This window comes from Astatotilapia calliptera, chromosome 20 (assembly GCF_900246225.1).
Source record: "Astatotilapia calliptera chromosome 20, fAstCal1.2, whole genome shotgun sequence".
NCBI lineage: Eukaryota > Metazoa > Chordata > Actinopteri > Cichliformes > Cichlidae > Astatotilapia > Astatotilapia calliptera.
In genome coordinates, this window is record NC_039321.1 from 8307051 (window position 1) to 8595408 (window position 288358).

The following is a 288358-nucleotide window of genomic DNA, read 5'->3' on the forward strand; positions in this document are numbered from 1 at the left end:
TACAGGAGCATGATCGCTGACAGCTATAGGATGAATCTCAGTGTCTGAAATGTCACACAGCAGTGAGCTGCTGACCAAAAAATAATCCAGACGAGAGTAAGAGTGATGAACATGCGAGAAAAAAGTATATTCCTTACTGGTGGGGTGAAGAGAGCGCCATGCATCGCAAAGACCAAAGTCGTTCATATACTGTTTGATTATATTTGTGGACTGCCAATTACGCTGAGTTCCTGTTGTGTTGAGCCTATCCATTTCTTCATTTAGTCCAAGGTTGAGGTCACCGCCAAGAATGAGTGTGCAATCAAGGTGTTCAGAGAGTGCACTAAAAAAACCGTGGAAGAATGAGGGTTCATCAACATTTGGACCATATATACTAACAATACATAGTTTTTTGTTCAATATTGATAGTTTAATAATTAGAAATCTACCCTCTGGATCTATAACTGTATCGAGTACTGTAAAATTAACATTTTTATGTATTAAAATTGCTACTCCCCGTTGTCTAGAATTATAACCGGCTGCAAACACGTTAGGAAACTCAGGTGTTTTAAGTTCATTTAAACCTGTGACAGGTTTGTGAGTTTCTTGTAATAAAACAACATCTGCCTGTAGTTTTTTAAGCTGGTTAAATATTTTTAACCTCTTTCCTCTGGTGCCAGCTCCATTTACATTCCATGTGACAAACCTCAGCATGCCCTTAATTGTGCGTGTATGTTTAATGATGTATGCTGGGTGTTTCGTTTAGACAGGTGGAGAGAATATGGAAACATCCCTTGTTTGTAAATAGAAAGAGAAAAAGAAGTGTGGTGAGAGACTCCATAAGTCTGACTATGTGTGTGAATATTCACTAATATGAACAAGCGTGGCTTGCTTATGTGTCCTGCAAGTCTGTGCGTGCTGTTAGGCTGTTGTGAATGTGCTGCCGTTGAGCTGATGTGTTTGCGTGATCGTGTTGTGAAAATATGGAGAAATAGAGGGTGTTGTTTGTAGGTGAGTGGGGAAGTAGGTGACCACAGCAGTGAAAGACAAGAGAAAGAAAGAAACCACATGAACTGTGAGCGACAACAAAAAAAAGGAAACGAAACGGAAACATTCCAATTAAAGCAATGACGGAGGGTGACGGTGTTATATCTGCTATGACATCCTATTGATATTACTAGGTTAAACACATTTTAAAGGAGAAAGTGTGAATGAATAAGAAAAGAGTGTAGCGGGTTCTTATCTGGAGTGCAGTCAGTATAACCACTGTGTGGTGCCGGGGTCGCGGTACAGCTGTCCGTCCACGTAGAGCCGGTCCACAGCGATGACAGCACGGGAGCCTTTCTGGATAAAGCTACGTCGAACTGGGAACAGGACCTTGCGTCGTTCCAGGATCTCTTTGGGGAACTGGTCGTTCACGCTGAAGTCCGTTCCTTTCAGCTCTCTGCCGCGACTCTTCACCTGTTCCTTCTGTTTGAATTGACTGAATTTGGCCACAATAGGCCGTGGTCTCCCGGTCCGCGACCGCGCGCCCCCCAAGCGATGTACTCTATCGAAGTCGATGTTCTTTACGGTGTCCTCCGGCAGCTTCAGGTGGATTTTAATGAAGCTTTTCACCGTTGCCTCTGCGTCCTCTCCGGCAGTTTCTCACTTCCGTCCGTCAGTACAGGTGTTTCTTGAAGTTCGGATGGATGGAGTCGTCATCCATCGAACCAATCGGACTCCAAGGCTGATGGGTTCGATTATCAGCCAGCTCCTTCTGAGCCATGCTCAGTTCCTGCTCTGATGCCTTGAGCTCTTACTGAGGGCAGAAACCTCAGAGTCTTTTCCGTACAAGTCAGATTGAAGTCCATTGATGTTTCCCTTGCTTTGCTCCACGGCCTTCTACAGCTCTGCTGTTCGGCTCTTCTCAGAGGTCAGCTCCTGGCCGAGCCCCGACACCTGTGCCTTCAGCTTATTTTCTCCTGGTGCTTTTGTTCATTCCGAGGTGCCTCCTGACCTCAGTTACTCCTCCTGTCTCTGGCACGCCCTTTTTGCTGCCCGATCATCCGTGTTGGTCCGTCACTGTCCTGCACAGTTTTAATGCAGAGTTGTTAAGGTCAGCATTGTCTTGCTTGGCCTCACTTTTCCTCCGGGCTTAATGGGCGTCTCGTCACAGCTCTGTCAGCTGAAGCTGTCTGGAAATCTCCCCCGTGTAGTGAAACGGGCCTTGGATTTAACGCTCTCCGTCTCCGCTGCATGAGATCGTTTTCCTGCAGCACTGTTGACATTTTCAGGTTGTTGTTGTGGGTCCAGCTGCTGTAGCATTTGGTCAGGGTCACATTAAAGATGGTAGAGGAGAGAGCAAAGATGGTAGGTGGGGGGGGGGGGGAGCAGGAGTCCAGGGTCAGCCTCGGCTTTCCGGGCCGACAAAGCAGCCTGTAATCAAACATAAAGAGAAAAAACAAAACAAAAACAAACGAACAGGAAAATGATGTTATTTTGGCTGCGTTATTCAGATAGGGGCGAAACAACGGGACCAGGCCCTGTGTCAGCCTTCTCTCCCCCTTTTTTGTTTTTTCTCACCATATAATCCACTCATGACCCGCCAAGTCGACAGGACAACACAGGTACATGTTAAAATTCTTAAGATCATGTTTAAAAGCCCAAAAATGGGATTTTCCTTCATTCAGTAATCACTTGTATTAATCAATCAGCAGAAAACATGTCACAATTTGACTCTTTTTACCACTAAACCACTCACAACCACTAGCACTTTATATAGCCTCTGTAGAAATTATCCACACCCTCACTTATCTTAACTGCACTACTGTATAGCCCTGTGTAAACAATCATTCTGTACATACGATAATTTTTAACCCTACAACTGTTTACAACTTGCATAGTTCCCATTTCTGTATAGCTGTATATCTCAGATTCCTGTAAAGTTATTTATTTCATATTCTGCATAGTTTTTCATATTTATATCCTGTCCATATCCTGTACATAGCTTGTACTCACTACAGCCTGTACATACTTATAGTTATAGAATATTCACAACATACTTCATACCGTGTACATTATAACATAATAGACCCATTTCTGTAATATACTTACATATCTATATTATTGCTAATATATATTGTAATATATCTATATCACTAAGCACTTCTGGATGGATGCAAACTGCATTTCGTTGCCCTGTACCTGTGCATGTGCAATGACAATAAAGTTGAATTCTAATTCTAATTCTAATTCTAATTCTAATTCACTAAATTTGTTGTGTCTTCACTGGTTGGTCAGACCAGTGTCTTTTTTGAAGTTAAGTTATAATCTAACACCAGCTCGACTGTTCCTATCGTCTCCTCACAGTTTGAGAGGATCAGGCCCATCTCTTTGGCTTCAGGTACGTTTCGAAGTGCTCTGAGGAAGTTGCTGGCCTTAACTTAAACTCCCGGAGAGCAGCCATTTGGCTTTTCTACCTTTAAAACCCGGAGAGCAGCCAAATGGCTGGTAGGCTTTTAGCTAAGCTTTAGCTTCAGCCAAGTGGAAGCTAAATTGGCTAGTCATTCATATGTATATTAGGTTGTTACCTGGGAATTCTGGAGGGAGGGGAGTGGGGGTGTGTGATTGAGGGGGTGGGGGAGCTGCTAAAAGCGGTGAGCTTCCTTTTGTGTTTCATCTTGATGCATTCTCAATCATCCAGGGAAACAAATCTCCAAAAGTCACCAACTTGGAGTGTTTCAGTTTGCCATCTTAGGGAGAAATCAACACACATGGGTGTATGTCCTTTGTTGCTGACATTTATTGATGAAAACAGTACAAAAAACCAACCATTTGTACACATATTTACAAATGGCCTGCTGAGTGGTGCATGGAGCATGTTCATTGGTTCATGGACCTCCCTGAACTAATGGCATTTATTGCAATTGTCATCTTGCGGGGGGTTAACAGGGTTCCATCTCTAAATGACTGCTGGTCAGCAAACCTGGGAAACCCACAGATAATTGGAACTATGGCACGAAACCGCTTCCAAGACATCATGCAACACCTACGCTTTGATGACAAGTCCACCCGCAGTGATCGAGCAAAGAAGGACCAGTTACATTTATGATTTGTTTTATGTTTATGATTTGTCTTTAGATTATGTTATTACATTCTGTCTTTATACTATGTTATCATTTCATGATAAAAGGAGGGAACTGTTGTGATATTTTGATACCATGGTAGCATTTACAGGATATTGTTTTATAGTGATATTATACAGGAAAACTGTTACTCAATAAGGCCCATTTACTAGTTGTTTTTCTCTTTCTCTGTGACCCAAGAATTAATGTGTAAGAATCACAGGCTGGTACCAAGGTCGAAAATACCACAGAGATCACTTCCTTATTCCCATCCTCCCTTCTTTATCTCCTAGAAAAGAGCTTGTTAAAGGCCAGGTGGTTTGTTTCAGAATTCACTAATGAAAGAACTCTGTATTCTATGTCTAGGAGTGTATTTTGCTGGGATAATCATAAATTGTAGCTGAACTGATAAACTATACAAAGGATACTTCTTTGCTCAGAGGGCAGGAAGACGCTTCCTTATTTGGTCTGTACCGGTTTGAACTGAGAATCTGCTGACACACGAACCTTTTTCCTCTATATAAACTGTTGTCTGATGAATAAACCTTTGAGTTGATTTTGGGAAAGCAACCTGAAGCAGTCTGTGTTTCCTTGTTCTCCCAAGCTACTCCCGGCGCTGTAACTAACCTGCTGAACCTGAGTGTTACTTTGAATAATTTTGAATCTTATAGGGTAAAGACAAAACTCTGCTTATAGGTGCCCATGCCTCGGAGGAAACCCGATCCACGGAGATCCTCGGCACAGTCAACAAGATTCGCAGGGAAATTCCTCAATCCACTCAAACCCCCACTCCCCTCCCTCCAGAATTCCCAGGTAACAACCTAATATACATATGAATGACTAGCCAATTTAGCTTCCACTTGGCTGAAGCTAAAGCTTAGCTAAAAGCCTACCAGCCATTTGGCTGCTCTCCGGGTTTTAAAGGTAGAAAGGTAGAAGCCTGGGGATGCTACTGTTTAAGGAAGAAGACATTAGAGGTTACTTTGGGCAGTTACAACAAAATGAGATTTCAAAGTAAGAGCCTTGCAATCCCCAACAGATTGAAAACAAAGAAAGAAAGAAAGAAACTTACCTGACATGGATCTCCTTGTGACAAATCCAACATGTGGAAGAGGAAGCCGAGTTCACAAGCCAAACAAAACTCCTTGTGGCACAAATGATTCTGAACAAGGCAGCGAACTGGCTCCAGGAAGTATAACACCTAAGATGCAAACATAAAAGACCCATGGAACATTTGACAAATTGTCTCATATTAAAAATTAAATGTACACATTGTGAACCTTCAGCTTCTTACCTGGATCATGCAGTTACAGTAGGCGTTGGGAATCTGCGGCTCCAGGCCAGCAAGCAACGTCCTGTTGTAATGTTTGAAGTCAAAATCTTCCTGTCCACGTTTAGAGTATTTAATTGTCACCTGAAGCACAACAAACACATCTTCGTCACATGTTTTGGAAATCAAAGCTTGTAGCAACACTCTAGAAATTGTTACATATCATATTTAACTGTATCTCTGTGAACACCAGGGTGAAACGTAGCAAGTCCAACCTTTCTGTACTTTTCGGGAACAGTGTGAAGGAGCGGCTCTTCATCACTCTCTGTTAGAGATTCAGGGATGTGGTTGTAATAAACAGGTGACCCTTCTTTATTTGCAGGGACCTGCAAACAACAAACAGGGAAAAAAACTTAAAATACACCACGTGGAGATGGGTTTAACTTTTTTTGTAAATTTATTACAATATTGTAAAAATGACAGTTTAAAAGAGAAACAAGTTTTTTACATACCTGGTTACAGGGGCAGGCGGAAGGATTTTCCACAAAACTGTTGAAGCCAACAGTTTCAATAGTTTGTGGGATTTCTGGGTCCATCCCAGAAGCCCACCTGTTGAAAAGAAACATGTTTTAGATCGGTGGACAAGGAAGAGAAAGACGAGAGAAGTTGGGAAGAGGCTCCACAAAGGAGATGGAAAGAAAATAGATGGAACAGAGAGAAAAGACACTAAAATTAACTGGATCACCTGCCAGAGGAAAAACATGCAAGAAGAGAACAACAAAGCAGGGAAACTACAGCAACCACCAACATAACCGTACATTACAGTGAATGCAAGATCGACAAGTTCAGCTCAGTTTTGCTGTTCCATAACTGATCAGAATTATTCCTGATGAGCAGAAACAGAGAGACAGGGCGGGAGCGCAACCTTTCGATCATTATTATTTCGATCCCTCTCTCATATTCAAAACATCAATGAAAGAATATCTGATTGGGACCTGATTGAAAAGCTGAGTAAAATGAGAAAAGTATAAACAATTTGTTTCATTGTGCATATGGATGAAATATAATGTAGATAAATGGGACAAAGGTTGAACTGAATGTTAACATTCATCAGATCACAGCTCAGGTTGTGTCAAACCAGCAAGTAAAAACATTTTTGAGACACTAGAGGATGTTACCCTTCAGAGGTCCTAAATGTACTAAATGTAATTGATAAATATAAGTTATTAGCCAGTAAATTACTTGGCAATGTTCATGTAATACAAATATATGTATTTTATTTTTCCTGGAGGGCAACAAGATGGCAGCTGCAGTGTAAGTCAGACTGTGAAATAAAAGATCAGAGAAGACTTAAACAGTATTTAAATATTCAGGATTTTTCAACATTTAGACAAATTGTGTTTGAAACTCAAACTAATCTTTATAGTATTTGTTTTATTTTACTCCAGGAGCAAAAGATGTTTTCCAAAAATGGGACAAACTGTTGTTTAATTTTATGGTTGGTGTGGTCCTGAGAGTCGTTGAGCTTGTCTTTGTTTTTTAGGGTCACAGGTTTCAAGCTGGTATCAAGGTGTGAATCATAAATGAGCCCCGCCTGGTCTCCAACAAGCCTGCCCCATAAAAGACTTTTTCTTTTGTTTCGGCCCAAATCATGTCTGTGGATCTTTTCTTTGTTAGTAACACTAAACATGTTAAAAGCTGAATTAAGGCAGGGTTTATTTTCCTGAGTTAAATTCTTTGCTAAAAAAGTTAAAAAGCTTAAATTTTCATGTTCTATTGCTGTGACACAGGTGAGTGGGTCAAACATGAAACAGGAAGTTGACCCAGAAAAGCACAGGCTGAGGAAAATGACTTAAGTGTCTTTATTGTAAGATCATAAACTTGTTATAGCTAGTTTGTTGAATAAACTGATGGAAACAGGAACATGATGAAATCAATAAAAGTGCTCATTTTTGTGTTTTTGAATGTTGGTTGTCATTTATTTTATTCACACAAATGCAGTTTGGATAAGTGCTGATGGTCCTTTGTTAATTAAAACCAAACAATCACCATTCCAAGATTAATCAATACCACTGAAACAGATAACAGACAATAGCTGAAACTATCTTTAATCAACAGTCAACTATTAGCTTCAATTAAACTGACTCAACCAATGAGGGCATCAAATTTGGATTATATGGTTTCATCTAGGACTAAACCAAAAGTTGTATTTTTCATTAAGTGGATGAGAAAATAAAGCCTGTAAAGTTTAAAACTTTAATTTCATTTAATCAATGTTGAACTCTGAGATTAATCCAGTCAATTTTTATTTTAATTGTTACTGAAATGTTGAATTCACCACTGATGATAATGTTTTTCATCTATATGGATCCATTTCCACAACTTTTTGATCACCACTTCAGAACAACAACTACCTGGATACACAGGATCAAGACTGAACTCTGACATTAATCCAGTGAATTTTAACAACAGTCACGCTAAAGGACCATTTAATTGATTAAATCATGGTTAGTTTGTTACAATATGTGTAACATAACTGTTGTCCAACATGCAGCAAATTTGTTGGAGAAGCTCAGAAGAATCAAACTCAACATCTGGTGCATCTCGGACATCAAGGAATTTGGTGCTTTTGACGACCTGTTGACGACGGCTGTTAATCAAGGTGTGGATTAAGCGTGCTAAACGAGGTCCTCCTAGTCTGATCAAACTCATTATCTTGGTGCAATTCAGAAACAATATGCTCAGGCAAAAACTGGGTCGACCCCCCTCTGACACCTTAATGTGGGCTTAATGATGACACGATGCCCACGTCTCCCAAAGAATTCACACCTGTATTCATGTAAACTCAGCCGCACTCACCTTGATTCAGACCCTGAAACCTGTGAGCCTAACGTTTAATGCAGGAACAGTCAACGACTCTTAGAGAAGTAGACAAGGGCAGAAATGTTACCACGGACAATTTTTTCACATCGCTTTCACTTGCGCAAAAACTTCTTAGACGGAAAACCACCATCCTCGGCACAGTCAACAAGATTCGCAGGGAAATTCCTCAATCCACTCAAACCCCCACTCCCCTCCCTCCAGAATTCCCAGGTAACAACCTAATATACATATGAATGACTAGCCAATTTAGCTTCCACTTGGCTGAAGCTAAAGCTTAGCTAAAAGCCTACCAGCCATTTGGCTGCTCTCCGGGTTTTAAAGGTAGAAAGGTAGAAGCCTGGGGATGCTACTGTTTAAGGAAGAAGACATTAGAGGTTACTTTGGGCAGTCACAACAAAATGAGATTTCAAAGTAAGAGCCTTGCAATCCCCAACAGATTGAAAACAAAGAAAGAAAGAAACTTACCTGACATGGATCTCCTTGTGACAAATCCAACATGTGGAAGAGGAAGCCGAGTTCACAAGCCAAACAAAACTCCTTGTGGCACAAATGATTCTGAACAAGGCAGCGAACTGGCTCCAGGAAGTATAACACCTAAGATGCAAACATAAAAGACCCATGGAACATTTGACAAATTGTCTCATATTAAAAATTAAATGTACACATTGTGAACCTTCAGCTTCTTACCTGGATCATGCAGTTACAGTAGGCGTTGGGAATCTGCGGCTCCAGGCCAGCAAACAAGGTCCTGTTGTAATGTTTGAAGTCAAAATCTTCCTGTCCACGTTTAGAGTATTTAATTGTCACCTGAAGCACAACAAACACATCTTCGTCACATGTTTTGGAAATCAAAGCTTGTAGCAACACTCTAGAAATTGTTACATATCATATTTAACTGTATCTCTATGAACACCAGGGTGAAACATAACAAGTCCAACCTTTCTGTACTTTTCGGGAACAGTGTGAAGGAGCGGCTCTTCATCACTCTCTGTTAGAGATTCAGGGATGTGGTTGTAATAAACAGGTGACCCTTCTTTATTTGCAGGGACCTGCAAACAACAAACAGGGAAAAAAAACTTAAAATACACCACGTGGAGATGGGTTTAACTTTTTTTGTAAATTTATTACAATATTGTAAAAATGACAGTTTAAAAGAGAAACAAGTTTTTTACATACCTGGTTACAGGGGCAGGCGGAAGGATTTTCCACAAAACTGTTGAAGCCAACAGTTTCAATAGTTTGTGGGATTTCTGGGTCCATCCCAGAAGCCCACCTGTTGAAAAGAAACATGTTTTAGATCGGTGGACAAGGAAGAGAAAGACGAGAGAAGTTGGGAAGAGGCTCCACAAAGGAGATGGAAAGAAAATAGATGGAACAGAGAGAAAAGACACTAAAATTAACTGGATCACCTGCCAGGGGAAAAACATGCAAGAAGAGAACAACAAAGCAGGGAAACTACAGCAACAACCAACATAACCGTACATTACAGTGAATGCAAGACCGACAAGTTCAGCTCAGTTTTGCTGTTCCATAACTGATCAGAATTATTCCTGATGAGCAGAAACAGAGAGACAGGGCGGGAGCGCAACCTTTCGATCATTATTATTTCGATCCCTCTCTCATATTCAAAACATCAATGAAAGAATATCTGATTGGGACCTGATTGAAAAGCTGAGTAAAATGAGAAATGTATAAACAATTTGTTTCATTGTGCATATGGATGAAATATAATGTAGATAAATGGGATAAAGGTTGAACTGAATGTTAACATTCATCAGATCACAGCTCAGGTTGTGTCAAACCAGCAAGTAAAAACGTTTTTGAGACACTAGAGGATGTTACCCTTCAGAGGTCCTAAATGTACTAAATGTAATTGATAAATATAAGTTATTAGCCAGTAAATGACTTGGCAATGTTCATGTAATACAAATTTATGTATTTTATTTTTCCTGGAGGGCAACAAGATGGCAGCTGCAGTGTAAGTCAGACTGTGAAATAAAAGATCAAAGAAGACTTAAACAGTATTTAAATATTCAGGCTTTTTCAACATTTAGACAAATTGTGTTTGAAACTCAAACTAATCTTTATAGTATTTGTTTTATTTTACTCCAGAAGCAAAAGATGTTTTCCAAAAATTGGGACAAACTGTTGTTTAATTTTATGGTTGGTGTGGTCCTGAGAGTCGTTGAGCTTGTCTTTGTTTTTAGGGTCACAGGTTTCAAGCTGGTATCAAGGTGTGAATCATAAATGAGCCCCGCCTGGTCTCCAACAAGCCTGCCCCATAAAAGACTTTTTCTTTTGTTTCGGCCCAAATCATGTCTGTGGATCTTTTCTTTGTTAGTAACACTAAACATGTTAAAAGCTGAATTAAGGCAGGGTTTATTTTCCTGAGTTAAATTCTTTGCTAAAAAAGTTAAAAAGCTTAAATTTTCATGTTCTATTGCTGTGACACAGGTGAGTGGGTCAAACATGAAACAGGAAGTTGACCCAGAAAAGCACAGGCTGAGGAAAATGACTTAAGTGTCTTTATTGTAAGATCATAAACTTGTTATAACTAGTTTGTTGAATAAACTGATGGAAACAGGAACATGATGAAATCAATAAAAGTGCTCATTTTTGTGTTTTTGAATGTTGGTTGTCATTTATTTTATTCACACAAATGCAGTTTGGATAAGTGCTGATGGTCCTTTGTTAATTAAAACCAAACAATCACCATTCCAAGATTAATCAATACCACTGAAACAGATAACAGACAATAGCTGAAACTATCTTTAATCAACAGTCAACTATTAGCTTCAATTAAACTGACTCAACCAATGAGAGCATCAAATTTGGATTATATGGTTTCAGCTAGGACTAAACCAAAAGTTGTATTTTTCATTAAGTGGATGAGAAAATAAAGCCTGTAAAGTTTAAAACTTTAATTTCATTTAATCAATGTTGAACTCTGAGATTAATCCAGTCAATTTTTATTTTAATTGTTACTGAAATGTTGAATTCACCACTGATGATAATCTTTTTCATCTATATGGATCCATTTCCACAACTTTTTGATCACCACTTCAGAACAACAACTACCTGGATACACAGGATCAAGACTGAACTCTGACATTAATCCAGTGAATTTTAACAACAGTCATGCTAAAGGACCACTTAATTGATTAAATCATGGTTAGTTTGTTACAATATGTGTAACATAACTGTCGTCCGACATGCAGCAGATTTGTTGGAGAAGCTCAGAAGAATCAAACTCAACATCTGGTGCATCTCGGACACCAAGGAATTTGGTGCTTTTGACGACATGTTGACGACGGCTGTTAATCAAGGTGTGGATTAAGCGTGCTAAACGAGGTCCTCCCAGTCTGATCAAACTCATTATCTTGGTGCAATTCAGAAACAACACGCTCAGGCAAAAACTGGGTCGACCCCCCTCTGACACCTTAATGTGGGCTTAATGATGATATGATGCCCACGTCTCCCAAAGAATTCACACCTGTATTCATGTAAACTCAGCCACACCCACCTTGATTCAGACCCTGAAACCTGTGAGCCTAACGTTGAATACAGGGACAGTCAACGACTCTTAGGACCGCCTTGAATCCCAGTGGAGGTTAAATACGTGGCTCTATCCATCAGACTTTAGATCTGGACTCCAGTTTTCTGCATTTCAAGAGATTGGGATTAAACCTGCAAGTACTACTATTTACAGAAGTTCCAGTTCCTCTGCAGGCTGATTTAGCTGAACTCAAGAAGATTTTTGAAGCTCTCAGCACAAGATTAGGTGAATACTGGGCCAACCATCATAGGACTATGAACTCTCTTCACTGGACTCCTCACTGGTCTCCTCAGTGGACTCCTGGGGGACTGGAGCCCTCCATGAACTCATATCTGAATCCAAACCTCCACCAAGACGTGGGAGTGTACACACAGGAGCTGGCTGTGACCGTTCCTAAGCCTGTGCACGTAAGGAAGGGGATTTTTTCTGAGCTGCACAGTAAAGTTTCAGAAGCTGGCATCCCCGTCACTGCAACACATTTTGACCTGCAGCGGGAAATGCTCTGGATGGGAAACTACACGGTAAGAGCCAAAATGATGCTTCAGCAGAGTTTGTTTCTTCTACATTCACCTTAATCGTTGCACTCTGTAATAATATTTGTGCCCTTCTCTTAGGGTCATGTAAAATCCTTCCTTGGACCTACGATGGCACACTATTCTTCTTTCCAAGTGCACGCAACTGATGCCATCAGACACATACAGAGTTTGGAAACAGGCGTGCTGTTCCTTTCTGAGTGCAACCTCAGATGTTACACTCGTGGAGGCCTCGTCATGTTTGATTATCGGTAAGTGTTACATTGACTGTTGATGACCTGAAGCTGTGAAATTATTCCTTATGTTATTGAATTAATGGCCATTTTTGGTGCTTTGCAGGATGGAGAAAGGAGCTGATATGCACAGTCTCCTCATGACTGATAACATGCTGCTCATGGGGGGATTACAAAACTATGTGGTTGAAATTGACATGAACACACTTCAAGAAACTCAAAAAGTAAGACACCAGGCTTATGTTTATCAAAATCCACAACTATCTATGCTTACACCACTGGCACATCATACAACTGACTTCACAGCGAGTGTCTGACTGTCTGCTGTCTTGATTGTCCTTTCAGTTCACAGTGGAGGCACCTGGAGTGACAATAATGCGTCAGACCAATCATTTCTTCGTCTTTGGGCACCCTTCTGGCAAAGTAAGTATCCCCTGATTGGATCAGTTTGATGAGGTTTGGTTTATATCTATCTAACACTGACCCTCTGCTGGTAACAGGTGACCCTTCGAGACTTGCGCACATTTAGGACACAAAAGTTTGACGCATTTCCTGGCGGCCTGTCAGACTTTGATGTTCACGGAAACCTTTTGGCTGTGAGTGGGTTCTCCAGCCGAGGGCTGAATGAACGTTTCCTGATGGTGTATGACCTCCGCATGATGCGAGCTGCAACCCCCCTTTGGGTGCATGTGGATCCTTTCTTCGTGCGCTTCCTTCCTACCTACACGTCACGGCTCGCAATCATCTCACAGACAGGTATGAAGCTGGCTTCAGGATTCTTTAGTCCAGTTTTCTGTAGCATAGTCTTACTATGTTTGGCCAATAAATGTGACACACAATTTCTTTGTGTGATTTGTGGCTTTGCTATAACTGCCTGCATTCTGTGTCTTTTTCCAGGTGAGTGTCAGTTCTGTGAGCCCACTGGCCTCGCCAACATGGCGGATATTTTCCACGTCAACACAAACGGCCACTGTTTCACAAGTTTTGAGGTCTCATCCAGCAAACAAGCCTTAGCCTTTGGAGATTCGGGGGGATGTGTGCGTCTCTGGTCCGATACTCGGGACGTTATGTTTAACGTCTACTCCAGAGAGCCCTGCGTTGTAGATGCACAGCCTCAGCTGGCCTGGAATCATAACCTGCAGCCCTGCTCTCCCATCCCCACTGCCCAGGCTACACCCAGCTCAAGGTAACACAATCACTAACGAGACTGAAGAGTTTGCATTAGAGCGTTCATACATATTGTTTTCAGATTCAATAAAAGTTTGTAAGATAATGTCGAGTCTTCCCCAGTTGATATAAATGGTTAGAGTCTCACGTAGTTCCCATTAAAGGTTTCCATCTAAAACGTGTTTCTTTTCAACAGGTGGGCTCCTGGGATGGACCCAGAAATCCCACAAACTATTGAAACTGTTGGCTTCAACAGTTATGTGGAAAATCCTTCTGCCTGCCCCTGTAACCAGGTATGTAAAAAAAAAACTTGTTTCTCTTTTAAACTGTCATTTTTACAATATTGTAATAAATTTACAAAAAAAGTTAAACCCATCTCCACGTGGTGTATTTTAAGTTTTTTTTCCTGTTTGTTGTTTGCAGGTCCCTGCAAATAAAGAAGAGTCACCTGTTTATTACAACCACATCCCTGAATCTCTAACAGAGAGTGATGAAGAGCCGCTCCTTCACATTGTTCCCGAAAAGTACAGAAAGGTTGGACTTGCTACGTTTCACCCTGGTGTTCATAGAGATACAGTTAATTTTAAGATGTAACAATTTCTAGAGTGTTGCTACAAGCTTTGATTTCCCAAAGCATGTGACGAAGATGTGTTTGTTGTGCTTCAGGTGACAATTAAATACTCTAAACGTGGACGGGAAGATTTTGACTTCAAACATTACAACAGGACGTTGTTTGCTGGCCTGGAGCCGCAGATTCCCAACGCCTACTGTAACTGCATGATCCAGGTAAGAAGCTGAAGATTCACAATGTGTACATTTAATTTTTAATATGAGACAATTTGTCAAATGTTCCATGGGTCTTTTATGTTTGCATCTTAGGTGTTATACTTCCTGGAGCCAGTTCGCTGCCTTGTTCAGAATCATTTGTGCCACAAGGAGTTTTGTTTGGCTTGTGAACTCGGCTTCCTCTTCCACATGTTGGATTTGTCACAAGGAGATCCATGTCAGGTAAGTTTCTTTCTTTCTTTGTTTTCAATCTGTTGGGAATTACAAGGCTCTTACTTTGAAATCTCATTTTGTTGTGACTGCCCAAAGTAACCTCTAATGTCTTCTTCCTTAAGGCCAGCAACTTCCTCAGAGCACTTCGAAACGTCCCTGAAGCCAAAGAGATGGGCCTGATCCTCTCAAACTATGAGGAGACGACAGGAACAGTCAAGCTAGGTCGCTTAATCCAGAGATGGAATCACTTCATCCTCTACCAGCTCTTCCAGGAGACACAGGAGCAGGAGGATCCACGGGCCTACAGGACGACCAGGAGTAGGTAAAACACATTGTTGTTGACCTGCATTCTTACTGGACACTGTCCCAGTCTTATCATTATGTTTGTTTATAAATGCAGAGTTTTCCTTCTGGTTTCTGAAACTGTGATTTGTGTTTGTGTTGCAGTTCTCTGGGCTCCTCTGGCGACTCTGTCATTAGAGAGCTGTTTTGTTCTGAAGTTGAGAACCGCAGCCCGTGTCTCTGTGGCATAGAAACAGTCTACTCCTCCCTCATGTTGCTGTTCAACATGCATTACCCTGACTCTCAAGGTGAGTCTGAGAGCACTGAGAGCATGGATATCTGTGACTGTGAATTACTCTGTCTTTGAAACTTGAACTATTAATGATTACATAATGGTTTGAATTAATTTAGTTTTTGAATGAGCAGAGGGAAATATCTGCTTGATTTGATGTATACACTGATATTCATTGTACTTTGACACTTCAGGAGAAAGAATAAAGGAGCACGACTTTGCTGAGATCCTGAAGAAAAGCATCTGCCTGCAGCAGAGATCTCACACATGGTGTGGAAACTGTGACAAGTATCAGCCCACAGTGAGTTACAGCTTTCATTCACTCATAATGACAATTCATTTATGGTTGATTGTTACCTGTTGTGCAGGGTAATCATTTCTTTGTGTTACACTGTAGGTGCAGACACGCAACATTCGACGTCTCCCAGATGTTTTGGTGATAAACTGTGAGGTGAACAGCAGCAAAGAGGCCGAATTCTGGAAGGTTCAGGCCGAGGTAAGCCACTGATTCACTGTGTTTAAATACAGTTAAAAGAAAGTAATGATTTATCTGTTCATTATTTACATGATTGCCCATGTTTCTGTTTTTATTGTACACCTTCAACAAATCCATGCAGAAGACAGATCAGGATCAGCGTCACGTGTGGATCCCCGCCACTCTCAAGATGTCCCTCAGCAAAAGTCAGAGACTGGAGATCAGCAGCTGGCCTGAGGGCGAGGAGGTGAGGACTTTAGATTTTCAGCTGATCTTTGCACTTGAAGAAATAACTGAGTAACTTTTCATCACCAAGTTAAAATTTCACTTCAAGATTAAAACCATATTTCCAGGAGCAATATTTTTAAAACATTATTACACTAATCTGTAGATATTGAACTATAGGTTGGTTTTAGTGTTTTTGTTTCTGTAACAACATGAATTTCTCAACTGTTGTGAAATGAAAAAGTTTATCTTACAATTATTTGCACTTTCTGTTACTAGTTAAGTGCTGCTGAACAGGCGGAGGGAGCTTCTCTGTATGACTTGGTGGCGACGGTGCCGCACATCCTGGACGCTGGCGCGGGTGGTAATATGGTCGCACACATCAAAGTGGGTGAGACCTACCATCAAAGAAAAGAGGTGAGCGACGCTTAGATAAGAAAAGTTTGACATCTGCTGACTACAAAAAGTTTCATTTTTAACATTCAAAATGATTTTATTATTTCAGGGAGTCTCTCGCCAGCAGTGGTACCTCTTCAATGACTTCCTCATTGAGCCGATTGAGCAGGTAAGGATCCTAGATAAGATTCCTGCTTGTTTATTCATGCTAACTTTAATGTGTGCAGTCATTTAAAAATGTTTCTCCTTTTGTTTTCAGACTGAGGCTGCACAGTTTGATGTGAGCTGGAAAGTGCCAGCCATCCTGTGTTACGCCAAGAGAAACTACCACACCAAATACGACCTCCGCAGTGAGTGTCAGCACAATCAGTCTGAAGTCAAATCCGACTTATATCGGACTGAGAAGCATAGCAAGACAGACGCCACTTTCATCCCACTCACAGTCAGTGAGATGCCGCAGGCTGGTGACCTGGTGGGGCTGGACGCTGAGTTTGTAAAGCTCAGTGAGGTAAGTCTGGCTATGATACCATCATTTATTATAATATAGGATCAAAAACAATTTTAAATATTCCTAGTACATATTTTCAGTAGTTCAGCTAATCTGACTCAAGTATTTAAAACAAATTTGACCCCTGAATGTGTGCGTTTGCAGGAGGAAGCAGTGCTGCATAGCGACGGCACCAAATCGACCATCACGCCCAGTCAGATGTCTGTGGCCAGGATCACCTGTGTGAGGGGTCAGGGGCCCAACGAGGGGGTCCCCTTCATCGATGATTACATCTCCACTCAGGAGCAGGTGAGAAGCTGCAGAGAGAAAAGACCACGATGACCTGAAAGAATGAATATATAATGTTTCAAGGATCCACCCGCTAACTTGTCAATTTGTTCTTCCAGGTGGTCGACTATTTGACAAAATACTCTGGAATCGAACCTGGAGACCTGGATGCCACAGTATCCTCTAAGGACGTGACCACGCTGAAGTCGACCTACCTGAAGCTACGCTTCCTCATCGATGCAGGAGTTCGCTTCGTCGGCCACGGCCGGCAGAATGACTTTCGTGTCATTAATTTAGTGGTACGTTATTTCATCAGTTTTAAATTTCAAATTAGTTCATATCGTTTAAAGATGTGATTTTTTTTTATAGATGTGCTTTGATTTTAATGTTTTTTATTTTCTGTTTCTTAAGGTTCCCAAAGATCAAGTTATCGACACCGTGCACCTCTTCCGATTGCCCTACAAGAGGATGATTTCTCTGAAATTCCTTGCTTGGTATTTTCTTGGTAAGTTAGTAGAAACAAAAAAAACAAAATCAAATCCAAATAATCCAAATATGAGTCTGTAATCGAATTAAATCACATTATTACAGCGAGAGGGATTAGGATCCAAATATGTAAACTGGATAATCCGCTCATGTTACCGAAGTCAGTATAGTTCATGATGTTTTAGTTGTCATCAAACTCATCTTGGAATTAAATCTGAACAACAAAGTATTTAGAGGCTTTTTTGAGTTCATGCACTAAAGCGTACGTGTCAATTCCTCATATCCACACTGTAATCTGAAGCTGAACACTTTCATTTTAATCATTCCTGATCTTTTTTTCATGTCCACAGGCCTCAACATCCAGGGAGAAACCCACGACAGCACGGAGGACTCATGCACGGCCCTGAAGCTTTACAGGAAGTACCTGGAGCTGTATCAGGAAGGAGGGAATCATTACGTGACGAAAGTGCTCTACGAAGTCTACGACAAAGGCTTCCAGCTGAACTGGAAAGTCCCGGATTCGGACATGAGATAGTCCGTCTGAGTGGACTGAATGCACTCTCCTTCCATCCACGGGTGCTGCTGTGCTTCCCTCTGTGATGGGACTGTGAGCAACACCATGACCTGAGGATGCTCGGGCTGCTTATTTTGTATCATATTTTATAGTTATTTGCTTTGAGTCAGTGACTCAGTTGTTTTTATCATATCTAAATATAAGCTTTTTATATCAGAGAGGTTTACAGGGGGGAAAGTGATCATTCAAAATATGAATTTGAAGCATTTTGTTTTTGTTTTAAAGGAAAAAGTCAAACTTGTTGCATGTAAATGAAGTCATCCTGAGCACTGTAAAATGTTTGTTGTTTGATACCAGGAAGTGGAGAATGTGCATGAATCCATGCAAATCTTGATTAAAACAGATTCCAACCACAATGAATTTAGTTTGTTTTTTTTCACCAGATTCTGTGAAATCTGTTGCACTGTTCATTTTCCAGCTAACTTTTTGCAGCTTTCTCAGAATTCAGATCAACGTTCAATTTTTCAAAAGCTGTTATTTCTCTTCTATAAATGACACATTTAGCAAGTTTGAAAAAATTGTCCTCAATATTTCACCTCGACATCTTTAAAATGCTCTAACTGGTAAGGACTGTGCTTCAAGTGCAGCATTTACAGCCACCACCAAAAGTAGTAACTATACTTTAATAGACGTGCTTCATTTAATAAAGCTTTAAGTCACATTTGAACGATTTTTTGATATAATGGTGCCCTCTGCTGGATGATCTGCACACTCTTACCGTTTCCACTCTTACAGTTGTTTTTAAAGGTTTATGTCATTATTTTCATTGTTTTTCGGCTTGTTTTGTTTTGGGAACCATAAAATGAAATTGTTCGAGCTCCTTGTCTGGTCTTACCAACAACTCTACAAGTAAAACTAAACATACAGTTAGTAATGATCCAGGAGATATGTTAAAAAACTACACAACACAGTTATTTCAATGTTCCACGAAAGAATGTGTAAATCTACACAGAGTATAGTAATCCTGTTCAGCTGGATATGTGGAGGTCAGGGATGAATGTGTTGTGTAGTCTCAATAATATTAAAGCAATAGTGTGATCACAATACTGATAACTGGGAGGCTTAAAAACGAGCTATTACAGTCTCAGAAATATTGTAATATCGACAATAATACTAAAATAAATCAGTACGAATATTGTTGTCAATATGTGGCGAGTAAGACAGTCAAGGCCTTTGAACCAGTTCAAGGCTCCGAAATCAACAGATTCTGTGAGAGAGAGGAAGCATTTTTTCAGGGGTATAAAAGTCCAAAGAAAGTTGTAACCTTTTCCGTGCCAGAGTATTGTTTAAACTTAAAAGTCAGTCAGAAGTCACCAAACACTCAGGACTCTTCAGAAGATCGTGAAGTAGACTTATAACACTACGAATGGCTGGTGTGAAGCTGATATCCAGGTCCAGATTTAGTAAGTAGAAATTTCCTTGGGGTGATGCACAGTGCGCTAATTCATGTGATTCATATACGAAGATGTAAATATTTAATTTCAACAATTCCCAGCCAAACGCAGCGCAAAGCAGCGGCTTACACATGAGCACATCCGCATCCACAGCAACAACCAACATAACCACAAGTAACAGTAAATAATAAATATTGAATGTTACTGAGCAGCACACAAGTCCGACAACACACACCTGTGTGCGTGTAGATCCATATATTCACAAGGGTTCTCCGTGTAACTGTCTAATAGTAGGTGTGGGGAGCCCTGCCCCCCAGGACATGAAGCAGGAATGGAGGAGATCAAGGCCCCAGACATCTACAAGCCCCCCAGAGCACGAGAGCAGTGTAGCAAAGTAACTGCGCGAATTGCTCGTTATTTTCTGCAGGCTGTGTGAGGCTGTGTCTTACTGGAGTCTGACACCGACAAGGTCACACTAACAGCTGCATTTTGATATTTGAATATCGTGGTTATGTTTTGACTGAGAGAAGAAAAAAAAACGAAGTAGACGAAAATCGCTCCAATTTCAATTATGGGTCGATCTGTGTGAGGATATTAAAAAAGAAAAGTTCATCTCAGTTTTGCTGTTCCATAAAAGATCAGTATTATTTCTGAAGAGCAGAAACGGAGAGACAGAGAGGGAGCACAATATTTTGATCCCAACCCTCATATTTACCTATTAACAATTAAAGAATGCCTAATTGGGACCTGACTGAAAAGATGTTTAAATTGAGAAATGGACCCTTTCATTCAAAGCAGGACACAAATGTGTTCAGTTAGTCACAGCTAAACATAAAAGTACAATAACAAAAATATGAGCAAAGATTGATGCTTGACTTTAATGGCAACTTTGACAATTAATTCTCATGGATTTCTGTCAATTTGCAAATTATATGTACTATGTATAAAATTTGTCTGTTTAATAAAAACAATTTGTTTTATTGTGCATATCTATGAAATATAATGTGGATAAATGGGACAAAGGTTGAACTGAATCTTAACATTTATCAGATCACAGGTGAGGCTGTGTTAAAGCAGCAAGGAAAACATTTTTTGAGACACTAGAGGATGTTGAATTTCAGAGGTCCTAAATATGCATTATTTAAAGGTCTTAAAGGTCTTCTGAGTTTTTGCTTTTTGGTTGTGCAAACAAACTAAATACAGGTATGTCTGTGAAGGTTCTCAGTCATCCAGGTCATCATAGTCAAAGGAGCTTGCAAAGAAAAGCGTCTGGACTTCTTTAAGTTACTTGAAGACTGTGATGGCTGCACTTACAGCCACACAGTGGTAATACCCACCATGTTAGTGTAGAGGCTTATAAGTAACATTGCATTCACATTTCTTTCTTTAAATATAGGAATTTATTTACAGGACAATAAATAACTGGTTTTGGTTTAGTTAATTAATATATCCACATAACGCTGCATTCTAAAATAAGTGCACACATTTTAGTTTACACTGTTATGTATGATTAATCTTTTGTTTTCTGAGTTACCTTAGTTGCAGCTGTTCCAGTCCCTTGATTAAGGAGCCAAGAGGTGGAAAAGGGGCAGAGCGAGCTTTAAAGGAAGGCTACAAATTGGTTCACGCCATAACTCAGGACCATGGGGGGGGGGGGGGGGGGGGGGAATTGGAGTTCATTATGTTTGGTTTAGTTAGGTTTTGTGTGTTTTACCCCTTTTCCTGTTTTTGTGGGCTGATCAGCCACTATTTAAGTTTCCCCTTTGTCTCATTAAGTTAGGTCAGTTTGTTTGAGTTATCAGTTGTGTTGTTAACTTTGAGTAGAGTTTTGTTAGTTTGACCTCTTTTATGGGCCCAAGATTTTGATTCTTTTTGCATGAGTTAACCAATTATGTTTTTTGGGTTAAATAAAAAATCTTTTTTTGGACTTTAACCTGTGCCTAAGTTTCCTTCACTGCTCGGTCCATCACAAAGACGTTGTAGCCGGTGTATCAGAAAAACTCAGGAGAGTTTTCTCCAAGCATGACATCCTGGTGCATTTCAGACCCAGCAACACGCTCAGACAAAAACTGGTTCACCCGAAAGACAAAACGCCAAAACATATGAGTGTACAATGTGGTGTATGCTGTACAGTGCAACGAGGAATGCCGAGACCTCTTCATTGGAGAGACCAAACAGCCACTTCACAAGCGCATGGCACAACATAGAAGAGCCACCTCCACAGGACAAGACTCAGCAGTCCATCTGCATCTTAAGGATAAAGGACACTCTTTCGAGGATGCCAATGTTCACAGTTTGGACAGAGAGGACAGATGGTTTGAAAGAGGAGTGAAAGAAGCCATCTATGTCCACTGTGAGCGACCATCTTTGAACAGAGGCGGGGGTTTACGACACCAACTCTCTGCCATCTATAATCCGATTGTGCAAGTTCCCCCACTTAAAATGATGACAGAGGTCAGTAATTTGCACCAGAGGTACACTTCAACTGTGAGAGACAGAATGTGAAAAAAAAATCCATGAATTCACATGGTAGGATTTGTAAAGAATTTATTCGTAAATTAGGGTGGAAAATAAGTATTTGGTCACCTCAAACAAGGAAAATCTCTGGCTCTCACAGACCTGTAACGTCTTCTGTAAGAAGCTTTTCTGTCCCCCACTCGTTACCTGTATGAATGGCACCTGTTTGAACTCATCATCTGTATAAAAGACACCTGTCCACAGCCTCAAACAGTCAGACTCCAAACTCCACCATGGCCAAGACCAAACAGCTTTCGAAGGACACCAGGAAAAGTATTGTAGACCTGCACCAGACTGGGAAGAGTGAATCTACAATAGGCAAGCAGCTTGGTGTGAAAAAATCAACTGTGGGAGCAATCATCAGAAAATGGAAGACATACAAGACCACTGATAATCTCCCTCGATCTGGGGCTCCACGCAAGATCTCATCCCGTGGGGTCAAAATGATCATGAGCAAAGATCCCAGAACCACACGGGGGGATCTGGTGAATGACCTGCAGAGAGCTGGGACCAAAGTAACAAAGGTCACCATCAGTAACACACTACAACGGCAGGGAATCAAATCCCGCAGTGCCAGACGTGTTCCGCTGCTGAAGCCAGTGCATGTCCAGGCCCGTCTGAAGTTTGCCAGAGAGCACATGGATGATACAGCAGAGGATTGGGAGAATGTCATGTGGTCAGATGAAACCAAAGTAGAACTTTTTGGTATAAACTCAACTCGTCGTGTTTGGAGGAAGAAGAATACTGAGTTGCATCCCAAGAACACCATACCTACTGTGAAGCATGGGGGTGGAAACATCATGCTATGGGGCTGTTTTTCTGCCAAGGGGACAGGACGACTGATCCGTGTTAACGACATAATGAATGGGGCCATGTATCGTGAGATTTTGAGCCAAAACCTCCTTGCATCAGTGAGAACTTTGAAGATGAAACGAGGCTGGGTCTTCCAACATGACAATGATCCAAAACACACCGCCCGGGCAACAAAGGAGTGGCTCCGTAAGAAGTATTTGAAAGTCCTGGAGTGGCCTAGCCAGTCTCCAGACCTCAACCCCATAGAAAATCTGTGGCGGGAGTTGAAAGTCCGTGTTGCTCGGCGACAGCCCCAAAACATCACTGCTCTCGAGAAGATCTGCATGGAGGAATGGGCCAAAATACCAGCTACTGTGTGTGCAAACCTGGTAAAGACCTATAGTAAACGTTTGACCTCTGTTATTGCCAACAAAGGTTATGTTACAAAGTATTGAGTTGTATTTTTGTTATTGACCAAATACTTATTTTCCACCCTGATTTACGAATAAATTCTTTACAAATCCTACCATGTGGATTCATGGATTTTTTTTTCACATTCTGTCTCTCACAGTTGAAGTGTACCTCTGGTGCAAATTACTGACCTCTGTCATCATTTTAGGTGGGGGAACTTGCACAATCGGTGGCTGACTAAATACTTTTTTGCCCCACTGTATAATCCAGTTTTGAGATCCCTTCCCAGATGCGTTAACGCCCACTCACATCCTTTTTTATTTATTTATTTATTTTTTGTCCCGTTTGGATCTATAGCCATCAGAATTGTTGTCTTAATTGGCCTTAAGAAAGATGCCAAGCAGATTTATTTTACCAAGTGGATCATCATGGCCTTGCCATATTGGTCCATTTGATTGACCTTTATTATAATTATGAATTTATTTTATTTTCAGTTGCTACAAAAGGGACAGACATGACTGGGGGATAGGACAGGGAGAAAGAATGAAAGAAAGAGAGGGAGAGAAAGAAAACCAAAGGGGAGAAGAGACGGGGGGAAGAAAGAAAAAAAAAAACCAAACAAACAAAAAAAAAAACACCTGGGTCACCTGTATGGAGAAAAAAAACAGAAGAGAAAGCAAACAACAAAGAGCAACATAATAAAAAAAAAAGCACCATCACAATAAACTAGCTAGCAGTAGATATCAGTACTTACTAAATAATAAACGATAATGTGCAGCACGCAAGATAGAAAGCGCACAATGTGCTTTGAGGCAGCAGCCAAGAAAGCTGTAGTCCACGTCTGTGAATATCCAACACCCACTCACATCCTGGGCCATCTGATCTCAGGAATTCGCATGATAAGGTGGGGCCAGGTTTCACAATGAACTCACCCGAAACTCTGGCTGATTGGGACCCACACCCAGTTTCACACCTTGGCTCAGGCATTTAGAGGATCATCAGGGGGTCCTTTTGTCCCTCTGTGGGGGGTTAGTCCCACTAGGTTTATATCTGGGACTCTCCACCATTTGACCTTAGAACTGAAGAAGCTTCTCGGATGAGAGGTGAAACGTCTTCAAGCAACTTAAAGAAGTCCAGACGCTTTTCTTTGCAAGCTCCTTTGACTAAATACAGGTATGTTACTTTTCCTGGAGGGCAGCCATTTTTAAAAACAAGATGGCAGCTGAAGTGTAAGTCAGACTGTGTCAGACCTTCGTCCCGTAATGATTCTCTCCTTCCTGAAACAGTTCCAGGAACTTCCTGTAAAGCTTCAGGGCCGTGCATGAGTCCTCCGTGCTGTCATGGGTTTCTCCCTGGATGTTGAGGCCTGTGGACATGAAAAAGAATGATCAGAAATTATTCTCCTTTCTTTCTCTCTCAGTCTATCTTCCACAAGCTCTTCTGGAAGCTTTGCTGATTTCAAATAACCCTTATCTTCACCTTACACTCTCTTGTTCGTGAGCATGGAAGAGCCTTTGCCTGCCCTGGATCAATTGTTTGGTCTTTTTCACTTATTTTCCTAACTTAGTAGAGTTGAAATGCCTGCTCAACGAGAGAAAGGTAAGATGACATTTTTCTTGCAGACATGCTTGTGGCTCAAGAAAAAATGAGTATCTGTGTTGCATCATTTAGACATATAATGCTTATGAAACTACACATTGTGAATTCAAGAGGGAAATTTGTGTCACACGCTGAAGAGTATTTCATGGTTCTCATGGAGTGGTCACTTTTATCATGAAAGGCAAATGAAACTATGCGGAGAGCAGCATCTGATGAAGGCAGTAGATTCCATGTTGGTTGGTGGAGAAAGATCCTGAAAGACGTCCACTGTTAAAAATAAGCATAAGTGGAGAGACCTGAGTGTGGTTTTCATCTAAAGCTAGTCCACCTTCCAGAGGTCGTCTAACTTCCAGGATTATTAATGGTAAACCAAATCAACAGTCAAGTATCTTTTGTCATTAAGTGTATTTTAAATGAAATTCAGCTTTCTGTTGGCTAAACAGCATATAGTACAATTCAGCACCTGGAAACACAACACTTACCAAAGAATCAGTACAGTGGTAGCTTAAGTCAAAGTGAGCCTGCTCAGCACATCTGTGAAACATCCAGCAAAAATCAGCAGCACAATCACATTCAGCCAAAGAAATATGTCTAGTATCTCGTGAACATGGTGGTTACCCTAACCCTAACCCCTAACCCCTAGGCAGAAGGGAGAGGACCCTGGCCCAGGGGTCTTGCCCTAAACATAACCACTCCTCTCTTCTCGCCTAACCCTAACCCGACTTAACCCCCTAAATTCATTGGCACCCAGAAAGAATTAAAAATCCACAAAGGATAGGAATAAATAAATAAATGTCACTTAAAAAGCCTGCCTGCAAGGGAATAAAAGACCACACGGGACACAGAGAAAAGGGATAAAAACTTTATTAAGAACAGAGAGATAAAACCCAGAGAGGGACTCTTAAAAATTCAAATTCATTGAGCTCCAGCCTGAAGAAGGCGTTACAGACGCCGAAACGTCGCGAAGAAGAGCTCAACAAAAAGATTGATGGCCTACTAAACTCCCGTGATGGGCAATTTTTTGAACAATTATGTTGGTGGGGGCACCATCCCCCGTTCCACGATGGACCGTGCACTTGTGGGTCTCCAGCATTGCTGGGGCCCCAGTCCTTTCTCAAATCCTAACCCCTAACCCTGAAGAAAATATAATTTGATCAAACATTATTCAGCTTTAAATATTGTTCAGCTTTAAAGTTACTGTGCAACTGTGTAATAAAAATATGCGCTCACGACTTTGGCCTTGAGAGCGATAAGAAGCGATCGCCTCATTCTGCAGGTGCAAGATATCTGCAAGCGAAGAGACTAGAACACCCAAGGCCGCTTTCCTTTTATGGAGTTGTTTTTCTGCTAATGCAGCACTGTCCTCACAACCCCCTCCTGTAAGTTTTAGAGAATATATACCCATCCTCACAGCAAATATTAGGAATCTCCTGATGTGAGCTGTTTGAGAGGTTGTCTCTGTCTCAATAAAAGTTCACTGATTCCCCCATCTGCTGCAGGTGTCCGGTTGTCTTCATTCTCCGCCAGCCTGGTTAAGTCAATTCCTCCTTAACATCTAAAAGAACCTATTTAATGAAGGAAGACGGGTTCACTTTGTGTTTAATATTATTCTATTGCTGTTGTTTTTTTTATATCCTTCAATTGGCGTCACGAACAGGATCCGCTCCAGGCCAAACTGGAACGGGTGGGAGGACATCGGCCGTGGTCTGAGTGAACGGAGTTTGGACAAAAGCTGTGTGCACACAAAAACAAGGTAAGCAGACCTTTTATTTCTGCTATATTGAACATTATAAAAATACTTAGTGTCCAAACTCCTAGTAATTCATAACCAAAATTGTCTGGCTTACTTAAGGCTTGTTGAGAATCAGACAAGTGAATAAGAGATAAGTGAATAAGAAATAAGTGAATAAGTGAATAAAGATAAGAGTGAACTGAGGTCTGACCACGGTTGCAGCCGACGGGTTGCTCTCCGGTGTCGGATAAATACCTCAGTGCAGGTCTGGGACCTTGAAAGGGTTTATTAGTAACGCCTTTCTAAACAAATTAAAAGGTTAAAGGCCTTGAGAATATTTTTTAGTAATATTCTCTAAACTACAGAAGGGTTAGGAAGGCCCAGAGGACTTTATTAGAAAAGATCCTCTAAAACTTAAAAGGAGAAGTACTGGTTGGAGTCCAAAGGAGGGGTCCCTTTGATCAATAGGAGAAAACGGATCTCTTCTTAAAACCCCGATGATTTTAGTGTTTTAAATGTTTTGATGTTCTGTTTGATATTGGACACACATAAATACACGCTGAATGCTTGCTGTGGAACACTGGGCAGGACAGTTTGGTTCTCCGTGTTCACAGATTACACAATTAAAGGAACTAGGTTCCTCTTTTGGTTAAAATAATACACCACACATAGAATTTTTTTACACATTTATTACATACATAAGGAGGGTAATGAGTGACTGCAGGTAATGTATGAAGTGTGAATGAGACGTGTGAACAAGGTGACAACCAACTAGCACCCCTATCAGGAAGCTCTAGGCAAGGTTACCCGCCAGACTCCGGTTTGGTAGAAGCTTGGTAACACCTGAAGGGATATTTCAGTGCTGACTCACCTTTAAAGCAGCGCCCCAGCTGTTAGTGCCTAACATAGGCAGAAACCCAGCTGGCCCAAATTCTCCTTTAAAATCAATAAATAGAACATAAATTACCGGTGTGTGTAAATAAGTTGTATAAATCTGTTAGATCTGAAACTCCTGCTAAAAAACTTCCTCTCTACAACTCTTTTCTCTTCTCTCCCTCTTTCTCTCAGTTGGGATTCTGTGTGTGTATGTGTGCTGGAGAAATAAAAAAAAAGGAAAAGGGTCTCTCTCTGTCTCTGTGAGAGGAAAAAGGTGGGGGCCGAGTGAGCCCGCGGGGCCGAGCGGGTCCGCGGGAGCGAGCGTGTATGCTGTATGAGGAAGAAGGGAGTGAGAGGGAGCGAGTGAAAAGAGTAATCGAGTATTTGGTGATTTTTTATTATTTCAGAGGCACTGGGTAAGAGTTTTGACTTTAGCTGTGAGAGTTGTGAAAAGAGCAGGTTTTTCTTTTGTTGTAGACTGTGAGTAATCGGTGTTTTTCTGCCTATTGTGCTGCGTGGAAGACACAGAAGTGTAGAAATGTTTGTGGTTTATCTTTGTTTGACGTTTTATATAGAGTTGGTTGATTCAGGGTGATTTCTCCCGTTTAAGGGAGGAGTTGCATTGTGGTTATGTTAAAGCTTTGCTGTAGGGGTATGTGTGTGATTTTGTGCTGGCTTCGCATGTTTAAATGGATGCATAGAAGTTTGTCAGTGAGAAATTGTTATGGTGGGGTTTTAAAGTTAGTAAAGAGTCAAACAACGCCCACTGTTTTAAAAAGGCCCAAAACATCATAAAAGACACCTCACATCCTGGCCACTCCCTGTTCGAACTGTTGCCCTAAGGCAGACGGTACAGGGCAATCAGAGCAAGGACTAATAGACTCAAACACAGCTGTTATCCAACTGCAATAACACATCTGAATACTACAAAAATGTCCACCATGCCACTCTTGTGTTAATCTATGCACGGTCTGAAGCATGACGGTGGGAATACTTAGTATTTTAAGTATTCTATCTATTTTATTGATTGAATTTTATTGTTTTTTTATATTTGATATTACTAGGGATGATGCAATGATCAGGGACCATTCTTAATGTCGTCGGTCTCATGACAATGACAATAAAGTTTTTGATTTTGATTCTGATTCTGAAATACACCCTCCTCAAGAGTTCAATGATTTAGGCAGTTATGTTTATACAAATACTAAATGTATGTTTAGTGTCTTCATACAGGTGTTTTTTCTTAACCTGGAAGCCTGAGTACGGCAGCAGAAGACAGGCCAAGCTTTGGCTAAAATTCACGGCTGGACACCAGAGTTGTCCTCACCCCTCCCGGTAAAACAAAAAAGAGAGAATGTAGTTTGAGGCAGGTTTTTCTCGCTGACCTGCTCTGGGTGCTGTGTCCCTGAATCTCACCAGTGTTAACCTCTGGCGGAAGACATGGAGAAAAGGAAAAGATGTTCCTGGTAAATCACTGAAACAAATAAAACCACACACAACCAGAGAAAGATATGAGAAGGGTGAGGAACAGACACATGTGCGTGTTAGAGAAATGCCTCGTTTGAGAAAAAGTTAAAGTAACCCATATACAGACGCACCCATACATGCAATGAAGAAACAGCTTACATACATGTGCACGTACATGCAAGGTTAAAGTAGCGACACTTAACATACACCTGTTTTTAAATGATATAGTTCATACATTACTGACAATTAAACGCTTTGGGTTGCAGGACAACAACGTAACGTCAAAAGACAAAGACACTGGTCTGAGGATTAAGTGAGGACACGACAAATTTAGTGGTTAAAAGGGTCGACTTGGGACATGTTTTTGTTGATTGTTTAAGACAAATGACTACTGAATGATAGGAAATTCCTTTTTAGGTTTCTAAACAGGATCTTAAGAATTTTAACACGTACCTGTGTTGTCCTGTCAACTTGAGGGGTTATGAGTTGATTATATGGAGAAAAAAAAAAAAAAAAAAAAAAAAAAAAAAAAAAAAAAAAAAAAAAAAAAAAAAAGGGGGAGACGAGATCTCGTTGTTTCTCCCCTCTCGGGATAACACAGCCAACACAGCACAGCCAACACAACATCATTTTCCTGTTCGCCTGTTTTGTTTTGTTTTTGTTTTTTCTGAGAGCCGAAGCTGACCTGGACTCCTACCCTCCCCTCTACCATCGTTGCCCTCTCCGCGACCATCTTTGACCCTTTGACCCCTGAAGGCCACAGCAGCTGGACTCACAACAACAACTTGAGGATGTCAACAGTGCTGCAAAAGAGTGATCTCATGCAGCAGAGACGGAGAGCACTAAACCTAAAGCCCGTTTCACTACACGGGGGAAATTCCCAGGCTGCGTCAGCTGACAGAGCTGTGACGAGACGCGCATTAAGCCCGGAGGAAAAGGGACGGTGAGCAGAAGGATGCTGACCTCTGAGAAGAGCCGAACAGCAGAGCTGCAGAAGGCCGTGGAGCAAAGTAAGGAAGATGCAGGCAGCTGCAACAACGGATGAAAACAGACCCAAAGAGGAGGGGAGGACCCTAGGCCATGCGTCAGGCCGCTGGTTTACCTAAACTACAGAACAGGAAGGTGATGAACACAAACATATACCAACACACGAACACACACTTCTGCATGCGCCTACTTAGAATGAAGGGAAACACACACATGAACACTTATGCACTTGTTGAGGGAGTAAAAACTGATACATACCCATGCACTAAAATCAAAATGTTGATTTAATTTACTAAGAAGTGACACACAATGCTCTAGCTGCTGCAATGAAGAATGCTTTACTGACAAAGGCTCAATGCTGCACACAACAAAGTCAAATACAGAATTTGCTATAATAATAAGCCCAGAGGGCATTTGTGTGGTCTGGGGAGCAGAGTCCGGAGCGGTTTGGTTATGAAAATGATGCCCGTGCGAGATATCTGGGGCTTAAGGCCTCGACTTAATTGTTTACTCTACACTAAAAAGAAAAGAAAACACTCTGAGCAGTGGTGCAGAGTGAAAACGAGGAATTAACAGTGTGAGTTTTATTTCAGAGCGCCACGTCATTGTGATGGAGATTTAATAAAGGAGGAACACACGGACAAAGAAGAAGAGAAGGGGGGGCAGCCCTTGAACGCGATTGCCTGAGGCATTAAAGTTCTGTACTAAATTCTGGTTTCCAGTGTGAGAAAAGTCACGCAGTGCCAGTAGTAGAGCTAGGTTGAGTGATGATTCTAAATTACTGTAAGTAAATCATCGTACACCGTTCAAGTTTCATGATAACGGGGATCTAGACTTTGTTGAACCCTAGGCAATTTGAACAGGTAAAAGTCGAGTGACCAAGTAGCAGTTGAATAAAAGTCATTGAATAAGTGTTGAAATAAACTGGCAGAATTAAGAGAATTAAAACATTTCAAGAGCTCAACTTACTTAATGGTTCAATTTTGTTTCACGAACGCAAAACATATAGGTTTATGAATATGAAAAGGTTGAGGTGGTGTTGATTTGACTCTGTGTAGGTTTAGGTTGGTATTTTTATTGATGGGAAGAATATTCAGTGACAAGTCCTAAGACCCGGGCGTCTGCATTTTGTTTTTGTTATTTTTCATTTTATTTTGTTTTATATTTACTGATTTTTGTTTGTGAATCTTTTCTTTAAGCAGATCTGCACATCGGAAATTACAAGCATTACACGTCGGCGAGAAAATTGTTGTAAGTGAGTTTCTCCGCATTGAAATGGGTTCTGGAGGAAACACTTGTGGGGACAATTAGAAACGAGAGTCCCTGTTTAAAAAAGGATTCAGCGAGGTAATCCAAACTCAAGTTCTTGTTTCTTTTTGAGATGACGTCATTTTGCTGAGTGTGGAAACTAGATGCGACGACAGGTTTCACTATCAGCAAAGAACGGATGAATGGATGAAAGACTGGGAATAAAAACAAACGGACTGACTGGTAAAAGATGACAAGACTTGACCATGACTCAAGGTTAACCACCTCCACCTAGATAGGATAAAAGGGTGGATGAATTTATGTGGGTTTCTTTTACAGGAGTAGAAGGATGACAAAATATTCGAGGATGAGTGAACCTGTAAATGCCATTTTTGTGTCTTGTGTTGCTTACAGAGGTAACTGCGCAGCGTTACCATTTACATTTTCTTCCCTACAGGGTTACAGTTTTAATGTTTTTCTATTACAGGATTTCTGGGCGGATGTGTGAAGAAACGGTGTTTATGGGTTAGGAGTTGGGGATGCTATTACACTGTATTTACAGGAAATGTTTTATAGCACCTATGGAATGAGGATGCCTGACTACGGTCAATGTGCTGCTAATGTTTGCTTTGCTTTGGTGAGAGGGGTGCAGTAGAAAACAGACAAGTGACATGAAAACAAGTAATGATAACAAATAACAAATTTGGGGACAGTTTGACCTAGAGCCCACTAACTGGCCATTAGGGGCTCTCGCTCTCGCTCTCCCTCTCTCTCTCTCTCTCTCTCTCTCTCTCTCTCTCTCTCTCTCTCAGGTTGTTGCTCTTTAACTCCTAGAACACGCCCTTGGCGAGGTGGGGGGAACTGGACCACGTTTCTGTGCCCCATCATCCTCTATTAGACGACATCCAAGCTAAGTAAACATGTCTTGGCCCTTTCCCCCTGAAATGACAGGCAGGCAAAGATGTTGCGTCTTTGTTTGCTTCCTGGCCCTGGGTCTCATTCCCATTGGCATAATCCTGATCTGTGAAGGGCCCCCGACACTTCTGACACCTTCAAGTTCAAAAGCTTCGCCCCCTTCTGACAGTCCCAATCTGACAAATGTAGCCCCTAGGGTCTTGCCCACCACTTCCTCTCCAGTTTTGCCCACGCCCGATCCATTTAGAAAGAAACGAGACACGGTTACCTCCTCGCCAACGGATGATGAAAACTCTGATCGTGAGGGTGACGAACATTATCGTCTTTCTCTTGTTTAAATTCTTCTAGAATGGTTGTTTCTCTGTGGTGTTTTGTATTAGGTTTGTTATTAATTGTTTCCCTCACCCACTTCCTCTTGAAGGATATATCTGGTTGAACTGTGTCTGGTCGGGTTGTGAGGGTTAAGCGATGTTCTCAGGGTCTCCGGACTTAAGCCTGAGCGAATGTGTACTCCCACCAATGGATATGAATTGTTTTTTCTCCACACCCCTTCCTCACGTTTTACCATATTCACTTTTGAATGTCCGTAGCAGTTACCGTTCTGGGTTTATTTTACGGTTGATTTATTCTTTCACATTTTCACGTTTATATCTCTCATTATTATAGTAGACTCTGTACTCTCCACATTTTTATCATTACTTATGCTTTTTGGTTGCTGAGTTACAGGAACTGTTAATTTTGTGTCACTACCCTGGTTGCACTAACTCGTTGTATCCGTGTGTGCAGGACAGCTGTTACTGCTTTCATCGGGAACCGAGACTGCTTGCAGCCGACCCCTGGGCAGGGTGGTGCCTGGACTCTTTTCTCCTCATCTGCAATGACAGATAAAGACAAATGATAAGACCCGAGGAGTTTTTCGAGCCAGGCTTCGACACGTCTCTGTGTTCCTTTGAATGTTACTTATGTTTGTGTGTTGACCCATTTAAGATGGGTCAAAAGGGGGATTTGAAGAAAATATAATCTGATCAAACATTATTCAGCTTTAAATATTGTTCAGCTTTAAAGTTACTGTGCAACTGTGTAATAAAAATATGCGCTCACGACTTTGGCCTTGAGAGCGATAAGAAGCGATCGCCTCATTCTGCAGGTGCAAGATATCTGCAAGCGAAGAGACTAGAACACCCAAGGCCGCTTTCCTTTTATGGAGTTGTTTTTCTGCTAATGCAGCACTGTCCTCACAACCCCCTCCTGTAAGTTTTAGAGAATATATACCCATCCTCACAGCAAATATTAGGAATCTCCTGATGTGAGCTGTTTGAGAGGTTGTCTCTGTCTCAATAAAAGTTCACTGATTCCCCCATCTGCTGCAGGTGTCCGGTTGTCTTCATTCTCCGCCAGCCTGGTTAAGTCAACTCCTCCTTAACATCTAAAAGAACCTATTTAATGAAGGAAGACGGGTTCACTTTGTGTTTAATATTATTCTATTGCTGTTGTTGTTTTTTTTATATCCTTCACTGCAGTGCTGAGATACTTCTTTTACTTTGACGATGAACCTTCTTCAATTTTGGTTTGTGCAGCACTTTTTCAACTTGTACTACCGCTCAGCTAGTAGTTAGCAAGTGTTTGAAGACAAACATGAAAAACTGCAGGCAACCAGGCCACTCTGTCAGCAAACAAATCAATCACTAGGATGTTTTTGGTGCAGGACCTTCTTTGGAAGTGATTTCATCCAGTTTCATTACAGTCAGCATCCTCCAGGAACCACTGCCAGCATGTGTTGGTATGGTACACTTTTCTTCATAGCATGGAGGCCTGGATCAATTACATGTAAAAAAAAAAACAAAAAAACACTGCCACCATCATGCAAAAGACTTATATTGCATAAAGGTCAGGATCCTACGTATGTATATTGGATGTATATTGGATTGGTGCATCCCAAGCTCATGGTGGACTCAGTATCTGCAAGGTGCAGCAAGGACCTGTGGATCCACAAGCCCAAAACGTCACCCCTCCACCACCGTGCTTCACACTTGACATAAGGTGTTTGTGTCAAACATGGCACTGTGAATTATTAACAAATATTTCTACTTTGATCTTGTATCCAAAGGAACTTGTTCTTGTGCTTTAATCAACTTAGCAAACCTAAGCTATACTGCTATGTTTTTTAATGCATTTCTGGAGCTCATTAGATGGCAGAGTAAAGAGAGAAAGGAAAGCACGGAGCGAGAGTGTGGGGGAAGACGTGCAGCAAAAGATCAGATCAGAATTGAACCTGAGCCACTGCATTCAGCCTTGCGACATATGGTGTTACACCCCGGCCTAGGCAACCGGCGTGCAACGTATGAAAATAGAAATAAGAAAAAAAACACACGAGAAAAAAAACTAAAGCTCTCCACCAAAATCCCAAAACGAAGGTGTCTCAAACGAAAATATTAACAAACCCATTCACAGCTATTTACAACAGACTATTTATTTACAACAAAACACCAAACTATTTACGTGTTGTAAATAGTTTGGTGTTTTGATCGCGACCATGACCAACTGACACACAGGGCTTAAATACATAGAAGGAGCAATCAGGGAATGGACCACAGGAGGGAAACACAGCTGGGGCAAATTAGACCTGACGAGACAAGGAAACGTAAACTGAACACACTAAGATAACAACAGACCTTCAAAATAAAACAGGAAACACATGACAGTCACGCAAAAACAAAACACTGACAACACCGAAACGTAACAATGGTAACCTGCTTGTGAGCTAAATTGTTGCCCCTTCCTTTTTTTTTTTCTTTCTCTCTCTCTTTTTTTTGCTCCTGGCAACCTTTTGTGGAAGCTTGTGGAACCTTTTTTTTTTTTTTTTTAAATCGTACTGTCATGAACTTTAATATTTAAAAAGCTAACTGAGGTCTGAGGAGTCTGAGATGTGAAATTGGGTTTTTTGCGACTTCTCTGAGCCTTGCACTGTCTGACCTTGAGGTGAATTTGCTGGTTAGTCCACTCTGGGGAAGACTGGCACTTATCTATATTATCGTTTTTCACCTGTGAATAATCTTTCTCACTGTAGAGTGATGGACTTCAAACTGTTTGGAAACGGCCTCAAAACCCTTCCCAGATTGATAGGATTGCTTCTCTACAAGAATTCTCTCTACAATACTTCTTGATGTCTTTCCTCCTTGGGATTGTATCAACACACAACTGAATGCTCACCAGTGGTCACCAGAGGTGGGAAGAAAGTAAGGTAACAAAGCACAAATACTTTGTTACTGTACGTAAGTAGAATTTTCAGGTATCTGTACTTTACTTAACTTTCTACTTTTACTCCTTACATTTGTAAACAAATATCTGTACTTTCTACTCCTTACATGTTCAAAACTGGCTCTGCTTTATGTTTAATGGTATATTTTATAGTATTTATACTCAGGGGTTAAAGTAGTTCAGGTGCCCTTAAGTTATGTTTGCGGTACTTCAGCATCTAGCTATTGTTAAAAAAGAGGAAGAAGAAAGAAGGGAATGATGTTTTTTTTAAAGTGTCAGATAATTTCAAATGCAACATTTCCATCAGCTTAAATAATTATCAGCAAAACACACAAACTGTTTGTGTGGAGTTTGTAACACTGTGTGTTGTTAGCTACAGGTCTATCTGTTGTATTTCACAGAGAGAGAAAAGAAAGAGAACTTCACACTGAGACTGAGAAAGATATAGCAAGACAGGCAGTACAGGAGAGGAGGATATATTTAAAGGCAAGGACTACTCAGTGGTGCTTGACAAACTGAAATTTTAATCACATATTAGATCTGTATGTAAAGTGTTTTGATAAATTGTGTATTTTCATGTTTTCAAAATATCCTGCAAAACAAACTAAACTATAATAACTTTGTGTTATTCAAATGTTGCATGAAAATACTGGGTGGCTTAGTGCAAGATAAACATTTTAGTTTGCAGTGTTGTGGTGAATTGACAGTAAAGCACTGTGTTGGACTGATGCACAGTGGATGTGGTGCTCATGGTCAGATTTAGATCACATTAAGTGTAGCAGAGATCAATTTGCATTTAAGCTGATGATGCTTAGATTAATTCCCTGGATTCCAACTTTATATCAATTAGATAAAGATAGTATAAACTATGTAGTGTCGATGTAGGAAATGAAAATAAGCCAAGATGTCTGTGAAACAGCTGCTGACATTTTGTTGAATTCGTTTGTGTAATTCTGTCACTTGATCAGGTCATCTGATCAGCTCATAATAGAAATTATTGTGAGCTGTGATTCTTTTCCCAATGCGGAGCCACTACACAGATCTTAGGGTTCCCCACCTGCTGCACCCCTGACTGTACTCATTTTACCATTTAGGTGTGGAGGCAACGTCAGCATCTACAATGTAAGCGACAGAAAACAGTTCTTTTCACTGCTTGTGTCCTACATAATGGAGCTGAGTACATTCATTAAAATTACAATTTAGATTTGAATAATATTTATATTCTCGTGTATTAATATTATTTTACTGTTATATTAATATAGTTACTTTTGTACAATATAGTTAGTTACCTTTGTAGAAATGTCCTTCAAGGAGCTACTTTTTACTTTCTTTTTTAGAGTCCAATTCACTGTACTGTTTAAATTTTAGTCGAGTAAAAACATTGCTTCAGTACTTCAACTTTTACTTGAGTATTTTGTTAACACAGGTATCTGTACTTCTACTTAAGAAAAAAAAGTTTGTACTTTTGCCACCTCTGGTGGTCACACTTGCAGATTGAAATAGCACTGACTGCACTTGTTTTTTGGCAGGTTCTGATTTTCTTTCTAATTCAGTAAAAAGGAGCAGATGTTACAGTCCCTGATAGTGCGTTGCTTTAAATGGAGAAAATCTTGAGGGATGGCTGTTATGAGGAAAGGTAGCCCAGACACTCTACCAGTTTGGGACACATCGTCAGTAGTGGACCTTGGAGTCATATGTGTCGGCCAGTATCACTAGACACCCTCATCCAAGGAGGCTCTGCCAGGGTTGATCAGGCCCTGGTGTGTGTCACTGGTTTATGTTAACTTATTATTTCTCTTCTTCTTTCTTCTGTTTAGTTTCCTACAGTTTAAGAACTATAACTTATAGCAAATACAAACAAATACAGAATTATATTTTCACAAAAAAAATTACTAAAGATGATTTAAAAATGTTACAATTTTCCCCAAACTAAAGCAAGTTACATGATTTTCTCTCAATTAGAAAAAAAAAGTGATCTGCTACTGGGAAGAGGTACAAATACTGAAAATGAGCTGCTATGTGTCTGGTACTTGTATCATTTCCCAGCATTTTTATAACCAGGAAAATACATCAATCCTTTTCTTTTTTCTTTATTCACCTCCATAATGTTTCTTTGTAACTCCTTTGGTTGCTCATACCGAGGCTGCTGGCTACTGGATGGCTCTGAGCTCTGGGTAGCTTTATCTTTATCTTTTTTGCCGTCGTTAGCTTCTTTAAAATGTCTGTGTTCAGTTAAGTGAGGTGATTTTAGTGCCTTATAAGTTTGTTACAAACATTTTCGTGATTCCTGTGGAAGCAGTAAGGATGTACTTACTGTATAAAGTCCAGAAAAACATTAAATATGAATCTGATCCCACTTTGTAGTCAGTCAGCAGACGTAAATACGTGAAGCATTCTGTAAGCGCATTTGTCTTTAGAAGGCAGTCAGAGTGTAGTTTGAAATGAAAACTTCATCCATTCTTGTTAGAAATGATCTTCAAAGGCAGGGAGGATATTTTGAGCACATGTGTGTATGTGTCCATGCAGCTGCTTCCTTTTCATGTTTGAAAATGATTATTATGTGGCTAACCCAGGAAATACACGCCCCTTTTCCGCTTATAGTTTTCAATGCAAACTGCATACTGATTGGTTAACGAAATGTAAATGTCTATTATTTGTTCTCCTTCCATTTCATTATTCTTGATTTTACATTTCACTATGTCCTTTGTCAACAAGCACAAGGATTCAATAATTTAGAAACACTTGCATCGAAGAAGAGTGGGCCATTTGTAGTTACAAATGGCTTTATATTTGATGGAACAAAAAGGATGTTCCACTCTGCATTCAGACAGTAGAAAATGCACAGGGTAACAGAACAGCAGACACATTCACTGAGATATGGCATATACATAATGCAGAAGGCACAGAATACCAGAGAATGTATGATTAATAAGAAACCAGAATACGGGGCAGGAGGTTGGGCAGGAGGAGGCGTAAACAGCAGCAGCTGTGTGTAGCAGGTAGAAGCAAACTGCATAACCAGATCCCGGCCAACAGAAAAAAAGCTAGCACAGTGTGATAATCTTCCTGATAACATACGTAAGCCCCCAATTTATATGACTGGACAACAAACAATGATTATCATCATGTTTGCGTTAGTTCATTAATCATAAAGTCCTGGAGCTGAAAGTGTTCTTTCTTAATTCCTTATTTTGTGAGGACTCAACGACATTCAGTATTAATTATCTGAAATACTGAAGAAGCTTTAGTTTGATAAATGATCTCAGTAATGAGTCTGTTTTATAACTAAAACTGCATTTATCTTAAGTTGAACACTGGGGATAATATGCTATTGAGGAACCTAAAATCCTAGTTTAAATATCTATACTGAGGCTGTTTTTTAAGGCTGAGCAGGAATTAGTTTGATCATGTGTTTGAGTTTTGGAGCACTGTTGCTTTTCCTCACCTCCATTAGATCACCATGTGGGCGAAGCCACCTGATGTTTTTTTTTTTTTTTTGCTTTCTCACAGTCATTTTCTCTGCAGGCCAAATGCTATGCCAATCATCAGACCCCCCCATGTAATTCAATAAACAGACCTGAGGCCTTCTGGTGCTGCTGCTTCTATGGGGAAGTCTGTCTAACTAGCGCACTTCAATCAACTCTCAGGCTGTAGCCGGAGCTCCTCAAATATAGCTGTCAGAATTTCCAGCCTTTAGAGATCTGCTGGAGTCTTTAGTAACAGCGAGTTAAAACACAAACTCCTCATGACAAGAAACGCAAGTTTGATCATTTATAGTGTTTCCTCTGGTATTTAGAACAGTGAAATACTTAAAAAATTTCACAGTTACCTAAAGGAAAATACATCCCCAAAACATTAGATCCATAAATCAAGGTACTAGCTACAAGTCATTTTTTGTAGAGGAGTCAACTTCAGTTGCCAAAGAGATGAAGTGCAAAGCTTTTCTAGCCTTTCCCCACAGGGGTCCAATCCATCATCTGCTGATCTGCCTCTGAGTCTCTATTAGTCCCTCCCTCTCATTAGGGAAATAAAAGCCTTAATTGGAAATTGTGTTAATTCTCTGACATGTTTGAAACTGGATCTCCCCTTCTCTTTCTCTAAATTGGAGACACACTTGACAAATTTGGGGAGGCAGCTCCACTGATGCATATCCTGGTTTAAATGTTTTCAGCTTCGCCCACTTTCCCCTGTTCACGTCACATTATGAGCTCAATGATTAATGCCTTCAAAACTCACAAGCATGCTGGTTCACCAAAATTAATCGGCGGCGCATAAAAAGAATTTTGTTTTGAACAAAGAATAATCATGTTGATGACTAGTACAGCATAGGGGCTCATTGCTTTCGTCATGTAGGAAACACTCAGAAATAATAAATATATACTTAAAAAGATGTGGCTCGCAAAGGGTCTAGTTTATGGTTAGTATTGCTGTCAGGATTGGGGATGTTTCATCAGTCTCGAATGTGATCACTTGAAGCAATATTCTTTTTTAAAAAAATGCTCAGGTGAAACTACAGACTCTAGTTTCTATCATATCACCGCAGCCTGATGAAAAACACGTTTTTATAATGCAGTGAGCAAAGGAGACGGGACCACATTTGAAATGTTGCTGAAATGTTATTCTGTGTTGAGACAGTGGGGACGTAATATTGTCTTTTTATGTTCATCAAGAGGTTATTGAGAACATAACGGTGTATGCGTGTAACAAACAAGAGCAATCCTGAAACAACAGAGGCCATTGAGAATTATATATTTATTTATTTCAAAAAGCCGTTGTAAAGCTCTGTTACAAGTTGTTATTGTCATCATTAATTGATCTTGCTGTCTTTTCAGACAGTTATGTGTCTGTGGAATGTATGGCTGGTATAATACCAGATATTTAGCAGTCAGTACTACTGAATTTCTGCTACCTATTACTGGATGCTCTTGCTAACAGTAACAGAAGAATTACACGACTCAACAGAATATCCCAGATACTTTATGTAAACTCTTTTATTAAACATTTAAAATCACTGGCTTGGTGGTGGCAGACTATTTATTTAAAACTGAGTGAAATGTTAGGATGGTTGCCAAGTATCCTCATCAGTGGCGTGCACAGACATTTTGGGGGGCAAGTGCTCCAGGGGGAAAAAAGGGCACTTTTTGCATATGTGGAAAACCTTTTCTTTGTATAATAAAAAAATCGCACAGGTTAAATGCAATTTGACTTTTATTTTCTCCTTTCTCAGCCTCTCTTTCCTAGGCATTATGCTTGCTGAAATTAGTAAATAAATAGACCAAAATGTATGAGAACGAATAAGACTGACTGTGGTCATTACAAGAACAGGGCAGAATGGTCGTTTTCACAGGCAATTGGGAACTGCCTATTTTTCCTTTAGCAAATTAATGTGTTAATGTTGCCAATATGTTACACCAAAAAAAATTAACATGTCTAACCAGTGCTTCTCAAAACTTTTAACACCCCCAACACCGTACCCTTCAAACTACCAATAACAACGTCACTGTTCTGTCACAATCAGGTCACAACACAGTGCGTAAATGTCTGCGAGCATCGCTGAGTCAGTAACAACCAGTTAGGCTAAAGACTGCATCTTTAGACAGTTGGACGGTGTTCTAACTTTCTCACAGGAGACACCTACTAAAGACAGTCAAAGACATTAATTTCAATCTTACCAAAGTAGGACAGTAGTTGACGTTAGTTATGGAAAGGCTAATCCACAAAAACGGAGAAACGTCCATAATTCTATTATTCATAATCATGTCAAGGTTTTAGGTTTTTCTGCAGTTCCATCTCTAAAAAGTGTGATGTCTTCCCGTCACTGACTTCAGTTTGAAAACTTTGTATTTATTCACAGATTTCCGTGAGATCATCCTAAAATTTGTAACGAAAAATGGGCTCAAAAGAGCCCTCTGCCTAACGGCATGTAGCCTTAGCCTATAGCATAACGTGATATTTTCAATAGTGTATGCAAAAAGGTTGGAATTGATGGAGAGTGGGGTTGCCTAAATGGTTTAGGTTACATTTTAAATGTGTCGTTTTTTTGTTTATCCATATGGATGGATGGAGGGGTAAGCTGGCAAAGTTTGTCATGTGCAGTTTCTGACAGGCTACTTCACAACAAAACAATTGCAGGTTGGTCTTAGAGGGCAAACAGAATAATTTCACTCGATTCATGGGTTACCTGACTGGTTGGGAAGGGAAAGAGCTGCCGTGTTGTCCGCCGTGGCTCCCAGTCGCTATAGTTAGCCTACTATGCCTACTCCAAGTAGTCCTGTGTCATGCCGCTGCTACACGCCTCACAACAAATGAACTGCAAGCGTGTTCACGTGACACGGTGACAGTGAAAAAGCGACAGGGTTCGGGTGTCTTTGAAGAAGGGGCACAAATCAAGCCATTATTTTCACACCTTTTTAAATCGCGCAGCTTTAAAAAAAAAAAAAAATCACGTCTTTCAAAAGGGCACTTTTTTGGACTGAGGGCAAAAGGGCAAGTGCTTCAGCACCACCTCGTCTCTATCTGTGCACGCCAGTGATCCTCATATGTTTTTGTATTATACAGTGTATGTATTATTTATTAATGTAATTTCACTACTCTCTTACTAGCACTACAAAAAGCAACAATTAACATTTTGCTTTAATAATTTGGGTTTCAAAAGGTTTCATGAGAGCTGGTTCTGCTGACATCCTTTGCGGCATTACAATGGTAAAATAAATATGTATGAATGCTTTTCAGGTAAAGCCTTCCTTTCATGTCTGACCTGGACTGGACTGGGTGTCTAAAATACTCGCTTTTGATCAAAAAGTGATTATAATAACACTGAATTGTGGTCAATTTTGTTTAAAAAATTAATTATAAAATCACTGAAACACTGATCTCTTGATTAATTAATCTAATAACTCTTTCAGTTCCATTTATTAGTAGTGTTTGTGTTGCTGCTGGTAATGATATTTGTATTGGCCTCAAAATCCAGTTCTGATGTGGCTACTGTTGCCAGACAAGGTAGGGGAAATTGCATTTAAATGCTGGCACATTTGAGTTGGAAGTGTCACAATTCTGGATATCAATTTTGATATTTGTATTCAGCTGCCAGCTTGGCTTATGCATTAGGGGCGTGTACTTTGGAAAATTTGGACAGAGGAACGTTTTTCATTTGTGTTTGGTTCTGTGATTGCCAATACTGGCTGATTCTGGCGCATTGTTCATGAGTAGTCTGGAATAAGTCCAGCAATCAGGCGTGTTTGATTAAGGTCCCTGTTTGACTACCTGGCGTCATGCGAAGTGCGAACACTAGAAAGATTCACCCATCAACAAAGTGGCCCTTTAACGGTGCACCAAAAGCAAAGGAGGAAAAAATAATAATAACAAAAAACAGCACAAGCAGGAATCAATCCTGACCAGGGCGTTTACCTATAGCTGCCACGGTTTAGTTCACAGCTCTAAATTTTGTGCGGCTGTTTAGCATATGAATGATGAGATATGATAAAAGGAGTTTAGAGAGGGCTGATGAATATGTGTGGTTTTGAAGCGGTTCTTGTGTGATCATGTGCAGATGAGCGCGTGGGAGGTGTCGTGTGTGTGTGTGTGTGTCTGGAAGTGTTTGCTGATGAGGGTGACATTTGTGCTCACAGTGAGAGGTTTAACCACAAGCATCTGGGACTCTGAACCCTAAAACGTCAAGCCAGGAGAGGTAAGACCCAAGCTCAGCCTGGTAGTTTAGTCCTTTATCCTCCACATGTATGTGTGTCAAAGTGAAGATGCTGCTCTCCGCACACTCCACACAGGATTTCAGCACTCTGCACATACTCTGTGGATTCATCACCTTAGCAACCGGTCGATTGAAAGATGATGAATCATGCCAAAGACTGCTAATTTCTTTGCAGTTGTCAAACATGAACAATGGGTGGTAAGAAAGAGTCACAGAAACGTCAGAATGGTGTGTGTGTGTGTGTGTGTGTGTGTGTGTGTGTGTGTGTGTGTGTGTGTGTGTGTGTGTGTGTGTGTGTGTGTGTGTGTGTGTGTGTGTGTAAACTTGAAGAACAATCGAAAGAAACAGAAAGGAAGAGTGGCAAAAAATGAGGCTAATCGGAGGATGGTGATAGAAGTACGAGTTGTGGTGGTGCTTACTGTTTATACTTTTCACTAACCAATAGGCACGTGCAGGATTGATAGCTATACACGAATGTAAATATAGATACAAGCCCCTGACAATTTCAGGTGAGAGCAGATGGTGTTGATGCTGTATGATTTGATTTCCTCCGTGGCTCCAGTGAATGAAGCTGCAACAACACCTCTGACCTCATCCTCTCGATGTTTTATTGAGCCTGGATGCTCTTCCTGACAAATAACAGTCTTTGTTGTCAAGAGGGAGGGTCTGAGAGGTTCATCTGAGAAACATTAGTGCCACACAATAATAGCAGTGATGGTATAAAAGACACCGATTGAACACAGACATGTGTCAGCTGTAATACACTAGGATTCTGGGAATAGCATATTAAAAAGAGGCAGCCCTCAGATACTGCCAGCCTGGTATGCTGCTACTAATTCAGCAACAAGATGCAAATGTGGCTTCAGTTGATTCCTGTAGAATCAATAATAATGCAGTGCATGAACAATTTATGTCGTGCAGTATACTGAAGGCAAACAGCTCCCACTGCTGGTAAAGATGCTGGAGGCTTGTGCTGCGACAGAGACTCGGCTGCTTTTTGTAACGCTTTGAGCTTCAGAGTCTGTTTTCCAGTGGGGTTGGAAATGTGCCACGATGGGTGGTTTACTGACCAAGATGCCGTCACTAAACCACTCATTGCCTAGAAGCAAAAGATGCTCAGACTTCTGGTACGCAAAGTAATCAGCCATGATTTTGACAAATAATTACCTCTTTAGGTTGTTTATCTGCTCTCTTTTCTCCTGCAGAAGATAAATAACATTATTTTATCCCGGCAGAGCGCTCATACATCACTGGTTGCAAATGGTCTTATAACGAATTTGTGGAGCAACCTTGAAAAAATGATCTTATGCAACAACCCTTTGTTTATTTCACTGTTCTGTGTATCGTTTACCACATAGATCTCCATGCCAAAAGAAAATGTAAAAATTAAACACTGATCAGGCAGCAGTCTTGGCAGCATTTACTGATTTTCTGTTTTATAAAATGTGTTTATGGTCAAAACTGTTACTCGAATAAAGGAGAAATATTATGTTTTATGCATGTTTTGTTTGTTTTCTGGTGATTTATAGATCTAAAGCAGAATTGCACACGAGAAAACAAAAGTCACTCCTCATTTTGTATCATTTGCTAGGGAAAAATAGACTTATATGGAAAGACAGTACAATTCTAACAAGCTTGACAGCCTGTGATTTTGTGTCCAGTTCTCGTGTAATTTGGCATACCTCAAACCCACTGAGACCATTTCTCATGAGATCTTCGTGAAGGGCCGTCTGCTTCTCTCGGGTGCTGCGTCAGGTCTCTGCTGGATGTTTTTAAAATATCTTAAGGGCATGATTTTCAGACACAGTTCATCTGCTGTAAGTAGTTTTACGTCTTTTGTCCTCCATAGATTACTCAAATCTTTAAGGGATGCACTGCACACAGTGCTTTAAATATTCCAAGTTTTTTTCTAATGGATATTTGGGAATAAAATTGTTGGTTAAATTGTTGAATTCAGCTGAAGAAATGGGAATAAATGATGCATTTTTGTGACAGGACCTTTCCCATTTTTATTTAAAGAAAATACTTAATAATACTTTTTAACTGATTCTTGCAGCTCTGCAAGAGATTAATTAGTATTTAAGATGTTTCATCATTACTAAGTCACTAACTCAAAATGAATCTTGACATGCTTGACACCAGCTGATGTTATTTTTGCCGTTACGGGCCTGATGATGTGTAACCCTGTAGTGTGAATGTTTGTGGGAGCTGGAGGTGTGGAATGTGCCATGTCCTGGTCACAGTGTTCCCTCCTCTCTACCGGTCACTCAGCAAGAGAGTTCCTGTGGGCAGAGTGAGAGAGCATCACACTCAGCCCACACATTTGTCCTCCAAAAACCACAGTCATCTTCATAGGCAAAAAAGAAGCGAAACAAATAAGGCTGTGATGCTTTGGGGCATATAGTCAAAGATTTGTAAAAAGTATGTCAGATAAATGCTACTATCAGATGAGACTATAAATGACACTTGAGGGTGGCTCAACACGTCTAAATGCTTCCTTTCTTGAGTTTTAGCCAAGCTTTTTCTCAAAGAAAAAATACATGAGAAATTCATAAATGGACATGTGCAAGAGAACGAACTGGCTTTGTAAGAAATTATTTAGTAAATACTTGCTTACTAAGTAGTTGCGATGATTTTATTTTTCAATGTTGACCTTGACTTCATCCAAGCCATTTCCACTTTACAAATAAGCACAACCCAAGGCAGTAACAGTGCATGCTTCTGTTTCTGGAAGTCATACACTATTTATAAGGAGGCTGATCTTGTGTATTATTCATTAGAGAGGCCCTTGTCTAAGACGTCTGCTGCATAAATTCAAGTTGGATGCTTTTGAATTACCCAATGCTGTCTAGTTGCCCCCTGTCAGTTTAGCAGTTCAGTGAACAAATTGTCCTTTGCCCCTTTTTTTTTGTACCTATCAATGTACCCTACAATAACACAACAAATAATGCCAAAAATAACCAAACATTTTAAATTTGGGCCTTTTGCTAATGATTTTCAAGCCAGTTCTTCTTACTTACCTTCGGCATTTTCCCTGTTTCCTTTCTGTAAGAAGCTAGCTGAAAACTTTGGACTACAAAATATGGCTTCTTGACAGGCTGGATAAGAGCCAGAGATTAATAACTAGAGTTGGCAAAAGTACAGACATTCTGTTCTTAAGTAGAAGTACAGGTACTACTGTTAAAAACTACTCCAGTAAAAAGTTCGACTTCAACAACTTCAAAAAGTACCAGCTCTGAAATGCATTCAAAGTAAGAAAGTTAAAGTAGCTCTTTGGAGGACGTTTCTATTTTTGCGCAAAGCTAACTGAACCTTGTGCAATTTTAACACAATGATAAAATAAGATTAGTAGATGGAAATGCAAACTTTAGTTTAACTTTTTTATACTAATTATATACGGCTTGAATCTAAAGATTCTGAAAAAAGCTCTATTTTCTGTTGCCTACATTGTGGAGGGTGACTTTTCCTGTAACCAGATGTTTCATAAGTTGTCCTGTCTGATTTTCGTCCTCTACACTGACAGTGCACTGTTTATGCTGTCTTTTTTTTTAAACGGTATAAAGTTGGTATGAAGGTGGAATTCAGTCAATGAATCTAAGCATATGAATCTGTGCTACACTTGATGTAACCTAACTCTGAGCATTAAACCACACATGAAACCTCCACTAAACTACAGAGTATTTTCATGTAACCTTCAAATAGCAGTTAGTCTACTGCAGTTTGTTTTACAGCATATTTCACAATATGAAAAAACATAGTGTTACATGTACAGGCCCACTATCTAATTTAAAAACACAAGGACTTGCATGTAAACTTTAAATTCCCAGTTTATGAAATCCCACTGAGCATCATAACATTTAAATCTAACCTCTCTTCTCCCTCTCCTCTCCTGTCTTTCTTATTTTTCTCCATCTCTGAATGAAGCTAGCTCTCTTTCTTTTCCTCCCTGTGAAATACAGCATCTGGACCTTTAGCTAGCAACAAACTGTAGACACAAACAGTTTGTGTGTTTGCTGATGTTTGCTGAGCTGATTGAAACATTGCATTTGAAATTACCTGACACTTAAAAAGCGTTACTCCTTTTGCGGTCGCTCTTCTTTTGTAGTGCTAGCTAGATGCTGAAGAACCACAACCGCAACTTATGGACACCTGCAGGAAAAACCCCCAAAACAAAACAACCCTGTCACACTTTTAACCCCTACATTTTGGCACATGTCATCTCTTTTTCTGTGACATTCTCTGGTGATTAATAAACTTTCCTTTCATGTGTTACTGTTTAGGTTTAAATTGGTTTGATATTTAGAGGCCCGCAGTGACGAAATAATAACTCTTCCCAAATGGGTTAAACAGAAAGTAAAAGGCTGTTTTTAAAATGTAAGGAGTAGAAAGTACAGATATTTGTTTAAAAATATAGGGAGTAAGTAAAAAGAAGTCAGAAACAAAACTACTCAAGTAAAGCCCAACTACGGGAGGGCTCAGGGTGATCCAGCTCTAACTATAAGCTTTATCAAAAATGTCATCCCCTGCTTGTCATTCAAAATAAAAACAGGTTTAAGGCTTCACTTTTCAGACCTGGCATCTGTGTCTGTCATTCATGCTGTCTGTGGTGTTGACCTGAAATACAAAATCCCCGTTGGTTTCCTGTTTAATCTATACCAAAGCCATTGCAGTTCAAGATGAAATATGAATAACTTTGAACCTCTACATTGTAACCCTTCCTGCAAATGTCCTCTATCAAAGTATTCTGTGGGCAATATTACAGCAGTCCAGTAAGTAAATACTCATTATACTCATAATGGTTCTTTTGAAAAAAATATCTCTGATGGGAATAATAAAAATAAATATAAGTTATAGAAAAATAATAATATATTTTCATGTATAATTTGAGTGTGAATAGTAACTAAGGTCTTTAGCTTCCAGATACACCAGGCAAACAAAGAAAGATATACATGTACTAGAAAGTGAAAGTTTCCTACTGAGTAAAAGTAATATTATAAGTACATTAACTGAATGGTTAAAGGCAAATTCAAACAAGAGTCAAACTTGGGGAAAAGAATTGTTGTTGGAAGGTTGAACCAGAGGGTTTTGGTTGTTTATCTGGTTCCCCACTGGCCACTAAGAAGTTAGCAGCCGTTCTTTCTGTTGTCCAGAGAGTTAGTCATTACATTATTACATAAAATGTCTGCATGGATATATGTATAAATACACCATAAGGCATGTCAAACAGGAAGCCTGATTTTGGTGACCATACATTTGTGTGCAATTGCATTTTCTTTGACTTCCTGAGGAGGGCAGCAAAACACCTGCATAGTTTAAAACAAGAGACCAGCTCTGCAGCTCTGTCTTGGTCTCCTGCAGGATCTGTGAGCCTTGTCGATAAACTCTAGCTTCTTAGCTCTTCAAACACGAATTCTGTGAAATGTTGGGGAAAAGGTCATGACATTTCTCATGTGTGGCACACAGTACAAAGTGTTACCATGAGTTGAGAGAAAATAGAAGCATTACTTCCTCAGGGGGGGACGATTTGAATACTTTTATTTAACAGAAAGTTGGGAGATTTTGAAGCTTTTTCTTTTAAATCTGATTTGAGTAGTGAAAAAATGTAAATGTATACATTGCTTTTGAATTGCTGCTTTTGGTTGCTCCCTTGTTCACAAGGGATCACCAGTAGGTAGTTCCACTTCCTGATGCCAAAGTCCAAAGTGATTCCCACCTCCTCCAGAGATCAAGTCAGGGGTCTTTTGATTATTAGGCACTAATAGGCCACTATATAACATTTTACAATAACTACTTTAAGTTACTACTGGAAATACTCCATGTGATTTAGGTGATGGAGCTGTCCCTGTAGAGTGTGTAGACACAGGATACTCACTAGCTCAGTTTAGCTGTTTATACAACAATATGTGATTTTTTTTTTTTTTTAGTGTTGCAACTACACTTTTTTACGCAATCATATTTAGATCACGAATATTCATGCCTCAAGTTTGTTTCATTGAGTCATTTCCTGTGGTATTCTCACATTGGCACTAATTGTGCCATCAAAGAGGTGGCAGGTTAAAGATTATTTAAAGTCCGGTACAAATGTGTCATGCATTTCATTCACACAGAACAGTGGGTAATGTGAAAAATTTGGGGCTACAGTGCATGGCAATGGCTTGTGTGGCTTGTTATTGAACAAACAATTCTGGGTCTTTGACCCAGTTTTGAGTTTGTTATGGTTTTGCAGTTTATTTTATCAGTTTATTCTGTGATTGGTACCGTTTAGTTTTGGGTCCAGCTTTCTAGAAAACGTGCTCTGATTTTTATCTAAGTCACAAGTGCTGAAAACATAATGCGCCCCAATGCTAATGAAACGCAATCACTTACAATCAATCATTACCACCGTTATGGAACAAGGATTCACGGTACTGGGGAAAAGAGAGTGGATCCATTGGGTTGATCAGCTGGCCAAACTCATTTGGTATCATTGCCTTAAAAAATGTCTTCATATTAAACCTTCTCAACGTTTTGGAGATTCTATTTAATATTATTCCTCATAAACCTGCTTTGTTTAAGCCCACTGCACAGCTCTCATACTGTTACTGGTCATGAACACCATGCTTCCATCCTTTAAAACTGAATTATTGAGCTTAGGAGGTAATTTCCCATGACTAACTCACACTATGGATGTTTGGATGATGTGTTTTATATGGGACAGAACAACACCGTGTTTGTGGTGTAAGATGGATTTGTTTTAAGACACATGCATCATTCAGTAGAAATACTATCAGTTTTCATTTGATCTTGCTTGCCTTGTACGATGATAAATTTCAGCTCATGTTTGTGAACCTCAAACCTGCAAAAATATTTTTGCTTAAACATATATTATACTTGAGTCACTGAATACAGTTTCCACTGTGTCTTTTTGTCATCATCGAATGAAGAATCCACTTTTGTATCCACATAATAATTTCAGTTATCATCCACCAGAGAGCATAGTTTGCTAAGGAAGCAAAAATTCTGCTGACCATCCTTCAAGATTTGAAGATTCAGTTTCTATTTTTTTTTTTTACATTTTCCCTCAAACCATACTAGAATAAATATACTAGACTTGTTTTGAATCTTTGCTTAATTGGATAGATGTCCTTGTTATTTGTGTGTGTGTGTGTGTTTTGGAAAGATTACACATTTAACTGACTATTATCCACAGTCCTGCCACCCTAAACAGGATAGTAGAGTCTAGAAATAAGTATTTTATTCCAAAGACCAGCTCAGTATGAGAAGATCTGCAATCTTAATAGGCAAGCTCACAAATTTATATTATATAACACATATTTTCTGTTCTTGAATTTTTTTTGTTGAACAAAATAATTTCGTGTTTCTGTGGTAAACGTAATGAAATCACGTACGATCTGCATGAAATTCAACGCAGCTTAGATTGATTGGTGATTCTAAATTACCTAGAAGTGTGAATGTGAGTGCAAATGGTCGACTGTCTCTCTGTTTTAGCCCTGCCATAGACTGGCGACCTGTCCAGGGTGTATGCTGCTTCTCTCACTATGACAGCTGGGATAGGCTCCAATTGGAATACAGTACCAGAATCGCATAAAGCTAAAATAAAGCAATTTAATCACATGGAAATCCTTTTCTTCTTTTTTTAAATTTCCATTCAAGTAGTTTTTTGAGTGTAGTTGTATCTCCCAGGTCCTGTGTCAAGTCTTTGCTGGAGTTCTTCCTTTTTTTAAGGGCATGCTGCTGTAGCTAGTTTTTTAAGCCTGTGTTTTTTCCTCCTCTTGCCCAGTTTCCTGTTTTGTTTTGTTTTTAGGATGCGCTGCATACCATGTCAAGACATCAAGTTTTGGATTAAGAGTAACTAATAGTTCTTTGGGAATCACTTCACAGTGCAAAAATACAATTTTATGCCTCTCTTGTTACCTTTTATGTAGATTGAGACATTGGAAATGGGACATATTCTTGTTCGAGCCTACTTATTTATTGTTTGAATGAATCCTCAGTGTTTTAGAAATAAGCAAACAAAATTAAAAAAGAAAAGATTCCTCTGAAAATGGTCAAATACAAGAATAAACAGAAAATGAGTGTGAAAGCAGCCAATGTCCAAAGAAAAACTTTGAAAGAGCTGCAGAAAGCCTTGAGAACTATTGCCCTGAAGAACTGCTCAACACTTTTGCCCAGTGATTAATTATCTATGGATTATCTATGGGTTCATACATGTTAACTCTAGTTGTAACCAAGTGGATTTTTTTTACACAAAGCACTTTGTCTTTGCCTCATGTGCAAATTATTATTTATATCTTCTGACCAAGACAGCAGATGAAGAAAAAGGCTTTTTAATTTTCTCATAACGTATCCTTATCTCATATATTACTGTTTTCTAAGTTGTGCTTTTCTGTACTATACTGAATGTAGAGCAGAGGCAGTAATGTTGCTGAGTGGTGGACCATCTTAGCTGTTGGTAAAGAGCTCAGCACTTTCCTAATGGGTGTTGTATTAAAGAGATTTGGGGCTTATGGATGTGTTCCTCTCACAAGCCTGTAATGGATTTAATGTTGCGAGGGTCACTCTCACTCAGTAGGATACTGTGGGACTCAGATGTGATACTTTATTTTTCTTTCCTGGTCTTTTTTTTGTTTGCTTTGATTTTGGGTAGCACATGAAAATGAAACTGTATGAACTTTGAAGTTACTATTACTACTTTAGTGTAAGTTTTGGCATCATAGTAATGCTCTATTATTTTCTCTCTCCAGTGTTTAGCAGTTGTTGCAGGAAACTATGTTGGAAAAAGAAAAAACTATGAAATAAAACGAAATCAGCATCCAGTATTTAATAAAGAGTCTAAAATTAAGCATTCTGCAATGCCTATATTTGTCAATATTATTCAGGAATTTACTAGATGATGGAATTGAATTTGTAAATGGATGTGATTAATATAGAGAGATGCTATCCATTAGCAGCCCTATGCAAATTAATATTGAATGAAAGTTTAATATTTTGGCTAAATGTAAGCACTTTAAATTAACACAGTTAAAATAGATTTCTCCTAAAACTCACAGGAAAAGATGTCCATATTAGTGAAAATCCCCTAAAACTTCCAATTTAGAGCTTTATAACTTTGAGCCATGTGGAGGAGACTTGCAGAGATATTAAGAGACATCTGAACTGAACAGTTTCCCTCAGTTGTAGGTTTAAAGCTGACTGTGCACTAAAAGCTTATTTTCTCGCTAGACACGATGTTGTTAACATGCTTCAAAACATACAGTCACTGGATAGCGCCGTGTTAGACGTGAGCAGGTGTAACCTTAATATCTTGATGAGTGGTCATTAATGTTTGCAGTGGTGGCTGGATTAGTTATTAACTGTGGCCTAAATCAGTTTGTGCTGACAGATTGGGAAAGTGATAATCCAAGGTGTGCCTTTAAAAGCCAGACTGTAGCTACCTGGTTCCATTTGTAGCATTTGTACCATCACTCTCCCAAACAGCCAGAAGAAACACCTCTGAAGGGCTGATCGCAACCACAAGCCGCAACCATGAATGGCACAGAGGGACCCTTTTTCTATGTCCCTATGGTAAACACCACTGGTATTGTCCGGAGTCCTTATGAATACCCTCAGCACTACCTTGTCAGCCCAGCAGCTTATGCTGCTCTGGGTGCCTACATGTTCTTTCTCATCCTTGTTGGATTTCCCATCAACTTCCTTACTCTCTATGTCACCATTGAACACAAGAAGCTGCGAACCCCACTAAACTACATCCTTCTGAACCTTGCGGTGGCTGACCTCTTCATGGTGTTTGGAGGATTCACCACAACGGTTTACACCTCTATGCATGGCTACTTCGTCCTAGGTCGCCTTGGCTGCAATCTGGAAGGATTCTTTGCTACCCTCGGTGGTGAGATTGGTCTCTGGTCACTGGTTGTCCTTGCTGTTGAAAGGTGGTTAGTCGTCTGCAAGCCTATTAGCAACTTCCGCTTTGGGGAGAACCACGCTATTATGGGCTTGGCCTTCACCTGGCTAGCGGCCCTTGCTTGCGCTGCACCCCCTCTTGTCGGCTGGTCTCGTTACATCCCTGAGGGCATGCAGTGCTCATGTGGAGTCGACTACTACACACGTGCAGAAGGCTTCAACAACGAGTCGTTTGTTATCTACATGTTTATCTGCCACTTCACGATTCCACTGACTGTTGTGTTTTTCTGCTACGGCCGCCTGCTCTGTGCTGTCAAGGAGGCTGCTGCTGCCCAGCAGGAGTCTGAAACCACCCAGAGGGCTGAAAGGGAAGTCACCCGCATGGTTATTATGATGGTTATTTCCTTCCTGGTATGTTGGCTGCCCTATGCCGGAGTGGCCTGGTATATCTTCACACATCAGGGATCTGAATTTGGACCAGTCTTCATGACCCTCCCAGCCTTCTTTGCCAAGAGCTCTTCCATCTACAACCCTATCATTTACATCTGCATGAACAAGCAGTTCCGCCACTGCATGATCACCACCTTGTGCTGCGGGAAAAATCCCTTTGAAGAAGAGGAGGGAGCATCTTCTACTGCCTCCAAGACCGAGGCTTCCTCTGTGTCCTCCAGCTCTGTGTCTCCTGCATAAAAGGGGCGTCAAGCAACGGCTCCGTGATCCGCCATCCAAGACGAAGACTTCTGCTCCCCCAGGGAAACTACTGAAGGCTAATGTCTACAGAAATAATTTCCTTTTTGTATTTTTACAAACGAATTGATTCAACCTAAAGACAGTTGCAGTAAAGGTCAGCCCATTACAGAGTTGTTCCTGTATGTACAGAATATCCAACTTAACAATCGGTGAGATTTTTTTTTCCTGAGAGGAAAAGGAAAAATGCTAATCTTTCACAGTTGGATCCTAAATGATACTGGCTTATTTTTGAATGTAGAGGCATGTAATCAAGGCAACGTAAAATAAAACGCACTTTGCAAATGACGCATCCTGTTTATGTTTTACTTACAGTTTGGGTGGCAAAGTTCATATGATTGTAGTATATTTAATCAAATAAATAAATGTGAACGACCTATTCAGAATGCATTTATGTCTTGAGTCAGTTTAGATTTTAGAGCTGTTATTGCAGTTACTACTGCTCATCTACTGTTAAACTTGATGAAACAGTACACAAAAACTTAGTACTTAGTGTTTACAAGTGGCCTCTATAATCTCATTTCAGTCACAGGTCACCTTGGGCTTAGAACTTGGCCTAATAAAGAGATTACAACATTATAAGATCTTATTATCGGTGAGTATGCATGACACCAGACACAACTTTATCTGATAATAGATATTAATCACATTATGTAAAGGTTGACAAAGATTTATTAGATGACCAAATGAGTCTAACCAAGTGACACCTTCATGCAAATTCAATGGAAACATTACAGGTAGTGTGAAAGGACGAATCAATCAAGACTCTATTACACGTAAACCTAATTAGTATTAATAAGGAGTATTGATATTTAATGGTTTATAAAACTCTCTAATGTTTTAATAGCATAATAGTATATTACATAAACAATAGTATTACACACACACACAGCGTGGTGCTTGTGCAGTGGAACTGCATGAGCACAATATGAGCACAGGTCTTTTTGCATCACAGATACGTTACTGAACAAGGTGAATTGTGATGCTTGTGCTCTTGGTAACTTGTAGTTGGAGTCCAGAGCAAATTTCCTTCCTCTTTGGGGAGAATGAAACATAAAATAAAGTAATATTAGTCATTATTATTATTATTATTAATAATAATAAAACTGAATTTACATTTTTAAAGCCAAATTTGAGCTGGCACACTGGACTTCTCTAAGAAATCAGAAATTACTCAAGCATTTAATTACCAACATTCAATCACTAAAAATATTTTTTCTGTTCAGGACTGCAAGTAATTAACTTTTTTTAAAAACATTGTAAATTCATTGATAACAGCAATGATATTTTAGTATTAAAAATAAAATTTAATTTTTTACAGAAACACTTAAAATATTATTTTGGTTATTTACTGTTACTGTTGTTAAGGGTAACTAAACTGTACACTACCTTGTGGTGTAATACATTTGCTAAACTGGTACACTCATTCCTATATGGCAATGAGTAATTATCCGTTTCACAGTTCCAAATTGTCCAAATGTATTAAAACAGCACCCATAACAGCATGTTAGCTCCTTGTATCCATGCTGCCATGTTATGTTTTTGTTTTGTTTTTTTCCAAGTTACCCATTTGAGTTACAAATTAAAACTAAGACATGAAACCTATGACTGTGGACCTGTTGGACAACTACTTGCCTTTTTCCTGCTTTTCTGCACAGTGTCCAGCATTTACATAAGTAGACAACCTTCAGACACTGACAATCTGTGTAAACTTCAGTTTTTTACCCCTCAGCCATAAAAGGCTCATGTGGTGTTGTTGTTGTCACCCTCCCAGGCAGACAATGTGGACACCCGAGTTTGTTAATGCGATAACTCGAGAACGAAGTGACGTTTGAGATTCAGATTGATACCATCAGTGCTGCTTCTACGTTTGAATCACAGTGATCTTGATCTTAACGCCAGAGGTTAAGTTTTCTGAAAGTCTTGTGAATGGGATAAGTTGAAAAGGAAATCACCTATACTTTTCAAATTTATACTATAGGTGTTTGTACTAGGAGGCTGATGGGTACCACTGGGTACCCCCAGTATTTTTTACACAGATAAAACTGATCAGAAATTACTAGTGTAGTTGATAAAGAAGAATGAACTCTATGAAGCAATATAACTAACGGCCCACATCGATGACTACTATCTTACATGTTTTTTTTTTTGTGTGTGGGAGTCAGTAGACACATTCTCCTCCTCTGAAGAAGGTATTTAAAATTTTTTTAGAGATGTGTGTGATCAACAGATAAGCAGTTTTTAAAACACTCCAACCAACCCATTTGGCACAAACAACCATGCCACGTCACCTTTATTTCCCATTCTGACGTGCAGTTTGAACTTCAGCAGGTTGTTTTGACCATGTGTGCATTCCTAAACCCATTGAGTTGCTCTCGTGTGTTCACATAAGCGAGCAGTTGTGCAGCTGCACCTAAAGAAGTGGCCAGTGACTGTACAATCACCATTGTTCTTTCTTCCGGTTGCCAGTCTCTACACTTGCACATCAAAACCACGACCAGCTCACCAGCGACGTGATCAAAAAACCTGAACAAACGCAAAAGCTTATCCTGAGATGTGCAGTCAGGCATAAAAAAAGAAATCCTTTTGAATTTGTATGGAAAACTTTATTTGATAATAAAAATAGCATTCACAGACTTCTTTTGATAGCTACATATACATTGTAATCCATCTCAAGGAAAGAAGCTGGATAAGTCCACATCTACTTGTACTTTGACTAATGTTATGTATAGCTTCATGGGTCAAATAAAGCTATGAACAATGTAGTATTTATATATGCATAGTTATATAAAAAAGATTGGCCCATATACATGTACTGCTTTTATCAACACAGAGACAGCATTATGTCTGGAGCACGTTGCAAGAAATAATGCTTGAAGAACACAGACTGCATACAAGTGCTTTATAATACAAAGGCAGGCTAACCATTGAGAGAGATTCAAACCATTAAACAGTTTCTGATTGACCACATACAGTCTTTCATTTTAAAATGTCTTTACATACCTGATCCAGAGTAAATCAACATATTTCCCCACAAATCATCAGGTCCACTTCAGAGATATAAACACAATGTCACATTCCTCACTACTGAGGGTTTTCATAAATTTCTCTTTTGTACAAGAAAAAGGCAACATTTTATTCCTCCACAGGTTCCTTGTAGTTACATTGGAGAAAAAAAAAAATCTTTACAGACGATGGCCAACACTTCTCAGATTCGCTTCTTTTTTGTTAAATACAGTACCATGGTGACAATGGTGATTAAACAATGCATTTGTTGTGGTTCTCCCCCCTCCTCCCAATATATTTTTAGTTTGTAAATGAAACATAAAACAGAGAATACACACAAAACAACAGTAAAAAGCAGCAGTCAGATTCCAGTGGCATGACAGCATGGCTCAGCATGGCAGATCAGTTGTCCCCTGTACCGGGAATCTCCATGTTACCGACACAAGTAACCACATGGGCTCTGCGCCTCTGTACCCAGGAGGTGGTCGGTGCACAAACGTGCTTGTAATAAACATGAGGACAGGGCTTAAAGTTACTGTGGGATTACAGTGCATGTTCCTTTATCAATTATTCTCACTCAGACCCATCAAATAAAGTGATCACACTACATTTTAATTTACACATGCATCTTGCACAGGGATAATTTACATATTTACTTTTTTTGGCATATCTCAAAAATCATATTTCATGGCAGCTTCGGCTGGTATTATGGCATAATGCAGACTTGTGTAAGGTGAAATTACATTTTTCCACAACAGAGAACATTGTTGCCTGTAGCTGAAAGCGAGTCGAGCTCCTTTCCCATCGCATCAGTACACACAGTTTTTTCCTCAATCCTTCTCCAGGGGGAAATCTAATAATAGCACTGCCAATTTTCACATAATTCGTTAGAGTTTTGGAAGCGTGTATTTAGGCAAAAGAGGTTACACTGCCTCAGCATGCATTTCCAAGTCCGTTGTATACTTTTACCTTGGTCCTTAATAAAAGATCGAATGACTCTTACTGGAGATATGTGCCGAATCAAAAATAAATAGTGAGCAAATGCAAAAATGTCATATATTAATTATCTAATTATCATTCTAGTTTCACCATCAAATCTTAACATTTAGATTTTTGCAAAGTCCATTTTCACAGTTCTCGTGAACCACCAGTGTCTTGTGCTATAGTTTTTTTTTTTTAAGCAATTCAGGAATGGATAAAGACATCTAAAAACAAGTTGAAAACAAGCTTAGTAGTTACCACAATTGGAAGCATGTTTCATACCTCTGAGGGAACAAATATTTAGAGTCAGCAATGCCTACAAAAAAGCAATATCACTGATTTCATATGCAGGCACATACAATACCTTTACTATAGTACAACAACCTTTGTTATGCTCAAAATAACCAAAACAATGACAAAAACAGTGTGAACTGATAGGATTGTACTCCTGCTGTTTTATGAATCTCTGGATGGGATCACAAGTAGTAAAGTTAATCAAATCAAACCATTCGACCAAATAAAGCACGAGAGTTAGTATCCTTAGAAGTCCAATTCCAGTGTATGGTACATAGTTTGCACAGATAGAGAGAGTGGTGAGGGGGATCTCTGCTCTGCTCTAGATGCTGAGGTCTTTCGGGCTTTCTTTGTACAGCCTTCTCTTGGGCTCAGGGAGCTGGTTCGGGCTGCGGCCTACTGCGTTATTGTTGTGGCCGGTGTTGTTGAAGGCAGCGTTACTGTGTGCAGCGTTGTTCTTCATCATGCTGTAGTAGTCTTTTAGTCTTGGTGCGGCTGCATAGTTCAGCTCATCCCGGCTGTAGGTGCTATCAGGGGAAGAGTCCCGCTCAACTCTGTACAGTCTCTCCATTTTCCCGTTTGTCCGATGTCTCTCCTCTCTCCTCTCCGATGAAGAGTCTCGCAGAAGGTTGCCGTTCTTTGTGGCTCTGTCGTATGTGCGGCCCCTAGCTTGAGAAAAGGAATCCCCTTTGTTGTTGGTGCGCTCCGGGGTGGTAAACTCCCTGACTTGCCCAGTCATCTGCGAGTCCTTGAGGAGCCTCCGCTCATTGTACTTCCGATCGGGGGTGACTGCGAGGAACCCTCCATCATCGTAATCCCTCTCAGGTGTACGGTCGCGATGTGCTCGCTCTGCCCTGCGGTCCATCGATTTGGCCCGCCGGTGATCAGGGGACGAGGCGCGCTTTCGGGTCGGTGAGCGGTCGAGGGAGCCGCGGCGCTGCGGACGAAATCTCCCGTCCAGAGTAGAACTGCTATTTGAGAGCTCTCGCTCCCTCAGTTTCTCGGCAGCTGCAGCTTTTTTCCCCGAGTTGTCCTTCCTCAGAGTCTTTAGGAGTTTAGAGATGCCGCTCTCCGACTCAGACTTCTTGACTTTGCGGCCCCGGCTCTTCTTGTTGCCATTGCTACTGCTGTTGCTGTTGTCAGGAGACTGCTGTCTGGGGGAACTTTGACTGTGATTGTTATTCCAGGTGTGATGATGATGGGGTTTAAATTGCCAGCCTTGGTAGTCCATCTGATTTGACCCATCCCTGTCCCTGTTCCTGTCCATGTCTCGGCCACGCACAGCCTCCTCCTGGCGTGATGGTTTGTGAAGGTCTGGTGGATAACTGGACTCCAATGAGGTGTGATATCGGCTTTTGGGTGGCAGCGTTCTCACTTCCGGAGTGTTTTGTGCCCCGGGTGCGGAAGGGTGCCCGTCATTGCTGCCGTCTGCAGGAGGGAAGAAAGAACGGGAAATATCTTTTCAACAAGTATCGGAAAGAAACTTAAAAAAAAAAAAAGAAAAATCAAAAACGTGAAATTAATTGCGATCAGCAGACATGATTTTCCTTGTTGGCTGATTTGAGCTCTTGCATTGACATGATACAAACAAACAAAAAAAAATCAAAGCAGATACTGATGGAAATCATGCATACTGGTATACTTCCATTTGCTGCATTTATTCTTAGAATAAATCCGGCTAATGTAAGCTGATGTGTAACACTTTAACACATCTGCACACAAAAAATGCATTGAAGTTATACATGATTTCAATATGGTTTCGCTATAAGGGCTGCAGGTTAAAACACAAGGTGACTTCGGCAACAACAGCAGGTGCAACACATCAGCAAGTGTAGGGCAGGGGGTTATCGATAACACAGCAGGCACCTAGGAAATCATTCAAAATAAAATGATGAGTTTAATGTACATTAATTGGAGGAACAAAGCAAAAAAAACTGTTTGGGTGAAAGTCTGCCAATCCCCCCCCCCAAAACAGACAGGTTGCAGGTGGCAGCAGCGTGTGATGACGGGTTGAATTAAATTAGTCCCATTAATAAATGTCTGGTCTGAAGCTGGCACATGGGTAGGGATATCATATGCATACAGAAGTTGAATAACATGGGTTAAATGAGGCTGACAAAGCTTGTATACAATGTCAACAGGTCTTCACGCCAACACGCACACACAGTGGGATGCAGGGTGGTATGGGCTGAAAGAAGGGGTGAATATAACTGAAAGGAAAACGGTGACAGGGAGAGTGGAGTGGGACAGACTTTTGGCTACAAACCGTTGTCTGATTTTGGCCCATTAGGTAGAAACAGGGCTCTCCCATCTTGTCATTTCTCATTGTACCAACAGCGAGATGAGGAGCCATCATCGCTGGAGAGAGGAGGAAGAGCCCAGCAACGAGAGACAATCAGAGAGAGAAAGGAGGAGGAGCAGAGAGGAGAAAACAAATAAAACAGACAGGAGGCTGTTTTACAGTACATCTTATTAAGAGAGAGGAAGTTATTTTTTGTCAAAGACAAAAGAATATTGACACAAACTCTTTATAAAGCATCAAAAGAAAACAATCTGAGGGTAAAAGAAAGTGTCAGAAAATTAAAATCCCAGTTGAACCAGCAAATAACAGTAGATTGACAATGAGAAAAAGAATCCTACACAGGAAATCTGTGCAATAGCTCTTTAAGATCAAATATATATTTGAAAGATCAGTTTTGTGGATAAACAATAAATGACAGGTTGTTACATATTAATCACACTTTGAACATGTCTTCCTGTTAAACATTTATCAGTTAGGTTAGCAGTGCAGCTGAAGATCATTTTTAAGGAATATAAAGTTTTTCTGGTGCACTACAAAGATATGAAACTTTAGTCTGCGGTTCAGCAGTGACAGTGATGAGTTTCAGCGCCACACCATAATGCATTACCTACCATATTCAGGTACAGATCCATCTCCCCGTTTGAGGACGAGCCGTGCCCTCCGACCACCATTCTTGATCAGTTCGATGGCACGTGAGTGCTTCATGTTCTTTGTGCTCTCACCATTAATCTCCAAAATCTCATCTCCCACCTGAAAACAGAGAGGCCATGTTACTGTGGCAACTGGCTAAAGGTAGGGTTTCATCGACACTGCAAAAAAGAAATTTAGTACATGAAAATGTATTTTGACAGAGAATCAAAATAAAACAACCCAGATTCTTACCCTTATCTTGCCATTTCTTACAGCAGCCCCGTCCTCTGCTAGTCTTAACACATATAGGTCCATGTTGTACTCCCGGCCGCCTCTCAAGCTAAAGCCAAAACCTTTACTGTCTCGCTCGAGGTCCACAGAGTAGAACTCTGCATCCTAAAAGATAGAAAAGGGTTGACAAAGAGAAAGTCACAGAGACACCAGAGTGACTAAGTTCAAAGAGTCGAAAGGTGATTTCAAACTTAAGGGCTAATCAAGCCCTGTCCCAGAAAAAACTCAAAGTGTCAATGGCAGTGCAATACCTTCAAATGCATGAATAATTAATGATGCATGAGCCTGTGAGCTGGGTACAGATCACTGAGGGAAGGGCACCGCAAGGGCTGGACCCAAAACTTACCTTACTCATGAAAAAGTTAAGAGTTATGGAATCTTCCAGCGCATGGAAGAGTATGGTAGTGTGTGTATGAGGGGGTATCTGTATGTAATAAGGATTATTTGAATATTTGACACAAAAATATTTATGCCATCCACATGTGGTACATATCTCCCCATGTTTACTTGCGCTTTTCTTCCTCCCTCTTCTGGCCTGAAATGGAATATTGCAGCACATGCTGGCATGTTACTGCCATCTATTGATCAGAAAATAGCGTGGTACCACTGCCTGCTTTTTGTAATGCATCACACATGTGTAGGGGCTCTTCTCATTTTCTTTCTCGTGCAACCTTAAAACCACTATCCACTAATTTTACAGTATGACCTACTTTTCAGCTGACAAGTAGTGGAAATACATTAAGGTGACATTCCACAGAGGAGTGGAAGATTCTATTGCGGCCATAATGATCCTTTTATTTCCCTTTGATAATAACTGTAGCATATCTTACTGCATGTTACTGATAGATTGAAGTAAAATGGTGATGACCTTTAACTATGGATGAAAAATCCATTCTTACCTGTGTGATCAGAGATTGTGTGGGAGGAGGAGGTGGAGCTCCTTTTGACTTTGGGTTATTCCTTGGGTTATAAAAAAAACAACAACAACAACCTGTTAATACATGTAATGCATAGATATTGTGCTGTATTTATGGCTTCATCATTCGCCACAACAGTGAAACCACTGTCAGGTGAAGTGAAACATTATCTCATCACAGTGCAATATTCTGCCACCTACATACTGTTACTGCACGCGTGACCCAGTAGATAACTTTCTCTTTACTCAGGGTCTAGGCCCTCTTAAGTCTAATTTTTGCTTCTTTTTTTTCTTTGTTTGCTTTGAATTTCATGATTTGGCTGTGCAAATGATTGGCTCTCGTTCACAGTGGGCGATCGTGCCTCAAGAGTTGGGAGTTCGCCTTGTAATCGGAAGGTTGCCGGTTCGAGCCCCGGCTTGGACAGTCCCGGTCGTTGTGTCCTTGGGCAAGACACTTCACCCGTTGCCTACTGGTGGTGGTCAGAGGGCCCAGTGGCGCCAGTGTCCGGCAGCCTCGCCTCTGTCAGTGCGCCCCAGGGTGGCTGTGGCTACAATGTAGCTTGCCATCACCAGTGTGTGAATGTGTGTGTGAATGGGTGGATGACTGGATATGTAAAGCGCTTTGGGGTCCTTAGGGACTAGTAAAGCGCTATATAAATACAGGCCATTTACCATTTACAGTCTGCCTTTTGTCCCGTGTCTCTGGCAACCCGGGCCCGAGTCTGAATCTGTCAGAGGTTTCTTCCTGTTAAAAGGTTGTTTTGTTTTTTCCTTCCCACTGTCTCCAAGTGCTTGCTGTTTGATTGTTGGGGTTTCTCTCTAATATTTTAGAGTCTTTGCCTTAAGGCAACTGTTGTTGTGATTTGGTGCTATATAAATAAATTTAAATTGAATCAGTAATGAGTTGTTTGCAAAAGTCCGCTTATTGACAATGTCATTTTTGCAGTTTAATTGCCACTGTGCAGAAACTACGTCAATCTTTGTGGAAGAACTTCTATTTTTTTTAGCCCCAAATCTACAAGGCTCTGGCTTGACTGTGAATCTAAGTAGTTAATGTGAATTTCTCTGTAATCAGAGCTGCAACAGATGGCAACAGATTTTAAATCTTCAATGATTTATCACAGCTAACTGCTGTATTATCACAAAAGGATTGCTTGTAATTGCCAACTTAACTCCTTTTAACTGCAAACCAGTAGCAGAGTGAGACACTGACTTGTCTTAATATTGCTGTCTTTATGCTCCTAAGTCTGAAGACAGCAAGTAGTTGCAGGCCCAGTCTTTCAATCAACCATTTCAAACAAAGTAGGATCACATTTTGCGCATGTTTACATAAACTTTGGACATGCCACAATCTCCATCCGCTTTTCTTTAGTTTAACAGTAACATTCTAATGATGTTTTGGTGACATAAGACAAGTCTGATTGGTGTGCACTCTTTAAAGATGATTTTTATTCGTGGAAATTAAAAAACAAAACAAAAAGAAAAAAAAAAAAAAAAAAAAACCCACATCGTCACCTACCGGGAGTCTGCAGACTGAGGTGTGTGTGTGGTGGTGATAGTGGCGATCTTCTCAGCGTTTGTCAGCAGAGAAGCATTGGAAGATTCTGAAAAGAGAAAATACAATAAAGAGATAAACAATAGAAAACAAAGTGACTACTTTTGTTAAATGCATTTGCCTCTAGCTGCGTTTTAAAAAGATACTCTGGAGAACAAAATGTTAGTCTACAAGAGTCCCCTGAACCACCCACAGGCAGTTCTATTCAACCTGATGCTAACTGCCTGTGATGCTGTCATTTGCCATTTACTCATGTACAACACTGGCCCCACTGCACGAAAGAAAAATAGCATTAAAGGAAAAGAAAAAAAGTCAAAGTCAAAGTCAACTTTATTGTCAATTCTGCCACATGTACAGGACATGTATCATTTTGATTTAGTAGTTGTTCCAGGAGGGCAAAAAAAAAAATTAATAAGAGCAAGAATGACCGTCTTTTCTTGCTTTTCTGTTGTATCACAAACAAGCAGCACATGTATAAGTTACCCGCACCACTGATAGGAGTACAGCTCTGTCTGCAAGAACATCAGCCTGACTCATTTGTCTTAGACTCCTTACTCACTCATGCCTACTTCCCTCATTACTTAAAGAAATACGACTTCCTTGCAGCCACCTCTCACTTTCTCTGAGGCACAGGGTTTTCTAAAGCCACACTACCAAACTTTGCCTTGTGATTCTTCATGAGTGAGTTGCTGAACATGTGCGCGTGGGAGTTTGTTCCCACCTCTGTCACCTCCCATCTTCATTAAGCTTAATTTTATGTCTCTACGGAGTATGTAGCTGCGTGGCTCTTTGCGATGTCTGCATGAGCTGACCAATGGCTCAGTCTTTAACATGCACTTTGTGTCAGCGCTTGACATATTTTTGCCAAAACGTGGAGCTTTGAGTCACAAACTGCTTGTGCTGCAATATTGTGCAGTTCCGTTTCTTTTTCTAGGCTAAGCTAAAGAGCTTAACACCATCAGGAAGCACTTGATTAAATGTGAGCAGTGTTTTTAATCCGTTAAAAGTGACAACAAATCCAGAAAATAAAATAAACCAGAAACTCGGGGGGGTGGAACGAAACTCGGGAAGTGTTATGGCAATTTCTGGGGGCAACTTCACCTTACTCCTACTCAGTGACTCACTTTCAGGAGACGAGGGTTCACACCCTCGTGAAAAGTGCTCTCGCCTGTGAACAGAGTCAGTGCCCTTTGCTTCCCACCACAACCATGAATAAGTCACATCACAATGCATTATGAAACAGCCATCGTGAGGCCGGAAGCCATTGCACGCCTTACCATCACCGGGGATGATCCTGAGCGAGACTGTGTTCCCGGCTTCCTTGATCAGGTTGACGATGTCAGAGTGCGACTTGTTGGTGATGGAGCAGCCGTTAACGGCCAGTATTCGGTCCCCGACTTTCAGCTTCCCGCAGCGGTCCGCCGGGCTGCCCTCAATGATGCGTCCTATTTTGTGGGGCATGGCCACACAAGCATTTCCAGCTTTTGTGTTAATAAACATGTTTGTTTTGTGTGTACATTTTGCACATCATGATGATTTTTTCGATTGTGTTGATTGGTTGTATCGATTTATAGGTTTGGAAAAAAAAGAAGAGAGAAAGAAAACAGGGAGAAAGAACGAAGAAAGGTTAATTATGCAAATCATTGCGTCCCAGTTCCCCCACAGAAAACCAATAAAGCTGAGGACCTGTTGAAAAATACATATGCACTGTAAAGTATGAGGAGAACAATATAATTTACAGGCTCTTTGGGACAATGCGGGCGATGTGGTAATCAATGCGCAGTGAAGCAGGTGGAGCACCACTCCTGTTAGATATTCAACTAAGTGAGCTTGACCAGCTCAGAAATCAGATGAATTTGGATATGTAGATGTTCAGACTATACTGCAGTTAGAGTTTAGTCAGTGCAAATGCTGCAAGAAATACTTGCAGCAGCAGATTGACAGTTTTCAACACTGCACGCCTCGTTTACACAGAAGCTTTGAACAGACCCAGGGGATCTCCAGCTCTTCTCACCCTCCCTCCATGTTTTTCCCTTTATCTCCGCTGCTCACGACACTTTTCCCTCCAGTATTTTTTGCGGCATCCATATTTATTACATCACCTTAGTTTACCCTTCTTGTGTCTCGATTTAAAAAAAATGCAGTTGTATTCTGTCAGTCTATTTAAAAAAGGAAATATGGGACAGGGTGTGTCAAGGATTTAATACCCAATCTGTTAAGCACAACACCAACCCCCAGGTCATGTGGGTAGGAAATGGGGGGGGAGGGGGGGGGGGCGCAAATGGACTTGTGCAAAGTGATTTATGCATCACTGATGTATGGAAGACAGAATCAGCTGAAATTGCTCTATTTTCTCCACCAGGGCTTTAAAAAAAACCCATCTAGCCTCCTGGAAGAATCCTTGCAGCAATGTCATGCCATGTTTTTATTTTTGTTTGGGCTTTTTTTTAGTAATACACATTCCTCTTTCATATTTCAGCTCGTGTCCCACATGGTTAGAATCCATTAGAGCAGTGAGTGCAGGATGCTACAGCGTGATCCTAGATCAGTGAGTGAAAGCACAAAGTCAATTCATCTCATTCTCCCGAGAGGAATAGTGACAGAGCAGAGAAGGGGGGAGCACAGCGAGGAAGCAGCAAAAACAGGCACCTGAAAAGTAGAAGTAGTCTAGACGTGGTTGTTGACTAGCACCGTCACAGGTGTCATTTTAAATAACTCATTAATTCTTGCATCGCATTTTGCAGAGCGACGCCCTCAGCCTGTGGGATCAATGAAATATTCCCCAGGCACTCAGCATGGGTAACGTGTCATCCATTCTTGTGTTATGCCTATGACAGACCACAGTACATCATCATAATGGCTACTACACAGGGGACCTTGCTATGACATTCATGTTTGAAATTCATCACTCAGAGGTTAATACCAAATTTGTTCAAGGACGTCTACAATTCCTCATCAGTGCCTGCCTCACGTTAATACATGTGATTCTGCTCTTTTGCTGCGATACATAAATGGTACGGACAGCTATGGACTGTGCCGAGTATATTTCAATTACATGCTGAATGAATTGGTGAGGGCACCTCCGAGGCATCAATGTGTGATGATGGCGTTTGTGATAAAGCTGCAGCCGGTTCGATCCTGACAGAGTGCACTCGCACACGAAGGGTTCCTTTATCCTTAAGCTTATGATAGTCTGTGACCTCAGTCTGTGGCATTAAGCACCCTCCTGTTAAACACCTCCCCCCTGCTGCGTATAAGCAGGGGAAACTCAGTGATAAAAATATAAAAAAATATGTTAATTCTGCCAGGAGATAGCGTCAATCATTTAACTTTGTAGTGCTTTCATACTTTGTATGGATGTGTTTTGCTGGAGGCAGTTTCATGTACCACCTGTCAGTTTCTTTGGGATGAACTGTTTTGGCTTTAGTTGTAATAAAGAAAACACACACACACACACTCTAGAACGTACTAAAGTTTTTTAAAAGTGTTGATGTGTTTTTTTCTTGCCCTCAAAATGCAGTAATTCTGGGTATACACTGTTTTTGTCTCTGAAGCTGGTGATCAGGGGATAATCTATAAACTAAATTGAGCACAAGATGCTGTTCGGTGCTTTTTTTAATTACAGAAGTTTCCATTTATTCCGTCATTTACTCATTATAATCATTTCAGTACATTCTTAATAGTCACTGGCATACACACGTGTGCGTTTGTATATAATCATGACTGGAATTCTGCTTATTTTTGAATTTTTTGCCCATCCTGCTCACAGCCAGAAAGTGAATTAATGACAGAGACATGAGGATAGAAGAAGATGAAAACATCACTTGCACCAATTCAAATTACAAATGCCCGAACAATCAAACTGTTAAATCTGATTAATGTCTAAATTGAACTGTCTGTAGCTTTGAAGACAGAGCCAGGCTATAGTAAACAAAATAATTTCTCTTGTCAGACTGAATTGAAGTTGCTGTCAATCTCAACTAGCTTCAGCTCAGTCTGCCTCACTTACCAAAGGTGGTTCCAGCATCGGGCCTGGAAACTGATGACACGATGACAAAACCGAATCCTTCGTTCTCTCCTCGTTGGATCTCCACATCGTACGGTTGCAGGGAGGCCGGCACTACTGCGCTACCGCTGCCTCCTCCGCCACCACTGCCGATGCCGCTGGTAGATCCACTTCCAGAACTGACAGTGTTGAGTGAGTTCTGGCTCCCCTGGGGGGTCCGCTTGCCCTCTGTTAGACTCGGTGCCTGGGTGCTGCTGTGGTGGGAGGATGCTGGTGATGGAGGGACATCACCTTCCCCTTTTGAAACTTGGGATGAGGGGAGTGAGAATAGACTCTTTAGACTACATTTCAAGCAAGAAGCATGTGATATATTTGCATAAAATACATGTGACTGTGCGTGAGTCATGCATGAATGCACACGCTTAAGTTTTATCTAAAACTTTCCTCACCTCCGTATCCAGGGCTCTTGCGTCTGACAGTGAGATTGACATGACCCTGTTTGGCGGCCTGCTGCATCAGCTGCACCACCAGCTGGTGAGACTTGCCCACTACTGCTGTGCCGTCCACACAGATGAGCTCATCGCCCGACCGCAGGCGACCATCCTCATCTGCTGCCCCGTACTTTACTATATGCCCTATGTAGATCTGCCAAAGGGAAAGCACATTAAATGCATTGCTACAGAGTAATTGCATTAGCTTAGAAAACAAAAGATCATTCAAGACACACCGCACTGAATCCGTGTGATTTATACAGCAGCTTTTCAAAGTTTCCTGTTTCAGTACTTCAAAGTATTTGTGGCTGACACAGGAAAAACCAAAAAGGCCGGTGCAGCCTATTGGGGCGGTGGAGAAACTAGCGTGCTCTAGGCATTGTGTGGGAGAGTACACAGGTCTGCCAGAAACAAGTGCACAAATACCATGCAGCATGTTTGGCACAAACAACAAGTACTAACTCCTGTGGGGCAGACCTGAAACCTGCTGCCATTTTATTTCACTATCTGCCTTCCATTCGTCTTCTCGAAACCTTCTTTAAGACAAATATATGGCACACAACCAGAAGGAATGGTGGATAAGGCCTTTGCTGTTCTTAACAAGCTATCTATACAAATCTCCAGAGAGCAACAGCTCCAGTTAAAGAGAGAGAGTGATGCATTAGGTCTTTCTGCTATTTGGTTTAAAGGCAGACTGAAAGAGGCACAGGAAATGTAAAACACAGCGGAAACTAATGAAGCAAAGAAACTGTTAGGGAACAGAGCATTTAGTAATGGTTGTTGTGGATGGATGTACCGTAAATGTCGGGCTATAAGCCGCTACTTTTTGCACAAGCTTTGAACCCTGCGGCTTTTAGTCAGGTGCGGCTTTTCTATAGATTGTCCATGATTTTTGTCATATCGTAAGACGATTTGTTTTGTGTGTTCCGCTGTTGTACGGCACTACGTTGCCTGGCGGAAGGATCGGGGTTCAAGAGTGGTATGTTAGTCACATGTCCGTCCGCCAGGCAACGTAGTGCCGTACGAAGTAGCGCGAAAAACAAACTTCAAAGTAGCGCTACGCATTCAGCGGGAGGCGTGGATGATGAGCGGCGATAAACTTGCAAGTTATGCCCAAAAAGCAAGTTATGCCCAACTCCACCGGTGGATTCTGACAGCGTGGAAAAGTGTGAAAACATCCACGATCACCAACGGATTTTGAAGGGCTGGACTGCTGCATGATGGAGAGGAGGACACCGCCACGGCCCTTCTGAGGGTGTTCGACTCTGACACTGACAATGAGGATTTCTTTGGTTTTGAAAGTGACAACGAAGGAGAGAAGAAGAGTGGATGACGAAGCCATCCTGAGCCTGTTTGTATCCGACACTGGAGAAGAGGACTTTGGTGGTTTTAGTGCGCAGGAAGAAGAGAAAGATGGTGGTGAATGACTGACTTTTCTTCTTGTTAAAGCTGTGTTACTGCACCTGAGCCTAAAAGGTAGGCTGAATCTATTTTTCTGGTGTGCTGTAGGCTACTGTTATGTACTACATGTGCAAATATGTACCCATAACTTTTTTTTCAAAATATTAATAAAAGTGATGTCTCCAAACAGCCATCTCTTTCCTGACAATTCGCTTTGTGCATATTCTCTTACATATGATAAGTCAACATTGAAACACCTGCTGCTTTTGGTCAGGTGCGGCTAATGTATGTACAAAACAGGATTTTCCCCTGATTTTAGCTTGTGCGGCTAATATTTAGGTGCGCTTTGTAGTCCGGGAAATACGGTATATGTAAACATAGTATTCACATTCACAAGCAATTATAATAAACTGATGAGACTTAAAGTGAAGGAAGACTTACAGGCTCCCCAGGCTCATTTCCTCCCAATATGCGAAAGCCAAAGCCTGTATCCTTCCGCCAAAGGAAAATGTCCTGCTCCTGGCAATCTGGCACTGAAACACAAGAGAAACAGTGAGGACTCCATGGACATCAACAACCAAACCCAAACCAAAGATTTGCAGGTTCTGCTCAATTTTTCCTGCTAGAATCTATTTAGACTGATCACTGGATCCTTTTTTCTCTGATCAAATGTTCGCTTGATTATGGCAAATCTGCTGATCAATAAGGCATTTGCATTTCTAACAGTGTCAGAATGAGAGCAGGCTGGATCAACAGCTGCTTGCTCCTGCCTCATGCTCATGTTCAGAGCGCAAACTAGGCTGCAAGGTCTCGGGCTGTCACCTCATCACACTTGCAGACCTGAAATCTAGAACTCAACGCAGAGCCCTATTATTAGCTCTCATTTACAGTCAAGTCTTTCTTGCATGCATTAATTCATAGCATCTGCCTCCCATGCACTATTTCTGTACACACACACACACACACACACACACACACACACACACACACACACACCTCCCCTCACAGTTGCATGCACGGACAGGGCAGACTGTGGAGGAGGACACAGGCAATTTGGTGTCAGTCTGTTCAACCCACAGGGCCAGTATGTACAGAAGGCACAGGCCATTTCTTCCTGCTCTGCCTGCTGCCTACACGGCTGCCACGCAAGGCCAGCAGTGAACCCATTCGTTTCAGCTTTCTAGGTCCCTCGATAAATTGCCTGGTGTGAATTAAACTGCAGCTGTTGGACTTGTAATTAACCCTCTGCTGACCCGCAACTACAGAGTAGTGATCAAAGCTCGATGTAACTAACAGTGCTGCTTTGTGACGCTTCATCATGCAACAGGTAACATGAATTCCCAAAAGCTCACCTTTCAGCCACACTGCTCTGCCACTGAAACTGTGCTCTTCTGGTGGACGCATGAATGCACCTACTCAAAAATTCAAGTTGGGTTCACTCTTATGTGGCAGCATGCACATGAATAAACATGGAAACACACAGAATCTGGGCCTCTTTTTCATTCGGCGTCTCCCTCTCTTGTTTCATTGTGTCTCCTCTCCTCCCCCACTCAATGGAAAAAAGGCTAGAGCTCCTTCAGTGGTTATCAAACAGATATACCAATCAGCTACAGCTTAAAGCAGACCTCTCCAGGCCCAGTTAATATTTAATCAGCAGCAGTCCTAGATTCTACAGGCAGCCATGATTGTTAATGCACTGCAATACACAGGATGTGGGCAGCTTGCACATCTGGCTGGGAACAGTCACAAATGTGTGACGAGCTAATGCAACAGACTTGCCAGAGACATCACTCTCTCTATTACAATGCAATCTCTGGCAATACTGAGGTTTATTTCACAGCCCATACAAATCCATCCTCCTCTTAAGTATCACCAGTGGTCCAAGTACAGGAGGCGTGAACGATGTAATTCAGCCAGAACGGGCGAGTGGAGTGCTTCTTTTTGAGGATATCCAACACTCCTCTATTTCTTGCAGACTCTTCCATTAGAAACACATAAGTGGTTTGACACCCTTACAGTGTTACCCAATGAATTATGCAAGAGTGGGCCGTGACTGCAAATGATATTGTGGAATTTTATGTGGAGACTGCCCACTTTCTAGTGTTCCAGTTTTGAATTTTCTGTTTTCCCTTCAGTAAACATGGCACAGCACATAACTGTTTGCCTACTAATAACATAAACACTTTCTTTTATAAACTTTAGGGAAAGACTATGGTAGTTGCACATCATCCTTTGGAAAACCAAACCGGGTGCACTCGCATTTCACATCCCAGAGTCTGGGGATAATATCGTGTGTGTGCGACTGACATGCACAAGCGTCACAGCAGCACTCGTCAGCTGCTTTTGTGCGTTTTCAAGGACACTTCTCTCTTGGAGGCACCTTTTGTCACAGGATCAGCTGTGACTGGTAAGCACACAATTGTTGAGCAAACAAACTAAAGGCATTAATGGACACAAATGCGCAGGTAAATGCATTTGCTGATCTACTTTAAACAATCAGAGCCTTGTCCAGGGCGTTTTTTTGCTTCATATGGGTCAGCGTAGTGGGAATCTTTTCTCCTACCTACCTTTACACAGTAGAGCTTTTTACATACCACTAAACTGACATTGCTTACTTACCTTCAATTAAATAATGTTAAATATCATACCATAGAATTTATAGAATAGAAGCCCGCACACAAAGGAAGGAAAACATAAAAAAAAATATGTAGCGAAAAGCCTCAGATCTTTAAGAAGATTATTTTTTCCTTTTCGTTTTCATCTTGAATCTAAGCCATCGCATCTATACTGACAGGCTGGTACTCATTCTTACAGACGGTAAAAAAAGAATAAAGAATAAGTCCTCCTGAATTTTTAAACTCTAAAGTCTGCAAAATTTTCATATTCTTCAATTAAAAATTAAAAAAAAAATACTCACGTCGACTCTCATACATGCTCCTGGACTGTGCCCAGATCTTAAAGGGGTCTGGCTTCTTCTGGAGGGTGAGGGTGCCATCTGCGGGATCCTGAGGGGGCAGACCTGGCAGGGGCTGGGTGGGGGCAGCAGGAGTGGGAACCACCGCCTCACTGGGCATGACAGAGGGTGGGTGGCTGGGAGAATCAGTGTGGGTGCTGCGATGACTGCACACACTGTGCTGGGAGCTGCTCTGGCTATCTTTTCTTTCTAGCTGGTGCTGGGTGGACAGAACAGAGAGAGGGAGAGAGAGAGAGAGAGAGATTGAGGTGTGTGTATATAAGCGATGGGGGCGGATATAAACATACATGCAGAAGACGGAGATAGAGGGCAGAGAGACGAGAAGAAAGGAAGAGTAGAAAGTGAGTCAATGTTAAGGGTGACATAGAGGACAAACAAGACGACTTAGAAAAAGAGTTGATGGAGGACAAAAAGAGAGAAAAGTATCCAAGGTCATCTTTTTTAGATGCAGCAGAACATCTCCCACTTTGACAAAAAAAAGAAAAATCTCGCCTTGGTTTCCATGGTTGCGAGACAAAGACAGACAGAAATATGAGGGAATTTTAATGAACAAAGATATTGCCTTTTATAAACCCTGTGATTCTTTGTTCATTGCAGAAGGTTCTCTGCATGAAAACAGAATCAAGGTTGGTCTGAGTTGAAACAGGAATGTGTGCCATCTGCTTTGAAAGCAAACTAAAATCTCAGCTGCAGAGAAAATAACCCACTGAAATTGGTGTACAGAGTCGGTCGTTTTAACGGAATTTTTTTTTTTTTTTTTGTTTACTTCACGGTCATAATCACATGACAAAATAAGATGAAACACAGCCATAGTTAATTCTATCTGTTTAAGCATCAATGAAAATAACACCCATAGCACTGAATGCTTGGTTTGAGATAAAGAGAACTACGTTTTTATGGTCTAATAATGCAGTTCTATACCTCAACCTTTTGTTCTGTTCCTGTAAACAGAAAACGTGCATAGATGTTATCATGTTATTATTTGCTGATGTTCTTTTTTTAACAGGTTATAACTTTAAAAATGTTCCTACGGATAAAATTACTAATAATAATTCTAATACTGAAAAAGCACAAATGTGACTACTTAATCACTTTTTCTGATATGAATAACAAAAAAAGAAAAGATATAGAAGTCTCCCAGTCTCTCACTTATCACACTATATGAGATGAAGGGTCAAATTCCAGTAATGCACTGCATTACAGCCATGTGAAATTGACTTCTTGTTTGATCACTGCAGACTTGCTTAATGAGTTGAGACAGCACGGTCTCTCTTGCATATGGAAGTTTACTGTGAGCATCTATTTAGATGCTGAACTGGAGGCAAAGCGGTTGTTCTGGGCTGACATGAAGTCGCATGCAGCGTGACATTTCACTGACATAACACAGAGGGAGGGAAAACTGGCTTTTCCTCAGTGGAAAGCTAATCCAAAGTGACAGTCAGGCTAGGCCACTATTGGTCCCACTCAACCCCCTTACAGTGCCCACCCCCTCCTCCATCCGCCACACCATGTGATCTGAGTAGGTGACACCCACAGCTCTGACGAATGCCATTTTGAAACTAATCCTAATCCCAATATCCAGCAAGCTGAGGTGAGGCTTTTAATGTTGATGAAGAGAAACTGCTGCAAGGGTGCAAGGGTTTCTGCTTCTCAAGTGGGAGGAATTGAACCTGCAACTCAACTTGGTGGCTCTCAGGGGGTAAAACAGGGTGACAGTAATTTGAGACTGTACTGATTTGTTATCAGGCTGATGAGTTGCAAAAACAAAGAAACATTTGCTTTTTGGACTCTTGAATACCTGCACTGGCCCACAAAAGACCCCTCACATTGCCCATCCAGTTTTTCTAGTTTCTTTTCTCTTATAAATAACATCTACAAGACACATTACAATCTATCAAAGTCCCCCATCCAGCTTCCCCAGCTCCCTAATTGTTTGATTCCAGTGCACTTTGGAGACATTGCCCCGTTTTCTCTCCGAGTTAGCCTCAGTGCTCCCTTTTTTATCTGTGGGCCATCACAGGCATTCACTGCTGTGGGCCAATCCATTTTTCTCGTTCTCCTCCTTTTTCTCTATCTTTTCTTCATGCTTCTTTCTCCCATTCTCCCTCGTCTGAGGCTGTGTGCCCTCCCCAACAGCTGGTCAATGTTACACTGCTCTGCCTAGGCTATGCTTAATCAGTCACAGGATGGCAGCATGGCAGGAGCGGAGGGATGTAAGGAGAAAGCGAGACAAAAAAACAGATGACAAAAAAGCAGAAAAAAAACCCTGAGAGAAGGATGTAGGGAGAGCCAAAGTGTCAGACTGGGAACGAAGTAGAGATATGATGGCAGTAGGAACAATGGGAAGAATTTCTGAAACTGTAAAAGCGGGAGTTAGCTATCATATGTCTGTCTTTTGTTCTTTAAATAGAACTCATTTCACTCAGTGGAAAGCGCAAGGAAATGCACAAACACGAAAGAGTTCATAGTACTCACCACCAGCTTTGGACTCCTCTTGGCTGGCACCACTCCTGCAAAACATCGGCAGAGAGACAGAGAGAGCATTAATGACCTGCGGTGCTCTTGACTTGTCCCCTCTTATTAAAAACTCCCCAGGACAAACGGATGAACCCTTGATTCCTGCTGCAGAGCAGAGCGCAACTGGCCCGGTTCTGTCTCCTCTTCCTCCTCCTCCTCTCTGTTGCTTTCTCTCTGAGCAACACACTGCGCTAGGCTGCTCGCTAATCTAAGTGATCTCCGCCCCCCTACGCTCCACTCCGCGCTCTCACCCGTGCTGCTAGAAGAAGAGCTACTGATCTATCCGCATTAGACAGGCTGACCGCCTGCCGCAGCCTTGTACTGCTGGTACAAGCTACAGGTCCTCATAAGCAGCCACAGTCCTGCCTCCACAGCCTGCACAGCAGCCGTCTCCGGCACGAGAGTAAGGGCTCAGCAGTTTACGAATCATGTCAAAGGAAAGCCCGAGTTTCTGCCTTACTATGCACATCCTCTTTGTAACTACAGAGCCGCTTTCTCTCTTCTCAACTCCACTGTTTAACTCAGTGCTTACAATGAGAAGGTTTCCCTCTCTGCCCTTCTTCTTGTTCCCTCCCCCGTCTCTTCATATGTGCACCATGACTTGTTGTGCCTCTATCCCTCTCTCTCTCTCTCATATATGTGCCAGTTAATACAGTGTTAAGAATCACCAAGACGATCAATCTCATTTGTGCTAATGAAATATTAATACATGGAGCCAGCTGTCAGGAGAGATGTTTCACAGCAGACTAATATACATTCCCACATAATAGCCTTTCCCCACATCCATCACAATCAAACAGTTATTCAGTGGGTATGTTCCTTTACCTCTAAGACCAACCTATCAGCTCAGACTCCACCTGACTGCTTTGACCTACACACAGCTTGTGAATCGCTTTCCAAGAACGCTATTTTCCTGTCTTAAATCACCTTTGCCCATCTCTTACTACGGCACAGTGCGCCGAGACAAAAATAGACAAATGAATGCATGAACGACGTGAGGCGGGATCGGGACAAGGAGTTGCTGTTTCCACGGCAATCAAGTCCTTCCGTATACAACGATGGCAGTCCGTTTTGTTAAGCATAAGAATTGAGCAGCAGTGCAACATATCTATATTAATTGCAGACCTTTGATCTGTTGCAGACAACTCCTCCATCTATGCTGTCAAGACCAATACAAATATAAAGCAGCTAACGGACCGGCACATGCAGGGATTATTAATGGAAACTTCCAGTGACATGAAAACACGCAACAACATGCAAGCATCCATCTTAGGCTCTTTCTGCTGCATTGGCAAAAAAATCATTAAATGTTAAAACTCTGTTGCTGCAAAGCCCTTCTCTCTACGTGATTCATAATTTATCCCTATTTTCTCTCTCCCTCTCTCTCATATTATAGGGGGGCAGCTACTGGAGCAAGTAGAACATCTCACAACTGCTGACGTGCAGAGGGATGCTTGTTTTTTGGTTTTTTTCTTGAGCGAGAGAGAGCGTCAGAGTGAATGTGTGGGTGTGTCTAGCCCAGGATGGACATACACAACAAGGTCAGATGTCAATAATAATGGTTTCTTTTTACAGCACTGTGGAGCCAGTGTGGAAGGTTAGTGAAGATCCTTAACTTTTAAACAACCTCTGAAAATCTCCAAGCGGGCAACAACGTCACCATAATCAGCATTAAGGGTATAGAAATTGAACTCAACTATGGCCGTACGGTTGATAAATTTGAGCACGCAACTAAAGGGGAATAGAAATTAGAGGAACAAACTCATATTGACCCCTGCTCTAAATTCACCCACCGAAGTGTGTGCCAGCTAGAACGGTAGCTTTGCATCTTCATGCGTGATGCAGTCTTTAAATCTGCTTAACTTAATCTAGCATTGTGATGTTGATGTGTTGTATACATGGAATTCAAAGTTGATTGGATCTGTTCGAATGTAACATTTATGAGCAGCCGAGGCTCAGCGAAATAAGTATGCTGACTGCATGTTTGTGCACACACGCAGCTCACGAGAAGTATTAATAAATACGTAGAGCGATACACGCTATATGTGATGACGGCACACATTCAAGAAGGTGAGCGGTTATTTATGCAGAGAACACACACACACACACACACACACACACACACACACACACACACACACACACACACACACACACACACACACACACACACACACACACACACACACACACACACACACACACTTTACATTAGGCACCTGTTCCATAATCCTGTTGTATTCCGGTAAAACCATGCTCAATATTCCATAAATAAACGTAGTTCTCTTTAAAAGACTCTGAAATGATGATTAAGAACAAAAGGCCAACTTAAAAGGTAAGCATTTATTAATACTGAGACGATCTTTAGACGGAAAGACTAAAATAGCATCCATTAGCATTCATATGGGAAAGGATGTAAACAATCTAGAAGTGGCTTTGAGTATCAGTGTCTAGAAGGCAGATTCCTCTCCTTTTACAGTAGAGAAGTATGCTTGTGACATCACACAGCATTACAGATAAAGACGTTAATGGCATAATTACTGAACGACTCTCAAGCTGCACACAAGTTTTTTTTACTCACTTGCTTTGGATTCCCAGACAGTTAGCTACTCTATTCTCACACTGGCGTAACTGGGCATCACATGCACGTTGTACTGGGAAGTCGACAGGTTAAAGACTGTTTAGTGTCCAATAGTACTTTTGTATTTTTCAATTTTATATTGTCTATGTATATGCGAGAAAATGTGAAAATGGCTTTTCACATTAGAAAGCTGCAATATTACAACAAACCAGTTGACATTTGTGTTCAGTAGACTGAAAGTATGCATGTGAAAGAAAATCCTCTGTATGATGGAGTAGGTTTGACCTGAGATAAGGTTTGCTCCCCCCCCCCATTGTCATGTAGGTAGAAAGTATGCATGCAGGGGGGAGCGTTCTTTTATCTTGGAGTGACAAGCAGTGAAACAGCTTGAGGGTTTTTTTAAACTGAATCTGCAGCACTGTGAGTGGCCCACTATTTCAATGTGCAACTGATGCTGTGGCCTTGGTGGGTCTATGCAGAGCCCACACAGCGTGAAGAGTGCGAATGGTCCTTCCTCCAGGTTTTCTATATACATGGTCAGAGGGTGTACAGCATGAGACAAATCTGTAAATATTTGTCCCTTCACTACATATAAGAATTGTCCCATTATCCAATGGGGTTCTCTCCATTCATCTACCCTAAATGATATTGCCTTCACTTCCTCTTCATCTCTTATTGCATTTTCCTTCTAATGCCTTTATTTCCTCTCCATTTTTATTTCTCCTTTCTTCCGGGTTTTCATTTTCTCTCGTCTTTCTCTCTGTCTCTCAGGGGACAGGAGCTCTGTGCACGATTGTCATGGCAACAACGATGGGAAGACAAGATGGAGTTATAGTTGGCCTGGCCTCCTTTACATAGAAGAATCATGCAGTTGAGAACACCAGATGTTATCTTTAAAGTTTTCTAAGAAAAAAAAAATTAAAATCTATTAAAATGCTAAAAGGTACATCTTGCAATCCACACTTCCTCATTGCACATTAGTCACATGAGAGTGGATTTATTTGTACAGTGGTTTTAGATCAGGGCAGGTAAAGTGATAAACTAGTAGAAATTAGACTCGATTTTAGAAAAATACCCGCCTGGCTCGAGAACACTATCCACAACTATGTTTTGGATTTTTAATATCTTCTGCTATGCAGGAGTTTAACATGTACTTCCTTCACCTGTACAGGGTACTTTTGCACGTCTAATTTTAATTGCACACACATTCTGCCTTCCTCTAGATCTAGACTCTTCAAAGTGTAGCCCGTAAGGCCAATAGTGCAGCAAGAGTGTAGTGAGGAAAGAACATTTTAATCATCCATAGTTCATGTCATGTTACTATCTAGCAGCACAGGTGGTGACTAAAGGAGGGTTTTTACTTCACATCTGTTTTAATCTTCACAGCAAAGTGAACCTTCCCATCTCAGAAATACAGCAGACGTTAAAACACTGCAACAACCACATCCCTAATGTTAAAAAAAAACAACAACCCTAAAACCTACAATGTCCAAAATAAACCACCATCCACCTACACCTAAAGTTTTTTTGTTTTACATGAAGCATTTTTATTCTGTGAAGCCATTCAGAATATGAAGGCTCTCTAAAAATCAGTCACCAGAACTTTGAAATCCTCTGCTCAAGATGTTCGATAACTACACATTTGGAGGAGCAGCGATTGCCAATGTGGCTCTGCTCATTTCACTGTTACGTCACTGCAGGGAGCATTACAGTTATTGCAAATGCACACCCAATGTGTTCTGTCACAGAGCTTCTGAACTCACTGTGCACATTATCTCACATTAACCACCACCAAACTGCCCTGACACAGTTCAGAGCAATGCTGCCTCAGAGCGACAGGGACAAACGAGTGTACGACTCCAGAAGATGTTTTCTCACTTTGTTGGGCATATGCGATAATAGAGACAACTCAATCTGACTCTTAGAAAAAAACAACAAAAAAAACCAAAAAAAAAAAAACCTTAAACTACGTTCGGTTTTGTTTTGCACATTTTCTCAACCTATGAAGATCTATTTCTAGTTTTGCCACAGAATATTTTGTATTAAAAGAAAAGCAGACTAAAAATTGCAGCCGGCGTGGGAAACAGAAAAATAGCTGTCATATTTGAATGGAAAACAATCCTGGTGATAAATCACTGTGATGTTCTGACCTTGTGATTTGCGCCTTCTCCTAAAACCGGACTCTGCTGACTGAGTCAGACGACGCAGATTGATGAGTCACAGATGAACCGATTAAACTTCTCTTCTAGCTGAAGTCCACCTTGTTCCTCCTCCTCCTCCTCCTCTCCATCTCAAAAACCAATCCCCTCATATATGCTCCCCTTGCTGAACTTTCAGTGCTGTTCAGCAAATCTCACACTCTCTCCTCTAATCCTCCACCTCCAGTTTCTCAAAACATGATCCCCAGTTCTCATATTTCTCATCCTCTGCTTTTCCTCTTATCTCACTCTTTTTACCTCCTATAACTGTTGTTTGGGAACAATTATGTGCTAGCTACTAGCGATCCTTGAAAGGTCACAGCATAAGTCTTAGAAAACAGAACACAAATCTCGATCAGAACAACAGTTACAACCATAAACTATTTTTCATATTTATTGGTTAATCTGTCACGTACACCTACTCATAATTTACCATAATGGCATTTTAAAATCACCTAATCGACAGTTAACGTGATCTAGTTATCGAACGGACAGCTTTTTGATAAATGCCTTCAAAGTTAATTTTCTTTTGAGCAACTAAAGGTGGCTTTTTACACTCTTAAACACGTGCAAGCTATACCTGACAATACTGTACGATATCAACTTGGGCATCTCTCATGCTAGTACTAAGGAAAGACTCCTGCTATACTCTTGTCCAGCTTGGCATGGAGGGCAGAACCAGGACTGGTACTTGTTTGAGGCAGGTGTTTTTACATACAGTTCTGTGCAAAAGTCATCTCTCATTTTTATTTTTTTCATTTTGCTTCCAAATGTATCAGACTTTCTAATTTTTAAAGTGGTCTTGAGCAATAGCTCTCCAGGATTTCCCATCCTTGTACCTGACCATTTTCTGAGGAATTTCCTTTTTTTTGGGTAAGCCACTTAATACTGACCTATGAACTATTAAAATATAAAAAGGCACCTAATTGAGGATACTGGGATAAACCAGTATTCGTGTCAAACAACTTAGCAAAGAACCAATGTTAAATTGTGTCTTTAGGCGCGTTAACCTTTTTGCAAAAACACATCATTTGTTACCAATTTTGTATCTAAAATCAACAAACAATCCTGAAGTTAACAGGTCTGATTTTTTGCACAAGAAATTGAGTTATTCCCAAAGAGATATTAATGCAAAGCTTGGCACATGTCTTTAAAAAAAATTAAATACAATTTGAAAAAACAAACAAACACCTATCTACAGCAGATGAACACAATCAAGTATGTCTCTAAAAAACAGGGAAAAAAATTCAGCAAAGATGTGACTCATCATCTTTGCTGGATTTTTCGGCCCCTCACTTGATCCATCTACTGTTTACTCATCAAAAATGGTCTCGGGCTGTCAAGAAGCTTGACTTCTTTAGGAAGGGAAACTGGCTGAGAAGTGCCAAACTACAAATATCTGGACTGAAAAATCAGTGGCAACAGGTATTAATGGCAGGTTTTTTTCCCCACTTTGGTTCAAATCATTGTCAGTAATGGAAGGTCAGAAGCCATGTGTGACCATGTGTAGCCTTTATAGCCATCTGTAAAACATAAGGCAGATCGAACCATGGTTAGGGACTGGATTTCAGACAGTGGTGTCAGAATCTATGGAACTATGGATGCAGGAAAGTATCATCAGATCAGTGCTATCTATCTAAATGGCAACGGCTTAAGTTTCAAACATGATAATGATCCCAAACACACTGCTAATGCAGGAAAAGCATATCTGGGTAGAAGAAAAAACTGATAATGGAACACTATCAGTCATGGATTGGCCTCCTCAGAACCCAGACCTCATTATTTAAAGATTGTGGGATCATCTTGATAGAGAATGGAACAAAAGGCAGCCAACTAACTTCCTAAGAAGAGCTTTGAGTGTCCTTCAAGAAGCCTAGAGAACTATTCCTGAAGACTACTTGAAAGAAACATGCAAAGGCAGATTTATATAATGTGTGCTCAATAGTCACTTGAACAGCTACTCTGATAGTATCATAAGATGGTCTTTAGTGAAATTTGCATTAAACATACTTCAAAGATGTTGCATTGGTCAGCGCACACTGCATGCTTGCAGATGTAAGTCACATTGTAACAGTTTTGTCCTTCTCTCTGAATTTTGCTCGAGGTCATCTTTTGTCATCAAAGCTCTGAACTGGCAGTCTTTGTTTAGAGGCTTTTACGAGGTTTATCTCACAGTTATCAATGTTATTCTCAGACAGCAGCCCTGCGCTAGACTGGCAGCCTATTCAGGGTGTACCCCACCTTTCACCCTATGACAGCTGGGATAGGTTCCAGGTACCCCGTGACCTTGAACTGGATGTCAGCTGTTAATAAAAGGTATTATGCAGCAGCCTGTGGTTGTGTACTTTGTCCTTCATCACCTGGTCACTCACCTGATCCAACAGTAATGGCAGGTTGATATCAAACATAATGGAGATGATCTACGTTGCTGTCAGTCACCAGTGACTGCCTATGGCCTCCTCCTTCCTTTTGCACCTCTCCCTCTCTGCTCTGTCAGGGGGAAATACTGCTCTGCATCCATATTATTCTCTCTCCCACACTGGTCCATAATGATGCTGACATTTAACACAATACAGTGGTGTTATTCCAGCTGCAGTGCACAAGGTCAGCTCATTAGAGGACATAATTGATGTGGGGTGCAACCTGCCACTAATACAGATCTGGGTCAGCCAACATGAATGACAATTTAACAACAATAAGGACTCAACACAAACGAGGGACCTTGAATGTCATTCAGTAGCCACGTGAATACTCTAAACTCTGTCACGCAAAATGATTTGTTGACATTTCAGCGAGAGAAACGTTTAACTCCGGGTCGTTTCAGGTCAAAAGTGCAGCATCTCGGAAAAAGATTGGCTAGGGAGCAGATTGAGAAATGAAACGGCCACAATCACGTCAACACAACACCCCCCCCCTCAAAAAAACCAACCATTATAGCTGAAGCCAGAATCGAAATTGTTCAACAATGACTTTTCAGGATGCTTTCAGGACCAAAGTAATTTCCAGGGTAATTTGGAAATAAAACACATCAAAACAGAAGATGAGAAGTCACACCAATCGCTCAACATGTCAAATAACTAACATCAGGTAGTAAAAGTGAAGGCCCACTCTGATATACAAGTCCCTGACCTAACGTGCTCCTCCCCCCTCTCATTCATTCATCTCAGCTCTTACCCGTCCTCCCACTCCTTCCCACACTCATCTGCTCGTCCACAGTCATTCTAATTCATCCCATCGTCTCTTTACCTCTTCTCATTTCATCCGCTCTGGTCCGTCCAATTTTCATTCTGCCACCCACTCTCCTCCTCACTTGTCTCTGCTGCTTTTTTCCCCCCCCTTATTACTCTTAGTGTGCCAACTGCTCAAGCTGTTGTCTGTTCAGCACTATATTCTTTTGTGTATTTGATCTCATAGCCTTTCATGTCAAAACTTGACTACCTGCATCTGTTTCTCCGCCCCTGTTGATATACATTTATAAGACATGTAATACATACCTCTCTGCACCAGCATAGTGACCTCGCTGCCTCTGGGACATTTGCTCAGCAGGTCCACCACCTGGTTGTGACTCATATTTTGGACATTTCTTTTGTTGACCTCCATCAGAATATCTCCCTCCTTTAGGCCACGGCATCGCGGATAGTCCACTATTTGTTTGACCCGCTGACCCCCCCCTGTCAGGCTGTCAGCAATAGTGAAGCCAAAACCTTTGTCTCCCTTCTCCATGTGGATAGTGATGAGCTCGGGCTGGGTGGCTATGGACGAGGCCAAGGTGACCACATCGCTGGTGTAGCCGTGTGAGCCGTTAGACGCCACCTCGGCTGACGGGCTGTGCGGCCGTGGCTCACGCAAGCCGTTAATGGGTCCGGCCTGGTTGGAAGGTGGGTCAAACGTTTCCTGTCCATTGACGATGATAGGCTCTTTGTCCAATATTGCGACCGAGGTCACCAGGCTAGTGTTGGGGTCATCAGGGTCAAAGGGCAGCGGGTACCCACGACATAAAGACAGATCGACCATGGAGCCGATTGGGATGGATTGGAAGATCTTCACAACCTGAGCATGGGTGTAGCCCAGCACAATGGTGTCATTCACACTGACTATGACATCACCTGCACAAAGAAAGATCACAATATTGGTAATGTTGCCGTTTACAGTTAAAACCCCTACCAGGCCAGATTCACATTACACTGTTAGTGATATCTGGCATTAATCACAGCTGTGTGGCGGTTAGACTCAAAGAATAAAGAGATGCATTCAGAAAACGACAACACAACGTTTTTAAAAAGAAAACAGTGCCCTCTGTGGATGGTGGTCATGTACTGCACCTGTCTCCATCTTGCCATCCAAAGCTGCAGGCCCATCCAGCACTAGACTTTTGATCTGTAGAAACTCATCTGGCTCGTCTCCTCCAACCACAGTAAAACCGAAGCCGCGGCAGCTTTTCTTCAGCTTTGTGTTGATAAAGGTTCCTTTCAGCTCTGCTGGGTTTCTTGTAAAGAAAGGTTTCCCCCCTGCAGAGTGGGGCAGAAAAAAACTCTTGTATCAATCTGCATAACATACATTACAGAACACAAATAACTTTTAGGTGGCATGTTGGGAATTTTGTCCTTCAGATTCAGAAGTCACATGAATTTCTGCAGTTAAATATGTGATGACTATAAAAATGAAAGAAAAGGCACAGTTGTAATTTTTAGTGGAAATGAAAACAAAAATGAATGTTTTTGAAATGACTTTCCTGTTTTCACTCAAACAACACTACTGGTCAAACCACACCCACTTCTCCAGTTGGTATTGAAATTTACACGATGCAGCTTTCATCATTTCTCGGTGTAAAATCATTTTACAACATGTATTCTGAATGAATATGCCCCTAATGTTACTGCAGAATTTTCCCAAAAGTGTTGCATTTATTAGGTTGCTTTGCTTTCACAGCTCTGTTCAGTTCATCCCAAACCAACTTGATGGGTTTTAAAACTGGACACTGTGTTCGTCTGGCATCCTTTGAATCCTACTTTCTTTACTTTATTATTTTCTTTGGTTTGTATTTGTTTGCAATATACAGTATGCCTTTTTGCAGTACTACTTCCCATCTCACAATAATGCATTGATGGTCGAGGTACACATTTTTCTTCAATGCTTTGTATAATAACAGAAGTTGGGAAATTGGCAAGATTTCTTAATCCCCGACAAAGGAGCTGTTTTCTCGGAAACTGACTGTTCTATGAAATGTACCATTTAAGGCTATTAGGTGGACTGCACAGTATTTTGTACAGGATGTAGTTTTGGGACTCTTAAGAACGCATAATGAAAAAAAAAAAAAAAAAGTAGTAAAAGGCTATTTCTCAGCCAAAGCTAAAAATTCCCTAAACAAAGACACGAAATCAGTTCCAGAAAGCTTTCTGGATTGGTTTATGATCATATTTTTTCAGTTTGTTTTTCTGAAGATTGTGTGCAAAGTCCAATTTTGCTCTATTGTAAACTGTATAGAATCCTTCCAAAAATTCCTGGATTCACATCCAGATCCAAATGGACTCCAAAAATTACCTCCTGAGTAACGCCACCCACAAACAGACAAAGAAAAAGCAAGCTGAAACAACTCTTTTGAAAAAACAAAGAGTAATAATATATAAAGTCTATAAACATAATGATTTACGTTTGACTCCTGTAGGGACAGGAGGTAGAGCTGGTGGGACCTGTGGGTCCCTGTAGGTCTCCAGATGGTTTGGTGCGTAGTTTGCCAGTGGAGCTGCTGCAGAGGAGTGCTCCTCTATCCACTCTGCACAGACACATTTGTATCCAAACGTTAATCCACACACGCGCGACACAGAGGTGTATTTACATGCCACACATGCACACAGAAACACATAACAGCAAAATACACACAAACACGGAGCTGAAAGGAAGTACTATTCATACTTATCTGTACTTCTACTAGTGTTTTTTTGTCGTGTATATCATACTGTTGATCTCAGCAAATGTTATGCAGCAAAATTATATCCGTTGTCGCAAAAGCGTCATATTACAAACACTTTACACAGTCTGAGTGTTAGTACTGTTAAAACAAATGAAAACAATTAATAGAAATGGATGTTGTTACTCTGTTATTCTTTGACTTACATCATGCAAACTGTGAAATGCAGTTATCACATTTTGTGGGTTGTGGAGCGTGTGAAGAGTAATGTTTTCATGCAGTCAGTGGCACTTTTAAAAATATGCTGAGTTACTTATGAGTGAGTCACTTCTGTTCTCCGATGTTCTTATGGACGTACAGGCAGCTTTTAAATCACAGCAGTTGTGTCTGTGTTGCGTTGCCATTAGACTAGACTGTCTGCCACTGTATTGAATTTTTTGCGTACCTTGAACAGCAGTGACTTAAACTGAGTTGATCATATCTGAGTTTGAATGAATAAATAATAGACAAAGTTTACTTCTGAGATGGAAAAAAAAGAAGAGATACTGGAACCAATTGAATTTGCTCGTGGATTGGCACAGCTAAGAAATAAGAATAGAGCATATGGCTATAAAGGCAGAATACTGTTGCATTAGTATAGCAAGCAGGCCAGTTAATTTGCTGCTAATATACTGCGTTTCAATGCATTTTATTACTGTTAGTGCATCATCGTGAGCCCTTATCCTCATGCATGTATCTTTGCCTCACCTCTTTCAGTCTTTTCACCCTCGACTGCCAACTCAAAGTTTTTGAATCTCTAAAGCAAACATCATTCTTGCCTTTTCATGGTAATGCAGGATAAATGATCAAATACAAAATGGCACTTATGACTATAAATCACATAAATTAAAACCTAAACATCAAAGACAACCCCTGGCTTGGGCCAGTTCTACTTTTGTGAAACGTCCTTATGAGAATCCATTTTTAATCCTTTGGATTTTAGTAACAATAATATATATTTATATTGCCCCCCCCCCCCGTTAAAGTCGAATTAATTCAGAGACAAGAAGTCTGGCCAAAGCCCTGGATAGCAGTGGACAAACTATAAGGACATGACACTGACAGACATGAAGAAAGAAAGAAATGGTGCCGTGCCAGGGCAGGAAACGAACCTCGAATATACCGCTCACCTTCTGGAGGCTGCGGCTGTTGCTGCTGCTCAAGGATTTTTCGACGCCGCGCCTCCCCCACCGGGTTCTCATATTGAGTCTTCCTGTTTATATGACTGAGACAGAGGGCGAGAGGGAGAGAGAACAAGATAATAACTTGGAGACTGATTAGTCTCAGATTCACTTAAGCAGAGAAGAGATTTGTAAAAGGGTGTTTCATCTGGAGAAACCCCGTTTGTCTTTGCTGCCAATAAGGAGATTCACTTACTCTACATAGTACACCCCATACACTGGGTCATCTATCCTCTCCCATCCTGGAGGCAGCTCTGAAATAGAGAAGGTACACAGCATTGAAGACAAAAATTACATTTTAGCAGAGCTCAGTGGGATAGTTTGGTTTGGGTAACAGTCTTTCAGTCCCACAGTTATAGGAGAAAAACTATTTCACTAGAAAGGACACGCTGCCTTTATCCCAACAATGGATTTTAACATACATGCCAAAAGGGGATGAAATTGTAGTTTTGGTTTTGTCCTGCTGACCACTGAAAAACACTTTTCATCGTCCATGTTAAAACTTCAGCTTTATTACCAGGGGTGCACATAAGTGGTCGCAGGTGCACATTCGCTGTCAAAATAAAAGACACACACCAGATAAGAAGTTGCAACGCGCGTTTGCGTACATAAGATTTTCTGGAGGATGACAGACATTTGTTTCGAACTCTTAAAGATGTCGAAGAAGCAAGCTCCTTTAAGCAGTTACTTTGGTGTTCCTCCACCTCCAAAGAAATGTCAGAAGGAGTCCGAACAGCAAAAGAAGCGCGTATTCTTGGAAAAGTGGTTGCAGAAGGTGAGCTGGCTTCAAACAAATGATGAACGCACAGAGATGTGGTGCAGAATATGCTGTGAAAATCCGCAAACGCGCGTTGCAACTTCTTATCTGGTGCGCGTCTTTTATTTTGACAGCGAATGTGCAGCTGCGGACCACTTATGTGCACCCCTGGTTATTACTTTTTGTAAAACTGTGCTTGGAGCACAAACTCTTCTCTTTTCCCTTTACATCGTAAGGATTTCAATCCATGGGTACCAGTAATAAAGTATTATTAAATAATAAGCTGGATCTCTCTCCAGCTGCCTGTAACCAATTTTAACATCCTCATTATGGCCAAAACACAATAACTGAGAAAATAACACCAAACAGCTTCAAACAAGACCGCAAAGACATGTGGCTACAAATGTAGTCTGACCATTTAATAAATAACTGAAAAGCATGATGCAGTTATTTTGCTAAGTATTACCATACATTACATCACTACCTCTGTGAACACACCCCTACACATTGTACACAGACCTAACCACATTTCATGACCACGCGCCTATTAAACTGACATGTTCCCATTAAGATGTTGGCATCTCAGATCTCCTATCTCGCTGTATTTGATTTCAGACAAAGACATTACCTCCTTGTGTTCCTGTGGGCTTCTCTGAAGTCCAGTAAACACTTTTATAAGAGTCTAGATTTCACAATCAATAATCACAGACCGTCTGCATCTGAGCAGCCTGGAATAATAAAGGCTCGAAGCCAGACATTCAGAGTCTTGTTTAAGACAGAGCTTGCGTTCCATTGCATGGCTGTTTGTGTTACTTGCAAATGGGATGAGAATCAGCAGCTGAGCAATTTGCCTGCTTGCGAGAAAACTCTGAGTGCATATATGTACCTGTGTCCCCAGTGAAACCTCAGTATAACGGATTACAAATGGTACTAGTGCACTTAGGGCTAATAACTCTTCTTGTTCATGCAGTAAAATATCACGTTTTATTGCATCCGATGCAGATTACATGAGTCAGATCTCCTAAAACAAACAAGAATCTTGGAAAAAAATTCAGGTCCAACAATAGCATACAGTATATTTCACTGTAATGCATGTGATGGATAAATACTGGGATTTCATTACAAGCCTAAAGCCTATAGAGATATATCTAGATAGAAGAGCAAGAAATATAAAACCCAACAGCCAAAAATCGACATGTACTAAGATGCAAGTTATGATGGTACACTGGACGGATTTATTTGCTATCCTTGAACTGACGCCATCTTCACTGCACTATTCTCACGTGGGTGAAATCAGACATTACCACAGGCTTTGTAGTTTGGAGCGGGCAGATTAAAGATTGAACATCCATTCTGATGTATTCTTACTAATAGTTCTGCTTGATAATGTTGTGAGATATTCGAGAAAAAAAACAACATATTTTTTTCCACAAAATCCAGTAGAATATATTATGGTCATCATCCCTCGCCACCCATGAGATGAAAATATAACTTTGCATTAGAGCAGGGGTGTCCAACTCCAGTCCTCGAGAGCTACTGTCCTGCACTTTTAGATGCATCCTTGTTCCGACACACCTGTATCAAATGAATAGCTTGTTATCAGGCCGTTGCCAAACTTGATGGCATGCTGAAGAGGTAATCCAACCATTTGATTTAGCTGTGCTGGAGCAGGGATGCATCTAAAAGCTGCAGGACAGTAGCTCTTGAGGACTGGAGTTGGACACCCCTGCACTAGAGCATCATGCATGCTTGTTTTTGCTTTTTTTTTTTAAAAAAACAACTCATTTAAACCCTTGCAGCTACCTTTGCTCTAAACTAAATTAATATATCTTCCTTACAGAATTCAGGGCCTTGCATTTGAAACCGATGCCCAATTAAAATTTCCTCTTTGAGATGATCAGTTTTGAATGGCATCTTTGAAATAATATAATTTTAATATAGCAAAACATCCTCCATAAAACCTCCAAAAACCTTACCTAGATCACTCTCCAGGTCTTCTGTATGTATCCCTTCTTCTCCAAGGACAAAGCAGGATGAAACAAAGAAGAGAAAATGAAGAGGAAAAAAAAGGGATGATAGCAGATGGAAGGTGGATCATAGATGCAGGAATCCAAAGCAAATAAGGAATGACGTGACCAGTCAGAGAAAGACAAAGAAAAAGGGAAAACCCTTAGAAAAAGACTGACTTGGGCTATAACAACATCTCAAAATGCCCTGAGAAATCTAGTGAGACTTGGGGTGCCATTCTAGATTTCACCACTTGATGGGGTAATTATGCAATTTGTGTTTGGAGTGAGCTGTAAACAAAGTGTCATTTGGAATTAATCAAATGTTTTTTTCTGTTTATTTGAAAATTATGTCAGGTTTTGATGACAGTAGAGCTAACAACAAGACAAATGTAGCACATTCCAATTTCTAACAAATCTTTCAATCAAAACCAAATGAGTGTACTAAAAACAGCACCAGAAATTAACATCAGCATCACAACAATAAACAAGAGGAGCCTCACTTCTGAGACCCCGAGCATCCCCTGCTGTTCCTGAACCACTACACAGGAGTGTGGATGAACGCTTTGATTTAATAAATGAGGAATAGAAGCTTACCATCATCGTCACACTCTTCCAGCGGTCTGGAGGCTCTGTCTCTACACCGAGGATCCAGCCATGATGTGGTCTTTGTATTGTGGCTGAGAGGAAGCAAACAAGAGAACCGAATAATTCAACACAGGCCGTCAGACTGACACAGCAGGGGGACACGAATGCATCAATGAGAATTAGGAAAAACACGTCAGCAAGTTTACAGCGGACAGAAGGTGTGCTGCAAACACAAATGAAAAGAACAGAGAGGCACAGCAAGGAAATAAACAGTAAGCGACCTGACTTTTCCCTCAATTGTTAAACAAGAACATTCTGTAATTCAGTGATAGCAGAAATGAACATACAAGCTCTGAAAATACACAGCCATGTCCTGGTGTTGTGCCTTTGCCGTGCTGCAGAGAGGACAGAGAGGTGGAGGTAGTCAGGTGATCAGGATGTGATCTCCTTTTGAGATCGGGACATGCAGGGATTAACAGGAAAGCAGTAGCACCCAGGGGGCTGGGCAGGTTGGCTGGGAAGGCCTAAAAACCAAATCAAGTGGGAAGACAAGCAACTGGACGAACAAAAGGGATAATAGTGCAGGTAAAATGCAGAAAACACCGACTACAGCGTGAGCCATGGCCAAAAAAAAAAAAGTATAAACAGGCGGCGTCGAGAGTCTGCTGATACATACTCTATGAAGTAAAGTTCCCCGTTCTCAGTATAAGCCATCTCCCAGTTTTCAGGCAGTGCTCCCAGCGGGTCTTCTGGAGAGACCTGTGGTTCTGCAAGGGTTTGCTGCCCGCTTTCTGCAGTAGAGGTGGCCGCATTGTTCAGAACACAGGATAGAGCATTGTCACGTGCAGGGTACGGCCGGAGAATGCCGCTGCGGCTCTCATCCTGGTCGTTAGGGTTACCTGTGCACAGCAAAGGAGAGGGAAAGAGACTACGTACTAAGGATCCTGGGTGACGTAACAACAACACAGCACAACAACAGAAAACAAACAAAATAATAATCACATTTCATGCATGCAGGAAAGGAAGAGATTAAAAAAAGCAAACATGCTCAGTCTTTATTCTCTTTAGACCACATCAGGCAACTCTAGCCACACTAAAGTGCTAGCACTTCTCCCTTCTTCTGCTTGGTTCCCGCCCATTTCTAGTGTATTGAAAAGGGTCACAGGAATATGCTAATTTCCTCAGCAACTGTCTCTCAAACTCACTTTGACCCCCACCCGTTTTACCTCTCTGCCCGCAGGCCTTTTTCTCCTAAAGCTAGTCAATCCCAACCCCCATTCCCATTCCTTCCCCAGTTTTGGCCAAATATCCTCCACCACTTCCGTGGGCTTTTCAGGGTTGATCAAATGCAAATTCAACACTCTGGCAGCCTAGCAGGGGGACACAGAGAGGGCATAGTTTCACAGGATCAAGTTAAAAAAAAAAAAAAAAAAACAAGACACCATGTCTTGCACTCAAAACAGGATAAACCCCCTCAGAAGAAAGAAAATCGTGAAAAACTTTGGCTCATTCTTTAGTTTTTTTGTTTAGGAATTAGTTTATAACAGCAGCTAATCTCTTGACATATGCTGAGAATCAGCAGGCATAAACATGATTTCAATCAGCCACGGGACAAATATTCAGAATTGGTATGTGAGTAAATGTTAGGGGCAATTTAGTGAGAAAGCTTTAAAAAAAAATAGTGTAGTTATTGAAACCAGAGCAAGGTGGTGGCAAGGAGAAAATTCTGAACACTGAGTGCAGTTTGTAATCTAAACCTTCCCCCACTACACCCCTCCTCACAGGCAGATGGCAGTGTTTGGAGGCTCACAGAAAAGGAATCAGCATCACAAAGACATGATGTAACCGCCAGACACCCATCACCGTACAGCAGAGGAGAGGATAATAAACATACACACATTATCTCTTTCCTTCTGTGTTCCTAATCTTGGGCACATACATGTTTACCGAGACACGCTTAAACAAACATCCAGTGGAGAAGAAGCAAAGCACACGCGGGGAATGCTACACATGCGGAAACCAAGAAAGCTGGATTTCCAAACTTTGGGATCGGCAGCGTTGCCCTCACCTGTAAAACTGTTGTTCATTTCCGTGGCCTGGTCGTCATCGTCGTCGTCAGCAGGCACTACGCGGGCGTTTTGCATGTCATTGTAGGACTTCGTGCGTGTTGGGGTGGACTGATGGGAGCCTGCATCACTGAGAATCACTGTCCCAATGATGGGCTGCCTTGGCGGCTTGGGGGTCCCATAATAGTTACCTAGGCAACAAGGAGGACATTAGTATGCTTGAGAGAGACGCAGAAGGAGGGAGAGCGAGAAACAGAGAAAGGAAGACGGGGATAAAAATGAAAGAGTTGGGGACAGGAAGATAAGCAGGAAGAGCATCTATGAAACCTCCTAATCTTACGCTAGGAGGAAAAGACATAAAGCTGGATCACAATGTGACTAGAAATTGCAGAAATAAGAAGCTGGTTGGAAAGCTAAAAGATTTTAGTTTGGATTTGAGGCTTTAAAGCATAGCGATCAAAACTGTGGACCAGCTCAGCACACAGCTTGTTTTAGCCACTTTTTAGCTCCAAAAAATTGTTTTGGGGAAGTGGGAATCAATATTACATCCTTGAGTATGTTTTTAGTATCGTGTGACAAGCTACTTAGTGTTTGATTGTCAAAGATTAAGCAAAATCTAACACAAACAAAGAAACAGCTTGTTCAATATAACGCTGGTCTGATCACAAGGTCTGGGTTTTGTGGGAAACTGAGTCCTCAAAGTACTCTTCAAGTTAGTATATAATGTATATGCTGTATAGTGTTATGTACACCGCATAATGCCAGTGTGAACTCAATAGCCATACATTCAATCAATTAACTACTCTGCAGTTGAAACTGGCCAGGGGAACCAGTTAGCGCAGCTTTGCATTAGAAAAGAAAAACAACTAAACTAGCTCCGTCCATGGGTTACAAAAAAATAAATAAATAAATCCCCCACCTACAAGCCTATCTGAGATGTAAAAGAAAAAAAAAAAGCAACTGACCGTAAACAAGAACCACTTCCAGCTATTACCAGAAGCAGTGAATTATTGCTTGCCTGCCTGATAAAAATATACTCATTGTCTTTCTTGCAAAACTCAATAAATCAATACAGTATGTTACACCCCGCAGCCAGTTTGATGAGCTTTGACTTAAGACTGGAAGCAGGGAGAAAAGCGTAACCTGCCCTATCCAGAGACAAACTGCAATTCTGAATTTATGCTCAGCTGAGCTACCCATGTGGATTCTATAGCTTTACATTTTCATGCATGTGACCCGTATGACTCTTCTATCTTTAAACTTAAAAGGAAGACAAGAACATTTGGCAGATGGTCAAGCCATCATTTAAATTTGGTTATATCCCCTCCCTTCATTTCAACTCTTCCACTAAAATCAAATTTTAAAAAAGTGGCATTTTCTAAAGTTATTTCTATAGTTATATTTAGAGACATTTGAACATCTCAAACAGATTTTGCTGAGAATCAATCATCCAATCTTCATCTACTAGCATGGATGGCCACAGCCTCCTGTGGATAGGTATTTGACATTGTCTGCGTGAAAGGAAGAAACGTGCCAACACAGAGCAGAGTCGGTGCCAAGCAGATTAATGTCGTAACATTCCCTCCCAACCAAGCCCATGCACACGCACACACAAATCTGTGTGCATAACACACTGCCTTGTGAACAGGCACGCACGCGCCGACAACAACGCACACAAACACACAGGTTTGTGTTAGTATGAGACTTAGCGCTGCACAGCACCGTCCTAATCAGAGTGAGAGGGCCAGATGTGGAGTGACCTGCTGTCTCCTGATGCATCTCCTCCCATCATGCACTGTATAATCAGAATCAACTGAATGCATGCTTTTGTAGCCTGCCTACATGTAGGAAACACTGATGGCTGCTACGCTCATTGTATCTGTGGAGAATGAGGACACCTGCGCAACCATGAGTCACATGAAGTGCCAGTTATGATCATTATCATCATCATCACCCTCCTCCTCCTCACCTTCATATGTTCCTATTTCCAGTAGCGTGCCACTCTCCTCAAGTTCTAGGAACTCCTCCACAGACAGGAAATTGTAATCCACCCCTGGGACCTCTCCGTCTCTAGGGGGGCGGGTTGTACCTAGGGGTAGGAAAAAAAACAAAATAAGCTGCTGAAGTCAACCCTTATCTTTAGGATAGAATGACAGCAAAATAAGACTTTTCCTCCTTGCGCAACATGTTCAATATACTTCTCTCTCTCAACTGAAAAATCTGTCATTAATGTTAGAAATGCAGCCAGCGCTGCAAGATTCATTCAGCTTTTTGAGATGATGACCAGCCACAGCAAAGTGTTCTGAAATGAAGAGGGTGTGATTGTAATTCAGAGCCATCACTGGCAGCGCAGTGTCTGTTGAGTGGCTGTGAATATTACGTCAGGAAATTAAATCAAGGCTTTGCATCTTGAGCCATCGCTTCGTCTCATGGGAAAGTGCTGCCCGCTAAGATGAAAAAAGGTCACCTTTAGCAATACACTAGTCCTGATAGTGTTATCAATCTCTCAATTTCTTCATGGTGAGTTTGAAATTGTAAAATGGACTGACATAATACTATTAGAGTCGTTTTGCCAAAGGGATCCTAACTAAATTATTATTGATTGTTAAAGCATGCATGCTCACTGCTTGGAAGCTACACTGCATTTTGAGGTGCCGTTCGGTTTAACCGTAGTACAACAAATGCCTTTTAATTTGAGACAAAATAAAGCTGGAGCTTATACCTGAAAGTCAGTATATTCAGAAAGAAATGCTCATTAGAAGTCTGATCATTGTCTTTCTTGCTGGCCCAACTGCCCTGAGCCTGATCTCCTGTTGGAGTTAATGATTAGCGGTTTGCTGTGTTTTGCTTTGTATTGAGAACACTTTATAGGAGGAAGCTGACACCAGACAATGGAGGCAGGGGCCATTGTGTCTTTGACTTTATTGAAGGGAGATGAGATGACGTGCCAGATGGTTGATGGAAGTTGCAACCCATCTGTGATCAGTACAGGAGCATTTACATACACACAGCAGGTACTGCAAAACCCGGCTTAAACAAGAGACTTGAATGTAACACGCAACCCTTGCACCAGTGTGAAGCACTGCAGGCCACATTCAGTTGAACCTCACTGAATTAAGCAGGAGTTCAAACCTGAAAAGAAATCGCTACCTTATAACACAACTGAAGCTATCAGTATAATCCTTCAGAACTGCTTGTTGGATGGTTGAATAGTTTCAGATTAATTAACATTAAAAACAAACTGAATATTCAATCTGATAATGCACTCACTACTAACATTACTACTTACATTTAATCAAGACTGGACATATAATATAGGTGTATGGGCAAAAATACAAATGTTAATCTCTGTCGTCAGGGGATCACTGAATTGCTTTTGAGTTGACGGGTGCAGCAATTGTGCTTCTCACATAGTTTAAAGTCACTGTTCTAGTCGAGCGAGGAGTACAAAAAGACTCTTTCATGTTTATTTTCCTCAGCCCATGCAGTATGCAAGCACGCATCCTATCCCTTAAGGTGCATCCAGCCCACAAACACCCTGTAATAAACAAGTCTTTACCAAGCACTGTTCAGTCCCACACCTGCCCCGCAAAGGAAACGCCGATTCTTTTTTGCTTTCCTTTCTGCCATTTTGAAAATGATACTCGAGATAAATAGATAAGGGAGGGGGAAATTTTATTACACAAGGCTGTCTAAGATTTAAACCATGAGTAAAAATACTCACATGCAGAAAACATGATAAATCATCAAACTGTCTGTATACAGCAGCAATGCACGAGCAAAGTGATGCTTTTTATTCCTCTTAGTGGATCACGATAAGATGAAAGTAACCGTCTCTGGGAGTTTGAGTCATACCACTGGGTGGTCCCATGGTGGAAGATGATGTTTCTGAGGCTCGGTGTGCTCTAATGACACTGTCTGCTGAGCTGGGAATGGAGCTGTTATTCAGGGATATTCCCCACAGTAGAGAAAGCTCTGATAGGCTGACTAATTCTGATGTGCCCGCAGTATAAAATATTAAAGCTTTTGTTACATCAGCACACCATCATATATAAAACAACATTCTCTTAAAATATTTTTGTCTTTTAAACCCCATGAGTGGAACTGCATCAGTAAAGTAAGGACCACTCTTATTGCTTGCGAGCAATCCATTCCCAAAATGCCATCATATTTGGGTGCATTTAATAAAATCGCAAACATAAATCCCCATGCACCGGATCTCAATCCAAACAAAGTCACCGTGGCTCACTGCTTACTTACACTGTAGTCAATTAAAGCAGAAACTATAAGAAGAATTTTACTGGAAATTTATAGTTTACATTTTTCACACCTAAACTAATTCTGGAATGAAATAAATCAATTAAATAAACAACATCTAACATTTAAAGGATCTTTTTATGACCAGCATCATCACGCTTGGATCTTTTAGTAGCTGAATCACTGGTCAGTGTTATCAGCATTATAAATGAGCAGAATTAACAAGTGGAACGATCTGAGACGGCCGTGTCACAACCAATGTTGCTCCAGGACCATCACTGCAACTGAGGAATCGCAATGATGTGATGTCTTGTTTATAATGGCTCAGGATAAAAAGACTAGTCAAACACTACAGTACAGATGAAAAGCCTCATCCTTAAACTAGTTGAGTACTATCCCAAATTTTGGGATAAATAAAGTACTTATTACCTTAAAAATAATGTAAAAGTGTCATGTAGAACGCAATCATTTATATCATGTAGTAGGTGCACTGTAAAGGAATAGGTGTATGCAGATAAACCTATTTTTTGCAGAGAAGAAGGTTGTCTTTAAATGGTTAAAATAGCTTTTTAACATCAGATTTAACACGTGGTTAACATTGTGAAGAGGGTCCATTTTAATCCAAGCCACGATCTTTTTCTTTTGCAGTAAACGTCTCACACTACTGTATCTTCTTGTTCCCAAGAGTGAGCCCAACTTGATACTCTTGTAGTGGCTGTAGTTGATTTCTCTACACTACTGTGTACTGGACAGTGCACTACAGAGGGCAGCACAGTGGTTAGCACTGTTGCCACACAGCAAGAAGGTCCTGAGTTCAATTCCACCATCAGGCGGGGGTCTTTCTGAGTGGAGTTTGCATGTCTTCCCCGTGCTTGCGTGGGTTCTCCCCGGGTACTTCCTCCCACCGTCCAAAGACATGCAGTTAAGGGGGATAGGTTAATTGATTAATCTAAATTGCCCATAGGTGTGAATCTGTGAGTACGAATGGTTGTCTGTGTCTTTATGTGTTAGCCCTGCGACAGACTGGCGAGCTGTCCAGGGCGTACCCCGCCTCTCGCACTATGACAGCTGGGATAGGCTCCAGCACGCCCTGCGACCCTGGAAAGGATAAGCGGAAGCGAATGGATGGATGGATTATTAATCTAGTGACCAGGGAATGGGAGTCAAGTTAACAATTATCTAATGACACAGCTCCACAGTTATGCCTTACAAACTTACACCAGCTTAAGTTACCAGAAAAACAGTCACTTTGCCATTGTCCTTTAATCCTCTGCTCTGAAATTTATGATGATGATGTATTTTTTTATTATTTCCACAGCCATGTGAAAGTCTGTGTCCCTCTCAGTGAATAATAATCAACAAGAAGCAGTCAGTGCTTTGTATGTTTTAATAAAATAAACAAAGGTCGCATTGTTAACGAATACAGTGATGTTTGTTTTGTCAAAATCCAGCAATGAAAAACCTTACAGTACTGTAGTCTACTGTAAAAGTCATATTACAAAGGAAACATTTTATTAATTCCTAAAGGAAAAATGCCAAACATTTCCTGTTCCTGTAAATCCCGTTTCACTATAAAGGAGCTTTACTTATTAATTTCAGTGCCTAATACCTTGATACATTCAGAGATATCTAAATATGACAGTGAAATCCAGTTGACAGTTGACAAATTAATATTGTGTGTTCGTTTACATCGCCATGTTTCCCCTTTGCTATTCCACAGAACAAATTACTTTGCAAAGCTAAGATTTAAAAACTGAGCGTCTGACAGTCTACTTGATGAGGAGATTTGTGCTCTTAAGAATCACTGATGTCTTTCTAGAAAAGTCTATTCCGCCAGATCCATAAACAAAACTAAAGGCATTTTATCAAGTGTAGGAAATAATCCCTGTTGAATAAACAGCAGCACAGACAGCTTCAATGCTTTCATTGTAGGACAGTAGCAGTGATGTCAGACTCAACTCTGAATTATCAGTGTGGTCAGTGTCTATTTTCTCTGTCCAGTTAAACAATGACAGTGCCATGGTGAGTCCTGACCCCAACTCTGATTAACTAACTCTGTCGGCCATCAATGGACTTTGTTGTTTTACTGTGAGAAAACAGCCTGTACAAGCACGGATGGCAAATAAGAAACAAGCACATTTGGAAACGCCTTCACTTTTAACACTAACCTATACAAGTTGAGCCACTATTTGCTCAGAGAACATATGAAAAAGTGTAAATACTCTGTCTTCACCAAGTCTGGTACAGAGGGTGGACATAAACACTAACCCCTTATAAAAAATAAATAAATCAAGGCAGTACAGCAGCACAATCCAAAGCTTAAAACTAAACAAATGGATGGATGAGCTCTCTCGACAAACATTATAAGCTTCACAAACTCATTGCACTATTGCAAGACTATACAGTGGATTAAATTTTTGACTTCACTACTTTTTCCCGTTATCATCATTATTTGTTAATAGTGATACCATACTGGCAGTGCTTATATACATTTTCTAAGCTTTGCTTTTTGTGCTACATAATTATTGTAATTTGCAGCAATAAGCATTAAAAATAGCTTATGTAAAACCTAAATCTAGCACAATGCGTTTTGTGCTACTCATAAACAACACAGTCGTAGCATTATATAACAGTGACGGGCTGAGACTGTTTTTTAGACAGCTTGTTCCCGATAGAGAGGCTTCATGTCAGGCTACACAGGAGCTCCTTCAACAGTAACTCAAACATACTAATCTCACCCAGACTGAAGCTACCACAGGGACTTGCTGCTGACTGTGTGTTCACTACTGTTTGAACATTTGTCTTAAATCCACTCAATGTTAAAAAATATATATGATGACATAGGGTTGGTTTAGTAAATTGCTAACATTGTTAATTCAGTTTTCTTTACATAGCCAATTCACAATAACATTTAAGTCAAGGTGGTTTCTATTGTAAGGTAAAGATCTTACAATATTAGAAAGAAACTCCATCAATCAGTTCTCACTCTTAGTGTAACACAGGCTGCTATTCAGTAGCGAATATTAACTGACTAACAAAGTAAGGATATGCAACAATATTTTTTTTTCCTTGCTCAGGTCAGACACACACACACAGACACGGGAGTTTTCTGCTGAACACACATTATTTCCCAGTATATAATATTATTTTGAGCTAATGTTGAGGGTTTTATGGGTTATGAGACTGTAAATACCTTTGGAATTAAGATATATAACATATTTGCATTTCCTCTAATGTCAGTTTTTAATTACAACATTTAACAAAGAAAAAAAAAAACCTTGATATTTCTACTTTTGCAGGCTGGAGCGTGATAAGCAAGGGATTTTTACCCACTTTGAAATTTTTCACAATTCCTTGATTTTTTTTTAAAGAGCAATTCAATGTTAGATTTTTTTTTTTTTTAATAAAACAAAAAGCTTATAATTAATGAGAATATTTTTGATATGTTATTTAGAGCATATATGTATGAAAATCTCCAACATTATGTGTGGCGTTGTCGACTTTTTCAGAACTGTAATGTCTGTAACAGCGCATATCTTGAGTGATGCAACAGCAAATACAAATATTACTTTACCATACTTAATTATTCATAACTTCTGTATATCCCATGCATATGATATTACTGCAGGTACAACGTTAAATTATAGTACAGGCTCGTGGGACGAGTTGAGTAGCATGGTGCAGGCTGCAGTGTCTGTAACAGTAAATGATACACCTCATAGGGCTTATATGCAACACATATGTATAAATGAGATATAATTGGTTAAAACGTATCAAAATGTCTTTTCTATTATCCCCAATTATTGCTGGGTTACTTAATATTCATTCATGTATAAAAACAGAGACATTTTCAAAAACAAAAGAATTTTACATGGGTGAAACGCAACAGTCGTTAATCTTAACCATTCTGTGATTCTTTATTCATCATGAATACTACTTCACAAAATTTTACCGCCTCCTCCCAAAAGGTTTAAATGTCTACCTTGGTCACATATTAGCTGAAGGTGTCTTTGGCTATATCCTAAAGGTACAAAATAGTGAACTGAAGTACTTCAGTTTCAGTTCAGCTCACGGGACAAACCCAAGATTTTAGCGGGAATAACAAACCTTTATCTAAAGCTGCACAGTGAGGGCTGAAATAACAATTATTGGAGGCGTATCCTGTGCAAATAAGCCGGGTATGCCTCGTACAACAAACAGGAACTCCATCAATTGTATTCCGTCACAGATCAGCTTTGTGTAATTTCATCTGCGTTTGAGTTCACAACTTCTGCAGCCTCCTAGCCACTGTTAATGACTTCTTTGAGGAGAGTTTTTCTATCAACACATATATGGGTTTAAATATGCAAATCTCAGCATGGTAGTAGATGTGAGAATATTGAGGTGTTTGAAAATAAATCAAGAGCGGGATACAGAGAAGTAGAAATTCATTGTGGATAAAATTTTTTAAAAAAACTTCCAGGATGCTTTCCAGATAAGTATTTGCTTGGCTGGCATGTTTGCTCTGCAGTGAGCAGGAAATTGAGAATGTTGTCAATGTACTCAAACCATTGTAATTTTGCATCATCATTGTCTGCGGTTGAGTCATTGTCATTTTAACACCATTGCACTGTGGGGCTCTAGCAAAAATAGTCGTACTTACTTGCTGTGGGCACCCTTTTTTGGTTCTATTGTGCACTCATGGATAAATTTACACATTCAGAATTCAGGCTGCTAAATATAATAGTGCACATTAAATGAAGCAGACTATACATTCAGTAGGAAGTGATTTTGGACAGAGCACTAAGAGACTACTGCCAAGCAAGCAGCTGATGGTTTTAATGGTTTTTATGTTAACCATTATAGTAGATAAGCACAAAAGACAGCCAATGGGAATTAGAAATCAATGTTGCCACTATCTGGTCAAAAACCAAAACAACTAAATCAGCTGGAGATTTGATTTGATGCTGAAGCTGGATAAGAAGTGACAAGATTACCAAGATTCCAGTTCACGCTGATGGAGACTTGTATTTGTCATAAAAATTAATGCAACAGTTGTTGAAATATTTCACTAAAACCAGACATTTCATTATCATATCGGTGTCAAAGTAGTAGACCGTGCTATGCTACCATGCAGGCCTGACTGCTGCTTTCTAAAGAAGATTCTGCACAAAATACAAAAGATCAGCCAGTTCACCAAGAGTCATGTGATGCAATGTGTTGTGGTTAACAAATCACTGTTTGACTTGCTAGAACAAAACCTTTAAAAAAAAATAAAAAATAAAAGTAAAAAAATCCACCACTAGATGTGGGTGGATTACAGATTGCAGTCAACTGAAGTCTGCTTCGCCATCCCTCCCAGTTCAAGTGCATAATCTTAGCTATGGTGGCCACTGTAGAACAAGCAAGTGGCCGCTATTCATCTGCAGCAACTGTAGGCTGTCAGTCTGCTATTTACCTGATGTATTTACTCTGGAGGAGGCTGTAAAACTTTGAAAAAATTCTAATATAAGCGGATGAGTCAGTAAAGGTAATTTCTGTCTGATGATAGTGATACTGAGGCTTGTTGAGGATACTGTGAACTTTTCTATCTGTTATTTTCCACCGTTAGTCAGTGTTAGTTATTTTACTTTAGTATACACTGAAATAAGGTATAGAGCAGAACATTTAAAGCATTAGGTTTCTGTACTGTTTAAAGTGAGGTTTGGATCTTTTTACATCTTTTTTTACATCATATCCATTAGTGATATGGAATAGAATCAAGAAAAATTTGTACCCATGTCACTCACCTATCCACTTCAGTGCACTTTACATTAGTTTGAAATGAATAATTGTAAATGTCACTCTCAGTTTGGAACTGTTTTTAAGAATCTTAGTATCTCACACATTTTCCTAATTCCTTATTTGTTAAACGTTTTTTGTTGCTGTGAATGGTCTGTGCCTAAAGATCAACTCCTCCACTCTTTTTTTATCTTGGTTTTTCACTCCACGTAAGGTTAATTTGTCTATTTCCCTTGATACTTTTGAAAACGTTTCTGGGTTTTAGTGGGCAGGCAATGGCAAATCACTTCTAGCTGAGGTGTCCACCACAAAAAGTGTATCTTTGCTAGCTCTTTGCAGAGTTTACAAACCAAACACATAACATCCAATCAGTACCTAGCTCTCGCTTAATGTCAATCAGCCGCTCCGGTCTGTTCCCAGAGGGAGAGGACGTACAAGGCTGTTATGACAGAGAGCATCTGCCAAATGGTGGAACAGCACAGAAGAGAATGAGAGAGTGAAGGAGGATGAAGGCAGCACAGATACACAGCACATACACACACACACACACACACACACACAACAAAAATAATCACCTAATGGCCACGTGACATCTCTTGCAGAACAAACAACTCACACTTTCTCACTCAAACATACAACCACGCCTCTGGTTTTCCTCACATCTCCACTGTCATGTTGTTTTGGTGTTGTGATGTTGAGTGAATTGCATCTTAAGAAGCTGGATGTGTGCATGTTTGAGTGTGTGACACGCAGAGCATTGCTAAAAGGATAAAAGAGTCCAGGCAAGCCTGTCCTCGCCTCTCCCACATCATTAACATTATCTCTGTGACTGTGCCACTGTAGTGCTGCAACACCTTTCTGTGCAATATCAATGAACTGATTAGATGACTGGCAAAAATGAATTGGTCAGTTCGGATAATCAGTTACAGGTCCTTTAACAAGCAAAATCACTTAATGCTCAGTCGTTTCTGCCTTTTTGAAGGGAAAAAAATGCTTTATTTACATGTTGCTAAATAATATTTAATATGCTGTTATATGATGTATTTTTATTAACACAGCTGTCAGTTTTCCAGAGCCAAAGGTGATTTCTTTAATCCCAAACAATTAATTAACATTCATAAATCGACTGATAGATTTAATTTACAAATACACAAAACGAAAAGTTGCAAACCCACATTTGAGAGACTTAAGCCGGTAGATTGTTTTGACATTTTCACTTGATTAAATAACATTCTTGTATTTCATTAAAAAATAATTTTAAAAGTAATTTAAATAAATTATCTTAGACTTCAGTTTTTTTTTTTTTTTAAATTTTGTAGATAAAGCACAACAAATTGTTCAGTAACACAAAAGTGGTCAGTTGCAGCACTTGAGCATTTAGGAAAGAGACCCACTGCTCACTTAACTCGAAGCAATCTAATGCAGTAATGCTGGATTTGTAAAGCAGATTTTTCCAGTTTGCAGAGTGATTAAATTATTGTGCAATAGACTGGATGGTATTGTTATGCGTTTGTGTTTTAATGACCTTCCTAAATAGGAAGTGAAGTACAACCATAAGAGTGTTGCGTGTCTGCCTACGTTTATCACTGCTGCACTTTGATCTAAATTTAGCTCCGATCTGTATAGGACACCAAATTAACAACAAGAACGCACATGCAGTTTTGAGCACCCACACTGACATATGCACAGAAGAAGCTGTTCTCACACATGCGCTGCAGCTATGAACTTTTCTTGACATTACCCAAGAGGGGAGCTTGGGAGAACTCAAATCAGTATGAAATGCAATCAGTAAGGACATTAAACAGTCTTTAGCTCCCTACTACAAAGTCTCTGTGAAGTCTGAGTGTGCTGATCTGTGCTGATGTGAGAATAAAGCAGGTAATACTCCAATGTATTAACAGCTAGAGTTGTCATCCGGTGCCCATTTTCTGCATGCTGAATCCAGTAGTGACAACCTGGCTGAACAAGTTATCACTTGCTATGAGCAGCTGTGAGCTGTATGTGGCCAGTGTCCCAACCTTTTTCAGCTACATAAGACAAAGATAGAGGGCAGAAGTAGCATGTAAATACATATATATAGTGTATTCAGAATATGGACTATAAATATCAAGCTAGCAAAGCCAGCTTCTGTCCTCACTGGCAGTTCATAAAAAGCTCTGGAGCAAGGGACATGTGTCCCTGAAGTGGCCTGTTTGAGTGCATGCTGTGACCCACATCCTCACTCCTAATACTGGGCCACTCACTCACTGCTACTGAACATGCACCATAAACTGCAGGAGCATCTGAGCTGTGCTATGAAATTAATTACAGACCTTGAAGTTGCACACCTTAGAGGAATGTCCTCACCTTAGAGTAGATGCTCTGAGTACTGGAATAGTTATGTTAAATGGACATCCTCGTGGAGATTCATTCACACGTATAGCAACCGTCTTTGTCTCGGAGCGTATGGTGGTTAAGAGGATGTATGCGATGAAGGCTCACAGCTCAGAAAGACTCAAAATTGTTCAAAAGAGAAACCTCTTCTCTCAGCTAGGTGCCACAAATAGAAGGAAATCGTATTATCAGCAACTATTGGAGTGACTGTGCTGGTCTTAGCATCTCCAGGCCTCTTCCTTGACATGTCTTGGCCACAAATATGATGACTGATTTATTTATATTCCATGACTTCAAGGATTACATTGGCCAAGATTATTATATTTAAGCTTTCTCATGAAGTCATACAGAGAATTGCTTTAGAGAACTTTATTTCTACATTTCACATCAACTTCCACTTCCATTTATCTTAAGTTTGACTTGGATACAATTCAGAGTTTACAGTCTCCAGATTTATTTGAACACTTCTGCACGCTGTAAATGAGCTCCCACCCGAGTGATGAGCGGCAAAACATTTAGAGGCCATTTTATCTAGCTTCAGAGAAAAGCAGATTCTAAGGCCATCTGGCTTCTGAATCTTTTACAATGCACAAGGCTTAACTTTCACCGTTTTGGCAGTGAAAAATCCATATTTTTCATCTTATATCGCTCTACATCATCAACACAAATACTGAGCTACCACCAAACCAGTGAGTGTTTGCACAAAGGTCACAGATAAACATAAAAAAGGTTTGACCAGTGTAAACAGTCTTTTTACGTTACACTGTTAAAAAAAAGAGAAAAAAAAAGAAGAAGAAACATTTTTTTTGCATGCAATTAAGTTGCACAGCAGCCTTTTCTGCTGGCCTGATGAAAGCTATGAGAGTTTGTGCTGCGGGAGAAGCTGTTGTCTGTGGAGGCTGACTAAATATTTCATTCATGTAGCTGAGTGAATGTTTGTATTGTATAAAAGTGGTTCAGGCCTACCAGGGATATCCACATTTAACATAATGCACTATACATGAGTAAAAGGAATAAAGGGGAGATCTGGTTCTAATGTTGCACTTACAAGCTAAAAATAAGGGGGAAAGGAAGTAGAGAATATCTGAAATGGACATTTTTCAAATATTTGATTTAAATTACATATTATAATTATAGTGTTTTATGGGTAGACTATGTCAGCAGCATGGTAAGGTTCTTGTGACCTGATCATCTTCCTTTGTCCAACCTGAAATATTACAAATATTGGATTTCTGACGATAAAAACTCCAAAATGATGATCTGCGATTTTTCCATTAGCATCACCATCTACTGCATAAAGAAATAAAGTATGTTCAGGTTTTCAATTAACTCACCTCAGTAATTGTTGAATGGATTTCTATGGCAACTCACTAATTAGCAAATATTAGCATGGAAGGCTAGTGTTTTAAATCAGTAGTTAACCTAGCAAGCATGTCTTTGGACTAAGGAAGGAATCAAGAGTATCCATGTACTCACAGGGAGAACATGCTAACCATGCTAACCATTGGATTTAAACCTAGGACAAAAATCTTTTTTTCAGAGGTGACGAAAACGACTTGATGATGAACACTGTAAACACGATCTTGCTTTCACATTAGCATTTTACTCAAAAAACAGAAACAACCACTTGCATGAACTCTTGCTTATGGTGAATATATATGCCTTGGGAGGGGCAAGTTTGTGAAAGGCTATCCATCTCATGGACTGAAGAAAGACAGTTACTAAGATCTGCCTAATGAGGCCGAAGGATCGCATCATCACTGTGCTATTTTTTCAGACAACCCAGCTGGAGTCCGAACAAACAACTGAAGAAAGCCACTGGGGAGGTAATCACAGCAGCCAACATCAGCTCGAGATGGTTCTGGATGGTCGTAGCTAACCTCGTCAGGTATAGGGGTGAAATCCTGCTTACCCCAAGATACCAGGTGAAGATATGGGTGGGTTCCCAATAAAGAGAATAATCTAGTTGCTTCAGCAATTTGTAGGTATAGCAAATAAAATTTGAGGTTTACTTCACCTGTATTTTATATATGAACACAAATGCGTAGAAAAACAAAACAAAACACCAGCACAGTTTATAGATTACTGTAAATCTGCACTAAGTCTAGTAATCAATCAGTAGAAGACCCACCCAAACCCTGAATTTGTAGAATATTTTAGCTGTTTCACCTGAGACTTGGTTTGTGGTACATTACTGAAAGGGCTCCTGTGGGCCATTTGAAGAATTTTTCAAAAGCCGAAAAACAACAACATGTTTATTATTATAACAGTTTAGGATGGGCTGAGGCTGCCAAGCAAAAAAGTGCAGTTTGAAGAGTTTGTCTTCTGCTCATGTGAAGCCATCTGATAAGATTCTGCTTCTCACTGCAAAATCGTTCCTCTTTTGATGTTGTTATTTACATTGGAAGGTGAAATGCAGGATGTCAAGCAAAGTGCGAGAAGCCGACTACGTCCCGTGCTCACGTTGTCCTCTTCTGACCTTTGGGTCAGTATGGTTCAGTTACCTGGGGCCAAGATGACCTCTCTGACTGCAATTACATGACCTCAAACTCTGTTGACTTGCTGAGATCTTTTCTCCCATATATAAAATGTATATATCAGATATCAAAGACAAATGGCCAGTGACAGCGAAATCTTAATGAGTTTGTAAAATGACGCAAAAAAAAAAAAAAACATTCCTTGTGTGCGCACGCCACTGCCACCACAACAACAATCGCATTCGAACGCACACAAACACACAAATCCAGGTGAAAACCGTCCTGAGTATTAACAATAGGCCAACGGCACTTTGGTGACATCTGATACCCTCAATCGCCTTCCTGCTGTTGATGGTCTGAGGAGCTTCCACTCATTGTCTAGCAGACATAGGCAAACTTGTAGACACACACGGGGACACACGCACACCGTTTCAGCCAAACATCTGCTGTTTTTAACCCCTGCTGGTTGTGAGCGTGAGCATAGCAGGAGGGAGAACACAAAAGAACAGGCACTGACCTGAGAGCGAGATTAACCTGATGGCTGGATTTTAGCAAATTAATGTCAGACCATGCTCTGAGTGTTTCAGTAATGAAAACAGCAGCTGGATTATTTATTTAATTAGAGTCATAATAAAATAAAAGAACAAACTTTATATTCTTAAGAAACCCAATCTTATCATACGTGCTCGTAACAGTCCTGTGTACAGCATCTAAACCACAGCGAGAGCATATTTTGGGGCATTGTTTCCAGAATAAACACACATCTTTGTGTTGATGGGCAAGGTGTGTGTTATGAAAACAGAGGCTGAGAGGTGACGTTAGAAGAAATTACATGAACATCTCAGAGCAGACCGAGCAGAGGCGGGGCAGAGAAAGCAAACAGTCGCGCAGGGAGTTAGCATGGAACTGTCTTGGGCCTCTAAGCCAATTACTGGAGCTGCATTGATTGAGGGAGCACTTTAAGGCCTCATCCACACAAGTAGTCCCTTAATACACTGGTCAGATGATGGAAGCTTCTCAACCGCAAACTATGGTTAGGTGGCCATTTGCATCCATTATGGTGTGAGCTGGACAAGTCTTTAGCAAAGATAATAGGACAAATACATCATATTATAAGATATTTTTCTATTTTACGTTTTAGGAACATAATTTGAACATAAAATTAATTAAAGGATCCAACCTCATTCTGATGCTTGAAGGCTAGAAGTCTGCTGCTGTTGCTGAGTTGGACAGGTTCTGGACCTGTTTTTTGTAGCCCTGATCAGGACCAAGATGATTTTTATGTCCCCAGTACCATGGCTGCGTTCAATCAGCACTTCTATCCCCCATTAAAGGAAATGCTGGCCCATAATGATTGATGAAGGGGAACAGGGAGAGAATCAATGTAGTGGAGGCCCTCAGATTAATGATTAAGCAAATAGCAATCCCACTCCAGATCCTATCAGCTGCTGGGAGCATGCCATGCTGTAGCAGGTTCGGTTAACTACCAGTGTGCTGGGGATGGTTCAGCAAGGTGCTGCAATGCCTCCTCCTGTCTTACACAAGAAAATAGAGGCAAAAAAGGCAAATTTGAAAAACTATCAAAAACAAATGCGTAGAGTATCTGTGTTAAGTCTAATTGTTGAATGTTGCCATTGTGTTTCTTAAATTTGTACAGTCTTAGTTTAAGCAGTAGGATCAAAGCCATTCCTTTGATCCTGACCACCTCTCCAGCCACTCTGTGCTGGGGGAGGTTTTATTGTAGATACATCCCCTCTGGAAGATCTGTTTCTGTTGATGTAAGCTTCCTGGGTTTGTGACCCTTTGGTCAGCAGGAGGTCTCTCTCTCACACACACACACACACACACACACACACACACACACACACACACACACACACACTGTATACATTTACATACAGTGCCTTGTCTTTGTAACCAAAGGGGGGTTGCAAGGGGAGGTGCTTTGTAAACTATTGTTTGAAGTTTGTCAATAAAAGGCAGCGAGAGGAGGCCACCATTTTGGGGTTCTTTGTCGTGCTGGACACAGACGAGGCCTCCCTTGTGCAAGTAATGGATCGATCGACTGTCTTGTTTTCTTCATGATGAATAAGTCTCTAGAATTAGCGGGGTTTGTGGAAACACAGACCCAACATTTATTTGGTCCTTCGGAGCCGGAGCCTAACACATTGCATCCACCGAGGAGAGGGAGAGGACGCCACCGCAACGTCTGGGATGATTGACGTAAAGCCCTGGTGTTTTTGGCTTGCCACCAGGCCGGGAAGTTTGCGCCTGACCTCCCTCGGGATGGATGACGATTGACGGGATCCAGAGACTCTTCCCATGAACGTAAACAAACAGTGAGTACAGAAGGCCTTAGAGAGCGTCTCTATAACCGTGTGAATGAATGTGGGATCCTAGATACGCGTCACCGTGATTCTGCGTGAAACGTTTGAGTCCCGGGGAGCGCTGGTCACGAGAGCGCACGTGGACCCAAAACAATAGAGAGCGGCTGCGGGCTGTGCGTTAAACGTGAGTCTGGGAGCGCGCTAGCCGCGTGACAGAGACGCAGGCTTCTCCGCCGTTTGGGGCGTAGAGAGTTCTCCGCCATTTGGGGCGTGGAGAGAACCTAGGTTCGGAGTCCGGAATCTCCGCCATTTGGGGCGTTGGAGAGTGTCCGAAGGTTGAATTCTCCGCCATATGGGGTGTTTGAGAGTTTTCAACAGAGAGCGCTAGCTGTGCGTGCAGACGCAAGCGATAGGCCTATGTTGTGTGTGTGTGCGGGCCAGACGTGGTCTGCGTGAGTGTGGCTGATTGTTGTCTTGTAATGGAGAATAAAATGTGTAAGTCTGCCTTAGAAGGAGATGTAAAATTTATGCAGAAAGTTTTACCAGGCAGCACGCAGTATGTAGGTTGTTGGTATAAGAAATGTGGATTTGAAGGGACATTAGTGGAAGTTAAGTGTAAAATGCTGGTAGAAAGAATATCTGTAAGTGTAGCAGGTAAAACAGGTAAAGCGAAGCAGAGGAAGGAATTGCAGTTAGCAGTTGCTAAGTTGTGGCTGGAGCAGGCTCAGAAGAGGAGAGAAGCACAGAATGTTAAAAGAGCAATATTGCAAGAAGTAGTTGTGAAACCTGAGCATGAAAGCACAGCTCAATCCACTGCAACTACTCTAGAACAACACCGTAGAAAAGCATTAGGAAGAGCAAGAATGTTAGCAGAAAGTAGAGTCAGAGAAGAGCGTGAGAGAGCAGAGGCAGAAGTGGAGGAGAGATTAAAGGCATATTAGGAGCAGCATTGAGTCCATTACAGACTAGGCAAGGTAGGAAACAGAAAGTAAAGTTAGTGAACACAAACGTTACAACTACATATCCATCCCTGACACAACACAAAAAAACACAACACAAAAAAAACAAAATATATGGTGTTTCTGTAACAGAGTGTGAAGATGAAGAAAGTTTTTCTCCTGATCAATTCCGCGAGTGTGAGCGTGTCTGACGTCATGGTGTGTGTGAAAGGTATCCAGCTGGGGCAGACGTGATTCTGCAGATCACCTGCCCAGTGGACGAAAAGAAATAAAATAGTTGTGTGGATGAATGATGGCACAAAGAGTGTTTGGTGTTTCTCAGTCTGAAACAGCTGTAATGCTATTTTCTGTTTTGGAGAAAAGTACAGTTAAAGAAAAAAACAGAGAGAGATGTGTGTTGTTTTAAGCAGTGATGAGAATAATGGAAGTGTGGTGAGAGATGAACACAAAAACATACTGAAAATGCATTAACTATACTAACCCTACATGCATATACACATACAATGATACTCATGAGACCAGACAGCATCTTAAGCATGAGATTCTGTTTGTCATCTAGTCCAAGTCACTAGTAAGATGAAAGTGATACATAGACTAGTGGACTGAATATTATAGGAGGACAGATGGTTGCATCATAGAGGAGGAAACAGAATGCTGATGAGAGGTCTTAAATGAGTGAGCTGAGTGAGCTGATTGTGAGTTTCTGGTGTGTGAAGAAGTTTTACCATGGCACACATTTAGTTACATGAGAACTAAAACTTATTATGTGCTAAGACAACAGGGTTATGCTGTATGTTGTGTTGATTGGATGAATGTTTGAGATTTAACTGGCTGTTTGATTTGTCTTTTGTTACTATGTTGAGCCTGCCAATTGGGTTGTGACGATTTATCCCCCTGGCATGAAGAACACGTGTCATGATTTAAACAAGGCCTATCTTTCCTTTATTTTCTTTGCTTTCCTTTATTTTCTTTCTTTTATTTTGTTACTTTCATGGTGCACTGAAAGTTTTGTTTGATGATCTCTGTTTGAGCAGATCTGCACGATTAGAATCGAAGCGTCGTCGAGAAAACTGTTGCAAAGTGAGCTTCTCCAAAATTAAAATGGGCTCTTATTTGGGACAATCAGGAAACAAGTTCCTGTCCAAAAGGATTCAACGAGGAAATCCAGTCTAAATTATTTTTCTTTTTGAAATGACGTTGTTTTGCTGAGCGTGGAAACGAATGCGACGATAATTTCCACAATTAGCAAAAGAAGGAATCACTGAGTGAATGAGTAAGAATTTTAAAATAAATGGGGAACTGACTGACTGACAAAAGCTGACAAGACTGACTGACTTAACACCATTGTGTGAAGTCAACCCCCACCTGACAAAGGTGTGGATGTATCTCTGTGTGTGTCTCTGTTGCAGGAGCAGGAGACCACAGGAGGAAACTTGGGTCACATGACTATGTGAACTCTGAAAATTTAACCTTTTAGTTTATATTTTTCTGTGTCTGTGAATTTACCATGTGTGTGTTATTCATAGGCTTGTGTTGCTCACAGAGATAACTGTGACAAAGTATGCACACACCTGCGCAGCGCTAATATTTGCATTTTCTTTTCTTACAGCATGCCAGTTCTTCATGTGAATTGATGATGCGATTTATACCAGGACAACTGGTTGATGTTCTTTCCCACTACAGGATTTCTGGGTTTATATGTGAATGACATTCTTTCCACGGCTAGGGTTAGCTAACTTTATGGTGTTTTTATGGCACCTCTGGAACCTGTTGACCTGTGTCTGACCTCCGTCTGACCACAGTCAATGGGTATTGCTAATGTTTGTTTCTCTGAGAATGCTGTGGAGGATTCGGCAGAAGCGGACAAGTGACATGAGTAAAACAAATAAGAGATTACGATATTTATGGAATAGTTTATTATGGGCTCATTTGCTGGCCACTTTTGGACCCATAATAAATATATGAGTGGAGTGACTTTGCTTAAGAGAAGTCACCGATTACATTAATGTTAACTGAGCACATGGGATGATCCATGTTTGAGGCGAATTGTGGTAATGATAGTGATTTAATGATTTGAGAAAACCTGCACATGACACTTGTCTCGCCCGTGCTGAATGCGTATTACTTTTTTGATATAATTGTTTATACGTGTGAAGTTTGATTTTATTCCAGATTTTGTGTATGCAGGCTCCTGGTGGAGCCAGTTTTTAAGACAGGGATCCAGGTTTGGTGAGTTGACGCATGAGAAGTGTCCATGCGTCAAGAGGTGGGGTCCAGAATTAATATTAAACAATGTTTACTATTATTGTTGCAGTGATTTGTGTGATTAGCTGTTTATTTACAAGTATTAAACCTATGCAAGTGGTGCATCCATGTTCAGATGAGGCTTTGATGGCCTATAAGTGAAGTTCACTGATTATAATGTGGAATGACGTTGAGATGTTAAATAATTTGGAACAAATTATGGGAAAAAGTAGAAGTTTAATGAGTTTAGAATAAACCCGCAATGATACTTGTCTCTGTGATGCTGAATACTTTATTACTCTTATGATCTACAGTTGGTTGCAAATGTGAAGTTGTTTAAATTTAAGACTTTGTCTTCTGTGATACAGGAGCTGGGAGTTAAACAAGCTGAACATTTAAGTGCTGACTAATGTTTTTACACAGGGTTACAGGTTGGAGTGAAGCTGCTCCAAGGGACAAACCCTGGAGATTGTTTTAGGGAGACTGTGCAACACTCTTGTACATGTCTCATTGGGGAGTTGACACATGGCAAAAGCCGTGTGGCGAGAGGAGTGTCATTTTTTTAATTTGTAGATGTCGTGAGGTGCCATGACAAGAAGGAGTGACTGAGAGGATCGCCCACAAGATGGAAGCTGAGGCCTGGAGAGAGTCTTCAGGAGGATCGGAGATCACCTTCAGCACAGAGAGCTGTGCTACTGGGCTTCCAAAGGATTGTCACGAGGAGACTTTCAGCGTTGGAAAATGGAACCTGAGGGAGCGTGCCAAGCTCCAAAAAGTGACAGCGCAGAGGAGGTCCAACGATGGACTTGTGGTTCTGTGAACAGCACAAATGCCAGGTGACTGTAAAATAACTAACAGCACTTTTTCCACAAGTGAAGCCAGTAACTTACTATCCTAAAAGATTAGCTCTAGTTGCTCGTGCTTTACCTCCATGCGTGAGATCAGTATGTGCAGCAGCTTAAGCTGTACAATGTTTCAATAGTTTATTTCACCTTTTGACATTGTTAGTTCCAGAAGAGGTAGATGTTTACTACTGCAGACTAAACTTACATTTCTGTCACCTACAAGACACTTGTCTTTCATGTTACTCTCACAACCACACATATTACCATAAAGTGGTGCAGAATTCTGAATCTGCCAAACCCTTTTTGCCAACGGAGGAGGGCACTTCTCATGAGAGTAGAGAGCGCGAGGAGAAGACGTGTAAGCTGAGGGATGACTTAATAGATGTGCCACTCGTTGAGGGAAAGGTTTGGTTTGTTGATGGTTTGAGTTTTACAACAGCAGAGGGACAGACTAGAACACGTTTTACTGTAGCTGACAGTGAGAGAGAGTTATCTATGTAGGACAACTAGCATGTTTCATGTTTGCTTGAGCAGCAGAGATGCTAGCTTTAATGGAAGCGTGTAAAGCTGTAGAGAGACAATATACACTGATAGGCAGTATGCATTTGCTACTGTACATTTCTTTGTAGTGCAGTGAGTGAGACGAGGGGTGACAACCTCTACAGGTAAACCTGCAGAACACACCAAACTCTTGCAAAATCTGCTGGAGGCAGCGTTATTAACCAGTGGAATTGCCGTTTGTAAATGTGCAGCACACATGTGAGGGAAAGATCCAGTTGCATTAGGGAAAGTTCTTGCAGATAAGATCGCAAAAGAGGCAGCTTTAATTAAACATGGTGTTAACCTTTTATCAGTACAGCATCAGCAGACATGCAGGCCCACTCACCTACTGCAGGAAAACAGTTGTGACTTACAGAGGGAGCAAGCTTGCAGGATGATTTTTTATCTGTGTGATAAACCAATACTGCCTAATAATTTGTATAAGACTGCTGCTATTTTGAGCCATTGGCTATGCCATGTCTCAAACAGGAGGGAAATGAGCAGTCGTTATACTCATTCTAGGATTATTAAATACTTTAAAAAAAAAAACTTTTGCAGACAGTAAAGTTAAGATTTAGGAAGACAGGCAGGACATGGTTAGACTGTATAGAATAAGTACATGAGGATTACTCCAACAGAGAATGGTCTGACTCTTTGAGATTACACATGTTAGAGGATTTAGAGTTAGAGTTAGAGTTCCAGTCTTCTGTAGTGATGATAGAAAAGCAGAAGAGAGAGCATATTAGCAGATTAGATGCTTGAAAATGTTTAAAAGTAAAGTAGTCATGAGAACAAATGATCTGCCAGATGATTCTGTTTCTTCGCAGGAGCAGAGCCTGAAGTCTGGAGATTGGATGATGATAAGGCCATGGAGAGGAAGTGCTGGTCCAGTCCATGGTGGGAAGGTCCATATCGGATGCTGCTGACGACGACCACAGCAGTGAAGATTGCTGGAAGGAACACTTGGATATATCAAGCGCACTGCAAGAAGGTGACACACATCCAGGCCAGCTCGGAGTAAGTGGCAGGAAGACCGGGTACAAAGGGGGGGGAAAGCCTCCAGGGCCCTTCGTCTCAATCCGGTAAAGAAACCAACTGAGCCACAGGTACTCATCAGAATGGCTGGGAATGTGCTGTGCATCTTCTTGAGCCTGTGGACCCTGAGTGGGATGACAGGGAGCGCACTGGAACAGAGCAAACCACACCCAGTACCAGCATGGGTTTTCAACAACTACTGGTGGCAGTTTAAGAACACAACCGCTCACATAAACAACGAGACCAATGGTTATGCTTGTGATGCCACTGGCTACACATTCTTCTGGACTGTGGCCATATAGCATCACTGAGAGCGAGACAGTTTGTTTGGTTGCCTTAGCAACACATCCAGGAACACTGCCAACTTTTCAACTGCTCTGAACCTGAATGGAAGGTTGATTCACCAGTAGCTGGGAAGGTGAACTGCTCTGGTAGGACAGACCTGCTCGTCTGACTCAAAGAATATGACTTGTTGCAGGACATTATACAGTTAAACGAACTGGAAACAGGCCAATTGCCTATGTGTACGAAGGACAATGGATTAGCCCAAGTTGGAGATTAACCATGGAACATGGCAACATCACCTATTCTTTTGTCTTCTGCAAGAAGGATGTAAACAGAGAAGCCTTTTGTCTACATTTACATCATGAACACTTGAGGTTTTGAGCCAAGAAGATCAAAACACCTTGATCCAATTTCCTTTACAAAGCTTTTTCTGCGGTGACAACAGGACAGGAGAAGAGTTGTAAATGCAGATAATTCACAAGTTGACTCTAACCCCCACAGGATGCCTACAGTGAGAAGATTTGGGGGGTTGATAGGAGTCATAAAGAAGGGTGTTGACTTGCTGCAGCTTTGAAGTTAGCTGAGAGCCATATGGACAAACAATAAAGTCAACTGATGCATTTAAATACCTATGTCTGTATACAGTTGGATTGTAGTGACATATGATTTTTGAGAATGATGATTCTTCTTGTTTGACCTTTGACATTCAGTTGTTTACTTGAAGAAATACATAATGAATTGCACGACAGGAGTAGATCCGCCACAAGGCTGGATAGCTTGGTTACCGTCTGGTCCTTGGTGGCATCTTCTTTTGAAGATATTAATTCCTGTTTTTGAACTGTTGATACTGATTTGCTTATGTATAGGATGTAGTTTACTGTGCGTGAATGAAATCTACACTGACACTGTCTAAACAAAGGGTGCATAAGTTGAAATTTAAGAACAATGACAAAAAGGAGGGAAATGTTAAGTCTAATTGTTGAATGTTGCCATTGTGTTTCTTAAATTTGTACAGTCTTAGTTCAAGCAGTAGGATCAAAGCCATTCCTTTGATCCTGACCACCTCTCCAGCCACTCTGTGCTGGGGGAGGTTTTATTGTAGATACATCCTATCTGAAAGATCTGTTTCTTTTGATGTAAGCTTCCTGGGTTTACGACCCTTTGGTCAGCAGGAGGTCTCTCTCTCACACACACACACACACACACACACACACACACACACACACACACACACACACACACACACTGTATACATTTACATACAGTGCCTTGTCTTTGTAACCAAAGGGGGGTTGCAAGGGGAGGTGCTTTGTAAACTATTGTTTGAAGTTTGTCAATAAAAGGCAGCGAGAGGAGGCCACCATTTTGGGGTTCTTTGTCGTGCTGGACACAGACGAGGCCTCCCTTGTGCAAGTAATGGATCGATCGACTGTCTTGTTTTCTTCATGATGAATAAGTCTCTAGAATTAGCGGGGTTTGTGGAAACACAGACCCAACAATCTGTGTCACCATGTATGTCAGTACTATTTTTGTAGTAAAACTGTGTGAGTGTATGGATGGCTGTCAGCTAATGGGTCTATGAAATGCCAAAAAAACAAAACGCCCTCAGTAATAATGCAAAAGATTCTTCAGTCTCAGCTTCTCAAATCTGAATATTTCACTCTTCTCTGTTTTACACAACTAAATATGTTTGTGTTCTGGACTGTTTGTCAGACAGAATGCTTACTACAGGGCCTGGAGGACTTGGAAATGACATTTGTCATCTCTAGTTTTTAATATTTTATAAGCTAATATTTATTATGAAAATGGTATTAGGAAAATAACTTGGATAGCCCTGCTATTCAACCTGAACAGTTTCCGATTTATACCTTTGCTTATTTGATTTTTGATCAGATGGTAACATTTTAAATAAAATATGAAACCATCTTCACAACCGATGTGTTTTTCCTTACAACTATTAATGTTTAGATGAGGTTGAACATTTAAGACGTCAAAGACCTTAATGCTGCTTTCATGAAATATGGAAAAATCATGCTCTCACAAGAAAGTATTTTACCAGCACAGTGTGTAGCGCTTTTATTTTATTGGGGCTACAATAGAAAGTTTTCAAACAATACCCGGCCCTTTACTTATGAAGAGGCCAGGTTGTGTATCAAAGAGCCTATTTATTTAATTATTATTAAACATAGAAAAGGTTTCTCGCTGTGATTGTTTCAATAAAGGAATGACGGAGTTGCCCATTAAAGAGAAGGAGGCCAGACACACAATGCTGCTGCTGCCCAGCACAACAGGGCATTCTTTCAGCTCCTCACTGCCGAGTCCAGCCACTGCTCTCCTGCTGCTTCCACAGCTCCCTCCTTTTCAATGTGGGGACGAAGAATAAGGACTGAAAATGAATAGTGGGCAAGCATATAAAATCTGAAGCGTTATTAGCTATAAATCTAATGAAATAACATTAAGATTTCAGTTTGGGTTTTTGTGGGGTTTTTCGCCTTCTACTAGAAACCGGTGCAGAAATAAAACCCAAAATTGGAAAGGAAGAAAGGAGCTTTCATTTAAAAGGCAAAGCTGAGAGGAGAACAGATTAGCTAGTGCACAAGAAAGGGTGACTCAAAGAAGGGGAGAAATGGAAAGGTGGATGACAGAAAGAAAAAGATGTAGCTGCAGGAGCCAGGGGCAGGGCAAAATGTCCTCCTACGGTAGTGTGTCAACAGATCAGCGTTTAAAGTGAGCCGCTAATCAAACATCAGCTCAGACTGACAATAATGCATGTGTGTGCGATTAAGAGAGCCGCCGTCATCAAAGACGCACAGCACAACACATCACAGCTTATCAATATCACACCACAAATCTGCATAAGCACCGGTTCCCACAGTCTGTTAAAAATCCACCTGCCTGCATTTCTGCCTCTGTGTATCCATCTATTCTCCCCACCCACATCTCTTTCAACGTAATCCCGGAAGACACGGCATCATTCCCAGGAGAAGTAGTAAATGTCACAGATTACCTCTACGCCGCTGCTTCTGTGCCCGTTCTCTCTGGTTATTCCACAGAAATATTCAAAAAGATAAATCCAAGCAGGGTGACTTTGACTAGGATGAATTCTGCTTTTCTTGCTCCATCCAAACCATCCATGGATCATCCAGCTGTCTGTGAGCAAGTGCTAGCTCCCAGCTTGCAAACTCATTCAGGCAGGCAGCTAGTAGGCAGCTGCCGTTTTTCTTCAAAGCTCCACAAGCAGAGCAAATTAGAGGTCCAGCCCAGCTTAGAGGCTAAGCCAATGTGAGCTATTCACACTCCAGTTCCTGTCTGAGGCCAATGGCTGCAGCCCCACAGCCCCTTGCATACTCCCGCCCACTGCCTGCCTCTCTCTCTCTCTCTCTCTCATCTGCCTTTCTGTTCTACCCTTCTCCAGCTATCTTAGTCATAAATATAGACTCTTGGCATTACCTAACACATGGTCCCTCGTGATATACAGCCAGCTTTGTGCAGGTGCCTTGACTGAGAAAACCTCCCTAAGGTTGAACACTGGGTTAAAGAAGGGAATACAGCACAGAAAGATGAGAGGGGAATACAGTAGAAGAACAATACCACATATATTGCCACATATAGTCTACTAAATGCTTATGTACGGCGTTTGCTGGTTGGATCCGTTTACTATCCTTTGACCAGACTAGTCCGGAGAGGCTTGACTTAATTAGTAACTTTCAGGGATTAAGCTCCTAATGGCTGACCAAAGGAAACCTTTGTAAGCACAGGTCTGTACCTGTGCAGACATGGACTGCTGCCCAGGCATCCTGATCACAAAACCCCAGAGCATCCCTGAGGGAAGAGGACTGCAGCTTTTTGTTCGGATTCACTTGGTCCAACTTCAACATAAGCCCTCATTGTACCACAACTAGAAGTAAAAAAGTAACTTATAATAGCACTGCTGCAGTGAAAAATTAGTGAGAGTTAGAGAAGATCAAAAGCACTCTGATATATGCACACTGAAATGAAACTATAGCAAGCAGATTAGCCTAGTTTAGCTTAATGACTAGGAGCAGGAAGGCTCATTCTAAACAGAGATTATGTCTAACAGTACCATATACTCAGAATAATAAATAAATAAATAAATATATATATATATATATATATATATATATATATATATATATATATATATATATATATATATATATATATATATATATATATATATATATATATATCCATAGGTCCCTCATCCTATTCATACATGGAACGCCATAACCAAGTGGCCGGCATAGTGTACAGGAACATCTGTGCCGAGTATAACCTGGAAGTCCCGAGGTCAAAATGGGAGATGCCCCCAAGGGTGGTGGAGAATGACCGAGCTAAGATCCTGTGGGACTTCCAGATACAGACGGACAAAATGGTGGTGGCTAACCAACCGGACATAGTGGTGGTAGACAAACAGAAGCAGACGGCCGTAGTGATCGATGTAGCGGTTCCGAATGACAGCAATATCAGGAAGAAGGAACACGAGAAGCTGGAGAAATACCAAGGGCTCAGAGAAGAGCTCGAGAGGATGTGGAGGGTGAAGGTAACGGTGGTCCCCGTGGTAATCGGAGTACTAGGTGCGGTGACTCCCAAGCTAGGCGAGTGGCTCCAGCAGATCCCGGGAACAACATCGGAGATCTCTGTCCAGAAGAGCGCAGTCCTGGGAACAGCTAAGATACTGCGCAGGACCCTCAAGCTCCCAGGCCTCTGGTAGAGGACCCGAGCTTGAAGGATAAACCGCCCGCAGGGGCAAAAAATCAATGATTTAAAGGATTTCAAGCCAACCTTGAAATGTAATGTTTCTAAAAATAGTTCTAAAAACACAACCAATTTGCCATATAAAACTGTGCTCATCACTTACATGATGGACAAAATGGACAAATGCACTACTCAATTAACCAGTTACGATATAAAAAAGAAAAGCCCTCAAGGACATTATGAGGTTTGGTCCATTTTTAATATGTCATGTAGTTAATGCACCAGTCGGGCAATAATCTGGGTGCAATTTGACAACAACTATGGCTTTATCATGAGTAAGGGAGTGTTGATCCAAACTCTGATACCGTAATCTGAAGATTGATTTTATCTGATTGTAGAGATTTTGAGCCACAGTCATGGTCACTGCTTGCAGGAACTGGCTAGCTAGAATGTAGACTAGCTGGCCACCACAGCAGATCCAAATCATCACGAGGCAGACAGACAGACAGACACAGACTAGTCTTCATGATCACAACAAAGAATCCTTGTTCAGCCAGTTTATTTACACAATTTAGTTCATTGAACTCAAAAAGTTCAAAAGAGGTGTCATTGTCACACACAACACTAACAGCTAACCAGCTAGCTTGACTGCCAGCTAGTCAAAAATATTCTCTAAACACACAAGCTTTTTTTTCCTTCATGTGAGGCAAAGGGCTCTACTTTTGCTGAAGTACGAGTCTAGTCTGAGCATGCAGGGAGTGCAATCACCCCGAGCTAAACTGAGAGAACTACAGTACATGAATACTTCTACAGTTAAAGAACAAGCTAGTGGTTCAATAATCAGGGCCTGATCACCTTAACTTGACCCGAGTGACTGAGACTAGCCTCTCAACGGTTTTCACATCCTTACTTGAGTATTCACACGATCAAAGCATGGCCGTCTTACATGGATGAGCTTGATGAGGAAAGCAGAATGAGGATTTTAAATAACAATAACATTACTGTGAGCCTCACTTTATATTCATGATCACAGTGGTTCTTCAGCAGTATTGATTAAGTTGATGTAAGACCAGGCTCAGAGTACAGTTTGTTCTTACCTCCAAGTGCAGAAATAAAAAGAGAAACAGAGGTTGTGCTTTGACAATGGTAATTCTGAATAGTGTGCCATAAGAAAAGGGCCTGAAGGAAATTGTCAGTAACAAAACAACATAGGACCATAGCCTCCAGGGCTGACTTTCACCCACTTGCCAATCACAGTGACAAACAAGGAAGAAGATCTGCAGTTCTTTTGTAGATTTGAAAATTGGTTCTGTTATTTACTCTAATAGTAGGAAATGATAGTCTTTTGTGACTGTATCTGCAAAATGTACTAAAAACAAACACCACATGCATTAAACATAAACCTCACAAAGTCCTTGAACACAGAGGCTGCACCTGTCCTCATGCATCATTACTATGCAAAAACACATATTTGCCCAGCTTCCTCAGTGAGCTTAGAAGCCATCATTTTTCCTTCCTCTGCCTTTTCTAGAGAGAATTGTGTGTTAACGCAGCTGATATTTGGTCACGAAAGAAATATGAACCGTGTGTATGTGAAAAGAAGGCAAACAGAAGCTGGGGCCCACTCATCCGTTACAAGAATGAATGGCCATCATTAGCATGAGGCTCCCCAGCAGCACCCTGCAATGCAGCGACACACACAATGGCGAGTGCCACGCTTCCCCCTGCCGTTCCCCCAGAGAAGCCCTTTTGTTTGAGCAGCATCTGGACCTGACCTCCATGTATTCAAGGCTGATGACCCCCCTCTCCATTCCCTCTCAGCTCCTCATATCTTCTCTTCTCTCCTGTAGTAACCCCTTCTTAAAAACCTGCTCTGCCTCTAGAGCAGCCCCCTCCTCCTTCCTCTCGTATACCTTGTCCGTTCATCACATACAGATGCCCCCCCTCCTTCTTCTAGCTAAAGAGAGCAGCCATCTCTTGCTTCTTGAAGAGAAGGTCTGTGTATTAGTGGGCCTTATACAAAGCCTGCAGGGTGAATTAGAAAACCAAAGAGGAAAAAGCACCAGGGCTACTGGCCATCTGTCCCTCTGGGTTGGACGTGCCTGCTCCAAGTGTGCCTGCCCCCCCTCTTTCCCTCACATAATTCCCACCCCTACCCCCACCTTCCCTGATTCCCTTAGCCTATATACACAGCATCAACCACACACACACTACCATGCATACATCACAGGCTTTGGATTGTGGATGATGGTGAGAGCGAAAAAAAAGAAGGAGCGAATAAGGATAGAATAAGGAGCTGCCACTTGCCTGGATGCAGAGAGAGCCCGGAGCCAACAAATCAACCCGTAATCCCTTTCTTTGTGTGAACGGCAAACAGAGAAATTTGTCTCCCACAATGACTTCCCCAAGATCGGCAGTGGAGTGGAAAACAAGGAAGCGAGGGAGTGAAAGATAGCAAGGAGGGGAGGGAGAAAGAGAGAGAGAGAGCAGGAGATGGTGGGTGAGAGCAGTAGAGGCAGGGACACGGTGGGAGCAGCTAGAGTGTGACAGAGAGAGACTGAGGAAGGCAGCAGCCACCGCCGAGCCACAGGAACGCTGACACTCACAGGAGGATTTGATGTGAAGAGAGGAGAACGACAGAGTGAGGGAGCAGAGAGAGAGAGCAACGGAGGGAGGGAGAGATCAGGTGGGGGAGGGAAGATTGGTTCACTCTGTTGCTCAAAACGCTGAGATAACCCTCATCCGCAAGCAGCAGCTGTAGATGTGAGAGAGAAATGAATCCCACGAGAGAGCAACTTGTCTATCAATTGTGACATTTGCTGCACATGATAACAATGGCCATCTGTATCAGCGGGGATATGCGGGAGAAGAGGGTGGGTTGAGGCAGAGGTGCTCTTACTATAAACACACAAACACACACAAGCCCAAAAGCAAAAAGAAATACCTCAGATAGTGTCAGCGCTAAAGGCACCTGTTCGAGTCAACCAAGTGGAGTGGGAGCAACACATGTACCCAGGAAAGGGGGAGGAGACACGAGAGACACAGACAAAGGAAGCACAGGGCTGAGAAGTGTGTCCTTTATTTGACTGCTTTTGTTATTCTGCCTTGTCATGCTAAGACTATATTTGCATGTGTGCGTCTGTTTGTGGTAGAGACACTATAAAGGAGGTGGCAGGGATAGTAAGTCACTAAAGAGTGAGCAGACGGAACAGGAAAAGGGAGAAAGGGGGTAAACAATATAAACGTTTCAATGTTATACACACACACACACACACACACACACACACACACACACACACACACACACACACACACACACACACACACACAGTGTTGTGCCCCAAAAAGGGCCACAAGACAATATGTCTGTGTGTCTTTGTGTGTCTTTCCAGCTGCTTACTATATAGCAGCGGGATAGTCTTTGGAACAATAGGTTGGGGTTCGAATCCTGGTCAAACCATGCATCCAGTAAGGAGCTCGAGGCTAGAACCCCAACCCTACCTTGGAAGATGATCAAGAGATGCAACTAAAGTCATACTGGTTCAGTTGTTACCCAGCTTAGCAAGGTATTGGAGAACCATCAAATACTGATGAGAGGTGGGCTAGTGGAACAAGTCACGGACAAGGAGTTAATGGAATGCTACTATCCAAGTCGAGCCAAGCCATATCATGTTACAATGCATGTACTATGGATAAGTGGAAGGCAAACATCCACATTGACCTGGTAGCTCAATGCTATAACGTCAGTGTAAGAAAGCTACTATTGAAGCTGAAGATCCAAAGTACAGAACAATATGAACAGTAGTGAGCAGTGTGGACATAATGAGCTGACCCTGATAGACTGGAGTAGTCTAGCTGAGCTACGTAATGCCCACCTAACTGCTGTAGCAGTAGCATCTGCTGAGCTGAGAATGAATGATGTGGCCAAGGTTGTCATGGTCCTGGGTCGAGTGACCCAGTGTTTGAGTTTTTTGTATCTTTTGTATTCATTTGTGCCTTAGCTTAGTTCACCAAGTTAATTTCTAGATTGCTGTTTAGTCCTGTTTCTTAGTTGTTTGTGTCATCTCCCCCTGTACTCAGTGTCCCTAGTTCATGTGTCAAGTCTGCGTGGTTATGTTTAGTTCATGTCATGTCTAATCTCCATGTTTCCTGTTTTACTTTGAAAGTCTGTATTCAATGTCAGTGTTGTATTCATAGTTATGGTTTCCTGTGTCTTCATAGTTTTTTCCTAGTTTTACTTTCCCAGTTTAGTCATAGTTTAGTTTGTCACTGCATTTCTGCCTTGTCTGCACTCCTTGTCACCAGTCACAATAAAGGCTCGCTTTCAGTTAAGTTTACTCCAGTCTACTCTCGTGTGTTCGCACCTGGGTCCACCGCATGGTCTGCCTCCTCAGACCGTGACAAAGGTAGCCACAAAACCAAGGACAAGACTCCCTGAGCTCACTGACAAAGTCCCAACAGACAAGAATGCGTTCAGATGTGAAACCACCTCCAGCCCTACTATCAGAATCACTGAAACCAATGAGCTCATACACAGTACTATAAGATAAGATAAGATAAGATAACCTTTATTAGTCCCACACGTGGGAAATTTGTTTTGTCACAGCAGGAAGTGGACAGTGCAAAAGTCTGTAACATACTCTATAATACTCAAAAAATTCAGATAAATGACAAATGTTTATGTCCCCTCAACAACGTACCCAGACAATTCATGAGATATACCTTACCAGTTCTGGGTTTAACCCCCTTTGCTTTCCAAAGTGCCTTCTTTGTGGTATATAACTTGTTGAATATATGTATATTCAACAATTTGCTAGAAACATTCCTTAGAGATTTTAGTCCATATTGACATGACAGCATCAAGTAGTTGCTGCAAACATGTTGGCTGCTCACCCATGATGCAAATTTCCTGTGCAAGATATCTGGTGACAGTGGAGGTCATTTGAGTACAGTGAAATCATTTTCATGTTGAAGAAACCAGTTTGATCTGTCTTGAGCTTTGTGACATTTTCTGCTGGAAGCAACCATTAGAAAATTGGCACACTGTGGCCATAAAGGGTTGGACGGGGTCAGTGACAATCGTCATCCAGGATGTGGTGTTTAAACAATGCTCAGCTGGTACTATGGGGCCCAAAATGTGCCAAGAAAATATCCCAAAACCATTACACCACTATCATCAGCCTGAATTTTTAATACAAGGCAGGTTGGATCCATACTTTCATGGTTAAATTCTGATCCTACCAGCTAGATGCAGAAGTAGAAGTAGACTCATACCAAGCAACATTTTCCAATTTTACATTTTCTTCTGCATACAGAAAGTGCAACAAGTGATTGTGCTACTGTTTGTTTTCCATCAGCTTAAAGCAGTCTGGCCATTCTCTTCTGAGGACAACACAAAATACTGTCGCCTTCTGGATATTTTTATGTTTTTCCAGTGTTTCTCTGCAAGCTCTATGGATGGTCCTGTGGGAAAATTCCAGTGGAGCGAAATATTCAGTCAAGCCCATCTGGCACCAACAATCTTTCAGAACTTAAAATCACCTTTCTTCCTCATTCAGATCTTTGCTTTGAACTACAACAGGTCATCTTGACCACGTCAAAATGCATTAGCTTGCTGCCATGTAATTGGCCGATTACATTATATTCAGCAAAGTGCCATGTCAGTATATATTATATTCGACTGCTATTATGACCGTTTCTCATATTTTTATCGGTCGTTTCAACAACCTTGACGCCAAACCAGCAAAACCAATAGCTTGGTTGATCAGTCTGTGTGTTTAGTAGAGGTGGGAATCACCATACATCCCACGATACGATATTATCACAATACTTAACGCACGATACGATATTATTGCAATTTTTAAAAATATTTTGCAATATTCAGATTCTGTACATAAAGGTAAACTTTATCAATATTCATTTTATCTAATATCAAAGTTTCACACTCAGTCTTTCTCTCATTTCAGTCAGTTTTATTGTTGACAAACTTGAACGGTTTGTATTACAGTCTAGTCCAACTTAACTGAATGCAACCATCTGGTACAATTATAGCTATTGTGAACTATGCAATTTATGAAAACTATGCAGCCCCTTCAGCAACTGAAGAATTTGAAAGTAAATTAAAACAAAATATAATTTTACATTAAATAAAAAAGTTTTAAACTTAATTAAAATAAAACATGTCTTAAATTAAAATAAGCAAACTGTCATGTTTATTGCTGCCAAAAAAAGAGTTAAACACATTTGGACAGTGAAGGAATGTCAGGATTCTTGCTCAGAAAAAGGAGCTGAACAACATGCTCTGAAGTCAGAGCATGTTCCATTCCACAAAAACTTTTTTTGTAACAAAATATCGATTTCTGCTGTCCCTGTATCGATACATTATTAGCAAACAAAATATCACGATACTACACAGTATCGATTTTTTTCCCCACCCCTAGTGTTTAGTGCTAATCACATGCTAAATTATTGTTGCAAATCTGGTAGATTACACCAGCTACATATCAGCATTACCAATGTGAACATGTTACTGGCTGTAGTGGCTCCACCAGGCACCCTTCAGTGTTCATTTTTTTTAATTTATCTTTCACACAAACATAATTAAATAAAAAAATTGGCACATAATCTTGCTTTGATAATACCTTTATTCAAAGCATTTGTTTTCTAATCTGAGTACATAGTGACCAGTTCTGTCTTAGGCTTTTTTATTTATTTGCTAGTAACATTTACCCTAAGTGTTTCCACCATGCTCCAAAAAACTGACCAGCTGGGTTAGAGAGATTTTTATACAATATGAGCAGGAAATGGAAGAGTCCAACAGTGGACTGAAAACAGGGGATATGAAATTGGGAGGGAGACTTGAAAAAATCTATATAGATATATATTAGAAATATGATTATATCTGATATAAGTTAATCTTGATTTATAAGAAATATTAGTTGACTGATGTTATTTTAAAGTTTTCTAAGTTTGTTCGTTGTTATTGTTTGGCTAAGTGCCCCACCCTTTTCTGTCTAACCTGTGTCTACATTAAATCCGTGTGCCTGAATTGTTAGGTGAAGTTAGATATATAAACCTAATCTCAGCTTGGGTTTTCTTTTGTTGAATTTATTTTGAGTTTTTGGATGTCTTTACACCATTTGGGATTTTGTGGACAGTGTTACAATTTTTCATTTAATTAAAAATGATTTAAAAAAAAATGCTTCTTACATATTTGCCCCATGTGCCTTACTGTTTGGTCCCTGACACTGATATTTAGTCCTGTTAACAGCTAAGTTTAGCTATGTAGAGGTTTGTTCTGTACACATTTGTTAGGAGAGTCTTTAAGGTCAATGACGGATCAGTTAAACACTGTATCACAAGTCATAAAAGCACAATATAAGAGCTCTAAAAACATTGAGAGTCTTTGAGAGAGAGCATACAAGGCACAGTCCTGCCTACATCTCACTCCTCACTGACCTTAGAGACTTAAACCAACCTTCATGATGACAATTCAGTTGCACTGGTACATTTCCTCTCTTGTGGATTTCATCAGTCAGCTATGATAAAAGTGCAGCCTCTTAATAAAAGCGCTCTTGTAAAAATAAAAACCAGTGTGCAATGACCCAAAGATTAATTTCTTGCAGTTAAAGACATCTTAAAAAGTTTTACTAAATCTGCCGACAGTTATCTCTAAAAAGGAAGTGATCTTTGTATCTCTATTTGTATCCACAATTTCTTAGGGAAAAAAAGTTAAAAAAAATAGAAACAAATCCTTGCAATCATTTGGGTCTCTCTTACACCACCTTACAGTAGCATTCTTTTGAAAATCTCTTGTTGTTTAGTTTTCGTTTTGATGTTTATGTCAGCACTGTCCTAGCACACAGGGGCCTCTCCATCATACAATGAACTTCGTAAGAGTCCAACATGCTCATCACATAATCGGACAGGAATCTATTTTCAATATATCAGAACATCATAATCCCAGGGAGGGCACCGGGTGAGGCTCAGAGAGGCAGATTTACCAGTCACATGGCTGAGAGTAAGAGAAAGACACCCAGAGATGGGGAGCAAAGAGCGAAAAGGCAAAGAACAAGAGAGTGACCCAGGGAGAGAAAAAAATCCATTAGACTAGAAGCCACATTTTATTAGGAAGCACTGCAATGCAAACACATGCAAACCAACACCAAGTCCCATTTCAGAGAAACAGGAGCGAGTGGTCATGGTGATGCTGATCTCTGTTGTGCCTGTTTAATTAATGTCTGTACATATCATAATCAGATAAAGTTCTCAGGGGAAAACATTAACATACACTTGCAAGCTGAAAACATCTACTGTGCTGCTTTGCTGAAACACTTAAGGCCTCAAGCCTCGTGGCCGACACAATTCAAGCCAAATGCTTTGGAAACACAAACGTGACATGAGTACAGTAGGAAAATGAACTGAGTAAAGCTGGGCTGTGTTACCCAGCCGCACATCCAACTGTTTGTGACGTAAGTGAGCCCAGCTGTGGAGTCTGGCACAGCGCGGAGTGTTTGGCTTGAGCCATGTTTTTTGTATCTTTCACAGTGATGTGAGACAGCTGCAAAAATGGTACTCTGGCGTGGTCAACACAAGTGGCTTTAATGGGCAGTAATGAGAAAAATGACAGCGAGTGTGTTTGAAAAATACATGTTTCCCCTTTCGCTGATTAGAAGCAAAGCTTGTGCGAATTTTAAATGATGACAAGAACATAAAGACTAACAGAATAATTTATATAAAAAAGGAAAGGATTAAATAAAAAAAGATGGTAAACAAGCCATAAAATAAGCCAGTGATGAAGAAATTATGTAAAAAACAAAAACAAAACCCAAACAACAAAAAGTAATACTCACAAGGCACAGCATGACGATACAGGTTGGCTCGGATTGTCTTCTGCAGTTCGTGGTCAGGAGAAGACTTCTGAAACCTCAAGCTCAGATAGTGCTTCAGATCCTTGTTGAGCTTGTGACCTGGAAAACATGGCCAGACAAAAACAGCTCAAATAAATAAACCTAAAAAAAGGACATCTTTTCACCGCTGACATGCTTTCATTCACCCTCAAGTAATGTCATGAAAGGCCACGACATTTCCATTGTTCAAATAGTGACAGAGGACCAGACCTTTCTCAGACAGTAAATAAACAATAACTTGTTACACATACATCTGATTCATAGTGAAGAATACAGTAAATATGTGATAATATTATCACATATTATCACAAGAGAATTAGTGGTGCTTACTATGGGGCTAATGTAAAAAAAGAGTTGGGGCCTTATAAACAGTTTGACTACAGCAGGGAAACACACACATTATGTACTAGGATGGTCCGTTTATTTGGGAAAGGTAGAGACTGAGGGAGGTTTGGGTAATTGTTTATAAGGCTGTCTGATTGGCTGGAATATTCATGCACACTCATCAACCATCCAATCAGGCGTGAGGATGCTGCTGGCTGAGTTTGAACAGAGCTCCGGCGCTCACAATGGGGCCAGATGGTCAGAGCTCGCTCTCACGCCAGGGTCTCATTTAGGACCATTTAATGATCTCCAAATATATCATCCATGTCTGGGAGAGCTGGCACGCAGTTCTTGGGGGAGGTGCCATGGCCTCCTGTCGGGATCAGTTCATAGTAGAGGAGTCTCTCCTTGATCTGTGCTTCCTGATGCCAGGGTCAGTGCCCTTACTGAGGATGTATTGTTTACTTTACAACTGATGGGACTTGGAGGGAATTTAACATTACAGTAACATAAAAAGGGCCAATTGTTCTGTCAACTGGGATCCAGCTGATCCATGAAGTGACTAACTACTGCTGACCTAAGCGATCAGTGTCAGTAGGGTATCTCTAATCTATGAATAAGATCAGTATGATTGTTTCCTGAATTAGTACACCTCCAAGGAGCAGGTCATACAGCACATATTTTTAACCTTCGTTTGACAACGACTAAGCAAAATTTAAAAGATAAAAGTTTGTTCAAGTTAATAGAATGGTTAATGGTTTGAGTTCAAATAAGAACTTCATAATGGTAGAGAGCAGTTAGACCTGGAAATGCCATAGCCGTAGAGTTTCAGTGAAGTTTACTAACCCTTTAGTTTCAGTAAAGGCTTTTCAGGGTGGAGAAGTCTAAGCCAGGAAGGAGGCAGGAAGGTTTTCCAGTTTTGGAAAAAATTCTATTCAGAAGTAGGAAAAACATTACAAAAAAAGAGACAAAGCAGAATCATCAGAAGGAAAAAAAAAACCAAAACTACTGGTCATCTATCCTGAGGTTTCGTGTAACGTGACATCATCATCTGCCCCTCGTCACATCCACCCGACCACCCTCTACTTGGACACGACCATAAACACTTGAACACTGAAGTAAAACCAATAATGCAAGGCGCAGAGAATTAACAAAAAACATCTAAATCAAACATGAATAAAGAATGAGATTACAGTTGCAAAACAGTTTGTTTACACACAAATTTGAAGCTCTGTGAAAACAATATTAAAATAGAAGTTGAGAATAAGTTTACAGCTAAGATTCAGAAAGAGTGCTGGGCTAATAATACCACAGTGATTCTGCTCCTGGGTGTTTTCTGCCCTAAAACTGGAGACAGTGGCTAAGATTCTATGTTGTTGTATATTTCAGTTTCTGTGCACACACGTACACACACACACATGCACACACATAGCCCACCGTGTAATTCAGTGCAAGCAAAGCACAGTCAGGTAATTGTTACCTAGCAACCAGCCAGTGCTGACGACCATCATTACGGTCCCTGCTAGGCAAGCAGAAGTCAGATTGTAAGAGGAAAAACAGATACAACAGCATACTCTCTCAGACATGCAAGCACACACACACACACACACACACACACATGCACACATCTTTTTGAATCACTGCATCCTTTGCTGTTTTCATGTCTGTAGCGATTTGATTTATACAAACAATGCTTCATCTAAAATAAGATGTGTTACACATACATTAGCGGGCGCCTTTACTGTCTTGTCAGTTTTGCTGGCTCAGATGCTTTCCCTGAGATTAGACCGCTGTCGGGAACAACCCCCCCTCCCACGGGTGTTACAGTTAGCAGAGGGTGGGCCGCCTAGGTGTCATGCTCCATCAATGAGAAAGTCATCAAATATTCAATATTTATGAGGATTATAGGCATGTGGATCACAGATTACCACTGCACCACTGTGGCATGCGTATGTGTGTGTGTGTGTGTGTGCATGCACTTTATATGCCGTTTATTTATATTCTACCTGAATTTTGAATTACAAATGCTGTTGTGCAAAGCAAATGAGCAAATGGTTTGGTGGTGAAGATGCAGCCTTCTGCAAGTTAAACTGTAAAATTAAAAAATATTTCTATAAAGATGTTGAACAAATAAGCACTCCTCTCATGGAAAATTCATGGTTTGATTTGATACATATTAGCCGTGTCACAATTTCTGATATATTTTTATTACAGCAAGAAAAAGGGGCCTTGGATTTTTTTTTCCAATTTCTTACCATGTTCAAGGACTTTAACTAAAACACAATTTTTTTCTTGACCTATTTAAAGCGGTTTTCCAGCAGCATGTGACACAAAGCTTTAAAATGCAACAAAAACAACCAGATGTGGTGTAAAAAGTGGAGATAATATCTCAGCGACGACGGCGCTGCAGTGTTCCACAGATTTTTTGAACAATGGACATGGTGAATTGTTCAATTCACCATGAGCTGAATGGAGATCCCTGTATTGTGTACGCTAAGAGCGCTGTATTGTTACTGGGAATGTACTGGACATTCTCATACAGCTACTGCTAATCCACAACTAATCTCTCCTAAACACAGTCTTTATAATGCTGTTGTTCTTTTTTTGTTTTGTTTTTTAAAAAGGCACATACTACTACTGCACTGAACATATACATTTTTGATTTGATACCTTATAACATGGGAAAATGTTAATATCTGTGATGTAATGTGAAAAATACATTTATAGTGTAAAGTCTACAGAGTCATTGAATTCTGCACAGTAATCTGTCATATCCACTTGCACAATTCCACTTTGGTGTTGTTTTGGCTGGTTGTGTACCTCTCAATGATTCATAGATAATACAGAGAGAGATCCTGCAGCAGATTGAACTTTCTGGAAGAAAATTATGTGATTAAAAAAATGTGCAGCTTCCTTGAATCTGTGTTTGGTTTCTTCTCCTCCTGTAATAGTGCTGTTATTGAGGTTTTGTCAAAGTGGTGACACCTATTGTTCAGGAGAATACTGCAGCAAGTACCAACACTCTCGGTACTGATGTAACTGGTACAGAGCTGGTTGTGTTGGTGTTTGTGCATAATGCATCCAGTGTGGTGGGTATGAATGGCCCATAAGGAATGGGTGTCTCTTAATCAGGTTAAGAAAAGAAGATATGTAAGCAAGTAAAAACTGCTCTGGTAAAAGAAGAAGTCTAAAAACAAGAACCAAGGGCTTATGGAAGTGGAAAGTCAGAAATCTCGAGTTGCAATTGGAATTTTCAAATGGAACTTCCCAGTCAGAAAGTTGGAGAAACCCTTCCAACCCTGATTTGTCCACAGATCCAGGATGGCAGCAGTGCTAATAAACAGTAGCAAAACTGTGATGCTTGTACTCTTTACTAGGCCTGGTGTGCATTTTTTAAATCTATACATAAGCCACACACAGAGCAGTGACACAGGCTCCATCCATGAATGTGTTGCAGCTGCTACAGGAAAAAAAAATAGAGGATCACAAGAAATAGTGCGTTCATCCTCTAAATGTTTGTACCAAAGGACATATTTACTTTGTAGTAGTTAATGACTGACTGACTAACATTGCTATCCTTACAGCAAAACTGCTTGGATAGTTAGGAATTTGAGGCGAGACAATGAATTAGTTAAAAGACAATGGTTAAATGCTTTTCCTCAAAGATCATATTTACAATAGTCACAGTTTTATTATGTAAAATATGAATATTTTCTGATCTTATCTTCTGTAATATAAAGTTATTATGGCATATTATCAAATTAATTACATATTATGATGCCTGTCTTACTTTAATAATGAATATCAGACCTTAGTTTTGGTAAACACGGGCAATATAGTAAGTATAAATGTCTTTCACGAACACATGCAGCCCAAAAAATGCCATACCATTTTGTCAGTGAAAATGACAGAGAATCTGTGTCTAAATGATAAGATAGATCCTTTAAGAAGTTGAAGAAGATATTCTTGATTTTCATAACAATCAAATCACTCCATCAGGGAAAAATCTGAGACACCAGAGACATTAGCGCTTTGAGAGATGGTTCTTGGGAGTTAGGATGTTTGTGAAGCTGGCTGGTAAAAGACTGTGTGTGACAGAGATTGGTGCTTTTCAAGTCTGATGAGGCAGAAGAGAGATGTGTGAATATGTAAGGGCCCCTGTCCTTTTCCAGATTGACAGAGAGCGCCGGAGAGAGATGGATTTAACCCAAATAAGAGTGGATTATACACATCCTCCATGCCTCCAGTCAGCATTACATAACCTTAAATCTAGTTATGCATCCCTGTCTCAATTTGGAAATGGAGGTGGAGGCTGGGGGACGCAGCATGTGCACTTAAACATCTAAAGAGATAGAGATTTACACATTCTCACATTTATTGACTTGACTGCGAAGGCAGAGATAAATACACACAAAATGCATCCACGTCGTGATCATGTGATGTTAATTGGAGAGGCTATCATAAGAGCTTGTCTTTAGAAGAGACATTTGAAGAGGATAAAAAGAAAATCTCATGCATTAAAACATGCTGGCCAGATGACAAGAGCACACAAACATATGGCCGTGACTGGCTAAAACATCAGCAGAAGACTGTGCAAAGCAGCTGCAGACTATAGTACCACAGAGCAGCTGTCGTCACTACGAGTCACTGCTACTGCGTGTCAATCAAGCGTGTGGAAATAAACATGCCATTCAAACCACAGGCTTAGGCATCCAAACACCAGCGGTGTTGTGGAGGTGTTTGTGATTGTTTTTTATGTAAAAGTAGTCAGCAGCTTTTGCCATCAGTTTTTAGGAAATATCCACCATATCAGTGTGTTTGCTGTCTGCCTGTGAAGCTCTGCTCAGCTGCTGATTGGGATTCATCTCCCATCCTAAAGCTCAACACTGCCCTCTGTGTCTCCAATCCTCATAGCCTGCAAGCCTGATTCCAGCAGATCCGTTACCATGGCAACACAGAGCCAACCTGCAAATGACATGAGCCATGTGTGGTCATTAGAGGATGCTGCCCTCCAGTGGTGGATCTCAATTATGTGAGTTCTAATAAGAAAACATAAACAAAAAGAAACAAAAAGATGTGGAGATTTTAGACCAGAGTGCTTTCACTTCATTTGTAACTTTGTAATTTTGCTTTACCACATTTCACAGGAAAATGTAATAAAAAAAAAATCCTTTAAAAATACTGTACTACTACTGCTGCTTTTACTTAGTGACCTTAGTTTTGCTTCCACCTCTGCCACAAAGGTGTTTGTAGTAGTAAAAAAAGAGTTGGACAGCACATAAAAACTGTCTGCAACCAAGGCCTGACAAATCATGTGTAACGAAAAAAAAAATCAACACAACTGTTTAATCCCAAGATAAAGACCACACAAGCAGGCGTAGTTTCATGCTGGCCATAGCAGAAAGAATCCCTAAATTACAGCTGCTCTCTGGGAGAATGCTGCACAGTTTATACTCTGCAAGTGGTAATTACCATAAGAAAAGTGTGTATTGTATGATAAGATGGTAATAATGGAAACTTTAAACACTTGTTTTCCACTTTATTTACATTAAAGTAGACTCAAAACAAACATAAACATCCCCAAAGATAACTCTGTAACACCAGCAAGCCTCTGGAGAAACCTCCCTTCTCCAGAGGAAGTTGCAGCTGGCACCGATTAGATGTTAAACGGTAGGCAAGTTGCCCTTATGTGTAAAGCAGGACAGTCAATCATGCAGACGGACACACACACACACACACACACACACACACACACACACACACACACACACACACACACACACACACACACACACACACACACACTTCTGCCTATTATAAAATGGCACCTGTGGTGATGACAGACGGATTATTGCTTAAGAAAAGGTTTACTTCCAAGCAGAGGGTGTTAGGCAAAGGTGACCGTGTTAAGATATTTGGGTATAAAAATTCCAGGTGCCACCAGTCATTCTTTCAAATTACCTAATATGTTGTCTTTTAAAGAAAGTTTTAATTCCTGTTAATTTCCTTGCTGATAGTTGAATGGCTTTGTTGGCTGGCTGAGCTGCTGAGCATAGTGATTGGAAACAGAGGGAGGCTGGTATGAAACGCAGAGAGCTGCAGAACTGCTAGTGCAAACTTCTGTTGTGTTCAGTCAAAGCCGGCCTAACTGTTTCTAGTCCTAATGGTGCGCTAAGGGCCTGCTGCTGCAGGTTAGCAGTGACAGCACAGAGTAGCACTAACCTTCTCATCTCAGCTATAGTACTAACCAACTGTTTAAACAGTAACTTACAGAAGCTAGCAGACAGTTCATCTAGTGCTCTTCCCCATCATAACACCGTCTACATCAGGATGAGATGAACAAAGAGAAACGTCCTGCAAAACTGCGAAGGCCTCAATAGCTTTTTCGATCACAGCTTAACTGAGAAGGCTCCACTCTGGCTGCGTCCTTCTATCTGTGGCACAAAGTCACGCATGGACCGAAATGCTTTCTGTGAATGTTTCAAGCAATCTCAGGTTGATAACCCTGAGCTTAAACAAAGAAATGGTATTTCCTCCAGGTGACAAATAATATTGTATTTCCTCTGCTGATTCCAAATAATAGCCACAGAGAAGGAACTGGAAATGTTGGTTCTTAAACAGTAAATTCCATTGTTTAAGCAGCTTCCTGTGGGTCTCAGCACATCCCGTCAGTCAACATTAGACTCTCCAGTTACAGATGAGAGCATTTAACTCTACATTATCCAGTAATACAAGGAGGGGCTGTCTGAGAGAGGTTAACATCGGGTGGGATGCAAGAGACAAAACTAATCAAATACTCCTGCTCTCAGTGATGTGCTTCACTTGACTCTCTCGGTGTGATAAAGTAGCTGCAATCTCCAGCTATTACACATCCATTACCCTGCCCAGTTAATGACAGCTGATACAGAAGACTTGATAGTAGTGATATTAAACATGGATCTCACATTTTTGTTCTCATGGGAACTGAATGCATACACACGATTTCTGTCGCTCCTTTATAGCCATATGAACATACAGAGACAGAAAGGAAGTGCTTTTAGGGTCATCTGCACATGTTCACCACTAGCAGCCCTGCAATCAGAGTGCCAGGGATGGAGAGGAAAAAACAACAATCACAGATAGGTCTGCCATACAGCTATGGACTGGTCCTCTGCCATCTCCTCCTATAATTACCTCCATAACCAGCCACACCCAGAACTCCTTTTATGTTACTCCCACTGTAACATCCTGCTTTCAATGGGACCATGGAGAACCCGAGTGTCAGCATCATATTCAGCAAAATAACACCATCTGGGCAGTGACACAATGTTAAAGTGAGAAAACTCAGTCTGTCTTCCTTATATCTGTTTTCATATATATATTTTTTGTTGGCCAATTAAAAAGCAAGAGTCACGACTGCACAAAAGTTAAAAGTTACACTAACTTTGCTAACAACAATAAGCAAAAACTGTGTTTGTGTTTTGCTGCATATTTTTTGAATAACACATTTTTTAAATGCAAAAAAAAAAGGGGGGGGGGAGGACAGAGCGGCTTGAATGGCAATGAAATCATTGTATTTATTAATCTGACAATTATTTTGTCAAACATGAAAAATGACAAACATTAAAAAATGCCTCTCAGAGGGGACTTGGTGCCTCCACAGTGTAGCGTTTACACATTGTTCAGTTCTGGGAGGAGACACGCAAGGATTGCATCAAGAAGGGCACCCAGCATGAAAATATGCCATAACATGTGGCAGCTCCTCATGAATAAAGAAGCAGCCGAAAGTATTTATGACTTTTTTTCCCCTTTCTCTGCAAAATTTAAAAAAACATAACAAAAAAACCTTCTTATGAAAAGAACAATCAATCGGTACGGTCATCGCAAACAAACTCAACTCTCCTTAACCAAAGAAACACTGTCGCATAACTTGGTCACCTTACTTTGGTGTGGTATGGCAGGTCGTCACAGTTTAGTTAGCCACTCTTTACATGATTCATTTTCACAACTTGATGCCTTCTAACTGTATGCTGTCCTTCTCTGTAGTTTCTAAATGCTAGATTGGAGCATTTCAGGAAGCCAGTCAGACCCATCTGGGCTAAATGTTTGACACTTCTCCTCTATGCAGTATTATTTTGTATTTGTATTATATGAAAAAGTCATTTTTTAAAAAGTTAGCAGCACATAGTTAATAGTAAGCTTTGTTTTTTGTCAAGGTAGTTTAATATGCAGAACCCAGTCCTGACCCAGTTGTCCTGCGTTGTGCTGCTGAGTCAGAGTCAGCAGAGCATGATAGGAGAATGGGTTTGAAGGAAGAGTCACAGTCAAAGACACGCAAAAACACACAAGCGCACACAGCAAAGCGAACAGAGGCAGTATGTTCCACTCCAGTGCGCTGCATCTGTTCATTGCTAAATATAACCAGAGGAACCCAGGCCTACTCTTCCCTTTGCTCTGTGTTACAGGCTGAGCAGGACAAAGGATGAAGAAAGAATGAAAAAAAAACATGCACAAGGAGGCGAATCAAAGGTTTATTCAGCTATGAAAACTAAAAGAAAGACTAGAAACCTGAGGTTTGAGACAAGGGTCGATCTTAAATGATGTGGGCACGATCCAAGATAAACAGCCAAAAATATTTTAACACAGACTAAACACGGACAGATTTTCCTGTCAAATACTGGAACACCAAACTCAACACACTCCAGATGGCAGGATCTCTATTCTTATCCCTCGAGTTCATTTGTAATGTGAAGGAAAAACATTTCTTTGTGCCACGTTTCTAAAAAAAAAAAAAAAAAAAAAAAAATGCACACAAAGCAACTATTTTAATACACCATTGTATCTGTTTTCCTCCCATGGGCAACATATGTTAAAAAAAAGATGCTTTGGGCCAGTTGAATCCTCCCTGATGCTGATAGAGAGCATCAGGCTACAGCTGTCGGTATGCAAGCGTGCCATCAGTTCTAACTGGCTGCTTCTGTTAAATGTCATTGCCTGCCTGGTCATGACACACACAAAGGGCCCCTCTGTCATTAATGTCCCCTCTTTCACAGGAGCCAATGACCACGGGCAATGAGACAGGGAAGAGATACGTGTCCCACCTCCTCTTTTAATTCCCCCGCCTGTCGACTGCTGCAGCAGTCTGGAGCACATCACACCAGAGGGATGAACATTTCATCACCAGCCAGTATATGATGAAACACAATAAAACACAAGACAAGAAATTACCACATTAGGCTTGAATTATGGTTTATATGTATTTAGATGAAGGAGTGGAAAATGGGAAGCTTCTCCGCCCAGTGTAATAACCACTAATTTGTACCTTGAGGGCTGTAATTGAAGGGACTGCTCGTGCTGTTGATCCAGCACACAAACAAACCAGTGAAGTTCGCTCGAAGGGGAGAAGAGGAGACGGGACATCCAAAAAACTCTCTGCTATGTTAAACTAAGTAATAATGAATTTACCATATATGAAGCCCTACTTTTACAAAGATACCCTTCCTAACTTAGGGGTTATCCATCAAATATACAGGGCTCTGTATAGCTGAAAAACATGAGGACCCACAGGGAGATTCATTAAATTATAACCGTCATGTGAATTTCCTCACTTTGTAATGCAATGGCTACCAGGATTTTGTGCTGAAGGGTGGCAGTATCTCAGAAATGCCAGCTGTGCAAGTTTGTCAGAGGATTTAGCTAATATACTGAAAAAACAGTACTCCCAACCAGAAAGTGAGCAGGAATTACAGGATATAAAGTGGGTTCAATAAACCTTCTTGCAGACCGATAAGGGACAACAAAAAAAAGCAAGAATGTTTCACTTACAGATGAACACACAAACACACATAACACACATCAGACTGATACCTGGGGATCAGCAGCTGAGATAAGATTAAAGCCTGAGTCAGATCTAAAGTCCTTAGATCTGAGCAGCCAGTGTGGTTATTATGATGCTGAAAACCTTCACAGGTGCATTTCAGTCCTGGCTATTCAAAGAGAATCATCCTCAACACACAACACAAGCTCTCTTTCCTTAAAAAGAAGACACAAGAAAACAACGGGAAGACAGACGGGACAGTATGAAAACATTATGTTTAGAGAAAAGAACTCGAAGAGACAATCAGTCAATCAAACGGTGCAGCAGAGCGTGAACAGAAAAAAAATCGGATGATCTGTTGTAGGATGCTGCCTCCCAAACTCATGCACCGCTTCTGGCTTTTGGTGATGCAATGTGATTTATTGGTTGGTTAAATCTAAGCATCCCCATGGGTGACAATTTAACAGATGGTCCAGAGAACAGAAGAGCTTGTCCCGTTTTGTAAGCGCAGTGTAGAAAACATGCAAAAATGGACAGACTTCAACCCAAAAAGATAAAAAAGACTCTTACAAACAAGAGACAAAATAATGAAGACAAAAAAATTGGAAGATTTACCACATGATGCACAAAAAGATGGCATTTTAAGCAACACAAGAACCTACGTCAAGTAAGGTTTTCTCTGCACATAAACCATCGGTGCTGAACTGCTTCAGACTAAAAGTGAATATATGTCTGTGTATAATGGTAGACTGCAGTCCTTCATACATCACTGACCATCAAACCATCAATTCCCCGACCTTCAGACTATAAGAAATCACAGATTCTCCTTCACAGCTGGACAGCACAAAAAAGGCTGGATCAGAGGGCCTTTAAAGACATGAAGAGGCAGTGTTTGCGGGGTTCATCATGCTGCCGTACCAAGCGAGTGGCGATGTGGACCCGTGAGCCTAAAGATGGGAAGTCTTCTGCAATGGAAATTATTAATATAAAACTTAATATTTCAGCTATTTTTAAAGCTATTTGTTGCTTTTTTCAGTCATATAAGAGAGCAAATCAGTTTTGGACTCACATTAAATAAAACAAGATCTTAACAACATGTGAAAGTGATTAAAGTTGACTTAAAAATAAGAAAGGGGGGGTCAAAAAACACAATAAAATCATAAGTTTTTCATTTAGAAATTTAACCACATATTACATCAGTCTGTTGAGATCACTACAATGAGATTAAGCACTGCTTCCCAATCACTTCTGCTTCTGTTAAGTTTAACTGCGAATGCTTTAAGTGCTTTAATACGACGTAGTGTTTGATGTGATATAATGTGTCAAGTACTTGTGCTATTGAGCTCTCTTCTAATGAGGCTGCTGGTAATGGGTATCATATCAACACTTATAATATAAACCAAAAGTAGGAGCAGTATTCATGAAGGAATCTGTTTTTTTTAAAAATAGGTTTTCAGATGTTTTCAGATTATAGTGAAGAACATTCTTGGGTGTCTTTTGTCATTACTTCCATTGTGGGTGTATTGTAGTCAAGGCTATTGTCACATGAATGTTTAAACCTAATTTGTAATCCCTTCCTTCCCACATACTTTACGTTAATATGACAAGAAGGGCCATGACAATAAGACTGGACCATTTCCAGTGCTTACTCAGGCATATTCAAGTCAGTGGTGTGTTCAAGATATAATACAAGGAAGGATGTGTTTTAATTGTCGCCAAACATAGTTAAGACCTTGTGGCTTTTTAACAGCTTTTCCTGTTGAAAACATGCACGACAAGCTACATATGGATAATGAAGCTGTCATTTTGTGTGGCGTGTGATTGCACTGTGCGGTTATTGCTGACCAGTTTGTTCAGTGTTTCATTTTGAGTGCTGCTTTCATCATTTGCAATGTTTCCAGTTGCATCTTTGATTGTGCAACTCTTTCCTCTTTTCCATGCTTCTCCAAAGACTTTGAGGTTTCTTTTTATAGACAAAAGTTACAACTATTAACTTTGCTAATGTATCTTATGAAACTATGTTCCCAATTAAATCAAAAGATGAAAAAGACTTAAAAGGGAATTAAAGAAAGAACCCTCAGAGTTGAACAACCTGTCTGGTGGAAATCCTCTATGTAAATTGTTACATTTTATATATGTATTCTTATTTCACCATGACAGCTGTGCAAACTTCATCTGCCGCAAAGTCACGCTAGAGACATAGCCTTTGAGTTTGTCGAATTAAAATAAGAAATGTATATATTAACGTGTCAGACATCTTCAACTTACCTAAGAAAGTCTGTTTGTGTTCAGTTTGATAGCAAAGTTATTTTCTGTTTGAATGTCAGGCGACAGCTTTATCTGAGAAAGTCCAGGTTTCATTTTTGTCATAACTGCAGACAGAGAAGGATCTTTAATCACCGAAATCATAACTGTGACACAGCCAAGTGCTTCTATTTTTATCGTAGGAATTAAATAAACTCTTCAGTTCAGCTTTGCTATTCTTCACTAAAACTGTTACATGGCATTAAAACAATTGTTAAAGGTAGGGCAAAGCTCGATTTAAACAAAAGTAACTTAAAAATCCATTTTAAATCCACCTGTACGACAAACACTTGATCATTTTTTAAAAAGGGTTGCAAAAAAACATCTGTAATAGCAGAAATAGAAAGGTTGAAACCCTGTATTCATTTAGTCATGCATGCAAACTTTAATAATCAGCACAGAAAATCCTTTGCTTACACCTTACACTACTGAGAGCCACAGTATTATACACTTATTAAACCATACATCTACAGGCCAGTGGACACTCTTTCAAGGATGAGGATGTACACATCCTGGACAGAGAGCAACGAGTGTGAGCAGCGAGTCAGGGAGGCCATTTACGTGAAAAGGGAAAGACCACGTCTGAATCGTGGAGGGGGCTTAAGGGTACATCTTTCGCCATCTTACAATGCTGCGATTGCAGCCATTCCCCAAGTCTCTGTGAATGGTACTCGTGTCCACTGATCAGTGGTCTTTGATCAATGGTCATGAGAATTTCCATGTTAATGATCAAGGAACTGACCTCCCAGCCCATTGTTCATTCAGTGGTGCTAGTTTCATTTATTGTGCAAATGTAATGTTTATAAGATTGGGGAAACCTGCAGTCAGCTGAAGAAGTCACGTGGATGAGTGATGAAATGTTTCCCCCACTGAAAACGCTACGTCTAGATGAACACAATCAACCTTTTGGGATTTAATCATGCAGTATTATATTATATTATACCATATTATATTATATTGTACTTAATTTAAAGACGTGCCAAACTTCTTTTTCTTCCGCCATTCTGCAAATGCACAAGAATTGCTAACTTTAGGACTGAAGAACTAAATGTTCAGTGTATTAAATGTACAATTGGAGGACAGAAATAGATCTTTCTAATCTAGAAAGCTATATGGATTATGCTTTAATTAGTCCTATCCTCTATGCAACCAGCTCAGAACAAAGTATTTCTACTCTCTGTATGCCCAGCTCCCCCATGGGCACACCTCACCCCTGAGCACAGCCAGATGCTGCCAAATTGTGATGAACAGCTGCAGCCCAAGGTCAGTCCTTCCCTTGTACAGGCAGAAGCATGCAAACAGTCCCAGAAGGTGTCATGGATCTGTTTTATCTTAAAAGAACAGCAGGAACCGATATTTAGCTTTTATCATCGTATAATGTCTTCTGCTGAGAGTTTTAAAAATATCCCCCCTCCGTGTCTGCTCCTTATTTTAAAACAGTTATCTGAGGATATTTTGGTCAGACTGTGGCATTTGCAGTGATGTTCAACTGATTAAACGGACTAAGCTACCATATATAACCTCACACAGAAGCTCTATATTGAGAACAGAAGTAAACATAAAAGAGTACAACATTATTTTTCTTCTGCAAACTTAATAAGATTCGAGCCAGCTTCAGGTCAGGTTTATAAAGGCAGTGTAACAAAAGAAGAGACACAGAGTGAGTTACACAAGCTGATGTTCAAAGTAAGTTTAGCTGACAATGACAGCTGGTAAAAGTGCTTCCATCAATTAACTCACTTTGACAAGGAGTCTAAATTTACAATACAGTGCTTCAGAACAGCTGTAAGAAAAACAGCACGTGGTCTGATATCTGGACGCATGCGTCAGATTGTAGTAAATTTGTACAATATTCTCCCTCAGTCCTCTCAGGCCAGAGGACTGAGGGAGAATATTGTAGTGATCATGACCCAAAACATGGACCAATGAAACACTGTGCAAACAGAAACAAATAAAGACAGATAAGAAGCAGACTGACTTTGACCATGATGATTGCACATAAAACGTGTCACAAAGCAGAATGTCTGGTTAATATTTTGAAACCAAACAGTAATACCTGGAATTGACTGACCATTAGCAACTCTGAAGCATGGCTATGTCAAGAAAAACACTTGCCTAACTAATGCAGTCGGCCATATGTTTTTCTTTCATTATTTCTCTGTCACTCTTTCGTGAAGCTACCAAAGATGTGTCCCTGCAGCACAAATCAGATTTATTGTTGTGGCCTTCCTTTCCTTCCTACTGTGACTAACTCAGACCACCACAGACGGAACTGTCTTCAAGCATCACAACAGTAATGAGAATATCAGATGGAGGAAGCCAGTTCCTGCAAAGCTTTGATGTAGATAAGGTGTCCTTCCACCCGTTACAAGTCACAAATATATGACTGGGAATAGAGTGGAAAATGTGAACACTGGGACCCACACACAGATGCACAGAGTTCATAAAGGTGTTTGAACCTTCTTCTCCACCTGTTCAAAGCTGTCAGGGCAATGGTCTGACAGGGCAAAAAGTCAGGGAACAAGATCATGGGAAAAGCAGGCTGGGTCTTCTGCACTTCCAAGATCAAAGTCAGCTCTGCTTACTGACTCCAGTCATTGTGTATTAGGTTGGGTTTAGGTGTAACATCGAGAAGAGAAACCTTTCCTTTGAGTTTACACGCCTGTAAGCCACAACACCCGCGTGACTAAAAACAATGATTACACTTCTGTCTTGTGCTCCAGTGTGCGCTGTAAGCTTCAAATAATGATTAAAACTCAACTGTGTAACACAAAGCAGTATTACAGAGAAAATTTTTTTTTAATTGAGTTTTGCAGCTGACATTTAATTCGAATTAGCAGCCCTAGGAATGTAAAAATAAGCACTACTATGTCCCTACTATGCCAATATGTATATGTATATGCCATGCATATATGCATTATTTTATTGCAATGTTTTGGATTCAGCGTTATCATAGATGAATTTAGCACTAAGGTGCCCTACTTGTGTCAATTTTATTTCTATAGCACATTTAAACGCAACAAATTTGAGAGAAAACCATAGAAACCAGTTGTTTTGTTTATATAAATACGTGTTATTTGAAATGATGCTGTTCAGAAATTATGCAAAAACAACAGCGAATAAGAAAATTCTCCAGAATAAATCCACATGGTGCCAGCGTGCTCACAAAGTCTTTATTTATGATCCAAATAAGGTAATGTCATTAAAAAAAAGATAATGCAATTTTGATTGTCACTTTAAGAGACTGAGGTTAGCACAAATGTTTGCTAAGCCAAACAAAAGCCTGGACTCTGTGTACCAAAGCAGAATTAACAAGCTCAGCTTGCTGATGATGTTCCAGGAAAAGTATTTCATGTCAAAATTACTCACATGTTACCCAGAAATGATATATCATTGTAATAAAAGTTTGTGCACTGGTGTCAATTAACACAAACTTTCTGTTTTAATTTGTTTCAATAAAACAGGTGTTGATTCTGTGATAGAGAAACAGACATTAGAGGGAATTTCCAAATCGGTTTCCAAGGCAAGTTAACCTCTTACAGCATGAACTCACCAACCCTGTAAATCATTACATTTCAACAAGCAGGGCGGCCAGAGGATGAGTTGTAGAACAACAGCTTAATGTGTGTTACATACAGGAACATGTGCCCTTTCAGATTAAATGTGAACATTAAAGCCAGGATATGAGATGATGGTATAACTTGTTTTATATGCTGCAAAAACCTTAAAAGGTTGGGTTAGCCTCTCAAGCACTCACAAGCAATCCGAGTCCCTGGTGACTGACACACTAGAAGTACTGAAAGGATAAGGAGCAGAACAAAAAGCCTCTCCCTCAGTTCACATAATAAAAATAATGGTACATTTGTAGCAGTGTCTTATTTTACAAACAATCAAATGAGCGCTTTACTGAAATATTTTCATCTCAGCATGATGTTCTGCCCAGCTGATATAGAAACCTAGCTGATGACAGAGGAGCTTGAAGAAAATTAGAATGCTTCACACAGTATATGCAATTTGTTTCTTATATAAGGTGTAATTACTGTGCCTGAAAAACCACAACAAAACCAAAGAAACTTGCTAAAAGTAGAACTGTGATTCACGTGTATAAAAAAAGAGCTCTAATCGTACTTGATTCACTCCAGATGTATGATTGAGGAGCGAAGCTTAAATGTCAATTAATATCCAGTGTATGAGACTCTTGTGGTGAACATGCAGATGTGTGCTTGATTGACTGTAGAGGATCGTGTATGAGCGCCACTGCATGTGCAGGGACTGCCTGAAAGGGAAAATCTAGTGGAAAGACCTTAAAACTTCATCAGTGTGTTTATTTCCCTGGATCACCTGCTTTCAAGCAGCCAATCAGAGCAAAGATAGACTACGTCAGTAGCATTGAGAGGAAAAACCTTTCAGCAGTAATGTAAAATAGGTTGTTCTGACTGGCTACTGCACCAGTTTATTAAAACACACAGTACATAAATCTAAGCACCTCCACTGAAACTGAATCCATCCTGCTCACAGCTTCAGAGCCGTTTGCTGAGTTTGCTGAGTCATAGTCACGTTCTTAACTCAATGAAGTGATGCCTAACAAGGGACTATTTCATACACATGTGCAGCACATAGTTTATTTACCAGTTGATCAGCGCTTTTCGCTCTAAATGAGTATTTTCTTGTGATACTATTTAAAATCTAAAAACCTCTTATTTTGCTACTTGTGTCACCAGGCTGAAAAAGTGAATATTTGTGTGCACTATAATGTTTGCAGGCTATGGCAGGACAAATCAAAGACATTCGTGTGCTGAGTATATTCTTCGGACAGCTCTTCTTCACGAAATTCCCAGAAGACGCACAGCCCTACAGGCAAACGTCAAGGAACAAAAGTTTCTGTAGAAACCAAAAACAATAGATTACTTAAAAGAGCGTATCCATATTACCAAATACCTGCACCACTTCCCTGTTTCAACCCAACTGTACTCAGGAAGAAAAAAGCAATTTAAATCCAATCTATCTAAACAGGTCTTATAACACCCACTCTATTTATCAGTGATGATTCAAATTGCAAAATGCCCAGTGCAAACAAGGCTTATTTGGCTTTTTTTACACATTTAGTGCATCTGGTATCATGTTTAGTGTATATAATACATTGCTTACACCTGAAGGCCTTTCAACCTTACACCGAATCATACTCTGCTTCCATGGAGCTCAAAAAAAATGACTAAGCACTCCAAGATGTTTATGTGTATCATAAAGAATTGCTGACACTGAAAACACTATTTAAATATTGTAGCTGAACACTACATGTTGATGTTTGCAGGTGCTTATTTAGCCACATGACCAAAAAGGGCCCGTATTTGCCATTTAGCTCTGTTTTTTGATGGTTTCACATACTAGTTATTGTGAAATAAGATTTTATATATATTCAGATAGATAATAGCATATGAGAGGTACTCCAGAAAACAGCACAGTAACAAAGGAGAAAAAAGACAGCAACACAGAGAGAAATAAATAACCTCAGCTGAGTTCAAACTCCTATACTGATCAAGTATTACTGGTAATGTGCATGTCTGTATGCAGATGAAGGTGAAATAATGATCTCAAAAAAGATAATGTCAGTTTTAGATTAAGTAAATAACTATCAGAAGCACAGGCGTGGCCTCTAAATGGGGACAAACCACAAACATAGAGTCTGCAGTTGGTCCTGAAATATAAACCATTTGAAATTATGAAGAAATATGTCATTTCTAAGTAACAATAATAGATAAACCAATTTAAAAATAGATATTCAAAATTTGATTTATTTTTTCTGATTCCAAATTTACTTGCACATTTACATGTGTTCTGTCACGATCCTGGGTCTTAGGACCCAGTGTTTTGAGTTTTAGTTCATTTTGATGTTTATAGTATGTTTAGCTCATTAGGCCTCCTATGTTGATTTGCTTATTAGTTCCCCCTTGTGTTTCAACCCATGTTAAGTCTCCCCTGCCCTTCATGTCTCTCTGTGCCCCCTCTGTTCTGTTTATGGTGTGTCTTTGCATGTTTGAGTTTCTTGTTTTCTGTCACCCTGCATTGTGCATTGTTCTCATGGTTGGTCTTTTGTTACTCCCTCTAGTCTAGTCTCTTGTGTTCAAAGCTGAGTATTTCCCTCTGTGTATTTTGGTTCTTAGACCTCTGCCTTATGGTTTGTCTCTGTTTCTTAGTTGCTGTCTCCACTGTGTCTAGTTCGCGTCTCTGTGTGATACTTCCTGTTTTACTTTGAAGGTCCATGCCTCATGTGAGTGTTTCTAGTTTTGCGTCTCTGTCTCGTCCAGTCCTGATTTCTCCCAGCTGTGCCCTCCTTCTGTGTCTCATTCCCTCGTTATCCCTCTGTGTATTTAAGCCCTGTGTTTCTCTTTGTCAGTGTCGTAGTCTCCACCATAGCTGTGTGATTTTTCCCTGTGGCTCCTTGTGCTTTAGTTTTCCCAGTTTAGTCTATTTTGTATTGTTTTTCGTGTCCCACTCCACGCCAGCAATAAAGCTGTGTTTTTTGAGTTTACCTTTTGTCTCTGAGTTTGCGTTTGGGTCCTACTTTTGCCTGCACACAGCCGTACTGTGACATGTTCACCCTGGTGTTATCATTCGTGTTCTTTATTTTACGACTGGGTTTAATTTTTTCTTGTCTCGAAACTACTAAGACATTATATGTAAACTTTTCTGCAACAAAAAACATTTTTCCTTTTAGTTTGGGCTGAAATTTGTGTCTTTTTTTTTTTTTTTTCTTTCATAATTGTGACTAAAAAGCCTGTAAAAGATTTGCTTAGAGATCGTGGAGTAACACACTGGTGCAGAGAATTTCCATGTTGAAGCTTCAAGTTCACCATCTTGTTTTCTGAGGTCTGAAAAGACCACATTTTTGAGAAAATGAATTGTTAAGCTATCAGCCAGTGTGCTTGGTTCATGATCTATGGATGTATTGTCTGCTAATCAGTTCTAAGCAGCAAGTAAAATAAAATGACCAACACTGGAGATGTTTGCTCTTTGTGCATTTGTTCACACTGCAAACCATTTTTCTTTAAACTTTTTTTTGATCAGATGGATAAATTAAAAATCCTCAAAGTTGCCGATTTCTTCTTTGGAGTTAACCAACCTAACATGTGGTACTACATCTGACTCACTTTTTATAGCCAACCTCAATCGGCCATTTAATTTATTTATTTTATTGGCTTCATTTCTCAGTCTTTGAAGTTGCTGTTTGAAGAAACAGGAAAGTGATGAGTATTTTTTTTGTTTTTGTTTTTTTGTTAGACATTTAGCTGAATGCATTTTGCAAATCTACATACAGTAACACACTGCCCGCAATGCTTTTTCTGTGTGCAATGATAAGCAAGAGTAAATCAGTGAGCACCTTTTACACCCAGAAGGCTCTTCATGCTTGTTACAGCTTTGCTGTGGAGGAGTATCTCTTCATGAACCTAATGACATGAATTTACCCTTCTTTATCACCACGGCATTCCTTTCAAGCTGAGGTCATTGGAAACAAATGAAGCACATTTTTTATGATGAGAACTGCACAGTCTGAAAAGCTGTCACTTTATCAACCATACACTTGGATATGTTTTTTTTCTACACAGCATTTTCTTATGAAAGCTGGTTGTAGATGTCAAAAAGCTCCTGTTATTCCAAGCACTGAAAATAAATTCAGTGATCACAGAAATCACCGAATGGATCTTCACTCAAATTACACTCAAGGTCATATTTGTCATTTTACAAGCACTTTTCAATTTTCAAAGCATAACCTTCATTCACACTACATAATTGTTGCTAATGATTAGCTGAATAGTATTCCCCTCAAACTTGGAAAGTCATTAACATATAATTCTTGATGCTGATAAATTTTGCATGCTCAAAATGTACCATGCGAGCTTACCAAGCAGGACTGTCAAAATAACTGATACTCAGACACTAGTTTACATTTTACCACTGAGAAGGTTCACCTTCAAACACAAAAAATTTACTGATATGGTCCTGAGACTTATGAAGTGAAACAACATGGCCATACTTTAATATACTGACAGCAGTTCAGCTTAAAATACATTAAATGATTTTTTAAGAAAATATCTGGTTGATTCATTGATAGTGCGATAAGTATTAGTCCTCATGCCAAAATATAACACTAACATCAGTAAATTGCCTTCTGTAAAGTTAAATATCAAAACACAAGCAAAGAATAAGCAAAGCACGAATTATACATCTGACACTGTATGTCAGGTTTTGTATGGTTTGATATATGCAAAAATAATGTACACCCGACAAGCCACTTTTGCAAGGCTAAAGAGTACAAAGAATGAATGTCTTTGCCTGAGAGAGCATCACATGCACAGCACTGGTTTTTTCTTGTAACCCTTCTGGCCTGCACTCCATCCTAACCTCATTGTTACGACACCTGAGGCAAAGTCTGTGAATTGCACAGCCATTTGTTCAAGCTTGAATGACACAAGCTGCTTATGTGCTCCTTGTATAGTTCCTTCACTGGTGCGCTGCCTTTATTAACATTCATCAAGTAAAACTGCAGCATATAAACCATAAAAAAGCATACAGTATGAGTCACAAGAAAGTACGGCTATATTTACACTTATTTTGAAGACATCCACAGTAACATTTCTTATAATGTCAAAATCTTATTCTGTGCACACACAAAAAGCATAAGTGTGAAAAGACAGGAACACACAAAACATCTTAGAGGCCTCACTGCTGTCTAAAACAGCTGTCTAAAACAGAGCTCTTAAAGAGAAGGCGATTAAGGAAAGGAAAGGAAAAAGCAGAAGGAACAGAGCCCCTGACAAGCCTTTCAAGGATATACTTACATGCAGTCGGTTGCTTTTAATCAAGACTGACAAAGTCTTCGTCCTTAAAAAATGCAAGGAACTTGCATTCTGGAATAAGCCTGTAAGGGAAGAGCTCTGCGTCTGCAAACACTGTCATGATGCCTGTAAGCCTTTTTAACCACACATAAAAGATAGTGTAACCTTTAAATCCCAGTCAGTTTTAAACATAGAATTTAAAGGCAAGCTACAATTAAATCCAGTTTTGCTAAGTATACTTTCTATTTGTTTCCCCATATAATCTATTTATAACAGATGGATGCAGCCATATCACACATTTATTTGTGAATACAGTTTTGAAGCCAGTCTTCATTTTTAGAGCTAGAAGTAATTATTTGGATAAGAGGCGGGTTGATCCATCATAACCTAATACTAGTGAGGTAAGTTGAATCCATAAACTGTATGGACTGCACAGACACATACATTTGCTTATTAATTAATTATAAATAGAATATTACACTTATTGTACCAGGTAAACCTAGAAACACACTATTGGTCTGTCTATGTGAGGACCATCAACAACACATCAAATGGCACCAACCGCTCTGAAATCATCACATACAAAAGGCAGGACCCATAGGCTTCACGCTGTACTACTTTACTGACATTTATCAGCATGCGCCTCAGTATGAGGTCCAGTAATGGTCAATGGTTGTCCCTCAACATCTGAAATAGAAACGGCAAAAACAGCAAAAATGCTTTTTTTGGGACCGTCATAATCGGTCAATGTCAGAAAAGCTTGTTGCAAATGGGAGTTTTAATGCAGTGTTTGTTTAACATAGTGAAGACTAAATCTGACAAGGTAGGTTAGGTTTAGATCGGCAAAGGTATAGTCAAAAATGTAAGTAAGTGACTAAAGAAAACTGTCCCAGCAAGGAGTCAAATTCTTATCTTCTGTTTGAAGGTCATATGATCGCCTCTCGATGTTGACTTGTAGGTTATTCTTCTTCCCCGTGTTGAAAGGAGGTAACTTAACCGTGGTGAGAAAGGGTTCCTGACTATGCATCAGTTTAAAACTAGTCTGGAGAGAGAATGCGTTGTAACAACACAGTCAAGAGGTCGAGTCCAGTGACTCAACATAGCTGACGTGACATCCAGCAGAACCACGAATCATCCAAAGTGGTCACGCCCATCATCAGGCGACTTTTAACCCTTAGTACAAAAAGTTGTGAATTTTATAGAAACTCACAAACTTATGCACTTGAACAGGGGTCTATTTCTGTACTATTGTGTGGACCCAAACTAAAGTTTGCATTTGAATAACTGCAATTTTCTTTTGAGCATCAAAAATCTGAGTGGAAGTAACAGAAATCTGACCAAAAAAGAATGAACTATATCAAATAAGTTTTCATCACTGTCTGAGTATATAATGTTATGAATAAATAAAGTGAATGTCCTCAACCATGTGATGTTTGACTGGCTTTTATCATTTGGTTGTGCCCACTTCTGCTGCAATGGTTTGAAAAGCACCCAGCTAGAAAAGTTGTGCCTGAAGCTATTTATCTAGATGTGCACAACTTCTAAAATTTGCATAACGCAACACTGGATTGGCTCATATTTCATTACAAGAACATTTAAATAAAGAACTGAACAACATATATCTTTAATAGTGTTTTATTGCCACTGAAGAAAATATGAAAATGGAAACATTATGTGTTTAGCATATAGAAATGAGTAAACTCAATCAAAGCAGCCAGGTGTGCTCCCAAATGGGAATTATGATTAACTGGTGAGTCTGGTGATACTAAATGTACACACAGGTAGCTGTTAGTGACTGTTTGTAAGGACAGATGCTTACTATCACAATCGTTTAAGGACTACACAGATAATCTTGTTAATAACTATACCACACTGCATCCAAGGACTGAGCAGGGTGATGACAGAAAGCAAGAGAAGGTCTAAAGGACTAACTAAAAAGGTAAAAAACTTAAAATTTTATGTGTAAAAGTCTAGCCAGTGTCATCAGAGTGTTCCATTAAGAGCTCATCTCCACCTCCCAGGAATGCCTGGCATCTAGCAGACTGGCCTGATTCCCCTCTGTCTGGCTAAGGTTCAACACAAGATCTAAGGGGAGTAAGGGCTACTTGAGATCAGACAGCCTGACACCTGGCCCAGACCCTCTCATGATCATAAACCCCCAGACTCTTGGCTGCTGGAGGGCATCGTGGTTCTCTTAAAAAACAAATAATTCAACTGTTGAGAAGACTGTTCACACCCAAACAGTTTCATTCACTATCACTCTTGTTAGTCTAGTATTACTAAATGACCTGATATAGAACTGTTGCGCTTTTACAGACACTAAAAGATGTCAGGCTATTATAATTGCCTCTATTTAACCAGGAAGTCCCATTGAGAGCAAATCTCCTTTACAAGGGAGACCTGGCCAAGGTAGCAGCCATTCAAGCTCAAAACACAGTGACAACAAAACCTTTCATCACTGAGCTGGATTCAACCGATGATAACAGAGAAGAGCTGCGTAAGTAGGTCACAGTCATAAGATGTCTCAAAGAACTCCTTCTTTGGACTTTAACCTGAAAGTTATGCCACATCAGAAAACTATTTTATTCGCCTGACCTTTGTAAGTATCACTGTTGTTAAAACATCTGAAGTAACCACAGCCCTCTGGAAGGGCTAACAAGGAAAGTATGGGCCAATTGCCTCGGAGTGTTTTCCTTTATGGTTTACTTTGTTTTTATTTCGGGTTGAATGAGCTGGAGGTTTTCAGAGGGGAGAGGTGCGGAGCAAACATTCAACATGAGGTGAAAGAGGCAGATGGATACAGTTGTTGTAAATACCAAAGGAGTAAAGTTATTGTGATCTGGCAGAGTTAGCAGCTGTAGCTGTGATACTAGACGCTTTGCAGTTTGGTTACTTTGAAGCCTGTTGTACTTATAAGCCACAATTTACATTTACTGGGCACACCCTCTCTGCCTTATAACCATAAAAAGAATTATCAATCCAAAGATAAAGTTTACAGTTATTTACTGTCAATAGTCATTAGACACATATGATAACTATCTTATTTTCCTTTTTAATTTTTTTTTTTTTACCACTTTGTTCTGGGTAAATAAAGTAAGTAAAAAACAAACTAACTAAAGAAAACCAAAACAAATCACCCTTTTTAAAAATCTTTCTGACCTCTATTGAACAGGTTTTTTAACATGTTATTTGCTGAGTATTCTACAGCTTTTTTTTAAAGCGTCAGGCATCAAGATCTCACAAGTTTAATATTCCACACTCTCTGCAGGAATGCTCAGGTTTATTTCAGGTGTTTTTTTTGTGCATTCCTCTGAGGGAGCGACACACCTGTGGGCACCGTCTACTTGCACATGCTGATTGTGTTTCCACCTACAGTACCGAGGTGATGTGGTCTCGTGTAATACGACCCACAGCTTTCTGGAATGAAAAGCAGAGAGATCTGATCTGTCTCAACGGCCTGTCATCTGGTCTGGGACAACTTGGATCGCTATCCCTTACCGGTTCTGCATGGGAGCCCAGTGGACTGCCAGGCACAATGAAAGCCTTGTGAGCTACTCGGATAATCAAAGACTATCCCCCTCCTTTAATTAAGAGACAAGGAGAATCTGCTGACTAATGCAAGAAACTAATGACAGATGGGCCAAGATATCCTTTATGTCTATGCGTTGAGTGTTTCCATAGGAGTTAAGAATAATTAGAAAACTATTGGATCACTGTGGATATTAAAAATGTCCCATGATGCAAACATGCTCTGATTATGTGTCAAACAAATGCCAGTTCTGCAAACACAGAGCGGCATTAGTGCTGAGCTCTTGTCCCTGAGGTCGAGACTTCAGTTTCAGAGGTGAAACATTCACTGTGGAGCCACTAATGGACATACAGTACAAAGATGCTACACTGACACTACCCACAGTTATATAACACAGTTAATGATTTCCCCAGAGAGGAGGCACTGCAAGCTTTGTTAAACAGTGAATGTTTGGAAAGAGACGCTCGGAATAAAAATATCACAATAAAATCTGATTTATAAATAGTTTTGGGGGGGGGGGGGGTGTTCCGAATATTGCAGCTTCCAAAATAACCTTATCCAATAACAAACAAAGAAACAAGTTCAAGTTTAACTTTGAGGCCTCAGGACTGTCTCACATGTTCTACTCCTTAGAAAATCTAAAATAAATAAACAAATAAAGAGACAAGATTTAGAATTAGTGGCAGCCCTAGAAACAGGAACATTTTAAAGTGTTGGAGTATTATAGGTGGTCTAATCTGTGACGCTCCAAGTCTGACCCAGAGTGGCTTTAGCAATATTAGACAAATGGGGGCAGGATGACTGTCAGGGCAGCTTCATGTCAAATCCAGTGAAGACTCCAGGCTGCTGAGGAGGGATGAGCAGCAGAAGCAGCAGCAGCATCAGCAGCTCTCCTCTGCCCTAATTCACTCACATCCCCATTTTGTTACTGTATATGAGCTTTTTGCACCACAGCTGTACAACAGCCACCACTGGCTTTCATCAGCTGCTTTGTATGTGTATATTAGTCACTCTCCCACACACCTGTCATACGCACGCGCGTGCATGCATGTATGCAAACATGCATCACTTTTTTTTAAATGGCTGACTTACCTTGGCGCACAGTTTTCAATCTTACGGGACCTTTGCAGCAACTGATCACAGTAAAAATGTCATACAGAGGTAATCCAGACACAGACAGCCCCTCGACTTCCAAGAGCAGTTCTCCTTCGCTAAGTTTGCCGTCCTGATAAAGCACAGCATCCTCTTTAACTTGCCCGATGTATGGAAACTCTCCATTCTCAGCTCCGCCGCGCAGCTCTACATTCAGCTCCCCGTACGCGTCCCGGATGACCGCGCACTCGTTTACTTTGGTGATCCAGTGGTTCTTCCTCTGAATGACTTTTGACATGGTGATTCAGGTCCAAACCAAACCCGTTAGATCCGAGGAACGGTGCAAAAATCATCCGATTCACAGCCCTGAAACTGTCCCAGAAAGAAAACTTTAGTGTGTTTGCGTCCAATCTGGAGAATTTTCACTCTTCTCCTGAGCCAAGACATCCTCCTGCCAGTGCATGTAAATATCACAGTGTCTCAAAATCCAGATGGTTGTTGCTTCTGATGTTGTTTCCGCATCTTTCACAACAGCACACGCTCTGATTCCTCGCAGTGGGATCTAATCCGCTCTCAGATTGTCAGCTTTACATTCAAAGACTCTTCTCCTCATTCATCGTTTAATTCTGCCCCCTTCCTTTAACTATTTGGCACTTTTTAAACTTTCTACTAAGAATAAAAATGTTTATGTTCACCTATCCCGTGAGCAGGTTGAGCTTTTCACACAAACCAGCGGCGCCTTTAAGCAGGTATAACACGACAATTCATCTCATTTGCTCCTGGGGCTGGGGATCGACAACTAGTGGAAGGGGGGCGCATGCGTCCAGCTGCTACTCCACGAGGAAAAATCCTACCCGGCCCACACCTACCGGGTCCTAAGCTCCTCCCCGCCTGCCGGCCCGCAAACGGATTACAACGATCTCTGCGTCTAATCCCCCGCGAGATCCAGCCTGTTGTCTTTATTCACAAATAAAGGAAACACACAGTGGGGGCCGATTCTCTCTGAACACGAAAGAGCTGCATGTTTATTAGCGCTCTTGGTTCAAAGTCCAAAACCGGAAGTTATGTAACACATCATGAACCATAAACGGGTAAATTCAGTCACACCTTGGCTGTTAACTGGTGTTTCAATGCAGTACAAACTCAAGTTAAAACTGTACTTTACATTCAGTGGTGTCGCCTTAAGTTGTTAAAGAGTTCTGAAACACGAAAGATCCGCGTATAGTTAAATAAAATCGCCGCAGGAAACCACAAACAAACAACAAAAAGATTAATAAACGGTAAGTAAATGCCTTGACTTAAGAAAAAAAACTACTTGAGTATAATGTTATAGAACAATTATAGTTGGCATAGACTGACATTAACGAGTCACAGAAAAGAAAACTGGAAAAATGTATGATCAGCACAATTCAGTAAAACTTTATACATAGTAAAGAATTTAATGTGTTTTAGCATGTAATATATAATGTGTTAACCAAACATATAAATCACAATCTGTAAAGTTAAACTAGATTATTAATGGAGAAAACCAAATCCAGTGTTATTCTACATTTTTTACTCTACTAAAAAAATACATACAAAATATATAATTTTCAGCACTTATAATAATAATAATAATAATAATAATAATAATAATAATAATAATAATAATAATGGATACTTTATTGATCCCCATGGGGAAATTACTTGTTTTTCTCTGCATTTGACCCATTCACTATTCATTATGAGCTCAGAGGTAGATACATGTATTACTTTATGTCCCAGACAGCAAGCAGTTGCTGCTTATTAAGAATGTTACCCTTTTGTTGAGTTGGTGGTATAAACACTGTGGCTTGCAGGAATGTGCGAACCTGTGGAGGATGCTGCTTGGTCACCATTTCCAAGAACAATTCATAACATGCATTTTGGAAGTAAAAACCTAAAGTAGCAGTTTCATGAAAATCCTTGAAACAGATTCACAAGAGAGTACCAGAGCAACTTCCACCATGTTCCTGTCAACTTCAAAGAGAGGAAGTCACTCAAAAGAATCAAAGAGAGTTTGGATCTCGCCACCAAACTCAGGCAGACTTAACTGTCTCACAAGCTTGTTGCCTAATCTTTGCAAGTGAAACAAGATATTTAAGTTAATGAGTCTTTTTTTTTTATTAACCTCACAAATAATTTTGTCTTTACTGTTGGGGGGAAAGTTTTTTTTTTTCATTTTCTGCTTCCTTTGACCAAACAAAATGTGATTTTTGACATTTAAACAGAGTCCCAGTCAATGGACTGCAGTGTTCACATTCACATTACCTAGAGCAATGCTGTGGTTTCTGCAGTTTGGAAAAAAAGAGGAGGGATCAGGTGAGAAACACATGACACAGCAAGGGAAAAACAGGCTCTCTGTGTTTCCTGCCTCTTCAGATAAAGTACAGTAACTGGCACTCTACCACTGTGAGGGCAGTGGCCTGGATAGCAGTGCATGAAAGGCAGCTTTCCATCCCATTTCATCTTACTGGTGAGTGCTGGGAGTCTTCATGGTGAGGCAACAGTGACACTTTTTACCTCTCCTGTTTATCTCATAAAGTGTTCGTTTCAAATGACCATGAAATGGCATCAATCCTTTTCTTTTAAGAGCTAAATTTACTTGATTTATAAATGTTTTTGCGTGTTTTACTATCATTTCCTCTGTGTGTTGCAAAGTGGGCTCATTTGTGATGGTCACACATCACATGACGTCAGGGCCGGCCCGTGGCATAGGCCGTATAGGCAAATGCTAAGGGCGCCGTCCATCAGGGGGCGCCACGCCAGTGCCATAAATGTTGAAAAAAAAAAAGTTGGTACTATTAATTCTAAATACAAAAAATAATCCCACGTTAATTAAAATGCAAAGTAAAGCTTATTTAATAGAAACATTATTTGTTACAACATTACGCCCCCCCTCCCCGTATGATGCGCCCCCTCCCTTCCCGTATCATGGTTCCTTTTGGACGTCACCACATCAAAAAATCAACACAAGATGTCAAAACGGCCAAAACTGTCAGGTGGCCAGGGAAGAAAAAAGAGAAAAGAAGAGGAGGAGAAACGAGAAAAAGACAGAGGTAGGTAACGTTAGCCTACATGAAATTATTTGTCTGAATGTGATAGTAACCTAAATTTTTAGCATTAAGCTAATGTTACATGATTCGCTAATTGCTAATCAATAAATAGCTAGTTAACTGTTTTAACGTCAGTTAATATTGTGGAGAGGGCTAAATTGTTATGGAAAATAATAATGTAACGTTAGGTAATTACAGTACTCCCACCTTTCCCACCATTCCTCATTTGTGTTCATCTTTTAAGCAGGTGTTTTTTGTTTACATTGTTATTGCCTTCTGGTTAGCTAACGTTTACCCTGCAGGTAATAGTCACTTTTCCACCCCTGTATATATTATAGTTGTAAGCCTAGTTGTTAAAGTGCACATCATTAATGTTAATTAAGCAATATCACATGAGAGGGAATGCTGTTTTTTAATATGAGCACTGCTGTGATTCGGTCAAAGATAATCATAACATAACATTCTCATATGATATTATACTGTTACTTTGCATTCTGCTATTCAGCATTTCACTGTAATGATGACAATAAATTGAATCTAATCTAATTTGCATAAGAGTTAACATCATACATATATCTCTTTGGTTTTTCATTTATATTATATCATTTCATTTTATTCCTGGAATCATATGTTTTTATTATTAGACTTTAATACTCAGTGGTGTCACATACTCCTCTCTTCAGACGCACTGTTGAAGTTTCTAAATCCCACCCCTGGGCCATCTACCACATCTACCGCTGCTGCCTCCACTTCAGCAGCACAACCCACCAGTGATGCAGCATCAGCAGCACAACCCAGCCATGATGCAGCAGCATCAAGCGGTCTTCCTGTTGCCTTATTTATATTGTATTTTTAATTTATTTTATCCAACTTGTTGACACGTTTTATTGTGTTTATGTATGTAAAATTTATTGTATTTCATATATTCATTTTTTATTTTTTGTATTCATTTATTTATTCATATCTTTTTTTATCTTGTTAATTATTCTGATTGTGAATTTGCTTTCTTTAAGTAAAAAAAAAAAGGTCAAAGACAAATCTGTTCGGTTTCTTGTGAGTACATACACTACACTGCCGATGTAGGGGGGCGCCACCTAAAATCTTGCCTAGGGCGCCAGATTGGTTAGGGCCGGGCCTGCATGACGTTCTCAAAACAGGTGGGCGTGTGGTGGTGAAGTCAGCATAAATAGCTGCAAGTCATGGTGCATGGCACACATCCCTGGCACTGCTGTATTCTGAGTGGAGAGGTGAACTATTTCCTAGATGAAGAACTTCAGTTACATCACCATCTGAAACCTCCACTGCATATATATGTTTGTGGGCCTTGTCTGGAATGAAACAATGTACTGTACATGGTTCATTTGCTGTTTGATCACTTACAAGGTGAAAGAAAAATCAAAGAAATGCTGATTCAAGTTGCCAGTTTTCAAAAAATAAAATAAAGCTTAATGTTTCAGACACTTTTCATACACCCTCAAACCAGCAATCAAACCACATTTTACTGCATTTGTAAAATTTAAATGCCCTGAACACACACACGCAGATATTTTGAGTTATTTTAACTATTTCAACCTGTTCTGGGGGTAAAGTGGAGATAAGATTTAATGAGAGGTGTCAATAATTCATTTTCACACCAGACAATTTGACAGGCCAAAGATAATCAATTAAAAAAAAAATGTAAAGGGATTTTTTGGGACCATACCATTTTTTGTGTATACCATGATATACATATGACAGTCAAGTAAGTCAAATGGGAAACTCAATAAAATATATTGAGGTAGAATATGAAGTCAGGTGACAATGCCAAACCACTCCTGTCTTCCATGTAATGGCAGCTGTGGACATTAACCTTTTTGTTAAATGAAATATGCCAACATTTCAATTCTGGAGTTTTATTAAGGATATTACAAAACTTTATTTACTCTGTTGATTTTTCCCCACACAATTTATTGTTTATGTTGCAGATAAAGTTACCACATATCGTTCCTCACTCAATAAGTTTGTGACTGCATGTTGCAATATTATGCTGATTTATGTCCAGCAAATGCATCTGATCCCCTTTCATAATGTTCTTTAATAAGGAGCATTTCTTGTGTAAAGAAACAATTTCTTGCTTATGAAGGAGCATTATAGTAAGAAGACTTTTAGATTTACTATCTGTAATATTTTTTCCAGTGTGACTGCATCTGCCTCTGTCACTCCAATCCTCTGCGTGTTCTCCTTCACTACATCCATGAACTCCATCTCTGTGCTCTTTCTCTTTTCTTTTTTTTCTTCTGTTCAAGATCCTCTGTCCAGTGTATCTTCTATTCTTCTATCCTCTCAAACTTTGCCTTAAAAATGCAAAACATGAGCTGTTCCTGTTCTATACTCATTTCTAACTCTGTCCATCCTGGTCATTCCAAATGAAACTCTGCCACCTCCAGCTCGTCCTCCTGTCTATTGAACAGTGTCACTGTCTCTCAACCATAAATCACACTGCAGCAGGTCTCACTACCTTCTTGTAAACATTTGCTTTCACTATTGCTGCTGTATGCTTCTGTCACAAATCACCCCAGCCACTGTGCCTGAATGCACTTGCTTCTTCACCTCTCTTGTGCACTATCTGCTATTTGGATGTTTAAGTCCAGGTATTTAAACATGTCCATCTTCACTGCCTCTACTCCTCACATCTTTCCTGTTATACCCACCAACAGAACACGCTAACACTTACACAGTTTACATCTCCAACTGCGTAACTATTTTGCTTTGAATCCTTAGTAGAGGGTAGCTTCAGGTCTCTGAATAACATAATCTGGTTACAAAGTACACAATACATTATTAAAGTCTGACTGATTGCTAACATAACAGGGTGCTTTTGAGGCAAACAGACTTTCAAATTCTGAAGAGGATCAAGTGTGTGCATGTGTGTGTGCACGTGTGCGTGCATGTGTGTGTGTGCATGTGTGCGTGCATGTGTGTGTGTGCATGTGTGTGTGTGTGTGTGCGTGCATGTGTGTGTGCATGTGTGCGTGCATGCGTGTGTGTGTGTTTGTGTGTGTGTGTGTGTGTGTGTGTGAGCATACTTTGAATTTGATTAAACTCTATAAAATCTTTGAACCCAAATTAAATAATGTACTTTTTGTAAGGCTTAAATCTGAAATAATGAGCAGTGTTACATAACTTTGCTGGGTTAAAGAATTCCAGCGCTACTGACAGAGAACATTTATCTTTCTTTTTACTGGTGTACTTATTTTATATAATTGTCAGAGACCAAAACATAAAACAAAGGAGAGGTAAGAAACCCTTGACATGTGTGCTTTTTTTTTTTTTTTTTTTACCAGTTGTACTCGTGAACATTATATGACATGTTAAAAGATGTTAATGTCAAATGAAAGCAAAAGGAAGAAGTATGCATGCCCTAAAGACAGCAATGCATAAAACAAACTCTTCCACACACTCTTGGCAGATAATGGTAAATGGCCTGTATTTATATAGCGCTTTACTAGTCCCTAAGGACCCCAAAGCGCTTTACATATCCAGTCATCCACCCATTCACACACACACATTCACATTCACACACTGGTGATGGCAAGCTACATTGTAGCCACAGCCACCCTGGGGCGCACTGACAGAGGCGAGGCTGCCGGACACTGGCGCCACCGGGCCCTTTGACCATCACCAGTAGGCAACGGGTGAAGTGTCTTGCCCAAGGACACAACGACCAAGACTGTCCAAGCCGGGGCTCGAACCGGCAACCTTCCGATTACAAGGCGAACTCCCAACTCTTGAGGCACGATCGCCCCTAATAATAATAATTAGATAACTCAACTCACAACATTAAAAATTTGAACAAACAGTTTCTTTTATATGAAAAGAAAGTAAAGTAAATCTCTTTGTTAATGACAAAGGCTTGACTGTGAGTGGTACATAAAGTTCACAATCAATACACAGCTGCTAAATGTTAACCAGCAAGTCAAAGATTGTACAGATTTCTTGTGGCCGCCAGGGCGAAAAATCTATCGTATCAAGGAGAGCGCGGCGTGCTAATACGAGGTGTTTCATTGAACCCCCCCATTGTTCGCTTTGTAAAGAATTCTCTTTCTTTAGGTGATCTGTTCAAAGTGCTTTTATGCATTGCACCATAAACACAAGTCCTTCTGCAAGTACATCCTTATTGTGCGAGTGCATTCTTTTACACATTGAATTAAATGTCATTACTTTGAAACTTTACCAATAAAAATATAATATATGAGAGGTAAAAAACTTTTATAGCCAGAAAACATGAGACAAAAGTTTATCTTTAAGTCTTTGTGCAACTTTGCAGGGGGTTATAGCCTACACCAGGAAAGAGGTGGCATACACTGATCCATCACAGAGACAAAGACAATCATTCACACCTACACCCAAGGTCAACTCAGATTTAGCTCTTAACCCTTTCACACATGTGGACAGCTATTCAAAGGCTGTTTGCTTGTATTTGTCTCAGTGTTGATGGTATACTTGCACATAAACCACTACACTGGACACTGATGTGTCCCTCCATACCCTGCCACCCATTTAATGTTACTATAGATGCATGATGTGTTTCATTGAAATTATTGTTATTTAACCCTGTCACGCATGAATTATGACTACCTCAATCAGGATTTTTTAGTATTTTTAAAAAAGTATTTTATTTTATTCATCTTTTCATGCCTAAAGATGAATAAAATACTCAAGAAAAAAATCCTGATTGAGGTAGTCATAATGCATGAAAGTGTTAAGATAAAAGGCATGTCTTTGGTGTGTGTGGGAGGCAGCATTGTTACGGTTTTTTAAATTTGAGTTTATCGGTTTTATTTGAGTTCACTTAGTTTTCAAAGTGGACTTTCTGCTTTCAATGTAGTTTTTGTTATTATTATGAAATGTGTGGTATGGTAAGCCAAAATTTAATAAGATCAGAACAATTATTACAAAACCTTAAACCTTAAATTATGTAGAAATCTCACTCTCAATAAAGAATCGTGGTAGCATAAGCCCTTCACAAGGTACTGCTGTCTAAACACAGATGAGAAAAAATCCCATCGACATAGATTTTACAAGTTGGGAGAGAGAAAGAGAGGAAAAAAATCAAATAGGCAGTGGAACTTTTCAAACATTTATATTTTAATCCTATCAGAATATTTTTTCTGTGTTAATTTTTAATTTTAGTTTAATTTGAGCTAACCTTGGTAGATCGAAATTGACATAGACACTAGCTAAACTGAGCAAGTGAAGGTTTAGGTGTTTAAATATCTACTGAAAAATGCTGAAAAACACTGACATACAGTACACTATGTAATAAAATTTTAGCTGATAGCATGCAGTTATCAATGAGTTGCCATTAAACAGTTTGGTTACTTTGCTTATAAAGTTGTTTTTGGTAAAATAAGCAACAAATCTTGTTTTACTCTTTTACTAACTGTCTTTTGTTGCGTAGTGATCTGGAACTCTTCCTAGGTGTCCAAACAATGACCCTTGGGTTTTCATTTCTCTTTGAAAAGGAGGGCAAAGCTTTTGATGTAGCTCTTGGAGCTGAATCTGGTAAGTGTGGTAGGTGTGTAGTTGTAATTATACTGCAGTTTAAAAATGTAACATTTTCAAATTATAGTAAGCAAGCAGAGTATTAAACCAACACCACAACATCCTTTGTGCTAAAAGTTCATAACAGAATAAGCTCATCTCTTGAAACTTACTTGACATGGTTTGTTTCTCCCAGAGGACAGTGAACTCTTTCAGAATGAAAACTGCTCATTCTGAACCTGTTAACAAAAATCCTTGCAAGCTTCAACATGGTGTTTTCTCTGCTCCATGAGCAAAAAAGGTCACAAAAAGGTCACTGCCGTTATCATCTGCATGTGCGTGACAGTGCAGTGCCATTGAAGTGGAACAGGATTAGTCTTGGAACTTTTTAACAGCAACATCCAGCAATTTGAAACACAGGAAAACTGGTGATTGGTCAAATATTCACTTTTTTCTTTTTAAACAAGGGAAATATCTGTCATGTTAGTTGCAAAACAAAAATCCAACTGATTCAAATCTAGTCTCCAACTGTTTGCTGCGGTTACTAGGCAGTGTTAACTTTTCTTCCCTTGCTTTTTTAAAGTAATAATTTCCTCTATGTAAATATACAGAGTTGTATTCATGTGTGTTATAAAGACACCAATTATAGCTGCTTTACATGTTACTGTGGAGGACAACAGTGTGAAATGTGGGCAAGCTGATGCCTTCTTGTGCATGTGAAAGAGATTAGAGCACAGATGAACAGCTGGTCATTGGACTTTGGTGAGATTTATTTCCGCTGCTCATGAAAAAAATGCCCACATGCCCTGGCTGTGCAATGCACACACTGTGCTTCATTTGTGTTGAGCTATATTGCTCTACATTTATGAGTATCTGAGAGCAAATGCATTTAAAAGCTGTATTTTAATGTTGTGAAAGTATTTTAAACAGACAACCTCTGAAAAAAAACTTGAAGTTTGAGCAAAGTCTTTGCTGAAAAGATGAAGTCTATGGTTATTTGAATTTCAAGGTTATATTTGAGGGGCATACTGTTTGTGAAGTGGGAGATCATGGGAAACAGACTCAGGTATACCTGCAAAAGATCAGAGGACCAGAGGGTTTGTTAAATAATGCAAATACCAATTGAATTCTCACATCACAGATGTCTCAGAGGAGACAAGGTTCAAGGTTCTTCCCTTTTAGAGAAGTTGGAGAAGTACATTCAATGTGTCACAGTTACATTTAAAACAAAAGTCTATATCTTATTTTAACATAGCAAAATTGCATGATCAGAACATAGAACACTGTTATTAAAATGCAATTTTCCTCGAGAAGTCTAAAATGGTTTTCATGTCCTGTCAGAACTCCTGCCTGTTTCACTCACTACAAGGTGGGTGTGGGGCCAGCGATGAAAGATGAAGAACTGAGGGCAGAACAACTTAGAATTTGTGATGAAAATGTTGACCTAACATTAAAAAGGTAGAGCATTACTAGGGTTGTACTATAGAAAGTGAGAGTAGGGCTGGAAAAAGACATGATGGCAAAGCGACATGAATTTTTATGCTGTGGATGTTGTACTTTGGCCATCCAACCCCCTCCCTTACATAAGATGCACGCTTGGCTGCGGGCGTAGAAAACAAGGCCTGTCCCCATGCATTGAGCCTTCCCCTTCACTGGCTCTTAACCATGCAGTACACAACAGCAGCAGACAGTGAGCAATATTGAATTATTCAGGCACAGAGAACATTGCAGCAGCGGAGGGAAGAAGCTCGTGTTGCCTTTAGTCTGGGAAACAGAGCAAAGAGATTTTAAAAAGACAAAGTTGGTTATTTATGCAAATTCTAATCTAGTGCACTGTTTGTTGTGAAATTGTTTATTCTGCACGTGTGGACACCTGTGACACAAGGTAAATGAATGTTGAATGTTAGAAAGCACTTAGGCATAGAAAAAAGCGCATGTATGAAAGTGTGTGTTTATTGGTGAATGAGTATAAAGCATTTTGAGTCCTTAAGCAGAGTAGAAAACCTCTATGTAGGAATCAGTTCAGTCCTTTTGTCCTGTAGCAGGCTATGTCTTCAAGGGTCTTTCATGTCATGAAATACAGTATATACCAGTTTGACTGTAAGGATAAAATGTTAGCTTCCAGGCAAAACAAATGTTTAAATCTAATATTTCCCAATCTCTTCATCTTGTTCCCTAGAAAGTACGGTATGTGGAAAGTAAGTCCACTGTGGAGTGCAGCAGTCAGTGGAAATATTAGATTTAAACTGGAGTTTCTCTCAGCAAAACACGTTATCCTTGTAGGAAAAGAGCAGACATCTGTGTGATCACAGAAAATATCTTTAATTGTAGAATCTGCTGCAGGATAAAAGATTGAAAAGTGAACTTTCAAATGTTGAAAGAAAAACTGTCACGGTTTGCCAAGGCAGGCCGTGTGGATTAATAACGGACCCAAGATGCAGACTGCTTAAGTGGAGGGTGAGCTTTATTTACAACCGGAGAAGTACAACAAAAAGGGGTGGCGAGAAACAGAACGGTAAAAACTCTAAACTGGGAAAACTAAACTAAACACAAAACCAGAGCACGAACGAGGGTACCTTGCAGGGAGAATGACCAGGAAGCCAGAGGAATAAACACAGAATGGCGGAGGGGAAATAATGCAGACGAACCAGCAACTACTAAGACAGAAAACACAACTTAAATACACTCAGAGAACACAGGGAGATTACACACTGGTGGGAAACACAGCTGGGAGTGATTAACATGACGAGACTAGGGAGGCAAACTGAAACACTCACATAAGACGCAGACCTTCACAATAAAACAGGAACTTACACATGAAAGGACACAAACTAAGAAACGCGGACTAGATACAGGAACACACGGGCAGAACAGAGTAAACACTAACCAGAGGAAGAACAGAACCAAAATCACGAAGAGAAAACACAAAACGCTGGGTCAAAAGGACCCAGGATCATGACAAAAACAGAGAATGCAGAAGTCACAAAATATTATAGTAAACACTGAAACTGGACTGATGGATTGACAAAATTATATGAATATTTTGTATTGTTTCTGCCCACATTGGTCTGAAAAAGTATCTTTTAATAATGCAAATGTTAATGCATCAATTTTAATAATGACTTTTTTTATGTGATTTTAACTGTAGTAACATGTCAAATGCAGGTGTTTTAGCTTGTTTATGCACATAAAACATGACTTCACAAAAATAGCAAATCCACATAAGACAGGCAATCATTTTACTGAATCTAATTCTAACATTTTATAACAACGTCAGATACTGGATAAGTAAATATTGGATTTTTTTGCTTGACCCACATACAGTTTTCATAGAGCTGTTAACTCTTTTCCCCCACTTTATTCCTTTTTCTATTCTTACCAGCCTCTAAATACTGTAGAGCCATGCTACGTCCATTTGCAGCTTCGGTGTCGTCGCTTATTTTTGTGATTTGCACTTCATGTCAAACAAACAAATGATGGATGCGTAACATGAAGGGGGATTTTTATGTGCACAGAAAGGTTAGATCCTGGTTTATTATTTATTTTATTTTTTCAAAACAACAGCTAAACATTTTACCTTTCTTGGAAAAGTTAATACATCTGAGTAATCATTAAAATATAGCTATTGGCAAAATCTGATGCAGGATAAAAAAAAATATGTATTTTGCACATTACCATAAAAACTGTGTAAGGACCATCAGTGTGTATGTGAGCAAACCATGGAGCTACATACAGCCTGCAAAGGTTACTCAATACAACATGTCAAAGCTGAGCAAATTCAGTAAATAGTGACCCTATTGTAGAAATAATATTTGCTAATAAGGTTGTCATAAAAGAAAACATACAGTTTCTGCTGCAGTCAAAGGAAAAAAAACAAACTCCACACTTTTTAAGATCTTTTAAGGCTGTTTATCTGCCAGTGCGTCATTGTGTAATGATAATCTACTTTTATTGTTAACTTCAGCAAGATTCTGAATACAGGCCATGAGGTTTCCAAAGATAAGTTAACTTACATCACTGGCATGCTCACAGACACATTTCCTGCCTCCAGACTAACACGTAACCACATATCCCAGTCTAATGCACTTTATTACCAACCACGAGATTCTCATCCCCCTCAGATCTCATGCTTGACTTAAAAATATTTCACCAAACAAGATAATATGACTTTCTTCCACCTCTACTCACAGATCAAAATAGGCAGCAGACAATCCGACTCAGCTGCTGGCACAGACCACAAATTATGATGTATTTTTCAAGAACAGTGAGCAGTTTAGACCTGATATTCTTTCATAGAAGAATTCCAGTGTTTCACTTTGTCGGCTATTTTTATGGTGGCTAAGCTAATCGGGTATTAACTTGAGGTTGTTCTCCTTTGAAAAGAAAAGCAAGCTCTGGAGTTCTGGAAGGAGGAAGTTAGTGAAGCTGTTTAGGCAAAATCAGATTTACTGTTTGATCAGCTGTGTGACTGCCTGTCTCAAAGGAGTGTGACACAATCTTTGAAAGAGAGGAGGCCATGTTCAGCTCATGGCATACAATGAAGAATCAGTTGGCATGGATGTGTCTTTTTTATGTTAAATAACATTAGCTGTCTAGCTTGCTCTGTTTATGATGCATCTGTTAATCCTCCAAAGAATTTAAGCATCAGCTTTGTTTTAGGTATTGTAATCAAAGTTATGATTAAACAACAGTTTGTCTGATTTAAATAATATGGTAAGCTTCAGAGAAACCATAACATTTCATACTATGTTTTAATTTCCTGTGATTAATTATGTTGTGTGAAATATAAGTTAACAATATTTTTTACTTTTATGGCACTGATAATCTACATAATGAGAACTGATAGCATTTTTTAAAGTAAAAGTCTTCCCAGGAGTTAACATCCAAGCAAATTCACTCCAAAGTCAGACTGTGCAGAGAAACTGCAAAAACTCAAGAGCAATAGACACCACAGGTGTTAGTTAGAGTGTTAAATTTAAAGGTTCACTGCAGTACAGTTAGAAAAAGACTGAACAAGCATGTCTTGTTTGGAAGAGGTGCCAGGAGAAAGCCTCTTCTCAATAAAAAGAACATGGCAGCACAGCTTGGATTTGCAAAGTTGCATCTGAATAAACTGCAAAACATCCGGAACAATGTCCCTGGGACAGACAGGACCAAAGTGGAGATATCTGGAAAAACCACACACTGTCATGATTTCTTCTCCCTTCTCCCTGCGTCTCTTTCTCTCTCACTCATTTTTTCTCCATAGCTTCTCTCTCTAGCCCCCTTTCTTTCGCTGCTTCTCTTTTTTTTTACACTGAGGTTGTGGGCTGGCTCTCCTCGATGGACAGCCTACAGGGAGAAGATCCTTTCTTCCTGGGCTCTCACCTTCACACCTGTTCTGTAGTCGTTCATCATGGTATTTAGGACCGGCTTATGCAGGTACTCCCCACCGGATCGTTAGCACCTTTGTGGATGGTAATTGTGTTTCACTGTGTCTTCATCTACAGTAGCCCTTGTGTTATGGACTTTTCAACCCTGTTTTCTTGTCTGTTCCATAGTAACCTGTCTGAAGTCCAAATTACTGCAGAGGTTCCATGAATTCCATGAAAACCCACTCATCAAAATAAAAACATAATAAATAATAAAATATAATACAATTGGAGCACCAGATAGAAATTTGAAAAAAAAAGAAAAGAGAGAAAGTACAGAGATGAGCCACAATTTATAGACTGATTATATGAAAATTAATTTAAATCCACTCATCTGAACTTTCCAGTTTGCCTCCTTACCTGTAAGGAAAAATACTTACCTGTAACTCATCTGCATGCCTACCCTTGAATCCCTCTTCATCTTCATGGATTCCCGTCAGCCTGCCAGCTGCTCTTCTGAGTCACCTACTTTCCAACTTAGTCTTTATAGAACTGTAGTCTTTTAAGCCAATATATTCTATAAAATCATAAAAACCAAAAGTTGTTTCTGCATATAAAGAAATGTAATGTGAGCATTCTATAGTGAGTGTTGGTAGGCTGGGTTTATTACATTTGGGCAGAGCTAGGCCCTTGTCTTTGCTCCCAGTCTCTTTGCAAAGCTGAGCTGGCAGCTAGCTCCTAAGCCACCCCTCCCTTCTTTTTATTTTGCTCCCAAGAAGCCAGACTTTCTTCTAATACAATGAAGTGGCCTTGAGCAATAGTTCTCCTGTTTCTCCAGTTTTCTGAAGTTCTTTCAAAGTTTTTATTTGGATATTGGCTGCTTTTTCACAGATTTTCAGTCCAGTCTTTGTGTCTATAAAGTTTCATAAATGAGAGTAGCTACAATAATGGGTACAAAGCATTTGTTCCAACAAAGTGATTCCCTAATAGATAATTAGCTTAGGTTAGCTTAACTTATATCATATATCAGGATGCCGTGCCTAACTTCCATGTATTTTACAGAAAAAGAGACGCTACTTTTATGTAGACTCGCTACTTACAATGTAATTGTTTCTTCTTTTCTCTAAAATATATTAACTTATGCAGTACTAAAAATTATTTACAGAATAAATTTACTTACAGTATAAGTATTTATTTGCTTCCTGTAAAAACCAATGTAATTATATTTAATTAAAGGGAATTATGCCCTCAGTCACGGGCTGTATTAAAGGGAGTTACCAAATAAACTCTTGAACATAGTTGAAGGCATGTCAAAATGAACATATTAGTTTAGCCCAACTGATTGTTAAAAATGGAGCAAAGACTTAAGGCAGTCTGAGAGTGCTTTACTCTGGTCTGATGTCACAGTTTTATCTATCCAGCACTGTGTTTCTGGATGAGTAATGACAGTCACAGTAGCAGCAGAGGAAAAAAACAAAAAACAGGCACACAAGACAGATAACAACAATCAGACTGATACAATAAGAGATTTCCATTGTTCTCCTTCAGAGATGAGTCAGCCCATTATTGTTAACGCCACACAGAGGATGTTTGGTGAGTGCAAGGATATGTGTGCTTGTTGTCCAGGAAGTCACAAAGCTAAGCAATTAGAGGAGGATGTCTTTTTTAAATGAGGATATCCTGTACACACAATCCTGCTGTGATTGCAGTAACCACAACATCTTTCAGCTTGCTATTCTGTAAAAATGTAATGGATTTGACAGATACTGCATTTAATGCTTGTTATTATATTAAGAATTAAAAATGGCACTTATTTAAAAAGAGTGAAAGAGCATAAGAATTGGGGAACTTGTTAAACGTTTGTTTATGAGGTTTGTGCTCTGTCATTTACAATTTTGTTTTGAGTCTTTCAAGATTGTCTTTGTGTGGTCTGTATACTTTTACCTTTACATTTTTTGTATCCATGTTGCCATTTGTGAGTTTGTTTTCTACTTGATTACATGTTACTACTACTGATTGATGTAGAATGTAATGTTCCGTCCCAAACTCCACCAACTGGGACTTAACTCCTCTCTGTGCAACTGGATTGTGGACTTCCTCACTAACCGTAGACAGAGTGTCAGAGTGGGTAAGAACACCTCTTCCACCCTTGTGGTCAACACCGGTGCCCCTCAGGGGTGTGTTCTGAGCCCTCTGCTATACACTCTCTTCACCCATGACTGTATTTCCTCCTGCGCGTCCAATCTCATTGTTAAGTTTGCAGATGACACTACAGTGCTCGGACTTATATCCAACATGATGAGACAAACTATAGGACAGAGGTGCAACAACTAGAGTCATGGTGCCACGACAACAACTTGGTCTTAAACACCAAAAAGACCAAGGAGATCATTGTAGATTTCCAGAAGAGGGGTCATAACAACCATCTGCCTCTCTTCATTGGCAGTGAGGCGGTGGAGAGGGTGAGCAGTTTTAAATTCTTGGGGGTAACTGTGACCGAGGACCTGTCCTGGGGCAACCATATCACCTCAGTTGTACGGAAGGCCCAACAGCGCCTCTACTACCTGAGGAGACTGCGGAGCGCACACATTCCCAGATCTCTGATGTTGAACTTCTACAACTGTGCCATCAGCAGCGTTCTGACGTATGGATTTCTAGTGTGGTTCCCCAGCTGCACCAAGGCCGATCAGCAAGCACTCCAGCGGGTGGTGAAAGAAGCTGGCAGAATTATTGGAACAAGTCTGCCAGAGATCAGTAATATCTTCCCCACTCGCTGTCTGAGGAGGGTGCACAGTATCCTGCGGGACCAACATCACCCTGCGCGCCACCTTTTCCATCTGCTGCCCTCAGGGAGAAGGTACAGGTCTATACAGGCCAGAACATCCAGACTGGCCAACAGCCTGTATCCACAGGCTGTGAGGCTCCTGAACTCTCTGCCCCCCTCTCACGGACAATAACCATATCCAACTTCTTAATAGCAATGAACTGGTCTGCATTGGTGCATCATATCTTTATTCTCTTCCCCCTCCTGCCCCCCCCCCCCCCCTCTTTCTTAAATAGATAACTATCATATCTGATATCATATCTCACAGTACAATAATATTGAATGGGTTGCATTGTTGTATTTTGTCATGTTTCTCAGGTCTTTGTCTGAATTTCTACGAACATTATTGCTAAGGATTGTCTTATTGCATTGGAGTCACACTGGGTTAAATATGTACACTTGGGTTTTAAGGGGTATTTATTATTTTCTTCTTTTTTTTGGGTTGTATGGAAGCCCCAAACGCAATTTCATTGTTCTTGACAATGACAATAAATAAATAAATACTAAATACTAAGCCATACTATACAACCTATTAGTCAATCAGTGTATTTCCGGTGTGGTGGTTTAATAAAATATGTTTATCTGTTATGCCTCTATTTTACATCAAGCATATGATGTCTAAATGAAAACCTTTTGTATGGTGTTGAATGAGGATTTATTTGTTGAACTAGTTTTAGCATCCAGGCCTGCAGAGGGCCCTAACAATACAAAATGTGACATCATAAAGCATCACCGTGTGAAATCACACGTAGAAGACCAGTGAATTAAACATGTTGGATGAGTTACTCATCACTAGTAGTAAGAGTTTCATTAGGAGATGTATTAGCAGTAGCTGTAGTGGTAGGAGTAGAGTGGTAGCAGTGGTGAGGAAGTATCTATCTATGCACTCCACTACCACCAATTAACATACGTTGGAGTAATTCAGATGTACAGTATGAGCCAAGCAAGTACCAACCAGAGCTGTTTAACTATAATTAAGGTACTGTGTGACTGCTGTTATTAAATATTCATTGATCCAGGTGGATGGGCACACTGTGTTGAGTCGCAAACGCTGAGCAGCAAAACAAGTGCAGTTGCCATGGTTTCTGGTGTGTTCTCCAGCTGTTTTATCCTAACAGTGCACCTGCTTCCTAATAGAGCTCTCTGGGAATTGCAGTTAATGTTGATAGAGCGCAAAACTTTTTTTTTCCCACAATATCTTTTCATATCTCGTCATCTAACTCCAGTGAGCTTGAAAATAACCTTTTTAGACAAGCCTTCTTTTAATTTATTTAAGTAGTTTTTGGGATTATTTTTCCCATTTAATGATGTACATTGTTAAGTTTGTTATGTTCTTCTCTTTGGGTTTCAGTTGTGATGATTTTCATTTCCTGCTTTACTTTGATAGTCATTTGTCTCTAGTCTCATGTTTAGTTTTGCTTCTTCCCTCCTGTCTTGATTGTCATCACCAGCTGTTTCCAGCTGTTTCCAGCTGTTTCCGCTTCCCTTGTTAGTGGGCACTGTCTTCCTGTGTATATATTGTCCTCTACTTCTCCCTTGTTGTGTTGTATTTTTCCTCTGTGTTTTCCCTGGGCTCCTTGTACTTTGGATGTTATACCTCAGTTTTGTTTTTGTTTTTGTCTTTTGGGTGTTTTGTTTGTTTGTTTGTTTGTTTGTTTGTTTGTTTGTTTGTTTTACTTTTCCAGACAAATAAATGTCTCACTTGTTGTTTTTTAACCTTTTTTTGCTGTATCTTGCATTCAAGTCCAAGCATTCTGCACTCCACATTTGTTTCTTGGGACAGGCTGCTAGTAATACTAGTTGTATGTATTATAAATATTTTAGAATGGAAAAGCTTGAATATAAAGAACAGGGATTTTCAGACATCATGTCAATTCTTTTGGAGGTAGCTTGTCCCAGTGCAGCTTAAAGATGAGTCTGGACAGTCTTTATCTTGAAGTGTAAGGATGAAGACACACGTGCATATCCTACAAACAGTCTCACGGAGATTAATAAGTAATGTTTTTCTTCTGAGTTGCATGTGATCAAAGAACAGGAAGAACTCCTGAGAGTTGTCCTAGTGGATTTTTCAGTCAATTGCTGCCCTCTGCTGGTCGGAAATCAAGCAGCAAAAAGGTCTAAAAAAAAAACCCCTGCTCCTTAGTGAAAATTCAAGCACCAATTCAGGACGATAACTCCAACTATCAATATATAAAATAAAAACAAAATGTGTAAGATCAAATGTAATCATACAACCAAGCTTTTGAGGATGGCTATCAATCTGTTGTACATAAAACATGATTTTACTGCCACCTTTGATCTCAATTTCGACATTTTTTACCTCCTGATGTGAAGACTGCCCCACATATTTTCATACATATTGTCTCCAGATGGAATCACAGACTCATCATTCCTAATTTGAAGTTCATGGATTTCAAATGATGAAAACATAACTGGGTATAAAATCTGTGAAACCAAATTGTTGTTCGCTGCTCTTTTGTAGCTAATTATATGAACTAACTAATTAGAAAAAGTGACATGTCGCATTTATATGCATGCCAGATGGGCAGAATGTTGCATTTTTGTGGCTTTGGCAGTCAGGCTTATTTGTTTGAGTGATAACTTCCTTGAGTCTTGTTTCCTGCTAACAACCACTGCTCTGCTTCTTATCATTCTTGTTATGAGAGATAACACAGTCCCTACGCAACCGTGCTATAGCTTCTCGCACGAATTCTGCCTCTGATATGCATCTGTCAGCAGGAACACATTTGAGGTTTGCTCAGTTGCACCTTTTTCAACAGCTTTTATTATACGGTTCTGAGTAGTTCTGCATGACCAAAGTCTAAATTTTGGCTTGAAGTGAAGGCCTACAAGGAAATATTAATGACATACAAAAAACAAATATAAAACTGATATAAATTGTTATGCAGGAGATAATCTTACATTTCCCATGTGCACCAGTGGAGTAGCCTAAGTGAAGAGGTGGGAGGCCATGCAGCAGTGACGCATGGGTCTCCCTAGGCAGTGTGGGAAAGAAACTTATGGGTATCCATTTAACCTAGCTGGTCAAGAGTCAGGTGTCTGTGAGATTGCCAAAGTGCACTATCAAAACCTGCTTGTAAGGCCTAATGGTATTAAAGAATAAACAGGCATGGGCCTCCTAAGTAATATGTGTCTTAAAAATGTAAAAACTGATGGTAATACTTGTCCATATCCTCCTCTTTATCCATTTTTATTTTTTTAAAACAAGCCTCTGGTAAAACTGGTAAATGGATAATAGTTTGGTAATACTTTCACCACAGCAGCTCTATTAGACAATAATAATGTGTTTATGGCTTTTTGCACATGTGCCAAGAAGCCAAAAAAATCAATCATTAAAGCTTTGAACCTGCAGTAACTTATTTTATTGGCCACTTGAAACAGTTGTAAACACAACAAGATGCATATAAGCCTGACACACTCCCCTTTCTCTTGCTTCTATTTGCTCTGATTTTGATCTCTATAGCAGCTGAATGCTGCTTTGTGTGGAATTGCTGGTGTCTAAATGTATCTGCATTTGCAGTAAGAGTGAGCCAAAGCAGTAATGCTCGGCCGGATGTATAAACGATGGGCTTAAACTCCCCATAAAGCCCCGTAAAGCTGAGGAGAGCTGCAGATTCAGCTGAAAAGTCTTTTTATGTTTTTATTATTGTAAATCATCCCTTTGTCACTTGTCATCACTATGAAAAAAAGCATTTATTTAGAAAGTATGCTGGTAATAGTGGCGGTAGAATCTTCCAGTGTTTATTAAGCGAACATAGTGCAATATAACTCTGCTGTAAATCATCTCTGCCTCTATAATCTGTATGAAAACATGGCATCATTCCCTGGAAGATCTGTCAACAGGGAGTATCTCAGCTGCTGACCTCTGGCCTCTGTTACGGTTGTCTGAGCTTGCGCCAGACATGGACCTCCACATATCTCCTGGCTTGACTTGGTGGTCAGCACAGTACCAACTCACCACACAGCTGTGACAGGCAAGATACCATGGGAATCCTCCCTGTGGTAAAACCCAGTAAACACTTGTGGAGCAGGGAAATTATTTTACTGCTATTGGTAAATAATCATCATCATTACCATTGCATTAATAATATAATCTGCAGCATTGATATTGTATTCAGAGGTTTAAACAGTGTGTGTGTCTTTCAGAAAGACTAACTGACTGTTTCACATAGAAGAAATTCAAAGGTGTGTTAAATGCAGACAAGCATCTTGTTTCTTTTATCATTATTCTTATCATTGTTTTTGTTATTTTCAAGAACAAAACCCCATCTAATGTTGACACAGCTGGCTTCCCAAAGGGTCATTCATCACTTGCCAGAAAATTAATATTAATATTATTTAATATTATTTTTTTTAGCATTTGCCTTTATTAGATAGTGAGAGAGGAAGACATGCAGCAAAAAGCCACGGGTCAGACTCGAACCCAGGCCACTACTTTTGGGCCACGTGGCATATCAGTACCTGCTCACTCACTGAGTTACACAGGTGCTCAATTTCTCAATTTTGTCTTGACTGTCATGTGTTTTGACAAAGACATCACCTATGACCTATGTAAATGGTTGGTTCAATAAATGTGAACATTTTTCAAAAATGCACTTCTTTAATCCAAAGCGAAAGGGAACCATTTGTAGGTGTTTATGAGGGTTATTACGGATTAGATTTTCTGGTCTGGCCTGCTTCAGATCACACTGGGCCGGCTACCCATGATCAAAAACTAATTTTACACCCCTGATCTAATTAAATGAAATCATCAGCAGGTTAGAGAAATAATGTAAAAGTGCACAGCGAGATCTGGATTTAACGTGACTTTAGTAAACAAGCTAATCTGTCCTGACAACTCAAAGCATCATTTGGTTGCTTCGAATTTTCTCACAGCCCTTCACACAGGGTCTCCAGGTTACCTACGTCACTAATATGCAGACCTCTTCACCCCTGCTTTCTGTCATCAGTGTTTCTTAAGGGGTCAGAGTTCACATCTTTCACTGGGACCTGTTTATCACAGAAGAGGTTGTGTGATCAAGGCAGAGGGGTAGAGTGCAAGGTGGGGGGAGGGAAGAAGGGCTTGTTTTCCAGTGGTCACCTCCAGGAAAGCTCCCAACCAGAGCCAGGCCCATGGGTGAGAGCACTTAAAAGAGGGCATGGTATAAAAAGAGTTGAGGTGCACGACATCGGAGAGAGCGAGAGAGAAGAAGAGCCAGGAAAACCAACTTTTATATACAGAACCGACATCAGTGAAGTCCGAGAAGTCGCCATGGCACTACTGATGAATCAGTGGATATATTTGGTTGCTCTATCACTGACAGTGACCACGAGCCATGCTTTGAGAAGGTAAAAAAAAAGAAAAGAATCATTTACATGCCTACCTGATTTGCTTAAAGGATCTAACTCGCTGGATTTCTGCACCAGCATTATAGATAACATTCTGGAGAAACGTAATGACAGTAAACCATAAATTATATAAGGACATGAAAACAAATGTGTTTTATTGATTCATTACAAAAGCTAATGATTTCAGCATTTGGGTTCACATGTGTTTTTGTTCATCTGATTGGCTGGGTGCTGAGAGCAAAGCGGTCTGTACTTTGTTAAAGGTTCATACTGAGATTATCCCCAGACATATGTAATAGATACATAGCACAGAAAATAAACTCCATGTACCTCTTTAACATGACCTTAGCTATCGAGTTTGCTCTTTGCATTCATTCAGAATGTTTCCTCTTTCCCGCTCTGGTTCCAGAATTGCCCTGAAAAAGATGCCATCTATCAGAGAGACTCTGCAGGAGCTGGGAGTTTCTGTAGAGCAGGTGATGACTGAGCTGGCCCAGAAGAGCATAGCTGACACCAACAACGGAACTGTTCCCACGCCGCTAACCAACTATTTGGATGTGAGAAACCTTAATGTGATCCATTGATTAGAGCTACAGATGATACATGTGATAGAAAATGTAGCACTGAAACCACCTGCGTTTTCTATTTCAGTTCTGAAGATAGATACAGACTTTAACCTCTATGATTAAAGGTTTCATCTCTGCTCTTGGATGAGCATTGAGATGTCTTCACGACAACAGCAGATGAACTTGCTTTTGAATTAGCCTCTTGAAATATTCTCTTTTTATGAGTCAGACTTTCCACGTTTCTCTGTCATTGGCCTTAAAAGTGACATTTAACATGTGGGAAAACCTTTGAAAAACTATTCTTTTTTTTCTTTTTTTTTTTCTTTTTTTTTGTTTTGTTTTTTTGGGGGGTTTTGTGTTTTTTTTTGCTTTTTTAAAAATTATAAAACACTGGAATGAAAAACTATTCAAACAACAATGACGTGGGACATTTTTCCACTTCCAATAGACGCAGTACTTTGGAGAAATCAGTATTGGCTCTCCGGCCCAGATGTTCAATGTGGTGTTTGACACAGGCTCAGCCAACCTGTGGGTGCCTTCGCAAAGCTGCTCACCGTTCTCCACTGCCTGTTGTAAGTGTACATATTCAAACATTTTTTTCTGAACTTAGTGAACTTAATGAACTGACAATATGCCAACATTAGTTTATGCTCACTGGCCAAATAAAAAAAAAAAAAATAGATGCAATATTTTAGGGAACATTGTTCATTAAAACTTCCCAGGTAAACATTCGCTGTTGGACTTAAATGCTTAAATACTTTCAGTTACTCACAACAGGTATGATGCTTCCAAATCCCGGACTTACATTGAGAATGGAACAGGATTTTCCATCCAGTATGCCTCTGGAAATGTCAGGGGATTCCTGAGCGAGGATGTGGTTGTGGTGAGTTTCAAGTCTGAAACCTACAAATTAAATGGGTTTTGTTTCTTTTTTAAACTTCCTCTTGCACACTACACTTTAAACTTTTGATTAGCAGTGTTTTATTGCTGCAGGTTGGTGGCATCCCAGTAGTGCAAGTGTTTGCTGAAGCCACGGCTCTGTCTGCCATGCCCTTCATCTTTGCCAAGTTTGATGGAGTGCTGGGGATGGGATACCCCAACGCGGCCATTGATGGCATAACCCCAGTGTTCGATCATATCATGTCTCAACACGTCCTCAAAGAAGAAGTTTTCTCCATCTACTACAGCAGGTGGGTATAAGTAAATCAACTGAACTGACATTTTATATGAAAGGCTTTTGCACGAGGAAAAAATAATAATGACAATAATTTAGATGCTGAAGAAAATGTATCAAGCTGTCAATGATATTTATGCTGCAGTGAAAAAATGAACTTGCTGCCAAGTGTTGAATTGATCAATCAGAGAGAAAAACACTATAACTATAAATAATGTCTCGTCAGGACATCTGTTAGATTTTAGGATCACGTTTTTTCAATTTCTGCTTGTTGAGCTGAAAAAGTTAGAATTAGAAGAAAAACCCAAACTTGAAGAAGATCATACGAAATGGATTTGGATCTGTGTGAGACACAAGGGTGTTGTGAGAAAATAGACAAAAAAATTTATGTGTATTTTCTCATAGTTCTTTGTCATTTATTATACTTGGTTATATCCAGAATAAACCAGTTGAAAAAATATTATGATGTTTTCTTTTACTGTGGGAAGCGCCATACGAAAGAATCAATTTAAGCTAAAAGAACGTCCCATATGAAATGAAATAGTGAAAAGATATAATAAATGTTTTGTGTTTTATATGTGTTGGATGTCTCATGAAACATGCATCAACCCATGTTTTACTCATGAAATTTGCCTCTTGCATTTTTATGTAAGATTTAAGAAGTAGGTATAACTCAAATAAACATATTAAAAATTGAGGTGCCTTCATGATTAAGTTGTAAACGATCTTTATTTACTGTCAGAGGGAATTGGATTTTTTGTTATTATTTACAGAAGTTTGCAAAAATCTTGAGCCACTCCTCATCACTCTACATTTTGCCAGGAAAGTGGTAAATATTTGCAGCGTTTGATTGTAATGTAAGACATGTGAAAACCAGTGAGTTTGAAAGTTAATACTGGTATCACCTGTCTTCGTTAAAACAGCCTAAACTCTCTTAGGCAGGATTTTTCTAAGTAGTCTTCAGAAATAGTTCTTCCGGCTTCTTGAAGGATATTTAACGCTCTTTGTAATGGGGCATGGACTGTGATGCTGTGCAGGTGAGTTCATCTCACCTGCACAGCATCTACAATCACGCCTCGCCGGCATCTCTGAAATTTTTCACAGATAATGAAATGGGAACAAACTGTGCTTTTGCAAGACGCTTAATAACACGCCCAAAGCTTTGATTGTGATTTGGGTGTGTTCTTTGTTCTGAGTTGTCGGTTATGTGTGTTCATCCCTTGAGTTAGATGCCATTTGTGTGCTTGAATGATTTATAGGTCAGTGTTAAATGGCTTAAAAAACAAACAAATAAAAAAGCAACACAAAAAAACATTCACCTGGACTGAAGCACTGGACTGAAAGTGAGTGAGAAAGAAGCACATGTCCAAAGAAAATTTTTGAAAGATCTTCAGAAATCCTGGAACAATATTGCTCAATACCAATTTCAAAAGCTACAAGAAAGTCTGACTGCTTGGAAACAAAATATAAAGAAATGTGGGGTGGCTCAAGTCTTTTGCACAGTACTGTATTTTTAATATGTGATATAGCTCAGCAACCTGTGTGAACCAGCAAAATTACAATTTCTACTGTCAAAGAGAAAATGCACAACTTTAAGGGTATTTTGTTTATCATTTTCAGGGACCCAAAACGCTCCCCAGGCGGAGAGCTTGTCCTCGGTGGAACAGATCCAAATTACTACACTGGAAGTTTTAATTATATTAACACCAGACAGACAGGCAAATGGGAACTTACCATGAAAGGGTATGATCTTTATTTGCTATCATGTAATGTGTTTTCATGAGTACAAAGGTGCAGCCATTCAGAAAGTACATGTGTTTTCATTTCTACCTCCTCTTTCATTCTTTCAGTGTTTCTGTGGGGAGGGAGATGATGTTTTGCGCAGAGGGCTGCACAGCTGTGATCGACACGGGCTCCTCCTACATCACAGGCCCGGCCTCCTCTGTGTCCGTGCTGATGAAAACCATCGGAGCACAGCTGGATGAAAGTGGAGTAAGCTTTTACACACGCAACACAGTTTCCCACAAAAAAGCATGTTTGCAGAAATTCATGAGTTGTCACCAACTATTACTCTGTTGTTCGCCAGTACAAAGTCAACTGTGATACTGTGAAGACGCTACCCAGTGTCACGTTCCTCCTCGGTGGCCAGGAATACTCGCTCACACAGGAGGATTATATATTATGGGTGAGAGTGTTGATGGATGCTGAACTGTATTAACATAGGCATGCATTGTTCAAACGTAAATCAGTTCATTTACCCAAGTACTACAGCCAAGTACAATGTTGTGGTACTTGCACTTTAGTGACGTATTTCTATTTTTTTAAATAAATTTTTGCAGCACTACGTGTATTTTAATTCTGCTGTTGTGAATTGTAATATTAGGCTTATAAAATATGCAGATAATACTTTTGAGTACAATTTTAATAGTAGACATTTACTTCTAGCACTTTGTTTGGTGTGTTATTGTGTTATAATACATCTGTTCTTTGTGGCTCCAGCAATCACAGATCGAAGGGGAAGTCTGCACCGTTACCTTCAGGGGCTTGGATGTGCCGCCTCCTACAGGTCCCATATGGATTTTGGGAGCCAACTTCATTGCACGCTACTACACAGAGTTTGATCGCCGCAATAATCGGATAGGGTTTGCCACAGCAGTCTGACAGGAATTTAAATATTCACCACATTCTTCTGTTTTCTTGTTGTTTTCGTTGCTGTCTCCCGATGTTTTTAATTTTAGTCCGGGTCTTCCCTTGCTTGTTTTTTACGTGAACACATGACCTGAATAATATTAAAGAAATTGTAAGGAATGTCATCCTCACATTTCTTGCATGCATGCATGCATTTCTATTCTATATTTGGGAATCAGTTGCACTAAACCCCTTCTGAAATGCATTCACCAACAAATACAATGTTTCTTTCTGTGTGACTTGCTTCTTGTATTTGTCATACAGCCACAACCAAATTATATATATATTGTTCTGACGAAATAATAAAATTGAAGTTTCAACTTGAGTCTAAATTTGCTGCATTTTTTCCTTCTAGGTCTGGCTAATGCATTATATGACCATGTGGAAGTCAAGGCTGAACTTGGAAACAGATTGCTGTAGCAGATTTAATCAACCACACCGCATTCTTCACAGAAATATTTGTCATTGTCGCTTAATAATATAAGGATGCCTATTTTTAGGTGACTATTGGGTATACAATTAAATGTCAGCCATAGAGTATGCGCTAGAAAGTGTAATGTGAAACCTTGCTCTGTTTCATTCCAGTTATGTCGGCAAAGTGGGACTTTCATTTACGCAACTAAAAGTTACAATAGGAGTGAAACCCGGCTGGCGTCATGTCAGTTAGTTTTCAAACTCAAATCATGCTTTTTCAAGTTTTTCAGCAGTGTACGATCCCTGTCTTTGGGAGTTGCCTTTTTCTGCAGCAAAACAAGTTACTCTGCTTCAGCTGTTTTTACCAGAGTAAATCTCATTTATAAAACGCTCTGAATGACAAAACCTTTGGAGAAAAAAACAAAACAAAATGCCGACCTTTAAGGTCGTTCAACGAGTGAATAAAAAAGGAAGGCATTTCTGCTTGCTTAGCAGACAGAGGACACGCAGATTAAAAAAAAAACATAGATAACAATCTAAAAATGTAGATTTGTCATGTTCTCGGGTCAGATCTTTTTGTTCCACTTTCTCTGAACTGGTTAAGGAAGTCCTCTCATACTACAGCAGAGCGACAGTGGAGTTGTCATGCTTCCTCGCCCCTCACATCCATGAATTGTCTGCTTTGGATTTTATCTATTGATAGAGTGCAGAGAGGCGAGGGTTGATACTGGCACTCGATCAAGAGTCAAAAAACTGCAAAAATGTATCTTTTAGTGTGAGTCAACAACTATCTGAGCTGCAAACCTACTTAAACAACCAATGTTTTGTAAGATGCAATCTATGTTAATCCTACCAAATATTTTTCTAACCGTAAACTGTATAAAACTAAAAACTTAAAATTAACATGCAGGCAGCAATGTTGCTCAAAGAGATCCCATGCTATGGCCATTTACTGTTACGCAATGTTTTTTTGAACTTTCAAAATGAAGACAGGTCTTTGGTATTAGTAACATTAATAGTTTTGTCTAATGTGATACAATAAACATTTGAAAAACAGTTTATCACAAATTAAAATGTACACATTAAACTAAAAGACAGTAGTTTATACATCTGTACTTTTAAGCTAATTCAAGCTCTTTTAAAACACATTTTCTTTCAAGAACTAACCAAGTCTCCCTCGCACGACTTTTAAAGCACATTAGTTGGGACATTAGTATTTAGTGCCATCTTATTATCTGCAGAAAAGCAAAACCATGAAATGTTAGACTCCGGTGGTTATGTGCAGAATTTGTAACCAACAGAGCTGGGATAGCTGCTTCCCTTCATCTAGTTGTGTACAATTAACCAATAAGCATTTTCAAAAGGTCAGAGATTCCTGTTATAGCTTAAATTAAGTGATGGGTGATTACCCTTACACACTGGAATTTGTTTAAGACATCATCTTTTCTTTTCAGCAGTGGGAGTTTGTGTTCCAAAAGGGAATATCAGTTCAAAGTGAGCCTTTTAAATTTAAGAAATGTCTGCAGCTGGTGCAGTAATTATTGATGTAATTTTAGAATTGACAATAACCCAACCCACCCTTGAAGTTTCATCCTGGTGTGCATTTAAGAAAAGGAAAAAAATTAAATAAATTACATATGGTATAACCTTCGTAATTCTACTGTTGTATTTTTTCATGCAGGATCCTCCATATTTTATATTTACCATACACCAAACAACTCTCATAAAAAAAAACCTATTGATGTTGACAATATGGATAGTGTTGTGCAATGTCTTGCTCCTTCCCAGCTAATGAAATGTTATTGCTGACCAGACCTGCCCTTTTCAGCCTCCTCCCTAGCAGAATGCAGCCACACTGAAAAAAAAGATGCTTCTCACGAGCTGGGCAAAGAGGTTAGACGCTATGGCCAAGCTCCCCAGATCTGAGCTACTGCTATGTGCACCAGAACAAGCCAGATGCACTAAGCTCATATCTGCAAGCATCTGCTACCACCTCCCAGTATCTGGACACTACTACCCACAGGACAACACTATAGAGAACCAGCGTCCACGTTCCAACAGGTGAGACTTCCCTTAAGTCTTGGTTTTAGCATTGTGGGTAATCAGTGTTTGGTGTTTACATGGTTAGTCCCAGTTTGCTTAGCAACAAAAGTTTCCCGGTGCTGCAAAAAGCAATGTACCCTTTAACACAAAGTGATTCAAGATAAGCACAAGAGGAAAGTCACTGAAATAGATTAAATAGAATTTTATGAAAATAAATTAACAAAAACATTTGGTGGGTGGAAGAGTGGAAGAGGGAGGCCAAGTGAACATATGGTACAGCTTTTATAGGCTGGAAAGGAGTTCAATCTCTGACATCCGCCCACCACTACAACAAATCAAAAAGTTGTTTCTTCATTACAACTCAAAAAACACACTGCCTGCAGTTGGAAAACAAACCACAGTCTGTTTTGCCAAAATTCCAGCAACCAAAACAAACTGGAGTTAATACATGAGCACTAAACTGAAATAACATACCCAAAGGTTTCTCTAAAACAAGCCTCACTAGCCAACCAAAAAGAAAACCAATGGAAAATCTTGCATAAAAATCTAAACCATGGGACTAACTGAAGTTCTTGAGACCCATTTTTGGTCAGAACTACAGGCCAACCAAAAACTGGCAACCTTCTGGAAATGCTCTCTAGACAGTAGGGTTGCCAGAAAAAGAAAAGATACTCATACAGACCATCAGATTAGACACTCATTTGCAACAGTATCAATACCAGTTGTGCTGTGTTCACCTCCTTTGGTTGAAAATCAAATTATTTTGAAATGTTTTTAGTGGTCTTTAATGGTCTTAAAACTGATGATGATTTACGTCATAAATAATGACACACTGCTATTTCATGTATAAACTGCCTTTATACTTTAAAAGTATCATTACTGGTATAAGCAGTTTGCAGTTTGTAGCATTGCACAGCTCTACTTCACACAGTACTACTTCAGATAGGCAAGTGCAAAGCCCCTCCCCCCACTAGCAGCCAAACACAGGAACAGTAGTGCAACAACACTAGCCAAGAATCTTAAAGAACCCCTGGGTTTTATGAAGAATTTCAAGAGGCCAATAAGGCTTCTTTTTCAACATTGAGCATTAAGCATTTATCATAAACATTAACCTGGCCAGTGCACATTAAAAATAGCCGTTAAACTCTTAGCAATTACCTTATGGCAGTTTTGGCCACATTAGCTGTCTGTTAAGATATCATAAACAAAGCAGCTAGATAACAATAATAAAACTGTAGGAGCTATTAATTTAACAGGATAACATAATTATTTATGTCTAAAAATTTTTTATTAAGCACCAGCATTATGGACAAGTCTTGGGGGTTCAGGCACATCATAAAAACACAACTAACTTATGTTACATTAAGTTAGGAGAAAAGATTAAAAAAAAAACCCCAATGCTAATTAGTTACTGTAGCCCAAGCAAGAAATAATTATTGAGATATTCCACAATCAATTCTTTGTGGCAGAGAGGAAGCATTTAGGAACAATAACAACTCAGCTAAGAAGTGGTTGATCAAGCAAAGTGACAGAGCAGCAGAGACTGCTGAGGTGCACGTTGATTAAAAGTCGCCAGCCCTCTTCTAACTCGGTAACTTCTAAGGCTCAAACGTCCTCTGGCATTAACATCAGCTCAAAAACTGTGTGCTGGGAGCTTCATGGTGAAGCCACTCCAGTAGGTGTAATGTGAAGATACTCTAATCCATGTGGTGTAGTTTTAAAGCATGGACTTTCTTAAAAATTGCAAATGACAGCATGGATGCACTCTTTTTTTACTTTTGTTTGTATTTTTATTTTTTATTTTTTGCAGAATAGTAAAGTGACTTGACCCAAATGCCCAACCCATCAAAGTTGTTTCCCTGTCAAGTTCAAATACTCTGTGCCAACAGTGGTGTTGTGTTCCTCTTGAACTCCCAGACTGAATCTGAGAAAGAAACCTACCCTTTCAACTCCATTTGCTAAGCAATGCAATATGGTCCGAATTTGCTGGAAGCATAGAAAGTAAATAGGGCTGTAGTGGTATACATTTGCACATAGCAGTGTTATTATGTTTTTTTTTTCTTTTTCTTTTTTTAAATATGCACATCTTAATTTACTCATTTTTCCTCCTGTGATATTGAACATAGCATTAAGTATTGAGGATTTCCTGGAGATTGGTATCACCTTTGAAATTCTAGTATCATGAAAGCCCTACTCTAGAGACAATGCCATATTTTGAAATGAAAAACATCTTGTTTGGCCTCCTGTATATCAGCCACTTCAGCCTACAAAGAGTAGCTCATGTAAAGCATAATGTAGCCATAATCATTCAAAAAACCATACCAAAGAAAACTGGGACTTATACTGCATTCTTCCAAGATCAACCATAACTAAGTCAATAAAGATTAAAGTATCCACCCCCAGCGCCCAACAGTTCTGGGAACTGGCCCAATTTTTCTTTTTTTTCAAACCCTTGACTTAAAATCTGTAGATTGCTCCACAGAGGTCCTGTTTTGTCCCCTTGTACTCGTGCCTTGGCAATGCATGCTGGATCTTTTCCAGTAAGTCAAAACAGCTTCAACCTTCCAGTTGATTTTAATGTTCGGGAAGCAGATTAAATTTGAGTGAGGAAAATATAGCAAGTTGGCTGGTGGTGAGTGAAGACTGTCTGGCCTGCTGTGTTTTAACACACCACAGTTTAGATTATTACAGAAGAGGGCTGACAACATAACCATGGGGTGTGAATTCACAATTGGCAAACTTGATTGGTCTGAGGACAGTGAATGAACCTTTATTGGGTAGCTCAAGCTATCTCAGTTTTAATATTTGTTAATTTGGTAAAAAGGATTTTACTACTTGCCTGCTGAGGCTTTGGTGGACGTTTCTGCTGAGACTCTGGTTGTCTATAAGTGAGTGGCTTCCTCACTTCCAATACATGTACTGTTTTTCCAGAATTTTGCCTCTGGCATATGCTCTCCGTACATAATAATTATAAAACACTAAAACTGAAGCTAACATGATTTAGACTAAACATTTTTAAACAATAAAAATTAAACTGAAACAAGAAAATCTGGAAACTAACTGAAACTAATCTGAAAAGCTGAAAGTCAAAATTTAATAAAAAAAAAAAAAACTATTGAAAAAATACAAAACTATAATAACTCTGGCTAGGGCCACCTCCAAGACGATGGGGAGGGCGTCTCTTAATCTAAATGGTTTCTTTCCAATGCTGATTGAATTGTATAAAGTGACAGTACATTTCTCAGGCTGATAGCAGGAAGAGGAAGGCGTTTATGACATTAGATGTAAGAATGTGAGAAAAATGTAAAATCTTCCCGTGGCATTGAATTTCGAACCACTCTTTTTTCTTCTCCCTTTCTTCCTCGTTTTCCCTTCAAAATAGAGCTCATAAAAGCATTTATGTGAATGTGCTTCTCCCTTGGTTTAGGTTCGGGCTTGGAAAAATGTGACGTTATTTTAAAAAGGAGTTTTGGATTCCTCAAGCAGCATGAAACATCACCTGCTTCTGACAACCTCTGCCCCAAATGATCGTCAGAAAAATTCTCCTTGAGTGCTCAGAACATCTTGTTTTTCTTTGCTCGCATTTGCTCAGTTGGGTCCACTCACTCACAGCCTGTATTTCCCGAGGAAAAACTATGATCACTTTTCAACCCGCTTCAAGCATTTCGACAAGAACAGATGTTAGTGTGCACCTCAAGCTCACAGAATTTTCTTTGCCCATTTAGTTTTAATATTTACATGTAATGTTTTAGTCAGATATGTTAAAATACAAAAAAATGAAATTGTTAAGAAACGTCAATTGATCTGTAGTCCCCAAAACATTGGTCTTCAGACTCAGGAATGTGTATCTTGTCCCACATAGTGAGGTGGGAGGTCTTTAAAAGGGCTGTCCATCAGCTGAAACAGTCTCAGTTTGAACTCACACTGTAGAGGGGGAACACATCAAGCAATGCTTTGAAGAGCAGCGCCACATGACGAAGTGTCAAATTTACTTAATAACAGATTCCTTTCGGTGGAGTGGAGGTGAATTTTTGAAAAGGATCTCTTTGCTTCAATGTGTCTGACAGAGGAGTCTGGTGTTTTCCATTGTCAAACACGTACCAGATGACCATCCTTGTGTCCACGCTGATTCAGAGCAAAGCTAAGGTAGGTGAGAACATTTCTCTAATCAGAATTTTTTCAAAAACACCGCTACTACACTGAGCGCAATGCTTGCGTTAGTCTCTATATGAAGTTATCTGCTTGATCATGCGTTTGCTGACCTACATAGAGATATCTTGGACACCATGGAGAAAATGAATCATGTGATAGATGACATTTACATCATGTGCTCCTGCATTTGCCAAGTACCAGTCCCATTAATAGTTTTATTTAATATCATTAATTTAATCATTAAGTATTTATGCTGGTTACTATTATTAGTATGGCATGTTAGTCTTTAACGTACCATCCCACTTTACTGTAAAAGTAACTCTGTTATTATTATTCAGCATGTTGCTTTAAATCTACATCAAAGCATCAAACTTAAAACTTTGATGGCACAGAACTTATTTTTCCTCCTGGTCCTGGCAATAATTCTTTCCTGCCATGTGCACTGATTTAGTGCTTTGTAGTCCAGAAAACCAAGTAAGAGTTAAACTCAACAGCTCAAAATTGTATTAGGAACAGAAAACCAAATATAAAAAGATTATTTCTTGTCTCTGCGGCTTTCAAAGAATTGTCTTTTGTGTGTGAATGTGTGCGTGAATGGGTGGATGACTGGATATGTAAAGCGCTTTGGGGTCCTTAGGGACTAGAAAAGCGCTATATAAATACAGGCCATTTACCATTTACCATTTACCTTAATTCATCTCAGAAGTTGACTGGAGACAAATAAATCTTGTTTTATTGTTTCATTCACTTCCCTCTATCTTGACTATTTATTGCAAAAGCTGCATCAAACTTTAGGAGCCAAGTGAGTCAAAGAGGTACCTATGAAATGCCTTTCTGTGTAATCATTTAGCTTTTAGTGTGAAGAACATGTGCTTATCACCATGTTTTAATCCTTAGTGGAAGCATTAATTCCATCTGGAGCCCATTTGACTGTTACTGTTGCCAAAAGGTGCTTGGTAGCAGACATACATCAGCTACAGTTGGATCCTGTGCACATTGTTCTCCCTGCTTAGGCTTCCATGGTAGAGGGCAGTATTTGACCAAAAATTGAGGTTATCCACCCCCACGCCACAGTCCTCCACACTTACTTAAACATCAGTCACTAGTAGTGTTGCAGCAAGGAATCACTATGCATTCCTCTCAAACTCAATCTGAAACCTGATATTTTATCTGAGCTGAGATCCAGATGACGGCGTAGAGCAGTTAAACACAAACACTGTGTTTTCTGGAAAGAAAGTATTGCTGTTACGTTTCGAATGTAGATATTTTGGATGGAAAGAATTACTACTGTTAAATTTTTATAGCTCAATTAGGTGGAAATTCAACTTAGGTTTGCTTTGAACTTATTCTTTTCTTGGAAATAATTTTAGATTAGCACAACTTGGGAGGGGTCACTGAATTGGACTGCTACAGGGTGAGGAGTACATGCATGTTGAAATGTTAAGGAAAGGCTGCCCAGAATGTTGTTGTGGTTTAGTTGTTTTTTTCGAGTGTATTATTCAGTTTAGGTTTTTTTTTCACACTGTCTACAAGGACTGTCTGCTTGAGTGGGTTTTTTTAGTCTACAGATAGTACTTCTAATGGGTTTTTGTAGTTCTCATGAATACACTATGTGGTTGTGTTAGTTGCAGGTAAAGTGTCTGTGTATGATAATGTTCCTGAGCTTCCCTCTGACTATGGCTGAGGTCCCTGGCCCATGCAGACACTCCATCACTAGGGAACACCTGCTGACAGTTAGGCAACTGGTAGGTGTTGAAACAACATTAAAGCAATCACCCTGCACGTCCCAGGCTGAGATGTTGCAATTGTTGTTTCCGCAGATGGATAACCAGTTAAGAAGTGGGTGTTCAATAAACTACACATTCATAGAACGGAGGAGTTTGGTGGGTAATATAACCTTATGCAACTGTTTTTCCCCAAACACCTTTGATTTAGGTTTTCCATTAACTGGTTTGTGCTTTTCGTGTTTATTACCTTGTGTTCTGATTTCCAACAGAGCAAATGTTGCTTTGTAAAAGCTGCATTACCCTGGATACTGGAGCTCCTTACGACCCACTTCAAATACATTCGGGGTTCAGTAAATGATGGCTATGTTCAGTCCCTGAGGGCGCTCATCCTCAACATCTATTCTCAGAAATGTGTGCCTTGGATTAATGAAGAGATTGAGGTCAGCGTGAGTTTCCGAATGCTGAACTTGCAGCCTGTTTCTTTTATAATGTCATATGAAGATGACAAATCATATGAATAGTGTGAGCACATGAATCTGCAGTACCTTAAAGACATATGAAATACTTGTTTCTTCGAATCTGCTTCAGGATAAACCAGAGAGTTTTGAAGTGCTCTACAGAGGGTCTCCTTCGGATGCATTACAGAAGGTCTTAGAAGTCTTAATGGTTTACTGGGAGCTGGTAACGACGAGCGATGCACCGGTTGACTGGAGGTGCCAGCATGAATACACAGAAACCTTTGGCTCTACCACAGAGTTATACACAGAGTTATACACAGAGTCAATCACACAACACTTTACAGGTGAGAATCTCAATTTTTTGGGTAGTTTGTGATGAAACACTCAGATGTCTGCGGCAACTGCAGAGATCACAAATCGTGTGTCCTTTCCTACAGACAGTTATGACAGAGATTCTGTGCAGGGCTCTCAGAGAGAACCAGTCAGTGACCTGTACAAGCTGGGTTTCATCATCGCATCTATCTGTGGAGGACTGCTGTTCATTCTTACTCTCTACTGCCTCATCACACACAAGGTATCCGAGCTTCTGTTTTTGTTTTAATTTACAAGATCGCATGTGCCCTTGTCAAGTTAGCCAGGCATTCAAGTCATATTGCAAATGAGTAGACTTTGGCAGTCAGCTCTGTTCTCCGGGGCACTCCTTTTTTGCAGAAGCACTGGCCCTCTCTCACTAATAAATACCGTGTAGGCTGGCACCTACTTTGCAGCAGCACATGCACAAAAATACACAAATGCAAGCATTGCATTTATGGATTTGAGGGTATTTAGTGCAGTCAGCTATAGCTTGAGAAGCTGAATGATTTAGAGTACACTGATTTTTAGCTGGCTGAGGCTTACAATCTATAGTGACTTTATTCACAGACTCTAAGTCATGACTTTAACATAATGCTGGTTTTAACCTTCACTCATTCCTTCAAAATGCAACAAATGCATTTTGGAAAAGGCTGAATAGCTTATTAAAAACTCTCACACACACACAAAGTTTAATAAGAAATCCTATAAAGCAAAGCAATGAAATGGCATGCTAAGAACACTGAAAACAATAATATGCTAATAAGACCTCTAACAGAACAGCGTTTAAGTCAAAAGAGATAAAATACTTTACAGTGAAGGTTTATTGTCTCTCAAGTTACAAAAGCACAAAAGTGTGAAATACATAGGCTTCCCCCCCCCTAAGACTCGACATATTTTTCTGCATTTGGCCCAGAACTATAAATGTTTGGCCACCCATGCTCTATAGCTTTCTTGCAGTCGACATGCGTTTTTACATTGATTCTGTGTGGAAATCAAACATGGTCACAAAGCACTCTGCTTCTTACAGGCAGCAGCTGTCAAGAATGTATACTCAAGGGAAAACCGTGAATGGTTTAGCTCTTGAGGAGAGTCTAAAACTGGAATGATAGTTGACAAAGATGTTTTTGCTTAGCGTCATGTGTCATGTTAGACAGACTCAATTTTATTAATCCTTGCAGAGAATTTTACAGTCACATTAGACCTCCACAGTGATAGGATAAAGGCAAACAAATGGTATTAATTTAAGTAGCTCTTTCAAGTCCATATGTAATTCTTATCAGTATTTTGATTTGACAATTATTACTAAGAAGCTGATTCAGAATCAGATTGATTAATCCAACTTCAGATTTGATGTTTGATGTCCGATATCAAATCCAACATCAGACAGACACTGAGGTTTTTAGGCAGTGACACTCACCAGTAATTGCTAAACAAATAAGGAATGTGTACCAGAAATTACACTGAATGCTGCAGCTAATGCATTTAAAAGGAAAAAAAAAAGACAAATAGATGAAAAGAGACCAGACAGCATGAGAAAGTGGAACTGACTTCTGACTTCTCTTCCAGGAATTAATGATTTTGCATGGTTGTTTAGCTAATTACATGTAGTGACATGAGTACATGCAGCAGACTATTAGGGATCTTGCATGGCTGGCGGTGAGTGCAGAAACATTGACATTGACAACTGGTAACCTCAGTGAAGTGCTGTATGTGTTGGACAGTTGTGGAACGCTATTTTTAACCAACTAACCGCATTTTGGAGCTTGGACCTTGTTCAGCTTTTTTCTTTTTCTTTTTTGAACCTCTTTGATACATGGATGCAAAGTTATTTCACCTTGAATTGTAGATTAGTGAATATAAATCACCATGCCTCATTTTAAAGGTGCTTATACTGTTTGTAGTGTAGGCTGTTTAATTACAGTATGCAGCTTTTCTATAATGTTTTACTGGGGAAAAAACTGTCAAGGCAAATAAAGTGAAAATAAAGTCAGATGTTCAAGGATTTTATAGGCTGTCATAGCTTGCTGAGCCACATGGCTTAAACTATAGCTTTGTTGTAAACAGTAATATAAGCATGCTCTGTCCACTTTTTAGAAAGTATGGTAGTTCTGATGTAAAACTTTGCTTGATTCAAACCTCCAACTGCATAAATAAAGATCCAAACAGGAGACAAACATACAGCTGTTTTTAGCAACCAAAGCTAAACAAAATGTCTCTCAAAAACAGTCTTCCTCAAGTTGATCAAAATCCAATGAAAATATGTTTGACTTCAAAAGATCATTTTGGCTACAATTCTGGTAAATATGATTTGTGACCTACCTTGGGCCACCACTCACCACTTGAGAACTAAGATCTACTGTAGCTTTGCTTTGTCTACAGGGATGAGATAGACAGTAACATAAACATTACATTCCCAAAGCCTTAAACCTAATAAATCGCTGTAAAAAGACTATAAGTTACTCAGCTGAGGAGCATGGAGGCTGCAGTGGCGTTTTTTAATTTATAGCAGTAAGATTGGATTTGAAAATGTAATAGTGGAAGTTTGGAAGGTGGAAAAGATATTGTATCACACATAGAAGCTTTGTGTAGCACTTGTATACTCAAATTTTTCTGCACAGTATCGTTCAACTTTATCAATTTATTGTAAAATACGTGAAAATACAGCTGTTGTATCTTTATGTGTATACAATCCTGTCCTGCATTATTGTTTGGGAGTCTCCTGTAGCCAATTTGCATAGAAAGTTTTTTGTAATAACATTTGCTGATAAATAGCCGTTTTTGCATAAGCCACTTCAATAATATAACCTGGAAGTATACATCTGTTTTCCAGCAATGTGGTGCTAGTAACCTAACAAGGATTTGTTTTACACACTTTTAGAAGCTAATGATAAAAGTATAGAGGGTGTCTCTCTCCAAGTGTTTGTGCTGTTTGCACTGGAGTGGAGACTGACAGGTTACAGCTCTGTCTTCCATTATACTTTTGGGAACCTCAAGTAAGACTGCATTCGGAGAACAATGTGCTCTCTTAGGATAATAGGGTACAAGAAGTTGTTAAGATGTGATGGCGCATGATCAAAGATTTAAATAGCATTTCTGGATTTTAAAAAGGGGTGGCAAGAGGGTTCCTGATTTGAACCCTTAGTCAGCTGTGGCCTTTGTGGCTTTTCCATGTTCTCTTTGTACCTTTGTGTGGGCTTCATCAATAGTTTGGTTTCCACCCACATTGCAATAACTGGTATCTAATAAAGATAAGTTAATATTAGGGAAAAATATCAGCTAGTTTTAAGTAAGAATTTTGGATTAGCTGAAGGCTTGTGAGAGAACTTTGAGGACATTTGATTGATGATTAGAACAACCCAGCCTATAGGTAAAATGTGATGTTTTCAGCTCTATTACTTAGTTTTCTCTAACACAGGATTTTCTTAATTTTTATATGATATAAATGAAAGAAGTGATTTATTTAATGGGTCTGTTTAGACACATTTTTAATCTGGTCTGGCTTTTCTGATTAACCTAACTGGGTAACAATTAGGCAGCAATTGATATGAATGCAGTGTTTTCTAATAGTGTTGCCTAACCCACATAGCGGAAATTGCAATGGCCCAGATCTGGGCCATTCATGTGCTTGAATGACGGCCCTTTGGTGGCCCAGATCTGGTTTGCCAGAGGTGGCCCACACATGGGCCAGCGCAAGGCCAGTTACAGACACACTGCTGGTCCTGTACTGGCCCAGAACAGTTTCAGCTCTGGTCCCAGATGTCAGCCTAATGTGTACCTTAATCAAGCCATGTAACAACAACATGTGCCAGAACATAATAGTGCAAAAGTAAGAAGCCGGAACTCTGTTGAGACAGTGAATGGATTGATTCTTATATAGCGTATTTGTACTTGCTCTATACAAGATGCCACATTCACCCAATCAAACACTTTCTGTAAAGCGAGTGTTTCCTAACTACATTCATACACATTCACATTTTCGACATGCAGACTGGCGAAACCAGGGATCAAACCGCTAACCTTCCGATTAGTAGGGTTACGTCCTGAGCTACAGCCACCTAGTGGTAAGCATGAGTAAACCCTCACTAGGTTTTGAATAAAGTGTACACTCACAAACCTGTCAAAACTGCATTTGAAACGTTGGCTACCATAGCAGTATAGTATTGCAACATTTGGGATTTGGGTCTTCTAACTAAAATAATAAAATAGGAACATAAATAGTGCCATCATTGCCAGACCTGGGCCACATCTGGTTGACATACACCCTGCCATGAGTCACCAGTCAGTCAGAAGTGCCAGGTCTATGACCCTGGGCCACATAAACCAAACCACAATCGGGCCAGATGTGGCATGCCATCACATAAACAGTGCCATCTAACCCAGGCCTGGCCCATAAGTGGATGACATAGCACTTAACATGCCAGAAGTCAGCCAGCAGTGCCGCCTTGACACCCGAACCGGGGCAGACATATCTGCTATGTGGGAAGAATCCTGTAGAACTTCACGACTCTCCATTTGTATATACAAACTGTAATCTATCAGACAAATATGATCGCAACCAACACAGCACATTCAGTATCTTCTAGTATTTGTAGGAAAAAGTTTGTTCAACCATATTAAATGATGCACTGAAGTTAGGAAAGAGCCCAGACTTTTCCATTGTCTCAGCCCATCAGAATATCATTAGTAACCTTCGCTAGCATTTTTCCTGTGTTTTATAGACACATATCTTTGGGTTTGCATAAGGAAGAATGTATTTGTATAGTGCTTTACTAGTCCCTAAGGACACCAAAGCACTTTATACAACCAGTCATCCACCCATTCACACACTGGTGATGGCAAGCTACGTTGTAGCCCCAGCCACCCAGGGGCGCAACGAGGCTGCTGGACACTGCCGCCATCGGGCCCTCTTACCACCAACGGGTGAAGTGTCTTGCTGAAGAACACAACGACCGAGACTGTCCAAGCCGGGGCTTGAACCAGCAACCTTCCGATTACAAGGCGAACTCCCAACTCTTGAGCCACGATCGCATTTTATTCAGTGTAAAATGCAGTGCCGCCTGTTGCGGTAACCACATATGAAAAAGGGAGCAGCCAATAGTAGCTTCTTAATCAATGGTGTTGGGTCTAAGGGGACTGAAGTAAATATTTAGGTTATCTCACAGATATATACAGCAATTCATGAAAACATTATTTCTCAAAGTTTAAGGAGGTTTATGCCAAATTATGCCAGCAACACCACAAAAAATGGGCACAATCAGTCACACTAAAAGCAAAGAAGTTCAGTTGTAGACACAAAAAAGTTAGATGAATTCAGTAAAGGAAAGTTCAAAGACAGGTGCTTCAGTGCTTCCTTACTTGCCTTTTTTGCATAGGAGCTTCTGGGCTTTCCTTTACAAAATGAAAGAGCAGAAAAGCTGCCACAATTCAAAGCATTTGGGGCACTAAATGACACCTATCCCAGATGTCATTTGGTTGAGTTAAACCTTGGATCAACCAGTCCAGGACAGAAAAACAGATACAGCCAAGAATCACCTATTAACTGAGCAAGTCTTTGAACTGTGGGAAAAAGCTGGAGTACCTAATAAGGCACAGAGAGAGAATGCACACAGTAGTGTCAACCACTGCACCATGGTGCCACATATAATACCAAGTTTCAGAAAGGGAAGCATGAAATGTGGTATTTAACCATTAGGGAGCAAAATAACATTTTGGCTGTTTTCTTTTTGCTTTGAACAAATATTTGTTGTCTGTTGAAAAGTGGGAGGCTGAACTTCTAATGTTCTTCTAATTACCAAATTTGACTGTCACAGTGGATCACGATGAAATATCTAAAAATATTCCCAGGACAGTCATCTTGGAATGTGCTCCACAACTGGAACAGAACTTCTGGCCATACTTAGAAGGATGCCAAAAAGGAAGTGAGAGCTAATCTTCGCAACTGTTTTGCATACTGACAGGAACCTTGGTGTGTTTCATTACTTGGGGTTGTTAATCAAAAACGTATCTTTTTCTGTTAGTCTTTATTCTCCTCCTTCTAACAAGACCACTTCAAGCAGTGGAACTGATTTTATCTCTTATGACTTGACATTGTAGTTCCCAGAAAAAGCTCTGAACCCTTTGGAATTAGGAGAATTTCTGTGTTGACTACACACAAAAATGTGGTCTGATATTAGTTCATCTTAAAGGTAAACTAATAATGAACAAAGAGTTGTACTTTTCATGTCTTTATTGAACATAATGAGCAATCAAGCACAGTGAAGACTGAAAATACTCTGCTACAAACTGTTGAGCTTCAGTAACTTATATAAACTTCTTTTCTCCATTACATGGTGCTCAAAGTGGTTTAAAAGACTTAAGACAACAGTGAATACATGTTGTTCTATTTCTCCTAAAAAAAGCTGTTTAAATGTTCCCACATGGAATTGTTCCCTCAATGGACGCAATGCCCTAAGGGAGCAAAGCAGCCCAAAACTACAACGGTGCCTCCACCATGTCTAACATCTGGGAGACATGGTGGAGGCTTTGTTGTGTGCTGTAGTGCCTTTTAAAATAAAAATAAAAAATAGCACTGTGTAAGTCCTATATTTGCTCACATAAGACATTTTTTCTCTTATTGTGAATTGATGAACATCAAGCTTTTCAGACACACTTCTGTAGCCTTACTAAGTGCATCTTCACAATATTTCTTCTAAAGTTCTGTGAAAGTTTCTACAATTGCGGCATGATTCACAATGCAATCCTTCTTGAAAAAAGTAGTGAACCATGAACAAGACTTTGCATGCCTCAAACAACCCACGCATCTCATCTTCTTGAAGAAGTTTTTGAATAAGTCACATTTTACAAGCTGGCAATGTGAGTGATTATGCAGTGTTTTCAATAAAGACAGGTCCAACTGTTTGTATTATGTGTTCAGATATGTTGATGTGTAAAAAATGTGCTTTTTTTTTCCCAATACAGAAAACTTACAACCCTTATGGATCAAGATTACAAACAAACGCAAGGTGAGAATATACGGATTAATTAAGCAAAAAGACTGACGTTGCGTTTTTTTTACTGAAATGACGCTAAAGCATGCTTCTGTGGTCTTATTAAAGCACAGACCTGCAGGACATAGAAATTGAGGGACAGTAATGTGAGTATCCTACTGGCCTATAAAGCATTGCTAACAGTTAAGCATCTGGAGCTGTTTAAATGCGTTAAACAAATGCATTGTGTGCAGCAGTATAACTGCACATATGTCTTTATGTTTTTATGTATTTTCAGTATTGTTTTCTCTCTCCAGGTAGTCACTGCAGCAGCAGACAGAGCACTTGTGAACCTGAGTTTTTGTGTCAGTATGTGTGTAATGTATCATGCACACCTTTTGGATAAGAAGCTTTGCTTGATCTGAGACCAAAGATGGAACTTATTGTTAATAATGTGGTATGTATATTATGTTTATGCATATTCTATTGCAGATAACTTTTTAAGTTCACAAAAAAAGTGTTTTTTAAAGCAGTTATGTATGTTGAATTATGTGTTTCTATTTGCTACAAGTTAACATCATGTTTTTAATGTTATTTGCCAAACATTTCCAAGAATTATTTATTATCGTCACTTTATTCAATCACTGTATTGGTAATAAAAGTTAACCATCGATAATCAGCTGAAACTTTATTTAGCTAACCAGCTGTCCAGTTCATAACTGAACACAGTACATTCACATCTAAAGAGCGGGTCATGTTCTCATTAAAGGATTTATAGCCACTTCATAGTGTCCACTGTTGTACATTTTGTGTTGGAATTTTTTTTTCTCTTGCAAAAACTTGCAAAGTTTATCAATCTAAAAAGTCTTTACATAGTTGCTCTTTTGTTAAGAGAATTCGATTTTTTATGTGATTGTTTTTTTTAAGTATTTCAAAACTGTACAAACAGTTTCAATATGACTTCTGTACAATAATGTGTTGTTGGTTACGAGAATAGTTAGGAAATTATTACAATAGATGCATATCACTGCTGCAGCTTCAAAGGAAATGTGTTTTATTACATATGGAGGTGACAGATTTTAGTGGGAATAATAACACAATTTATTCATACGCACGCATTACAATCATTACTGCATGTAATGACAAATAACTGGTTATAATACTGAGAAAACAGAAAGGCTTTGTGCACGTGGGTTTCTCTAATGCTGTCAGTTGCTTGTATTCACTTGTATTTACTCCATGATGGTCAGGCCAAATGTTTTATTTGTGTTAATAAATACTTTAATGGTTTTCAGAAGAACTGGACAATTCCCCAAAAAGTGAAACATTTGCATGTGGCTTTGAGAGGACCAAATCAGTAAATCATGTCGAAGGATGTGCATATGCATGTGAGCTGGCCTCTGTTTTGTTTTCAATGAATTTTTGAAGAAAACAGAGACGGAAAACACAGCTCTTCGACCCATCGTCTGCAGTAACAACTGCAACCTGCAATACAGCATAATCTATAACACACTTAATTTCACATGCTACCGCTTATCAGAGTGCAAACCACCGTTGCATGGCAGTGATCCATTCTTTATCCCAAGACACTGCACCATTACAAAACAAGTAAAGCATTTCTCTAATTCAATTTAGTGCCTTTCTGCAAGGGATTAAAGGCAGCTGTTGAAGATGAAAAGGCAAGTTGTCTTCAACAATAAATATGTGGGAACTGCTTAAGATCAGTTAGAAGAAGTGGAGATACCTTTTGACAGTCCTCTTTCCCAGCTCATCTGCTTCTTACCTTCAAATTAGAGGAAACCAAATTAACTTGTTGTCAAAAACTCTGACGGGTCACGTGGCCCAATAGGGTCTTGAAAAGTCACTGTGTGAACTGAAGTAAACAATTAGATAACAGTGAGACATAACAGTCACGGCTCATTTGAAGTAGAATACATATTTAATTAGAGACACACTTAACCAGACAATTTCACATGTTAAATGTGAACAGGGAGAAAATCAAAATTGTCCTATGGACTGAATAACCAGAAGACAAAGTGTAAATGCTTTACTCAGTGTGCATCACTGATTATAATTTTAAAATGTTCACAAAAACATATTGATGATAATTACTGCTCCTTTCTACCAGGTGCCACATGATGGAGGCAAAAATCCAATGGCTGGCAGTTTCATATTATATTTTATATTATATTATATTATATTCCTATTATACTTGACCACTATTATTACTAACCATTTTACCAGACAACTGGAACCAATTAATTAGTTGAGCGGATGTAACTCGTTAGACCAGATCTCTTCACTCTTTGTCATCCACATGTCTGCCACCCGGATATGTGATTGTAAAACTATGGTATTTCCTTTTGGTTAGTTTTATAATTTCAATAATGCTAACAGCTTTCATAACAGCTTAAACAAACATTATGCAATCATGTTTTAATGAAGAGGAGAGTGAGTAATATAAGGAAAATGCAATGAAGCATAATAGCATGGCATGTGTTACAGATAGAGACATTTCGGAAACCTCTACACATCAATGAAAGCAACATGTCGCAAACAGTAGGCGGCTTCAGCAGGAATGTCTTTGGCACTGATCTCATTAGCATCGAGACGGAGCATCTTCAGCCTGGAGAAGTTTGACATGTCAACAGCACTGCAGAAACTGCTCAGGGAGAACTCTGAAAGAGGAAAGGGGCGAGAAAATAGGTTACTCTCATCTTTTGAGATGTGAAGCAAAAAATGATGTCTTGATGATGTCTGTTCACCACAAGTGTTACCAAACCAAGCTCATTGCTACATATACCTATGCATATTAGTCCGTGCAAACTCCAAAATGTATGACTGTGTCAGAAGGGGCAGATCTTCTCTAAACCTTTCTTTAAATGGAGTCAGTAAAGAGTTATTTTCTGGAGTTTGTCAAAAAAAAAAAACCTGCATTGTTTTCTGTTGAGAGCTCTAGTGTGAGGATATCTGGTGTTTCGTAAAGTTTCTACCATGACTGAGAGACAGTTCGTGGAAAATTCCTGCTTCAACAGAATAATTTAAATAACTGGTAAACAGTTTGAAAATCTTGCTTTTGCTGTCATCTAGTGGTTGAAATGTTCTCTTTGCTGCATGTGCAGCTCCGATCCCGAACATCACATGCAGGCATTAAATGATTCTTATTTAAAGATTGGGGGAAAAAAATTAAATTTTAGGAAGTTGATAAGCCAAATAAACACATTTGTGGATATATACATACAAGCTGGATGACCGTTTGAATGAAGTTGAGTAATATAGCTAAGAAGCATACAGGATAACTAGCATGAGTCTTTATCAACCAAGCAATGGGAGAGGATTACACCACTGGAGGCATCCTGGAGCATAACAAATTGACTAACAAACCATATTTGGACAAAGCACAGTCCTTTTAAACATTACATCTAAAGTCTTCAAGATTTCTGTATTATCACTCGCTTTATATGCATGAGTGGCATCGTGTGTGTCTCGCTGAGTAAAATCACTAAACTACTGGAGAGCTCCGAGTCTTACATAAAGACAGCCTGCAACATTCAGGAAATTAGTTCTGCACTGAGGGTGTATGTAATCACATTACTCTTCTTTGCTTATTTTTAACCTTTTTGTCTTTCTGTGCCCATAAAATATTTCAAGGCATTATCTAATTTAAAGTAATAGAAGTCCTCATACCTTTAATCTTATTGCCTTGCAAGTAAAGGTTCTCCAGGTTCATGCTGACAACAGGAATCTTTTCCAGTTTATTGAAGGACAGGTCAAGCTCGACCAACGTGCTGATATTGAAGACATTGGAAGGAAGTCCTTTATTAGTCAGCTTGTTATGAGCTAAGCGGACAAACTGCAGTTTGGGATACATGGTGAGAAAATCTGCTGGAATGCTTTCTATATTATTAAATTCCAGGTATAGCTGCTGCACCCTCACAGGGAGGTTGTCAGGGATTTTCCTTAGTTTGTTTTTCCTGATATCCAGCATTGTCAGAGACTTGAACCCCTTGAACACACCTCCAACGTCTTCTATGGCATTTGCTTGGAGATGAAGGGTGGTGAGGTTGGTCATCCCCTTGAATGAGCTGGCAAGGACTTTTGATATCTTGTTGTGCCCAAGTCGCAGGTCTGTGATTGAAGTGGGCAAGTTAGGAGGCACGTGTGTTAGGTCATTGTGATCCAAGAGGAGCCGATCCAAGTTCTTGAGCTTGCTGAAGACGTTCTTGCCGATTTTGTCTGAGCTGAGCTTGTTGTGAAATAACACAATCCAGACCAAGTCGGTAGCGTTGTCAAACACCCCATCCTGGATGCCTGTGATCTGGTTATGCTGCAGGTAGACATATTTTATATGCGAGGGGACATAGGGAACATGCTGAAGGTTGCGGCTATGACAGTACATGGCTGTGGGGTAGACTGAGGGGCAATTACACTCCAGGGGGCAATTTGCATCCTCAGCCTGCAAACCAGCGTGCCATTGTCGCCTGCGCAGGTGGGACAGCCACTGGATCTGGCTGTAGTGTTGGCCAATACCCAAATCCACTATTCCTATTGTGAGGAACACCAATGTCCACATGATCATTCTGAAAAACCCAGGAAAAACGGGGAGAAATTATGTAGTTGAAAAGGTAATAATAAGTCTTAACAACACTGATCGTTGTGGAAATGATTGGCAACTAACACTGACTTACGCTGCTGTATTAACTTCAGACAGATCTCATTCTTCCTGCTCCACTTTTTAAATGTAAGGTAGGTGCAGTATACCTACCAGTTGGCCGATCTGAGACGATGCTTCCTCCCTTGCTCACGCTGCCCGTGTGTTTCTCAGAATAAGTGGAAAATGTTGTCGGTATAGAGTAAATCTATGGGGCGCCGTTTGTAAACTGAAACATGCCGAAATTAACAGCAACATTTTTCCACATTTAGCTCTAAATCTTACAAAAACATGTTTTTTCGAGTCATTTTTTACAACATTTAGTAAAATATTTGTAACTTTTCATATTTAAAACAGGATTTTAAATGTTAAATCTAAATGCTAAATGTTAAATCTAAATGTTAAATGTTAAATCTAAATGCTAAATGTTAAATGTAAATATTATATTTAAATGTAAATGTTAAATGTTAAATGTAAATATTATATTTAAATGTAAATGTTAAATGTTAAATGTAAATATTATATATAAATCTAAATGTTAAATGTTAAATCTAAATGTTATATATAAATCTAAATGTTAAATGTTAAATCTAAATATTATATATAAATCTAAATGTTAAATGTTAAATCTAAATATTATATATAAATCTAAATGTTAAATGTTAAATCTAAATGTTAAATGTTAAATCTAAATGTTATATATAAATCTAAATGTTAAATGTTAAATCTAAATGTTACGGGAAACTAAATATTTAGCTAATATGCAAATTTATTGTACGGGTCAACGGAAATACCAAAATAAAAGCTTCAAGAAAACCTCCCGCGCTAAAGTGTGCCGGTCGCGGTCAGGTTCTGTGTTTGCGCTCCTCTTACGGTCACTTTTGACTGCCATGAGCTGCTTCGACTATTCCCTACCAGCATGTCCAGCGATTTAGCTGAAAACATTGGAAGAGCCGTTTTGTCGGCCATCCAACGATTCAGCGGTAATGCACCCTCGACCTCACAAACGCCGCAGCACTTGGTAAGTTTATTGTATAGCATTTTGGACGGGTTGATAGCAGTGTTAGCAAAACTAGCAAAGCTAAATTACTTAGCTAGTCCTCAATTATTTCATTTGGTAGGCAGCAGACAGAGATCGAACATCATACAACTCTATTTATTTATTTGGTAGGTAGGTAACAGTCGTTCTTGATGTAAATGTTTCCTTAGGAATCCAGCAATGCACCTGGACCAAGTAGACCTGCCGTCTCCACTGGGATACCATACTGCTCGGTAGGCCTTCTTACACATATCATTTAGCTGACTAATTTCTGTTTTTTCTTTGGTGTAATATGTCACCTTAAATTAAATCCTGTCAAAGTAATGATTCTGATTCTACATACATTTCATCTTCTTAGGGGTCCATCACTAGCAGTGTCACATCACCACCAACAACATTCACAAGTTTTACGTCATATTTTATTACTGTTTTTGCTCTGAAGTGTCTTTTGATTGCTCACTTTCATATTTTAAAACTATTGATAAAATATTACTCTAGCTAATCTGTCACAGTACAATTGCCTCAAATTACCCATCTTTTGTTATAGAATTGTGCTCATTGAGATTTTCTGTGCCGTGTTCTAGGATGGTTACCAAGGAAGGCTTCAGATTTCCAAAGAGGAATTGGAAAATGTTCTTTCCCTGAAAACATCTTTTACTGAAGCTGCATCTATCCTTTCCATCTCCAGGCCCACTCTGTATAAGTTACTGCAAGACTATAATATCTCAGAGTCAAAATTCAATGTAATCAGTGACCATGAGTTAGATCAGATAGTGTCCCAGATAAAAACTGAACATCCAAATGTTGGAGAAGTGATGCTGATGGGTCATCTGCGTTCCAAAAACATAGTGGTTCAAAGATGGCGCGTAAGAAAGTCACTGCGGAGGGTGGACTCTGCTGGTGTTCTATCCAGGAGAAGAACTGCAGTTGCTCGGCGAGTATATTCTGTGCCTCATCCAAATTTCATATGGCACATAGATGGAAATCACAAACTGATTCGTTGGAAGTTTGTTGTTCATGGTGCAATAGATGGATACAGCAGGATGTTGATGTTTCTTCAGTGCTCCAGCAATAATCGAGCTGAGACTGTGAAAGCCCTCTTTACTGCAGCTGTTGGACAATTTGGCAGACCCCTGCATATCAGGACTGATCACGGAGGAGAGAATGCTCAGATTTGGGAGGACATGCGAGCAAGCAGGGGTGAAAGCTCTGTCTTAATGGGAAGTTCTGTGCACAACCAGAGGATTGAGCGTTTCAACCGAGACTTAAACAACAACTGTAGCCGCATTTATGCACCTATATTTTATGAATTGGAATCACTTGGTATCCTAGACTTAGAAAATGCAACAGACCTATTTTGCCTTCATTATGTGTTTCTACCACGAATCAACCGCACTTTGAAGGAATTCAAAGCTGGATATAACAATCACTCTGTTTCCACTGAAGGTAATAGAACTCCCATCCAGCTTTTTGCCTGCGGAACTCATGTGTCTCATCGTCACAACCCAGAACTTTCTACAGCAGAGGTCTCCATACCCTCCTTGTCAAACTCTGAAAGTAGGTTTGTCCCATTAAATGACAGCGATTTACAAGAGCTATATACAAGCATTCACCCTTTTGAAGAAGACAACAATAATGGTAAAACATTGTTTCAACGAACACAGCAGTATATTTTTAACAAACTTGTAAATGTGTGACCTCAACCACAGGATACCAGCGATGTTCTAAAGAGTGATGACACTTAATATTCTTAAATGCTGTACAGCAAATGCAGTTTTTGTACTACTGCAGAAGCCCCTCCCCTCTAGCAGTGATGCCTCCTGCCACATAAGGACTCAGAGTTAATGACTGACAGTGACTCATAGGCTATTCAGAAGGCTACAACCACTTTTAGTTTATGGGTAAAACCAGTTATTCAGATTGAAGTAAAGATCAAATTCACACTGTAATACAGTATAACAGTGAAAATTATCAACACGGAACAGTCAGTCTTTAAATCAATTCACAAGATTATCTACAGTATTGTTTTAATCATTGTAAAGTTGCAATAGTCTTAATAAATGTTGCTGTTAGATGTCTAAGTAATCCTGGCTTGTTCTACAAAGCATGTTTAGTATACTCTGTGCATAAACTGTTTTGAAGTGTCCTTGTTTAAAAAAGAAAAGCTTAATAAAATTGTATTACACCAGTGACTTTATTGATTTGTCGTTGAAAATACAGAGTTAGCATTTTTATAAATCTATTGAAGCTTTGAAAATTATTACATTTCAACATTAAATGCAGTCAGAATTTATTTCAACTATCTTGTATGAAGCAAAGTTACTTGAAACTACAATTAATGAACAGGATTAGAGTTAACAAACCCACCATTTTAATTTCACTTTTTTTGGAACATGTTTAGATGGTGCTGAATAAAGCTCCATTCATGAGTGCTACTAAGAAGCAGTAATGAAAAGCATCATCATCAGCCATTGTTGTTTCATTCACAAAAAGCTGAAGCTCATTTGCACATGTGTGTGCAATCGGGAGATGTTTGCTTTCATCGTGAATGAATGTTATTTTAGGAGCTGGTTGAAAACCTATGGCTGGAACCTTGCTGCTCCCGGTGGCAAAAGCCAAGATGTGACCAGGCCTCAAAGCCTTCACAAATGCCTCTTCATCCTTGGTAAGAGTCCTTTCTCCAAGTGAGTCTCTCAGCTCTTCATCTAAAAACAAAGAAAAACCACCGTTAACCTGGGGACACTAAAATAGTTAAAGCTTGAGCTAACAACTAAATGATGGCTAATGTTTTTATAAAAAATACAGAGGTTCTGTCTTTGCCTTGCTTGTCAGTTGTAAGCTATCATACATCTTTATTCCTGTTTTGTGTGCGCGCATGTGACATAAAAAGACAAAGTTTTACTTTAGTGTCCCGAATTGTTTCATGGCCAGACTACATTATGTGAATTTCTGCTTACTTTCGACACACTGGAGAAATTCCCGAAATTTGACCACCATCAGCTCCTCTCTAACTCTTCTGTTGCTCCCAAGGACAGAATAGCTTGGCCTGAGAACCCCAGCAATTAAACTGGCTGTCAGATCTTTGTCCTCCCCCGATAGGTCAAGCAGAACACGCAAACTGGGGTTCTCTCTCAGGAGTGATAAAATCTAGACAGAAAAGTTTAAATAATGGTTAAATTCCAGTTTTAAATATAAAAAGTAGCTCACTCTAAATGATTATAAAATAATGACCAATTGATACAGAAAAAAAATATAAATCTCACTCCATAGTAGGACAAGCCATCAGTTAGTTGATCAAAACAGCTTTGCCGTTGCAGAACTGCAAGGTATAGAGCTGCATTTTTCACAAACAGATCTTTATTGGCCATGGTGACTGTGAGTGGAAGACCTTCAACTTGATATCGCCATGAGTCGCAGCAGCTGACTGCTTCCTCCAAATCATGTTGAGTTGTTGCATTTACAACCTAAATATTTAAGAAAAACACTTTAAATGTTTGTTTTTTACCAGTGTACACAAATACTGCAGATGGTTCATTTTAATTGGACTCGAAACGTTTTTGTTTTGGTTTATTTGGCTGTATTTCACCAATATTTTTTTTTTTTTAACAAAAAGGAAACAAATTGAAAATATAATACATGGAATTGCCTCTAATAACCAAAAGTGTATTTATTATATATTATAAAAGAAGACCAGAAGACTTGTGAATATAGGAAATATTACAATATTCTTGTTATAATATTGCAATTCACCTTTTTCAGATTCTCTCTTAACTCAGGGTCACCTATATCATCCGGTGTTAGGTGTACTTGAAGAATGTCTCCTGACACAATGTAGTCTACTACATGTGGAGAGAGAAAGGCAGGTGCTTCTCCACCTTGCACTATTATCGTGGACAACATCCTGCCAATGGTTCGATATACTCCATTTTGCAAGTGTAGGATGTTAAATTTCAGTGTGCATCCATTTGGTGTAGCTGAAAAATAACACACAAAAAAGTATATTCTGTACAGACCCCAAACTGATATCTTGAGATTGACAGACAAAAATGTATTACTTTTTTTTTTTTTTTTACTGTTTCAGACACACAGAACATAACAGATTTATTATCTGTAGTCATTTATTAACTTGTTAATGTTCTGTCAAACAATGTTCAGATCAGGTGGTTGTTGCGTTTGTAACATTATAAAAACGAGTGTCGTCAACAAGCCTTTAGGCCTTGAGTAAGTAAGTTAGTTAGACTGTGAAATCCTATTACCTTCAAAAGCACCACTGTCCTGAAAGATGGCCTTCACCAGTAAACGGAAAAACTCCCGCCTTGGCCCCCCAAGGTCAGCAGCATCTTCCTCTGTATCATGTTCATCGCTTGCAAATGTGACATAAAGCATCTCACAGCTTTCTGCAAACTTGGGTCTCTTGAACTGACGCAAAGCAGTCGACCACACATTGGCTCGACTGATATGGAGTTGTCTTGTTCCTGGTGTAATGACTTTCTCACTATGAGCTCTAAGAAGACCTTCAATTTCTTCTTTGCTGAGCTTCTTAAAAGACCTATATAAAAAAGGGACAATGACAAACAGATCTTGGGGAAAAATGGAAATTTGCTGTACATTTGACTCAAGTGCACAGAGTTACAACATATAATTATGTTGTGATAGTCCATATTAAATTAGTCAGAAATGAGCAATTACCTTTGTAATTGTGTAACTGCAAAAAAATGATGCAAGTAAAGATGCAAATAAAATATTCAATTATCAAAGGTTACTTTCAAATCTTACCTTGAAATATGAACTTCACTCTGTCTATCAGACTCTTCTAGGAGGCTACGCTGAATTGCCTCTTCAAGAGCTTCATCTTCCTCCAGAAAAATAGGGCTAAGTAGATAAGAGATATTAGAAATCATAAAACATGTCAGCCTTGAAGAATTTCTCACACTACATCATTAAAAAAAAAAAAAAAAAAAATTAAATGTAAATCCTAAAGTTGCAGTCATTCAGCAAAAAAAACCCCAAACATGCAAATTGGAAACTTGCATCAAAACAATATCCTAAACAACATCTAAAATGAAGGATTTCTTTAACCCCTAGACAACAGCTTACACAAATTCTGCCACATTATATGGAAACATCTGCTGTCCCTCTGCCTGTCCCTCATTTTCACTCTCTTGAATGCAGCTCTCTGTTTCCTGATGCTTGGCCTCACTTTCACCTGGTGTTGTAGACAACGCATGATGCACTGAACAAAGGAAAGAAGGTCAGCATGACTTGCTTCATAATGTTAACAGCCTTTATATATCCTTATATTAGTTTAAGTGAAAGTTGGGCACATATTCCTCCTTGGCTGTAATCACCTGTGATAATTCGTAAACATTAAAATGGTAAATGGACTGTATTTGTATAGCACTTTTACTAGTTCCCCCTAAGGACCCCAAAGCGCTTTACACACCCAGTCATCCACCCATTCACACACTGGTGAAGGCAAGCTACAGTTGTAGCCACAGCTGCCCTGGGGCAGACTGACAGAGGCGAGGCTGCCATATCGCGCCATCGGCCCTTCTGGCCAACACCAGTAGGTGAAGTGTCTTGCCCAAGGACACAACGACCGAGACTGTCCGAGCCGGGGCTCGAACCGGCAACCTTCCGATTACAAGGCAAACTCCCAACTCTTGAGCCACGATCGCCCCAATCGGACAAATTAACGATGCTCTCATCAAACAAACCCCCCAGGAATTATTACGCACTGCAGTAACAAAATCTAACTGGTCATCGAGCTTAGAACCTCACTAGGTTTTCATTCACATCACATACCTCGTCTTCTCCGGCAGACTGGACTTTCAAAGTCACTATCAGACAGCTCTTCTGGTTCCTCCTGAGGGAAAAGAAAGCATGTTCTACATAAAATCAAATACAGTTGCACCAAATCACTGGTAACACAGAGGCACATGGCTGCACTAAAAACTGTTTACACCTGCTGAAACTGCAATATTAATTAATACAATTAATAAAATTATGTTAAGGGAACAGACTCACTTTTTAGACAATAAATATTTCTGCACTGCAATATAAAATGTTTACCTGTGCAGGTTTTTGTATCCCTGCCATTATATAGAGGCAGGTGGTGGAACAAATCGAGCCAACTTCTTGGCCACCCCAAAGAAAACTGCTAGAAACATTTGGTTTCATTAGTCGTTTACATCCTCTAATTGTACTCAAATACTCAAAAGGGAATGTCTGGCCAGTTGACAGTGCAAATGTTCTTCTGAAGATTGCTGCTATTTCTTCTCTAAGTTGTGCTTCAGACCAGTCAGATGTAAAGGAGATCTTCCCAATAAGGCCATCTTGTGCTAGTTTTGCTCGTGAATCTCCTCTCGGTATGAGAAACGTTGATGTTGAAGACAAGGGCAAGCACACAACATCTTTTGTATAGTGTTTGCAGGTCTTGTTTTTTCTCACAAAATGTGAGCGCGTAGCATGAGCTTGAGGAACTGATGGAAGAGGAACCTGAAATGAATTCAAACACAGATACAGATAGACACCTATGCATTACAATACATCCGTAAGGTTTCTGTTATCTGTTCATTAAAAACAAACAAACAAACTGTAGACTCAGACCATCTTACTATTGTCTACCCATTACACAGAAAACTGAACCTTTTGTATCTTGTAGATTAGCATTTGGTGATTGTTGGTCAAGTTGGTGATTCAGTTCCCAGGTGCTCTAATCTAGAGCTCCCAATGAGTTTATCCGACTATGACTGTGTGCGAATGTTGGACAGAAAAAGTGCTTGTATTAATCTGTGCATGTGAATGGGTAAATGAGATCTGTTGTATAAAGTGCTTTGAGCACTCAATTAGAGTAGCAAAGGCCTGCAATTAGGTCAGTGTGTATTTGGACCCTAACAAGTTTTATTTTGTTGCCCGTTTACTGAAACATATTCCAATCAAAATTATATCATGGACATGATGTGCAGACTAAGCTTTAATTTAGGGTATCCATATTAAAATGATGATGTCATTACCAATTAAGCAGATAAAAGGCCTGGAATTGATTTGAGACGTAGTGTTTGCATTTTGAAAATTTTACTGTGAACAGACAACATGCGGTCAAAGAGAACATAACAGAAAAAAGAAAATTAAGAAATTAATACAGCCACTACAGTGACCATCAAAACGATGAAAAATATTGACGTAAAATTTATTTTGCGACACCACAGAACAAATGATAGCGTATAATATGAAATGATAGATGTTTTCATATCGTCATATCGAACAGCCCTAATACAGAGGGTTCACTGCAAGGTGCAAGCCACTCATAAGCCTCAAGAATAGAAAGGCTAGAATGGACTTAACAAAAAAAAAAAAAAAAAACATCTAGTAAAAGCCAGCTAAATTTTGGAAAAACATTCTTTGGACAGATAAAACCAAGATCAACCTCTACCAGAATGATGGCAAGAAAAAAGTATGGAGAAGGGTGGAACGACTCATGATCCAAAGCATACCACATCATCTGTAAAACATGGCAGAGGCAGTGTGATGGTTTGGGCGTGCATGGCTGCCAGTGGCACTGGTAGTGTTTACTGAATATGTGACACGGGACTGAAGCAGCTGAATGTGTTCAGATACATACTTGTCTGCTTAAGTCCAGCTAAAAGTAGTCACATTGATTGGGCAGCATTTAATAATAAAGATGGAAGATGACCCAAAACATACAGTCCAAGCACCCCATGACTTTAATAAAGTAAAGAAATAGAATATTCTTGAATGGCCAAGTCAGTCACTGGATTTTAACCCAATTGAGCATACATTTCAGTTGTTGAAGACTAAATTTAGGACAGAAAGGCCCACAAACAAACAGCAACTGAAAGCCAATGCAGTAAAGGCCTGGCAGAGCCTTAGTAAGGAGGAATGCCAGCATCTGGTGGTGTCCATGACTTCAAGACTTCAGGCTGTCATTGCCAACAAAGGGTTTTGAATAAAGTAATAGAAATTATCATTTTATTTTCAGTTATTTAATTTGTCTAATTACTTTAGAGCCTCTGAAATGATAGGATTGTGTTTACAAATTAATTTTTCCCTCTCACATTTTTATGCATTCATTTAGTCCAACCCACTGAATTAAAACTTAAAGTCTGCACTTCAACTGCATTGGAGTAGTTTCATTTTTAATTCATTCTGGTAATGTACAGAAGCAACATTAGAAAATGTGTCTGTATCCAACTACTTATGAACCTGACTGTATATCAAAACCAGTCAGCTAAGATAAGATAACATACCTTTATTAGTCCCACAAGGGGAAATTTCATGATAAATGAATTAAATGATATGTGTAAGAAGGCCTACCGAGCAGTATGGTATCCCAGTGGAGACGGCAGGTCTACTTGGTCCAGGTGCATTGCTGGATTCCTAAGGAAACATTTACATCAAGAACGACTGTTACCTACCTACCAAATAAATAAATAGAGTTGTATGATGTTCGATCTCTGTCTGCTGCCTACCAAATGAAATAATTGAGGACTAGCTAAGTAATTTAGCTTTGCTAGTTTTGCTAACACTGCTATCAACCCGTCCAAAATGCTATACAATAAACTTACCAAGTGCTGCGGCGTTTGTGAGGTCGAGGGTGCATTACCGCTGAATCGTTGGATGGCCGACAAAACGGCTCTTCCAATGTTTTCAGCTAAATCGCTGGACATGCTGGTAGGGAATAGTCGAAGCAGCTCATGGCAGTCAAAAGTGACCGTAAGAGGAGCGCAAACACAGAACCTGACCGCGACCGGCACACTTTAGCGCGGGAGGTTTTCTTGAAGCTTTTATTTTGGTATTTCCGTTGACCCGTACAATAAATTTGCATATTAGCTAAATATTTAGTTTCCCGTAACATTTAGATTTAACATTTAACATTTAGATTTATATATAACATTTAGATTTAACATTTAACATTTAGATTTAACATTTAACATTTAGATTTATATATAATATTTAGATTTAACATTTAACATTTAGATTTATATATAATATTTAGATTTAACATTTAACATTTAGATTTATATATAACATTTAGATTTAACATTTAACATTTAGATTTATATATAATATTTACATTTAACATTTAACATTTACATTTAAATATAATATTTACATTTAACATTTAACATTTACATTTAAATATAATATTTACATTTAACATTTAGCATTTAGATTTAACATTTAACATTTAGATTTAACATTTAGCATTTAGATTTAACATTTAAAATCCTGTTTTAAATATGAAAAGTTACAAATATTTTAGTAAATGTTGTAAAAAATGACTCGAAAAAACATGTTTTTGTAAGATTTAGAGCTAAATGTGGAAAAATGTTGCTGTTAATTTCGGCATGTTTCAGTTTACAAACGGCGCCCCATATAAATCCCCTCTCTCTGAGGCTGTAGCCCCTGTGGCCCCAGCCACTCTGTCTCATTAGTGCACATATATTTTCCACTATCTACACATCAACATATCACCTCCAGCTATGCAAATATCAATACCATGTGTGAACTAGTATGGACATCTGCTTTTTAACAGCCTTGTTTTCCTTTACTGCGTCACGCCTTATCATTAGTACAGCCATGCAGTCTGGCTTGATGTTTACTATTGTGGTGTGGTGGTCATGGAAAAATTGGGGTGGAGGTTATGGTATGGAATTGCACTGTTGCCTTGATAATTAAATTAGCGCCATTATTTCTTGGAAATACTGGAAGAGTTAAGTATAATTTCAAGTACAGTTTTTAAATGGCAGTATGTTTTTGTCCAGTATATACTATGCAGTATGTTTCAACAAAGTATGTCAAACCCTGTCATTTTTTTACTATCTTTGCCTACAAGCACTACTTTTCTCAATTACTGTATTCAAGTGGTGAAGAAAGATAACATGTGTTTTTGCTGGCATCTGCAGACAGAAGTGCATCATTATCAGGCAGCGGATAGATTTCAGAATAGGCCTTTTCATTCATGTCCTCCTCCAAATTGGATGCAGAGTTTCAGGGATTATGTGTGTGTGTGTGTCTTTCCAGTCTTCTTTCTGCGCCCCTCTGAGACAGTGAGAGGCAATGTGCTGATTTAAGATGGAAGTGGTTCAAGACGTAACATACCTTAACCAAACTCTTAGATCTTAGATGAAAGATGAGGGAACCTGAGGATAACAGATGGGAAGCGTTCCAGGAAAGACTTGGAAGATTTTCCCCTTTTTTCTGAAACAACAAGACGCTCTATCCCTAAAGAACTCGTTTTCTAAACTATCAAACTAAGTAGCTACATTTTCTAAGACCCGATGATCAAATATCATTCTGCTAAATCAATTAAAAATGGCTATGCTTCATCACAAAGTACCTCCAAAGTAGAAATATTGGTGAAAGAAATTAAAATCTGTCCAGTAGAACCATGTCCGTGTGAAAACTTTGGCCTTGATCAATCATTGTCACATAAAATCCAGATTTCACTTTAATCTTCTTTATACAACCCAGATTTTTAGATAGTATGAGATAAACAGCTTTGTTTTTTCTCTTTGAGTACAAAACAAAGACAGTTTGAATTAAAACAGGATTTGAATAAAACCGAAGGTATTTTCTTGCAATGTGAACGTCGTGTTTAATCCAAAACATCTGACTCAATGTTAACCGTGGCTTACACTCATGAGTACGTCACACCACACAATAAATGTTCAGCAGACCCATTCTCTGCTTCGTGACCTGACAACAACAGGTAAATATGATACTTCTTATTGTAAATGAATTTCAGTACTGAATACAAATAGTAGGAAGTAAGCATGCTAATTTGAAAATTTCTGAATAAGAATTCTTAAAAGAGTTAGAGGAAGAAAGAGTAGGCAAAGACCGCAGAACAGTTTTTAATTTTCATGTATATATGGACACACTAGTTTTTATACTGAGGGCAGTAAACTGTTGGATGTGGGGGAAGTTCATGTCATTAAGTTTAATCCTAACATAAAATGCTATGGTTCTAACATGGGCATGCTACCATTCCAAACAGTTTAGAGATGCAAGCTGGTTAGCGACCATAACAGTGACTTTGCAGCTATTTTGTTAAATCATGACCAGTGGCGCTGTGGTTGGCATTGTTGCCTACAGCAAGATAGTTCTAGGTCTGCCTGGCTGGGGCCTTTTGCACCCACAAACTCCAAACTCCACACATCTCCATAATAATAGTACAAACTCCAAAAATGTGTGTTAGGTTAATTAGTTATTCTAAATTAGCTGCTGGTGTGAATTCCTGCTCATAGTCCCTTTCGTTGAATGAATATCTGCCAGTTCCTCCGATTGAGCTCTATCACAGATATGACATTTGCGTGAAATCACAAAGCTCATCTAGACTTTTCCATCCCTGGATGTGTGGAGCCCGGAAAGCTTGCTAGCAAAGGTTCCACTCTACATCAGTGAAGTTCTGGTATTTCTCTGCAAGTTTAATCTTATAATGGTGATTAAAACAATCCTTAAACTAAGGTTTGCAAAACACAAACTATGAATAGGGCTTTACATCTGACTTTAATAAATAAATACTTTTAAGTGTTATGTCTAATTTAAAAACTCTTTTTTAATCTTTCAGGTCTTTCAGTTTCAATGCATTTACAGTAAAACTCCATTCACAGTGCTTATATAAATTCAAAAAATAAATGTTAAAAATCTGCATTTGGCTTCAAAATATAAATTTTTTTGTGATTTCCCACAAAACTGCAAAAATAAAACAGTAAACTATTCTCTGATAGGGAGTGTATCAAACTGGCTGAAAATTTGAACCTTATTTCTCAATGACATAACAGGGGTAATCAGAGGCAACCAACAGGCATGAAGTGGCCCAGGGGCCATTCAGTGCTGTGTCTAATTTAAGTCCTACCTTCAATATAAAGAAAACAGAAACAGAACATAGCATGGACATCCCTAAGAAAAGCTGGGGCAGAGCAAAGTTATAATTGCTTTGTCGTTTTATTGGCTCCAGTATTAGTTTTACTTTCTTTTTTTTAATAATTTTAATGTGAATAATCTTTTTGTAAAGAGCTAAATATAAGAAGTTCTGTATAGATATTAATGTTGTCTGAGGTTAATTGGGTTGGTACATTTGGCCAAATTAATGAGAACTAAAGCACTTTTTCTCTATATTATTTTTGTTAGTGCACAATATTGTTTAAGTTGTCTTTTTAAAAAAAAATTTTTAGTTACCCATGGTTTAATTATTTTACAAGTTGCTTTACTTTAGTTTTTGTTAAATGCAATAACCTGGGGCGCGGGCATGTTTCCCACTGTGTTGCATTTCCTCTTCTTTTAACAACACTCTTAACAACGCTGTTGGGAACTGAGGAGAGCAACTGCTGTAGTTTCAAAAACATTCTTTGCTTGATATGAGATTCAGCTCCTCAAAGGTTTAAGGCCTACTATGTTATATTACTCATTTCGTCATGCACCGAGTGTTTTCAGTGAGTGAGAAGTCTGGGTTGCAGGCATGTAAGCTAAGCACCTGGAGTCTTTTACAATGGAGCCATGCTGTTGTAGTACGTGCAGAATCTGGTTTGGCATCGTGTTCCTGAAATAAGCACAATCTTCGTTGAAAAATATGTCAGAATACCATCACAGATGTTTGCTTTTGAACTATCCAATATAACAATCATTCCCTCTCATCTTTACCCTGCATAGTGCTGTGTCCATGATTAAAAAAAAAATACAAAAATTCAAATTTTAATTGGTCAAACCACAGGACCGTTTTCTACTTTGCCTCATTCCATCATAAATGAGCTTGGGCCCAGAGAAGGCGCCAGCATTTCTAGATCTTGTTTATATATATATTTTTCTTTGCTTGGTACAATTTTAACTTGCATTTGTGGATACTGCCACAAACTATATTTACTGGCAAAGCTTTTCAGAAGTTTATTGTGTCTGTTTTTAATGCAGAGTTCTTTCTCCCGAGGGCCTGTAGATCACGTCCATTCACAACTGGGTTTTGGCCAGGCCATATTTTGTAACTAAGTTAGTTTAAAAAGTAAAGAATTCCTGGAATTCGCTAAGAGAAATGCTATTTTAAAATTGCCTAATTATTGGCCTTTCACAAAGCTGGGAAACCCTCCCATGTTGACATTTGAAATGCTCAAAAACACTTTCTTCTCTGACTTGTTTCAATTAACCTAATTAGTTCCACAAGGTGTGACCTTTGAGTAATGTATTTACTGCACTAATGTGCAGTAAATACATTTACATTATGGGAAAAATCATTCACAAGTGGATACAATTACGAAAAATCATCTTTTGAATTTACTCAGAAGTTTTTTTTGTTTGTTAATATATAATTTGGTAACTGGGTATGTGGTACAATATTAAGTAATACTATTTCATTTTTACATTCCTCACTGTTTACCAAATCTTCACGTATGCCATGCCCCCCCTTCCCAAGAAATTCTTGTTGTTTGTGGTGGCTCAGGATTTATAGCAGGATGTCAACTATTCATTGGGTCAGTGGCAAAATCCCCCAGCTCCTGCATCCCAGTGTCCTTGTGCAAGACACACCTCAAATATCCATCTGGGTTTATGTGTGTGCAAGACTTTAAAATATGTCTGTGGATGCAATTTGCAGTGTAAAAGCGCAGTCGAGTAAAAAAGGACTAAATACATCGCAGACTATTTATGGACCGCGCAGAACACAGAACATCTGGATAGAAAATTTAATTTACAAGTTCCCACAGTAGATCAGCTGACACTAGTGACATCACAGGTGGGAGTCTTCTTAGGGTTTAGAGTTAGATAACTAACCTCATTAACTTGATTCACCAATATAATGTCTCTTACCCAATTTCCGGGATTCGTCAATTGAATAAGTGATTTAAAAAAAATTGGTTTGTGCAAGCATGAAAGAGCTGAGTGAAGAGTAAACGAGCCTTCATGCATCACATACATGACATTCTTTCAATCACACAGGAATAAATTGACACCAGATGCAAACCTAGAGATATCAAAGGAGTACAAGAGGAATTTCTCAATGCGCAGTGCACTGTGCAGCTGCACCTGTGAGTGGGCCACTGGAGCAGCCAATAACATATATGTCAATGCAATTACCTTGATTTACTTTACTACAGTTTAAAGCATTAAAAATCAAAATTCAAAAGGAAAGTATTTTTCCCTGCAAATTCTGGTGCTTTTATCCACTTTTGGATATTTTTTTAAGTTCTCTGTTGCGCTAACAACTTTTCGATTTACCAAATTTTTTCAATTGTGTTCTGGCATCAAATTAAAATTGAGAATTTTTACTTTCAATAGTTAAAAATTGTAAATTTAAATAGGCCTTAGTCTCATTATTTGACAGAAATAATGTTTTTATTTACATTTTACAAGACAAAAAAATTTATATAAAATACTACAAGTAAGCTGGAAGCCACTGATTTTAATACACAACATAAAAAAAACCTCAGAGGAAAACAAAGAAATTTCATAGCAAAAAATTGAGTGTATAATAGCGATGTCAAGCATTTCCTACCATATTCCAGCACTATTATCTTTATCTAAAGGTTTACTGTTGTTTTCCTTCATCTACTGCTTCCAATTTCTGCTATGGAGAAAAATAATCTAGAAACTTGAACAGCTTAGTTAGTACCGAATCATTAGCAGTTATTATTTTCCCATAATCAGAGAAAGCGAGCGTGATTAAAGCTATATACTGTACCACCGCTAGGAAACAAAAAAAATCCTTAAAGTAAGAAACATTTTTTCTGGAACAGCTAATAATTTCATATTTAAAGAACATACAGTAATGTTACATAGTAAAAAAATGAATAATAATAAAGCTTAATGGATTTTTACCACAAAGTTTGATCATTTCAAAGACACAATAATAATGTTGTTACAAAAGAACGAAGGTTTATATTAAACTATCAGACTAAAGACTGATACTATAATTTACCTTCCTTAGAGTTAATGAAAACATTTGTTTCTAATACATGTTATTTAGGTAACGGTTGAAAAAATTATTCAGCCTGGATGCTACATGGTTGTGTATTTAGTTTTTATCCTTATTAGGACTGGTTGAGTCTTAATTCGTTGTAATCTTTCACTTACTTCTTGCTGGAGTATCATCATTCACTTTCAAATGCAACCAGTTAAAATACTACACACCATACATGAATTCAGATTTCATTGTTTGGAAATGATTTTCCTAAATAAAAAGCAATAAATGTACTGGAAAAAATCAGCATTAAAGATGTAGTACTAAATATATACACATGAGTGCCAACACTTACCTTTACCTTCACCCAGGCATCCTGCTCCTAGAACTAGTTTGAACATGCGTTTGAGGGACCTCCACTGACTCCTGCAGGAAACAAAATATTGAATAACTGTTCTCCAGATCTCAAAGACATCTTTTTAAAGCAGCAGTATAAACAGATTCAGGCTTACATTAATCCAGGGATGGTTTATGGACTCATTGATGCTAATTGTCTGCGTGGGCTCAGTTTTCATATGGCTGCAATAAGAAATAATCATCATTCAGTGTCCACATGTGTCTCCAACGTCATGCGCCATGTCTGTTTAAGACACAGAGCAACTGCAAATGTGTGTGAGTTTAAGCTTGTACATATTATCAATCGAGGTGAACATCAATATTGTCATATGAGTATGATCTGCATTGCTTTACTTGTTTTGTTTTTTTTGTTGTTTTTTTAAACTGAGGCTACAGAACGGATCATGTGTTTGCACTGCCCATATGGAAAAGAAATAGTAAAAACGTATATGATTTACTCATGAAAGTGGCCACTTCCTTATTACTTTCACATATTGTTTTAGTAAGCATCCAAAACATACAAGTTTCATTATATAATTTTTCAAGGGATCTTATATCTGTTTTCACTCTTGTATGCTTTTCATACAAGTTTCACACAAGACAGATACAAACTTTATAAGATTTATATATATCTTTTCCATATGGGTGGAAAAAGGAAGAATAAAAAAAAGTAAATCAAGTAAGTAATTCACTGAAGTATGAACTACTTGTTTAAATTTCCAGTCTGCCTTCTTCTCACATTGCTCAGGCACATCAGAGTACTCATATTGTTTATTACAGACCCATCTTTGCATTCCTGTGGCAAAAAAGGGAAACGCGTGTCTGTGAGAAGACAGAGAAAAAAAATCCCTCATGACAAGATGGATCTTATTAGAAGCAACCAGAAAGCTGCAATGCAAAGGCACGTTACTCCATAATAACAACAATAAAATCACTAAAAATACACAAAGTGACACCCAGACACCATATTTCACAGGAAATGTTGTACTCCACTGTACCAAGAAGGTCTGTAGCCAGCACACACAGTTTTAATTGGACTTATTACTTGGCTGGTGCTTGACATTTAATGACTGCAGCAGGAGGTCATTAAAGCAGCATATGAGGGATTTGAAGAAGTTACCAAATGTAATCTCTCATAACCACAGCAAACCCTCTACAGACTGTTAAAGTCTTGAAGCCATTCAGCAAAAACAGTTGACTAGAAGTCCGGCTCAAGTTTTGGGGTTTCGTTAAAAAACAAATTCAAAGTGGGGATTATTTACAAGTCATGCTGTGTCAAGAAAATAGAAGCAGCTTGTTTAATGTCCTTTCACAAAACAATGCCTTGCAGCCACAAATATGTGTATAAGTGAGAATATCCTGGCTGTTTTTGCTTACACGTTACTATGACTAATATCAAAAAGTCTAATCTCTGAGGAAGTCATTCGATTGATTGTGACATTTATCAAAACAGAAGTACATGTTCACAGCTGTAATCAGCCCACAGAGATTACTCAGGAGTGCCGACTAGATGCGTCACGGTTGGTAAAAAAATGTTTGATATAAGCCACACATTTGACGCTGAATCTAAATCCATTTGTCCGAATGGAAAGATCCTCCAGCTCTTGTAATCATTTTCAAAATTACATGTACTTTAGTCTTACTCTCAATACGAGGGGTAAAAGATGACGCTGCCTGTAAAACCAAAAACAGCTTGACGAGGACATCTGGTCTTTTGGAGGCCTACAGCAGGTTTTTTTGGTGGTTGAAAGAGGAAGGAACCGCAATCCCGCATCTGGGTGACAGAATTCAGATAATGAGAAATAATTTAAACATACACTGCTCAATTTTTCCTAAACAAGATGCCTTTTATAAAATCATACTTTTGATGTGCTTCCATACAACAGCGGGAAATAAAGAATTGGCACACAAAAAAAAAAATCATACAAGCATTCGGCGAAAAACTTTTGTTTGTTTGACAGTAAAGCGTCTGCAATCAGTCTTCTTCAGCGACCATTCACTGCATGTAAACGTACGCTGAGGCTACATATGTAAACAATTGAGCGTTCATTAAATGCAGACGTCTGGAAGAGTTTATTTTCATAACCCACTTCTATGTTTTTTGATTATATTACCTAACCTTAACTGAGTCTTTGACATGCACACTATAATAAATTATAATTTAAACAGCACAGCAATTCAATTAATTGTTTTTTTATTTAATAAAAATGATTTAATATTGAAAGTTTTTCTCAACAGAAAAAAAGAAGTGTAGTTAGAGACCATTCATAACAAAGGTCCTTACACATACAGCCCCATTCTGGGCCCTTGCACATCAGTGATTTCACTAAGGACATCAAACAGAGAGAAAATACTGTATTAAATTTCTGTGACAAATTGATCAGACAGTGTTGATGACGATCAGTAGTGAAGAGAGACATGTTTCCAGCTTTCTGTCTCTAGCTTCCGTCTAATAGCTCACTAGTATAAAATAGGAGGGGAGCTATCAACAGTTCCCTGGTTATTGCACTGATTTTGTTTTTCACATTTGTTGACTGCAGTAATTACAGTGACTAGCTGGTTGCCCAGAGGTTGAGTACTTTTTTGGTGATTTCACAGATGTCCTGGTGGGACACAGCAATGACGGTCTGGCTCACACTGATCAGTGATCCTCAAATTTACATCTAATTTTTAAATGCAAACAGATTGCCAAGACATTGCAATCAGTCTGCGATGTCGACATCTCGGGCCTCACTGAGAGAAATGAAAGGAACATGGATTATTACAGAAATATTAAAATGAAACATCAGATTCAGGAGACATTAATGAAAAAAACTAATGTAACTCACTTCACGGTGCCCTGTTGAGTTGAAAACCTTTTACACAGTGAGAATTGCAAACTAGACAAAAAAGGATGGTTGTTTTTTAACCACACAAGTGGCTATTACATTACAACCACAGGGAGGACATACAAACTGAACACAGCTAGGCCCCAAACAAGATTCAAAGCCTTGACCTTCTTGCTGTGCGGCAATGGTGCTAACCACAACACAACCATGGTATCTTTGGGGTGATTAAGAAGATTCAGATTTCAGCTATGATGATCTTTTACTTTAGTATCTGTGTGTCAGAATATGCTGCAATTTACTGATATACTTCCTATAATAAAGGTCACCCAGGTCTTGGGTGTTTGCATAGAAGAAGCACCTGAAAGGGGGTTTCCAGTGCACCACCAGCTCTTTGCAACCACCAAAGGTTTTCTCTAGCAACTACTGATTACCAGAGGATTACTGACCGCACTCTAGACCTGTGCAACTGGGAAAAATTAGTCTCAAGTGTGAATGGGATGGCTGTGTACCGTGGGCATAAGCTTTAAATTATGCTTCCTTCTGGCAAGTCTTCCTAAGCTAACAGGGAGGGGGCAGAGGATCGTGTTACCTGCTCTTGGGTCCGGGGAAACTAGTGCATTAAGTGATTTTTTTGTACACAGTGCAGAGCTGTGACATAAGAATAATAATAACTAAACATCTCTGAGACGTAATATTAAATGATCCAAGAAATCTACTAGCATCACAATAACAGTATGGCGTGACAACAGGGTATGACATCATATTCTGAAAACAGGAAATGACACATCTGTATCATATGTCAGAATTCTAAATCCTAGCTGAGACACAGCATCCATTAAAATGCTTCATCCAACAGCCCACATCCCTAAGATATTAAAATTATTACTGGAAATTTAAAAAATAAAATAAATTAAAAAGCAGTAAAAGCAGGGCATATTTTTACGTGTTTGTTTTCTCTTTGGCTGGCTGGGTGATGATAAGATTATGGCTGATAATATAAGGAGAGGGACATTTTTCTGGCTGATTCAATCTCAAATCAAACTAATGAAACCGAGCTGTTATCGATTCCACCTGTGTTCTCCGTACTTTTAAAGTAGGGAATTTATAGTCAAAATGTCTATAAATCAAAAACTACAATAGCTGGAAAACATTCCACATTTCCAACACAGTCAGGATCATTAAATGACATCACAACATCAATCTTTTCACGTTCAGCTTTCTTTTAAAACATGAGGTGACCACAGATATTAGGTATTCACCATTCCTATTATATTTTACAAAGCTCTCTTTCTCTTCTTTTTATTACTTTCTGCCCCAAAGTGTGCTGGAAAGTTCAGTATTTATCTCCACTTGTGTGAACAGAGAACATCTGGGTTCAGCACCACATGGACAATTAAATTCATTTTGTAAATTTTCTTTTTGAACACCACCACAGTAGGGCTGCCACGATTAGTCGACTAGTCACGATTACGTCGACTATTAAAATCGTCGATGACTAATTTAATAGTTGACGCGTCGTAAGATCCCAAAAGACGCAGGAATAAGTTGTAGGATTTAAGAGTGTAATAACGCACTGAAACAGAAGATGGCAGCACTGTATGTACAAGGATGCCAGCTGCCCTTAAACCCTGAAGAAGAAGAAACTGTGTCCCAGAATTCATCAAGACACCACATATTTTCAAAAGCGCTCCGACGTTTTCTGAGATGTCTGATACCCACCGCTAGCTCGATAGCTAGCCGTGGGCAAGGCTCACAAGAGCCGGTGAGAACACCGGACTCCCGGCAAATTGTTTTCAAACCCACCGCCGTCTTCCGCTACTCAGGTTAAACATGATATATAAATATAAGTCACTTAGATAACTTAAAAATGTTATTGTTTGCCTTTTTTTTAGTATTTTATTGGTTCCTGATTAAATCGGTTTGGCTGAGATTAAAGTTAGTTTTTACACAGCTGAATAAACGTCAAGCAGATTAAACTCCATCGAGAACGGATGACAACAGGGCAACTTGCAATACTTGCAAAGTAGATATTTCATTTAAGGGAGGAAACACTACGAATATGCAAAAGCATTTGCTCACAAAACACACGATAACCTTAAATGTCGTGTTTTTAATTCCGCTCCGGACTCGTGAATCTCAACCCAACAGCAGCGGTAACGTTTGCGCGTCCTCTCCCGTTAATGCGGCAGGTAAATAATCAACTAACAGTGCATATTATGTTAGCGCAATCTGCCTTATTACAAAACCTGCCATTACTGTGCGTTTAGTGACCATGATGAGAGAGACAGACAGAGTCTAGCTCAGATGCTGGCAGTTCTCGCTGCAGTCTACCGGTAGCATCTCCTTTCAGGCCAGGATAGACGAATGTCACCGAGCAGTGACCAAGTTTGTGGTAAAAGGCTGCCGCAGCAGATGCCCCCGATTTTCGGTAAGTGAATGTGTTTAATTGTAGGAAGGGACATTACTGGATATTCTTGTGTAATTGCCACAGAACAATTTATGTTATACTTTGTTATTGCTACAGAAGAATATTAATTTTATTATTTTACATTTACAATTTTTTTTCCTGGGGACCCTGTGACACCCCATTGAAGAGCCGTAGGCTGTGGATCTCTTAAGATCTCACTGTTGGGTTTGTAAGGCCATGTTACTCCAAAATTTCTACCTTGTTCAAAGAGAAGATATAAAACAAAGTTCTAAGCTAATCGACCTTAGCGTTCTCCTTTTTTTTAAAAAAAGAATTGATAAGAGAATCGAATCGTTAAACAGAATCGAAAATGGAATCGGAATCGTGAAACTCTTATCAATACCCATCCCTAGCCATCAGAGAAAAAACAAAAACTTTAGGTTTGCCCAAATCAACAGTCTTTTGTGCAGAGGCCAGCTCAGCAACACCAAAGAGCCTGGAAAACCATAGAAGACACTTAAACAGGATAATCACAGAAATTATGTCACCTGATCTCAACTCAGTATAGCATGTTTTCAGTTACTTGAGCTAAAACTGAAGACAGAAACACCCACAAACAGACAGGAGCTGAAACTTGCTACAATAAAAGCTTTAACCCTCTCAGGCTCAAATTAAACTTTTTGTTGCTAATGCACAACCAAGTCCTGCAGTTGTACTTCTGAGTAAAAAAAACCTCATAAAATATGTATGTGGGGTAATCAGGTTGTTAGTTTTTAACTGTTGCAAATCGGCAACGCCTGCCTTGAGAGGATTAAATCACCTTAAATTGTGTTAGTTTTTGTAATTACTTTACTTATCATCTGCTAGTATATGATGGCAAAATTAAAAAAAACCTCTATAACTGTCCAAATGTCCAAATACTTGTTTACAACAAAACATCATCTTTAGCTCCAATTTAAAAAAAAAAAAAAAGGTAAAATCTTTGCTACATTTCTGTGCAATTTATTGCTCACGGAAGCATTGCATGTGTCTGGCTGTATGCATCAGGTTTTTGAGGAAAACTATTACACTGATGATGTAGAGGTCTCTAAAGCTCATGTATCTAATATCAAATCGCTTGGTGTTACAAGGTTAAACACTGTTTTAAGATGAGGAAGCACATAAAACATAAGACAACCTAGTGAATAAGATGGGTCAGTGCTCTTCTTTCAAAACAAACCCTTGAACATGATACAACAGAGGCTGGACCTCCTGGATAACAGAACTGAGTCTGAGCCTTTGAGAAAGCAGTGTAGTGAGTATAAGCTCCCAGAAACCAGAAAATCACAAGTTACAAAAATATATAAATCTCTTCTGATGTCAACAGTTGGCCAACTTTTTGAACTCTGGCCTTTCTCACCTCTAACATGAAATGCTACCTGTCATCCTAAGACTACAGATTACAACAGATACTCTGTAGTTAAGTGCCTTATGAGTGACTAATCAGTTCCAGAAGAATGTGGTAAAGGAACACATGGAGGGGATACCGGTGTTATTGAGATCTTACAGAGGTGTTGGTTTTTCTATGGCCACAATGAATAAAACACAGCTGTTGCCTCATTACCCTAGCATCTACTGTTACAACAGATAAGAATAGCAATGCATACAAGATATTATAATCAAAATCTTTTGCTTAACTAGAAGCTTCTCTTTTATTGAACGTCACTGTGGAAAATTTCTAGCACTTTGCCATTCATTTCCATGGTGAACACCTGAGTTTTTACACTATAATGGTCTATTATTGTGGTGGTATACAGCAGCTAAATTTAAAAAATGTTTTAAAAAAAACTGTACTCAGACATTATTCACTTTGATTTACTTACTTTACTGTATCAAGGTTCAAGGTTCCTTTATTGCCTTTGATGTGTTTAAAAGTCTAGCAGCTCTAGTTTTTTTTTTTAACATCTATAACCCCTAAAATCATCTGAAATCAGCACAAAATTTAATCTGTTCAAGTTTAAAACCATAACCTGACAATTTTAGTTTTTGATTTTGTGTGTACTTTTCTATGTGTTGTTAAAAAATGGTTCATTTTATGTTATTCTGCTTTTGAATGACATTTATTTTATCCAGCCTGAAGTATTTTCAACCACACTAACATCCATGAAAAGCGCTACCCAAAACGATTTACTCTGATTTACTCTTACTACTTACTAGCTACTATCAATAAAAACATTTGTAACAGAAGCCCCGTTATTTGGTCAAAATTAAAGATAATAGAGATTTTTGGACTCTCTAAAAATTGGAGAAAACTAGCTAACTTCTTATCTAAATCTAAGTAAAAACAGCAGACTGTAAAGAACCTTTGGGCACATTTTTGCTGATGAGCTCTGGAAAGAAATTGAGGTAAGATCTAGAATAACAATTGGGATTTATTAAATATATTAATGTCATTTATGTAAATATTAGCAAAGACCCTATATGTTGCTTTAATAATAATAATAATAATGCATTTTATTTGAGGGCACCTTTCAGAAACCCAAGGTCACTTTACAAAAAACAAAATTAATAAAAGGAACAGTAGTCATAACATACACAAAATAAGTTAAACTTACAAAACAGAGCTTGACAACAGATAAAATCAGCATTAAAGCGAATACACCAGTTTAAACAGATGTGTTTTGAGCTGTGTCTTAACCCTCCTGCCATCCTTTAAAAAACTCACACCCATCACCCTAGGGACCATTCTCAGCCACGCCATAAAAAGACCATATATCCATATTTTATTCCACTTTAAATTAGCCAACCTTGTAAAACTACTTCTCCCTGAAATATTCATGTAAAGTTTTAATTATATTTTCGTTGTTTTAACCCTTCAAATCCCAGTGTTATTACATGAGCGCCCTGTGTTATAAGCCCCAAAAACCAAAAAACGAAACTAAATATTTCCACAAAAAACCAGTTGAAGTAATATGTGATTGTCATTATAAGTAGGCCTTTAGATGGACCAAAGATTGGCACCAACATACATTTTGACCTGCCATTATTTTTTTTGCATTTTTTTTGCAATTTAAAAATTAAAACTTCAAGGCCCTGAGTCTTCATTGACATCCAAGAAAAGAAGAAAAAATAAAATCATATGATGATAATTTGGGGTTGAAAAATAGCATTTATAATGGAAGTCAATGGGCAGAAAATGGTCCCCAGGGTGATGGGTGTGGGGATTTCTGCTGCTCAGCCATTTTAGGCTGATTTAAGGAATTCACACTGGAATATTAACATTGACAGGTAAAAACTATCCTGTGGCAAGTTTGGTTATATTCCACTGAACACAGTGGAAATGGCAGCCATTTAACACATAGCAGTGGCACAAAAAGGTCCCAAGAAGGCAGGAAGGTTAAATACGGAAAGGGAGTCAATATTTCTTAGTGCAGGAGGAAGAGAGTTCCAGAGCTGAGGAGCAGAGCGACTGAAAGCTCTGTTCCCTATAGTAATAAGGTGTGAGGACGGAACAGTAAGATGAATAGCAGATGATGATCTGAGAAGGCGGGAAACAGTGGTGATATGGAGCAGGTCACACAAATATGAAGGAGCAGATTTATGGATACACTTGTATGTAAGAAGTAAGCTTTTAAAATTTATCCTGGCTTCTACGGGCAACCAGTGAAGCTGCTGAAGAACTGGGGTAATATGAGCTCTTGATGGAGTGCAAGTTATGACCCGAGCTGCAGAATTTTGAAGAAGTTGGAGTTTATGAAGGGACCTTTTAGGGAGACCAAATAGGAGGGAATTGCAGTAATCAATACGGGACGTAATAAGACTATGGACAAGGATGGCAGAAGCATGGGGAGTAAGGAAGGGACGGAGTCGGTTAATATTACGTAAGTGGAAGTAAGCGGACCGGGTTATGTAATTAATGTGAGACAGGAATGAAAGAGTATTATCAAGTATGACACCCAAACTCTTAACCTGAGGGGAGGGAAGGGTGGGAGAATTTTCAATGTTAATGGAAAAACCGTGGGATTTGGTTATAATAGATGGTGTACCAACAAGTAAAACTTCAGCTTTATTACTGTTAAGTTTGAGAAAATTGGAGGAGAACCAGGATCTAATCTCAATAAGACAGTTTGAGAGGGAGGTAGGTGGGAGGGATGAATTGGGTTTAGAAGAAATGCAGAGCTGGGTGTCATCGGCATAACAGTGAAAATTGATATTATATTTTCAGAATATATGACCAAGAGTGAGCATGTAAGTAATGAATAAAAGAGGCCCTAATACTGAACCTTGGGGCACACCAGCAGAAACAGGATATGAAGAATGGGATTTAAATTGGATAAACTGAGTGCGGTCTGAGAGATAGGAGGTAAACCAGGTAAGTGGGGTATGATTAATACCAATGGAAGCTAACCGGTTCAGGAGAATATTGTGAGAAATGGTGTCAAACGTCGCACTAAGATCAAGAAGGATGAGGATGGATAGGAGACAAGAATAAGCTGCCATCAGAAGGTCAGTGGTAATCCTTAACAGAGCAGTTTCTGTTTTATGATTGGGGCGGAAACCAGATTGAAATTGTTCATAGAGATTATGGTCATTGAGATGTAAATGAAGCTGGGCGGCGACAACTTAAGCCATTCACATGTGTCTGGGTTTCATACATAAATTTTTCTGCACCCTACATACATCTGGAAACCATAAGAGAGGCCCACGTGTCATGTTGCCATATCAACATCTTTGCATTTGTCTGAACTTGACATTATACTCCACTGCAGACAGAGACACAGCCAGCTGGAGACCTGAAAACCGAGTAGTCGCTCCCACTCTACTTCTTTGGAATCTGCGTTGTGGGGCACATGGACAGTTGGTGCTACGAGTGTAACAACTCTGTGATAAGCCCTGGGTCAGACACTGTTTTAGACGCTTACTGCCACATTTTACCGGACCAAGCACACCATCTCACATTCTCTCTGTCTATAAGCATGGAGCAAAGAAGATAAGCCATTAACTACAGGTCCTCACAGACTGACTGGATGAATCACTGTATAGCATCCAACTCACTTATGGAATTCCTCATTCAACAATCCTTACCAATTGAGCACTTTCTGGATGTATTGTACACGGTAGGAGTCCATACGTGGATTCAATCCTTTACAAAAACACAAACAGTTCTCTTCCTCACTTGCCTAAAAACTGATTATTGCATAGCTGACGTCAACAGCTTCATGAGCATTTTGAATAAAACTACAAGAGACAAGGTCAGGAAGTTCAAGTCATATATCTCCCAGCATGCCCCTCTACCTATCAAAGCTTTCCAGAAAAGGTACCTATTTTAATCAGTGGAGAGTAAAATGCCTGAGTAAATATTTTCAGAGCTAAAATTTACTTTATAAAGGAAATGTATAGTTTTTTTTATTAGTTTCATTGTTTGTTTCAGAAGTATTATTATTATTATTATTATTACACAGCAAAGACAGAATAAAACTGTCTTTCTTTGCAACGACAATAAATTTTTCTCACTAGTTGAAATGCTTAATTGTCGACACTTTTAACAAGTCATTATTTTACATGGAGCACTGTTCATGTGAGTCAACATTAAACAGTTGCTTGGTTTAGCCTACAAGAAGTTTTACAATTACTGCCTATTCTGTCGATGGTAACGGAGATTCGATATACACACACGTTGGACTCCGCAGAAAAAATATTACCGTACTGACACCTACGTGCTTAGTTTATCATGCGGAACAAAAGTTGCCTGTGCAGTTTCACATCGGTCATAAATATGTGTCGGACCATCCCACCAAACGAGGAGCAGCTGACTACTGAAAAGCATTGTAGAATCAGTTTATGTGTTGTAGATGAGTCGTTTTAGATGCTCTGTGCTGATGTACTGAAAAGGCGTACAATCAGAAGTGGTCATGCTGAATTCTTCTGACTAACGTTTTATGAAAATATGTTTGCCAAACCATTTCGTGTCAAATCCAACACTGCAATCAAAGGATCAGACAGGTGAGTCACTGCTGCTCACATCTTTAGCTGACGCTTGCTTCTTCTACATATTCACATTTATTATATGTGGTGGAGGACTCTAAACATTTTTTTAAACTGTCCAAGTATCAGACGCTGTCCTCCTCATATAACTGGAATAAATCAAAACGGAGTAGTTCTTCTCTTCAGCTTACAGTGAAGCTTCTGGTCAGTGAATGAATAGATTTAAATAGCGGCGATATATCAGTTTTTCCGTATATCTTCGTATTTGAGCTGAAAGCTCATTATTAGCTGGCACTGTCAATATCGATCAATATTTAACAAGGACAAATAATGACCATATTATTTTACTCTTATAATAATAACAATAATAATAACGCTTATTTGTATATCATTTATCACGTTTATCAAAACCAGTGTTACGAGGTGCTTCGCATAGGAACAGAATAAACGGACATACTGGGTGGAAATTATAATTTTTAAAAAAAATCAATCAAAATGTGCCGGTGTCAAAATGTAAATCCAATACAATGTGATTCCAGTAAAATTAACATTAAAATCAAAAAGTTGAAAGAATAAGGTGAAGCTAATCTATGAATGTAAAAAATATATATATCTAAAATGTATGCTATGTATGAACTGCTCAGCCTCTCTCTTCCACTCCAACTGTTGATGTTTGTCTCTTAGTTAGGTTATGTTTATATATATATTCTTGGGCTGGGCTTTAAATATACTGTCAGTTCTAAAAGAAATGGGGAGCCTGTGTAGAGGCATTAAGACTCGTGGAATATGTTCAGTTTTCTTGGTTCTTTTAAAAGGTCTACCTGTTGTATTTTGTGATTTAGTGCTTTCTGATACCTGTGTAATTATTATTAAAATAATCCAACCCAGTGGAAATTAAAGTATGAATGATAGTCTGACACTGAATCATTTTTGTAAAGTACTGATCGTATCTTTACAAAATTCCTTAGGTGATAGTAGCAGGACTGGGAAATCTTGTTTATGTTTCTCACAACTGTGATTAGATTTGAATATCACACTCAGGTCTCGGACAGCAGATGTTACATGAATGGATAAAGAACCAAGGAGAGAACTTGATGCTTGGATGCAGCTTTTCTGAACCAATGATGACATTTTTTTATTTCATTAGTTACAGAATTAGACAGTTGAAGAGGTTGGCTAAAATGTGGATTTTTCTCTGACCCAGAGCTGTATGTCATCTCTTTTATAAGATTGCTGTTATGAGATGAATAGTACCTTTGGGACATTTTGGAGTTTGGAGCTCTTGAATCATATTTCCCTCCTGCATGCAGGTTGTAACTTGGGCCCTAGGAAAAACTGAGTTTCTTAATCCTGAGTTGAGGGTACTCTGAGGTTTCTGTTACAGAAAGAATGCTAACATAAACTCTGAATCTGTGTACCTATCATGCTTGCTGTCTGGTTTTCTTCTTCAATGAACTCCTAGTTTCTCTCGGACTCCTTCTGCTGCTCCTGAATCAACTGACAAGCATTTAGATTAATTTCCTCCCTCATGAGGTCCCTATCAAATCATGCAGTGGAGTGATTTAATATGAAGTTTATGTTTTTCCAAACACCAGAATTCAAGGTCAGTCTTTATTTTTTGTACTTAGCGGAGTCCTCAGTCATCAATGTGAGGACAGACGCAGCGATTACACTGCCGATTTATTTCCAGCTCAGAATAAAATCTGTACACTACATCTTTCACAATGACTCTGTGGAGGGTAATGCAGCTGTCACACCATCAGCCAACAATAACTGTTTAAATAAAGCTTTGCACACGTAAACACACAATCATTTATGAGGTTGTAGTCGGAAAAAATGTCTGACACTGTTAAGATCTTGAACTTTATGTGAATATTTGAATAAAGATGAGACAGAGATAACTTTGAGATGATAAAACAGAGCCAAATGTAGTTTAAAGTGGGCTTTTAAAAGCAGGCTGCAGACAGTCTGACTGAATTTCATGTTGAAATAAATCCATATGTTGAAATATAGCCATTAAATTATGTTGAGCAATATTTTAAAAAGTATAATGTTTGAAAGTTCACATTCTGAATCTGTTGGGCTCTCAGACAACACTTCTGATGACGGGACAGGTAAAAAAATAAAGTTCAAATTCTGCACCATGACACATTTTCTAGAGAATTTAGGCTAAAGCAGTTACCTACCTTTTGTATTCAGTTTCTGTTCCCTGCGTTTTCTCAGTGTCACTTTAATCAGAATACTTTATTAATCCCGAAGGAAATTAGGGAAGATATCAAATGTAGATGTCGCAGTCGCATGCATCCCATCCTTATTGAATTAACTTCATCAGACACATCGTAACCATAGCCAGTATAAAAGATTTATATATTTTATGCATGCATTTGATGGCCAATTAGACCAAGCTGGTTAAAATAACTCCCCCATCCCCTTTTCTCTATCATCATGGTGCGCACTGACACTCATCCTCTCCTGATGATGACTTTCATTTACTAATCACACATGATTATGTCAGAGAGAACATGTATCTGAGATAACATTTATTTCCATTTATGAGCCAAGCGAAGAGGACCTTAATCCACTCAGAGTTTATTGAACTTGGCTCCTAAGTGGCGGTAAATAATAACCCGCTGAAAGGAGCAGATGACTATTTTTTGGCAAGGTGACAAATGAAACTAATGTTTTAGAGGAAAAGTATAGTTTTGACAAGCTATTATAGCTGATAGCTGAAAAAAAACAAATAAATAAAATATAAATTTGGATTCTAAAAAAAAAAATCTTTTAACAAATAAATGGATCAATTTCCTTGAGTTGAGCATAAAAATAGTGTGGGTCATGGTGCAGTTAAGCCAAGCATAAACAGGGTAATCTGTTAAGATATTATCAGATAAATTGAAATGGTATATTTTTAAAACATCTGTTCGTGTGTATTTTATCTATTTCTGTGTTGTTGCCTTTAGGAGAAAGCTCAAAGCTGACTTATCCGCGGCCTTTCCTTTGCTGTCTGCTGATGAACTGTCTGAACTGGTCCCCAATAAAGAGGAACTAAATGTTCTCAAGAGTTATGCACACAAGGGAGATGCTGTGACAGTTTATGTTCTTCATAAAAATCCAGTGTTCTTTGAAGTGGATAAAAAACTTTTTCCTACCGGTAATTAAACTGCAATGAACGCACTAATATGGGATACAATGGGATGACTGATCTGCTCTTAAGTAACTTTTTTTTTTTTTTGTCATATTTATTAGTGTATGTTCTTTGGCGATACCCCGCTCTCCTCCCAGCCTTCAAGACATGGCCTCCTGTTCTTCAGAAATTGACTGGAGGGGCAGGTATGCTTTTTTTTTTGAGGTGGGGGATCAGTGAATCGTGTGCAAATGTTTTGTGCAAAGTTATGAGAGAATATTGTGCTTTTCCAAAGATCTCATGCTCCCAGGTGTGGTGGTGCCTTCATGTGGTCTCCCAGATGTGAAACAGGGAGACAGCTGTGCTGTTACATTAGTGAACAACAGGTATGTTATATTAAACACTTTTGGAAGACCTTTCCTAAAAAATGTAAGTGTGACTGTGTCCTTCGGGTTGTTCCTAGAGCACCTGTTGCAGTTGGGACAGCTGCTGTGTCCACTGAACAGATGCACTGTTTGGGTATGAAAGGAAGAGGAGTCTGCATTCTTCACACGTACATGGATTATCTCTGGTGAGTCGCTTTCACCTTAAAGCATTGAATTGTTTTGAATTTAAGTTTAGTGGCATTATTGATTAGTGTCGTTTCACTCCATTAAATTGAAGGCTACAGTTGGCAGCTCCTTAGCTTAGCATGAAGACTCTAGCAGGTGGAGAATTTTTGGTGTGTTTTTTCTCAATAACTAGGGCAGTGAATGTTTGAAGTTGCGTGTCTCTCAGTGTTGGCCAAATTGGTGACCTGTGCTGGGTGTATCCTGGCTTGCACCTCTGACAGCTGGGTGTTGGTTCAAACCTGCTTCTCAGGCTTTCTCCAGGCATGTTCTCCCTCTGCCCATGTAGGCTACTTCCCACAGTTCACAGCTTGGTTATTTAGTTTATTGGTGATTCTAAATTTGCCATTGGTTTGACAGATGATGCAAAAAGTGATGCAAAAATGGAAAAAAAAAAAAGTGATGAAAAAAAAAATGAAGCACTTACACAACAAGGACCACCTGTCTTCTTTTCCTTATGAGGATATTCCAAAAACAGTGAAGATGAAACTGATAACATTTGATCATTGTTTGTTAGTGATGCACATTATGTTTTTGCACATCATGTCTGCCCGTCCCACTCTCCTAAACGCAGTGGCTTTGAAATTTATCAAGGCTTTTTCGGAAATGAACTCATGACATTTTGGCTATAAAAGGTCCATGTCCATGACATTCCTGTGACTATATCAGGAATGCTTGGTGAACTTCAGATTTGGCATGAATATTTATTTGGACTCAAACATCAACAAATTAGAGTTTGGTAAATTGGGAAAAAATTCCCGCAAATAAAATGACATTCTGAAATAATGACATTTCACATTTGATTAGATATTGCATTAGTGATGCTTATATTTAGTGCCCATCTATTAGTTTAATTTAATCTTCATTACACACAGTGCACTCACGGGACACTTCATTAGGTACACCTTGCTAGTAATGATTTGAACCCCCTGTTTTGCCTTCAGAACTGCCTCAATTCTTTATAGCAAGGACTCAACCAGGTTGTGGAAACATTCCTCAGAGATTTTGGTCCATATTAATTTGTTGGCAGCACATCCATGATACAAATCTACTGTTCCAGCACATTCCAGAGGTGCGTTATTGGATTGAGATCTGGTGACTGGAGGCCAACTGAGTACAGTAAACTGTTCAAGAGCACAGTTTGAGATGATTTGAGCTTTTTGACATTTATTTTCCTGGCAGCAGACTTAAAAAGGTGGATACCCTGTGGTGATAAATAGGCAGGCATGGTCACCATCAATAGCCAGATAAGCTGTGGCATTTCCATCACCAGCAGCCTGAACCAAGGCAAAAGTTATCCATGCTTTCATGTTGTTTATGCCAAACTCTGACCTTACATTTGAATGTTGCAGCAGAAATGGAGAGTCTCCAGACCAGGTGACACTTTTCCGTCCAATCTGGGCGAGCCCATGTGAATTCAGTTTCCTGTTCTTAGCTGACATGAGTCTCACTTTTTGTGGTCTCCTGCTGCTGTAGCACATCTGCTTCAAGGTTTGACGTGTTGTGCATTTAGAGATGCTCTTCTGCATTATAAGTGATTATTTGATTTGAAGTGTTCTCTTCATCAAAGGAGTCTGGCCTTTCTCCTCTGACCTCTGTAATAAAGAAGGCATTTTGTGTTACTGAATAGCTGAATAACTGTATCCAGTAAAGTGGCTACTCATTAGAACTGTTTAAAATAAAAGTACTGATGCAGGTAAAAAGGACTGTATTTTGTTTGTGGTGAGTTTGTCCGATTTGAGTTTGAACAAGCATTCGTTTAAACTGCAAGTTGATTGGCTGGTGGAGGCAAAAAGTCAAAATGCTCTAATGCCAGTTTCATATCCTTTTCAGGGCTTTTGGAGATAAGTCAGGTCCTCCTTCTTTACCAGATGCAGAAAGTGAAGCACATGGGGAGAACGGTGAGGAATGTGAAATCAGTGACAAAGAGGAGGAGGAAGTTGATAAGTGTGTGGAGGAGCAGCACAGTCCAGAGGAAACGGTCACAGATCAAGCCCAGTCTTGTTTTGAGGAGCTGAGCTTAGTTGAACAGGATGAAGAGAAGGGCGAAAAGAACAATGAGAAGGAGGAGGAGACCCAGGATGAGCAGAAAACACCACAAGGTACCAGATGTACAACAAAAGTCGCCTTGAGGCTTGAGGTGACTTTTGAATAGATGTAATCAAATTCTCTCACATATTTTCCTTGATGTAACAGGATGATGGTAAGTGCAAGGATCAGAAGTGTTATTAATAAAAATGAAGTTATAGATTTACCATTAAATTACTTCCCACCAAAGTTGTTCTGAATCTGCTTTTAATAATACTTCACCAAAACCTCATAAATACTTTAATCCCCGATTTAAATCTGATTGACGTAATGACTACTAAATGGTTGCAGGGCAGGCTCGATGACTTTGTTGGGTTTTTTTTGTGAACATGTGGTTTTGTTATGTTAATTCAGCTGTGGAATACATTTTTTTTTTTGCATGCTCAGAGAAAAGTATGTAATACAGGTCATGCCTTGTTTTCACAGAGGTAATGGACGCCATGCTGTTGCAGTGCTTTCTTCATGCCTTAAAGAGCAAGGTGAAGAAGTCAGAGCTCCCCCTACTGACGAGTACATTTCTCCGCAACCATATGTTTTCTTGCTGGTAATGTATAAATCACCTTTGTAGAAGTTTTAAGGGGAAAGAAAAATTATTGCTGAAAACACCTTGTATTTTTCAGCCCAAGTGGAAAGCAACTTGATATCAAGAAGTCGAGCTATAAGAAGGTATCATGTGTCCAGCTTGTGACATTGAACACATTTTAGTGTGAAATGCATAACCTCATCAGTATGTGTGTCTTTTCTAACAGCTCTCCAAGTTTCTACAGACAATGGAGCAACGGTATAACATCGTGCGAGTAAAGGAACTCACCAAGGGTGTGGAGAGTATTGTGGAGGTGGACTGGAAGAATCCAGAGTGAGTCGAGGGCTTTTTCAAAATAAAGAAATTCTTCATAGGGATTGAAACTTGCAACCCACCCACATTCAGCAAGGCTAGCTCTGTGTTTGTACTTTGTATTACTGTTGCCTTGTTTTTTTGTAGACTGCGTTCCTTCAGCTTTCCCGAGGACACAGATGTTGAATCGACTCCACTGCCGGATGGAGAGGAAGGAGAAATTCTGTATCATCCTCCAGAGATCACAACTCTATACTCTGTGTCTGCTCGGCTGGAGCCTCTCTTTCTGAATGCAAACAAGAGGTCTGTATATTTTCCTAACCCTGCCTCTTCATACTTCCTCCTGTTCGCATGGGTCGGACAGCAGGGGGACATAGCAGGGAGAGTTGGAGCTTGTGTTTCTTTAAAAGAGACACTGAATCCCAAGCAACTCCGGGAGAGCTGCTGATAATTGGCCTCACCCTCTGACCAACCTGTGAACTGATAGGGCAATATTTGTCTTACACAAGCTGAAGAATTCCTGGTCTTTAGCTGCGTCTGAAATCACACGTTTGATTGCTAATTTATTGCTCCATCTATAGTTTTCAAGTAGTTTTCCCCATAGGGACCCATAAATTCTGGAATGGAAAAATGGTTTCCATTGTAAATTGGGGTTTTTGACAGAAGGTTTTTCATTTGCTTTTTTCCCATCTATGAAAAGCCATGTGTTACTAATAGTACATCATCAGTACTGTAGAGTTTTCTTAGATCAAACGTAGCAAATTGCGCTAAAACAGAAATAGTAGTTTTCTTGGAAGATTCAGTGAACTGCCAGTTGTCATGTTCTTTCTAAGAACTACAAGCAGCCTTTCTGTCATGCAATATATTATTTTCATAATAAAATTAATTTGTTAAACTTTACAATTTCCCTTCAAACTGCTATAAGTTCAAGGATCTTCTCTCACTGAAACAACTCTGAAAATAAAGCCAAACAATAGCAGGTGCAGCATCATTTTTATATGTGTAACATCATTTTTTTAGCATGTTTATCAAATCAACAAATACCAGGACATTGACCCTTTTCTCTTTTTCACTCATCTAAATGATTTTCCTCAGTTCTTTGTTCCTCCATACCGAGGTTTTTGTCAAAGCTGCTGGCTTGTGGCTCTGGATAGCTTTAGCTTTTAGCCACTTTGTCTGTGTTAGGTTCTTTAAAATGTCCGTGCAGCTGGGTGAGGGTGATTGAAGGGTCGCGTTAGGTTTACTTTGTGTCTTCATCACGCTATGGGCCACAGCCTCACACTAATAACATGTGGCTGTAAGATTGTGAGCAACTATTAGCCTGCGACGCCATGTGCATGTTGCACATGTTGCACATGTTGCACATGCATGAAATAGAGAGGCTCATAATCAAACATACATCAGGCTGACCAGCTGGTCACCAGTCCAGGTCAAGAACACAGAAAATTGTCCTGACTCTGCTCCCTAGCTCAGTGGATGGGTGCATCTCTGTAATTGTTGCCCAGCTGCCACATTGTAAAAAAATTGCAACTCATTCAGCCTCTTACCACACATCTGTCTTCTAAAGTGGAGATGGCAAGTTAACACGAATAAAGCAAAACGCATGACAATGCTTTCTAAAAAGAACTGCCCCCTGCTGAATAACTTGGTTTGATCTTCCTCCTAGTGTGCTTTGTATGGTGACCACTCATCGTGGGAATTGTAGGCGTTCCCAGCTTAGGTTTTAATATCCAGGAGCTTCTAGTACGGTGCGTGACCTGTTGTGACAGGTGAAATGTTTATACTGATTCTGAAAAGGGTTATTGTCTGAATTCTTGGAGGGCAGTGTAATTCATATAAAACAATCCCTTGAAATATCCAATGAAATGACTATATACTGAAACAATCTTGGACTGAGATTTTTTTTAAATAAATTTAAATTAGCTTCAGAAGCTTCTGTGGAGAACCCACACTATTACTCCAAGGACTGTTTGTTTATATACTAATTAGCCAGAACATTAAAACCACCAGTGTAGGTCTACCAAAACAGCTCAGTTAGCCACAGGCGGTCAGGAGCATTTGTTTGGGTAAAATGCTCAAGTACCTCAAATAATCAACAACCCTGCATCTGTTTTCCTGAGCTTTAAATCTCTTAGCCTTAATTTAAATACTTTGAGTAAAACTGTCTTGGCAGCCGGGGATCGGTCCGCCAGGGCCCTCCGCTCCTGGCTGTCGCCTGGCACACAATGCACCCGACCCCTATGGCGCCTCCTGCGGGTGGTGGGCCCATGTCTCCTCTTCGGGCTGTGCTCGACCTCGGGCACCCTCCCCGGGCTTGGCTCCAGGGCGGGGCCCCGGTAACCCTATCCCGGGCAGGGTAAACTGTTCCCCTGATGTTTTCTTCATAAGGGTCTTCTGAATCGCTCTTTGTCTGGTCCCTCACCCAGGACCAATTTGCCATGGGAGACCCTACCAGGGGGCAAAAGCCCCCAGACAACATAGCCCCTGGGATCCCTGGGACACACAAACCCCTCCACCACGATAAGGTAGCGATTCACGGAGAGGACGAGTTCCTGCCCCAAGTGGAGGAGCTCAAGTATCTCGGGGTCTTAATAATAATAATAATAATAATAATGGATTGCATCTATATAGCGCTTTTCAGGATCCTTCAAAGCGCTTTACAATGCCACTATTCATTCACTCTCACATTCATACACTGGTGAAAGCAGCTACAGTTGTAGCCACAGCTGCCCTGGGGCAGACTGACAGAAGCGAGGCTGCCATATCGCACCATCGGCCCCTCTGGCCATCACCAGTAGGCGGTAGGTGAAGTGTATTGCCCAAGGACACAATGACCGAGACTGTCCGAGCCGGGGCTCGAACCAGCAACCTTCCGATTACAAGACGAACACCCAACTCTTGAGCCACGATCGCCCTTGTTCGTCTTGTTCGCGAGTGATGGGAGAAGGGAGCCGGAGATCGACAGACGGGTTGGTGCTGCGGCCGCAGTGATGCGGACGCTGCACCTGTCCGTCGTGGTGAAGAGAGAGCTGAGTGTAAAAGCGAAGCTCTCTATTTACCAGTCGATCTACGTCCCTACCCTCACCTATGGCCACGAACTGTGGGTAGTGACCGAAAGAACGAGATCGCGGATACAAGCAGCAGAAATGAGCTTCCTCCGAAGGGTGGCTGGCCTCTCCCTTAGAGATAGGGTGAGAAGTTGGGCCATCCGGGAGGGGCTCAGAGTAGAGCCGCTGCTCCTCCGCATCGGAAGGAGCCAGCTGAGGTGGTTCGGGCATCTGACAAGGATGCCTCCTGGGCGAGGTGTTCCGGGCATGTCCCACTGGGAGGAGGCCCCGGGGCAGACCCAGGACACACTGGAGAGATTATATCTCTCTGCTGGCCTGGGAACGCCTTGGTGTTCCCCCGGATAAGCTGGAGGAGGTGGCTGGGGAGAGGGAGGTCTGGGCTTCTCTGCTTAGGCTGCTGCCCCCGCGACCCGGCCCCGGATAAAGCGGATGAAGATGGATGGATGGATGGATGGATGAGTAAAACTGCTGATTCAACTTTAAATCTGCAGTTTTTTTCTAGCTGTGTTGCTTTATATAGATTAGTCTATTAGGAAATAAACTCATCAAAAGAAAGTAGATATTTTTATTAAAGCTTAGGTAGCCTTATAAGTTTTTCTCATTTGTATTGATCGGTGATACTAATGTGTGCTTTGTTGCCTCTTTAGGAAAGGAGCTACACTGCATCCTGCTGAAGTAAGAAGTATTGTCACGGAGTATGTGAAGGACAATGAGCTGGTGGATGAAAATAATAAGAAGTAAGAGGCTGTTCAAAACTCTGTGATTCAGAGTGGATATTTGAAAAACCACAGACAGAAGAACACAGAACAACTAAACATTGAAAACCTGGAGACCACGCTGCTGAGTTGAACCGGGCGTGGTGGTGAACAGCAGACTCACTGACTATTAAATACAGAACTGACCTTAATAACATTATAATGAGCTAAAATGTTTAAATGTGACTCTGAGACTCCAAAAAACATCTCATGTTTCCTTTTCTAATAATTTGTTCCTCATCTGATGTGAAACAAACTAGCAGTGATTTATGGGAGAAAATAAACTATCTGCCACAAAGCTGGCATGGCTTAACAGTGCAGCATGCTCCCTGTTTAGTGCCATCCCTCAAGCCTCACTATTTTTGTCCTCCTTACTAGTTACGTGACCATCAACCCAACTCTGTGTGACTGCTTACTGGAGAAATCAGAGTATCAGGAGGTAGTCTCTCTCAAATGGGATGACCTCTTTAGCAGGTAAAGACAAACTTTTTTTAAAGCGCTGTGTACAACATTGAACATGTTGCTTTTTGAAGTACTGTACACCACCCACACTTAAAAACAGCTGTACTAGAAATAGACAAAAATAGTTTGCATTTCTGTATAGGGCTGTGTGATGTGACCAAATTTCATATCCCGATATAAGACATCTATCCTCCCAACAACCCAACAACGGTATATATCACAAAAATGTTACAATTTCTGTAAATTCCGCGAATGTCAGGCAACTCGATTTGGGTAAAGGGTTGTTGTTTTTTTGGGGGGGGGGGTCTTCTTCTTAGCCGGTCGTGTACCTGGAGTCAAGTGTTTTAACCGATGAATGAAACTATATATTTTTAGACATTTTCTTTGTTAGTATTTATTACACAGCGTGCTGCGGGGAAAAGCTGATTCTAATGTTTGATTCTAAGGTTTATTTTTTTGGCACCTGACAGTAGGGCTGCACGATTAATCTTTAGAAAATCGCGATCTCGATTCATACTTATGTGCGATCTCATTTCCAAATGACAACGATTTAAAGAAAAAAAAAAAAGACAACGACGATTGTACCGCATTTTGATCCGGGACATAATCTGCATGAAAACAAGCGCTCACTCTTCCTGCTCAACAAATGACAAGGGCGGAGCCTTATACCACGTGATACAGAATCTGTGCCATGTGATGCTAAAATTAGCAGGGAAAAAACAAAGAGCACGTCAGGGATGACGAGAAAGTGACAGGAGAAAATCCGTCCCGGACAACCACCCAAACATCAATAACGGGAACCTTATACAGCGCTTCCCTATACCCGTCGAACTTCCGCAGGCACAAAGAAATTACGGAGGCCATCACTTATCACCCGACCAATGATATGGCTCCCATCAACACTGTGCAAAACGAGGGATTTAGGAAAATGATCAACACCCTAGACAAACGCTACACAGTGCTGTCCCGCAACTATTTTTCTATTGTAGCACTACCTGCTCTATACACGCAGTGTCGAGCAACGGTGGAGACGGAATTTCAAGCAGTACAACATTTTGCGGCAACAACAAAACGTGAGACATTTGTTGTTTTTATGTTTATTTATTGTTTTTATGTTCAGTCTCAACTGTTACGAAGTTGATGTGCAGTTAATAAGTGCAATAAATATTTATACTGGAAAAGAAAATCGTGAGAGAATCGTGATCTCAATTCTAAGCCAAAAAATCGTGATCCTCATTTTATGCAAAATCGTGCAGCCCTACCTGACAGCACTTTTTTGCTTCTCATCCGTAAACGCTCTGCGTACTCTTTCATGTGATTCAGTTTATTTTGAAAAGTCTCAACAGGATCTTTAGCTTTATTGTGAAAGGTTTATGTGGAAAATAAACAAGCGGACACGGGATGGTTTTACCGTGGTTGTTGCTAACATAAACGCATAAAAACAGTCGCTTGTCCGTCTGTAGTGTGGTTCTATTAAATATAAGAGAAACATAAGAAATTCTACAGTGACCATCAAAACGATGAAAAAATATCGCCATAAAAAATTTATTCTGTGACATCACGAAACAAACTATAGAACAATTGACTTTTTCATATCGGCATCCGATATATATCGTTATATCGAACAGCCCTATTTCTGTAGTATTCAATAACGGAAACTGCATGTAAATTGTATATAATACATCAGTATTTTAGTAAATTAGACAGATTAACTGGTTAAAGTAGCCAATGCAAATCCACATTTAAATTGCCTCTAATTACTAAAGTGGGCCAACCTTGCCCATCAGAAAGATTAAATAATCGTACTAATGCATCATTTAATCCTGGTCTGATCTGTAAATCTTTAACGCATCACTGCTGCTGACATAGTTTGCAATGCAGTTAAAGTAATTTGGGGGTTGTTTGTTTTTTGCTAGGTTATGATTGGCTTAGATCTCAGGTATTTGATTTAAGAAAAGGTTAATTGAATGGATAGGGCAATGTTTTCCTCATTTTAAAGGTGACTTTTTATGTTTTTAAAATTTCAAAACATTAGACGAAAAGGCAAAACCAAAAAAGCAAGATTTTGTTCATCTATCCACATTTGTAGAACTGCTTGAAATAATTAAAGTTATCAAATTTCTCATAAAAGCTCCACTAGGTTTACAAGAGATCAGCAATTGATTCAAATCCACGAAACAATGTTGCCACAGACCAAAGATTGGACAAGTCACCAGCATCATTAAGAGGGGCGGATTGTGATGGGTGGCTGCCCAGTCTGCTCTCAGTGGGGTTTTTCCTGTCATAGCCTGAAAGGTTTGCACAAATAGTGCATTGTGTGCAGTGAAATTAAAAGAACAACTACTGGGAATTTTGGAAAGTAAATTCTTCATTGCAATCTTTGCAGATTGTACTTTTATAGTATCCACACTATGTTTTGTTTTGTCCATTTTGCTAATGCTAAAAGTTAACCTTGTTTTCCACAGAACACTGGGAAGAATGCAGGAGTGCTATCAAGCTGTGTTTCCAGGGCAACCACCTATAGTAAAGAAAGGCCATATTGAACCCATTGACATTACTGTGGCTTCTCGAGGGTCGAATAAGAAGGTGCCAATTTCTTTCTCCAGTTTGGCTATTTCTGGATGAATGTGTTTGTTTGTACTGATATAGATTAATGACCTTGGTGCTTTTTATGAATTCTTAAGCATATCCCATACACTAAAATATTTAACACTTATCATACAGATAGTGTGGTAAAAAGCTTACATGCGCTCATTATGGGCATGAGTTTCATGGTACAGTCATCCACACATGGGAAAAAAAAAAACAGCAAAAAACAAACATAATACACACTGACAATATTAGTATAGTATTAATAATAGTATTTCCAGTCTCTTTTATGAGCTGCCTTCTAAAAAAAAAACAGTGACCACGTCCTTAGCAGGCCTTCCTTCTTCCAGTAGTTGTGTGAAAATACTTAGTTAAGCTCTGGTTATATAACCCACCACCCATCATCCCACAGTAGTAATATACCTGTACTTTTTTTGCCACCCCCCCCCCCCCCCCCTCCGCATCCATGTGCGTGTGCACGTGCACGAGAACGGACTTTTTGCACGTGCATGTGGGTTTGGGGGTCATATGAGTTTACATGTGTTTAATAGCGTATTATTTAATGAAACCATTATGTGTTTTAATTAAACTCTTTTTAAAGGATTGTATAGGTCTCAGAGTTCTGTTATTTAGACATAGATGATTTAATTTAACTACTTTAGGGGTATTTTAACTAGTTAGGAGCATTTTGCTTTTTCTTTAGTGCTATTTAGGAGCAAATAGTTTTCAAACAGAGGGCCGCAAATAACAGCTATCCCTTTAGAAATAAATAGGGTAGTCTTAGAAATAAAGACTACCCTATTTATTTCTTAGAAATAAACAGTGATACTTCTAAAAACCGTGTATTCCCACACAGCATTTAATTTAGCTAGTTTAGGAAGATTTCACTTTTCTAATAGTTTCACAGGCTAATAGTTTTAAAATAGAGCACCACAAACAACATGTATCCCTTTAGAAATAAACTGTGATACTTCTAAAAGTACATATTCACACTAGCGCTGTATCAACCCCAATGTGGCTTTAATGCAACTAGTCTTATAATTATCTACTAGTCTGCAACAGTTAGACTCGATGATTACACATAGATGATTTAACTACTTTAGGGGCATTTCACTTTTCTAAAAGTTTCACAGGCCAATAGTTTTAAATAGAGGGGGGTAATGACACCTACTGGGCTAGTCTAACACATGTACATATAAAACGGACTCCTTCACCATTTGGAGCATCAACAGAGCGACTTAAGGAACGCAGACACCTCTAAGGAGTGCAGGATGACATCTGTATCAACCATGACGAGCAGTCAGGACATCGCCCAAGCCACAGCCATACTAGGTACGTCTACAGGCACATGCCCCAGGGGCCCTCATCGCAAAAAGCAGCGCTGTGAAAACGCCGTAGATGGGACTGAATTTAAGCTAGAATATAGAGGCAGTAATGGGTATGTGTATACCGTTAAATATACCAACGGAGCAGTTATACTTCGTGTAGATTGTGGTGAGGGAGTGTTTTGGGGGGGAGACACAACGCATGTCTACTAGAAACTGGAAAGTCTTTCGCACAGTTGTTTGTGCGGACTTGGACAGTGTGGGATTCCCAGAGATGCTGTATGTTTCCCAGTGGAACAGTCCAACAGGCCCTGAACTTTACAGGGTCGAGGCTGATCGCTTCAACCGTAGCCCCGATGACTTTATTTTTCTCAGTGTATGTGATGACAGGGAAAGTCTTATTGCTGTCAGAGGGGTTGAAAACTGGAGGTTAAATCCTTACCCTCTGAGCATAGAAGAGCACGCTACATGGTTTAAGGACATGTTTTTTTTATACAGTGGTGCGACTGGAGACCTATGCTGCGTCTGTTTAGCCAGATTGACGACACCATCAAGAGGGTAGTCTCAACACTGCGTACGAGGGTATTAGAAAACGCCTTGTTTTTGATGATTTTGCGACTTGTCCGAAGACTGGTTTGCCTTCTACCCTGTGCAAACCTAAAATCATAAGGCCGTCTGACAACTAAATAAACAAAATGGTAGGTTTAGTTTGTGTGTGTGTGTGTGCGCGTGCGTATCTATGCAACAAAATATAACATCTTTTTATCGTTCTCATTTTTCAGAGGGAGACATGCAAGCATGGGACCTCACAGACTCCCCACCTCCACCAGCATTGCTAATCCAGACCCCACCAACTCCACCCCCCTCTCCACAATTGCTGCCGCAGGACCCTACAGGATCCGGTCTGTGTCAGGAAACCATTATCGACATCAAGCTTGCAACCCACCACTTGCTGATGTTGGCGCTAAATGACTTTCTACAGGATACATGCTACAGATGTCAAACAGCTCATCCCAGTCAGGTGCAACACAGCTGCTTGCACGAATTGTCCGAGTATTTCTTTGACACCTACTATGACGATGTGATGATAAGGCTTATGACAGACCGATTCATCCCTGCCATTCGACTGTTTGTACGCGCATACACAGTCGTTGGGACTGGAACACAATTCAGCAGGATTGCAGAACACACTGTTACGTCTCCCCGAGGGCAGGAGGGGATAACACAACAACTCCGGAAACTCAGTACAGGTGTTATGAAAAGGTGGTTTAATGGCAGCGCTCTCACAAAATAAACCCAGACTCAAACAACAAATGTGGGGGAAAAAGGGACAGTTAGGTTGTGCCAAAAAAAAAAAAAAAAAAAAAAAAACACCAAAAAGACAAAACCAAAACTTAGCTGAGCTGAGCTACTATCCTAGAAAAGCAACAAACAGGAGAGATAGACCCAAACCTCAACTTAAAACAAGCTCAAAATTACATGGGTGGCACCAACCTACTTACCTAGTGTTTCTAACACAAAGACTCTACGTGAGTAAGTGTATGGGGTCCCCAAACTTACCTAGTCCACTTTACTCCCACCACAATCATCAAACAAAAGAAAGACAGCAGGAAAACGTCACACATGTGTCAAACAATTCAAGGAGGGAAGAGAGCCGCGCCCAGCCACAGGTGAGTCTCCTTATCAAGGGTTTCACTCCTGGGTTGTCCAATCAGGGCCTCCCTCCTCTAATTAGTTGGACGTCACACAGATTGACATCAGCCTGCAGTCTGCGACCTAAGGGAATGGCAAACAAAAGGGGAGGGAAAGAACACATGCAGCCTGCAGACACGTAACACCCCCACCCTTACAAGTCCAAACAAACAGTTTGGATCCTTCAAACAAAAACAAAAACCCTAAACAGACTACAGGGTACGGGATAGTGCATCAGCCAGGACATTTTCTGTCCCCTTTTTATGGCAGATTTGAAGGTTGTACTCTTGAATGATTAAAGACCACCTCATAAGCCGACGATTGTTATTGTACATCCTTGAAAGGAAAACAAGCGGATTGTGGTCTGTAAAGACTTTTATGGGATCCCTGCTTAATCCGAGATAAACCTCAAAATGCTGCAGAGCCAGCAGAACGGCAAGGGTTTCTTGTTCGATGGTGGAATGCCTTCTCTGGGGAAGAGTGAACTTCTTTGAGAAGTAGCACACAGGGTGGTCGAGTCCATCCTGATCTTCCTGTAGAATGACAGCACCTGGACTGAGATCTAGTCACCCCACAAGCAGGAAGAATGTTAGTGTTTTCTTGCTGGCTAACTTTCAAGCCTGGGGGGCTTATCCAGCATCTCAGGGACAGGCATCACTTTTCCACCTGCTAAATCATTCCCTAGGATGAAATCAACCCCTTTTATTGGCAGCGAGGGGAGGACAGCGACCTTACCGACTCCACTGAACACAGGAAGTGACATGAACATGGTGCAAAGGCGCAGACACAAAAGTCATTCCAATACCCTGGGCCACAACACTTGACTGACAGGATGACTCAACAGAAAAAGGCAAAATACCCTCCCGAATGATGGACTGTGAACCACCCGTGTCTCGCAGCATTGTTACAGACTGGTCATTACCAGCACCACCCGTCAAAGAAACACATCCCTGTGTGATAAATGGTTTGAAACAAGGGTCTATTTCACTCTGAGATGTTTGGTTTCTGGGAGGCGACATGTTTTTAATCAAACCCACTCCCTTGGGTTGTGGCGGCGTGGTCTTATTTTTTAGTGCAAGGCAATCAGCAATGACATGACCTTTTTTGTGGCAATAGAAGCATTCACGTACCTCACGAGAGAGAAATGGTTGCTTAGCTCTGGCTTCAGGCTGACCCTGATCAGGCTTCAGTGAGCGTGTGATTAACACTTTATCTGAACGAGGGGGTGATGCAAACACATTTCTGTGAGTCAAAGTGAACTCATCAGCCAGAACGGCGGCTTTTGACAGTGAGGCAACCTTTTGCTCATTTAAAAACATTACAAGCTTCTCTGGTAATAGATTTTTAAAATCTTCCAACAGGACTAACTGACGAAGCGCTTCAAACTCTTTCTTCACCTCACTTGCCGTGCACCACTTGTCAAAAAGAACGGCTTTCTCACGCGCGAACTCTACATATGTGTGACCATCTGACTTCTTGTGATTCCTGAACTTTTGCCGGTAGGCCTCAGGCACAAGCTCATAAGCACGAAGGATGGACTCCTTCAGTACATCATATTTCATGCTGTTTTCGATAGAGAGAGTTGATACAACCTCCTGTGCTTTGCCCATTAGCTTGCATTGCAGCAGCACAGCCCACATTTCTTTTGGCCATTCTAATGCTGTTGCAATCCTTTCAAAAGCATTAAAGTAGGAATCGACTTCAGTCTCTCTAAATGTTGGCACCAAAGCAATATTTTTGCGCACATCAAACCTATAGGTGCTGCCAGATGAAGGCAAGGGTTCTGAAGTAACTGGTGAGCTGGGAGAAGACAGGCTTTGTGTAAGTCTCATAGCTTCCACCTCTAGCTGTTTCAACTTTACCTCCTTCTCAGCTTCAATTTCCAGCTGACGTATCCGAAGTTTGAAGTCAAGCTCGGCCTTACGTGTTTGCTCCCTTTCCTGCGCCTCCAGCCGAAGGCGAGCTAGACGCACCTTAAGTCTAGCATGTCCATTTGACCCACTGAAGTCCGGGGACAGAGGATCAAAGCGAGGTAGAGTGGGAGGAACCGTAGGCTCCACCTGGACTTTGGGGGGAGTAGCTATAGCACCATCCTCCGCCTTCAGAGGTGCGACACCTTGCCCGACAGAGAGAACGCTACTATCACACACATCAGAACCGGGCAAGATCTTCAACTCAACCAGACGTTGTAAGATAATGCCCTTGATTTCCTTCTTTGCACTATATTTCTTTACTGGAATATCAAAGTGTGCCGCAATACTCAATAAGTCGTCTTTGCGACATAACTCAAACCTCTCAGGACTCGGAGCACGAATAAAATCTTCTAAGTCGAAAGCCATACTTAATTACAAGGCAGTAACACTGTACCAAGCACCAGCGCTGTCTATAGCTCTGGGAAATATATCCCGGACGAGCCCCCACTTGTGTTACGTCTCCCCGAGGGCAGGAGGGGATAACACAACAACTCCGGAAACTCAGTACAGGTGTTATGAAAAGAAGGTTTAATGGCAGCGCTCTCACAAAATAAACAACCCAGACTCAAACAACAAATGTGGGGGAAAAAGGGACAGTTAGGTTGTGCCAAAAAAAAAAAACACCAAAAAGACAAAACCAAAACTTAGCTGAGCTGAGCTACTATCCTAGAAAAGCAACAAACAGGAGAGAAAGACCCTAAACCTCAACTTAAAACAAGCTCAAAATTACATGGGTGGCACCAACCTACTTACCTAGTGTTTCTAACACAAAGACTCTACGTGAGTAAGTGTATGGGGTCCCCAAACTTACCTAGTCCACTTTACTCCCACCACAATCATCAAACAAAAGAAAGACAGCAGGAAAACATCACACATGTGTCAAACAATTCAAGGAGGGAAGAGAGCCGCGCCCAGCCACAGGTGAGTCTCCTTATCAAGGGTTTCACTCCTGGATTGTCCAATCAGGGCCTCCCTCCTCTAATTAGTTGGACGTCACACAGATTGACATCAGCCTGCAGTCTGCGACCTAAGGGAATGGCAAACAAAAGGGGAGGGAAAGAAAACATGCAGCCTGCAGACACGTAACACACACCATGACTGAACTGAGATCATCACAACATATAGCATGCGCAATTAACGACAACATTGGGCTGCTGTTAGAATCAAGTCGTTATGCCCAGCTTGTTAAACCAGCCATGCTTTGCATGATTGGTAACTACTGGGCTGGGAGACACCTGGTTTAATGTATACTGTTCAGTATTCCTTGTCTGTGTGAATGAAATAAAAAGACGTGTTAACACCAACATTTTAGTCATTTGTGTCTTGCATACATCATGGAAAACACCTTGTATAAAATTTATCATGATCCGGCCCATCCTGCTGGCTTGGCCAGTTTAAATAAGCTCCATTTAGCTACCGCCAAGGCAACAGGGGTAAAACCCTCATTATCACAGGTCAAACATTATTTAGAACAAGATGACACTTACACACTCCATAAACCAGCTAGGATCCACTTTCCCAGAAACAGAGTATTGGTTAATGGAATCGACAAACAGTTTCAAGCCGATCTGGTTGATATGTCTGAATACATGGCAGATAATGACAGTGTTAGATACCTGCTAACATGTATAGATGTATTCTCAAAATATGCATGGGTTAGATGTCTCACAACCAAGACGGGCCCGGCCATAACAGCCGCATTTGAGGATATACTTACCGAGGGCAGGATCCCCATGAAACTACAAACAGATGAAGGCAAAGAATTTTATAATACACCCTTTAAACAGCTAATGAAGCGATATAACATCAAACATTTCTCAACAGCTAGTGAGGTTAAATCTAGTATTGTTGAAAGATTCAACCGCAGCTTCAAGGGTAGAATGTGGAAGTATTTAACATCCGTCAACTCAAGGAGATATGTACAAGTCATCCCTGAGCTCACACAGGCATGTAACAATGCTTATCACAGGTCTATCCAAATGGCTCTGGCAGAGGTAAATAAGGATAATGAGAAGCTGGTCCTTAACACCCTGTACAAAACCAAGCCTCAGAAGAAAGTGCATTTTAAATTTAATGTTGGCGACACCGTACGAATATCAAAACTGAGAGGAGTGTTTCGAAAAGGATACGAACAAACCTAAAAAGGATACGAACAAACACAACGACCGAGACTGTCCAAGCCGGGGCTCGAACCGGCAACCTTCCGATTACAAGGCGAACGCCTTGTAATCGGAAATCTAACCACTCGATAGGACCACCCTTTAATTTATTTTTTTTATTCTTTATTTTTTTCTTTAATGTACTATCACGCAGTGAAATGCCCGGTGTGTTCTTTTTAGGCGTGTGTTTTAAAAAACCAGAGTCTTCAGTCAGTGTGTGATCGGTTTTATACAAGGCAATGGTCTTACATACGCCGGTATTAGATATGGCCGATAACGGTATGTTTAAATCTGAAACAGCTTTTAAAAACTCTGTCCAGCCTATAGGTCTGAAACCTTCAGAAGGTGTGTGTGTGTGGTTGTGACTGCTTTAATCAGATCATAAATGTGTGAACCCGGTATCGTGTGTTTATCAACAACAATTTCGCCTTTGTCGTTGTAAGAAACCGTGTTTGGCGAACGGTTCAGAGCTGATAGAATGAGTTCTGCGTTCCTCCTACTCCTTTTAGGCATGTGTGTCAAAACACTCTGCAATAAAATCCTTCACCCCAGCATCGCTATAAACAGGAGGTGTGTCCGCAGGAGGGGTTTGCACATCTGTGTTAAGCTGTTCCAGTAGGGATAAAGACAATACACTCTTTTCACGGTCCCCTTGTCTCACAAGTGTTTGGAATCTTTGGAGAATATTGCCATATTTTTTAGCTTTCTCATATACATCTATGTCTGATTCTTGTAACACTTGAAGCATCTCCTTGTCCAAGTCTTTCTGAGCCTGTTGTCTGATGTTGCCTGTGTACTGCTGCGGTTGCTTCAATAAGTCCAACTGATGTTGGGGCACCAAAAACATCTTTTGCACATGTTCCATTTTCACCTGTTTGCTATCAGACTGGTTATGAAAGGGATTGCAGCCCCTAATAAGGGTAGTAAAAACCCACCAGATTGGTTGATTGTCTTTCTCTTTTTCAAAGTTTTGATCTTTTCTTCGGCAATCAGTCTGATTAGAGATTTTTTTCTTTTTTAGCTGTTTGTACTTCTGATTTGTCAGTGGACTGTTACCTTGCAATACGTTAAAGGCTATCTCATGCAATGCATTGATGAAATCCAAGCCTGCATTGCTAATAATAACTCTGCGTAGAGCCGGGGGAGACTTGTATATCAACTCCAACAGAGACAGATTCCTCCGCATGCGTGATGACATCCTTTCACCTCTTCACTGTTTTTTGTTTTGGGATATAAACAACCGGACGGTCTGACAGTAAATTTCTTCGGGGTCTTAAATAGTCCGGGGTCTTAGCTTTATAGTCTATTAAAACATACCCATGTGTTGTGGATGTGGCATCATTAAACGCTTCTATAAAATATTTAGTATTACCACACTGAAAAAAAAAGTTCTTTCAATTTACTTGATTTTATTGTGTACATCGGTCCCACATAATATGAATAAGTATGACTGACTTAATTTTCCACTTTCCAACAAGTAATAATTACTTGTAAAGCCAAAGTATTTCATTCACATTACCGTATTTCCCGGACTACAAAGCGCACCTGAATATTAGCCGCACAAGCTAAAATCAGGGGAAAATCCTGTTTTGTACATACATTAGCCGCACCTGACTAAAAGCCGCAGGTGTTTCAATGTTGACTTATCATATGTAAGAGAATATGCACAAAGGGAATTGTCAGGAAAGAGATGGCTGTTTGGAGACACACCCCTTTTATTAATATTTTGAAAAACAAGTTATGGGTACATATTTGCACATGTAGTACATAACAGTAACCTACAGCACACCAGAAAAATAGATTCGGACTACCTTTTAGGCTCAGGTGCAGTGACACGGCTTTAACAAGAAGAAAAGTCAGTCATTCACCATCTTTCTCTTCTTCCTGCGCTCTAAAACCACCAAAGTCCTCTTCTCCAATGTCGGAAACGAACAGGCTCAGGATGGCTTCGTCATCCACTCTCCGCTTCTCTCCTTCGTTATCACTTTCAAAACCAAAGAAATCCTCGTTGTCAGTGTCAGAGTCGAACACCCTCAGAAGGGCCGTGGCGGTGTCCTCCTCTCCATCATGCAGCAGTCCAGCCCTTCAAAATCCGTTGGTGATCGTGGATGTTTTCGCACTTTTCCACGCTGTCAGAATCCACCGGTGGAGTTGAGCATAACTTGCTTTTCGCAAGTTTATCGCCGCTCGTCATCCACGCCTCCCGCTGAATGCGTAGCGCTACTTTGAAGTTTGTTTTTCGCGCTACTTCGTACGGCACTACGTTGCCTGGCGGACGGACATGTGACTAACATACCACTCTTGAACCCCGATCCTTCCGCCAGGCAACGTAGTGCCGTACAACAGCGGAACAAACAAAACAAATCGTCTTACGATATCACAAAAATCATGGAAAATCCATAGAAAAGCCGCACCTGACTAAAAGCCGCAGGGTTCAAAGCTTGTGCAAAAAGTAGCGGCTTATAGCCCGACAATTACGGTAGATTACTTAAAAAAATCATGTTCGATGTCCATACTGTTTATCTGTTACCAAAATATCAATGTATTACATAATGTTGATATATTTTAAAGTTTAACACCAACGTATTTTTGATTGTCAGTGGTACTTAATGAAATTGTGTAACATAAAGGCATTATAATTATGTTCCTGCAACACAAATTATGGCTTTAAATCCTACTTAATTATTTTAAGTCAACTTCATAAAAATTCAGTCCTTGGTTTCTTGCCTATGTACAATATAATAATGTAAATATAAACTAAATGTTATTGACAAAAAAGGCAAAAAAAAAAAATGTGAGTGCTGAAAAGTTCACCTTTATTTTAACAGCAGTGAAGACAGCAAGCATATAAACTTGTTACACAGTTTTAGCGATTGCCTGCAGATATAACTGAAAGAAAGATTTAAAACATTTGTAAATATTTCCCCTCAAAACTGACCTTAGCAGCAATACAAGAAAGCTACAAATAAGTGCTTATTAATGATCCTGTCATCTTACACATATTTGTATTTAATTTCACAATTAAAAGTTTGAAACTAAATTAAGCCTACTTGGAAAAAGAATCAAAAAGCATCCATGAACAAACAGGCTTACACAAATATAACTTTTTTTTGCATTTAACATTTCTACAACTCCTGTTACCTGGAGTTTAAGAGACAGAAACCAGCAAGCTGCTTTGAATGATCAAGTCTGTACATATATAGAACAATTTCAGCTTAAATTGGTCTTCCAAAACTCAAAGAGGCAGCAAGCTGCTATTAAGGATAAGATATATCTTCATACATGTCACATTTTGTATTTAGCTGTACAGAATTTTTTTACTAAATTGAAGCTTAAATGACACCGTCACATAATACCAAACACCTAAAGGAATCTTCCTTTTGAACATATAAGCAGGATGTAAAGGTTGACCAAGAGCACATTGCTAAAAAACCTCTGTAAACATTTCTCGCAATACAATACCACCAAAAGGAAGAAAAGAAAAAAAAAAGTGTCACCTCGAAGTGCAGTCACATGAGAAAAAACAACAACAACAACAACAAAAAAAACCCAAACAAACAGTATCAGCAGTATAACATTGCAGTTCTTTGTTTTGTGTTCAGTAAAGAATTACTGAAGTGCAGTCTTTGACCCTTCAGTGAAACAGACGGTTTTTGAGAGCAAGAACTTTGTTGGAGAGTTTAGCTCCATCCAGTTCTATGAAAACCTTCTGGAAAACCTCAAAGGTGTAGCGGAGGTCAGCAGGGTAGGCAAGGTTTAGTGCATACATGAGTCCAAATAGCATTACCACAGCAAATGCTACATTATCCAAATTCTTCACCACCCTGATGCCTTCAAGGACAACTCCAATGTCTTCTTGTTCATCTGCTGAAGCTTGTTCTTTAAGAAGATAAATTCCAACAGTGGTGTCTTCAATGGCCTCATTGATGGCGTCTTCATCCATGTCCTGTAAAAAATACATAAATAAATAAAATAAAAGTCATGTTACTCAATCCATGGCAAGTGAGCAATATGATGTACTGGTGAAAGTCACCCCCCCACCCCCCCAAAAAATAAAATAAAATACCCCAAGTACTTACCACATACTCCCGGATAAGGTTGTCAGGATCTTCACCCATGTAGATACACACTCCCTTAATGACACACTCACGTCCAGCATCAACATCTTCACACTGAAATGAAATTTGTGTGATTAGTATCTTCAGTCAGCCCTTCTCATTGATTTTAGGTTTTAGTACTGTACTTTACATGAATGCTTTCAAAGTAAAGGCACACATACTAATAAAGTTGACTAAGTAGATTAAAACAAAAACAAGCAGATGTAAAAGTAGTACAAGATGACAGCATTTATCATTGGAAAAACATTTACAATTTTTAACCAATTAAAAGTTTTGTCCAAAAGGGGTCATAGTTGTGTTAAGGCTTTATCACTTACATTATCCATTTGTGCCACAACTTTTTTCAGTCTTTGTCCAAGCTGTCCTCCTCTTCTTTTGAACAGCTTCACCAGGTTGTCTAAGTGGAGATCCATCTGAGACAGGAACTTTGATTGAAGGGGGATTGTGGTAATTCTTTTAAACTCAGCATTGATCTGAAAACATCAGCACAAAAGAGTGAGCTTCAAATGTTTAACACCAGGAAGAAGGCCACAATCACCAATGCTTAAGAAATTGGCTGTTAAATGTGCCTAAAGTATTTTAGCTTAACACCTCTTCCAAGAACTCCCGGTGTGAGTCAAACTTTACCTCATGGACATCAAATAGAGCAGGCCATCTTGCCATGAAAGCCTCTACCATTGGTGCATCACGAACAACTTCATGTCTTCTGTAGGCAAAAGTCTTTTCCATCTTGAATTTCACCAACTCTCTGTTGTTCTTCTTCTTTATGTCCAAGAGTAAAGTTTTCCGCATTGCCTCCAGGCTCTCCTCAGTTTCTTCTGGTGGGTATGTTGGGCAAAAGTTAACTTCTGCCCTCTTTGCTTTTTTGACACCAAAGGCTGCACTGCATCTTCCAACAGGTTTGTTCTTTAGAGAGTTTACAGTCACCTCTGGGCAGCCCAGTTTTCGTAGCTGGGTGCGATAGTTTGAGAGTTTATATTTTAAACTGGTCTTCCATCCTCCAAATCCAGTGTTGGAGCCTGTCTCAGTTAGACAGGGATGCTTCTTGATCAGACTCTGAGCTACTTGATCCATTTCTTTATCACTGACATACACTTTATACTTCACAATTTCCTGCACCAAACCTTCAAGGATGGCTGACTTCAACTTGGGATCTGGAATAAGTGCAGTTCCATTCTGATTGTACGCAATTTTTGCCTGCTGAAGTTGTAATTCAGCATCATACGAAAACTTGGGCACATAAAAGACAGCAGGCCAAGAAGATCGTGAGCTTGTTGACTCACTTGATGACAACACATCCGTGTCCACAGATCCACCAGACAGGTACGAAGAATCGTTAACAGAGGAACAGCTGAGGGCTTCGGAGTCCTGGACAGGATCAAGAATGATATAATCCTCATGCTGCATAATGGTGGGTCTTGACATGTCAATAACTTTAAGAGTCCCTCTGTCTGCCACTTCTGAAACTGAGGTAAGATTAAGGAACTCATTCCCAAACAAGGAATCCATAAACTGAAGTCTGAAATCGCCCTGAAGACCACACTGTCTCTTGACTTCAACAATGAGATCCTCAATTGATTCAGGTGGTCCATTGGAGAGAGTGAGCCTTTGACAGGTTCCATCAGTCAAGATGATCTTTAGGATCACAGGGGTCCCCATTTCAAGCAGCTATTCTGTAGACGAAAAACAACAACAACAATACATCAGACACCCAGAAAGAATAACTTCAGTTTAGTCTTCATACAGTTACCCATACATATCAGTCAGTTATAAAAGGTCAGATATACAAAAAAAAAAAAAAGAATGTATCTAGTGAAATACATGTGACTGAACTTATTACAAATATTTGCACACCTTTTATTTCTATATGCCTTTTTAAAGTCACCATGCGGACTGATCCGATCTTGTAGTCAACCAGTGGATAAGTGTCAAGGAGTTCACGGAGTGAAACAAGAGTGAATATTCTTGCAGATACTGGGTTGAGCTCAAAAGCTCTGTAGTGCTCCCTGTACCAGCCACCGAGCTCTCTGACAATGTAGAATATGCTCTGGTTTACAATGCCGATGTGGTTTATTTCACAGAATTCTGGCAACCCACCAGCTGCCCTGTGGGCCAGTACCATTCCCTTCCTATAAGTTATGCCCTTTATTGTCACACACTGTGCAAGGTTTATCTCTAGAATGTCAGGGAATGTTTGCCTAATGACTCTAGCCATCTCCTCTTTAAGCAAATCCACTGGAAAAGTTGATACAGCCGAGACCTCTAGTTCAGACTTGCCAAGAGATGGGGAGCTTAGATGGTAAGCTATCATCATCTGATGCTTTGAGGCCAAGGAGAGAGGCACATTCTTAAAGCAGCTTGTGTGTCTCATGACCTGCTTGAAAAAGCTGTGTTTGGCCTCGAAACGCATTGTCCACAGCCAAACAACTGGACCAAAAAAACCTAATCATCTGTGGATAGTGCTCCAAATAATGGTGTTTTGGTAGTAGCTTAACATCAGGAAACAGTGCCTGGTATCGCTGTCTGTGCTCTATAATTTTGCTTTCCAAAAAAGCCAGAGAGTCATCACTATGCACAGGGGACACGACAAGTTCTGTGATATCCTTCAGAGTCATGAGAACAAGCCATGCAGGCTCATCTTCAGGCACAAGTGATCCAACTAAAAAAGGCAAGAACCGGAGCAAGCTCCAGTTCTCATGCGCATTTCCTCCTACTGTTTTGGTGCTAGAGAAAGTTTGTGACACTACATGAGGTCTGTTTGTCTTATCTTCCCATTTGTAGGGGAACTTCAGAATCGCATTGTTTAAGTCGGCTAAAGTGAAAAACTTCTTTGATATAAGAACTGTCAAGCAATGAGCCAACTCTACTGGGATTATACCCTCAAAAACATTGTGAGCAAGATCAGGCGGATAACCAAATATGACATGAAAGTGGGACAGATTTTTGGTGAAGACACATTCTCTTTTCACTCCACAACAGCCTGTACCTGTATCTTGGGCTTGTTTGACATGGACTTGGTGAAGGTCTTTGCTTCTTAGCGTGAAAGCACCAGACGCTACAGAATACAGCTGAATATCACTGCTCTTCCCTGTGCAAAATCTGCAATAGTATTCTACAGAAAAGCTTTGCATAAATCCTGCAACACTGTGTGCTCCAAGGTTATCTGCGATTACACTTACGACTGTACCTTTGACTGACTCTCCTAATAGTGGAACATAAACGCCATGTTCTTCAAGAGTTTTCAGATCCTGTAGAAGAGGTTCCAAGATTTTGTCATAACCATAAGTTTTAACGTCAGTGGTTTTGCACAACACTGACAAGTAGATGGACGATAAGGAGGAATGAGATCCTGAAGGCAAGTTAGTCAAAACCCAATAAATGGCACAAAGCTTGTGTTTCTTCCGTGAGGTACCAAGGGGGTTACAGACTTCAAAGTGATCCACATAAAAACATAGGGAAATCCTTAGATTTTCTCCAGAAAGGAAAAAGTTTTCCTTAAATAGGGAACCGTCACTTGAAGACCTGTAATGATATGACCCAGTAGAGTCTGTTCCCACCTGTTGTTTATGGCATTTCACAACTTCATCAACAACATCTTTTCTACTCAACAGCTGCTGTAACAATTTCAGCAATGGGACATATTGGAAACTGTGTTTCTTTTCAGCATCAAGTATATATGCAACTGGTTCTAAAACACAGAAATTTTCCTTGTAATACTGCTTACGCAGATATGCTGTGCTTAGCGGACCACCCTTTTGAATGGACCTTAGTACAGGATTACCTGAAAAAACTGCATTAATAGTTCCTGTAATGAGATCTTTATCAATGGGGAGGTTTCTTTGATTAAAGATATTCGTCACAATATCACAGGATAAGGGTACAGGTGCCGACCGTATCAAATGATAGAGTTCCTCTAAAAATACATCAATAGCTGTGCTTGGCACATGGACCAAATGCTCCAGCTTTAGCAGAGTAGTTGCAAAACTTTGCTCTATGACTTTTTGCAAGTCCTCAGTATCACACTGACCATGTGAAGGAATGACAGTATCCAACTGATCTACAAACTCCTGACTATTTTCCTCAAATTCATTTGTAGGTGCGATTCCTGTTCTTACTATACCTCGTTTAAAATCACCTGGTGTATAATGTCTGTGTTTACGGTTTTTGTGTGATTTAAATGTACAGTAAATGTTTGTTTTAAAGTTGCAGCCTAGAAACATACAAGTAAGTGTCTCATTTCTTTTAAGATGCGCATATATGTGAGCAAAATAATCACGCTCTGATGCTAAATCATTGCATTCGCAAAGGTGGCAACTGAAAATCGCCTTTTTTTTGGTAGTGACCCCCATGCTGTGGATTTTATTTTGATGGACAATAAGGGCATTCCACGTTTTAAAGGTGCATGGACAATGCAGGTATGTACATGGAAAGTGAGAACGACGTCCAAAATGTGGATGTTTTAATCTGTAGTGATGCAAAAGCTTGGAACGACTTGATACCGTTTCTGTGCACCCCTTACAACTCCACATTCCCAGCACCACCTAACCCTGTAAGACACAGATAATCAAGAGTCAGCTCATTCAATATCCAGAGGATTACGTCAGATTCAGAGATAACTAACACACACACACACACACACACACACACACACACGCGCTTAAAATTGGACGCCAACATTGAAGATTTATTTTGTTTCTTTATGCTAATCTACGTATACAATAACATTGATGTTATTGCACATAACAAGAATATAACTTCATTTTCCAGACATGTGTAATCATAAAAGTAAAAAATGCCACCATCACAAACAACATTAACTTTTACTAAAAAAAAGTTATTCCCAACAAGCAGAACATTAAAGTGCCAATCTTTTGCTCATTTATACATAATGTTTTGAGAAGCAGCTCACATATGTTCCAAACAAACAAACAAAAACCCCAGAAAGGTTGTAACTTTTGTTTGGACAGTATTGGAAAATTCACAATCCAGAACTTAATTAAACAATTAGAACCACTGTTTATTGGCCATGCTTTTCTTGGGGTGCTGGGAGCATGCTCCATTGAACAAATGTACGTATCTGTTTGTAGATATCTGTATTAGTTGGGCTTGAATAAGATAATAGTTAAGTAAGGGGCACTTCACCTAAAACAATGACTATGACAGATGATTTGGCATTCATGGGCAAAGGTTCTTAAACCCAAGTCTAAGTCTACATCCACACACACAAGGTATTTTTGAAAAGGCAGCTTTTTCTGTGCATTTGGGTCTTTCGTCCACACAAACGGGATTTTGTATCACTGAAAACTGAGATTTTTTTTTTTTAACTAAAATGGGAAATCTCCATTTTCAAAAATGTCTGTGTACGTGTGGACGGATTCTTGTTATGACTTGCGTGTCTGTCAGCCACCAGAATTAACATATCTCACAGTGGCAATCCCAGCTTGCTAAACTCTGACGGTTGCAGCAATTAGCCACTGTAGCAATGACTAGCAGTGTAACACAAACACTATTGCGCTCTCTCGGTGAGATTTCATGAGCTTGTTAAGCCACTAACAACCCAGTGTTCTCTACCACATTCCAAATCTGACCGATAACAGCCGCTTTCTCCCGACTATGTGCACTTTGTTAGACTATTTTTCAGCTATAGTCGTGTAGCTAATACCAACACTAGCTAGCAGTGTAAAAAGAAAAGGAAAAAGTGCATTTTGGTGCATGCTGTACGAAAAGCATTACAGATAACTTTTTTCCCAGCACGCAACAAAATAATTCTGTGAAAACATCCCCAAGTAAAACAAATGTATTTAATTTACTTACCTTCTCACTATGCCCACTAACGCAGTGCCAAAGGTTGCATGTGGCTTAACAGTCTTCCAGAAACTGGCGGTCAATTGCGCTCTCCTTGAATAATGTTTTTGTATAAAGGCCGCGCTTATGTGATTGTCCAATCATATTTAGTTGCTGTCTTTGAATATATTACATCATTTCCGTTGGTGGTCAAACATGATTACAATGGTTTTAGTATACTAATTTAGTCATTTTATATCAATGCAAGAAAAATGAGTAGTTTCAGTATTGTTTATAATTACGTAAATGGTACTTTATTCAATAATGTAAATAAGAGAAACATGAAAGGCTTGTGTAGCATTAACTAAATTCATTTGTGCAAATCCAAAAGCCTGCCAATTCCCATTTTTTCAGTGCAGGAAACATTTGTTTACCTAAAAGCATGATTTGATATTTATCTCTAGGATTTTTAAACAATATTAGGTAGTTAGTGTTCAAGGAAATAGTTCTACTGGATTTTCCTTGAATAAACAAATTCTGAACCAGATACAGTGGGGCAAAAAAGTATTTAGTCAGCCACCGATTGTGCAAGTTCCCCCACTTAAAATGATGACAGAAGTCAGTAATTTGCACCAGAGGTACACTTCAACTGTGAGAGACAGAATGTGAAAAAAAAATCCATGAATCCACTTGGTAGGATTTGTAAAGAATTTATTCGTAAATTAGGGTGGAAAATAAGTATTTGGTCACCTCGAACATGGAAAATCTCTGGCTCTCACAGACCTGTAACGTCTTCTGTAAGAAGCTTTTCTGTCCCCCACTCGTTACCTGTATGAATGGCACCTGTTTGAACTCATCATCTGTATAAAAGACACCTGTCCACAGCCTCAAACAGTCAGACTCCAAACTCCGCCATGGCCTAGACCAAAGAGCTTTCGAAGGACACCAGGAAAAGTATTGTAGACCTGCACCAGACTGGGAAGAGTGAATCTACAATAGGCAAGCAGCTTGGTGTGAAAAAATCAACTGTGGGAGCAATCATCAGAAAATGGAAGACATACAAGACCACTGATAATCTCCCTCGATCTGGGGCTCCAAGCAAGATCTCATCCCGTGGGGTCAAAATGATCATGAGAACGGTGAGCAAAGATCCCAAAACCACACGGGGGGACCTGGTGAATGACCTGCAGAGAGCTGGGACCAAAGTAACAAAGGTCACCATCAGTAACACACTACAACGGCAGGGAATCAAATCCCGCAGTGCCAGACGTGTTCCGCTGCTGAAGCCAGTGCATGTCCAGGCCTGTCTGAAGTTTGCCACAGAGCACATGGATGATACAGCAGAGGATTGGGAGAATGTCATGTGGTCAGATGAAACCAAAGTAGAACTTTTTGCTATAAACTCAACTCATCGTGTTTGGAGGAAGAAGAATACTGAGTTGCATCCCAAGAACACCATACCTACTGTGAAGCATGGGGGTGGAAACATCATGCTATGGGGCTGTTTTTCTGCCAAGGGGACAGGACGACTGATCCGTGTTAAGGACAGAATGAATGGGGCCATGTATCCTGAGATTTTGAGCCAAAACCTCCTTCCATCAGTGAGAACTTTGAAGATGAAACGAGGCTGGGTCTTCCAACATGACAATGATCCAAAACACACCGCCCGGGCAACAAAGGAGTGGCTCCGTAAGAAGCATTTGAAAGTCCTGGAGTGGCCTAGCCAGTCTCCAGACCTCAACCCCATAGAAAATCTGTGGCGGGAGTTGAAAGTCCGTGTTGCTCGGCGACAGCCCCAAAACATCACTGCTCTCGAGAAGATCTGCATGGAGGAATGGGCCAAAATACCAGCTACTGTGTGTGCAAACCTGGTAAAGACCTATAGTAAACGTTTGACCTCTGTTATTGCCAACAAAGGTTATGTTACAAAGTATTGAGTTGTATTTTTGTTATTGACCAAATACTTATTTTCCACCCTGATTTACCAATAAATTCTTTACAAATCCTACCATGTGGATTCATGGATTTATTTTTCACATTCTGTCTCTCACAGTTGAAGTGTACCTCTGGTGCAAATTACTGACCTCTGTCATCATTTTAGGTGGGGGAACTTGCACAATCGGTGGCTGACTAAATACTTTTTTGCCCCACTGTATATACAACTCAAATTCCTATGATGCACATACTTTGTGAACACATTTTGTACTTCTAAATTGTTGGCGGCATCGTTCATTACATCGTCTATAATTAACAAATTATTCTTGTCTGTAGGCAGAAGGGTGTCATCAGCCAGAGATTCGGGTATTCCGTTAACAAAGTTTATGTCTCTTATCTTAAGAAGTTGGTCATATAGTGGCTGCCAGCATGAGTATATATACACAATGTTATCAATGCTGTGTGAAATAATCCTGGAAGCATTTTCAATGACATTTTTGACAAAAAAAAGTCTTGCCGCAGTTACTGGGACCACTGACCACCATGCTGAACGGGTGTTGCAACCTGGCATCAAACCCCTGATCTAATTTAAAATCCATAAGGCAGGGTTGTATAGTCTGGGAGCACACGGTGCTTGTTGTAGACAACCTTAAGCTTCTTCACAATGGTTTCATTCTTCAAATGAAGCTTCTTTTTATCACGTCTGATATTATCAGAGATGGCGACTAGGTGTGCGTCTGATGTCTGATTGGCTACAAACTTGTGGACTAAACCTTTCAAGGATTCGTGGGTGACAACTTTGGAGTTTAGTGCGTTCAGTGTTACGCCTTTACATTTGACCTGGGTTTTGCCCAGCGATGTGTGATACGTGTAGCATTTTGGCCCACCGGAAACAAATTCTACTATGTGATCCTCCACACCCCCCTGCCCAGAAGCTAATTCGCTGGTGAGCTCCCCCAGAAATGGGCCTAGAGGAGGCATCCAGTCGCCAGGGCGTGCCGTGAAAATGACACTGTCTGTATCACAATGCAGCACACGCTGCTGCAAGTTTTCTAACAAACCATACAGCATGAGTCTGGCATGTGCAGTGGTCATGGCGCCCACAAAGACATTAACGTCTTTCACACGGGAAGCTCTACCATCGGCGTGGCGCCACTGCACCATGGTGACGTCGTCAGAGATGAAACAAAACTTTTTTCTTTTTTTTTCTTTTTTTTTTCTTTTGCCTGTCCCGTTTGGCTCTTTTGCCATCAGAATTGTTGTCTAAAGGCAAAGAAAGATGCCCAACGGATTTACTTTACCAAATTGACCATCCCAGCCTTGCCGTAATGGTCCATTTGATTCACCTTTTATTGTTTATTTTATTTTCACTTACTGAATACGGGACAGACTTGACTGGGGGAAAGAAGGGGAGAAAGAAAGAGGGAAAGAGAAACAGCTGAGAAGAGGGACGGGGGAGAAGGGCAAAAGACAAAAACCAACAGAACGGGCAGAAAAAAAAGAAAAAGAAAAGAAAAAATGCATATATCGATCACCTGGATCACCTGCTGAGAAAGAAAAAAGAAAACAAGCAGAAGAGAACAAGAGTAATAGAATAAACAACATCACAATGATATATGGGAATATGACAGTAAATACTAAATATATTAAACATTATTGTGCAGCACATAAGATCAACAGAACACAGTGTGCTTTGAGGTAGGAGCCAAAAAGGGTGTAGTTTGTGGGTGTGATCACCCGTGTGTACCCCTGTGAGCATGGACACGCTTGTTTTTTTTAAAAGGTTCCTTCATGTAATGATCTGCTAGAGGGTGTGGGGGGGCCACAGCCCCGTCCTCCAGGGCATGAAGCAGGTATGGAGGAGATCAAAACTCCAGACATCCAGAGGCCCCCAGAACACAAGAGACCAAGGAAGACCAACAGAGGGGCAGCCGCGCCACTGTCCCAGAAAGAGCTGAGGAGAGTCCCAGACGAGGGCTCACTCAGCAGCCGCGGAGCAGAAGCCAGGGGGAGTTGCAGTGACGCGCCCGTGAGCTCCGCCGGCAGCCAGCCGTGCCTGAGTGACCGAGCCCCAGGCCGGGGGCACCCCGCCTCCGAAGTGGCCCGAGCGAGCCCCAGGCTCCAGGCCCCGATAAGCGGCCGCCAAGGAGTGAGCCGGTGTGTACCTGGACGCCCATCCCCAGACACAAAGAACCACCAACGCACCAATGTCTGAGGGAGTCCGCCACTGGCAGGGGAAGTGGTGGTGGGGGGAGATAGGCCTCCAAACCTTGGAGGGCCTGAGATGTCCCCAGAGAGGTGGCGTCTGACACCCAACCCGACATATAGACACAGACATACAGGCACACACAGATATAAACATCCATTCCCACCCTCATGCTCTCATATGCACTTACTCCACACTCAACCAACGTGGAGACAGACATAAAGAGACGCTGTACACACGATCACACTCCCCAAGCGTACTCTACGAACCGGGTCTAGGTACCCTTGCCCCTGGAGCCTCCTCTGCACCCTGGTGACATACCCCTATTCCAAGGTCCTGCATGTGTGGGTGGTTGTGGTGGAGTGGGAAGAGGGAGGCAGCTGGAGATGGGGAGGGAAGGAAGGGAGGGGCAAGTGACCCCTCCTTGGGGCCAGCTCCCCCGCTGACCCCAGTAGGCACCCCCATACTCCGCGACCCGCCAGGGAAAGGGGGCCCAGGCCCATCCAGACCGGGGCCCAGTGCAGCAGCGCCTCCCGGACCTACAGAGCCCGGGACAGTCCACCCAACCCCACCACAGAGAAAACTGCACCCACCTCACCATCCACTCATCTTCCAGACTACATAAGACAATAAACGCCCAGGCTGAGATTTTCCTCCACCTCTCCTGTATCTCCCCCTCCTGCAGAGAGAGTTCCTGAAGAGAGGAAAGTTCCTGCAAGATGTGACAATCTCCCCCACCAGTTGAAGAGCCCCCCAGGTGGCTCGACGCACCGGCGGCACCCTGCTCCAGGGCTGGGCCCCCATACACCCACCCGCCCACAACCCCGGCAACACACCAACCAGGACCCAAGCCCCCGAGGCCCGGCCCGGGCCCCAGCCCAGAGACGGAGCGCCCCCAGAACCTCACGCCCATCCCGGACCCACCCAGGGGCAGCCAGGCTACCAGGTCAGTAACCCACGTCCGTCAGCACAGACCCTCCCCTAGCCCCGCTGCACGCAGCCGCGAGGAAACAGTCACCTGAGAGCCAACAGAGCCCCTAACCGGACATGACCGCTACCCCGGGTTGAGCCCCCCAAGGAAGATGCCTCCGGGGAACCCCCGACGCCCTAAGCCTGTCCCTACCCCCACACCAATCACAACAGTGAAGGCGGGACCAAACTATGACCCCCCACTAGGTGATGGAGCTGATCAAAGGTGCCCAGAGCAGGAGATGAAACAAAACTGCCGCACGTCGTACTGGTTGCTGAACATTAGCTGGCTAAACCTGGACGGGTCTGTGATGAGCTCAGATGACGCCATGTTTGACCTCATACTGAAACAACCCCATAACGAGTTTAGCAACAGCTTGTTGCAGTTTCAAACAGCTTTATTTACGCATATTTTGGACGGATCTAGCATTATTCCCTCCTTTTCATGATACATGTCTATGTATTCTTGCTGTTCGTTAGGGGTTTTCACATGTTCTGGATACCCCGAGGCCTCCTGTTTAAGTTTTAGAAAGGCTTTCACATAGTCTTTAAACAATGTGTCAGTCTTGTTGGGGAAATGCCAAACCTCATCAATAGAAACAAGCTTGTATCCTTGCTCAACAGCTTTTTCTTTTTTTTTTAAATATAAATTTTATTGCTTTTTGCAACAACATACAAAGGTTTGTTTTCCCAATAATATGCTGCTGTAATAGGAACCCTTTTTCCCCGCCCTCACCTCCCACCCTGCTCTCTTCCAAACCTACAACAAAGTAAAAAAAAAAAAAAAAAAACCACATAGAATATGTATACATTTGTACAATATGTGGCATTTATGCATATTCAAGGAAACAAAAAAGAAAGGAGAGAAAAAAAAAAGTAGACAATAGAAATAGCTAGCACATACTAAACAATTTTCTCCTCATCCACACTGCAGGAGTTGTCCGATGTTTACTTCTTTTATAAAGTTTTTAAATGGCTTCCAAATTTCATCAAAATATGTTCACTTGTTTTTGAGAAAGTACGTTATCCTTTCCATTGCCATACACTGTGCCAAAGAATTTATCCAAGCACCAATAGCAGGAGGATCTGATGTTTTCCAATTTAATGCAATCATACGTTTTGCCTGTAATGTACAATAATCCATAAACTTAATTTGATGGGCTCTTAGTTTAAGATTTTTAGAATACACTTGTAATAGCAACATTTCTACATCTAAAGCAGTGACAGTTCAGGCACAGTGACAGTGAACGGGTGTTGAAAGGTACATGGGTCTCATTTGAGCTTGAAAAAACCTGCTCAACAGCTTTTTCAAGCTCAAATGAGACCCATGTACCTTTCAACACCTGTTCACTGTCACTGTGCCCGCAGGCAGTGAGCTGCTTCTGGTCTTCAGCGCACAAGCTGCAGAGCGGAAACATCAGTTTGCCGTGGCACCTGTAGGGAAGGACGGGGTGAAAAAGACCTCTTGGCGGCAGTGCTGAGCATTTAACAAAGCCGAAATAATTTTCTAGGCTGTCAAAGTTTCTGTAAATGATTTGAGGGTGTCCTACAGGATAATCTTTTTTAGATTGCACTGTGGGATAGAGACTGGTGAAGTCATAGTAAAATATTTTTTCATCACACGCAGCCTTGTGGTACAGTTTTAGAGCATTTGTGCGACCGCCAAAAAGGGCGTCTCGGGGATTTAGGCGTTCTGGCCTTCTGTATGTGTGCATGAAAGCCACAACTGCAGGGTCTGTCTGCTTCAGGGCAGCCCATTCACACTCCCACATCACAACAACGGGCAAATGGTATTGCGATCTCAGTGCATCCACTTTGTCACAAAACATACGGTGCAGCAGTCCATAGGATGCTTTGCTGACAGGATTAACTTCACTCTCGGGGTAGCATTTAACACATCCGTGGTGAAAACATCCTGCAAATTCGTAAGCCGTGTTAGTTGTGGGGTCAAAGCCGTCCACAAAATACGGTCCAACCCTATGCTCGCCTCCTCTGAGAGCGTGTTTTATCACTGTGTTGTTTGTGTGGGTCACATATTGAAGCCATTCAATAGAGACGTTTGAAAACGTCTTATTCTGCTCAACGTATGCACCATCATACATGAGAGCGAGCATGTCTCTAGGCAGAAACAGTGTTTTATACACACCTATACTGAATGCAGCCAGGGTGGTGTGCATGAATGGATCAACCTGTGTACAATCCAGCAGCGTGTCACGATAAATGCTGCATGCTTTACGCAGGACGTCAACATCATTAACACAGTAGCGCCTGAGTTCGGTCTGAAAATCAAAGGGTTTCTGTGAGGCGGTCTGGTACTATTCCATGAAGCTCACCTTATCACTTTCAGACATGCGCTCATAGCCGTAGAAGGAGGGGTTTGGGTATGGACCAACATAATACTCATTATCCCTAGTGTTGAATCTGTGTGGGAAATGACCCTTCTGCAGGTCTTGAAAACCTAAAGCAGAGGGTATTTTGGCAAGACCCATGGGCAAAAAGCTGAACGAATCAATCCACCGCTGGTCATAGTCCCTGTCATGCATCAGAATCACACGGCTCCCTCTCATTGTGACGGTAGGTGTTATACATTGCTTGACAAAGTACTCCAAAAGTATGTAGTTATCAAAGCCAGATGCATTATGTGCTATGAAAGTGTACCCCCGAAACCTCGGGTGTCTGTAATGCTGCACAAACGCCTCCACACATTTTAATGTATTAAATGTGAACTTGTTGCCCTTCAGATCAGACGCACACACAAAGTTGGCCTCATGTTTGCCGTTGTGATACCGTGTCTCAAAATCATATAAAATATATTTATCACAAGGTTTCTGTTGTTCAACGGGCTGTATGAAACACTGATGCTCAGAGTCCCCTGCTAATTTAGGCTCGCGGCAGTGCTCGCATTTAGGCTGGACACATCTGTGTGGTGATTTTTTTGATTCTTTATATGTGACACCGCAACTCATGCAATGCTTCATATTGCCACACGGGACCATGTTGTGTTTTATTTCTGGTAATTTGTGTTGTTGGTAACAGTGTTGTGATTTGCAGACGCGGTTACAGTCACTGCATTTCACTGTGGTACCACTGTGGTGGTGACAGAGTGTGAAACATACGTTGCATCTATGTTTACAGCTGTGATAGAGCGGTGATTCATATGTATTGTAACAAAAATTACACACATAGGATGCCCCGAGAAAAGCTGCTGGCTTTTCAATCAGGTGATAGTGTTCATTGTGTAGGTACAGCATTACAGTGTTTGGATTTGGCTCATCATGTGTGAAGAAACTAAGCTGACGTTTACGTGATAATAGATTACTATCTTAATTTTTAGGTGCTTCTCAAATTTGCAGACATCAGAGAATGATACTGTCTGTGTGTCGCATAGACCTACTTGAGCATGTAACTGTTTAGCAGTAGCATGTTTTTCATGCTCAGGGGATGTTGGGTTTAATGAATGGGCTATGCACAGTGAAAAGCACAAATTGTTGTGCGTGTTGTTTGGTGTGTACAAATGTTTACCCTTCTTTGAGAGAATCTCATCATAAGGAATGTTTGCCAGTTTTAAGCGAGCCCCACCGCTACTGTTTTGTGCAACCGTGACAATAAACTCTAATTCATCATCACTGATAGATTCATCGTTACTTTGCATAACTTGTGCTATTTGTTCGAGAAACAGGTCAGGATCATACTGATTATCAGGATTTAAAACAGCTTGAACATCAGAAGCCAGTGAGGGCCCACGTAGGACCACATTTAGAACACAAGCCTGCTGAGATCCAGCCACTGCTCTATCTATCACATTAGCTAAGCAACTTCTAACTCTTTCTGGCACTTGTTCTGGATCATCGAGACTTATGTCCCTAAAATCAAGGCGCTCGCGCAGTTCTCGGGCGTTGAAATTAGGTATCTCTCTGATGCTAAGCTGACTGTGACTGCCAGACCCAGACTGAACAAGGGGTCCGACAGCTGCAGCACCTGTTTGTGAATGGATAACACTTAAGGTATTTCCATTGTTTGAGGGGCTGTGTGGTGATGTCTCAACAACAGCAGCCTCAGTATCTGCAGTAGTGTCAGCAGCCAGATGAGCATGTGCGCTAGGTGCACAGACCCTATCAGGCGTGACAGAAGCTCCGGTAATAAGGCAATCGGCGGCAGCTTGAGTAACAACAGTCCCTGCAACAGTAACACCAGTGGCTACAGGCAAATCCGAATGTGTTTCGGCTGGTTGATCAACAGCATCATCAGCAACGGGTTCAGAATGAGTTGGACAGGCGGGCTCATTAGACACACCGCTACATGCTGCAGCGAGACTATTAAGTGTTGCATGCAAGACTTGACAATTGCTTACTAATTGTGCAGCCGCATGGTTAAAAGCGTCAAAGTCAAACCATTTAGCTTGATTGGAGGTACCATCATTGTGTTTGAATAATTTACGGGGTGGATCCATGGTGTGGATTTTAAGTCACCTATTTACACTCAACAAAAATATAAACGCAACACTTTTGTTTTTGCTCCCATTCCCCATGGGATGGACGTAGAGACCTAAAATTCATTCCAGATACACAATATAACCATCCCTCCCAAACAGTGGTCACAAATCAGTCCAAATGTGTGGTAGTGGGCACATCTGCTATATTGAGATAATCCATCCCACCTCACAGGTGTGCCACATCAGGATGCAGATCTGACATCATGAGTAGTGCACAGGTGTACCTCAGACTGCCCACAACAAAAGGCCACCCTGGAATGTGCAGTTTTGTCTCACAGCAAAATGCCACAGATGCCACAAGCAATGAAGGGAGCGTGCAATTGGCATGCTGACTAGGGATGGGTATCGTTTAGGTTTTATCCGATACCGGTGCCAAATCGGTACTTTTGAAACGGTGCCGGTGCTCAAACGGTGCTCAAACCGGTGCTTAAAGAATGGAGAACACAAAATTGGTCCAAAAACCTCTCATGTTCAGCTGTTTTTTGTAAAAATATAACAATGTTAGCCTTTTCTGCAGCTATGGGGCATATATGGTATCACTCTTGGCTGGAAGCAGTGCTTAAACAATGGAAAAAAACACAAACTTTGTCCTAAACCTCTCATGTTTAACTGTTTTCCACTTTTTCTTTGGTCATTTTAGCCTTTTTAGCCAGGGTGAAGGGAGTATCTGCCATCAAACAAGAGGACAGCCGCATGTAGCTATGATGATGTTTGCTAGTTCACCTTACATGCATTAATGTAATAACGTGGTTAGCCTACTCAACGTAAATTAGCTACTCACGCAGAGAAGAACGGCTGCTGCCACCATCATCCGTCATCATTTCTGCTACACTGGCAGGGCTAGGGGCCAGGACTCTCCTCTTCGTGTTTTTGGGGGATGTTGCATAACAGGCAACCCACCCGCAGTAGATGTGCTCGGTGTGAGGTCTCGCAGCAAGCTATCAAATACGGCGCATTTCTGGGCTTTTTAAAAAAACGCTATGCGTCGCCAGGTGTTTCATCGGATTTGAGGTGTTACCTCCTTTGACAGTATCACAGTATCAGCTTAAAGCACTTGTTGCTGCTGAGTTTGCATATTTTGCTATGAAGTACAGCCAGACTTTTGACCACTTCGCCATGGACATTTTTAATCTGTAGCTCTGCTCTAACAGAACGTACGTACCTGGCCCCGCCTACTATCCTCCGAAACGTAAAATGATTGGCTAGAATCTAAAGTGTATCACAGCTCAGGAAAAAAAAGCACCGAAATAAAGCACTGCATGCCCGTCGTCCTCATCGGGGTCTTGACCTGACTCCAGCTCGTCGCCGTAACAGACTTGTGTGGGCAAATGCTCACATTCGATGGCGTCTGGCACGTTGGAGAGGTGTGCGCTTCACGGATGAATCATGGTTCACATTGTTCAGGGCAGATGGCAGTTGAGAATGTCCCAGTTCTTGCATGGCCAGCATACTCACTGGACATGTCACCCATTGAGCATGTTCGGGATGTGCTTGACCGGCGTATACGAAAGCGTGTACCAGTTCCCACGAATATCCAACAACCTCGCACAGCCATTGAAGTGGAGTGGACCAACATTCCACAGGCCACAATTGACAATCTGATAGACTCCATGCAACGATGTGTTGCACTGCATGAGGCAAATGGTGGTCACACCAGATACTGACCGGTTCTGGGTCCCCAGACCCCCAATAGCGCAAAAAACTGCACATTCCAGGGTGGCCTTTTGTTGTGGGCAGTCTGAGGTACACCTGTGCACTACTCATGATGTCAGATCAGCATCCTGATGTGGCACACCTGTGAGGTGGGATGGATTATCTCAATATAGCAGATGTGCCCACTACCACACATTTGGACTGATTTGTGACCACTGTTTGGGAGGGATGGTTATATTGTGTATCTGGAATGAATTTTAGGTCTCTGCGTCCATCCCATGGGGAATGGGAGCAGTAACAAAGGTGTTGCGTTTATATTTTTGTTGAGTGTAGAATGGTGGTATTTATGAGACGTAATACACCCGAGGTATTGTTTATTGTCTGGTGGATACTAGTTAAAACTCTCGCTATTTCTTGCAAGTTCCCCGGTACTGCTTCTTGATGTTGGTTGACTATAGCCGCTATTTCTTGCAAGTTCACTTGTACTGCTTGTTTATGTTCGTTAAGTTTAGCTGCTATTTCTTGCATGAGTTTAGCTGCTATTTCTTGAACATCCCTCTGTACTGTTTGTTGATGTTGACTTAGTTTAGCATCTATCAAAGATAATATATCATTTTTTGAAGCATAATGGCTCTGTTCAAAAGTAGAGGTGTTTGCTGCTGCATTTAAGTATGCGTCATATGCCTGTGATATTTGCGAGTCTGTTATGCAACATTCTTCAAAACCAATGTCTGAATCACTGTTGTTGTTTCTGAGACGTTCTGGCATGGTGGGTATGTCATTTATATTAAAATCTGATAGACTGTACTCAAAAACATTGCTGAAATCACTAGGCAGACACTCACTCACTGGTATGTGTGGTCCTGTGATGAAGATTGCTTCCGAGTCACTGTTGTTGCCCAAAGGTTGTGGGTTTTCTGGTTGTTGTTGTTCTGGGAGTTCGATATCGCGTAAATATTCCAAAAACATCAAGGGGTCTTCATGGGGTTCATAGTGGTAAGGGGTTGTGTGATCACTGTGGAGATAGAAGGGTGTTAGAAACAAATATATATACATGGTGTATCATTTCAAAAACAGGATGTGTTTGGCTCTTTTGATTTATTTTTGCCTATACTCACACATTGTTCTGCGTTATTCCGGATGGCCCCGGTTCTTGACACGCTGCGTACTCTGTCTCAGGCCTGGTGTATTAGAACATTTGTAAATATTTAAAACCTTTCTTCCTTTAAATTGAGTGTCATGTATAGAGACTTGTATACATACCTAGCGTATGGCTTGGTCTTATTGCACCCGCTTCTGTAGGTTTTTCTGGACAACTTATTGACCCTGTGCCCAGGGGATAAGCCCAGTTAATACAAGGTTTAAACAAACACGCATATATTTAAAACATGTGTAACACCGTATTTACCTTGTGTTTTTTAGAGGTGTAGTTTGCCCAATATAGCTTTGTGATCCTGTAGAAACAAAGAGAAATATACATTTAAATGTTACTATGTGAGAAACAGGTAAGATTGCTTCTAAAACAATGAGGCACAGACTGTTTTGTGTGAACTGATGACTGTTTTTAAAAAAGAAGAAACACAGACCTTCTGTAAGTGACACGTGTGGTGCCCCGTTGTGCCAATCTCCTAAAAATCAGGCTTTTGTTTAGAAAAAGAAAACAGTTTGAATATTTTATGATATACTGGGGTATACATTTAAGAATCCATTAATAGTCTTGTTTTACTTACCATATATGTTGTCCATGTTAAAAAGAACGCTGTTAGGTTTGCTGACCGCGCTGATGAACGAAGTGTTATGCTCTCAAGGGCCCGTTGTGAAGTAGTGTGGAAGAATGCAGGGTGTCTGATTAGGGTGTTTTTATATAGGCGGGGCTACTTTCAGTTGACCTATGAGATGTAGAGATAAAAGAGCAGGATGTAAGGAAGAAAGGTGGAAAGTCTTTGGAGACTCTGTTGGACATGGCCTCTGACATGATAGGATAAGATAATGGAATTAACTGTTTGTTTGTTTGTAATTAAAAAATGTGGAAAGTATGGAACTCCCGTTGGCCCCTAATGTAGTTAAATCATCTATGTGTAATCATCGAGTCTAACTGTTGCAGACTGGTAGATACATGATGAGATAAGATAATGGAATTAACTGTTTGTGAAGAAACACCTTTGGGCTGGGATACTCTTGATAAGGGAGCCTCTTTTGTTTGCTTCATGACTTCTTTTGCAGACTGTTGGGAGGCTAACTGCAACCGCCTCTGTCTAACTGTTACAGAGTGTGGCTAGGTGTGAATATACAGGTATATTACTACTTCCCACATTACCACCTTCAACAAATCTCTCCCACTTCCTCCAGTTTTTATGAAATTGGTCCATTTTGAGGTTAAAAAAGTAAGTTTTTCCATTCTATATATGTCCTCCATTATTCCTATCCAATCTTTCTTTGTTGGGGGCTCTTTCTCCAGCCACCTCCTGTTAAGCGCTTTGTCCCTTAAGGAGGCTGCTGATGGGATATCGCCCAAATACACAGTACAGAAATCCAAATTTAATTTCAGACCAGTCACCAAGTAAATTGATTCGACCACTTCACTCCAGTATGGTTGGATTATTGGGCATTTCCAAAATATATGAAAATGATCTGCCATGTTTTCCCCACAGTTTCTCCAGCATTGTCCATCTGTCAGTTGACCTTTTTGTTTGTATTTTATTTTGGGTGTTATAAAAAACCTAATAAACCTAAACCTAAAATTTTACATGTGAATTCCCTCCAATAACCTGAACTAGTAGTTTCCATCTGTGTTCTACATATATTTAACCAACTGTCCTCTGATATGTTGATTTTAGCCTCCGTCTCCCATTTAATTTTAATATAATTGGTTGATTGATCCTTAAGTGATTGTAGGTTCCGATAGAGTTTAGCAATCAATTTATTTTTAATCTGACCTTTATAAGCTTCTTTTATAACGGGGACTAGGCCTTCACTATGTTCTTCTGTAGTTTTTATATTACTATTGAAATAGGACCTGACTTGGAGATATCTGAAAAAATCTTGGTTTTCCAAACCATAGGTGTCTCTTAATTTTTCTAAACTTTGTAATCCTTCTTTTCCTAACAATGAGCAAAATGGGAGCTATAAATCTTTGTGCAAAACTTCCAGTCAATCCAGCTAATAGATATTTCATTCTTAAAAAAAGTGGTATCCCCACACCCCAGCCAAGATCGCTGTCATTGGAGACACATCATGTATATGTTTTTGTTTTTTAATCTAGTAATGAATGATATATTATAGGTGCATCTTACGTTTTGAAAAATAAACTTGTCAGTGCCCTCCATTTATACAGATTGTATATAGTAATGACCTCACTAGTTAACATGAATGATTAAATATTTTAATTAGTTGTTTTATATATGCAACCTGTAGGTGACTTTGATGAAGAACCTGGAAGTGTACGGGTTGGATCCTGCAGTTGTCGCCAGTGTTTTGCAGCATAGAGTTCAGGCCAGCTCTGTCTTGCAGCCTGTCCCCGGAGCCAAGGACAAAGTCTTGGTCCAGATCCAAGGAAACCAGATTCAACAAGTTGGCAAATTGCTGCTGGGTATGGACCTTTAGGGAATTCAGTATTTTATCATAATTCCTTCATCTGCACAAATAAAGTCATTTTGTCTATTATTCTCCTTTCAGATCATTATCAAATTCCTCGGAAATACATTCAAGGATTAGAAAAAGCTCCAAAGGGTGGCAAGAAAAAATAGTATTTCAACAAATTGTACCAGCACTTTGAAGTGTTTAACTGTTTTATTGTGTGTAAACAGAATTACAATAAACTCTTCACTGTCCTTTAAATAAAGCTGATCTGGTGTCAAATGCTAAAGGTGGATGAATGAAGTTCTCATTATTGTTCTGCTGTGGCTCCCAAATGTATTTCAGGTTAAAGTTGATGATGGGGTCGGACAAAACGACCAATATGTTTTTCACTTTAAGGTAATTGGATTCTGATGGCAACAAAGAACATTGAGAGGAAACAATTTCCTTAGCTTTAGACGTACTGAGAAACATCTCTGTCGGCAAATGTGTCCTAACAGCTGACTGTATGCAGTTTTGTCAGCAGGCACACCATTAAAGTGTCATATATTCAGCTGGACTGTACAAAAGGAAACAAAAAACACCTGCTTTAAACTGATTTATTTCTAGTTTATTTGTAATTTAATATCACCCAAACTTAAAAGCACAGCATCAACAGTGATTATTCTTGCCATAGTCAAGGTTTTTGTTTATTAAAGTAATCTGCGCGAGACTCAGTCGCTTTTTTAATCTTGTGCATACAGGCATTGGAATTAAACACACTAATAAAGTAGGTTAAACTAGTTAAACACCTTTATTTAAATCCCTGCTGCTGCTTTCTGGACTAATCGATGGCAGACTAAGAGAGATGTGTTTGATTTTCTTTGTTAGATGAAAAGAGCAACGCTGGATGACTTTGGAGATCTTGATCAAAAGTAACACCATCATTTGAAGCAAAGAATTTTATATTGAATTGTACTAGCTGAGTAGAATCGTAGAGGCTCTTGTGGTTGTGGCTTAACGGGAAAGTACAGCTGTGAATCATCAACATAGCTGTTTCAAGAAATAACCTTGAAGCTGTTAAGCAGGTGGCCAAGGACTTACGTATGCAGGATTGTGCAAATGGGGAATAGGTGCAAGAATAGATAGAAATACTCTACAACATTTAAAGCAAAAACAAAGAATGAAGAATTCTAACACGCTTGACAGTCAATATTTGGTATGACTACCTTTATTCTTAAACACAGTCTGAGCTCTCAAGATTTCTTGTAATTTCTTAGGAAGCCTTCAGGAATATTTCCCCAGGATTCCTGAATAAGATTCAAAGCTTTTCTTTTGATGTTGGCTGCCATTTGTTCCATTCTCAGTCAAGATGATCGCACACTGCTTTAGTAGTATTGAGGTCAAGGCTCTGGGGACTGTCACTATCTGTTTTTTCTATCCAGGCATGCTTTTACTGAACTTTCAGTGTGTTTGGGATCATTGTCATACTGAAAAATAAAGCTGTTGCCAATCAGATATACTTCCCCAGATGGTTTTGTATGGTGGATCAAATTCTGACTGTGCTTTTCTGCATTCATAATTCCATTAATTTTGACAAGCTCTCCAACACCACTGACGATGATTTGAATTAAAAATTTACCCCATAAGTCCAGTTGCCACTAATTTTTTCTCCTTCTCCTGTTTAGGCTTTCCTTCCACTTCTCAATTTTTGGTTTTTGTTTTCTTTGTACGATGTGCCATGCTGAGAAATGCTTTTAAGTTTTTGGCTAACAATATTATTTTATATCATTATTTTTATGGAATGAACTAAAGAAATGGGAACAAATGATGTGTTTTTATGACAGGCTATTATGAAACAGTACCTACAGATGCAATTTAAAAAGGGTTTGTCTCTAAGCTCTCTGTTATGTAAAGGCATAACACTGGTTCGTCCCTGCACCTGTGAAGTTAGGTATCTTTTTATGTTTGAATGATTCACAGGTCAAGGTTAAGTGGCTTAACAAAAGAAAAAAAAGTTTATTATGAAAATGATCAGGTAGAAGACCAATTTAGTGAAAGAAAAAAGAAGAATTGAATTTCCAAATAAAAACTTCAAAAAATTTCAGAACTATTGCTCAAGACCTTTTTAAATGTTTACAAGTCTGGCTTCGGGACACAGAGTCATCCTGTTGGAGGCAGCCATTAGAAGGGGGATACACTGTGGTTATAAACAGATGGACATGCTTATCAACAACGCTCACTGGTAAGTACAAGGATCAGAAGTGTAATTAATAAAAATGAAGTTGTAGATATAGCATTAAATTACTTTCCACCAAAGTTATTCTGAATCTGCTTTTAATAATATCTTGCCAAAACCTCATAAATACCATTATCCCTAATTCAAGTTTAATAGTTGCAATTACCAAGAAATGGTTTCAGGGCAGGCTCGATGTCTTTGCTGGGGTTTTGTGTGACCATATGGGTTTTTTTCTATTAATCCAACTGTGGAATACCTTTTTTTAATGCCAAGAAAAAAAACGTAAAAAATCCAAGTCATGCCCTGATTTCACCTGTCAGAGTCAGAGCTCCCTCTACTGATGAGTCAGTTTCTCCACAACCACATGTTTTCCTGCTGGTACAATACAGTTCACATTAAAATTGATACTGAGGAAAGTCTTGCTATAGAAATGTATGTTTTTGTCCAAATTGTGACATCTAAAACGTTGTAATAAAAAATGTAGAACTCCGTCAGTATGAATGTTGTGTGTGCAGGTGAATGAACTCACTTAGGGTAAGGGTGTGGCGAGCACTGTGGAGGAAATTCTTGATAGAAATTCAAACTTGCAACCCACTCATCTTCACACCGAGTAGCCCTGTGCTTTTCCTTTGTATTACTCTAACATTTCCTACCCAACAGATGTTCAATTGATTCCTCTGCTGGATTTATATGTATATAATACATATCCAGCAGCGAAGCCAATTCAACATCTGTTGCCTCCCTTGGAGAAGAAGGCTGGAAGCCTGGAATGATGTTAGTCCGTTAAGTGGGGTGCAAAAGGGCATCATGAGAGACAGCTCGAAAAAAGACGAAAAAGAGGTAGAACCAGATGTCTGTATGAGAGTCTAGAAACTGCCAAACAAAAGCTCACGGCTCTGGCCACTGTGCTGAAGAGATATATCAAAAAAGCAGAGGCCAGGGGCGCTTTTAGACCATTTTGGGGGCACTTCACCATTCTGGGGGTGTTCAAAATGAATCAAAGCACCCCCAAAGATTTCATACTTTTTTGACAATATTTGCTGTTTGTGTGACACACTACTAAAGATATAAAAACCTTACAGCACTTGGTTGGAGTAATATTTTAACAACAAAAGTATAGTTGCAAAATAACATCTTAGCGATGGTTTATCCACAGACACGCTGTTGTTAAGGATTTTGCAAAACAATCCAGAGCTTTGCTTATAAGGCTGGGGCAAATATTCCTCCCTGCTGGTTATATCAGGCGCTTTTAAGTCATAAATCTTTTGAACTGAACACTGGAACAGCACATTTTCATGATTCTAAGTCTTCTTTGCTGGTTTTCCCCCTTTTTGTACTTTGTGCGAAACTCTCAAGGAAACAAAAATGAATATGGATACAATAACTTTCAATTAAGTTGGTATTTTTGTGGTGAATTCAAGACCGTAGCTGTATTTCACTTCAGTGAATTTCCCACACCAAAGGAAAATGTATGTTTCCACAGTTTAAAAAAAACAGAAGCTCCTTTCAGAATTTCTGAAAAAAAAAATCATCAGATTCAATTGGCGTTGGGTTTATTAAGTGATAACTGAAGCTGTGTCCAATTACACAGCCCCAGTTATGTTGAGGTCAGGTCTCTGTGGTGAGATCAGTTTAGCACTGGGAAATTTACTCTACAAGTCATTATCATGCTTGTAATGTTTTCTTTAAGATTCTGCTGTAGTACAGCAATCAAATTGTTCCAATTTGTTGTTTCCCTGTAGACGATCAAGATTTATTCATAGTTTCTTCCACATCCAGGACCCAAGGGGTCTGATTTTCCCCTCAGTATGTGGGGTCATGTCTCTGTCAGGTTTTACAACTTTCTCTTGGCACTCTCCCACTTGTAATAATGGCATACTCTTAATGCCTTTGAGTTCTTTTGTAGTTTGAAACGTGAACATGAATTTTAACATAAACAGTCAGTGAACGTGAGTTTGTAAGTAATAAGAAAAAGTCAATAAATAATAACATGTCAAAAAAGTTCATTTTTGTTTTATTGTAGAGAAAGCCTGAAGGTACCACCATGTATTCATAAAAAGTTTGAGAAGATCTGTGAACCAAATCTCCAGCAGAAAAGTGCCCCTTTTCACATCTCACACAGCATGCACAGCTTAAATTATTTATTTCGTTAAAGTTGGACAGATATGAAAAAGTTCTATTATATGTTTACGTTGTGGTTCCATTTTCTGAACAAAATATAACTTTATTAATGCAGTCCAGTGTTTTTTTAACTGAATTTTAACCCAAAATTCTATTTTTGTACATATTCACTGATGGTGGTAGTAGTCCATGATGATCAAAACCTGATATTTCTTTTGCATTTACAGTGTGTGTAAAATTGGTAAATAGTGGACTTGCTCAGGTATGAAGTGGTGGTAAGGGCCCCAAAATTACCTGCCCTGGAGTCTACAACAGAGTTGTTACATCTATACGGTCTGACATCATTAGCCGTGCCTAACTCTGCTGCAGGTCCCAAAGTCAAACGATTACTGCGGCATCACTGAGAGTTAAAAACTGTCTAAATCCCTTCATCTGTAATAAAATGATCAGTGCTGCTGCTCTACCTGGTTTAACAATTAAGTTTAACATCCATGCATTCACGAAAACCAAATTTATGAAATTTAACAGAGTTAGAAGTTAGCAGGAAGTTAGCTCACTAGTCATAATATACCATGTTCTGACTGAGGGATTTATGAAACAAATTAAGACGTACAGCTCTGCTATTATTTCTGACATACATGAAGACAGGAAAGTAAACAGCAGGGACGTTTGTAGGGTTACTGAAGTTTGGCTAGCTGGTATACAATGATGTGCTACATGATCGCTAGCGACACAGCTATGTTAGCATAATATAAACAGTGAAGCTGGAGGATGAACGCTAACTTTTTTCTACTCTGTAAAAGTTAACGTGAGGGTTCCCGATGGTTTGGGACAAATGCAATCGCATGGCAGGATGCTGTAAACGGACTGAACTTCAGCCAGGAGAACAACTGAGATAATCCATCCACAATATGAGGTTAATTATCAATATACTGCTGCATGGGCTGAGCTGTAGTGACATTGTAAGGTTTTAAAAACTGAGCTTTAAAATGATTAGCAGTAATAAAAACCAAGAGAGGCCGACAGTGATCACTGACTGTTTTAGGGGCTTGTTGAGATTAAATAGAACAAGATACAAAGCATTAAAACAAGTAAGAAACACAAAAGCCTTATTAAACGCAGAGTCGTTTGGGCCCGGAAGCAGGATTCATCACATCATCACTTAAAGACTGGATTGTGGCAACCATTAGCTTTGACCTAAAGCATAATATTTTAGGTCAAAACCTAATGACATATTTGCACGCAGTTACACTGCTGTGCATCTATTATTGCAGACTTGTAATTAAAGACCAGAAAGTTTGAAAGAAAACAAACAGATCCATGTTTCTGCAGCATAATTTAAAATAAAGATTCCAAATGACAGGAGTAACAGTTCAGTAATATTTAAACATCATTTCTTTACACAGAGTGAATTTAAATTAAACGAAACTTTTATGTGACATGTTTGTTTTGTCATTAAAAAAAACCCATAAAAGCTATTCAGCACACCTAAATCATGATGGTTATTTGACTGAACTGATTGCTGGAGCGTGACTCTCCTTGTTTGTTTGCCAGCTTTTATTGTCCAGGTTTGGAAACGCAGGAAATTAATTCATTATTTTAAAGTGCAAGTCAAACAATGGAGCTGTGTGTCAAGATTGTTAATTTGGCAGGAAATCCATATATTTTGTTTAATGGGATGGGTGACATAAAGAGTAAAGCAAAGTAATAAAGAAAATTAAATTGTATTTTATGGAGTCTTAGTTCAGTTAAATGGTTTGTGGCCTTTTGAGAAAAACAAAGTCATTAACTTGTTATGGCTGCCCTAAGAACGCTTGCACCTGTAAAAGCTTTGCTGAGGATAATATCTCCATGATTGTGTTTTCTAATCACACCGAGAATTTTCTTTGACTTTCTGTAGTTTTGTTTTGCAATAGAAGGACGCCTGATAAATACAAGCCGAGAACTCCTGGCGAAACCTGGACTGGGTGCATACATACAGGTACATGTTTGCAGCAGCATTGCTCAGGCAGAGCATGGTCCCAGCATCAGCTGCTATATTTATTTGGTGATTATAATCATTACGATCCAAAGTGTACAACTCAGTTGTGCGAAGGATGATCTGAGTTATAGCGCGCGTGACAGACAGCAGCACAAAACTCATGGATACGGTCACTAAAAGAACCACTGATTTTCTTCTCCGGGAGCAAAGAAGGGGCCTGACTTTGCAAACCCCAGGAGCCAATCCTGCAGGGATGTGAACCCGGCTACTGAGAGAAATCAGTTGTAAGGTCAACCCGTTAACTGTGAGGATGATGAGAAAGGGGAACATGTAGGCTTGCAGTGTTTGAATCCAGACCAGGGCATGAATGAACCGAGTCGGTGCCTCTGGGTTGTAAATACACCTGGTCTGATTATTATCATGGACTGAGATATTAGACCAGTAGTGAGGAATGGCAAAAAGATGACTGAAAACAAACGTGGCTGCTATAGTCCATGCTGCACATCTCTGATTGCAGATTTTAGGTTTGATTTTCCACGTGTGAATGGCAATAAAACGCTCCACTGTAAACAGAACCACAAGCCAAGTAGAGGCATTATAGGCACCGTAATTAAAAATGTCCCTCAGGCTGCACCAAGGCTCATAGCTCCAAAATGGCTCCTGCTGGTGGTACTTCAAAGAAAGCTCGAGAATCACAATGAACATCAGGACAAAGTTGTCTGCCACTGAGATGGCCATCAGATACAAGGCACTGGATCTGGAGAGGGTGCAGTTCCTCTTCCAGATGATTAGAAAGGTGACGATGTTGGCTGAGAAAAGGTTAGTGTCAGTTAAGGTAACTTGTTACTCAGCAGGAAAGTTTCTAAATGGTCTAAAATAGTGAAATATTTTCATATGAAACCAGTTAGCTGCACTATCTTTTGAAATGTACTTACATGGGATGCCCACAGCTGCTAGAGCAGGATAAAAAACTTCTTGCAGTGTCACCATCCAGTGTTTCGTTTGAGAGCCCATGTCCTCTCCCATCACAGATAGTGTCATTAACTGCAGCTACAAACACCCAACTCGCAGTTATTGCCCGGACACCATGTAGTCACTCCCACCTCATCTCACTTTACAAATTGTGGCAGTGTATCAACAGCTTGGTGATGTGATGAGTGGTGATTATTCATTTTATGATGGTTTAACAGCAGGGAACAGGCAGGAAAAGCTACAAATCCCAAGTGCATCATCTTTTTAAATCTGGGTTTTGATGAGGAAGAGGAGACAGAGCAAGAAAATAACCTGCTCTTTGGCCATAACAGTTGACCACTTTGATTCAGGCTGAAACCTCTCACCTGCTGTTAGATAGATTGACGATTTTTATTTGTTTTATATGTTTGTTTGTTTGGTTGGGTGGAGTTTTTTTGGTTTGTTTTTTTGTTGTTTTGTTTTTTTTGCTCCTTAACTGAAAAACTTAATGGATTCAGGCTGTTTTTCATAATACCGACTGCCAAGTGAACACACCAAACGCAGCAGCCTTTAACTCACTTATATTACCATGTTTGAACTGATGACATGAAAATGTTAGGGTTATAAAAGACGTGAATGTACAGTAGCAAAGTTGGGTCAGCCATTAGTTTGTGGGGGTTTGTTTTGAAGCCTTAAGTCAGTTTGGCCCTCACCTCCTTGTTTTTTGGAGCCAGAAGTGACAAGAAAAACCTGAATAGGAAATTTGCAAAGAAAAGCGTCTGGACTTCTTTAAGTTGCTTGAAGACGTTTCACCTCTCATCCGAGAAGCTTCTTCAGTTCTAAGGTCAAATGGTGGAGAGTCCCAGGTATAACCTAGTGGGAGTAACCCCCCACAGAGGGACAAAAGGACCCCCTGATGATCCTCTAATCGCCTGAGCCAAGGTGGAAAACTGGGCGTGGGTCCCAATCAGCCAGAGTTTCGGGTGAGTTCATTGTGAAACCTGGCCCCACCTTATCATGCGAATTCCTGAGGTCAGATGGCCCAGGATGTGAGTGGGCGTTAAGGCGTCTGGGGAGGGATCTCAAAACTGGATTATAGATGGCAGAGAGTTGGTGTCGTAAACCCCCGCCTCTGTTCAAAGATGGTCGCTCACAGTGGACATAGATGGCTTCTTTCACTCCTCTTTCAAACCATCTGTCCTCTCTGTCCAAAATGTGAACATTGGCATCCTCGAAAGAGTGTCCTTTATCCTTAAGATGCAGATGGACTGCTGAGTCTTGTCCTGTGGAGGTGGCTCTTCTGTGTTGTGCCATGCGCTTGTGAAGTGGCTGTTTGGTCTCTCCAATGTAGAGGTCTGAGCATTCCTCGCTGCACTGTACAGCATACACCACATTGTTAAGCTTGTGTTTTGGCGTTTTGTCTTTCGGGTGAACCAGTTTCTGTCTGAGCGTGTTGCTGGGTCTGAAATACACTGGGATGTCATGCTTGGAGAAAACTCTCCTGAGTTTCTCTGATACACCGGCTACATAGGTGATGACAATGTTGTTGCGTCTGTCCTTCTTATCCTCCCTCGCTGGTGTCTGGTCTTCTTTTCTGTGCCTCTTTGCTGACTTTAAGAACGCCCATTTAGGATAGCCGCACGTTTTGAGTGCTTCCTTTACATGTGTGTGTTCCTTCTTTTTTCCTTCAGGCTTAGAGGGAACATGTTCACACCTTGCTTTCAAAAACACACACTCCTCATCCTGAACCTACACAACCCAGAGAAGAAAACACACCTGATGTCAGTCAGGAGAAATGGGTTAAGAACTTTTCAGACAGGATTCTCACTGAACCTGAAAAGAGAGTATTAGCCAAAGGACTCAATTTTGCCATTTCTCCACAACAGTTGCCCATAGTGGACCTCATCACAGCCACAGAATCTGCCATACGGATTAATAAATTATCACAGACAGAAGCAGAGCAAATCAGGATGAAAGTCTCAGCCACGCTCTCCAGTGCCAAAGTCCCTCCATCCAACCTCACAATACAGGAAAAGAAGGCCGTCACTTCCCTGAGCAAAGACCACAACATCACTGTTTTACCAGCTGATAAGGGAAAATGCACCGTGGTCCTAAACACTACAGATTACCGTACAAAGATCACTACTCTCCTCAGTGACAACAATACCTACGAAGCCCTAAAGCGAGACCCCACAAGCAGCTACAAAAAGAAAGTTATAGCTTGCCTTCAAGACTTTGAAAAGGACAAAATTATTGACCGCCTTACATATCACTGCCTTTACCCAGGGGATGCCATACCCTGCATCTATGGACTTCCTAAGATCCACAAGGAAGCTGTCCCACTCAGACCCATAGTCAGTAGCATAAACTCAGCCACTTACAACATTGCTAAACACCTTGCTACCATCCTTGCGCCTCTCGTGGGGAACACCCCACACCACATCAAGAACTCCACCGACTTCACCAACAAGGTCCAGAAACTTACCCTGGATCCAGATGAAACCATGGTGTCCTTTGATGTAGTCTCTCTCTTGACTTGCATACCCACCACGGAGGCCGTGGAGACTGTCAGAAAACGACTACAAGAAGACAGGACCAACTTCACACCCGATCAGATTTGCACACTGTTAGACCTCTGCCTCACCACTACATATTTCAAGTACAACGAAGGCTTTTACAGACAAAAACATGGCTGTGCCATGGGCTCCCCCGTGTCACCTATTGTAGCCAACCTTTACATGGAGGAAGTGGAAAAGAAGGCTCTTGGCTCTTTCAAAGAAAGAGTACCCAGCCACTGGTACAGATATGTGGACGACACCTGGGTCAAAATCAAGACACAAGAAGTGGAATCCTTCACTGCGCACATTAACGCCGTGGATAAAAACATCAAGTTCACCAGGGACACAAAGGACAACTGTTTGCCTTTCCTGGACTGCGCCGTGCACATTGAAGAGAACGGCAAACTCAACATCGAAGTTTACCGGAAGCCCACACACACGGACCAGTACCTCCTCTTTGACTCCCATCACCCTTTGGAACACAAACTTGGAGTAATTAGGACCCTACACCACCGGGCAGAACATGTTCCCTCTAAGCCTGAAGGGAAAAAGAAGGAACACACACATGTAAAGGAAGCACTCAAAACGTGCGGCTATCCTAAATGGGCGTTCTTAAAGTCAGCAAAGAGGCACAGAAAAGAAGACCAGACACCAGCGAGGGAGGATAAGAAGGACAGACGCAACAACATTATCATCACCTATGTAGCCGGTGTATCAGAGAAACTCAGGAGAGTTTTCTCCAAGCATGACATCCCAGTGTATTTCAGACCCAGCAACACGCTCAGACACAAACTGGTTCACCCGAAAGACAAAACGCCAAAACACAAGCTTAACAATGTGGTGTATGCTGTACAGTGCAGCGAGGAATGCTCAGACCTCTACATTGGAGAGACCAAACAGCCACTTCACAAGCGCATGGCACAACACAGAAGAGCCACCTCCACAGGACAAGACTCAGCAGTCCATCTTCATCTTAAGGATAAAGGACACTCTTTCGAGGATGCCAATGTTCACATTTTGGACAGAGAGGACAGATGGTTTGAAAGAGCCATCTATGTCCACTGTGAGCGACCATCTTTGAACAGAGGCGGGGGTTTACGACACCAACTCTCTGCCATCTATAATCCAGTTTTGAGATCCCTTCCCAGAGGCCTTAACGCCCACTCACATCCTGGGCCATCTGACCTCAGGAATTCGCATGATAAGGTGGGGCCAGGTTTCACAATGAACACACCCGAAACTCTGGCTGATTGGGACCCACACCCAGTTACACACCTTGGCTCAGGCGATTAGAGGATCATCAGGGGGTCCTTTTGTCCCTCTGTGGGGGGATACTCCCACTAGGTTATATCTGGGACTCTCCACCATTTGACCTTAGAACTGACGAAGCTTCTCGGATGAGAGGTGAAACGTCTTCAAGCAACTTAAAGAAGTCCAGATGCTTTTCTTTGCAAGCTCCTTTGACTACGATGACCTGGATGACTGAGAACCTTCACAGACTGAATAGGAAATATCTCTTTGAGGTCTAATATCTACTTACTCCTTGTTATATTTATATAAGCAAAATATATCACCATTATTGCACTTTCAAGCACCACCACAGGGCCTTCACCTTTAGAACAATGTGACTACATTAATCTGTCATGGAGCTGTTACGAAAGCCTCAATGGATGCAAATTCACAATAATGATGTTGTGACCCACTCTGATCCCTTTGTGGGTAGTTTGGATGTCCCGTGTCTGTGTGGGTTGCCTCCAGGCACTCATGCTTCCTCACAAAGTCCAAAGACATTCATGTTACGTTAACTGGGGATTCTAAATTGGCGGTTGGTGAGAATAGACTAGTGAACCTCCCGTGCTATTACAGCTTGGATAGGCTCCAGCCTATCCATCCATGCAGACAGATGGACACACTGAATTTATAATCCTACTTCCCAGATACAAAATTTTGGATGAGCAGACGTCAGATTTTAGGGAACTTTTAGATGTTATCCCAACAGAGCGCTTCTCCACTGCTTCTCCAGTGCTTTCAACACCATCCAACCCGCACTACTGAGAGGGAAGCTGGAGGGAGCCGGAGTAGGCAAACAGCTGACTGCATGGACCATCGACTACCTTACCAACAGACCACAGTATGTGAGGCTCCATGACTGTGTGTCCGAGGTGGTAATCTGCAGCACGAGGGCACCACAGGGCACGGTTCTCTCACCTTTCTTGTTCAGCCTTTACACTTCAGACTTCTGTTATAATTCGGACGATTGCCATATACAGAAGTTCTCAGATGATACAGCCATCATTGGATGCGTATCAGACGGGAATGATCAGGAATACAGGGGGGTCATCAGTGACTTTGTTGGCTGGTGTGAGACCAACGTACTTCAAATCAACGCCGGCAAGACAAAGGAGATGATCATAGACTTAAGGAGGAAGTCACCCCCTACAACACCGGTGAACATCCAAGGGAAAGACATTGAGATAGTGGACTCTTATAAGTACCTGGGTGTTCACCTCAACAATAAACTGGACTGGACTACAAATACAGACATCCTGTATAAGAAGGGCCAGAGTCGACTCCACCTGCTGAGGAGACTGAGGTCCTTCGGAGTCTGCAGGACTCTGTTAAGGACATTCTATGACACTGTGGTAGCATCTGCCCTTTTCTATGCAGTGGCCTGCTGGGGGAGTGGATGCACGGACAGGAACAGAAGCAGGATTGACAAACTGGTGCGGAGGTCTAGCTCCGTGCTGGGATGTCCCCTGGAGTCTGTGGAGGTGGTTGGTGAGGGGAGGATGTTAGTAAAGCTGACATCCATCATGAACAACCCACATCACCCACTGCATGAGTATGTGAGTGGGATGAGCAGCTCCTTTAATCAGAGACTGAAACACCCTCACTGCAGGAAGGAGCGCTTTCGCAGATCATTCATCCCAACAGCAGTTAGACTCTAACTCCTCAATCACGATGTCATAAGTCACTGGACACTGTGAACATCCACGGTCACCACTTCATGCATAATGGACCTTCCATGACCTTCCAAGCTATATAGTTTATGTCTTCCATATTTCCAACTATATCCATAATCACATACTGGGTATGCTACCATTGTATATAGTGTATTATCTTACTTTTTTCATTGATTGTACTTATTTGTATTTTTGTATTTCCTTCATATATCTGTACCTGA

The 288358-nt window shown here is 40.1% G+C and overlaps 10 protein-coding genes and 1 long non-coding RNA gene across 40 annotated transcripts; 6 read left to right on the forward strand and 5 right to left on the reverse strand.

Moving 5' to 3' along the window:
* Positions 1–8597: 8597 nt before the first annotated feature.
* Positions 8598–9277, reverse strand: LOC113013241 (uncharacterized). Its single transcript, XR_003270805.1, has 3 exons — positions 9177–9277; positions 8926–9045; positions 8598–8832 (listed from the first exon to the last, which is right to left on the reverse strand). It is a non-coding gene; the product is annotated as an uncharacterized LOC113013241 (long non-coding RNA).
* A 2771-nt stretch (positions 9278–12048) lies between these two features.
* Positions 12049–18607, forward strand: LOC113013736 (PAN2-PAN3 deadenylation complex catalytic subunit PAN2-like). Its single transcript, XM_026154875.1, has 22 exons — positions 12049–12315; positions 12409–12578; positions 12667–12784; positions 12906–12983; positions 13061–13316; positions 13458–13746; positions 13924–14020; positions 14151–14261; positions 14394–14513; positions 14607–14735; positions 14849–15048; positions 15174–15316; positions 15498–15601; positions 15698–15796; positions 15894–16022; positions 16280–16417; positions 16506–16565; positions 16656–16904; positions 17049–17192; positions 17291–17470; positions 17583–17676; positions 18008–18607. The coding sequence occupies exons 1-22, from the start codon at positions 12049–12051 to the stop codon at positions 18190–18192; spliced, it is 3360 nt and encodes a 1119-aa protein (XP_026010660.1). The 3' UTR covers positions 18193–18607.
* Positions 18608–52560: 33953 nt separating this feature from the next.
* Positions 52561–54067, forward strand: rho (rhodopsin). Its single transcript, XM_026153616.1, has one exon. The coding sequence runs from the start codon at positions 52658–52660 to the stop codon at positions 53720–53722; it is 1065 nt and encodes a 354-aa protein (XP_026009401.1). The 5' UTR covers positions 52561–52657; the 3' UTR covers positions 53723–54067.
* Positions 54068–56363: 2296 nt separating this feature from the next.
* Positions 56364–156004, reverse strand: LOC113013040 (membrane-associated guanylate kinase, WW and PDZ domain-containing protein 1-like). 15 transcript variants are annotated; one of them, XM_026153613.1, is made up of 25 exons: positions 155077–156004; positions 129141–129257; positions 94437–94556; positions 92470–92658; positions 91078–91345; positions 90749–90796; positions 90411–90493; positions 89784–89831; positions 87247–87304; positions 86982–87094; positions 85573–85695; positions 84245–84430; positions 83417–84028; positions 75102–75136; positions 72570–72825; positions 70094–70185; positions 68210–68405; positions 67764–68066; positions 65032–65235; positions 63719–63803; positions 62183–62243; positions 61245–61388; positions 60974–61112; positions 60327–60418; positions 59365–59488 (listed from the first exon to the last, which is right to left on the reverse strand). In XM_026153613.1, the coding sequence occupies exons 1-25, from the start codon at positions 155372–155374 to the stop codon at positions 59432–59434; spliced, it is 3927 nt and encodes a 1308-aa protein (XP_026009398.1). In that variant the 5' UTR covers positions 155375–156004; the 3' UTR covers positions 59365–59431. The 15 variants fall into 15 exon arrangements, with proteins under 15 accessions (XP_026009389.1, XP_026009387.1, XP_026009386.1 ...); XM_026153604.1 differs by lacking the exon at positions 60327–60418 and having other exon boundaries at positions 56364–59488; positions 65032–65199; positions 155077–155991; XM_026153602.1 differs by lacking the exon at positions 60327–60418 and having other exon boundaries at positions 56364–59488; positions 89784–89819; positions 155077–155990.
* Positions 156005–156160: 156 nt separating this feature from the next.
* ren (renin) lies at positions 156161–181916 on the forward strand. 2 transcript variants are annotated; one of them, XM_026154279.1, is made up of 10 exons: positions 156161–156356; positions 157477–157570; positions 177607–177754; positions 178212–178335; positions 178528–178646; positions 178757–178953; positions 180558–180680; positions 180788–180929; positions 181024–181122; positions 181437–181916. In XM_026154279.1, the coding sequence occupies exons 3-10, from the start codon at positions 177623–177625 to the stop codon at positions 181596–181598; spliced, it is 1098 nt and encodes a 365-aa protein (XP_026010064.1). In that variant the 5' UTR covers positions 156161–156356; positions 157477–157570; positions 177607–177622; the 3' UTR covers positions 181599–181916. The 2 variants fall into 2 exon arrangements, with proteins under 2 accessions (XP_026010064.1, XP_026010065.1); XM_026154280.1 differs by lacking the exons at positions 156161–156356; positions 157477–157570 and adding an exon at positions 176716–177197.
* Positions 181917–187981: 6065 nt separating this feature from the next.
* Positions 187982–198522, forward strand: csf1b (colony stimulating factor 1b (macrophage)). 9 transcript variants are annotated; one of them, XM_026154879.1, is made up of 9 exons: positions 187982–188228; positions 189860–189979; positions 190055–190117; positions 190231–190401; positions 190550–190763; positions 190857–190993; positions 197731–197774; positions 197868–197905; positions 198056–198522. In XM_026154879.1, the coding sequence occupies exons 1-8, from the start codon at positions 188187–188189 to the stop codon at positions 197902–197904; spliced, it is 828 nt and encodes a 275-aa protein (XP_026010664.1). In that variant the 5' UTR covers positions 187982–188186; the 3' UTR covers position 197905; positions 198056–198522. The 9 variants fall into 9 exon arrangements, with proteins under 9 accessions (XP_026010664.1, XP_026010665.1, XP_026010668.1 ...); XM_026154880.1 differs by having other exon boundaries at positions 198060–198522; XM_026154883.1 differs by having other exon boundaries at positions 197873–197905.
* A 76-nt stretch (positions 198523–198598) lies between these two features.
* On the reverse strand, positions 198599–202627 carry fmodb (fibromodulin b). Its single transcript, XM_026154888.1, has 2 exons — positions 201426–202627; positions 198599–200416 (listed from the first exon to the last, which is right to left on the reverse strand). The coding sequence occupies exons 1-2, from the start codon at positions 202315–202317 to the stop codon at positions 200265–200267; spliced, it is 1044 nt and encodes a 347-aa protein (XP_026010673.1). The 5' UTR covers positions 202318–202627; the 3' UTR covers positions 198599–200264.
* A 529-nt stretch (positions 202628–203156) lies between these two features.
* Positions 203157–205616, forward strand: LOC113013596 (uncharacterized). The gene is made up of 3 exons (XM_026154612.1): positions 203157–203410; positions 203599–203661; positions 204013–205616. The coding sequence occupies exons 1-3, from the start codon at positions 203309–203311 to the stop codon at positions 205123–205125; spliced, it is 1278 nt and encodes a 425-aa protein (XP_026010397.1). The 5' UTR covers positions 203157–203308; the 3' UTR covers positions 205126–205616.
* Positions 205617–205681: 65 nt separating this feature from the next.
* LOC113013595 (uncharacterized) lies at positions 205682–212270 on the reverse strand. Its single transcript, XM_026154611.1, has 11 exons — positions 212017–212270; positions 211766–211828; positions 209501–209926; positions 209234–209294; positions 208526–208661; positions 208205–208300; positions 207685–207977; positions 207179–207402; positions 206692–206892; positions 206386–206575; positions 205682–206133 (listed from the first exon to the last, which is right to left on the reverse strand). The coding sequence occupies exons 1-11, from the start codon at positions 212116–212118 to the stop codon at positions 205826–205828; spliced, it is 2100 nt and encodes a 699-aa protein (XP_026010396.1). The 5' UTR covers positions 212119–212270; the 3' UTR covers positions 205682–205825.
* A 17452-nt stretch (positions 212271–229722) lies between these two features.
* Positions 229723–275638, forward strand: eif2d (eukaryotic translation initiation factor 2D). Of its 4 annotated transcripts, none has more exons than XM_026153551.1 (15): positions 229723–229952; positions 232895–233085; positions 233181–233264; positions 233354–233444; positions 233522–233629; positions 235500–235768; positions 236181–236298; positions 236375–236420; positions 236504–236610; positions 236737–236892; positions 240305–240394; positions 240791–240886; positions 243340–243460; positions 275184–275358; positions 275445–275638. In XM_026153551.1, the coding sequence occupies exons 1-15, from the start codon at positions 229897–229899 to the stop codon at positions 275513–275515; spliced, it is 1779 nt and encodes a 592-aa protein (XP_026009336.1). In that variant the 5' UTR covers positions 229723–229896; the 3' UTR covers positions 275516–275638. The 4 variants fall into 4 exon arrangements, with proteins under 4 accessions (XP_026009336.1, XP_026009338.1, XP_026009339.1 ...); XM_026153553.1 differs by lacking the exons at positions 275184–275358; positions 275445–275638 and adding exons at positions 245287–245486; positions 245571–245607; XM_026153554.1 differs by lacking the exons at positions 275184–275358; positions 275445–275638 and adding an exon at positions 245571–246159.
* LOC113013020 (uncharacterized) lies at positions 254129–275175 on the reverse strand. 4 transcript variants are annotated; one of them, XM_026153550.1, is made up of 5 exons: positions 272615–275175; positions 255358–259277; positions 255048–255203; positions 254692–254784; positions 254129–254558 (listed from the first exon to the last, which is right to left on the reverse strand). In XM_026153550.1, exons 2-5 carry the CDS (start codon positions 256387–256389, stop codon positions 254247–254249), a joined length of 1593 nt encoding a protein of 530 aa, XP_026009335.1. In that variant the 5' UTR covers positions 256390–259277; positions 272615–275175; the 3' UTR covers positions 254129–254246. The 4 variants fall into 4 exon arrangements, with proteins under 4 accessions (XP_026009335.1, XP_026009331.1, XP_026009330.1 ...); XM_026153546.1 differs by lacking the exons at positions 254129–254558; positions 254692–254784; positions 255048–255203 and having other exon boundaries at positions 256390–259277; positions 272615–273409; positions 273500–275175; XM_026153545.1 differs by lacking the exons at positions 254129–254558; positions 254692–254784; positions 255048–255203 and having other exon boundaries at positions 256390–259277; positions 272615–272950; positions 273033–275175.
* Positions 275639–288358: the final 12720 nt, after the last annotated feature.

Coding starts and splice junctions, on each gene's coding strand:
- LOC113013736 (XM_026154875.1), top strand. CDS start 12,049: ATGAACTCTCTTCACTGGACTCCTCACTGGTCTCCTCAGTGGACTCCT. Junction 12,785..12,905: donor CACTTCAAGAAACTCAAAAA/GTAAGACACCAG, acceptor TTGTCCTTTCAG/TTCACAGTGGAGGCACCTGG. Junction 17,193..17,290: donor ACATCTCCACTCAGGAGCAG/GTGAGAAGCTGC, acceptor TTGTTCTTCCAG/GTGGTCGACTATTTGACAAA.
- rho (XM_026153616.1), top strand. CDS start 52,658: ATGAATGGCACAGAGGGACCCTTTTTCTATGTCCCTATGGTAAACACC.
- LOC113013040 (XM_026153600.1), bottom strand. CDS start 155,374: ATGTCAAAAGTCATTCAGAGGAAGAACCACTGGATCACCAAAGTAAAC. Junction 90,797..91,077: donor GGGGAACTTTACTTCATAGA/GTATGTATCAGC, acceptor TCCTCTCTGCAG/CACGGCAAAGGCACAACACC. Junction 84,431..85,572: donor TGTCCCTACAGGAGTCAAAC/GTAAATCATTAT, acceptor CCCACTCTGCAG/GGGGGAAACCTTTCTTTACA.
- ren (XM_026154280.1), top strand. CDS start 177,121: ATGGCACTACTGATGAATCAGTGGATATATTTGGTTGCTCTATCACTG. Junction 178,336..178,527: donor ACCGTTCTCCACTGCCTGTT/GTAAGTGTACAT, acceptor AAATACTTTCAG/TTACTCACAACAGGTATGAT. Junction 178,954..180,557: donor TTCTCCATCTACTACAGCAG/GTGGGTATAAGT, acceptor TATCATTTTCAG/GGACCCAAAACGCTCCCCAG.
- csf1b (XM_026154879.1), top strand. CDS start 188,187: ATGACCATCCTTGTGTCCACGCTGATTCAGAGCAAAGCTAAG. Junction 189,980..190,054: donor TGCTGACAGTTAGGCAACTG/GTAGGTGTTGAA, acceptor TTGTTTCCGCAG/ATGGATAACCAGTTAAGAAG. Junction 190,994..197,730: donor ACTGCCTCATCACACACAAG/GTATCCGAGCTT, acceptor TTCCCAATACAG/AAAACTTACAACCCTTATGG.
- fmodb (XM_026154888.1), bottom strand. CDS start 202,317: ATGATCATGTGGACATTGGTGTTCCTCACAATAGGAATAGTGGATTTG. Junction 200,417..201,425: donor GCAAGGCAATAAGATTAAAG/GTATGAGGACTT, acceptor TTCCTCTTTCAG/AGTTCTCCCTGAGCAGTTTC.
- LOC113013596 (XM_026154612.1), top strand. CDS start 203,309: ATGTCCAGCGATTTAGCTGAAAACATTGGAAGAGCCGTTTTGTCGGCC. Junction 203,411..203,598: donor CACAAACGCCGCAGCACTTG/GTAAGTTTATTG, acceptor ATGTTTCCTTAG/GAATCCAGCAATGCACCTGG. Junction 203,662..204,012: donor CTGGGATACCATACTGCTCG/GTAGGCCTTCTT, acceptor GCCGTGTTCTAG/GATGGTTACCAAGGAAGGCT.
- LOC113013595 (XM_026154611.1), bottom strand. CDS start 212,118: ATGTCCAGCGATTTAGCTGAAAACATTGGAAGAGCCGTTTTGTCGGCC. Junction 208,662..209,233: donor AGTCTGCCGGAGAAGACGAG/GTATGTGATGTG, acceptor TCCTTTGTTCAG/TGCATCATGCGTTGTCTACA. Junction 206,576..206,691: donor ATGGCTTGTCCTACTATGGA/GTGAGATTTATA, acceptor TTTTCTGTCTAG/ATTTTATCACTCCTGAGAGA.
- eif2d (XM_026153551.1), top strand. CDS start 229,897: ATGTTTGCCAAACCATTTCGTGTCAAATCCAACACTGCAATCAAAGGA. Junction 233,086..233,180: donor TAAAAAACTTTTTCCTACCG/GTAATTAAACTG, acceptor CATATTTATTAG/TGTATGTTCTTTGGCGATAC. Junction 236,299..236,374: donor AACCATATGTTTTCTTGCTG/GTAATGTATAAA, acceptor TGTATTTTTCAG/CCCAAGTGGAAAGCAACTTG.
- LOC113013020 (XM_026153546.1), bottom strand. CDS start 259,259: ATGTGGAGTTGTAAGGGGTGCACAGAAACGGTATCAAGTCGTTCCAAG.